General features: G+C 41.1%; 1 protein-coding gene across 1 annotated transcript; it reads right to left on the bottom strand.

The window, feature by feature from the left end:
• Positions 1-64086: 64086 nt before the first annotated feature.
• On the bottom strand, positions 64087-206044 carry LOC110127197 (ATP-binding cassette sub-family C member 4-like). Its single transcript, XM_020877307.2, has 31 exons — positions 205579-206044; positions 199386-199496; positions 198736-198856; positions 187588-187812; positions 174328-174417; positions 173096-173259; positions 171868-171993; positions 170423-170672; positions 160231-160332; positions 154309-154398; positions 152565-152756; positions 150392-150486; positions 150082-150168; positions 140939-141035; positions 137439-137660; positions 135942-136082; positions 135145-135182; positions 134665-134759; positions 132003-132149; positions 119683-119762; positions 104253-104403; positions 98494-98613; positions 97085-97195; positions 94581-94681; positions 93316-93507; positions 83379-83534; positions 80113-80202; positions 73453-73625; positions 73062-73167; positions 69212-69346; positions 64087-64177 (listed from the first exon to the last, which is right to left on the bottom strand). The coding sequence occupies exons 1-31, from the start codon at positions 205650-205652 to the stop codon at positions 64166-64168; spliced, it is 3894 nt and encodes a 1297-aa protein (XP_020732966.2). The 5' UTR covers positions 205653-206044; the 3' UTR covers positions 64087-64165.
• Positions 206045-242559: the final 36515 nt, after the last annotated feature.

The raw sequence follows: 242559 nt of genomic DNA, 5'->3' as shown, positions 1-242559 counted from the left end.
GCATCTCAAGAAAACTTGTACTAGGCATAAAACTCTTTTCGGGGGGTCCACTTTCCATAAAACCTCCCTATCCCATTCTGTACCCATTCTTTTGTTCTCCCATCCTGAAACTGCCACTGTAAGTCAGAACTACTTCGTTTTCCTTCATCAAATGCGATTTCATTCCTCATACCTTCTTTAACAACAAGTTGTACATTTTCCTTAAGCAACCAAGAACTGACTTTTATATTGGCATTCTGTAGATTGGTGAACATACGTATCAGTGATAATATCTAAAAAAAAAAAAATTGCTTTCTTACACTGAACATCTCGGGTGAAGCAAACTCCTGGCTTGCCCAATTTACATAGGGCAGGCTCGGGGGAGGGGGGCGTGGGGAGGAGAAAAAAAAAGTATAAGGAGAGGAGCCAAAATTGAGCCCCTTGCTTCTCTGATCTTCTCTTTGTGTCTTTTGGGTCAGCCTGCCCTCACCCTTTGAGGATGTATTTTCCTTTGATTGCCAAATAAAACTGAGCTGTAACACCCTTTGCTTCAAGGTTTTGTTTTGGTGAGACAGAACTGAGGAAATTACAAACTCCCCCAACATATATGGTGATATTTCTTGGATTTAACCTGGCTGAAACAACCTTGGCTCGGCCCAGAGGCCAAGCACAGCAGAAGCCCAATTTCGGGAAAGCTCCCGTGGTGGAAGATGAATGTGAAGAAAACCCAGCACAGTGGCAGTGACAAGAAGCCAAGCATGCTGGAAACCGGGACAGCAAAAACAAATTCGTCAGAAAGCTCACATGGCTCAGTATCAGATTCCAGGAGACCTCCAGTTGGGGTAGGACATCCTTGCCCCTATGGCAAGAAGGACATATGGCTAATAAAATCTCAATTTCTTTACAATCTCTCATTTCTTGTTTCCTCAAACCCCCTGTGAACAGGCAAGTGGCAGTGGGTGCAATCAAGGGACTCTGGAGAGGCTACTCCCCAGTGTGTCCCAAAGGTTCCACTATCCTCTGCACTCTAGTAGCTGTTGTCCAAGCGGGTGGGGGTTCTTCTGTCCTTAATCTTATTTGTGCCAAGGATCAGGCCAATGAAAACTGTGAGCACAGGTCAGGTATTTAGCAAATTTTCTGGCAGGTTATGAAAGGGATTCCTCAGCACATTTTTCCCACTGCTTTTTCCACCCTCCCTTCAGGGAGGGATGTCTCTCTATCTGTGCCACTGCTTACAAAGTATCAGGCAGGTCATCTTCTTTCCATTTCTGAAAGTTGTGCTTGAAACTGTTTATCTAAGATTGGTACTCAAACCCACGTGGCAGAGACTCTGCTATGCTTATTCACTCAGTTGTATCTGACTGCAACTTGAGCCCAATCAAAATCCATGGTGCCTGGTTTTAGGCTAATGAAGCTCAGGCTCTTGATGTCTCATTGCAAAAAAAAAAAATCAGTGAGAGATACAGCAATGGATAAGAGGTGGATTTGTTGGGATTTAGAGAGAAGCACACTGCAAGAGTGTGGGCCATCATAGAGCAGAGTGCAGTGGCCATGGAATGTGGTGTGGTTAGTTTTCCCAAGCTGGGTGATTGCATAGGCTAAGGAGTGGGAGGATCATTCCAACAATCGGGGAACCACCCACTCCTCAGTCTTTTGACAGTGTCTTGGAACTGTCCTGGCATCTGTGGATGTCATTTAGCTTGCAGATTAAGGATCAAGGTTTAGCTGAATTTACTTGTAATCTTGGACCCATTTGATTTTGATTGGCTTATGTTATGTCCTTGGGCTATGTCATTCTTTCAAAGTCCACTCTTGGGCTATGCCCCCTTCCCTCCTGTTTCATGCTCTTTTCCTGAGCCCTGTCTGGGCCCACAATGTTGCTTCTACAATCTTCTGGAGGGACAATCAGGAAATAGCTGGCCCTTGGGAGGGAAATACTATATAATAGCCAATCCCTCTAGATATTCAGGCCTTCATCTTCCATGTTTCCTACAACATGTGCAATATCAGCATTTCTCAGTGAACCTGCTAGAGTGGGTAATAGGCACACAATGGCTGCCAGAAGTCCATCTGTTGGCATCCCTTCAAGGGCAATTGGGCTTCTAGGGATAGTGTTTGCCACTTTGGGAGTTAGCCCTGCAGGCCCTTTGGGCCTAAACCCTGACCACCCTTCTCCTAAAGTTACAAACATACCCCCATACCAAATCTCCACTCCACTTTTATGGAATATCTGGTCCATTGCCTCTTATCAATTTGTTCTTAAGCCACTTACTAACTCCTACAACCAGGATCCTGACCCCTGGTAGGCAACATTGCTCCACCTCGCTTATTATTAAAATATTCTTAATACCCCTAATAGGACCAGATAACCCACTCCCTTGTCATTACTGCTACTATTACCTAGAGTGTATCTGTGACAATGAAATGTTTATCATTGGAAGCACTCTAAGCTGCTCTTATTGAGAACTAGGGGAGGAAATCAGTGACTTACATTCCTTCAGAGCAATAAGAGGATAAGACTTATGGCTGTTTCACCAGGTTCCCAGTCTCAGGGCACAGGCTTGGATTACTTTACATCATGGTATCTTTTCCCATCTATGGTGGACAAACCAGCAATGAGTTAAGATTACAACCCCTTAATCCTACCCAGCACCGGTCATGCTGGAGACCTTGTGGACACCCAATTTCAGTCCGGGGGTCCCAGAAGGTCGACCTGCCTTGACTTGCCTAGGGATCTGACCCCTGGGAAGTTGTCACACCTCAACCTGCTTGGGGATCTGCTAATCCAGGGGTTCCAGGAGGTCAACATGCCTTGACATGCCCAGGGACCCAATTCTCAAGAGGCTGACCTGCCTCAACCTGACCATGGATTCAATCTCCAGAAGGCTATCATGCCTCAGCTTGCCTGGGGATCTGCACCCTGACCTGGGGATGCCTGGCTCTCATGTCAACAGTACTGGGTAGGATAAGCTTCAGAAAGACTCACCCCAAGGTAAGTGCACCCATAAAATAGAAGGCGGCCTATTAGTTAGTTAGTTTGTTTGCTTTTTCTTTTCCTCCCTGTCATCACTGTATTTTAGATGGGAAATAACCAACCCACTTCCCAACAGACACCCTTGAGATGCATCCTTGATAACTGGAAGCTGTTGGATCCTCTAACTCTAAGGAGAAGTCACTTAAAATTCTTTTGTGCCACTGTGTGGCCATGGTATCCTCTGGAGGACAAAGAAAACTGGCCTGAGGATGGGAGTTTAAATTAAAATACCATCCTGGAGCTAGACTTATTCTGCAAAAGACAAGGGAAGTGGACAGAGATCCCCTATGTCCAAATTTTCTTCTGACTAAGAGATATGAAGGAACTCTGTCTTAAGTATGGGGTTCTTGTATGCCCTAAAAGTGAGCCTACTAGGCAAATGGTGTTAGGCACAGACAACCAAGAGAAGGAAGCCCCCTGTGAAGGCTCACCTCCCATGGCTCCCAAGTTGCCTGGTGCTCCTTCCTTGTGCCCCCAAATGTGCCCTCATATCCAGGAGCACCCCCTCCACAAAAACCAACTCAGGTATCCTTAGTTGAAACTGGAGGAGAATTCGGATCAACCTGGGTCCATAAGCCCTTCTTCCTCTTAGAACTAAGACAGATCAAACAAGACCTGGGAAGCTATACAGATGACCCAGGCAAATATATAGCTACATTAACAAGACATTACCTTGGCCTTTGACTTGACATGGAAGAACATTATGGTCATATTTAGTCAAACTTTATCTGATCCTGAGTATGCTAGGGTCTTAAAGGAAGCCCAAAGTTATGGTACAGGGCTTCACATGTCAAGTGATAAATACCCAGTGGGGGGAATTTCAGTCCCCTCCTCAGATCCTAACTGGGATTATAATGATCCTGAACATATCTGGGAAAGGGATCCTTTTCTGATCTGTGTAAAGGCAGGACTAAAAGCAGCCCAGCAAAAAGTAATCAGCTATGCCTGGGTCTCAGCAATAACTCAGGAGCCCAATGAAAACCCCATTGCCTTTCTGGAAAGGCTAAAAGAGGCCCTCCAAAAGTTTACCAATATGGACTTAGACTCTTACGAGGTACAAGTGATTTCAAAGGACAAATTCCTGTCCCAGTGTACATCAGACATCAGGATAAACTTACAACAGCTATAGCAACAGGACCCTGCTACCTCTTTAGATGAGATGGTCCAGACAGACACCAACACCTTTTATAACAGATAATAGGAAAGGGAGGCCAAGGTCCAGGAATGGGAGAAAAGGAAAAATACAAGGCATCCCCAGATGCTGACCACCCTCCAGGGAAGCCCTATGGCAAACCCCAAGTCCTTAAAGGACAAGGCATGAGGCAAATGCCTAATCTGTAGACAGGCAGGACACTGGGCCAAAGAGTGTCCAAACCCTGGCAAGTCTCCTAAAATGGCTTGCTACAAATGACATCAATTGGGACATTGGGCAGCACTCTGCCCTGGGGACCCAAGAGCCTCAAGGTCAAGCACCAAGCCTTCCCTCAGGATGGTTCAACAGGCCTAAAGTGGCCCATTCCAGCCAGCCCACCTGTCACAGATAACCATCATGAGGCTGGAGCCAGGGGTGCTACTGGATGTGGCAGATAGGTCCGAGAATTTCTTGGTTGACACGGGGGCTACTTACTCTGTCTTGACCTCCCACTCCGGAGGCTTCTCCTCCCAAACCTGTACCATTTTGGGTGCTACAGGAAAAACAATTACAAAAAGATTCACCCAAACACTTCTTTGTTTCTGGGATGGACAAATATTTTCCCACAAGTTTCAGGTGGACCTTGAGTGTCCTACTCTCTTATTGGGAAGAGATCTCTCCCTGCCTTCAAAATCTTGCAGCTATTGAAGTCCTGATAGAAGATGCTTTAAAACTCTCTCTTGGGGGCAAATTAACTATTTTTACCAGCCACCAAGCAAGACAACTTCTGAATGGGAGAGGCCATTTATGGATGTCTGTTCAAAGGATTCTCAGATATCAAGTAGTGCTAATGGAAAATCCAGGCCTGACTACATCACCTTTTGAGGTTCTTAACCCAGCTACCTTCTTGCCTACCCCGGAGGGCTCTCTCCCCTTTCACTCTTGCCTAGACACCTTAGACCACTGGACAAAACCCCAAGAGGGGTTGTCAAAAGATACCCTGACTAATCATGAGGAAATCTGGTACACTGATGGAAGCAACTTTGTCTTGGATGGAAAAAGAAGAGTTGGACATACAGTAGTCTCCAATTTCGAGACCATAGAGGCTAAATCTTTGACACCAGGTACTTCAGCCCAATTAGCTGAGATCATAGCCCTGACTTGAGCTTTAGAGCTGGGAAAAGGGAAAAGAGTAGCCGTTTACACTGACTCCAAGTATGCCTTTCTGGTGCTACATGCACATGCTGCTACTTGGAAAGAAAGAGGCCACTTGACCACCTAAGGGTCCCCAATCAGATATGGTGATCAAATCCTTAGGCTCTTGGAAGCAGTTCATCTTCCTGCTGAGGCTTCAGTCTCCATTGTAAAGGACATCAAAAAGGGAGCACAGAAGTGGCAAGAGGGAATCAAGCAGCTGATCAGGCAGCTAAGAGAGCAGAATTACAGAACAATGACCTAATAGAGGTTGCCACCCTAGTTCTGCAGATCAATTTGCCAGAAACTCCTTCATATACTGAAGGTGAGACTCTTAAGGCTAAGAGTCAGGACTTTCAAGAAGATCATATAGTTCCAAATGGAGGGACTCCTTTTACTGCCTGGGAGCCTCCAATGGAAGTTGGTTAACTCCTTACCTGCCACTGCTCATTTAGGGGAATAGACCCTCCAAAACTTACTAGAAAGTTCCATCAGAGGAACAGGCCTTCAAATGACTATAAGGCAAGTGGTCTCCTCTTGTCCCACTTGCCAGTTAAACAACCCCCAAGGAGCTTGGAGACCCCAGCTATCCCAACCCATCCGATGACGTAGGATCTACCCAGGAGAAGACTGGCAGATGGACTTCACCCAGATGCTAGTTTCTCAAGGGTATAAATACCTATTAGTCATATATATTCACAGGATGGATTGAAGGCTTTCCCACCTGGACTGAGAAGGCTGAGGAGGTAGTAAAAACAAAAAAAAAAACAAAAAAAAACTGCTCCACAAAATCATTCTGAGATTTGGTCTGCCCAGGTCATTACAAAGTGACAATGGGACATCATTTACTTCTAAGGTCATCCAAGGGGTCTCTGAAACATTGGGCATTACTTATTATCTCCATTGTGCCTGGAGGCCTCAGTCTTCGGGAAAAGTAGAAAGAGCCAACCAATTCTAAACATCAGCAATAGAAAAGATAATCCAGGAGACCTCCCTGGGATGGAAGGAGGCTTTACGAATAGCTCTCCTCTGGACTCGTATTGCCCCTAAGGAACAGGTTTGTCTTAGTCCTTATGAGATGTTATATGGGAGGCTTTTTGTTTATGTCAATGACCTCTTCCAAGATCCAGAGGCTCAGACCCTCCAGTCTTATACCATGGCCATTGGGCAATTCCAACAAGATATACACTTGTGGGTGTGTCAACCAGGACCCAAAAGATTCTAAAGAGCCATCAGTATATGCTCCAGGGACTCAAATCCTAACTAAAGTCTGAAAAGATGGGTCCCCAAAGGCTCAACTCCAGCCCACATGGAAGGGCCCCTACTCTGTACCCCTACTTTCTACCCCCCACAGCAGTCAAGTTACCAGGAGATGACTCCTGGATTCACTGCTCATGAGTCATGCCGTGGAAGAAAAAAGAAGTGGACAATCAATACACCTGTGAGCCCCTGGGAGACCTCAGATACCTATTCAGAACTAAAAATGAGTGTGACTCTAATGAACATCCTCAAAATTAAGTCTCTGTGGATAGGATTTCTCAGGACAGCTCTAAAGGGCCAGCACAGCTTGGCAGGGATTGTACTCAAAAACAGGAGTTATATTCTTGATCCTTGAACAAGGAGGGACTTGAGCCATCTTGAATGAGACTTGTTGTTTTTTTTGGGTAAATACCTCCAGCTAAGTTAAAGAAAGTCTTACAGTCCTCAAGAAAAACATTCAGCTCCTACAGGATCTCAAAGAACAAGCTGGAGAGTCCTCAGGGTGGCTACAATCTCTCTCTGGGGGATCCTTCTCCTGGCGAGGGGAATTTGGAGTTGGCTAATGCCCTACTAATCCCTGTTATCATCATATTGATGCTGCTTATGATTGCTCCATGTATTATCAATTGTCTAACCTGTTTTGCCTCTGCCCAGGTCAACAAGCTACAACATGCAGTGACAGTTCAACAGGGATATATATAAAACTACACCTGACCATGGAAAATATTACTCACCCTTAGATCAGTTTAGTTAGTCATTTCAGTCGCTCAGTCGTGTCTGACTCTTTCCAACACCACTATAAGGACTCTGAGGCTTGAGACCAGCAAGATGGGGAGGCTCAATGTGCCTTACCATCCCAGTTCAGCAGGAAGTAGCCAGAGAGTCCTCAACACCCCAATTCCCAAATAATTGGGCCTCCCATCTCTTGAGGGGAGAATGTTAGGTTGAAAAGGAAAAAGGAGTACAAAATAGCGGTGGCTAAAAGACAAAGAAAGGAAAAAGTCCATGAAATAGAACAAAGGAAGGTCCAAGGACCAGGATGAGAACCTCAGGTGGAAGCAAACAGCCCTCCTGGCTCACCCAATTTACATAGGGCAGGCTCAAGGGGAGGAGGAAAAAACATATAAAAAGAAGAGTCAAAATAGAGCCCCTCACTTCTCTGCTCTACTTTCTCTTCTCTTCATGTCTTTTGGGTTGGCCTGCCCTCAGGCTTTGAGGATGTACTTTCCTTTGCTTGCCAAATAAAACTGAGCTGTAACACTAGTCCACTAATTGCTTCAAATTTTTACTTCAGGGAGACAGAACTGAGGAAATTACAAACTCCCCTGACACCATAATGACAGAAATGTCATTGTACATTTTTCCAAAATTGTAGAACTAACACAAAGTACCAAGAGTGAACCCTAATGTAAACTATGGACTTTGGGTGACATGATGGGTCAATGGAGATTCATCTGTTGCAGTCAGTGTATCTCTGGTGGGGACATTGGTGGTGGGGAGGTTATGGATTGTGAAGGCAAGGAGCATATAAGAAATGTCTGTAATTGACCCATTCAAAAAAAGAAAAGAAAAACAAACAAACAAACAATGAAATACTGGTAAGATATTGATGAAAATTACATATCCAAATGGTGAAATAACACAATAGAGAAAATGGAGAGTTCTTTTAGGTTATAGACCAAGATTCATAGTCCATTAATCCCTTAGAGAATTTCACAGGCTTTCACACCACCTGATACAGATACAGCTTTCTCCAATTCAGTTGGGAAAATTAGAAGGCCAGACTTAGCCTTTCTATAAGTAATTTATAGAACACTACTAAAGTTATCATCATAACCTCCTTTGCATCCCTTGCAAATCACCATTAGCAGGTCCATTTTTAATTGATTAAAATATTTTTTTGTGTTTATTAAAAGTGACTTTCATTTAACTGAAAGAAATAGAATTTAAGGTAATAAATACATTTAAAAATTAACTTGCATTGCATATTATTAATATTTAATCTCTATTTTAGATACTTCTAGACCTATTATACATTCAGGGGTTAAAAAAGCTGAAGCACTCTTCCTGAGCATAAAGAATTTTAAAATCCGTTTTTGATTTTTCATAAGAGACTTACCTTCATTCCTTTTAAATAGTCTATTTTCAACTGCACTCTCAGAGAAGCAGCAGGAATAAAAGTAGAAAATTGCATGTAAATGAAATGTATGTTTCCTACCCTTACAGAACTTACAATTTTTACTACGTGTGCAATTACTAATGACAAATGTTTGGCATCATTATTGGCAGGTAGTATTGTGCCATGTAGTACAATATACTTAGGACCTAGTGAAACATAGATGTAGGGGTTTATGGATTTACTTACACACTTTGAATAGCTATGATTAACTTTTAAAATTTCCATGACAATTTTTAATATATTTTTCATCTCTTCACTTTTCTAAAAATATTTTATTTAAACTGCCTTGTAAAGTAAGCTTTAATAGGCTTCAAAGTAAAGATCTGAGGATCTCTGATAGGAATAATAATGATGACTTTGGGCATATAATTTTATCAACTTAGATGCCTCTGGGTCTCAGTTGTCTTCTGTGAGACTGAAACTGTCCAAAGAATGATAGCTGAAGAAGTGGATATTATCAGAGGACACACTGGTTGGCTAATGGCTTAATGAAGTGAAGTGTTAGTTGCTCAGTTGTGTCCGACTCTTTTCAACCCTATGGACCCACCAGGCTCCTCTGTCCATGGGATTATCCAGGAAAGGATACTGGAGTGGGTTGCCATTTCCTTTTCCAAGGGATCTTCCTGACCCAGGGATTGAACCCAGGTCTCCTTCATTGCAGGCGAATGCTTTACCTCTGAGCTACTGGAATATGAAAAGTGAAAGTTGCTCAGTCGGGTCTGACTAAAGAGTCAACCCCATGGACTATATGCATTTCTTTTAGTCCATCAGTCCATGGAATTCTCTAGGTAAGAATACTGGAATGGTGAGCCTTTCCCTTCTCCAAGGGTTCTTCCTAACCCAGGTTTCCTGCATTGCAGGCAGGTTCTTTACCATCTGAGCCACCAGGGAAGACCATGAGCCACCAGGGTGTTCCTAAACATTTAGTAAATTGCCCTCTTCTTTTAACATGAAATATATCAAGGATGCTAAAAATACCCCAATTTTTAATTTTATTATATATATATAAATCCCAGATATATAAGATAGTTTTTCTACTTATTTAAGAATTTTTGTTAAATAAGCTTTAAGAAAAGAAAAAAGTGAGAGAGAGCAAAAACCAGAAAGAGATAGAAGCCAAAGACTGAGCCCTCAGGCCAACATTCGCAGGTAGAGACTCATCCAAGGAGTCTGAGGTGAGAGAGAGCATACTGTCACAGAGGTGAAGAGTGTGTTTCTAGAAGGCAAAGCTGGAGTCCATGCTTCTGAGTAAGATGAAGACAGAAGAGTAACAATGGGATTTGGCAAAGCAGAAGTTTTGGTGAGTTAATAAAAGCAGTATTTTAAAGAGAGACAGATTGTCATTTGTAGTCTCACTGCTCCTGAAACTAGAAGACATTTTAGGGGTTTCCCGAGGGATGGGGGGTTGTGCACCATCTGGATCCCTAACTATGATCTAATAGGCTGGACCTTTAGAGGAAAAGTCAATAAAACGATGATCTTTTTGAGTAGACTTCAAAACACAAAGGGCCTTTCAAGAATTGGAAAAGCAATTATTTCAGGCCACTGCCCTGTGCCTTTCAGATTTAAGTAAACCTTGACCTTTGAAAAGGAAAGGAAAGGAAAGTGAAGTCACTCAGTTGTGTCCGACTCTTTGCAACTCCGAGGACTGTAGACTATCAGGCTCCTCTGTCCATGCAAGAGTACTGGAGTGGGTTGCCAATTCCCTCTCCAGAGGATCTTCCTGACCCAGAGATTGAACCCGAGTCTCCCGCATTGCAGGCAGACACTTTACTGTCTGAGCCACCAGGGAAGTATGAATGTCAAGCTTGACCTTTACATTCATGAAATAAGGGGAATCGCCCCTGGGGTATTAGCTCAAAGACTGGGTCTCCTCCTTGAAGAGACTGTTTATTTTTCAAAACAATTAGATCAAATAGATTTCAAAACTGGAATCAAGATTGCCGGGAGAAATATCAATAACCTCAGATATGCAGATGACACCACCCTTATGGCAGAAAGTGAAGAAGAACTAGAGACTCTTGATGAAAGTGAAAGAGGAGAGTGAAAAGGTTGGCTTAAAGCTCAACATTCAGAAAACTAAGATCATGGCATCCAGTCCCATCACTTCATGGCAAATAGACGGGGAAACAGTAGAAACAGTGGCAGACTTTATTTTTGGGGGCTCCAAAATCACTGCAGATGGTGACTGCAGCCATGAAATTAAAAGATGCTTACTCCTTGGAAGGAAAGTTATGACCAACCTAGACAGCATATTAAAAAGCAGAGACATTACTTTGCCAACAAAGGTCCATCTAGTCAAGGCTATGGTTTTTCCAGTAGTCATGTATGGATGTGAGAGTTGGACTATAAAGAAAGCTGACCACAGAAGAATTGATGCCTTTGAACTGTGATGTTGGAGAAGATTCTTGAGAGTCCCTTGGACTGCAAGGAGATCCATCCAGTCCATCCTAAAGGAGACCAGTCTTGGGTGTTCATTGGAAGGTCTGAAGTTGAAGCTGAAACTCCAATGCTTTGGCCACCTGATGTGAAGAGTTGACTCATTTGGAAAGACCCTGTTGCTGGGTAAGATTGAGGGCAGGAGGAGAAGGGGACGACAGAGGATGAGATGGTTGGATGGCATCGCATCACCAACTCAATGGACATGAGTTTGGGTGGACTTTGGGAGTTGGTGTTGGACAGGGAGGCCTGGTGTGCTGAGGCTCATGGGGTCGCAAAGAGTCGGACATGACTGAGTGACTAAACTGCACTGAAGGAATGTTCTCCTGGCCTTTGGGCAGTAGCAGCTACTACATCTTTCTAAAGGAGGAGGCAGAAATGTTAATGTTTGGTCAGACAATCTCTATGTGGACCTCACACCTGGTTTAGACTTTAATAAGTTCTAAGGGAACAGAACACCTATCCCCTAAAGGTCAATTCAACTTCAAGTTATTCAGTTCAGTTCAGTTGCTCAGTCATGTCCGACTCTATGCGACCCCATGGACTGCAGCACGCCAGGCCTCCCTGTCCATCACCAACTCCTGGAGCTTACCCAAACTCATGTCCATTGAGTCAGTGATGCCATTCAACCATCTCATCATCTGTTGTCCCCTTCTCCTCCTGACTTCAATCTTTCCCAGCATTAGGGTCTTTTAAAATGAGTCAGTTTGTCACATCAGGTAGCCAAAGTATTGGAGTTTCAGCTTCAGCATCAGTTCAAGCTATACTTTTAGATAACTCAGTGGTTATCATAAACCAAATCCTGCTACACAGCTACCCACAGAAACAGGGCCCCTGGAGCACACCTGTGTATCTAAACCACAGATATGAACTGTTTCAGCAGCGCCAATGCCAAAAGCTCAGCCTATATGTAGCAATACCTAATTGAATATTGGAAACAGAATTTTGGGTGAAGCAAAAAAAAAAAAAAAAAAAGCTTTATAGCTTTGCCAGGTAAAAGGGGGACAGAGTGGACTCCTGCTCCAAAATACTATGAGTCCCAACCCCAGGAGATTTGGGAGGAGTTTTATAGCAACAGTTCAAGGGTGGGATTGCTGATAAGATTACAATGTGTGCAAAGCCTTCATCCTTCTATTCTGTTGTGGTTCACTCAGTCCTATCCTACTCTTTGTGAACCCATGGACTACAGCATGCCTTCCCTGTTCTTCACAAACTCCTGGACCTTGCTCAAACTCAAGTTCATTTAGTCAATGATGCCATCCAACCATCTCATCCTCTGTCATCCCTTTCTCCTACCTTCAATCTTTCCCAGTATCAGGGTCTTTTCTAAAGAGTCACTCTTCACATCAGGTGGCCAAAATATTGGAGCTTCAGCATCAGTCTTTCCAATGAATATTCAGGACTGATTTCCTTTATGATTGACTGATTTAATCTTGCAGTTCAACACCACAGTTCAAAAGCATGAATTCTTCAGTGCTCAGCCTTCTTTATGGTCCATCTCTCACATCCATATATGACTACTGGAAAAACCATAGCTTTGACTAGACGGACCTTTGTTCGTCTCAGGTAATCTTCCTGATGAGCTTCACTGGTTCTTTAATGTAGCATCATGTGGTCAGGAAGTCTGAAGTGCTGAAGTCCACGGGGTCACAAAGAGTTGGACATGACTGAGCAACTGAACAAGGATAACACATGGTCTTTCTCTGGTATGAATAATGCTGACATCTTAAAGAGATCAAAGATATTATTATGCGTATTCCTTGAGACAAGACTAGGATGCTGCTCCAAGGCTGCAGTATTGTTTTCTGACTCTCTGTCCCTTATCTTTGCATCCCTTCCCTTCCCAGATTAGCAACTGTTTGAATCTGCCCTTCATTACTCAGGGAAGGTCATGGAGGCTAGAGGTCTGTTCCCTGCAAGAAACAGGGGACAGAAAGGCTTCTGTGTCCAGGAGCCCCACAAGGTCCTGCTTGGTTTCACCTTGACCTGGAAAGTTAGCCTCTTCTAAACACTGAAGAGAAGTGGTTCACAGACTCAAACAGTTTTATAAGACAATGAAACAGGATGACAGAATACTTAGTAATCAGGCCCAAGTCACAGAGGCACAGAGCCTAACTCCAGGGACTTTCATGTCTAGGATTGAATAGATGGCTGTCACTGGAGCCTTAGAGCTTGCAACAGGGAAGATCTTAAATGTTCACACAGATTTCCAGTATGCATATACATCCTACTCATAGACAGGGTTATTGGAAATAAAGGGATATACTTACTGCAGAGAATAAGCAGGTAAAATATGGATTAAATATATTAAGTCTCCTGGAAGTACGGCAGCTTCCAGAAAAAGTGGCAATGATTCACTGTTGGGGTCAGCTTTATCTGTATCAGGTGATGTATAAGCCTATGAAATTCTCTAAAGGATCAGTGAGACATAGACTCTAAATCTATAACTTCAAAACACTCTCCATTTCCTCTGTTATAACATTTCACCATTTGGATATGTAATCTTCACCAATAACTTACAAGTATTTCACAGTTCTTTTTTTCCTTTTCTTTTTTTTTAGGGGCAAGTACAGAGACTTCCCATATCCCCTTGTCCTCATACTCCATAGCTTCCCCACTCTCAACATCCCTACTAGAGAGACACATTTGCTACACCTGATGAATCTACATTGACACATCATAGTCACCCAAAGTCCATCACTTGTATTAAGGTTCATTCTTGGCGTTGTGCATTCTATGGGTTTGGACTGTGAAATGGAAAATCTCTGGCCATATGAATAAACAAGGATGTGACATGCATCAACCTCCAAATGTGAATGAGGGCTCTCAAAAGGGAACACAATGCCTGAGGTCCAGCAGATGCTTCCATCCCTCCACAGTGACTGCTTAAGAGATGGATTAAGGGGAGAAGAGGTATGTGAGAAATTAAAAAAAAAAAAAACAAAAAACACATGGTTTGGCTCCAGATAGCTGAGGTGCATATGAAAGGAGTGAATTCAGTGAGCCCAGAGGCTTGCATCTTCCCATACATAGAAGAACACTAAATTCCTTAGCTTGATATCTGGTTTTCCTTACTTAACAATAATCTTTGATGTTCAGACTGCCTGCCCGCTTTGTTGCAAATTTGTATGTAGCCTGACTTCCCCTCCTGCCTCCTTAGAGCAGTTTTCTCAGAGTTACTAAGATGCTGTCTCCTGGGCTTGGAGTCCTTAACATTCCCACCAAATAAATTAGCTCTACTTTCAGGTTCTGACTAATTTTTTAGTTGACAGGACAAATGTATAAGGACATTTCAGTCATCATGGTATCATACAGAGTATCTTCATTGTGCTAAAAATTATCTCTGCTCTTCCTATTCATCCCTCACTCCCATCTCCACCCAACCCCACCCTCTGGCAACCACAGATCTTTTCACTGTCTCTATAATTTTGCCTTTTTTGAGAATGTCATATAGTTAGCATGATATAGTATGTAGCTCTTTTTAGGCTGACTTTCACTTAGTCGTAATGAACTAAGTTTCCTTCATGTGGTTTCATGGCTTGGTAGCACATTTCTTTTAGTGCTAAATAATATTCCATTGTCTGGACAGGACAGTTTAAGGGGGACCCTTCCAGGGCCTAAGAGTGGGCTCTTGTCTAACACTCTTGTCCAAGGAGACAGACATGCTGACAAAGCAAGTGAGTTTATTGGGAAGAGGTACCCAAGGGGAGAGTAAGAGAACCCAGGAGAACTTTTCTGCCCCATGGCTCCCAGTCTTGGGGTATATGGTGATGAAATTAGTTTCACAGTTGTCTCTGACCAATTGTTCTGGCTCAGAGTCCTTCCTGATGACACAGCCAAGGTGGATTCCAGCAAGGAGGATTCTGGGAGGTTGGCAGGACATATGAAATAGAGTCTTTGCCTTTCTTTTCACCTTTCTGAGTTCTTCCAGTTGGTGGTGGCTTGTTAGTTCCACACTTCTTACCAAGACCTCCCTCTTAAATAACTAATGCAAGTCGTTACTATGGTTTCTGGCCAGGGCAGACAGTTTGGGTCTGTGTTTTCCCTAAGACATTCACCTACTGGAGGACACCTCGGTTGCTTCTACATTTTAGCATTTATGAATAAACTGCTATAGATATTTTTATAGACTAAAAAATTGTTTCTCTTCCTTCAAAATTAAAAATATAATCAAGAGTTTACTTCCAATTTGCATCCAAACCAGGCTGAAGTCACCTACTTTCTTCTACTTTGTGCTTTCCCCATAATTGTATTAGTTCCATTATTGTTAATATTAGCATATTAATTTTTCCATCCTCTATCTCTTTATTTTAAAGGATGCAAGAAAATGTAAGAAAACACCCAAATGGATCTACAAAGAAGTGTCATTACAGTACAGAGATGGCTGTTCTATGGAAACTGAACAAGCTGACTGGTAGAGATGGATGGCAATGCTTGATAGTTGCTGGGTGAAATTGTAAATTGTAAATAAGGAAAGTGGTTTGAGGGTAGTGAACTGATGATTGTAGTCCTACAGGACACACAGATGAGTGCTAGAAACAGCTTTCCTGGCTGCTTTGATTAAAAAATAAAGACTTCTTTTGGTGGGGCCGCACCATGGGGCATGTGAAATCTTAGTTCCTCAAACAGGGAATGAAGTGCTGAGTCTTAACCATTGGATGACCAGGGAAGTCCCAAGATTTATGAGTAAAGAGTTAATTGAAAAATGATAAACTACACAACATACACATTAGTTGGTAGTAGGGTTGGGAGTTCTTGGTCCAGAATTTGGTCTCAGTTTAGAGAGAGCGAGATATCGGACAAGTTACAAGCAAGTTATAAAACATAGTTTGATTATGAACTTTGCATAGATACATGACCTGGAATTAAGTGTGTCCTTACAGACCAGCTCATTTGAAGAGGTGGCACCTCAGGCTGTCTGACCAAAACTATCAGCTTTGGGCCACAGGCCAGCTGTCCTTTCCCACATGCTTCTTATCTAAAGCTACCACCTTATCTCGGGTTCACAGAAAAACAAAGTGAACTACATGACTAATATTAATAATTTTGTAGTAGCCATATTAAAAAGTAAAAAGGAACAAGTAAAATTAATATTCAGATTTTGAAAATCAATTTGTCCAAAATAGTATCATTTCAACATGTAATCAATGTAAAAGATCATTAATGAGACATAAAGGTTTTATTAGGTTTTTGAAATTCATTGTGTATTTTGTATGTACAGCACATCTCAGTGTGAACCAGAGGCATTTCAAGTCCTCAGCGTTCTCTTGTGGATAGTGCTACGATGTTGGAAAACCCAGGGTCTATAGTACTAGTTAGAGTTTATATGGGTGCAATGGAGTGCATATATTTTTCAGTAATTAGTTTCTGGTAGGTGTCATAGTTTGGGTTCCCCAGTAGCTGACTGTGAGACAAAGATTTGAGTGGAAGTAGGTTATTTTGGAAGTGTTCCCAGGAAAACACTTGGAGGGAGTGGAGAAGTGAGACAAGGGAAGGAAGCCAATAAAAGTGTGTTAACAAGCAAGTTACCTCTCAGGCAACTGGACTCCTTCCTGCTGGGTCACCCTGGGAGACAGAATTGTGCCAACTGAAAGGCAAGGGCACTGGGGCATTTATCTACCAAGTCCCCATCCATTTCTGAAGTGAAGTGAAGTGAAAGTCACTCAGTTGTGTCCAACTCTTTGTGATACCATGGACTCTACAGTCCATGAAATTCTCTAGGCCTGAGTACTGGAGTGGGTAGCCATTCCCTTATCCAGGGGATCTTCCTAACCCAGGGATCAAATCCAGCTCTGCCACATTGTGGGCAGATTCTTTACCAGCTGAGTCACAAGGGGAGCCCAAGATTACTGGTGTGGGTAGCCTATCCTTTCTCCAATGGATCTTCCCAACCTAGGAATCAAACCAGGGTCTCCTGCACTGCAGGAGATGGATGGGGACTTGGAGTCCAGTTGCCTGAGCAGTAACTTGCAGGAGGATTCTTTACCAACTGAACTGTCAGGGAAGCCCTCCGTCCATCTCTGGCTGAGGTTGAATCCTGGGGTTTGACCTTCCTTGCATATGACCCCAATGTGCTCCCGCAGCCAGAAAATGGTCTTTCAGCAGAGAGTTGCAGATTAACAGTGAGCTGCCTTAATTCTGGAGGAGTGTCAGAAGACACTCCTAGAAAATGACAGCTTCTGCTCCAGCAGAAGTGTTACTGAGGTATAACTGACAATCACAAATTGTATATATTTAAGATGTATAACCTGATGACTTGATATACATTATCAAATATTCACCACAATCAAGCCAGTCAACATAGTCATCACTTTACATCTTATTCATTTTTTTTTTCTTTTTTATGTCGAAAATATCCAAGACCCACTCTCTTAGAAAGTTCTAAGTACACAGTATAATATTGTCATCTGTAGCCACATGGCTATATACCAGTTCTACAGAAATTATTCATCTTACATAACTGAAGCTAAAAGCCATTATTAATAACACTATTCTTAGCCAAAGTACATGGGAAATTATCAAATAATAACAAGATGATCTTATAAGAAGCACCACAGATTTTGATCTTTCTTCACTGAGGATGGAAGGAAAGAGAAGCTGCTGGGCTGGTAAGATGGTTACACAAATAACTAAAGATTTATAAGTGGGAGTCCAAGATTTTATTCATTCAGTCCTACAGTCATCCAAACAGTGTGTTGTAAGCATTTTCCATGCACATTGTCAACCTGCCAGTGAGACAACCATACTGGACTTGAGTGCCAATCAAGATTCATCCTTTACTGATTTGAAGACCTTGGACATGTGCTATCCTTAAGCCTCATTTTTCTCATCCAAAAAGAGGAATAATAATACCTTCTTGAGTAGGGTATTGTTAGAGTTAAAAGTGAGGTAAGATTCCTGGAAATGCACATAACCTTGTTTTCTGTAACATATACCACTGTTATTCTGCTAGACCCCGAGTTCAAGATGAAAGAAATCATATCAGTCTCTCTCTCCCCATATTCCCCTTTCCCAGTCTAAGAGGGAAGCAAAACACTCTCAGAGGTCCCTACACAGTCCAACATGTAAGATGAAAAAGGCCTGTCCCCAATGACAGCATTGAGTCATCTTCCAAAATCATTTGAACTTTTCTAACCTTCTGTTACTTTTCTTTAGGTCTTTGTAGCTCTACAAACAGAATCTGTGCTAAACTCTGTTGCTGCCTGAGGTCAAATGCTTGGCCATAGGTTGTGTTGTTGAACCCAAGTTCCTGTGCCCAAGACACAGTGGTGCCAAAGACACTGAAACGTTGGAGTTCCAAGCAGAGAAAGGTTTATCGCAAGGGCCAAGCCAGGAGAAAAGGGGCCCATGCTCAAAAACCCAACCCCCCCAGTAAATTTCAGGGGAGAGTTTTCAAAGGCAAGGTGAGGGAGAGTCCAGGGTACTAAGTTGAGAACTCTGATTTACTTGGCAGACTCGCTGAGGATTTAAGCCCAGAAGACAGCCTCTCAATAGCTCTGAGGGGCTGCTCTGAAGAGGGAAGAGCCAGGACAAAAAGGATTTTTTGCAAAAACTGGTAGTCAGAATATCAAAAGAAAATCAGACAGGACTTCCCTGGTGGCACAGTAGATAGGAATCCACCTGCCAATGCAGGAGACTCGGGTTCAATCTCTGGTTCAGGAAGATTCCACATGCTGCACCACAACTAAACCTGTGAACCACAACTAATGAGCCCCTGTTCCACAGCTAGTGAAGCCTGCGAGCCCTAGAGCTGATGCTCTGTAACAAGAGAAGCTGCCACAATGAGAAGCCCTCCGGCTGCAGCAAAGAGTAGTCCCATCTCCACCCTCACCCACCCACCACTGCTCATTACAATTAGACAAAGCCCATGCAAAGCAAAGAAGATCCAGTGCAGACAAAAACAGGACAAAACTTAATCATAAAGAAGATATTCAAAAATAATAAAGAAAACCAGACATCTCAAGTTAGTGAATTCAGTGCTTTTCTAAACATGGGAAGATGCAAGATTCTGGGCTTAATGAAACCATTCCTTTGATGTACATCTTAACTATTAGGGATAGTATCAATATCCTGTTTTCCTCCATCCTGAAGCCCCTCAAGGTGCACATTTGGGGGTGGCTGCAGTGGCTGATGCTTGGATGGCCTCGACATCTTTTGCTTACTGATATGGCCAGGTGCCATTCTTCACCCACACTACAGCGATCAGCTCATACAGTATTCCCTGGTTGATGGTGAGATAATAGGATAGCGTCATGGGGCTTGACATCATCAATCCTTTGTCTGCTAATGGTTATCATGCAGTTAACCTCCTCCATCTGAGAGTAGTTTTAGTATCTGCTTCCCAGGTGGTGCTAGTGGTAAAGAATTTGCCTGCCAAAGTAGGAGATACAGTAGACCCAGGTTTGATCCCTGAATTGGGAAGATCCCCTGGAGTAGGAAATGGCAACCCACTCCAGTATTCTTGACTGGATAATCCCATGATCAGAGGAGCCTGGGGGGCTACAGTCCATGGGGTAGGAAGAGCCAGACAGGACTAAATACACAAACAACAACACGAGAATATGCGCAGACACTGTTATTTGTGCCCTTCTGGGAGGAACTAACGATTCTATGACTGCTATATGGCTGAACTATTCTTTAAATTTTGTCACTATACTTCACATTCTTTCAATCACCAGCCTTCTGTGACTCAGGGGAGGCCTGGGAGATTAAAGTTTTTCTATGAACAAGAGGCTTGGGGAGCAGGGTGGTCTGTCCCGAGAAGTTCCTGTAAGATTGCTGTGCTGTGCTTAGTCGCTCAGTCGCCCAGTCATGTCGGACTGTTTGCCACCTCATGGACTATAGCCCGCCAGGCTCCTCTGTCCATGGGGATTCTCCAGGCAAGAATACTGGAGTGCATTGCCATGTCCTCCTCCAGGGGATCTTCCCAACCCAGGGATCAAACCCAGGTCTCCCACATTGCAGGCGGATTCTTCACCGTCTGAGTCACCAGAGAAGCCCTGAAAAGTTCCTATAGGTTTAGGTTTCTTTAAAATTGGTTAATCTGCCACAACACCCTGTTTGGTCCAGATAAGGGCAGAATGCCCAGAAGGCGGGCTAGTATTGCTCTCTGCCAGCTTTCTCCAGGTCTCCCCTGCAGTCCAGTGTGCATTAATGAGCAACAAAGGCTAACACAGCCCCCCAAGCCCCAACCTCCCCCCACTCCCCCCCCCACCCCGACTCCCTCCCTCTCCCCCCACTCTCGTCCTTCTAGGTGAGTGCCAGGGCTCAGCGCATGCACTTAGTACAGTTCGCAGCGGAGTACCCAGGGGCCGCGGGGTACAGCGTTTGCCCTTGTCTTTCCACCCGCCTCTTTCAGCGTTTGCCCTTGTCTTTCCACCCGCCTCTTTAAACTGCCCCAGGACTTTGTAACTAACTTCCTACCTGCTTGTGGCTCCCAGCAGAGTCCGACTGGTCGCCCGGAGTCCCGCCGTCGCCGCACCCATCGCAGAGCTCCTGGCTCCAGGTAGCTACGGCAGCCGCGCGTAGAGGGCGCCCCCAGGTGACTCGGGAGGCGGCTCCGGGGCGGGCTTCCTGCGCTTTCCTCTCCAAAGCCGGGGGTTCTCTACTCCCGCGGAGCAGACCAACGCCTTGGCAGGGACTCCAGCATTCTCCCCGGCGCCGCCTGGAGCAGCGCGAACCCTCCCTGCACTGTCAATGCTGCGCGTGTCCCGGGAGGTGAAAGCGAAGCCGCTGCCGGCGCTGAAGAGCGCCTGGCCCGCGCCTGCTGCCCCCAGCGCCTTTCACACAGGAAGGGCCGAGGGTGGGGTGAGGGAGCGTCCTCCATTGGCGCTGGACTTTTTGCATGGCTTAGTGCTGCCCCGGGCAGCCTGCCCCAGGCAGGCTGTGTGGTCCCAGCCGGCGCCCTGGAACACGGGGAAAGGGGGAACCGGGCCGAGAATGGAGAACAGGGGCCCTGGTGGCCGGGGGTACAGGGTCTTCTTGCCTCGTCGGTTGCCGCCCCTCCAGCACGCAAGTGCAGCAGGAGGAGGCAGAGAGACAGCCCAAGGGAACTCACCGCCCAGCGGGATAACAGACTGGCCCTCCCACGCTCCACTTTTAGCTGACTTCCCCGTTGTAGGTGGCAAGTTCCTTCAGTCGTGTCCAACTGCATACCACCCTATGGACTGTAGCCCGCCAGGCTCCTCTGTTCATGAAATTCTCCAGGCAAGAATATTGGAGTGGGTTGCTATGCCCTGCTCTAGGGGATGTTCCCAACTCAGGGACTGAGCCGGCGTCCATTATGTCTCCTGCACTGGCAGCAGTGTCTTTTTTTTTTTTTTTTTTTTTTTAGTTGGAGGCTGATTACTTTACAATGTTGTAGTGGTTTTTTACTAACATTGACATGAATCAGCCACGGATTTACATGTGTTCCCCATCCTGAATCCCCCTCTCTCTTCCCTCTCCATCCCATCCCTCTGGGTCTTCCCAGTGCTCCAGCCCTGAGCCCTTGTCTCATGCATCCAACCTGGGCTGGTGGTCTGTTTCACCCTTGATAGTATACTTGTTTCAATGCTATTCTCTCAGAACATCCCACCCTCGCCTTCTCCCACAGAGTCTCAAAATCTGTTCTGTACATCTGTGTCTCTTTTTCTGTTTTGCATATAGGGTTATCGTTAACATCTTTTTAAATTCCATATATATGCGTTAGTATACTATATTGGTTCTTATCTTTCTGGCTTACTTCACTCTGTATAATGGGCTCCAGTTTCATCCATCTCATTACAACTGATTCAAATGTATTCTTTTTAGTGGCTGAGTAATATTCAATTGTGTATATGTACCACAGCTTCCTTATCCATTCGTCTGCTGATGGACATCTAGGTTGCTTCCATGTCCTGGCTATTATAAACAGTGCTGCAATGAACATTGGTGTGCACGTGTCTTTTTCAGGTCTAGTTTCCTTGGTGTGTATGCCCAGGAGTGGGATTGCTGGGCGATATGGCAGTTCTATTTCCAATTTTTTTAAGGAATCTTCACACTATTCTCCATAGTGGCTGTACTAGTTTGCATTCCCACCAACAGTGTAAAAGGGTTCCCTTTTCTGCACACCCTCTCCAGCATTTATTGCTTGTAGACTTTTGGATAGCAGCCATCCTGACTGGCATGTAATGGTACCTCATTGTGGTTTTGATTTGCATTTCTCTGATATTGAGTGATGTTGAGCATCTTTTCATGTGTTTGTTAGCCATCTGTATGTCTCCTTTGGAGAAATGTCTGTTTAGATTTTTGGCCCATTTTTTGATTGGGTCATTTATTTTTCTGCAATTGAGCTGCAGGAGTTGCTTGTATATTTTTGAGATTAATCCTTTGTCTGTTTCTTCATTTGCTATTATTTTCTCCCATTCTGAAGGCTGTCTTTTCACCTTGCTTATAGTTTCCTTTGTTGTGCAAAAGCTGTTAAGTTTAATTAGGTCCCGTTTGTTTATTTTTGCTTTTATTTCCAATATTCTGGGAGGTGGGTCATAGAGGATCCTGCTATGATTTATGTCAGAGAGTGTTTTGCCTATGTTTTCCTCTTGGAGTTTTATAGTTTTATAGTTCCTGTCTTACATTTAGATCTTTAATCCATTTTGAGTTTATTTTTGTGTATGGTACTAGAAAGTGTTCTAGTTTCATTCTTTTACAAGTGGTTGACCAGTTTACCCAGCAGGGTCTTTACTACTAGCGCCACCACAATCCCTTTTACCGGTCAGGAATTCTAACTTCTGAACTTCTATCTAATTATTGCCCTGGACTATGGCCATCTTCTAAGAATGTCACCTTTTCCAATATTCCTTAAGGAACAGCTGGGTTCCAATTCCTCCAGGCTCCTTCTCTCTCTGTCTCTATGACCATCTCTCCCTTCCTCTCTCCCTGTGCGTTTTTCATCTTAGGGAACCTAGTTGTGGCAAATTTCATGTGGGTAAAAAAATTATTGTTTTTTATTTAGTGAATGGGGACACTATTCTTCAGCACATTTTGCATCTCCTTGGGACACAGACAGGACTGCAGTATGGATTTGACTAGCCTTTTTCCCTGTTGCAATTATTTCTACTTCCACCTTTTGAGGACCATTCCAGGTATGCGGTTCCAGAAGCCATGGGTTCTTTTTTAGTTGGAGAATTTATTGCTTTGGTTTCTACCCTACAATGCAAATCCATATAGCCTCTCTCCTGAGCCTCTCTCCCATCCCACCCTTCTAAGTCATTACCGAGCACCTGGCTGGCCTCCCTGTGTTATACAGAAGGTTCCCACTAGTTATCTATTTTACATATGGTAAATGTGTACCACTCAGACAGTAAAGAATGTCTCCAATGCAGGAGACCCAGGTTCAATCCCTAGGTAGGGAAGATCCCATGGAGAAGGAAATGGCAACCCACTCTAGAATCTTCCCTGGAGAATTCCATGGATAGAGGAGCCTGGCAGGCTACATAGTCCATGGGGTTGCAAAGAGTTGGACATGACTAAGCAACTAACACACACACACACATGCATACACACACAGTGTGTATATATCAATGCTCTTTTCTCAACTTGTCCTACCCTCTCCTTCCCCACTGTGTCCACAAGTCCACTCTCTACATCTGTATTTCCATTCCTGCCCTGCAAATAGGTTCATCAGTACTATTTTTCCAGATTCCATATTGCCTTAATATTGATATTTGCTTTTCTCTGACTTTCTTCACTCTGTATAACAGGCTCTACATCCACCTCACTACAATGGACTCAAATTCATTCCTTTTTATGACTGAGTAGTATTCCATTCCATGTATGTACCATGTCTTCTTTATCCATTCATCTGTCAATGGACATCTAGGTTGCTTCCATGTCCTGGCTACTGTAAATAGTGCTGCAATGAACATTGAGGCACATGTGTCTTTTTTAATTGTGGCTTTCTCAGGGTACATGCCCAGTAGTGGGGTTGCTGGATCAGATGGTAGTTTTAGTCTTGGTTTGTTAAGGAATCACCATTCTGTTCTCCACAGTGGTTGTATCAATTTACATTCCTACCAAAAGTGCAGTTGTTGTTGTTCAGTCACTCAGTCATGTCCAACACTTTGCAACTCCATGGACTGCAGCATGCCAGGCTTCCCTGTCCTTCACTATCTCCTGGAGTTTGCACAAACTCATGTTCACTGAGTCAGTGAAACCATCCAACTATCTCATTCTCTTTCACTCCATTCTGCTCCTGCCCTCAATCTTTCCCACCATCAGGGTCTTTTCCAATGAGTCAGCTCTTTGCCTCATGTGGCCAAAGTATTGGAGCTTCAGCTTCAGCATCAGTCCTTCCAATAAATATTCAGGGTTGATTTCCTTTAGAGTTGACTGGTTTGATCTCCTTGCAGTCCAAGGAATTCTCAAGAGTCTTCTCCAGCACCACAGTTCAAAAGCATCAATTCTTCAGTGCTCAGCCTTCTTTATGGTCCAAGTCTCACATCTATACATGACTACTGGAAAAACCATAGCTTTGACTAGACAGACCTTTGTTGGCAAAGTGATGTCTCTGCTTTTTAATATGCTGACTAGGTTTGCCATCTTTTCTTCCAAGAATCAAGTATCTTTTAATTTCATGGCTGCAGTCACCATCTGCATTGATTTTGGAGCCCAAGAAAATAAAATCTGCCACCGTTTCTACTTTTTCCCCATCTATTTGCCATGAAGTGATGGAACCAGATGTCATGAACTAATTTTTTTGAATGCTGAGCTTTAAGCCAGAATTTTCACTCTCCTCTTTCATCCTCATCAAGAGGCTCTTTAATTCCTGTTTGATTTCTGCAATTAGGGTGAAGTCATCTGCATAACTGAGGTTACTGATATTTCTCCTGGCAATGTTGATTCCAGAGATCATACTAATGAGTATTCCCTGGGACGTCCACCATCAGTGTCCTTGCCCTCACAGTGAGTGGTTTTTCCCCTCTGCTTTATCCTGTTTCTTCCTCTTGATTTCACAAGTCTTGATCCCAAGGCCATCCCTAATAACCATCCCAACACTAAACTCCATCTGGGTCTATATTCCAGAGAACCAACCTGCAACATGTATCAAAACACATTCCACTGTTTGGGGAAGATTTTTATTTGAAAATTAATGTTATAATTAAAACATTTCCAAATCCCCAAACAGAATACAAAATTGTAGAAACAATTAGTTAACAAAATTAAAACAGTTATAATTTATGGGGCCCAGTTCAAAATGGAAAGAGCAAGGTCCCTCTTTTAAAAATTATTTCAAGGTGGTGACAATAGGATATTAAACCACATACAGTTTAGTGTAATAAATGAGAGGCCGTTAGGATATTACATAAATATGTGTTCCCAAGGATAATAATTGATCTTAAGGTGGCTTTCCAAAGAGGTGAAAACTGGATTGACACTATAGAATAAGGATATCTCCCCTACATAGACCTTCTGTTTTTTAGACTGCAGGGTATTGAGGATAATCACTTAGTCATTTTTTTTTCCACTTAGTCATTTTGACTTAAACATTTAGTCACTGGGAGTTTCCTGTCATAGTACATCCTAATCATTTACCTTTGGAGCAGTGACACATACTGTGTCAGACATGGAGATGTGCTGTCCAGAACTCCCTTCAAGGACTTGTTGCCCCAGCTTCTGAAAGTGATACTAGTAGACAGCTGTAAGCCACCAGTCCTTCTAGGGGCAACCTAAATGCAATGACCTATCAATGTGGAGGTGTAAATGTTGGCCATTGGATGTGTCAGGAGAACCCTGAAGGGCCATCTTCATCTAGAGCCCCTGTGGGGTCAGTAAGATCACATCTGGCCAGTGATCAAGCTTGAATTTTTCCCTCTGCTTTTTCTTGTCCCTTACTCTTGATTCCACAAGTCTTGATCCCAAGTCCATCCCTAATAATCATCCCAACACTAAACTCCATCTGAGTCTATATTTAAGAGAACCAACCTGCAACATGTATCAAAACACATTCCAGTGTTTGGGGAGGATTTTTATTTGAAAATTACTGTTATACACATAATTGCAACAATTCTAAATCCTCAGATAGAATACAAAATTGTAGAAACAGGCTTTTGAGTGTGAATGTGAATACCTTTAGTTTAAATTCAACAATCTAATGTTCTCTGACCAAAATGAAATATGAAAATTCTTATGTTGAAACATATGAAACTGTAATTTTTATAGGTTAAAAAATAAAAGGTTGACTGTTAGTTTCATATGGTTCAATCTAATAGAAAAAGCCATTAACATTTGGAATCTAGAGAATATTACACTTATGAATAACTCATGGTAAAAGACATAATTAATAAATCAAATTAGAAATTAGAAAATAAATAATACTATGGTAATTGATCAGTGTTAGGTATCAAAAGTTGTAGGCTGCAGCTAAAGTGTACCATTAGGAGAAAAAGTAGGTTTCATATACTTAATCTTTAACTTATATGAGGAAAAAAATAAGTGTGTAATTTAAGGATTTAGAAGGGCTTTCCTGGTGGTCCAGTGGTGAAAACCCTATGTTTCCAGTGCAGGGTGTGCAATTTTGATTCCTGGTCTGGGAACTAAGATTCCACATGTAATGTGGTACAGTCCAAAAAAAAAAAGAATTTAGAGAAAATATTTCTCAAAATACAAGAAAAGTTGAAGGAAAGAAATATGATGAACTAGAAAACAAAAATATAGAAGGATAAATCAAGCAAAAAGAAATGATCCTTTGAAAATTAATAGGAAAAAGTCACGAAAGATTACTCAAGTAAAAAAGGGAGATAGCACTAAGAAAATTAAAAGGGGAAAAAAAACCCCGAAAATTATAGATGCTGCAGGGATTAAATATTGAAGATACTGTGAATGACTTTATGTCCATCATGCTTAAAACTCATAGGAAAACATCAATTCCTAGAGAAATAAAATTTACCAAAAATGATTATTCAAATAACTGAATACTACTAAAATAATTACCAAAGATGAACTCAACGGTGATAGTTACACAACATTCTGAATGTGATTAATGCACAGAAAGGTATTTTTAAAAGTGGTTATAATGTTAAATTTTATGTTATATATATTTTATAATTAAAAAATGTGAGAAACAACTTCAGTCTAGAAGATAATTGCAGATCACATGTCTGTCCTTCATTATCAAATACCCTAGAAGGGCTCCTATTTTGAGAAAGCATATTTTTTCTCCTTTACATAGTTAAATATTCTTCTGTATTTTAACCATATATTGCTTTGGGGGAGGGGCCTCTCTGTCCTATGATATCACTTAAAGTATATTTTTTAGTTTTCCAATTACTTTTCTCTGTAGTATTTTAACAGAGGTCTTTGGGTGGAATAATGGATCATAATTATGTTAAAGGAAATGATGAGACAGAATGGCAACTTCACAGCCTTCAAGTAAATAGAATCCCTGATATAACTGGAAAGTATGGAATTTGGGGGGTAGTAAAAAATCTGTGATGACATTATCTTTAACCTTAGAAAATGAGCTTTGGCTCTGGAGTCTCTTGAGGCAAAAAACTTGGTAGATAGCTTTTATTGGTGGCCTGTACCTCTGATTTGGATAAGAAAAAAAATAGTATAATATATAAATACAAATACAAATAATTTGTAAGAGCTTGAAATCATTGGGTAAAGATGGAGAAAAAATTGAAATAAACTTTCAGTTCAGCTACCTAGTCATGTCCTACTCTTTGCGTCCCCATGGACTGCAGCACGCCATGGACTGCAAACTATCATATATGTGTAAATATTTTTCCAGGATGTAGAAAAATATAACATAGTTTATGCAGTGCAAAAACTATTGAACAAACACCTTTGGAACAGATGACATCATGGCAGAATCCTGGTGCTGAATCACCAGCTGAATCAGCTGTCCATTAGTAGTGTTCATAACAACATGTTCGTTATTAGTAATTCCCTTTTGATGTATACCTGAAAGGGGCAAAATAAAGCAATGTATTTGAAAGTTTGAAGGCCCCCCTCCCTAAGGCAGTGAATTTCTATGTTCACATATTCATGTGAAGCAATCACTTCACTAGTGGAGGCACAATTGGAAAATCCAGGGATGTATTTATTCTATAGAGGAAGTAGCCCCATTAGAACCCTTAGTAGGGCTGGGCTTAATGCCAAACAACTCACAGATACTCTTTAGTTCTCACCATTCTGACTCACATAATTTATCTTTACATTAACCTAAGTGAAATAACTTTACTCAAATTATTCAGACTCAAAATCTGGAGATAGTTAAAAACAGGGTGACAAAGCAGCTGGAAAATCCTGCATCTGAAAAAGGATTTAGCAAAATGAGCACAATAGATTTGGATGTTAATGTCCGGTTCTAATTCCTATGTTTTATACACTCTGACTGACAAGCATCAAAACACTTGTGTATATGTATGAAATGTCCTGGTGTTTAATTCGTGCAGCAAAGCAGTTATAGGGCCAATAGAAATGTGATCTGTGGATAGTGGGTCCCAAGAGAATCAAAAAAGAATCAAAAGCTTTAACAATGACTCAACCAAGTGACTTCTCTAAAATGTAAGATGATACCCAATAATAGGACAGCTGTTTGCCAGGCCTTTGAGTTCTTGAATTCTACCAATTTCTAGCTGAAACTGGAATTTTTAGCTGAACTAGAAGAGACACAGGTTTTATGAGAAATATATAACCATAACATAAAGGAAATGAAATTCTGTCAAGTTTCTCTTTCCACAATCACTAGTTTTTAGGCATTGTATCATATCTCGGTTCCTCGACAGATGCACAGAACAAAATGAAGAGACTTGTGAGCTCTTATCTCAAAATGTGTTATGTTGAAAAAGGACTTATTCCCTCAAGAAAAATGTGAAAAGATTTGTTTGAGTCTTTAAAATAGAAAATAGAAGGAGGAGCTAAGATGGCAGAGGAATAGGATGGGGTGACCACTTTCTCCCTCACAAATTCATCGAAATAACATTTGAATGCTGAGCAAACTCCACAAAACAACTTCTGATCTTAGCAGAGGACATCAGGCATCCAGAAAAGCGGCCCATTGTCTTTGAAAGGAGGTAGGACAAAATACAAAAGATAAAAAGAGAGACAAAAGAGTTAGGGATGGAGATCTGTCCCGGGAAGGGAGTCATAATAGAGGAAGTTTCCAATTACCAGGAAACCCTCTCACCAGCGGGTCTGGGGGAAGTTTTCAAATCTCAGAAGGCAACCTAACTGGGAGGAAAAATAAATAAAACCCACAGATTACATGCCTAAAAGCAACTCCCAGCAGAAAAGTACCCCAGACGCTCGCATCCACCACCAGCAAGTGGGGGCTGAATGGAGAGGAGCGGGCAGCATTGCTTAGGGTAAGGACTGGACCTGAATGCCCTGAGGGCAGTCTGATGGAGCTTAAACTGTGGGATAGCAAGAGAGAAAGAGAGAATTAACTTGCAAAAAGCCTGAACCTAAGGCATAGCTGGCCCATTCGCAGAACAAAGGACTGAGCAATACCAGAGAAGAGCTAGCCAGCTGCTGTGGACCAGCTCATCCCCCGCTGGAGGCAAGAGGCACTGGGGAGGCAGGCACCAGCCAGAGCTGGAAAGGGACAAACTCGGCCCCAGAGATGGCATGCCCTACCAGACTGCAAACAGACTTCCAGTTTCTAACCAAAGGCTTCCTGAGATTCTGGATGGCTGACATCCGCTGGGAGGGTTGCAGCCAGAGATCAGCTCCCCAGAAGAGACACAAGGCACACCAGACGAGGCGCTCTGGAAACTGAGGCTGGGACAGGGAGGGGAGAAGTCACGCTGCACCTGAAGAGAGTGCGCTCCTCAAGCTCCTGGTTGCCTGAGCTGCTCGGACCTGGGAAGGCACAAAACGCAGGCCCAACCTGAGTCTGCACCTTTGTGGAGTACCCGAAACCTTGAACCTGAGCGGCTTAGGCCTGGGAAGTGCATGCAACTCAGGGCTTGCTCCCTGTAGAGCAACCTGGAGCCTGAGTGGTGTAGATGAGGAAAGCACACACGCCATGAGTGGGGGCAAGCCCAGTGTGGCCGGAACACTGTGAGTGCTCCCCACACATGCCAGTGATATTTGTCTGCAGTGTTCCTCCCTCCCCACAGCACAACTGAACAAGTGAACCTAAACAAGAGACCACCTCCGCCCCCTCGTGTCAGGGTGGAAATTAGACACTGTAGACACCTGCAAACAGAAGCCAAATAAACAAACGGAACTGCTTTAGAAGTGACAGGTGCAACAGATTAAAGTCCCTGTAGTTAACAACGACTACACTGGAAGGGGCCTATAGATATTGAAAAGTATAAGCTAGAAAAAGGAACTATCTGAAACTGAACTAAACCCACACTGCCCACAACAGCTCCAGAGAAATTCCTAGATGTATTTTTACTATTATTATTTTTTTAATTAAAAAAAGTTTTTTTCTTTTTTTATAAAGTTCTCTATTACTCCTTAATTTTTATTTTTATAACCCACTATAACCTTGCAAAAAAAAGACCCTATTTTTAAAGTGAACTTCATATATATTTCTTAAATTTTTTGTGTATTTGTTTTTTTTTATTATTATATTTCTAAGAGTCTAACCTCTACTCTAGATTTTTAATCTTTGTTTTTCAGTATTTGACATCAATTTTGGACATTTAAGAATCCAGTCTTCAGTACTCATTTTTACTCAAGAGTGTGATTACTGGTTTGATTATTCTCTCCCTCTTTTGACTCTCCTTTTTCTCCCCCAGATAACCTCCATTTCCTCCCTCCCCCTTCTCTTCTCAATCCAACTCTGTGAATCTCTGTGGGTGTTCTGGGCTACAGAGAACACTTAGGGAACAGAGTACTGCCTAGATCTTTCTCTCTCCTCTTAAGTCCCCCTTTTTCTCCTCTTGCTCACCTCTATCTCTTTCCTCCCTCTCCTCTTCTTCATGTAACTCTGTGAACCTCTCTGGGTGTCCCTCACTGTGGAGAATCTTTTCACCATTAACCTAGAAGTTATATTATCAGTGCTGTATGGAGGGAGAAATCTTGAGGCTACTGGAAGATTAAGACTGAAATCCAGAGGCAGGGGGCTTAAGCCCAAAACCTGAGAATACCAGAGAACTCCTGACTACAGGGAACATTAATCAATAAGAGATCATCCAAAAGCCTCCATACTTACACTGAAACCAACCACCACCCAAGAGCCAATAAGTTCCAGAGCAAGACATACCATGCAAATGCTCCAGCAATGCAGGAACATAGCCCTGAGTGTCAATATACAGGCTGCCCAAAGTCACACCAAACTCATAGACCCATCTCAAAAGTCACTACTGGACACTCCATTGCACTCCAGAGAGAAGAAATCCAGCTCCACTGACCAGAATATCGACGCAAGCTTCCCTAGCCAGGAAACCTTGACAAGCCAATTGTCCAACCCCACCCACTGGGAGAAACTTCCAAAATAAAAAAGAACCACAGACTACCAGAATACAGAAAGGCCACCCCAAACACAGCAATCTAAATAAGATGAAAAGGCAGAGAAATACCCAAAAGGTAAAGGAACATGAAAAATGCCCACCAAGCCAAACAATAGGGAATCTACCTGAAAGAGAATTTAGAATAATGATAATAAAAATGATCCAAAATCTTGAAAACAAAATGAAGTTAAAGATAAATAGCCTGGAGACAAGGATTGAGAAGATGCAAGAAATGTTTAAAAAGGACATAGAAGAAATAAAAGAGTGTCAATTGAAAATGAATAATGCAATAAATGAAATAAAAAACACTCTGGAGGGAACCAACAGTAGAGTAATGGAGGCAGAAGATAGGATAAATGAGGTAGAAGATAAAATGGTGGAAATAAATGAAGCAGAGAGGAAAAAAGAATCAAAAGAAACAAGGACCTCAGGGACCTCTGGGACAATGTGAAACACTCCAACATTTGAATCATGGGAGTCCCAGAAGAAGAAGACAAAAATAAAGGCCATGAGAAAATACTCAAGGAGATAATAGCTGAAAACTTTCCCCAAATGGGGAAAGTAACAGTCACACAAGTCCAAGAAACCCAGAGAGTCCCAAACAGGATAAACCCAAGGCAAAACACCCCAAGACACATATTAATCAAGTTAACAAAAATCAAACACAAAGAACAAATATTAAAAGCAGCAAGGAAGAAACAACAAATAACACACAAGGGAATTCCCATAAGGATAACAGCTGACCTTTCAATAGAAACTATTCAGGCCAGAAGGGAATGGCAGGACATACTTAAAGTAATGAAAGAGAATAACCTACAACCCAGATTACTGTACCCAGCAAGGATCTCATTCAGATATGAAGGAGAATTCTAAAGCTTTACAGACAAACAAAAGCTGAGAGAATTCAGCACCACCAAACCAGCTCTTCAACAAATGCTAAAGGATCTTCTCTAGACAGGAAACACAGGAAAGTTATATAAACGTGAACCCAAAACAACAAAGTAAATGGCAAAGGGACCGTACTTATCAATAATTATCTTAAATGTAATGGGTTGAATGCCCCAGCCAAAAGACAAAGACTGGCTGAATAGATACAAAAGCAAGCCTCCTATATATGCTGTCTACAAGAGACCCACCTCAAAACAGGGGACACATACAAACTGAAAGTGAAGGGCTGGAAAAAAATGTTTCACTCAAACGGAGACCAAAAGAAAGCAGGAGTCGCAATACTCATATCAGATAAAAATAGACTTTAAAATAAAGGCTGTGAAAGAGACAAAGAGGGACACTACATAGTGATCAAAGGATCAATCCAAGAAGATATAACAATTATAAATATATATGCACCCAACATAGGAGCACTGCAATATGTAAGGCAAATGCTAACAAGTATGAAAGGGGAAGTTAACAATGACACAATAGTAGCGGGAGACTTTAATACCCCACTCAGACCTATGGGTAGGTCAACTAAACAGAAAATTAACAAGGAAACACAAACTTTAAATGACACAATGGATCAGCTAGACCTAATTGATATCTACAGGACATTTTACCCCAAAACAATCAATTTCACCTTTTTCTCAAGTGCACATGGAACCTTCTCCAGAATAGATCACATCCTGGGCCATAAATCTAGCCTTGGGAAATTCAAAAAAGATGAAATCATTTCAGTCATCTTTTCTGACCACAATGCAGTAAGATTAGATCTCAACTACAGGAAAAAAAAAAACTATTAAAAATCCAAACATATGGAGGCTAAATAACATGCTTCTGAATAACCAACATATCATAGAAGAAATAAAAAAAGAAATCAAAATATGCATAGAAATGAATGAAAATGAAAACACAACAACCCAAAACCTATGGGGCACTGTAAGAGCAGTGCTAAGGGGAAGGTTCATAGCAATACAGGCTTACCTCAAGAAATAAGAAAAAAGTCAAATAAATAACCTAACTCTAAGTCTAAAGCAACTAGAGAAGGAAGAAATGAAGAACCCCAGGGTCAGTAGAAGGAAAGAAATCTTAAAAAATTAGGGCAGAAATAAATGCAACAAAAATAAAAGAGACCATAGCAAAAATCAACAAAACTAAAAGCTGGTTTTTTGAAAAGGTAAATAAAATTGACAAAACGTTAGTCAGACTCATCAAGAAACAAAGGGAGAAGAACCAAATTAACAAAATTAGAAATGAAAATGGAGAGATCACAACATGCAACACTGAAATACAAAGGATCATAAGAGACTACTACCAGCAGCTCTATGCCAATAAAATGGACAACTTGGAAGAAATGGACAAATTATTAGAAAAGTATAACTTTCCAAAACTGAACCAGGAAGAAATAGAAGATCTTAACAAACCCATCACAAGCACGGAAATCGAAACTGTAATCAGAAATCTTCCAGCAAACAAAAGCCCAGGGTCAGATGGCTTCACGGCTGAATTCTACCAAAAATTTAGAGAAGAGCTAACACCTATCTTACTCAAACTCTTCCAGAAAATTGCAGAAGAAGGCAAACTTCCAAACTCATTCTATGAGGCCACCATCACCCTAATACCAAAACCAGACAAAGATGCCACAAAAAAAGAAAACTACAGGCCAATATCACTGATGAACATAGATGCAAAAATCCTTAACAAAATTCTAGCAAACAGAATCCAACAACATATTAAAAAAATCATACATCATGACCAAGTGGGCTTTATCCCAGGAATGTAAGGATTCTTTAATATCGGCAAATCAGTCAATGTAAAACACCACATTAACAAATTGAAAGATAAAAACCATATGATTATCTCAATAGATTAAGAGAAAGCCTTTGACAAAATTCAACATCCATTTATGATAAAAAAAAAACTCTCCAGAAAGCAGGAATAGAAGGAACATACCTCAACATAATAAAAGCTATATATGACAAACCCACAGCAAGCATTACCCTCAATGGTGAAAAATTGAAAGCATTTCCCCTAAATTCAGGAACAAGACAAGGGTTCCCACTCTCACCACTACTATTCAACATAATTTTGGAAGTTTTGGCCACAGCAATAAGAGCAGAAAAAGAAATAAAAGGAATCCAGATTGGAAAAGAAGAAGTAAAACTCTCACTGTTTGCAGATGATATGATCCTCTACATAGAAAACCCTAAAGAATCTACCAGAAAACTACTAGAGCTGATCAATGAATATAGTAAAGTTGCAGGATATAAAATTAACACACAAAAATCCCTTGCATTCCTACACACTAACAATGAGAAAACAGAAAGAGAAATTAAGGAAACAATACCATTCACCATTGCAATAAAAAGAATAAAATACTTAGGAGTATATCTACCTAAAGAAACAAAAGACCTATATATAGAAATCTATAAAACACTGATGAAAGAAATCAAAGAGGACACAAACAGATGGAGAAATATACTGTGTTCATGGATTGGAAGAATCAATATTGTGAAAAAGAGTATACTATCCAAAGCAATCTATAGATTCAATGCAATCCCTCTCAGGCTACCAACAGTATTTTTCACAGAACTAGAACAAATAATTTCACAATTTGTATGGAAATACAAAAAAATCTTGAATAGCCAAAGCAATCTTGAGAAAGAAGAATGGAACTGGAGGAATCAACCTGCCTGACTTCAGGCTCTACTACAAAGCCACAGTCATCAAGACAGTATGGTACTGGCACAAAGACAGAAATATAGATCAATGGAACAAAATAGAAAGCTCAGAGATAAATCCACATACCTATGGACACCTTATCTTCGACAAAGGAGGCAAGAATATACAGTGGAAAAAAGACAACCTCTTTAGCAAGTGGTGCTGGGAAAACTGGAAAACCACTTGTAAAAGAATGAAACTAGAACACTTTCCAACACCATACACAAAAATGAACTAAAAATGGATTAAAGTTCTAAATGTAAGACCAGGAACTATAAAACTTCTAGAGGAAAATCTTAGGCAAAACACTCTCTGACATAAATCATAGCAAGGTCCTCTATGACCCACCTCCCATAGTATTGGAAATAAAAGCAAAAATAAACAAATGGGACCTAATGAAACTTAGAAACTTTTGCACAACAAAGGAAACTATAAGCAAGGTGAAAAGACAGCCTTCAGAATGGGAGAAAATAACAGCAAACAAAGCAACTGACAAAGGATTAATCTCAAAAATATTCAAGCAACTCCTGCAGCTCAATTCCAGAAAAATAAATGACCCAATCAAAAAAATGCGCCAAAGATCTAAACAGACATTTCTCCAAAGGAGACATACAGATGGCTAACAAACACATGAAAAGATGCTCAACATCACTCATTATCAGAGAAATGCAAATCAAAACCACAATGAGGTACCATTACACGCCAGTCAGGATGGCTGCTATCCAAAAGTCTACAAGCAATAAATGCTGGAGAGGGTGTGCAGAAAAGGGAACCCTCTTCCACTGTTGGTGGGAATGCAAACTAGTGCAGGCACTATGGAGAACTGTGTGGAGATTCCTTAAAAAACTGGAAATAGAACTACCATATGACCCAGCAATCCCACTGCTGGGCATACACACCAAGGAAACCAGAACTAAAAGAGACACGTGCACCCCAATGTTCATCACAGCACTGTTTATAATGGCCAGGACATGGAAGCAACCTAGATGCCCATCAGCAGATGAATGGATAAGAAAGCTATGGTACATATACACCATGGAATATTACTCAGCCATTAAAAAGAATTCATTTGAATCAGTTCTAATGAGATGGATGAAACTGGAGCCCATTATATAGAGTGAAGTAAGCCAGAAAGATAAAGACCATTACAGTATACTAACACATATATATGGAATTTAGAAAGATGGTAACGATAACCCTATATGCAAGAGAGAGAGACACAGATGTATAGAACAGACTTTTGGGAGAAGGCGAGGGTGGGATGTCCTGAGAGAATAGCATTGAACCATGTATATTAGCAAGTGTGAAACAGATCGCCAGCCCAGGTTGGATGCAAGAGACAAGTGCTTAGGGCTGGTGCACTGGGAGGACCCAGAGGGATGGGATGGGGAGGGAGGTGGGAGGGGGGTTCAGGATGGGGTACACATGTAAATCCATGGCTGATTCATGTCAATGTATGGCAAAACCCACTACAATATTGTAAAGTAATTAGCTTCGAACTAATAAAAATAAAGGAAAAAAAATAGAAAATATACCATCTATTTGAGGCTGACTTGTGTCACAAACTGTGTCACTTATACAATTCCAGATCTACTCTATAAAATGGCTTCATGGCCTGAAATACTTGAAACTGAATACTGAAAATTAGGTTTCTGTGTATAACACCTTTGATTTGACCTTTCTCTTCCTCATCTGTTGCAATATTGTAGATCACACTCTGGCTGACAGCAGAAGTAAGAAAAGGCATCTTTTCACAGGGCAGATTATGAAGGGAGTTGAGAGGTGTGAACCCTTGTCAGCAGAGTCCTTGTGGAAGTGCTATGCATGGGATGGAGAAGCCCTGTCTCACTTCTCTCTGCTGGGACCACTGCTGACCTTGAAAAAATCACCTTAGGCTCTCTCTGCCCTGGCTGCCTAATTTGTGAAGTGAAACAATGGTCTACCTCATTAGAACTAAGTGATGGCTACAAACTGCCGGTTGAAAACAAGCTGAGCTAAGTTTGGGTATGATTATGATGCTGTTCAGAGACGTGGCCCCTTAGTCCTTGGAAAGTAGCAGCATTAGCTGGCTTAAGGAAGGAAAACAAAACAACTGGGAGCCCCTCTTGTGAATCTTTTGATTTTATCTTTATAGCAGTTCAGAGTCAAAGATAGTTAAAAGATTACTAACACCTTTTAACTTGTGACTTTGAAAAGTTACTTAGCTTCTTCTGCCTCAGTTTCTCCATCTGAGGGATAATATTGCCAGTTTTGTCTTAAAACTCAACATTCAAAAAACTAAGATCATGGCATCCAATCCCATCACTTCATGGCAAATAGATGGAGAAACAATGAAAACAGTGACAAACTATTTTCTTGGGCTCCAAAAGCACTGCTGATGGTGCTTTTGTATGATGCAGCCATGAAGTCAAAAGACACTTGCTCCTTGGGAAAAAATCTGTAGCAAACCTAAACAGCATATAAAAAGCTGAGACATTACTTTCCCAACAAAGATCCATATAGTCAAAGCTATGGTTTTTCCAGTAGTCATGTATGGATGTGAGATTTGGACCATAAAGAAAGCTGAGTGCCAAAGAATTGATGCTTTTGAACTGTGGTTTTGGAGAAGTCTCTTGAGAGTCCCTTGGACTGCAAGGAGATTAAACCAGTCCATCCTAAAGGAAATCAGTTCTGAACATTCACTGGAAGGACTGATGTTGAAGCTGAAACTCCAATACTTTGGCCAACTGATGTGAAGAACCGACTCATTGGAAAAGACCCTGATGCTGGGGAAAATTGAAGGCAAGAGGAGAAGGGGACAACAGAGGATGAGATGGTTGGATGGCATCACTGACTTGATGGACGTGAGTTTGAGCAAGCTCCTGGAGCTGGTAATAGATAGGGAAGCCTGGCATGGTCTAGTCCATGGGGTCTAAAAGAGTCAGACACAACTGAGCGACTGAACTGAACTGCCAGCTCAGAGTGGTTGTGAAGATTAAAAAACACAATGCCAAAAGAGTTCAAAATCAGGACAAGGAGTATATAAGACTGAGTATTGGTTTTCTTATCCCTCTTCCTCTCCTTCTCTTGGGCTTGTTTCATTATAGTTCCTCCAATGTAGGTTGAAATTAAATTTAGTATTTAAACTCCAGCTTGTAAATAAAGTCATCATCATGGAATTAGATATAACTGAAAGCAACAGAGCAATAAAAGGTCATCTGCTTGGATAAAGTTCAGTAATCAATGATTCAATATATGCAGAATTCTGGCTAAACTCTGTCCATTCTCACTAAACTGCATGGCTCTAGTTCAATCCCAGCCATCGTCAAACTCTTCATCTTCAAAATAGGTATAACTTTGATACTGTTGTCTGCCAGTATGTATACAAAGTTAAAGAGTTCTAGAAAGTTAGAGAGGATTTTGCTTTCAGCTTTATGGAATAATGGATTTTTCTCTCCCGTTATCCTCTCAAAAAGCATCCCTAAAGACCAGCGTACTGAGAGATTAAAAATTAGCATGATCTTTGTTGAAATAAGTCATCTGAAACCCCAAATGACAAAATATCAGGACAGACTGCTGTCAGCAACTGGATACAATGGGTGTGGCAAGACAGAGAGATGTTTCTATGGGACCAGATCCCAGCAGTCATGGGAGAGCACAGTTTTCCAACTAACTGTCAAATTCTAAGGTGTGTCAGTGAGGAATCATCACCTATGCCTGAAGCATGTATATCAGTGGGGTCCTAGGAGAAGCAAGATTCTGACATTCAATCAGCATTGATTGCCCGTCTCTGTAGGTTAGGGCGGAGTACAGGCTAAGTGAACATGTGTTCTCATTTCTCTTTCATTTGTATACCAACACATATACACATAATATCTGTCTCTCCCTCTGTCTAGGTCATGAGGAACATCTGTATTAAGCAGAGAGAATTTCCATTAGCCTGAAATAATGCCTTAGCCAGGACTATCTGGCAAATATGTATGCATGTGTGTGCATGAGTCGCTCAGTCATGTCAAACTCTTTGTGACTCCATGGACTGTAGCCTACCAGGCTCCTCTGTCCATGGAGTTCTCCAGGCAAGAATACTGGAGTGGGTAATCCACAAATAAATGGTCCAGAAAAACAGTCAATTCAAAAGTGAGTGGTAGGAATCACAATGATTTAAAAAGTAGCAAAGGATCTATAAAATACACAAACGGACATGAGGAAAAGGAACAAGATAAGCATATGATGGATTAAAAAATATTCCCTGATCAAATGAAAATTATGAAAAAATATAACATTACATTCAAAGAAAATTTAGTAGAACAAACAACCTGTGGACAACAGACATCTGGGAGCACAGGAAAATGTGGCATAGCAACAGAAGATGATGAAACATGAGTTGAAAGAGCACAAAAATGAACTGGAAGAGGAAAATGAAAGCAACAAAGAAATGATCTTTCTGAAGGCAGCACAAAGGAGATTAGCCATTGCTGAAAAAAAATAGTATGAGACATGGGGGACAGGATTAAGAAAGCAAGGCAAATAATTTTAGTTTTGAACCAGCTTGTACTTAAAGCTGGGAACATTAAACAAGTGAAAGTCATTTAAAAATAATAGAAAATAGAATTCATAGTGAAAACCCAAGTCATGTATCTATGGACTGAAAAATCAGATCATCAAAATTATCAAAACAAAATGAACTACAAAGTGAAACTTGGCACAATATAATACCAGCTCACCTCTCTAAATCCAAACCACATCAAATGGACCAAAATAAACAATGATAGAGAAAACCTAAAAAATGACATTAATAAACTGTTTTAAACTAAAAATTAAACTCTGAAGTAAGTTCATTTGTTTCATTTCTTTTTAGATTCAACATATAAGGGATGGATCCCCTGGAGAAGGGATAAGCTACCCACTCCCACATTCTTGGGCTTCCCTTGTGGCTCAGCTGGTAAAGAATCCACCTGCAATGTCGGAGACCCGGGTTCTATTCCTAGATTGGGAAGATCTGCTTGAGATGGGAAGGGCTACCCACTTCAGTATTCTGGCCTGGAAAATTCCATGAACTGTATAGTCTATGGGGTCACAAAGAGTTGGACACAACTGAGCGACTTTCACTTTCACTTTTCATACTATATTTCTCCAAATGAACTTATAAAACAAAAACAGACTCACAGAATTAGAGAACAAACTTATGGCTGCCAGGTGAAGGATGGAGGAAGGGATAGTTAGGGGGTTTGGGATGAATATGTACACACCACTATATTTAAAATGGATAACTAAAAAGGACCTACTGTATAGCACATGGAACTCTGCTCAATGCTTTTTGGCAGCTTGGAGAGGAGGGGAGTTTGAGGGAGAATGGATACATGTATACATATGGATGAGTCCCTTTACTGTTCACCTTAAACTATCACACATTTTTACTTGGCTATACCCCAAAGCAAAATTTAAAGTTTTTAAAAATTAAACTCTGCCTTAGATAGTAGTCCATCTTTTAAAATGCCCAAACAGCTTTCACAAAAATTACCTATTATTAGCACACAAAAAAGTATTAATAAATAGTATTTCAGAGTGGAAATATCATAGACAACACTTTTTGATCACAAGTCAACACTGATGAGTAAAATAGAAAAATTTTAAATGCAGTCCTCTATCCCCAGGAAGTTCTTTTTTTTTTTTTCTTTTCCATTTATTTTTATTAGTTGGAGACTAATTACTTTACAGCATTGCAGTGGTTTTTGTCATACATTGAAATGAATTAGCCATGGATTTACATGTATTCCCCATCCCAGTTCCCCCTCACACCTCCCTCACCACCCCATCCCTCTGGGTCTTCCCAGTGCACCAGGCCTGAGCACTTGTCTCATGCATCCAACCTGGGCTGGTGATCTGTTTCACCCTAGATATACATGTTTTGATGCTGTTCTCTGAAACATCCCACCCTTGCCTTCTCCTACAGAGTCCACAAGTCTGTTCTATACATCTGAGTCTCTTCTTCTTTTTTTTTGCATATAGGGTTATCATTACCATCTTTCTAAATTCCATATATATGTGTTAGTATACTGTAATGATCTTTCTCTTTCTGGCTTACTTCGCTCTGTATAATGGGCTCCAGTTTCACCCATCTCATTAGAACTGATTCAAATGAATTCTTTTTAATGGCTGAGTAATATTCCATGGTGTATATGTACCACAGCTTCCTCATCCATTCATCTGCTGATGGGCATCTAGGTTGCTTCCATGTCCTGGCAATTATAAACAGTGCTGCGATGAACATTGGGGTGCATGTGTCTCTTTCGGATCTGGTTTCCTCAGTGTGTATGCCTAGAAGTGGTATTGCTGGGTCATATGGCAGATCTATTTCCAGTTTTTTAAGAAATCTCCACACTGTTTTCCATAGTGGCTGTACTAGTTTGCATTCCCACAAACAGTGTAAGAGGGTTCCCTTTTCTCCACACCCTCTCCAGCATTCATTGCTTGTAGACTTTTGGATAGCAGCCATCCTGACTGGTGTGTAATGGTACCTCATTGTGGTTTTGATTTGCATTTCTCTGATAATGAGTGATGTTGAGCATCTTTTCATGTGTTTTTTTGCCATCCGTATGTCTTCCTTGGAGAAATGTCTGTTTAGTTCTTTGGCCCATTTTTTGATTGGGTCATTTATTTTTCTGGAATTGAGCTGCAGGAGTTGCTTGTATATTTTTGAGATTAATCCTTTGTCTGTTGCTTCATTTGCTATTATTTTCTCCCAATCTGAGGGCTGTCTTTTCACCTTGCTTATAGTTTCCTTTGTTGTGCAAAAGCTTAAATCTCTTGCATTCCTATACACTAACAATGAGAAAACAGAAAGAGAAATTAAGGAAACAATACCATTCACCATTGCAACAAAAAGAATAAAATACTTAGGAGTATATCTACCTAAAGAAACAAAAGACCTATACATAGAAAACTATAAAACACTGATGAAAGAAATCAAAGAGGACACAAACAGATGGAGAAATATACTGTGTTCATGGATTGGAAGAATCAATATTGTCAAAATGGCTATACTACCCAAAGCAATCTATAGATTCAATGCAATCCCTATCAAACTACCAACGGTATTTTTCACAGAACTAGAACAAATAATTTCACAATTTGTATGGAAATACAAAAAACCTCGAATAGCCAAAGTAACCTTGAGAAAGAAGAATGGAACTGGAGGAATCCACCTGCCTGACTTCAGACTATACTACAAAGCCACAGTCATCAAGACAGTATGGTACTGGCACAAAGACAGAAATATAGATCAATGGAACAGAATAGAAAGCCCAGAGATAAATCCACGAACCTATGGTCACCTTATCTTCGACAAAGGAGGCAAGGATATACAATGGAAAAAAGACAACCTCTTTAACAAGTGGTGCTGGGAAAACTGGTCAACCACCTGTAAAAGAATGAAACTAGAACACTTTCTAACACCATACACAAAAATAAACTCAAAATGGATTAAAGATCTAAATGTAAGACCAGAAACTATTAAACTCCTAGAGGAGAACATAGGCAAAACACTCTCCGACATAAATCACAGCAGGATCCTCTATGACCCACATCCCAGAATTTTAGAAACAAAAGCAAAAATAAACAAATGGGACCTAATGAAACCCAGGAAGTTTTAAAGAACTCTTTCTCAAGTAAATGTTAGGCCAAAGAGGATATGAAAACCAAAATTGCAGAATCTATGTAAAAATATTGCAGAATCTATATAAAAAACTTAAGTATGATCAAAGTATACATACCAGAAACTATAAAATATAGCTATATCAGTATTCAGAGCCTTAGAATATTTATATTAATAAACAAGTAAGGATGAAGATAATTCATTCAAGAAGAAGCAACAACAAAATAAACCAATGGAAGGAAGGAATTAATACAGACAAAAGCAGAAAAATGATACAGTCCGTGGAATTCTCCAGGTCAGAATACTGGAGTGGGTAGCCTTTCCCTTCTCCAGGGGATCTTCCCAACCCAGGAATCGAACACAGGTCTCCCATATTGCAGGCAGATTCTTTACCAGCTGAGCCCCATGGGAAGCCCTTAGGAGGGAAAAAAAAAATCAAACTATAATAGTTAATTTGAAGGGAAAATGAGGAGTAGGGAATGGAGAAAGCATAAATACTATGTAGCCATGACAAAGAATCTAAGAAAATGAAATGCATTGATATAAATGCAAACAGCAAGGAACAGCTATCATTTGTGCTTAAAAACAGGGAGACCACATACGCCCAAGTTTCTTCACTGATGCACAGAACATGTCAAGAGGGCAGTCAGATATGGTGCTGGGACTCCACCTGGCGGAGGTGTTGTATGATGACAATAGGGGGAGAGCAACTTGCAATTTATTCATAAATTAAAAAAAAAAAAACTTTTAAGAAAAAATTTTGGAGTTTTGTAGCATTAGGTATGGGCTTCCCTGATAGCTCAAAAGGTAAAGAATCTGCCTGCAATGCGGGAGACCTGGGTTCAATCTCTGGATTGGGATGATCCCCTGGAGGACGGCATGGCAACCCACTCCAGTATTCTTGCCTGGAGAATCCCATGGACAGAGGAGCCTGGTGGGTTACAGTGCATGGGGTCGCAGAGTCGGACACAAATGAGTGACTAAGTACAGCACAGCATTAGGTATATCATTTGTTTAAAAACTGACAATTAAAAATATATTTTAATTATTTAGGATTTCTAAAGCTTAGAAAAACTATGGGTACATTTATTTTTATTATTGGGAGGTAAGGGTTCAATCTAAGCATTTATAAAGTGACCCTGCCTTTATATCATACATTTGCACACAATATAAGTACTTATGAAAGTTCAGAACACAGACTTCATTGCCCCTAAACCTAGGTTTGAACTCTGACTCTGCCAACTCTTCATCCAGCTCTGTGACCCTGGGCAGTTTCCTACCCTGTTAACAGTGGTAGGTGCTGCTCTTCATTTCTAAGGAAGAAGAATGAGATGAAAGAGTGACAGAGGGAATTTAGGATACATTGTTAGCTAAATCTTTCATATAGAAGTACTTGGATACTGGGATATCTTTTCTTTAAGAGATATTTTAAATACCACGTAAGGAGTATTTATTCTACTCACGAGTGAAAATCTGGGAAATGCAGAAAAGTATGAGCAAAGAAAAGGCACCCACAATTTAATGCCCAGAGATAAAGTTTTGACAGGAAACCTCACCACATACAAGCAGAAGTCTCATCCCACCCCAAGCCACGCATCTCAAGGGGCATGAACACCAGACTTTCCTTTCCTCCATCCCCCATCAGTCCCATTTCCACATTGTTCCAGAAAAAATTACTGGAAGGAAGCTGCACAGCAATGACCAAGGTCCTTAAGCCAGACCTCAGTTACCGCATCTATACAATAGGATACTACCATCTGACTACTGTTAGAAGCCATGTGACCTGTTAGAAGCCATGAATGCTACTCATCTAGCACTGTTCTTGTGGTGACCCAAGGGCGAAAGAGCAGATAAAACCAAGGAGGGTCCTGGAATGCAGGAACGGAAAAACCAGACCCTTATCATCCTTCCCTCCCCCACGTTGTGACTATTAACAAATTTCAGGTCCTCCTGAGCAGTATAACCTGTCTCCCCTCCTGCCCCATATAGGGAGAAGGTATTTGCCTTACTCTTCCCCCCACCCAATATCCAATTTTCCGCCGCCCACCCCCCCCCCCCCCCCCCCCGCCCCGCTCTGCCTCATCCAATCAGCAAATGACCCACAAGACCCCTATCCCATTCCTTGTACCCTGGGTAGAAAAATGGACCAAGGACACCTATTCAGCGTCGGCTCTCTCTGACTATAAGGAAGCTGGCCCGCTCTGGTGGCAGCGATTCTCCCCTCCCCCACTCTAATAAACTTTATTCTCCTTTCAGTCTGTCTCATGTCTGGAAATTCTTTTCCAACCCATGCACAGACCACAAGAATCCTCACACATGTACAGGGCTTAGTGGTTTCACACATTTCATCTCATCTCTGTGAAAATGCTTTGTACACCATCAAGCTCCGTTCAGAACATGGTGTTAAGGTCTTGTGAATTTCTGATTTGTCCTGATGACAACTGCATTTTCCAGAAAGTAGAAGCAGCATGCGGAGGCAAATCACCTCATTCTAAACAATAAAAAATTAGGGAGAAGGTGACAGTATCACGAAGTAGTTTTCTTTACATACTAGAAAACAGAAGTGACCTACACTTTCCCTTCAAGATCTTCCCTAGACCCAAAATATTCCATAATTTTTCCCCACAAACTCTCAAAACTCCTGTATATTCCTTGACAGCACTTGTATCACAAATGTACTGAGCACCAATCAGAATGAAGTATAAAGGGTGTACAAAATGTGAGTGTTCCGTGTTTCATGGGAATCTGAACCCACAGTCCAAACGTGCGCTGAATCCAATCTGAAATCTCTCAGGCACATGAGTATTCACACATCCTACACCCCACCTCTAGCACTGCTGCAGATTCTCAGCAGACCTGCCTTTAACCTGAAACATGCTGTTAAAACCCAGTCATGAAGCTTTGTCTCTGGAGGCTTCTGACTGAAAAGGGCACAGAGTGCTTGTTACCAGACCCCTGGTGGAGATTGTAAAGAGTGAAACCTGGAGACAAACTTTCATTACAACTTCCTGCAGCTCACCTGTCTTGCTCTTTCAGTGAGGGCAGTGGCCTCACTCTTGTCTAAACTCTTGCACCATCTTGTAAAATAGGCTGTCTATTTTGCACCAATACATATGGCTCATCATTTTCTTCTAGGCTCTCTGAATCCAAAACCTGTTAATTAGCAGAAAGAAACCCATTGACACACGATGTTTCTCAGTAACAAAACTCAGGCAATATTTCTAAAAGGGGTAGGACAGGGAGAATAAAATCTATTGGGTCGTAGACCTAGTGACTTTTAAATGGTTTGATTACCCTGTTTGACCAGGCAGATAAAGGCCTAACTTGGCCTTTTATTATTATAATGTTATAGGAAAGGAAGACGATGAAAGTTTTAGGTTCTTATTATGGGCACTGAGCTGTCTGTAGCATTTAGGTTTTTGCCAAGGGCATTTGGGGTTGTTACCATTAATTAGTGCTTTTAGCTCTCAGACTTTGAGCTTTGAGGCCTATGTATACAGACATTCCAGTACTCTTGCCTGGAAAATCCCATGGGCAGAGGAGCCTGGTAGGCTGCAGTCCTTGGGGTCGTGAAGAGTCAGACAGGACTGAGCAACTTCACTTTCACTTTTCACTTTCATGCATTGGAGAAGGAAATGGCAACCCACTCTGGGGTTCGTGCCTGGAGAATCCCAGGGATGGGGGAGCCTGGCAGGCTGCTATCTATGGGGTCGCACAGAGTTGGACACGACTGAAGTGACTTCGCAGCAGCAACAGCAGCATACATACATTCAACATTGGGAAATCACTTCATTCAAGAAAATGAAATTCAATACACCTAAAAATTAGGGCCTCTCTGGTAGTTCAAGTGGTAAAGAATCTGTCTACAATACTGGAGACCCTGGTTTGATTCCTGGGTCAGGAAGATCTGGAAAAGGGATAGGCTACCCACTCCAGTATTCTTAGGCTTCCCTGGTGGCTCAGCTGGTAAAGAATCCACCTGCAATGTGGGAGACCTGGGTTCTATCCCTGGACCAGGATGATTCTCTGGGGAAGGGAACGGCTACCCACTCCAGTATCTGGCCTGGAAAATTCAGTGGCCTGGACTATACAGTCCATGGCGTGACAAAAGAGTTGGACACAACTGAGCGACTTTCACTTTCAAAAATTAGATTCATGTCATATAGTGACCTGTATGACAGTGACCTGATAGCAAATGAATTGTCAAGTTGTTTTGACAGAATATATGCATATTTGGAAAAAAAAATAAGTGCTTCTGAATTTGTTTAGCATCCTGGAATATGTCAGTTGTTAAGAGGCTTCCCCAGTGACTCAATCATTAAAGAATCCACCTGCAGTGCAGGAGATGAGGGTTTGATCCCTGGGTTGGGAAGATCCTCTGGAGTAGGGTATGGCAACCCACTCCAATATTCTTGCCTGGAGAATGCCAGAGACTGAGGAGCTTGGAGGGCTACAGTCTATGGGGTCACAAAGAGTAGGACATGACCGAAGTGGCTTAGCACGAATGCAAGAGGGGACCAAATATCTTGTTGGAGAGGTTAAGGTACTTCTTGAAATTGATGTGGTTGTTGTTCTTTTTTGTTGTTGTTTTGTTCTGAGAGTGAAAAGTTGGCAAAGGAGCTGCTATGTAAGTAGCTTGAACAGAATTGTTTGGCACAGAAGGCATCTGCAGAAATTCAATTTTTCTCTTTGAATAAGACTAAAGAAGCAAGTAAGAAATTGAGCTCCAAATTCTATGGATCATGGTGTGCACAGCACAGCAGAGTAGCTGAATCTGAATGCCTGAAATCTGAATCTGTTTTCAAAAATCACCTTTCTTTGCTTCTTTGTCTTTCTTCAGCTGCTTGCCTTCCAGTGCTTTTATGCACATTAAGATATTGTGTATCTTAAGGCAATACACTAAAAGTCTAAACAGGACACAGGTCGTTTTTCCACATCTAAGTATTGCAGTTAATTCTATCCATGTTATTTAATTGGAAATTTTTATTAAATCTCATAGAGCCATCATCATGTTCCTCTTTTGTTCACTGCTCTGAATTACTTCTAACAGGTAACTTTCTCAAAAGAGTTTAACAATAATTGAATCTATCACATCCACATGATAATTAAAACATCCTATGATTTGGCATACCTATCTAGATGCACCAAGGGCTTCCCAGGTGCTCTAGAGGTAAAGAACCTGCCTGCCAGTGCAGGTAGACGTAAGAGCTGTGGGCTCGATCCCTGGATCTGGAAGATCCCTGGAGGAGGGCTTGGCAACCCACTCTAGTATTCTTGCCTGGAGGATCCCATGGACAGAGGAACCTGGCAAGTTGCAGTGCATAGGGTCGCACAGAGTCGGACAAGACTGAGGCGACTTAGCATGCATGCATACATTGGAGAAGGAAATGGAAACCCACTCCAGTATTCTTGCCTGGAGAATTCCAGGGACAGAGGAGCCTGGTGGGCTGCTGTCTACGGGTTCGCATGGAGTCGGACATGACTGAAGCAACTTAGCAGCAGCAGCAGCAGCAGTTGTTCCATGTCTGGCTCTAACTGTTGCTTCTTGACCCACGTACAGGTTTCTCAGGAGACAGGTAAGGTGGTCTGCGATTCCCACCTTTTTTTTTTTTTTTCATTTATTTTTATTAGTTGGAGGCTAATTACTTTACATCATTGCAGTGGTTTTTGTCATACATTGACATGAATCAGCCATGGAGTTACATGTATTCCCCATCCCGATCCCCCCATCCACCTCCCTCTCCACCCGATCCCTCTGGGTCTTCCCAGTGCACCAGGCCCGAGCACTTGTCTCATGCATCCAACCTGGGCTGGTGATCTGTTTCACCCTAGATAATATCCATGTTTCAATGCTGTTCTCTTGAAACATCCCACCCTCACCTTCTCCCACAGAGTCCACAAGTCTGTTCTATACATCTGAGTCTCTTTTTCTGTTTTGCATATAGGGTTATCGTTACCATCTTTTTAAATTCCATATATATGTGTTAGTATACTGTATTGATCTTTATCTTTCTGGCTTACTTCACTCTGTATAATGGGCTCCAGTTTCATCCATCTCATTAGAATTGATTCAAATGAATTCTTTTTAATGGCTGAGTAATATTCCATGGTGTATATGTACCACAGCTTCCTCATCCATTCGTCTGCTGATGGGCATCTAGGTTGCTTCCATGTCCTGGCTATTATAAACAGTGCTGCGATGAACATTGGGGTGCACGTGTCTTTTTCAGATCTGGTTTCCTTAAAGTGTATGCCCAGGAGTGGGATTGCTGGGTCATATGGCAGTTCTATTTCCAGTTTTTTAAGGAATCTCAAATTCCTTAAATTTCTCAAATTTCTCATGGATTATTTTTTAATCAACTCATCAGTTCTGGAATCAAATAAGTTGAATTTACTTTAGCAAATACAGAAAAGAAACCGTATGAACTAAAAATATCATGTGGTATCTTTATAATTTTTAAAAACTCAATACTTTAAGACATAATCTTGTTCTTGAAAAACTAAATATGAAAAGACTACTTAGAAATTTACTATTTTTTGCATTAAACAATGAGAAATAGCATTCTCTTGAAATTGCTTATAACTATCAGAGCTGGAATTAGGAGTCTGGCTCTCTTAGGATGCCTCATAACAATATTAACACCCTATAACATGTTTTTGTTTCTTCCTTTGTTTCCTGAAATTAATGTCTCTGGGGCAAAAGAGCACTTAGAAACACTTCTCAGCATCATTAAATGTTCTCTGGTTATCACGTTTAAAACGCTAATTCCAGGTTTCATGGACCTCAGCTCCATACCTTGGATCCACATTTGATGTGGTTTTGTCAGTAATCAATATCTTGTTTTTCCTGAGAAAAGCCCTGGCAAGGCACACCAGTTGTCTCTGTCAAACACTCAAGTTTGAACCTGATTCTGCTAAGTCAGTATCAATTTTACGAGGAAGATCTTCAATGGCTTCTTTCAGTTGTACCTGTGGATACAGAAAGAAGAATGACATTTTCCAGAAGAATTACTACTGAAATAGATGACTTTTAGATGCTAGAACTTTGATGTTCTCAGGACTTCTTCTGTATCTTACATGTATAGCCACGTGATGGGGAGATCTCTTTCCAATGAGTGTTCCCTGAGAAAGATGGTGCAGTCAATCAGGACAGAAAGATCTCAGTGTCCTCCATCCCTGAAACAGAACATCCACCATAAACACAGAGGGATTAGTTAAAGAAATCTCTCACAGGTGAAGCTATTTGTCTCAATGTGGTTTAAACAGAAAAGTTAAATGATCTTCAAGGTTGAGTTGTTTCCCATAGTACATTCTGTATAGGAGTTGGTACAATAAAAAGAAAAAAATATTTTTAGTTACTGCAGGAGGTATAGTTCTCTGAAGATATAAACATCACTTGGTGTGGTCCTTTAATGGACTGGACCCTGGTAGTCCGGAGTTGATGATAAGAAAGTGAAAGAAGGAAAGAGGCTAATATTCCCTGGGTTATGAAGAAAACCAAAGCCCTAGGACAGAGCTTGTACTGCTCACATAGGCACAGGGCACCCTCTCAAGAAGTCTTGAAAGCCTGGGCAGGAAAATGAGCTCAGCAGACTTCCACGCTCCAGAGAATCAGCCAGAAAGAGAGACAGAGAGTGAGAGAGAGAGAAGGAAGGACATGGAGACCCAAGTCTCTAGTGGAACAAGAGTGCTTTACTGAATTCTGTGAGAATATATATACCGTATTACAAGGTAGCTTCTTCAGATAAAGATCAAAAGACCAGACTTTACAAGTTACCAAGGGAACAAGGAGTAACAGAGGCCATAAAGCCAAAAGGCAATCCATATCAAAAGAGGGTCATAAATAATCCATTTCAACATATGGAAAAGCTAATGAAGGAAATCCTATGCATGCATTCCATCTCTTTGATCTCAGTCCTGGGAGCAGCATGCTGCTCTGCTCATTCCTGACAGGAACTGATAAGGAACAGAGGGCTCATGAGAGACAAAAAACAGCACACAGGAATCCTACTGTTAAACATTCCCTGACAATCACTACTTTATGATTTTGGAAGATGTGAAGGTTTAATCTGCCTACGGCATGAGATCTGGGTTTGATTCCTGGGTTGGGAAGATCCCTTGGAGAAGGGAATGGCAATCTATGCCAGTATTCTTGCCTGGAGAATCCAATGGAGAGAGGAGCCTGGCAGGCTACAGTCCATGGGGTCACAAAGAGTAAGACACAACTAAGCAACTAACACTTTCACTTCACTTTCAAAGGTTTAAAAAAAAAATACAAATTCAAACAGTGACAAACTATACTTTATACATTAGTAAACCTACAGTGTATTTTGGCTTTGGTTCTTTCCCAAGATTAATCCCTTAAGTACTGGCCCAGTCAAGTGTATTTTCTTCAATGTTATAAATGTTTTGCAGTGAATGAAAACTGATGAAAAACAGTACATGATATAACATCTTATTTCCCACATACCATGGAAATAAGTGATGTTTGGATTAATCTATCTCCATAAAATCATGACCACAAAATCTTAAAAAAAAACAAAATTTTAACCACCAATTTTAATCTGAAACTACATTGGGTGGCAGGAACCAGTGAATATTTGCTCTGGGGAAATATTATAGAACAAGAACCAAACTCAAGCTATACTTGAAGTTAAAGAACAAAGAGTAAATATATTTGGTGACCCCATGGACTATACAGTCCATGGAATTCTCCAGGCCAGAATACTGGAATGGGTAGCCTTTCCCTTCTCCAGAGGATCTTCCTAACCCAGGTATCAAACCCAGGTCTCCCAATTGCAGATGCATTCTTTACCAGCTGAACCACAAGGTAAAACCACTAAACTAAAGGACAAATGAAAAGTTGAAAAAGTATTATATGCAGTATTGAAAGTTATTTTCAAAATAATTGCCTTATAGGAAAAACATATATTAATAAACAATTCAAAGGAAGACAAATGGTCAATAGACATAAAAAAGGTCCATCTTCACAAATCAAATAAATTCAAATTAAAACTGCTTGAATTATTTTTAAATTTAGACCTAGAAAAAATGTAATTCAGGTACTCAAAGATGGCAATGAAATAAGCATACAAGAGTTTTAAGAGGGCAAACTGATCGGAACCTGATCGAAGCCAGTTTGGCTTTTCACCAGTTTATCCTGCTTCTGGAAATATAGAAAAAGGAAAGATGGACCTAAATATTAGGGTTAGGTAAATATATATCCCTATGGATATGGCCATCATATCATAATTAGCAATAAACTGTTAAAAGTGAAAGACTGCATAAATTGCATTAAATACCATATTTTGAACATTATCTAATTCCATAAATAAACATTAATCATAGAAAATTAAGAAGGACTCTAGATTCAAATTTATTTCATTTTATAGAAAAGCATGCATGCTCAGGTGTGCAGAAAGATTTCTAGGGAAAAGAAAATACAACCAAAATATCAGCAAGTATATTTGACTAACAAATAAATTCTTATTCTTTTCTTCTTCTATAGCTTTAAATTTTTTACATAAATAGAAAAATAAATATTCTTTCTTAAAATTCACAACAATTACCAATAACCATAATGTACAACTTCTCTTAAACCCTATGTCCAACCTGTGCTGTGAAAACACTAAAACCTCAGTGAGGTCATTTGTATAAAGTCATTTATATAAAGTCAGTAAGTTGAGAAAGCAGATGAAATGTGAGAAGGAAAGCAAATGCCCAATGAGAAGATGAAACCTCAGTTTTTCTCTATAAGGTGGGCCTTGTATCTGGGCAGCACTTCCTGGATGGACTCATTTCACATTTCCCGGGGAAGCAAGGGTGGGGGGCTAAAGGAAATCATGAAGGTACCTCAGACTTTACATACAAGATGGCAATCATGGTCAACAACCAACTTCACAAAGTCTGGACCCCTTTTTAAAAGTTAACACTGAATTACCAATATCAATGGGAGGAATGACTTAAAGCAGACAATTAGAATTGAAATCTGTAATTTTTCAGTAACATACTTTCTGATGTTAGCTCTTTATCAGATAATGTAATCTGCTGCTGCTGCTGCTGCTGCTAAGTTGCTTCAGTCATGTCTGACTCTGCATGACCCTATAGACGGCAGCCCACCAGGCTCCCCCTGTCCCTGGGATTCTCCAGGCAAGAGTACTGGAGTGGGTTGCCATTATCTTCTCCATAATGTTATCTACAACCTACATAATCAGTCCTCACCCAATTAACAGTTCTTTTTTAAATTCCGTACATTTTCTAGTCCTGTATGTACTCAGCTGCTAGTTCTACTTCAAAGATGAAGAAATTGGTTGCTGAAGTTGGAAGTCTAGTGACTTTCCTTGTCAGATTGCCCCAGACTATTCTTTCCAGTCCTCATAACTATCTCACGGCCATAATTAGTGTCTCCAAACTGCCAAACACACTCAGTCCCTTCAGCCTCTGTCTTTTTTGCTTTTAACCAAGATCTTTTGAAACTTCCTACATTCTTTTCTGAACATTAACTAATAGGACATTTAGAAGAAATATTGAGATCCATTGTTGAATTGTACAGAGAAATCTGGATGTGGAGCCAGAGGACCAGAGCTCTAGATGCTTCACATATTACCTAATGTTTCTCAGGTCTACAATGGGAAACCCCTACTCTTCTGGTGGTAAAGAACCTGCCTGCCATGCAGGAGACAAGAGACTTGGGTTTGATCCCTGGGTTGGAAAGATCCCCTGGAGTAGGCAATGGCACCCCACTGTAGTATTCTTGCCTGGAGAATCACATGGACAGAGGAGTCTGATGGGCTATAGTCCATGGTGCTGCAGCCAGTCGGACATGAATGAAGCAACAGCACACAGGCCTGCATTCACCAACCTTCCCTCCATCCCTTCCAGCCAGAGGACCAGGTTCATCTGAAAATCTGGAAAACCTACAGCCCAAAATATCAGGTACTCCTAAGAGGGATGGACCCCCTTGGTAATGCCAATTACCATCTTCCCAGAAGCTTCAGGGGCTCACTCCATGGGACCATCACACTTGAGTGAAGGGGCCCCTGAGCCCCAACCTCCAGAGAAACAACTGGGGCAATGGACCTCCTTGACTACTCCTGTGAACCTCTCTCTGACCGGAAGCTTCTCTTCCAAAAACCAACAAAATTGTGTCCCCAAAGAGTAAATGATTAACAGCAGGAATTGTTGCACTCAGAGGGGAGCTATTGACCTTGGCCTAGTGACATACAACACTGTCACCATAAATAGAAAAAAAGGTGACAGCCATCCAGGTGACAGTGGCCAAGAAGACCAGCCTGGATTTCTAGCTGTGACACAGGTCTGCTGCCTCCCTGGCTGTGATGGTCCTGGGGGACCGAGTTGCCCTGGATTACCTGTTTGCTGCCTGGGGAGGGTTCTGGGTACCAGGCAGCATGTGGAGCTATTTTCATGAGGATGCCTATAGCCTCATTGAAGGAGGCACAGATGGACCACTGGGAGAGCCACTCACCTGCAGACACCAAACCACCTGATCTGGGGAACAATCTGGTGCCAGGGTGTGGGGGCCACCCAAGTGTCCCTGGATTTTTGCCTTTTCCGGGCCTCTTCATGACCCTCAGAATCTAGAAAGCTGCAGATGGCGGTTGCTCAGGGAAAGAGCAGTTAGGGCCGAGATCCAGGGACACCAGACGCGTCCACAGGTGGCAGGAGAAGTCCTGCTCCTCTCCAGGGCCTGATGACCCCACATCAGCAGGAAGCAGCTGCAAGAGCTGGACCTGCACCCTCAGGGCCCTCATGATGAGGAGCAGGACGAGGACAGAGGAAGGATGTGTCACCACAAAACCCATCAATAGTTCCCAGAGAGAAAGCACAGAATCTGGGTCATAAAGTCAAAGTCCAACCTTTTTTTCTTTTTCTTTTTTCTGAGATGAGTTTCACTTGCTCACAGGACATCTTGTGCAGAGGTCTCGAACCCAGGCCTTCAGACCAGAGTCCCTGGTGTGAAATGGCTGTGCTGACACCTCAGCTCAGAGGGCCATGTCCAGAGACGCTGCACCTGGCACTGATCTGCAATTGCAGCTGTATAGCTGAGTTGACTCTCCAAGAACTATGCCTACTCCCAGCTGACAGGAACCACATACAGCAGCCTGGCTGGTTGTAGGGAGAACATATCCTCTAGAGCTTGACTTCTCACCCCTCCATGCTTTGATTAAAGACTTTACTTCTGAAGCCAAATATTTACCCATCTATCAGTACATGAGTGACACTTGACTGAAGTCACCTATTAGGATCTGACTCAGGATTGTAGGTAACAGAACAGAAAGAAATCAACCCCTCTTCTGCCCAATAATGGTGTGCAATTCTCCTAAAGACCTAGAGAAGGGAGAAGCACTGGACTAGCAAAGAGAATTATTTCTTAATATGAGTGTGGTCTGCATTGTTCTCTTGAAAAGTGATATTTACTCTTGGAAACTTGAGCATCCCTTCCTGATAGAAGCCAGGTGAGGTTTATAGACCTTCCTGTTCTGTCAGGTCAAACAATTAAAGAACCTGACATTCGGTAATCTCTCAGAAGTGGGATTCTTGGAGGAAATCCATTGTTCTGGAGACCCAGACTCACACTAGACCCAGGAGCCAACAGCATCAGAGTGTTTTCTCCTTCAGATGCCATACCCTACTGAACTGAGCCCCAGGAAACACCCCTGTCACTCCACTGAGTGATTTAGACTCAAGATTTGGTGACTGGACATGGGAGTTGAGCTTGATTCAGGAGATGAGAACTCCATGGCAATGAGATTTTCCTAAGGGTGGATCTCCTAAAAGAGTTTGGTAGCAATTCATGTGAAAAGAGTGGAAGGAGTGACCTCAATTAAAAACCAGGCACCAGAGGAATGGTGTTGGTCTCTGGGGACCTTTTGGCAAAAGGTTCAATTATTTAAGAGATTTCCCTTCTAGATTGTGGGAAAGGACAAGCTGTCAAATCCTTGAACTATTTCTCTTCTGCACTGAAATATGCTTTTGGTTTACTGTAGCTTTTGAGTTAACTAAGTGAGACCATCTCTGCCCAGTGCAGGGCTGCAGTTCCAGGGAGGCTGACAAGACAGGATGGTGATTTGGGGAAGGGGAACAGTCTCCCCACTTCTACTCACTGACCTACTGGGGAGAGAGCGTCATCCTGCCAAGTGGACCGTGACTCAGAAACTCAGGTCCTGAGAGCAGTCCTGGGAAGGGGACAGAGCAGGAGGTGAGGGGAGAATTCCCCACAGTATCAAGACAGAGCAGGAGGTGAGGGGAGAATTCCCCACAGTAGCAGCGAGCTCTCCTTCCTGCACAGTCAGGAACACCAGGGAGAATGAAATCTGCTGTCTGTCACTACATCAACCACTTGAGACATAAGTGGCCTAAAACAGTCATCACTTATTAGTATATTTGTGAGGGGGGCTTTCCAGATGGTGTTAGTGGTAAAGAACATGCCTGTCAGTGCAGGAGATGAAGTAGACCTGAGCTTGATCTTTGGTTCAGAAGATCCCCTGGAGGAGGGCATGGCAACCCTCTGGAGTGGGTTGCCTGGAGAACTCCATGGATAGAGCAGACTGGCCAGCAGGCTACAATCCAAGAGTTGGACAGAAATGAAGCAATTGAGCACAACATGACACAAGGCATTCTACTGCAAAAAAGACCAAAAAAACCCAGCTTTCCCTTCCTCTTATCTATTTTATATCTTATCAGAATCAGTATAAACTCCAGGATTTAAAAAAAACTTTATTGTTTCAAAATGTAGAGTTTAAAAACCCTCAATCCTCTTGTTGTTACATACAACACTTCTAACGTGATATAAAATCAAACTGATCATATGGACCACAGTCTTGTCTAAATCAACGAACCTTGATAAAGCAAGAGAGTTCCAGAAAAACATCTACTTCTGCTTTACTGACTATGCCAAAGCCTTTGACTGTGTGGATCTACAACAAACTGTGGAAAATTAAGAGATGGGAATACCAGACCACCTGACCCGCCTCCTGAGAAATCTGTATGCAGGTCAAGAAGCAATGGTTAGAATCAGACATGAAAGAACAGACTGGTTTCAAATTGGGAAAGGAGTACATCAAGGCTGTATATTGGCACCCTGCTTATTTAACTTATAAGCAGAGTACATCATGTGAAATTCTGGAATGGATGAAGCACAAGCTGAAATCAAGATTGCCGGGAGAAATATCAATAACCTCAGAAATGCAGACGATACCACCCTTATGGTAGAAAGCAAAGAGGAACTAAAGAGCCTCTTGATGAAAGTGAAAGAGGAGAGTGAAAAAGTTGGCTTAAAGATTAACATTCACAAAACAAAGATCATGTCATCTGGTCCCATCACTTTATGGCAAATAGATGGGGAAACATGGAAAGAGTGAGAGACTTTATTTTTGAAGCTCCAAAATCACTGCAGATGGTGACGGCAGTCATGAAATTAAAAGACACTTGCTCCTTGGAAGAAAAGCTATGACCAACCTAGACAGCATATTAAAAAGCAGAAACATTACTTTGCCAACAAAGGTCTATCTAGTCAAAGCTATGGTTTTTCCAGTAGGCATGTATGGATATGAGAGTTGGACTTTTATAAAGGAAGCTGAGAGCTGAAGAATTGATGCTTTTGAACTGTGGTGTTGGAGAAAACTCTTGAGAGTCCCTTGGACTGCAAGAAGATCCAACCAATCCATCCTAAAGGAAATCGGTCCTGAATACTCACTGGAAAGACTCATGCTGAAGTTGAAACTTCAATACTTTGGCCACCTGATGCGAAGAACTGACTCATTGGGAAAAACCCCTATGATGGGAAAGATTGAAGATGGGAGGAGCAGGGGACAACAGAGGATGAGATGGTTGGATGGCATCACTGAATTGATGGACGGGAGTTTGAGTAAATTCAGGGAGTTTGTGATGGACAGGGAGGCCTGGTGTGCTGCCATCCATGGGGTCACAAAGAGTTAGACACGACTGAGCAACTGAATTGAATGTGATAAAACTCCATCTCAGAGGCTCATTTTCTGTCTAGGAAGTCTGCAATATTTAATTTAAAAAATATCTTTAATGTAATTTCCTCCAAATTTAAACATGAATAGTTTTTGGAAAAAATCACTTTTTTGTAATACCCAAAGCTTCCACCTTTTGGGATGGATAAATATGAGCATGGTTGCTGAGTGAAAGAGTGAATTTAGTCAGAACCATCCAATGTCAGGGCTTCTCTTGTGGCTCAGCTGGTAAAGAATCTGCCTGCAATGCAGGAGACGTGGGGTCAATCCCTGGGTTTGGAGGATCCCCTGGAGAAGGGAAAAGCTATACACACAATCCCAATTTTACTCTAAAGGCAAGTAATCTGGGCTGGGTGTGTAGACAGAAGTCTCATAGGGCTGGGGCATGTTATTCCTTCCAGTAATGTTATTTTTTAGTTCTAAATTCAAAAAAATATATGTTTCACCCACTTTTCAACACACATTGCCATTTTAGTTTTGGGAAAAAAAGTTTTCTTAGACCATTAGATTTAGAAAAGCTCAGTTAATCCACATTCTCTGTTTTTAAAGGAAAATTAATAGCTTTTATTTATTTTTTTTTCCATTTATTTTTATTAGTTGGAGGCTAATTACTTTACATCATTACAGTAGTTTTTGTCATACATTGAAATGAATTAGCCATGGATTTACATGTATTCCCCATCCCGGTCCCCCCTCCCACCTCCCTCTCCACCCCGATCCCTCTGGGTCTTCCCAGTGCACCAGGCCCTGAGCACTTGTCTCATGCACCCAACCTGGGCTGGTGATCTGTTTCACCCTAGATAATATACATGTTTCAATTCTGTTCTCTTGAAACATCCCACCCTCGCCTTCTCCCAGAGTCCACAAGTCTGTTCTATACATCTGAGTCTCTTTTTCTGTTTTGCATATAGGGTTATCGTTACCATCTTTCTAAAGTCCATATATATGTGTTAGTATACTGTAATGGTCTTTATCTTTCTGGCTTACTTCGCTCTGTATAATGGGCTCCAGTTTCACCCATCTCATTAGAACTGATTCAAATGAATTCTTTTTAATGGCTGAGTAATATTCCATGGTATATATGTACCACAGCTTCCTCATCCATTCGTCTGCTGATAGGCATCTGGGTTGCTTCCATGTCCTGGCTATTATAAACAGTGCTGCGATGAACATTGGGGTGCACGTGTCTCTTTCAGATCTGGTTTCCTTGGTGTGTATGCCCAGAAGTGAGATTGCTGGGTCATATGGCAGTTCTATTTCCAGCTTTTTAAGAAATCTCCACACTGTTTTCCATAGTGGCTGTACTAATTTGCATTCCCACCAACAGTGTAAGAGGGTTCCCTTTTCTCCACACCCTCTCCAGCATTTATTGCTTGTAGACTTTTGGATAGCAGCCATCCTGACTGGCGTATAATGGTACCTCATTGTAGTTTTGATTTGCATTTCTCTGATAATGAGTGATGTTGAGCATCTTTTCATGTGTTTGTTAGCCATCTGTATGTCTTCCTTGGAGAAATGTCTGTTTAGTTCTTTGGCCCATTTTTTGATTGGATCATTACTGGCACAAAGACAGAAATATAGATCAATGGAACAGAATAGAAAGCCCAGAGATAAATCCACGAACCTATGGTCACCTTATCTTCGACAAAGGAGGCAAGGATATACAATGGAAAAAAGATAACCTCTTTAACAAGTGGTGCTGGGAAAACTGGTCAACCACCTGTAAAAGAATGAAACTAGAACACTTTCTAACACTATACACAAAAATAAACTCAAAATGGATTAAAGATCTAAATGTAAGACCAGAAACTATAAAACTCCTAGAGGAGAACATAGGCAAAACACTCTCCGACATAAACCACAGCAGGATCCTCTATGACCCACATCCCAGAATTTTAGAAATAAAAGCAAAAATAAACAAATGGGACCTAATGAAACTTAAAAGCTTTTGCACAACAAAGGAAACTATAAGCAAGGTGAAAAGACAGCCCTCAGATTGGGAGAAAATAATAGCAAACGAAGCAACAGACAAAGGATTAATCTCAAAAATATACAAGCAACTCCTACAGGTCAACTAAAGGAAAATTAATAGCTTTTAATAATAGCTTTTGCACATAACAGTGAAAGTCACTCAGTCATGGTGACTCTTTGCAACCCCTGGAATGTTCTAGGCCAGAATACTGGAGTGGGTAGTCTTTCCCTTCCCAAACCAGGGATCGAATCCAGGTCTCCCACATTGCAGGCAGATTCCTTACCAGCTGAGCCACCAGGGCTCACCTAAGCCCTTTACACATAAAACCTAGTGCCCCATCTGTACTAACCTCTCAAGCACTACCCTCTTTGTTAATGGTTCAGTTCAGTTCTATTCAGTTGCTCAGCCATGTCCTATCTGTGACCCCATGGACTGCAGCACACTAGGCCTCCCTGTCCATGACCAACTCCCAGAGTTTACTCAAACTCATGTCCATTGAATCGGTGATGCCATCCAACCATCTCATCCTCTGTTGTCCCCTGCTCCTCCCATCTTCAATCTTTCCTAGCATCAAAGTCTTTTCAAATGAGTCTGTTCTTTGCATCAGTTGGCCAAAGTATTGAAGTTTCAGCTTCAGCATAAGTCCTTCCAATGAATATTCAGGACTGATCTCCTTTAGGATGGACTGGTTGGATCTCCTTGCAGTCCAAGGGACTCTCAAGAGTCTTCTCCAACACCACAGTTCAAAAGCATCAATTCTTCGGTGCTCAGCTTTCTTTATGGTCCAACTCTCACATCTATACACGACTACTGGGAAAACCATAGCTTTGACTAGATGGACCTTTGTTGGCAAAGTAATGTCTCTGCTTTTTAACACACTAAGTTGGTCAAAATTTTCTTCGAAGGAGTGTCTTTAAATTTAATGGCTGCAGTCACCATCTGCAGTGAGTTTGGAGCCCAAAAAAATAAAGTCAGCCACTGTTTCCCCGTCTGTTTGCCATGAAGTGATGGGACCGGATGCCAAGATCTTAGTTTTCTGAATGTTAATCTTTAAGCCAACTTTTTCACTCTCCTGTTTCACTTTCATCAAGAGGCTCTTTAGCTCTTCTTCACTCTCTGCCATAAGGGTGGTATCATCTGCATATCTGAGGTTATTGATATTTCTCCCGGCAATCTTGATTCCAGCTTGTGCTTCACCCAATCCAGCATTTCTCATGATATACTCTGTATATAGGTTAAATAAGCAGGGTGACAATATACAGCCTTGACATCCTCCTTTTCCTATTTGGAACCAGTCTGTTGTTCCATGTCCAGTTCTAACTGTTGCTTCCTGACCTGCATACAGGTTTCTCAAGAGGCAGGTCAGGTGGTCTGGTATTCCTATCTCTTTCAGAATTTTCCACAGTTTATAGTGATCCACACGGTCAAAGGGTTTGGCATAGGCAATAAAGCAGAAGTTGATGTTTTTCTGGAACTCTCTTGCTTTTTTGATGATCCAGAGGATGTTGGCAATTTGATCTCTGGTTCCTCTGCCTTTTCTAAATCCAACTTGAACATCTAGAAGTTCACAGTTCACGTACTGTTGAAGCCTAGCTTGGAGAATTTGAGTATTACACTGTCAGCATGTGAGTTAATGGTCACCATGATATTTATGTTTAAAATGAGACCATACAAGCTTTCAGAAGGCCCTATTATACATTATCAATATTTTTAATAGTGTAAAACAAGTTTTAACACAAAGTTTGTGGTTACAAAACTCTGAAGAGTTTTAAAGTGGCCTGTTGTGTTTTCAGGTATATTCTTCAACATTTGGACAATGGTACTGATTCAAAAATAGAATCATATAAATCAATGCACAGTATTGGCTTTGGACTTGAAAAACACAAGCTCCTCTAACTATTCCTCACTTTTTTATGACTGAAGTGGGAGGTGCACAGGGTTGAGCTGCACACTAAAAAATCAAGAGTTTTCCCCACAGTACATCCTCATCACCTACCTCTGGAGCTGTGACCCTTGCTGTGGGGTCATGGTGATGTGCTGTCCAGACCTCCCTTTGAGGACTTGTCGTCCAGTTGCTGGATGTGCTGTCAGTGGGCAGTCTTCAGCCACCAGGTCCTCTGGGGGTAGCTTCTATGCAATGACCCATCCAGGTGGAAGCATAAAAACCTGGCCAGTGGACTTGTCAGGACAACCCTGAGGGACTATCTTCACTCCACACCCCCATGGGGTCAGCTAACGTCATCTGAACAGTGTTCCAGCTTGATTTCCCCTCTGCCCTACCCTGTTTCTTCTCTCCTGATTCTATAAGTGTTGATCCCAAGGGAACCCCTGATAAACATTCCAGAACTAAACTCCATCTGAATCTGTATCCCAGAGAACCATTCTGCAACACGTATTAAAAAAAAAAAATCAGTACTCGGGGAGGATTTTTATTTGAACTTTACTGCTTATACACATACTTTTAACACTTTTAAATTTTCCCAAATAAAATACAAGTGGTGCAAACAGGAACTTTGTATGTAAACATGGTTACCTTTAGTTTAAAATCCTCAATTGAATGTTGTCTGACTCATTCAAATGTTGAAATTGTTATATGTTAATAACAAAAGAAAACTATTATTTTGAACCATATTAAACTGTTATTATATAGGTGAAAAAAGATTGAAAGTTAGTGGTTACCCATGGTTCAGTCTAATAGAAAAAAATCCATTAGCACTTGAAATTTAGAGAATATTACCCTTATGAATAACTCATGGGTAAAAGATATAAATAATGAATTCAATTAGATATTAGAAAATACTTAATGGTATGGTTATTGATCAGTGCTAGTATCCAAACTTGTAGGTTATAGTTAAGTGGGTCTTAGGGTAAAAAAAGAAAAAGTAGTTAATGTACTTACACTAAAAAAATGATTAAGTTAAAAGTTAATCTAAATTTCTAATTTAAGAATTTTAGGAAATCAATCTCAAAATAAATGAAAAGTTGAAGGAAAGACAGAATAATATGAAGTAGAAAAGAAAACAGGAAATATCAATTCAGCAAAAATTGTGATTCTTTAAAATAGGAAAAAGTCATGTAAGATTACTCATTTTAAAAAAGGCTCAAAAGAAAATTAAAAAGAAAAAAAATAACACAACTATAGATTCTGCAGAGTTTAAACATAAAAGATATAAATACAGGGAGTAACTTTATGCCAGTTAAGTTCAAAACTCATAGGAAATAGATCCACCTCTAGAGAAATAAAACTTACCAAAAATGACTATACAAATAACAAAATGAACAGTACTAACATAATTACCAAAAATAAAGTAAACATTGATGGTTGCACAACACTGTGAATGGGATTAACATCACTGAACTGTATGCTTAAAAGTGACTTTATGGAAAAAATAAAAAGTGACTTTATGGCAAATTTTATGTTACACATTTTACCACAATAAAAAAATTAAAAAAATAAAACTCTCTATCTAGAAGACAACAGATCACACATCTGTCCTTCATTCTCAAATCCCCTAGAAGGGCTTCTATTTTGAGAAAGCATATTTTCTCTTTCTTCTCTTTTAGAAAACATAATATTGTCCTTCTATATTTTAACCATGTATCATTTTAATTTTTTTGGAGCGGGAGACACCTTCCTCTCCCATAATTAACTTAAACTACAATATATTTTTGTTTTTCTTATTAGTTTTCTCTGTAGTGTTTTAAGTAGAGATCTTTGGGTAGAATAATGAATTCTAGTTATATTAAAGGAAGTGGTGACACAAAACAGCTACTTCACACTAGTCTTCAAGTAAGTTGAAGCCCTGACATGACTGGAAAGTAGTAGGTAATTTGGGGAACAATATAAAAAAAAACCATCTGTGACAACTTTGTCTTACACATTAGAAAATGAGCTTTGGCTCTGGAATCTCTCAAGGCAGAAAACCTGGTAGACAGCTTTTACTGGTGACCTGAACCTCTGATTTTGATAAGAAAATAGTATAACATAGAAATAAAAATAATAAATCATTTTGTAAGAGCTTGGAATCAGTTGCTGTAGTTGGAGGGAAAAAGATAGATAAACTAACATCTTGTGTGTATAAATACTTGTTGGTATAAAAAAAAGTACAACATAGTTTATACAGTGTAAAACCTATTGGAAAGATGACTTTGGGATAGACTTGACCTCATGGTAGAATCACAGTGTTGACTCAAAAATTGTTAAGGCTGAAGGCTGTCCACTGTAGTGTTCATAATCACATGGTCACCATGAGTGATATCTTTAGAGGTGCACCTGAGGGAGAAAAAAAGACAAAAACAGCATGTTTAAAAGTTGTAAAGTCCTCCCTGAGGCAATACATTTCTACGTCCACTTTTTCATGTTGGCACAAATTATATCACTAGTGGAGTCACCATTTTAAAAAGCAGAGATGATGACCCAATCAAAAAATGGGCCAAAGAACTAAAGAGACATTTCTCCAAGGAAGACATACAGATGGCAAAAAAACACATGAAAAGATGCTCAACATCACTCATTATCAGAGAAATGCAAATCAAAACCACAATGAGGTACCAATACATGCCAGTCAGGATGGCTGCTATCCAAAAGTCTACAAGCAATAAATGCTGGAGAGGGTGTGGAGAAAAGGGAACCCTCTTACACTGTTGGTGGGAATGCAAGTTAGTACAGCCACTATGGAAAACAGTGTGGAGATTCCTTAAAAAGCTGGAAATAGATCTGCCATATGACCCAGCAATACCACTTCTAGGCATACACACCGAGGAAAGCAGATCTGAAAGAGACATGTGCACCCCAATGTTCATCGCAGCACTGTTTATAATAGCCAGGACATGGAAGCAACCTAGATGCCCATCAGCAGACAATGGATGAGGAAGCTGTGGTACATATACACCATGGAATATTACTCAGCCATTAAAAAGAATTCATTTGAATCAGTTCTAATGAGATGGGTGAAACTGGAGCCCATTATACAGAGCGAAGTAAGCCAGAAAGATAAAGACCATTACAGTATACTAACATATATATATGGAATTTAGAAAGATGGTAACAATAACCCTATATGCAAAAAAAGAAAAAGAGACTCAGATGTATAGAACAGACTTGTGGACTCTGTGGGAGAAGGCGAGGGTGGGATGTTTCAAGAGAACAGCATCGAAACATGTATATCTAGGGTGAAACAGATCACCAGCCCAGGTTGGATGCATGAGACAAGTGCTTGGGCCTGGTGCACCTGGAAGACCCAGAGGGATGGGGTGGAGAGGGAGGTGGGAGGGGGGACCGGGATGGGGAATACATGTAAATCCATGACTAATTCATTTCAATGTATGACAAAAACCACTGCAATGTTGTAAAGTAATTGGCCTCCGACTAATAAAAATAAATGGAAAAAAAAAAAAAAAGCAGAGATCTATTTATTTTAGGGAGGAAGTAACCCCATTAAAACCCTTGGTGGGACTGGGCTTAATGTCAAACAACCTGTAGATCTACTAGAGTTCTGATCATTCTGATTCACAGATATATTTTATCACTACATTTAATTGATAAACAAAATCATTTTACTGACTCAAAGCCTGGAGATAAATTAAAAACAGCGTGACAAAGAGGCTGGGAAATCTAGTGACTGTATGAGGATTTGTCATTTTCACACATAAAATGAACACAATAGATTTGTATGCTAATATTCCCTTGTGGCTCAGCTGGTAAAGAATCTGTCTGCAATGCGGCAGACCTGGGTTCAATCCCTGGGTTGGGGGATCACCTGGAGAAGGGAAAGGCTACCCACTCCAGTATTCTGGCCTGGAGAATTCCATGGACTGTATAGTCCATGGGGTCGTAAAGAGTTGAACACAACTAAGCGACTTTCACTTTGACTTCATTTTCACCAGGTTGAAATCCCTATATTTTATAAACTCTTATTGACAAGCACTGAAATGCTAGCATATATGTATGAAATATCCTGGCATTTAGTTTGTAAGGCAAAGCAGTCATAAGGCGTGTAGAAAAGATCCAACAAGGACTCAACCAACCAACCTCTCTTAAATGTAAGATGATGCCACAATATAGGACAGTTCTTTGCCAGGTGCCTAAGTTCTTCAATTCTACCAATTTCCAGCTGAACTAGAAGAGATATAGGTTTTCTGATAAATGTATGATAAGAATAAAAAGGAAATGAAATGCTGGCAAGTTCCAGAATCATCAGTTTTCAGTAACTGTATCATATGTCAGTTTCTTAACAGATTTGTTGTTGTTGAGTTGTTAAGTCATGTCCGACTCTTTTGCAATCCCATGGATCCTCAAGGCTACTCTGTCCATGGAATTTTCCAGGCAAGGATACTGGAGTGGGTTGCCATTTCCTTCTTCAGGGGATCTTCCTGACCCAGGGACTGAACCCATGTTACCTGTATCGGCAGGCAGATTCTTTACCACTGAGTCCCCAGGCTCAGATACACATAACAAAATGAAATAAAGTCAAGACTTGTGAACTCTTATTTCAAAATGTGTTTGGATGAAAATGGATTTTGACTGTCATTTTTTTTTCTCCTGAAGAATATGAAAAGTTTTGTTTGAATCTTTAAAATAGAAAATCTATTTGAGGCTGACTCATGTTATGAGCTGGGTCACTTGAATGTACGATTACAGATGTTATATAAACCCTGGCTCTGAATATATCTGTGGGTATTGTCAATAAAGTCATCATGGAAAAAAAAATAAAATTAAAAAAAAAAGGTCATCATGGGAGAGAGAGAATCGACTCCATAAATGAAACAGGAAACCACTGAGACATCCACCTTCCTATCAACTGTACTTTCTTGTTGCTTGCTACCCCCAAAACAGAACTGGGTATGAAACATTATATATTGCTGTGAAAGTGCTGCACTCAATATGTCAGCAAATTTGGAAAACTCAGTAGTGGCCACAGGACTGGAAAAGGTCAGTTTTCATTCCAATCCCAAAGAAAGGCAATGCCAAACAATGCTTAAACTACCACACAATTGTACTCATCTCACACACTAGTAAAGTAATGCTCAAAATTCTCCAAGCCAGGATTTAGCAATATGTGAACCGTGAACTTCCAGATGTTCAAGCTGGTTTTAGAAAAAGCAGAGGAACCAGAGATCAAATTGCCAACATCCGCTAGATCATTGAAAAAGCAAGAGAGTCTCGGAAAAACATCTATTTCTGCTTTATTGCCTGTGCCAAAGCCTCTGACTGTGGATCACTATAAACTGTGGAAAATTCTGAAAGAGATGGGAATACCAGACCACCTGACCTGCCTCTTGAGAAACCTGTATGCAGGTCAGGAAGCAACAGTTAGAACTGGACATGGAACAACAGACTGGTTCCAAATAGGAAAAGGAGGATGTCAAGGCTGTATATTGTCACCCTGCTTATTTAACTTTTATGCAGAGTACATCATGAGAAACTCTGGGCTGGAGGAAGCACAAGCTGGAATAAAGATTGCCGGGAGAAATATCAATAACCTCAGATATGCAGATGACACCATCCTTATGGCAGAAAGTGAAGAACTAAAGAGCTTCTTGATGAAAATGAAAGAGAAGAGTGAAAAAGTTGGCTTAAATATAAAAAATATTAAAAAAAAGTAAAAGATTAACATTCAGAAAACTAAGATCATGGCATCCAGTCCCATCACTTCATGACAAATAGATGAGGAAACAGTGGAAACAATGGCTGACTTTATTTTTTTGGGCTCCAAAATCACTGCAGATGGTGATTGCAGCCATTAAATTAAATGACTCTTATTCCTTGGAAGGAAAGGTATGACAACTTTAGATAGCATATTAAAAAGCAGAGACGTTACTTTGTCAACAAAGGTCCATCTAGTTAAGGCTACGGTTTTTCCATTGGTCATGTATGGATGTGATAGTTGGATACAAAGAAAGCTGAGCACCGAAGAATTGATGGTTTTGAACTGTGGTGTTGGAGAAGACTCTTGAGAGTGCCTTGCACTGCAAGGAGATCAAACTCATCAATCCTAAAAGAAACCAGTCCTGAATATTAATTGGAAGGACTGTTGAAGCTGATACTCCAATACTTTGCTCACCTGATGCGAAAAACTGACTCATTGGAAAAGACCTGATGCTGGGAAAGATTGAAGGTGGGAGAAGAAGGGGATGACAAAGGATGAGATGGTTGGATGGCATCACTGACTCAATGGACAAGAGTTTGAGCAAGCTTCAGGACTTGATGATGGACAGGGAAGCCTGGCATGCTGTAATCCATGGGGTTGCAAACAGTTGGACACAATTAAGTGACTAAACTGAATTGATTCACAGGTGGGCAGGGACAAGTTCTCTCTTCATGGACCAAACAAAGGTGTTTTATTTTAAAGTTAAGTGGAGGGACAGGGTCCTCCAGACAAGCCATTAAATTTGATTATAACAACAAGAGCAATGGAAAGCAAGTCAAAGAAACAGTTTCCAATATGGACTTAGAATTGCCTTCCTCTCTGCAACATTATGAGTTCTTGATTTATCATGATGACAATTTCATCTTCTACAAGGTAGAGGAAGCAATACTGGAGTGGGTAGCTGTTCCCTTCTCCAGGGGATCTTCCCAACCCAGGGATCGAACCTAGGTCTTCTGCAATGCAGGCAGATTCTTTACCAGCTTAGCCACCAGGAAAGCCCAAGAATACTGGTGGGTAGCCTATCCTTTCTCCAGTGGATCTTCCTAACCCAGGAATCAAACTGAAGTCTCCTGCATTCTTTACCAGCTGGGCTGCCAGGGAAGCCCATAAGGGAGGCAACTGGACCTTATTCTAAATGACAAAGAATTAGGAAGAAAGTGACACTATCAGGTGCTAGTTTTCTTTACAGATTAGAAACAGAAGTGATCTACATCTTTCCATTATACTTCTTCCTAGACCTAGAATATTACAAATGTTATTTCCCTCAAAATCTCAAGTTCCCTAGATGTTCCTTGAAACATTTGCATCACCAATGTTCTGAGCATCAATTAGGACAAAAGTAAAGGGTCTGAAAAATGAGAGTATACTGTGTTCCATGAGAATCATGGAACCCAGATTCCAATCATGTGGAAACTCTAATCTGAAATCTCTCATGCATGTGTGCATGCACATCCTATACCCCACCACCAACACAGCTGCCAATTCTCAGCAGATCTGCCTTCTGTATGTGCTGTTAAGACTCAATCATGAGGTTTTGTCTCCAGAGGCTTATAATTGAAAAGGACACAGAGTGCTTGTTACCACATCCGTGGTGCCACAGCATGAGGAGTGTGCTGTGGAGACGAACTTTTAGTTACAGCTTCCCACAGCAAGCTCACCTGTTTTGCCCTTTCAGTGAGAGCAGTGGCCTCAGCTTCACCCAGTTGTTGCACCATCTTGTAAAACAGGCTGTCTCTTTCTTGCAACATGCAATATGGCTCATCATAATCATCCAGTCTCCCTGAATCCCAAACCTGTCAATCAGCAGGAAGAAACCCATTAGCACACCATGTTTTACAATAACATATTATAAATCAGACAATAGTTTGTAAAGGGACAGAAAGGGGAGAATAGAGAAAATCTATTTGGGTGGTAGGCCTGGCTGATATTTTAATGGTTTGATTACTTTGTTTTATTAGGCAAATAAAGGCCCAACCCAACCTTTTATTATTTTAATGGTATAGATGGGAAATGAAATATTTCCTGCCATATTAGTAAACAAAGGATGTCACCATCATCAGTGACTATAGCCACCATCATGAGCTGGTGAGCCCTGAGGGAACGCAGAAAGGAAAGAATACTTGCCATCTATCAGTCGCCAGACTGCAGCCACTCCCTGCAGTGAGCTCTGAGGAAACTCAGGATGAGAAAATACAGGATACTGGCCCAGATAGCTGAGGTGCATGTCAGTGGAATGATTTCAGTGAGCCCAAACTCTTATAGCTCCCCCTAAACATAGAAGTGCTAAATTCATTTACTTGAGATATCTGATTTTCTTTAATTAACAGTAATCTTTTGTTGTTCTGACTACCTAGTCTTTTGTTGCAAAAATTCCTATACATCCTGACCCCCTACCCTTGCCTCTTTATAACTGTTTCTCAGCATTGTCTTAGATGCTCCATCCCCAACTTGAAGTCCTTAGGAAGTCCACTGAATAAAACATAACTCTCAACTTCCAGACTGTGCATTTTTCTCAACCCACAGGGCCCTGATTATGTAAGTTGCTAAGAAAGTGCAGAATCCATTGTCTGACAAGTTAAGATGCTTCTTGAAGTTGATTTTGGTTGTAGTTTATTATTCTGAGAGTGAAAGTCTGGCAAAAGGAGCTGATACATTAAGAGCTACTTTAGCTGAACTGCTGTGAACAGAAGACATCTCTAGAAAACCAATTTTTTCTTTGAATAAGATTAAAGAAGAAAGTAAGAAATTGAGGTTCATATTTCAGTGATTAAAAAAATGTGGTACATATACACAATGGAAGATTATTCAACCGCAAAAAAGTTAAATTATGCCATTTGCAGCAATATGGATGGTCCTAGAGATTGTCATACTGAATGAAGTAAGTCAGAGTAACATATTATATCACTTATATATGAAACCTAAAAAAGGGTATAAAAGTATTTTTTAAAAAATTTAAAGGGTACAAAGAATTTATCTACAAAACAGAAACAGAGTCACAGATATAGAAAAGAAACTTACAGTTACCAAGTGGTAGGTAGGAGAGGGACAAATTGGGAGATTGGGATTGACATATAGATACTACTATATATAAAATAGAAACTATTAAGGACCTACTGTAGCCCAGGGAGCAGTCAATACTCTGTAATGGCCTATATGGAACAAGACTCTAATGAAGAGTTGATATATGTATATGTAAAACTGATTCACTTTGCTATACACCTGATAGTAACACAACACTGTAATTCAATTATACTCTAATAAAATTTTTTAAAAAATCAAATATTTGAGAAAGAACTTTATTTATGGTGTTTTCGCTGAATTGAAAGCCAACCAGTAATCAGAAGCACTAGAAGGAAACACAAATTTTACACCTGGGGTGCATGGAATGCACAGAGAAATCCCACAACTTTGAAGTTGGGAGATGCATATCTCTTGGGTCTCCTGAGGTTTAATCCTACCATTCCTACCAGAGGAGTTAGCAACTGCAACCAGCTCAGACCAAGATGTAAACAAGTGACTAAATTCACATCTCCTGGCAGAATCTCCCTAGAACATCGTCTACCATGGAAAACAAGATCAATCATTATGAAGGTGACAGGCTCCAAAGTGAACCCTTGCATTTCCCTTCTCCCTCTATCTTCCCAATTCACCCAGATGCTCAGAACCCAATCCAGACACCAGCATTGATTCCCCTCTCTGCCCTTAGATCCCACGTTCAACCCATCACACAGTCTGCTTGGCTTCACTTCGTTATTTATCATAAATCCCTCTATCCCAACCACTTCACCATTTCTACTTCCATCACCTTAGTCTCAGCCACAACAGTTCAGAGAGGGCACAACTATAAGAGAGTAAACACTGTACCTGGAGAACTGAAAGATCATCAATGTGATTTTAGCTATAAAGGAAAGAGGGAGAACAGAGTGGGACAAAGCTAGAAATGTGGGGAGGTGAGTTGTAAACGGTTTTGTAAAACCTTATTAAAGATTTGTTCTAAGACACTGACCAAGAGAAAAAAAATTGAGGTTATTGAAATATACCAGGAGATATGGGTAAGTAAAGAATTAACAAATGAATATATTTTGATAATAACAGCAAAGCCAATGCTAAATAACATTTCTAGAATTGAAGAGTCACTGTCCTGCAATCTTGGAATGTCACCCTGTCCCTCATGAAAATCTGTAGGTGGGGCCTGCTTCCTACTGTGATGTTCTAGTCTGGGTGACTGGACACACTGACTAAAGCCTAGAGCATCCCTTGGTTTCAGATGCCCTGCTGCTGTTGTCTGCCCCCCCGGAACTCACTCCTGTGCATGTCCAGTTCAAGGAGTGAGACTATAGGCACTGCCTCAAAGGTAACAGTCTGCTATCTACTCAATGTCCCCACTGATATCCCATCTGACAATGGTAGTGTGGGCGGTGGTATCCCAGAAACTTCCCAAGAAGTCAAAAGTCCTATTGTCACTGGGCATAAGGAAGTTTGGGGATTACTGATCACTTATTTCTGGATTATTACCTATTTTGTATGGACCAACAAAATCACTGGCTAACTCCGTCTGTTGCTTCTTACACATATGCAGGCCTTCTTATTTCATTACCAAGCAGAATCAGTGGATACTATGGTTATCATCCACATGAGTGAAATCAGATCACTGTCACAGGCTAGGGTGTTAATCTTAAAATCCCCTGCATTCCTTTGAGATTATATGCAGCCAAAGATTGTTCTTCCTTTGACAGATAGTCTCCTTATTATTTTAGAAGCCACACCCTAACATTTATTGGAACTCAGCAGGGAAAGAACAAAGAAAGAGATGAAAATGAGAATAAGGAAAAGGAACAGAGGGAGAAAGGAAGGAAATAAAGCTAAGGAAGGAAGTATCAAATTATTAAGGAAGAAAAAGCCAATCAAACCTGGAAGGAAGATACTAGACAGATGTGTTTGTGTGTGCTCAGTTGTGTCTGACTCTTTGCAACCCCATGGACTATGGTCCGCCAGGCTCCTCTGTCCATGAGATTCTCCCTGGTAAGAATACTGAAATGGGTTGCCATTTCCTTCCCCAGGGGGTCTTCCCAACCTAGGGATCGAGCCTGCCTTTCCTGTTACTCCTGCATTGGCAGGCAGATTATTTTACCAATACCAGAGACCAAAACTTGGAGCCTGCCATGTGTGCAGTGTCCAGATCTACTGTGTCAGGGACCTGCTAGTTGTTTATCTACAGTATTTCAGCCCCTAATCTACCTTTCTTTCTACACTCTTTAAAAATAATAATTCAAGTAAAGTTTTAACATGAGAATATGGCATTACTGGATATATGAATTATACTGGATATATTATTTAATAGCACATTCTGAAAGTATACTTACGTACTTGAGTTATTGTCAAGAATGAGAGGAGGAACTAAGAGAAAATTAAATTATTGAAGGCTCCTATCAAGTTTTACAAGGAAAGATGAGTTGAAAAACTGAACATGACTAGAAGCAGCTCAAATTCCAGAGGTGAGGGTCTTACCATCATCCATTCGCTGTCAATAATGGTGCTCAACCTGTGGGTGATGGTCAGCACAGTGCACTGGGAAAATTTCTCACGAATGTTTTTTTGTATTAACTCATCAGTTCTGGAATCAAGGAAGTTGATTTAGTTCAGTTTAGACTGGAAAAGTGGTCTTGAGGTTTGAAAATACCCTATGATATTTTTATGATGCTTTTTAAAATCAATACTTTAAGACAAAGACTTATTCCAAAAATTAAGTTTAAAAAGTCAACAGAAGTTGATGAGTTTTCTTAAAACAATGGAAAATAATCTTCCCTCAAAATTGCTTGAAACTATATCACCACTAAATGTTTTCCATTTACCATATTTAAAATTCAGATACCAGGTTTCAAGGACCTCAGTTCCATACCTTGGATCCACATGTGATGTGGCATTGTCAATAATCAGTATCTGATTTTTTCTGAGAATACCCCTGGCAAGGCACAGCAGTTGTCTTTGTCCAACACTCAAGTTTGATCCTGATTCTACTAATTCAGTATCCATCTTACCAGGAAGACTTTCAATGATTTCTTTGAGTCGTACCTGTGGATATAGAAAGAACAGCATTTTTCTAAATAAATTGCTACTTAAGCAGACAAGTCTCTTAGACATTAGAGCTTTGACATCCTCAGGACTTCTTACATATCTTACACATACAGTCATGTGATGAGGAGAGCTCCTTTCAATGAGCATTCACTGAGAAAGACTGTAGCATCAGTTCAAGACAAAAAGATCTCTGTGTCTCCCATCCCTGCCACCTACCACCTACCAGAAACCCCACCTAGGTACTAGTTAAGGAAGTATCTCAAAAAAGGAAGCTATTTCTCCCAATGTGGTTTAAACAGAAAAGTTAAAAGGATCTTTATGGTTGAGTCAAGTTTCCCAAAGTACAATTTTGCATAGGAGTTGGTACACTAATGGGAAATTTTAAAATATATATATGATAGAAAGTGTGGTTCTCTAAAGATATAATCTTATCAGCACTTTACCATTTTATAAGGTCTAAAAGTTGGAAACAAATGTGAATTCAAACACTGGTAAACTGTACCTCATACATTAGTAATCCTAAAACCTATTCTTGTGATGGTTCTTTCCCAAGTTTAATCACATCAATACTGAGCCAGTGAAGTGTATTTTCTTCAATGTCAAAAATGTCTTTCAGTGAATGAAAACTCATGAAAACCAGGACACAACATAACATCTATTTCCCCCAAGACTATGGGTATAGGTAGTATTTAAATCATGTCCCTAAAATTGTGAAAAAAAGAAATTTAAATTTTTAACTACCAAAGATAAGCTGAAGTTACATTGATGACAGGGATCAGTTCAATGAATATTTTTGCAGAAATATTATAGAACAAGGACCAAACTCAGATTATACTTAAACAACAAAGAATAAATGCACTTCAAATTAAGAGACCAACAGATTGATGAGTGAAGGCCAATAAGCAGAGACACAGAATTACACCATCAAATAACAAAACATTGCCCAAGGGTGATTGGGCAATGTTTCCATGGTATCCTAAATGCTAGAGCACTTCTATGCATGTGATCCTGAACTGTGCTCCTGATGGAGTTCAATCACAAAAACGAGAATCCAGCATTAAGATTAAATATGGTATTGATATATAGTATTAGTATGAAAGGTACATAGAATCTAAAGGATAAGATCTGGATTGTGGTGCAAGTTGTTGGTTTTAAGACTGACTTCCTAATTTTGAAGAAATAATCTCATACTTGCCCCTGACTTGGATGAACTCTCATTGCTAATCTGTTTTTGTTCTTTTTTTAAACTTTCCTTCAAGTCCATATTTGCTTCATGAGGAATAAAGGTTGTGAAGGGAAATATATTTTCAGAAAATACTGTTCTCTGACTCTGTCTTCTTTTATGAATCAGGGATGGTTATGAGAATAATACAAATATGAAGTCCCTCTGTAGTGTAATCATATAATCAAGTTATAATTAAGTACTAGGATGGGAAAAAAGGATAGTAGAGGCAATAGGAAATAAAAACCAGGAGTTACAACTCTCTATATAGTCAGCAAAAACAAAGACTGGGAGGTGAGTGGGGCTCAGACCATGAACTTCTTATTGCAAAATTAAGACTTAAATTGAAGAAAGTAGGGAAACCCACTAGACCATTCAGGTATGACCTAAATAAAATCTCTTATGATTACACAGTTGAAGTGACAAATACATTCAAGGGATTAGATCTGATAGACAGAGTGCCTGAAGAGCAATAGACAGAGGTTCGTGACATTGTACAGGAGGCAGTGATCAAGACCATCCTCAAGAAAAGGAAATGCAAAAAGGCAAAATTGTTGTCTGAGGAGGCCTTACAAACAGCTGAGAAAAGAAGAGAAGGCAAAGGAGAAAATGAAAGATATGCCCATTTGAATGCAGAGTTCCAAAGAATAGCAAGGAAAGATAAGAAAGCCTTCCTCTGTGATCAGTGCAAAGAAATAGAGGATAGCAATAGAATGGGAAAGACTAGAGATCTCTTAAAGAAAATCAGAGATACCAAGGGTACATTTCATGCAAAGATGGGCTCAGTAAAGGACAGAAATGATATGGACCTAAGAGAAGCAGAAGATATTAAGAAGAGGTGGCAAGAATACACAGAAGAACTATACAAAAAAGATCTTCACGACCCAGATAATCACGATGGTGTGATCAGTCACCTCAGAGCCAGACATCCTAGAATGTGAAGCCAAGTGGGCCTTAGGAAGCATCACTACAAACAAAGCTAGTGGAGTGATGGGATTCCAGCTGAGCTATTTCAAATCCTAAAAGATGATGCTGTGAAAGTGCTAGACTCAATATGCCAGCAAATTTGGAAAACTCAGCAGTGGCCACAGGACTGGAAAAGGTCAGTTTTCATTCCAATCCCAAAGAAAGGCAATGCCAAAGAATGTTCAAACTACTGTACAATAGCACTTATCTCACATGCCAGCAAAGAAATGCTCAAAATTTTCCAAGAGAGGCTTCAACAATACATGAACCGTGAACTCCCAGATGTTCAAGATGGATTTACAAAAGACAGAGGAACCAGAGATCAAATTGCCAACATCCACTGGATCATTGAAAAAGCAAGAGAGTTCCAGAAAAACATCTACTTCTGCTTTATTGACTGTGCCAAAGCCTATGACTGTGTGGATCACAACAAACCATGAAAAATTTTTAAAGAGATGGGAATGCTAGACCACCTGACCTGCCTTCTGAGAAATCTGCGTGCAGGTCAAGAAGCAACAGAATCAGACATGGAACCACAGACTCATTCCAAATTGGGATGGGAGTAAGTAAAGGCTGCATATTGTCACCCTGTTTATTTAACTTATATGCAGAATATATCATGCAAAATGCCAGGCTGGATGAAGCACAGGCTGGAATCAAGATTGCCAGGAGAAATATCAATAACCTCAGATATGCAGATGACACCACCCTATGACAGAAAATGAAGAATTAAAGAGGGTTTGGATGAAACTGAAAGAGGAGAGTGGAAAAGCTAGCTTAAAATTCAACATTCAAAAAACAAAGATCATGGCATCTGGTCCCATTACTTAATGGTCAATAGATGGGGAAACAATGGAAACAGTGAGAGACTTTATTTTCTGGGGCTCCAAAATCACTGCAGATCGTGACTGCAGTCATGAAATTAAAAGACGCTTGCTCCCTGGAAGAAAAGCTATCACAAACTTAGACATCATACTAAAAAGCAGAGATATTACTTTGCCAACAAAGGTCCATCTAGTCAAAGCTATGGTTTTTCCAGTAGTCATGTATGGATGTGAGAGTTGGACCATAAAGAAAGCTGAGCACTGAAGAATTGATACTTTTGAACTGCGGTGTTGGAGAAGACTCTTGAGAGTCCCTTGGACTGCAAGGAAATCCAACCAGTCCATCCTAAAGGAAATCAGTCCTAAATATTCATTGGAAGGACTGATGCTGAAGCTGAAACCCCAATACTTTGGCCACCTGATGCAAGGAACCAACTCATTTCAAAAGACCCTGATGCTGGGAAAAAATGAAGGTGGGAGAAGTGGAAGACAGAGGATGGGATGACTGGATGGCATCACTGAGGCAATGGACTTCAGTTTGAGTAGGCTCCAGGATTTGGTGATGGATGGGGAAGCCTGACATACTGAGTTCATGGGGTTGCAAAGACTGAGCGACCTGAACTGAATTGAACTGAACAGAGGAATTACATTTGGGCCAAGTTCTAAGATAGCATTTGATAGGATTTGTTTCCCAATTAACAGTTACTCTCTTTCCACGGAACAATGTGTCCTAAAATTCTATAGTAACTTTAGTACTTGAGAATCTGTGAAGAGAGATCTCAAGCTGGAAAACAAACAGAAAAATAGTTTAACAGTATTTTCATTTTTTTTTTAAGATATCACAATTTCACCGTTAAATATGTCCTGTGGTTTCAAGACCAGTGGGTCATCCTATTTTTCTCTATATTTGATTATTAGCCACACTCCTCATTTCTATTCTAGAATTTAACTGTAGAAAGACTCACAAACTTAAATGAAATCAGAGGTCCACTGCTTATCAAGTAGGAGAAAGTGAAGCAATTGTCCCAATTTAGGAAAATAAAATCCTTACAGTTTCTGAAAAGCAAAGTCGGTATATAAAGACTCAATGTTGATGTCCTTCAGAGACCAGAAATATTGGCAGGAAATTGTCAGCTTCCAAATCTACTTGCTCACAGTCAAAGCTCATCTATGTATTATAGATTTCAGAGTTATCTCTGGAAGAGCGACGTTAAATAACAAACATGAATTCAAACAACAACATGGACATGGACAGTCACTTGGCTTTGTATTTAAAATATGTTTTTAAAGAAATAAGCCACACTTTTCTGAAATGAAGAGATAAATCAGACATTTAATACACATTTATTAAGTGTTGCAACAAACTATGGAAAATTCTTAAAGAGATGGTAGTACAGGACCACCTTACCTGTCTCCTGAGAAACCTGTATGCAAGACAAGAAGCAACAGAACCTCACATAGAACAACTGACTAGTTCAGTATTAGGAAAGGAGTACAACAAGGCTGTATATTGTCACTCTTTTTATTTACCTTACACACAGAGTACATTGTGCAAAATGCTGGGCTGGTTGAATCATAAGCTAGAATCAAGATTTTTGGCAAAAATATCAATAACCTTAATACCCAGATGATACCACTATCATGGCAGAAACTTAAGAGAAACTAATGAGCCTCTTGATGAGGGTGAAAGAGGAGAGTGAAAAAGATGGTTTAAATCTCAACATTCAGAAAACTAAGATCATGGCATCTGGTCCTATCACTTCATGGCAAGTACAAGAGTAAAAAAGCCGAAGCAGACACTATGGATGGTGACTGAAGTGATGAAATTCAAAGACACTTTCTCCTTGGAAGGAAAGCTATGACAAATCTAGATAGCACATTAAAAAAGGAGAGGCATCACTTTACCAACAAAGCTATGGTTTTTCCAGTAGTCATATATGGATGTGAGAGTTGGACCATAAAGGTGGCTGAGCACCAAAGAATTGATGCTTTCTAATTGTGGTGCTGGAGAAGAGTCTTGAAAGTCCCTTGGACAACAAGGAGATCAAACCAGTCAATACTAGAGGAAATCAACCCTGAAAATTCACTGGAAGTATTGTTGCTAAAGATGAAGCTTCACTACACTACTCTGGCCACTTGATGTGAAAAGACAACTCATTGGAAAAGCCCTGATTCTGGGAAAGATTGAAGGTAAAAGAAGAAGGGGATGACAGAGGATAAGAAGTAATGGCATCACCAACTCAATGGACATGAATCTGAGCAAACTCTGGGAGACATGGAGGACAGTGGAGCCTAGCGTGCTACAGTCTGTGTGGTCACAAAGAGTTGGACAAAAGTTAGCCACTGAGTAACAACTTTTTAAAATCTAAAGACTGAGCTAGGTCCTGTGAGAAATTAGAAGTCTGTCTATGGTTTACAAGCCTAGATATAATTTCTACCATCAGTAGAATCAATTTGCAAAAGTAGGATAAAATAATATAAAAATAATTTGTATCAAAATATACAAATCAACAGCAACTTAACAGTAAACATTGCTTGTGTACAAGGGTGAGGAAATTCAAAGAAGTGGGCCAAATGGAAATGAGAAAAAAATAACAGAAAATCCTTTAGAAATGAACCTATCCATATAAAAACTGAGCAAAAGCTCCAGAGTCTCTTACCTGCATTCATGCTGTAGCATTAAAAGGACATAATTTCTATAAAACAACTATATAACTTATCTTTATAAACACCTTCTGATGAAACTTCATAGCATTTTATTGGTATGATGTCATTTGGTTTATAATGCAAAACTACTATTGTCTCCATTTAGTAGGTAAGATCCAAGGAATAAAATGAATGTTGCAGGGTAATTAAGGTAACTAATTCACTAGCTCATGTAGTAGAACTTGAAACCATAATTATAACTTCTAGTTTAGTGCTCTATTAAGGACAATATAATGTACCTAGCTACTTTGTATTCTATTGTGCATATGCTCTCTCAGTCATGTCCAACTCTTTGAGATCCTATGGAGTATGGCCCAACAGACTCCCCTTTCATGGGATTCTCCAGGTAAGAATACTGGAGTGATTTGCCATTTCCTACTCCATGGGATCTTCCTGACCCAAGGACTGAATCTGCGTCTCCTGCACTGGCAGGTAGATTCTTTACCACTGGGCCACCTGGGAAGCCCCCTGTGTTCTAGAGAAAATGCTAAAAAGAAAGTGTAAGGCATTATCTTATTGGTTTTCATCACCATTAACATACACATTTTTTTCTCTTTTTTAAAAAAATTTTTATTAGTTGGAGGCTAATTACACAATATTGTAGTGGTTTTTGCACATTTTAATTTACACATGCACCCATGTCATTAATGTTTTCCTAGGAAGTAAACAAAGTCAGTTAAATAAGTTTCCCTTAATTATGTGCAATGCTGTAAATGTACACATATATATACTGATGCTAACAAGTTAATTAAATTTAATAAATTACCTCTTCTAAGGCATTCCACAATTCCTCATTTGTATGCTCATCAAAGGGATCCAGATTTTTCCTCATGGTTCCAGTGAATAAAACAGCTTCCTAAATGCCCCAAAACAGTGAATGTTATCACATTAACATCTTTTCATTTTGCGTGAAGGCTTACAGAATTTATATACAAAAAAGAAAAATTCACTATAATCATTATTAAGGTTTCAAATGCTTTTTTACAAAACAGTATCTTTAATCTCCCACTGTCCAAAGTGTGCTCCAAAATATCTTCTAGATGTTTGACCAAAAATGAAAGAAAGTGTCAAGTTGTCTTAAGAAGAAATTGAAGAAAAAAGAGAAAGATTTGACTTTTTAAAAATGCCTTCCTGGTAATATCTGCTCAAACAAAAAATGAGGATATAATTATTTGAGGAATTTTACATCAAGAGAACTGGATAGATTAATTGTCAATCCTAAAGTAATACTGGAAAATATCAACAGAATGATTAATTAAGGTTTATATCCCAAAGCAAGATTAAATTTTTTCACATTGGCAGTGAAGAATGAACTGGGATATTTTCTGCATTGGTAAAACAGCCTGAGATGGGGACTCTCTCCACAGGTGTGAATGGAAATCCCCACACATGCAAAGAGAATGTCAGCTCCTGGGGCCTGCGGCTCCTCTGTCCATGGAGAGATCTCCTCGGATCCTGCACCAGCTGGTCCCCACGTTCTCTCACCTGTGCGTCAGGATGACCTGCCTCACAGAACACCATTATTAACTTCGAGGTCAAGATAACCTGAAACCCATTGTGGTCTTTGTCACAATTAAAATTATTTTAATTTAAACAGACCCCCCTCCCCCACCATTCATCTGCTTTGGGAGAAGCCACATAATAAATTACTCTGGAAATATATATCTTTCTCAGTTTCAGGAGAGACTCTTATACATAATCTCATGTCAGCCATTTAAATGTCTTCTGGAAGGCAGGTCACAAGGGATCGAATCTGGGTCTCCTGCATTGCAGGCAGACTCTTTACCGTCTGATGTTGAAAATCATTAGTAATACTTGTGTAACTAAGTATTAGTACCCCTTGTTAGGGACCATAATAATCACTAAAGCAAAAGAAATGGGAGATACACTGTCTGTCCTCAAGGAGAGGAAGAAAATAGTGGAGGATGTGGAGAGGGCTGAGGAAAATGCCAGAGGTTTTTGTTGGGGACCTGGAAAATAAGAGTTGGGGTATAGGACAGTGGTCAGGAAAAACCTGGTGGGAGGTGAGCCAGAAATGAAAGGATAAACATTCTTCTTCTAGTTCTTGGTAGAAAACATTAGATATCCGTATTGTTTTTCCCCCAAACTCCTACTGTGTTTTTATTTTTGCTTCACTCTTTAAATTTATGTAAATAATTTTTATATTATAAGCAATTAGCATAAAAAATCACCAAGAACCACAGAAACAGAAATTAAAGAACACAATTGGTCCAGAACGTGTTACCCTTTTTACTTAAGTATAAATAAAACCTAAAAGGTTAGTGTCTAGATCCTTAAGAATAATAATAATAATTCTTATTGACTGAAGGTTCCCAGAAGCAGCCATGAGCATATACATTTTTTCACCCAGTTACACCTTTACAACAAATCTGAGTCAGTAACTCCTAGACCTGGTAGAAGGTTGAGGATACTGAAGCATGAAGATGACTGACCTCATAGAGGCCCAACAGTCATATGAAGCAGAGCAGGAATAAAAATGTGAGTCATGTTAACACTAGGTCTACACTCTTAAACCTTCTAGCCCTAGCTGCCTCTTGAATGATTTCCTGGAACTCTTTACATCCTGCCCAGTTTCTCCAGATTATCTCTCTTTATCAACCCACATTGTGACTTGGAGACAAATGCATAAAAAGTAGAATAATTAAGGTTCTGTGTGATGTCAATGGATATTTAGTCTTTACTTAGATGTGCTTCCAAACATTACCAGCAGAGCCAAGAATCATCTAATGTTATTTCTTTGTTTATAGAGTTGTTGTTGTTTTTTTTTAATGTACACAAGCACTCTTTTATTATTGGTGGTGGTGGTTTAGTCGCTAAGCCATGTCCAACTCTTGTGACCCCATGGACTGTAGCCTTCGTTCAGTTGTGTCTGACTCTTTGCGACCCCATTGACTGTAACCCACCAGGCTTCTTCGTCCATGGGATTTTCCAGGCAAGAATACTGGAGTGGGTTGCCATTTCCTTCTCCAGGGGATCTTCCCAACCCAGGGATTGAACCCAGGTCTCCCACATTACAGGCAGATGCTTTAACCCCGTGAGCCACCAAGGAAGCCCTTTAAGTACTAAGAAACATTAAAAATAACACAACACAGATTTCTAGATCCTTTTATCCAAGGATATGAAAGAACTTTACAGACACATCCATTTGTTTCTGCTAACTAGTCTCATTGGGTTATTCCTGAGATGGGTATAATTAAAACTTAAAAACTGAGGTGCACAGTGATGGGATTCATAGCTTGTGCTTTTTCTTACTATTCTGTACTGCCTCCCTGGTTAAAATCATTTAAGGGTTAAATTCTAAAAGTTTCCCCCAAAAGTCTATACACCTTGTAATTCTCAAAGTCTCACAGTTTCACAGAAAGCACTCCAGGGTGGAGAGGGAGGTGGGAGGGGGGACCGGGATGGGGAATACATGTAAATCCATGGCTAACTCATTTCAATGTATGACAAAAACTACTGTAATGATGTAAAGTAATTAGCCTCCTACTAATAAAAATAAATGAAAAAAAAAAAGAAAAAAGAAAATAACCTCTAGATACAAAGGAAATTTCTAAACAAAAGAAGGCTATTAAGAAAAAAACTCAAGAATTACAAAAAAAAAAAAAAAAAAGAAAGCACTCCAGGGAGATAATCATCTTTATTTCCCACAGCAAAATTTCATCTTTAAGACACTTAAAATTCATGTTTCCATATAGGAACCTCTTCAATGCTAAACCAACCATTTATCATTTTGGTCTCCATATTACATGGTTATCAGCAGATAAAACTGTAACACCTAAGAAGTCTGAGTCCAGAAGTCTATCTTGGTAAGTTATTAAATCACATGCACACAAAACAAAAGAACAAACAAACCCTGGAATCTATTGAAAACATCTGCTGCTAAAAATATGCTCTCTTGGAGGGGAAAGGATCAAATCTTTCTTGTACTTTGAAAAAAATTAATCAAATTAAAAGCAAGTTAATGAAGGTGCCTTATAAAAAGAACACGTGACAATGCTCTGACATGCATACCTGAGGTACAACTGACATTTTCTTCCTTAAATGGTGAAGTCCAATACTGGTTATTGAGATATTATCAATCCAAATGCCACCTCTGGGTTCTGACAATCTAAAAAGCGCAGCGACGAGGGAACTTTTTCCAGCTCCAGTTCTTCCCACAATGCCTGTCTGTAAAGAGATCCAGGAGGTTTAAGAATTAACAATATAAAACAAAACTGGGGGAAACCTTGGTTGTTGAAGATGAACTTTGAAAGTTCTACATAAAGAGTAGTCTATTAGTATTTCAACCATGGCACTGTAGATGTTGTGGGCCAGATTATTCATTGTTGAGAGGTTGGGAGCCTGTCCTATATATCATAGGAGTTTTAGCAATAACCATGGATTCTACCCACTAGATACCAGAAGCACCCGCAACACTGTGAGAACCAAAAATATCAGATATTGACAAAGTTCCTTAGTTGAAACCCCCAGAAAGTCCCCAGAAAGTGTTAAAAAAACAGAATCTATTAATATCTACTAGCAATGAAAAGACAGCAGTCTCCTAAGAGATCCATAAGAAGTCTGAGAATGATGTGGCAATTTTACAGAGATGTCAACAAGTCAAGTCAGAAGAGTTATATATGAACAAGCAATCATTTTTTCAGGGATTTATTATTTAAGGGGAATTATTCTTTTTAGAGAAATTAAATCACTTCCTGATGTTAAATATCTTAATTATGCTCTATCTAGATAGGAAACATCTTAAAATTGTAAACTGCAGGTCTCAGTGTTTCAAAAGGCAGTAGCCAATAGGCAAAATACATGTGATGAGTCAACAACAACACAAACAACATTTGCTATTTATACGGGACCTTTCATCTGAGCTATTCAAAAGATATTTTACTAACCAGTTAACAGTTATAATTGTACCTTGGGAAAGATACATGTCAAGTGTCAGTCTAGTTATTAAAACCAAAGCAGAGAAAATTTAAGTACTTTAACAGTAAGATCAAAGAATCAGTATAATGCAAGTAAAATGCTGGTCAGGAATGAAACGGTACTGTAAAAACTAACTTTTAGCTAACTTTTAGCTGTGTGCATTTAAACACGTATGTAGAAAATAGCATTTTTCCCCTAACCAATGAGCTTATCCAACTGCAAATTCTCTGATGGGAGCTACCCCAATGATGATTTCATCTCTATTAAGGACTATGGAGTTGATGAGGGGTATGAGACATAATTTCAATCATTTATAAATTAATTCAGTCAATAAATTTTTTAAAAGTCACAGCTTTAAGCAGAGAAGAACTAAACCTTTCTGAGCACTGATTATATGCTATGAACTTTACATACTTTCTCATTTGAATATTTCCAAGTTTCCAAAGCTTAATCTGTAAAATCAATAATTGTAGTTCAAAAAAGAGTTTATATATTATCAGAGAAATGCAAATCAAAACCACAATGAGGTACCATTACACGCCAGTCAGGATGGCTGCTATCCAAAAGTCTACAAGCAATAAATGCTGGAGAGGGTGTGGAGAAAAGGGAACCCTCTTACACTGTTGGCGGGAATGCAAACCAGTACAGCCGCTATGGAAAACAGTGTGGAGATTTTTTAAAAAACTGGGAATAGAACTGCCATATGACCCAGCAATCCCACTTCTGGGTATACACACCAAGGAAACCAGATCTGAAAGAGACACGTGCGCCCCAATGTTCATCTCAGCACTGTTTATAATAGCCAGGACATGGAAGCATGCCCATCAGCAGACGAATGGATAAGGAATCTGTGGTATATATACACCATGGAATATTACTCAGCCATTAAAAAGAATTCATTTGAATCAGTTCTAATGAGATGGATGAAACTGGAGCCCATTATACAGAGCGAAGTAAGCCAGAAAGATAAAAACCATTACAGTATACTAACACATATATATGGAATTTAGAAAGATGGTATCGATAACCCTATATGCAAAACAAAAAAAGAGACACAGATGTATAGAACAGACTTTTGGACTCTGTGGGAGAAGGCGAGGGTGGGATGTTTTAAGAGAACAGCATTGAAACATGTATATTATCTAGGGTGAAACAGATCACCAGCCCAGGTTGGATGCATGAGACAAGTGCTCGGACCTGGTGCACTGGGAAGACCTGGAGGGATCGGGTGGAGATGGGAGGCGGGATAGGGATGGGGAATACATGTAAATCCATGGCTGATTCGTGTCAATGTATGACAAAAACCACTACAATATTGTAAAGTAATTGGCCTCCAACTAATAAAAATAAATGAAAAAAAAAAGAAAAGTTTGAAAAAAAAAGTTTATAGAGATTACATGTAAGAAAAGTAGCTTTAGTTGATTTATCTTTGAAGCCACCTTCTACTTTATAATAAGTTCTAACTTATATAATACAGATGGGCCATTTTCTGCATGTAGGCAGGCTCTAGTACATGTATACACAGCTCATGTGTTTGGGTACAGGCTGACCTGGGCAATATTGCAGGTTCAATTCTAGATGACTGCAATTAACTAAGTATCACAATAAAGCAACTCACATGACATTTTTGGTTTCCCCATGCATATAAAAATCATGCTTATGCAACATTATAATCTGTTATATGTGCAATTGCATTATGTCTTAAAAGAACAGTGTACATATCTTAATTAAAAAATACTTTATTTCTAAAAATGCTAACCAGTATCTGAGCTTTCAAAAAAACCTGTAGTAGTAACATCAAAGATCACTGATCACAAGTCATAAAAAATATAATAATTATGAAAAAGTTTGAAATATTGAGAATTACAAAAATGCAACAAAGAGATATAAAATGAGCAAATGCTATAGGAAAAATAGTGTTGATGGATGTGCTTGACTCAGAGTTGCCACAAATGTTCAATTTGCCAAAAAAAAAAAATTGCACTATCTGTGAAGCACAGTAAAACCAGGTATGCCTGTATTTCTGGGTGTTCTCATGTGTAGATCAAAAGACATCAGAACATAGACAAGGCCTATGTCTGTGAGAATGTCTGTGAGCTCCAAACTCCAGTGAGGAGAATAAGAAAGAAGTAACTCAAAGAATATCCTGCTTTAGCTATTTCTACCATTCAGTCAGCTAAACTATAGTCTGGAAGTCTTTCCCAGGTCACCAAAGGCTTTTACCAATTGCTCATGGAGAGTATTACCAATATCAGTAGTTTTACATTCCTAATACCAAAGACACTTGAAGATAGTCTTATTTTAGCTGCTTTGCAGCTGCCCTTTTGGTTTTTCCAAATAGGCCAAAGCTGGTCTGACAAATGCACCAACTTGACAAGACATTTGTAGCTGTGTCTTTTTTTGTACATCAAACTCAATACCCAATGCCCCACACAAAAAGCCCCTTCCTCTGACTCCCCCACTTTACTCTCATTACTTCTTTTCCAGGCTCAAGTGCCCACCTTACTTTCCTGAGTCCAGCATAGTGCCAAGTCCTGAAGACGCTACTTCTGCAATGTTTCATGGCTCAGTTTCTCATTTTAAGGCCCAAAGTCATCACCTTAGTGACAGGCTATATCAAGTTTTAAAAAACAAAGCAAACCTTTTTCTTAATCATAATCAGTGCAAATGAATCTGAAAAGCAAATACATGCTTTTCATCTGTCATCACCACAGACTCTATTAAAATCATCCCTAAGATGTTGATGTATCTTTTTTTCTGGCTCTGTATGTGTGTGTGTTAAAGATACAAGCTTGTTTAAACAAAATGGTATTAATATGAACATACTACTACAATGTTTTCAATAAGTATTTCATAAAAATACTTATTTTAATGGCCATATAATATTATAGTACTTATGATCATTTATTTATCAAACTCCTCTTGGTGGACATTTAGGCAGTCTCTAATATTTTGCTATTATATATAACTATGTGTTAAATATCCTTGAAGTGAAATCTTTACAAGCAATCTTCCTTATTCCCTTAAGATAAATTCTTAGATGTGAATTGCTGAGAAACAGGTATGGACATTTTTAAAGGATATTCTTCATTACTGCCAAATTACCCTCCAGAAGTACCATACCAATTTCTGTTCCCACTCGTTTCCCAGCACATCACAAACCTGGGTCTTATAGCTTCGTTTCAATCAGCATCGGTTTGCTTCAAAAAAGGGAAATCACTTTCCCAGGACATCTTGTTGGAGGCACAACAGCTCCTGTCTCCCTGCCTCCCACATCTGCCAACTTGGGTCCATGTGCACTCACTTCTCAGATTAAACTCCCAAAGGCCAGCTCTGTGCCTGTCACTCTACCCTGGGACATCTCTTCTACAAAACCATCCCCACTAAGCTCTCCATCCTTCATCTTCACAAGTCAGCTTCCTTGGGGTCATCCAGTAGTTCTGAGGGCTGAACATGAAAATATCTTATACACTTGGGAGTTCATTTCTCCGAATGCACTGAAGGTGCCTAGTTCTTCATTCACTGAATCAGAGCAGCATGCTTTTGTTTAAGCTGATTCCATCTCCCAGAAGGACTTCCACATGCATTTTCACCTGCTGAAACCCTAAACACACATCACTAAGTCTGTCTCACATGGCTAATTCTTTGAAAATGCTCTACTTGTCTCCTCATGTAGACTTCTCCCAAACCTATATCTTTTTCCAAACTTCTATAAAAATCATGACCACCTTAAAAAAAAAAAATCATGACCACCTTCATCTTACAAAGCTAATAGAGTCATTTTCTTGTCTATCAAAATCAAACTGTGTGCATTGTCAACAGGATCTGTATTGGATTTTCTTTTATTATTTGTATCATCTGTGGTGTCCTTTGTAAAAGAGGTTTTCACAGGGGGCTGAAATTTTTAACTGAGGGTGGAGAAATGTATGAAAGATCTATTATTATATTCTCTAGGTATATGAAAACCTGAACAGAGAGACAGATACAGTAGATAGATCCTACAGCTATAAATATAATTGCAATGGCCAACCCTTCATTTTCACAGAACATACAAAATTTTACACAGTGTAAGTGGTTAAGGTCATTTTACATCCTATGAAAATGAGAACTATCTTTGTCTAAGCATTTACTGTGTGCTGGTCTCCATGCTGGCTGTTACACAGGTTTTTATCTTCTTTAAGGTGTGCAACTACCCTAGAGGTAAGGTCCTATCACCTCCATTTTCCAAAAGAAAAGATTGAGGCTTATAAGGTAAATTAGTCTGCCTGAAATAACAGAGCCCATTAGTTACAGCGTGGGACTCAAATCCATGTCTGCCAGACCCTTTTCCATCTGCTATGGTCTCCTTATCAACTGGATGGCCTGAAGCCTTATCATGTCCTTCTGTCTAACTGGATGAGAGAAAGTGGGTAGAGGTGTATTTGCAGGCCTAATACAGGGATCCTACAGTCAGAGAGTTAAAGTATAATGTCAATACGGGTGCCTATAATGTGGTGGGTGGGACAAGATCTGACATCACTGAATAAAGATGGTACCTGAGGTCAGGTGGGCCAGCTGTCAGCAGGAACAAACAGCACCCATAGTTGGGCTTGGAGAGAAACCTGAAGTTAAGTGGGGTACACAGTGCCTGGGGAACAGGCCAAACAGACCTTGGGCCCTGCTTGGGGCAGCAAGACTCATTTCTGATACCATCAGGTGGTGAAAGAGGCACACATATGCTGCTGTGTGAGGCTGTCTCTGACTTCAGGTCCAGACAGGGCTGAGCCTGTGGGAAATCCCTCCAGTCCCTGTAGGGGCTGGTGTGGGAAAGGACAGACAGCAGGATGGAAACTGCCCGTGATGAAGACAGACTCAATGAAAAGATGCAAATAAATGCAGTGGAATCACATGGTATTAAATTACAATGTAAAGGTGTAATCTGCAGAACAGAAAAGGAAATCTGTAGGTAAGTGCCACAGAGCTTTCTAGAGCTTCATGCTCAGCCACAGCAGGGGTTTAGATGATTCATTAGCTCCACTTCAAATTGTCAAAGGACATTTCTTGGAAATCACAGGTGATCACTCATCAAAAACTGCCCATGGAAAAGAAAGGACTTTACTGGGAGGTCTTATTCAAATGCAATGCTGAGTCAAGAGGTCTGGGTGAGCCTGAGACTCTGCATTTCTAAGAAGCTCCCAGGAGATGCAGGTGCTGGCTTGTACCGCAGTCCAAGTCACAAGGAATTAGGAAACCACCTATGTAAGGTGGCAGTCTAGGAGTGAGGAGAAGGGTTGCTGAGAAAATAATATGTAAACAAAGATAAAAGATAGGAAAATAATATTTGGCACATTAGAGCGAAGTCTAATAAGTGCCTGTAAAAATAAATTATCTAGGAAATAGCTCTCAGCAAAGAAACAAACAAAACACAACCGAACTCAATCTACCTCCAGAGCTGGAAAATGCTTTAAAATGGCCCAGGACTCTCCAAAATGATCAAATCAACCACAAAATCTTCTAAATGAAAAATACACCTCATGTTCAGAATCTAACCAGGAAACCTAGGGTACTATTTACCTTATGAAATTGAAAGAAAGTGTTTGTCTCTCAGCCGTGTCCAACTCTTTGTGACATCATGGGCTGTAGCCCATCAGACTCCTCTGTCTATGGAATTCTCCAGGCAAGAATACTGGACTGGATTACTATTCCCTTCTCCAGGGTATCTGCCCAACCCAGGGATTGAACCTGGCTCTCCTGCAATGCAGGAAGATTCTTACAACTGAGCCATCAGGGAAGCCTCATTTACCTTATACTGGTTCTTTATTTTTGCTCACTATTTCTTTCATGATTTAGAAACCTGCATAGTACCTACTACACTTTCATATTGACTCTAACTTCCAGGAATCAGAACAACAGAGGACATAATGGAAAGAGAATAAAGCCCCACTTCTGCTGGGCTGGCTCACTCCCACATCCCTCTTTCCCCCAACCCCCCACAGCTACCTCTCCCAATCAAATTCCACACCAAAGCAGTGTCCTGGAGTGATGGGGCCTGGGACAAGTAAGCAGGAGTGTAAACGGGGTTTGGAGAAGGCAATGGCAACCCACTCCGGTACTCTTGCCTGGAAAATCCCATGGACGGAGTAGCCTGGTAGGCTACAGTTCATGGGGTCGCTAAGAGTCAGACAGGACTGAGCGACCTTTCACTTTTCACTTTCATGCACTGGAGAAGGATGGCAACCCACTCCAGTGTTCTTGCCTGGAGAATCCCAGGGATGGGGGAGCCTGGTAGGCTGCCGTCTATGGGGTCGCACAGAGTCGGACATGACTGAAGCAATTTAGCAGCAGCAGCAGCAAACTGGGGGTTAACAACTGTGAAGTGAAATGGCTTCATGAACACACTACCCAGGTGTAATCTCCCAACAGAGAAATGAAACTAATGGTAAAAAAAAAAAAAAACAAGAAGAAACGAATAGTGACGCTGAGTGGACCAAGACACAGATCAAAAGTCACATTATCATAGTTATTAAAACTGTGCAAGTTTAATTTTCTCTCAAACATTTTAGAATCTTAGGTAATCCTATGATTTGGGAAATTTAAGATGGAAGAATACAAGTCTGCTATGTTCCTAAGTTGTACTACAGAGTTTCATATAATGACAATTCATATTTTTGGCTTCTGAGGAAATTTAGGATTAGTACAAATTAACAGAATTTTGTACAATGGGAAATCTGACAGACACATTGTCTACTGACAAACACTGACAAGCCTACGGTGCTATCAGGGACAGGATTTTATCAAGAGCTGAGATTAATGTCTTTCCATTAACCTCACTTAGACTGCAGGCCTCACTTCTTTTCTGACCTACAAGGGAACTGGAAATAATTGGGAGCTGGCTTTTGCCATGAAGCTGCTCCCTGGGGATCATTTGGATATTGAGTTGATTATTTATTCTTTCATGTCTCAAGAGTATCAGTCATTAAATAATGGTTATAGTCCACTAGATAGGTCTGTGGTGGAGAGTTATAGAGTGGTTATTTAAATATTTAACATTCTAGGTAATCAGTTGTTTACAAGTTGTCTTGTGTGTGTGTTTTGGTTACTGGTTGCTCACACCTGTGTTAAGTTCCCCAGCACCCTCTGTGTGCCCTGCAGAATGCCACTTTCTGAGGAACAAAGATGACAACCAGATGCTCCCTGATCTTAAGAAGCCTCAGAGTTCTTCGAGATACAGACCCAAAATTATAAAGCATGCCATAGATGCTACCTTTATTTAAATGTAGTAAATTTTACATAATATAAAATTTACCAGCTTAACCATTTTAAGTGGATGATTTAGTGTTAAGTACATTCACATTGTTTTGTAGCCAACTTCCAGAATATTTTTTTGCCTTTAAAAACTGAAATTTTATACCCATTAAACCACAACTCCCTATTGCTCCTCCCCCATCCCTGGAGACCACCATCCTACTTCCTGTCTTCATGAATTTGACCACTGTAGGAACCTCATATAAGTAGAATCATACAGTATTCACATATGGCTTGTTTCATATATCATGATGTTCTCAGGGTTCATCCATGGGTCAGAGTCTTCTTCTTTTAAGGCTGAATAATATTTCATTTTAAGGATATCATACATTTTGTTTATCCACTCACTTTCAACATGAACATTTCAGTTGCTTCCAATTTTGGCAGCTATGAACAGCTATGAACACAAATGTACCATATATGCTATCTTAAAAGATTACATAAGATTCTGTGGAAGCATAGAGGGGCTTAAAGAGGCAGATGCATTAATGTTGACTGAGAAACTGAGGAGATATCCACTATCCAGATGATAGAAGGGAAGGGTCTCTGAGGTATAGGGTAAGCATGCACCCTGGAAGTGGGAGGATTCAGTGCTTTGGGGGGATCTATATGTGACCTGAGTATAGGGGGTATGTGTATGTTAGGACTCAAGGCAGGAGAGGTAGGTGGAACTTCCTATCACCTTGTCTGTTCTAGTTCATTGTCTTTTTTAAAACTCTGCCCTGGTCCCAGGCAAGGGCCTCGACTGAGTGTAGAAGGAACATCACCAAAAGACATGGACATTGGCAGGATCTCTCTGCTGTCTCCCACAAGGATCTTCCCCTGCTCCATTCAATTTGCTTTCAGCAACTTTGAGCGTGTCTCTGGGCCCTACCTCCAGCTGGGGACTCTGGTTCCTCACCTCTGAGTCATGATTCTAGACTCTTCTCTGATGGCCCCAAGCTAGCCATACCATCCCTATTTGGAGTGGACCTAGGATTGCACTGGGGTTCCAGAAGCAGTTTGCCCAGGCCAGTAAGGACCAGACCTGCGCTAAAGAAAGAAGCAGCTTGTGGGTGGGAGGTCAGGGGGATGACAGCTCAGTGTGGGTGAGTGGAGGACAAGTCTACAGAAAAGACCAAAGGACAGAGGAGGAGGCTGTAACTGAAGGGTATAACAGAGGATGAGAAGATTTCAGAAATACAAAGAATAAAGATGGGTAGGAAGGAGATATTTGAGGGTTAGGGACAGGGATCTAGGACTGACTTCCAAGAGTCGGCAAGAGTAATCAGGTGTCATATACACAGTGGTCCCCAGTCTTTTTGGCACCAGAGACCTGTTTTGTGGAAGATGATTTTTCTACAGACTGGAGGTAGGAGGGTGGGAGGGGATGATTTTGGGATGATTCAAGCACATTACATCTATTGTGCAATTTATTTCTATTATTATTATCTCAAATCCACTTCAGATCATCAGGTATTAGATCCCAGAGGTTGCAGACCCCCGACATATAGTATCCCAGGTCAGGTTAAGTTCAGCTCAGGAGCCCAGAATCTACTAACCACCTTGAACAGCTCATGACACGGGGAAGGAAATGCTGAGATCCCCAGTCCATGGTTAGTTTCTAGGAAAGACTCCCAACAATGTCACTGATCTAATCCACATCCACAGAGAAACAGAGTCTCCCTGATACACTGACAAGGAAGCCAACAGCAGATGTTGCTAAATCTTTAGCTGGATTTTAAAGAGGCAAATGGTGTAAACAAACCTTTTCTTTTGAGTCGGTGCATTCTGTCAGATCCTTCAATACCAGAGGCCCATCTAAGGTATGCCTGAAGTTCACGTCCTCAAAGGCAAGCTCTCCTTCATGGGGCCAGTCCAGTGGCGGACGATACTCGTATTCCCAGGGTGCTTCTTTCTCAAGCTCCATATATTCAACCACCCTTTCTGCTGACACCATCTGAAAGACATATGATATCACGTGGGTTAGGAATGGAAAGTCTGGTTTATGCATGTTCAGAGACTGTAAATGAGATGTTTTGCTTTTTTATCTTGATATCTGTTTTTACATGGTTAAGAATATCCCAGGTCTTATCATCCTCCAAGGACAGAAGTGGGAATCTAAGGAGGACTTTGATAATACGCTATTTTCTTGTAACACTTGCTTATGGCTACTTCCTTCAACATGGTATTAACACTAAAAGAAATAGAAAGATGAATGGTAAGATTTTATTGATTCACTTTTCATACCTGAATAAAAAAACAAGAGAATTTTGTCAAAGAAAAGAATATTTATGGACATCGGTACATAATCCGTGGCTTCAGAAGGGCCGTGTGCTAAGGATGAGTAGATCTGAAAGATCATCAAACCTCATTTTAATAATAAGTCAAACTTTCTACTCTATCAGGAGCTAGAAGTGGAATGATTTTATTTTTACTGTTTTCCTCCCTTTAGATGAAGGTGCAAATATTCAAGACAGGACATAATTTACACACTAAGGCCTCCTTAACAACCATAACTTGATACTTCTGATAGCACATTCTGAGAGGGAGTTTATCCTACCCAAAAGAAGCGACACCATCAAATTCAGGTGTTCAGTACATACAAAAATGAATGCTAACATGGAGGCGGGTGTGGAAATACCAATTAATTAAACAACTAACTTTAAAATTTTAAATTCTACTTTTACCAAAAATGAGGAATTACCCATTAAGGAACAAAAATAGACTAGTCCTTAAGAAATTAACTTATATCCTTCCCAGGATTTCAGGGCCTCTCTGGTACAGAGACATTTATTATTTTTGAAGACATCTTGTGATGAATATAAAGCCTGTTGACATGGTACACATAAGACTGAGAAAAAATGTATACATTTTATTTTATATTCATTTTTAACAGATGGAGGAAGGATCTAAAAAACTATTACCCACAATGTAAAAATAACAAGTCTAACATTTTACATAAGAACTACTTTTATGCCATTTAATAACAAGGAGACTAAAAAAGGCTAAGAACATCAAGATAAACATCACCATTTTCTCAACTTCAGCACTTTGTCTGACGCACCACTGGAATATCCATGTGAATGTGAGGGCAAGAGAAAGCACTATGCCAAACTGCCCTGGATTCAAAGCTAAATGAGGAAGAGAAAGGGGAATAAAGTCAGTCCCAATCTTTTTTAAAAAACTTATTTTATTGAAGTATAGTTAAGTTACAATGTTGCATTCATTTTTGCTGTATAGCAAAATGATTCAGTTATATGTACATTCATTTTCATATATTTTTCCATTATGGTTTATCAGAAGATATTGAATATAGTTCCCTGTGCTATATAGTAGGGCCTTGTTGCTTATCCATTCTACATATATAGTAGACTGCATCTACTAATCCCAAGTTCCAAAGTCCATCTCTCCCCCATCTCACCTCACTCTTGGCAACCAGAAGTCTGTTTTCTATGTATGTGAGTCTGTTCTGTTTCATAGATAAGTTCAATTATGTCATATTTTAGATTCCACAAGTAAATAGTATCATATGTCTTTCTCTATCTGACTTGCTTCACATAGTATGATAATCTCTAGGTCCATCCATGCTGCTGAAAACACATTATTTCATTCTTGTTAATAGCTAAGCAATATTTCATTGTATATAAATACCACATCTTACTCTATCTGTTCATCTACTCATGAATATTTAGATAGTTTCCATGGCATGGCTATTGTGAATAGTGCTGCTGTAAACATAGGGATGGATATATCTTTTTGAATTATAGTTTTCTTCTGATATATGCCCAGGAGTGGAACTGCTGGGTCATATGACAACTCTCTTTTCAGTGTTTTGAGAAACCTCCATACTGTTTTCCATAGTGACTGTACCAGCTTACATTCCCAGCAACAGAGTGGGAGGGTTCCCTTCCCTCCACGTTCTCTTCAGTTTTTACTATTTGTAATCTTTTCAATGATGGCCATTCTGACTGGTGTGGAGTGGTACCTCTTTGTAATTTTGCTTTGCATCTTTCTAATAGTTAGCAATGATAAGCATCTTTTCACATGCCTCTTGGTTATCTGTGTCTTCTTTGGAGAAAGGTCTATTTAAGTCTTCTGTCCATTTTTTAATTAGCTTGATAGTTACTGAGTTATATGAGCTGTTTGCACATTTTGGAAATTAAGCACTGGAGGTCATGTCATTTGCAAATATTTTCTCCTAGTCTGCAGGTTGCCTTTTTGTTTTGTTTATGGTTTCCTTTGTTGTACAAAAGCTTGTAAGTTTGATTAGATCCTATTTGCTTTTCTTGCTTTTATTTATATCATCTTGGGAGACAGATCTAAGAAAACATTGGTACAATTTATGTCAGAGACTGTTTGTTTTGCATATGTTCTCTTCCAGGAGTATTATGCTGTCATGTGTTATGTTTAAGTTTTTAAGCCATTTTGAGTTTATTTTTGTGAAGGGTGTGAAGGTGTGTTCAAACTTCATTGATTGACATATAGCTGTCCAACTTTCACAATATAACTTGCTGAAGAGACAACTCAGTCCCATTCTTAACTCCAAACCAGGCTCCTTCTGTCCTTTCATCAGAAAGACTCCTTTATAATATTTGAATCCTTTGCATATAATGGTAGTATATTACTTATACTTTTACTATGTGTTGATTGAGACCATGATACAATGGGAAAAAAGCAAACAAACAAAAACCTCATTATAAATTCATGTTGTTGTTCAGTCTCTAAGTCATGTCCATTTCTTTGTGACCCCATGGACTGCAGCATACCAGGCTTCCCTGTCCTTCACTATTTGTGAATTCATAAAGACTATTAGTTCATTAATCCCAAGAGGATTGAGGCACACTTGACAGCATCATACAGGTGAGAAATAATGGCATCATTCAAACTTTGGTCATATGGTTTTGAGAACTATTATCCAACACTTTCAAAGGAAAGCACAGCTATAGGAATAAATCACAAAAAACAAGGGTTCTAAGAGCCTCTGCTTTCAAATCTAAATACTACTTTCATTTTTCCATTATTAAAAACTGTGATTCAGTTTTGTTACTATGGAGCAATTACAGATGGTGAATTCATGCCACTCACACCAACATCTGCTCATCTGGTACCCACATAGTCATGAGGATAGTGTTCTATCCTACAGAATATCTTCCCACTCCAGTGTACCAGGCACCTACAACCAAGAGATCTGAGTAGACCTAGAGCTAAAACCTAAAGCCCTAAACTGGAGAAAAAACTTAATTGTAAACTTGGTTCTCTCTTCCCCAACTACAGGACACTACCCAGAATGTTCAGAAGTCTGCCTGCTACAGATGCATAAACCTCAACTCATTCAAAGAAAGATAAAGGGATAAAAGGTCTCATCAAGACCCAAATAACTCACTGTGGAATGAAATGCTGCAAACATTTTAATACAACTCATTAGAAACAAAGGGTATATGATGTCAGACAAAGTGGCAAGAGTTCAATTTAACAACTTAATGCAGGTATAAATTATAACCATACCACAAACAGTTATTCACATCTGTACTTACTTTTTGCCAGCATCAGGGACCCAAAACAAATGATAATGAAAAAGACGGCACAGATGACATCCAGACGCACGGCGAACCATTGAAATGTGGTCAAAAGCAAGAACCAAGCCTCTGGATTTGTGAACCACAATAAACAAGTAGAAATATCATGTTAGCTGCTTCGAGCGAGGGAGGACACTTCTCTCAGTTAAGCTACAGAAGGTTTTTACACAAGGTAGGACAGCAAAGTTACAGAACCAAGGAGCCTGAAGATCCAGAAAGCTAGGTTCTGATACCAGACAATGTATAGGACACATAGGAATCACTCCAGGGGCTTCGTGGAAAGCACGCACTGAAAATTTCAACCCACAGGTTATAAACAGAAATATTATAGTCATAAAGAAGATGGAAAAATGGTCTCATTGGTGTGTTTCCTGCAGTGCTGGGGCTCAATATGAATCATCCTATCATATGGTCTACTGTTCCCAGCTCTCTGACAGTAGACAGCACAGTTCACTCTGTTTACAGCATCTTTAGCACTTGCTATAGGGCCCTACACATAATCTTACGTGTGCTTAGTCGCTCAGTCATGACCGACTCTTTGTGACCCCATGGACTGTAGCCTGCCAGGCTCCTCTGTCCATGGGATTCTCCAGGCAAGGATACTGGAGTGGGTTGCCATTTCCTTCTCCAGGGAGCCAGTATCTAAAATGACCATCAGCTAAAAGGATCTGCCCATGGCTTTCAAAATGATACCTTATCTTGAAAAATGCAATAAAGAGTTTAAAGATGAGGCAGGATCTTACAGACCTAGAGCATATTCTGAAATCACCACCTAGGGAAAATATTTCACTGACACACAAAAAAATAATTTCTTTCTATCAAGTGAGCAACAAATCAGGAAATGATTTGCCTCAATCACGCCTGCCACTCTGCATGCTCTGAAAAGAAAGTTGGCAAACTAGAGTCTGGGGGCCAGGAATAATCCACCATGTGGTTCTGAAAATAAAGTTTTGTTGGAACACAGCTAGGGCCATTTGCTGATATAGTCCCTTTGTCTGTCTTCATGCTACAACATGAAAGGTGAGTAGTTGCAACAGAGACCACACAGCACACAAAGCTACCATGTTTACTGTCTGGCTCTCTGCAAAAAAATGTTCATTGACTCCTGTCCTAAAGAGACAAAACCATAAGACGTGGTGACAATTGGACAATACAAGGCCGTAAGGGGGAGGAAAGTAGGGGTGTGACAGGGGAATAGAGGAGCACACAGAGGATGCTGAGAGGAAGGGGTGGGGGAGGCAGGTGTGCAGAGGGGGATGAGGGGCAGCACAGAGAGAGGTGTGGGCCAGCAAGGCCACCCGAGACGGAGTCAGCCTCAGAAGGCAGCACATTCCATCCTTAGAAATCATCTCCAGAAACATACAGACCTGAGTGCAAATCCTGGTGTGCATCAAACACTTCCTGAAACCTCTGTTCAGCTTTGTACGCCCGGATGCTCCAGAGTCCTTGGAGAGAAGATGCTAAGTGGGAAAACACCGGGCTCCGAGCTGCGGAAGACACATAACAGAGAAAGTCAGGGAGGCTGGATGCAAGAAAACCCACTGCCTCCCAGGCTCTGTGGTCACACATCCTGCCAAACGGCACACCTGGGGCTTCCTGGCGGGCTGCCTGGGGGAGGAAAAATGACATCATTTCTCAAGAGGTTTCTCTACGAGAACCCTCAAACTCTTGCTTAAAGCAAGCTTCACTTTAACAACCTGGAAATCAAAGATATGTTTTGAAACCATATTGGACCACATTCAAACTGGAGTTAGAGTTAGACAATGAAATTCTTTGCTAACTCATTCAGTTGGTTCTCCTCAAATAAGGCCTCCCTCCTTATTCTTCCCTGACATCCCTCTGGGTGGAAATTACTGTTCACAAATATTTGAGTCAGTGGAATTTTAAAATTTAATTCTCTGTGAGAGCACTCACCACCCTGAATTTTGATGAGCTACCTGTGTTTTGTCTCCACCTTAGATGATTAGCCTAAGGGCTGGGATAGAGTCAGTACATCCCCATCCTGGACCCGAGCCAGACACAGGACAGGGTGAGATGAGAAAGGAGAGAGAACAGTCTGCTGTCTGCCCCATCCTGGGGCTCTCCCTGCATCTGCACCAGGATGCGGGTCATGGAGCATCTGGTTCTGCACCACCCTTGTGCCCACAGGACCTGGCAGACAAGGGGTCTTTGAAAAGTCTTGACTTCTGCTCTGGGAACCTGATGGATGTTTTTATATCTGCCTGCTGGATACCTGTCCTGGTGTTTGGAGGTCACTGCAGCTGTGACACTCATATCACCCTTTTAGAATCGGACAGTGGCCTTAGAGGCTATTGTCTTGAATGATCTCATGTGGGTTTGGGGTCTAGTGTCATATCACTGGTCATCCATTTCCCTCCATCTTCTCTAAGAGCACAACTGACTGTGAGTACCAGGGTCAGGCTCCTGCACATCAGGGAACAGGTAGGCTGCAGGCTGCTGGCCAGTGATGACCCCTTATGGTCTCATTCCCACCATGGACAAGGCTGTAACCTGCTGTTGTCAGGGGCAGATAGTGAGCCTGTGACTTCTGTCTGGGATGAGTGATAGAGAACTTGTGTTTTATCAGCAGGAAATACTGACATCACTTTGTTACCTGTGCATCTCCTAGAGAAGACCTGTTAGTAAAACCTGGATATTTAGGGGAAGTGAACATCACTTATCTTATAGGAGGCTACAGAGACTTTATAAAATGATGGGGAAAAAGAATCAAGGGCAAATCTCCAAATTATTTTCAAGTCCTCACTCCTTAATCCAGCACCTGAATGCCTGTGTGGGTGACGGTTCAGCCACTACTGACAGGCACACAGGCACTGCAGGTGTGTGTCAGGGGTGGGCTGAGGTACAGACGGGCAAAGACACAGAACCTCTTCTTCCGCCTAGTGTCACTGGTTCTACTAGCAAGGAAGGAACAGGCTTCCTCCTGTGAGACACTGGGGCTCAGAGGGGGTGGGAAGCCCTGGGCTGGGGAAGGACAGCCTGGGCTGGGGGCCAGCTGACCATCCACTCAGCCCTGGGGCTACTTCCTGACTGGGACATGTGACCAGGAACCCTAACTGTTAGACGCCCTCAGGTGTAATATTCCTTCAAGGAAAAAACCTTCTTTGAACCAGGACTTGATCTAACATTTCTCCTTGAATCTAACTCAGGCAAAGAGCCTAAAGTGATTTGCTGGTGCTTCTGACTGTCCAAGGGCATGTCTGTGGTCTTACTTCAGCATCCACACTGTTCTCTCTCTTCATTCTATTGAGTGACCCTAAACTTTTATTTATTTTAGCTTCCTTTAACTTTATACTTTAAAGACAGCAACATGAACACAGACTAAGCTCCTGGTCCAGATAAGAAGGGCTGGAGCTCTGTTCAGGCCTTTTCTGGACCCCCAGCAGGTGTTCCAATCAGACCCCAGAAAATCAGCCCATCTGGACACATGGTACACACAGGGATGATGCAGATGAATTCCAGGGCTCAGTGTACTGATGCAGAGAACCCAGTTTCAGAGAGTGTTGAACACTCACCAGAACCACACTTTCATTCCCAGAGCAAATGTTGTGACATCAACACTATTCATCACAGACAAAGCTTCTGAGGAGGAAGTAGACATGCCTGTTCTCCCAGGGAGAGTCCTGGAATGAACTCATCAGTGTGGCCTCCCTCACCTGCTTCCCTCATCAGGAGATCAAAGTGCAGCTGATTCTCTCCAGCAGGGATGGAGAGTAGGGTTGACTTTAGAAACCAGGTGTCATCTCAGCACCAGGGAAGCCAAATACCCCATCACCTACCTCACCTCATACCCAAAAGTTACAGTGGGCCAGAGGGAATGCTGACCTGTGAAAAATCATCCTGCTTGTTTAAAATCCCACTAGGGCTAAGCAGGAAGCCAGGATGAGTGAAACAGAGGATCTGCAAAGAAAATTAACTAGTACAGGGAAAAGAGAATGTGAAGGCTCTGGTCTTGTCTTGCCCAATGTTACATCCTCTTTTCCCAGAAGAACTGAGCTCACTGTCCTGAAGAAGACTAGGTCACAGCCATGGTGTCAGTCCACAGTCACAGACGGGTGTCATCTTACTATTTACATGACTGACAGCTGTGTTTTCCACAACCTTGGGGATACTTGGGGACACACCCCACAAGGACTGCTGATCTTCCCTGGCAGGAGGAACTGCATGCAAAGACCCAGGGCTGACTTTCTTGTTGCAGGTCATCATTCACGCTTCCTGAGACCTGCTTACTGTGTTCTTAATTCCCTCATGTTCAAGCCTCTATGCCTTTGGAAATGGCCAACAAGTACTTTATAAGCACTCACTCAAGAAATCCTCATAAGGACCCTGAGACTGAGGGACTAAGAACACTCACTGTTCAGTGGTGAGCTGGGTGTCAGACACAACTCTGTCTTATTCCCAAAGCCGTGTTTTTAGTCACAGCTGCACTGTCTCAGAAGGAGAAGGGTTAAGGACACTCATGTGTGACTATATGCATTTTTCTCCAGACTCTGCCATTTATGTTCAAAAAACCTCAAAATCTTACTCAACTAATATCCAATAGTCTTAGCCATGACTGCACATCTTACTAAATACCTTCAGGTGAACAAAGTCCCTGGGAATCTGGCATGAGAACCCCTTAAAACAGCAGACTTGAGGAGTCATGGTCTGCATATATGTGACACACCTGCTAACCCTTCTCTAGTGACGACCATGGCAGACACTGCTAGTTGACCACAGAACATTTTCAGATAGAATTCGGATATGGCTTCATCATTCAGGCACTGCCAAATGGAAAGAGTTGGCTAGAAAAATTCAGCTAAGCATCATTTAGTTTTATGTACTTCTCCATGACTGATCATTGTTGTGCTTACCTTTGTAAAAATGTGCAAAAAAATAAAAATTATAATCAGCTGTAGATGTGTCATTAAGATGACAAAAATTAAGCTAAGTTTCCAGAGGCAGCTAGGCACTTGGATCTGAAAATAAACCTCAAGATGCCAGTAGTCCTTCAGAGTACAAGGATGAAGCAAGCTTATGCAATTGAAGAAAGCAACTGGGTGTCTTTCTTTTTGCTGGTTCCTCAGCAGTGACTTTTTTTTTTTTTACTATCAGTTACTATTTAAAGAAAACAGTGGCAGTATTTATGGCACAGACTCATCACCTAGAGAGAAAATTTAAATAGCTCTAATCAACTGGCCACCATATTTGGTTATCTGGGGTATGGAGGAAAGAGTACTTGGGTTGGGTTGAATTTATTGTCTAATATTGTGGCAGCCTGTTAGAGTGCAATAAACGCCAATATTCACAGGGATAGGGCCAAAATTCTCAGACTCTCCAGATCAAACACTGAGAAAATCCTGTACTGCTCCTTGAAAAAGCCTCAGGAGGTACCTTTTTCCATTTCCATACAAAAGGAAGTGGCACATTCTCCAAGCATAAATCTCAGTCACATGTTCCTTCTGGGACAATCCCTCTTTGAATGTACCAGACACCTGCTTTGCAACAAGACTGCTGAATGACTCAGTTTCATGGGTGGCCTCAGATCATAAAACATCTGACACCTTGTCCACGCAGAAGACTGGATGGAGTTCATCACTTCCTCTTCTGCCTCCCCAGGTCCTACCATCCTACCAAGGTCACATGAGCAGGACATCACACACACCTGGACTCTACTGCTCCCCATCCATCCGAACACCTCACAAGACCAGACCTCATGGGAGGTCAGCTGATTCTCTTGAACAGTTAAATTTTTTATAGCTTTTACAAAAATGACACTATCCTTTATGCAAATACTTAGGATAAATGTCACTCAATAGTTTATTATTAAAAAATATGCAAATGTTACAACCCAAAACTCCTTTATCTTGATAAATTTATATTTTTTCCCCATTTAGTAAATACAAAAAGTCATGGGATCAATATGCTTGTCTTTTTGGCTTGTTTTCCACAAAGTCAAATTGGTGTGAATTTGCAATAATTATCTATCTTTCCTTGCTTTTTGGCTACTGTCCTTTTATACCTTTTTGAAAAGACATGTAACAATCCTACTTTCCTTATGATTTTTTGTTTTAATGTTGATGAAATATGTTTATGCATTAATAGTGAGATAATCTCTGAATTATTTCATCCTCTATGATTACCTGCATAATGGAATAATTAATCATAAAATGTGTTCCCCATTATTCTAAAACTAGGGACTTGAATGGAAAAATAGACTAAATGCATACTAAATGGATCTCTTTCCTGTGTCCTCCTAAGGGGATTATTTTCAGCATCTATTTAAATGAATAACTTTGGAAAAGGGAGACCACAGTGTGGCATCACTCAAATACTGGCGATGATAAAGAGCAAATCTGAAAAATAACAGGGCTTATCTTTGCAAAGCATTTAACAACTGAAATTTATTTGCCATCTTTGGAGTATATGAGAGAATGTATTTTTCAGATATATCACCTCTAACATGGAAGTATATTTCCTGATGCCTCTTTTCCTTTCATGAGCTTTTTCTTTCCTTGTCATTTCTAGTAACTTCAGGGAGAGAAGAATCTCCTAGTTTCCTTCTACATTAGTTCCAGTATGATGAAACATTTTATTTTTTTGAAAAGTGTTTATGGAGTTTCTGCTCTGTATTAGGAAGCATGTCATGAACAAAATAAAAACAGTTCCTATCCTCGTGGTACTCACATTCGTAATCACTGTACTAAAATGAAAAGCTGCAACTGACCTGCCACCAGATCCATTTACCTTAAGGGCCACGCTGACTCTTGGGAGTCATAGTATTTAATTACCCAATGTTCAGTTCAGTTCAGTTCAGTCACTCAGTCGTGTCCAACTCTTTACGACTCCATGAACTGTGGCATGCCAGGCCTGGCTGTCCATCACCAACTCCCGGAGTTTACTCAAACTCATGTCCATCAAGTCGGTGATGCCATCCAGCCGTCTCATCCTCTGTTGCCCCCTTCTCCTCCTGCCCCCAATCCCTCCCAGCATCAGAGTCTTTTCCAATGAGTCAACTTAGTGAAAAATTCTGGAAGACAGTCTGCAGAATTTCAGGGGTCTGGTTAATTATGGCATAAACAGAATTCAGCCTACATAGCCATCCCAACCTCAGAACGCTAGCACTCACTTGTACATTCCAGGCGTTTGATATCTCCATACGTCCATAAGAAATATATCCGAAGGAGGAAGAAAATGATGCCAAGGGGAATCACAGGTATTGCAATCCAAGGAATCACACCCACCATCACACCCGCCACACCAGTCATAAATAGAAACATCTGAAATAGAGAAGATAGGTACAGAGACCTCCTTAACAAGGATTCTATTCAAAGATAAACTTGACTGTTTTGCTGGGATTCAACTCCTTTACTCAAAAGATTTGTTGGAAAGGCAGGAAATGCTTTACCATCCAAAGAAATACAATTATTTGTGGTCATTATGATATTTATTGCATGTGTCAAACACTCTGATAAGAACTTTCTGGGCATTAGCTCTTATGATACACTCAGTAAACTGATGAGGCAGATGAGAATATTTGAGTAGGACTTGAATCCAAAACTATCCAAAGTCAGTAGGTGTTAGTAGAGAGATGAGTGAGCAGGCATCACAGGTGAGGAATCCAGAAGCCTCAGCTATACATGTGGAGAGAAAGATGTGGTTAATTACACATTCAGTGTCCAGAAAAGTAGGACAAAATTAAATGTTGAACTTTGGAAACAGAAATTCTTCTTTCTTTCTCAGTTTTCTAACCATAGTTAACATTTACTAAATGCTGACTGTGTACAAGCTGTACATTCAAAATTTCACATGTATTAACTTCTCACAACCAGCCCTATCTAGTAATAGTACTATTTCATTTTACAGATGGAAACACTGAAGCACAGGGAGAGGAAAACAACTTGATGGAGACAACAAAGCATAACTCACAGAGGTGGGGAGTCTGACTTTATGACACACTTAAGCCTGCTCTCAACATATAATATCCAGCCCTCAGTGAGGGTGGCTATAGCATGACCAACAAGTAGAAAGAAAACTCTTAGAGAAAGTCTAAGAAGTTTTTTGTTTTTTTTTTTTGGCTTAAAACCTCTGGCTCCTTTTCGCTCAAAATTTGCTTTTGAGCAAATTTAAGCTTGCTTTAAGCTTTTGACACATTTAAGCTGGCTCTCAATGTAGGACCAACTTCTTTTCATTATGCTAAGTATTTAAAATGCTTATTTCAAAGGCTAATGATTATAACAGACAACATTTACCAGGTGCTTACTATATGCAAGGCACTGTGCTAAGAGGTCTATGAATATTCACTCAATTATCACCTCATCCCCTGAGGTAATTTTATTTTGGGAAATGATCTTGGCCTAAAAAGACAGCAGGTAGAATAGAACTGGGCTTTCCCAGTGGCTCAGTTGGTAAAGAACATGCCTGCAATGCAGGAGACACAGGAGATATGGGTTCAATCCCTGTGTTGGGTAGATCCCTGGAGAAAGGCATGTCAACCCACTCCAGTATTCTTGCCTAGAGAATTCCAGAGGAGCCTGGTGGGCTATAGTCCACAGGGTCACAAACAGCCAGACATGACTGAAGTGACTTAGCTCACATGTACACAGAATAGAAAATCAAAGCATTGTATGATGCTAACTTAAGTTTCCATCTTTATCAGGAAAAGTATATTATGGTATAAAGCTTCAGGTGACAGAAATGTAATAAAAATTAGTGTCTGTCTGCTATAGGGAAGTGAGGTGGGGTGGTGGGGATGTGCAGATTCACACGGCCTGGGCCAAGGCCTCTGAAGTTTATGAGCTCAGATGAATACAAATCCGTGATGATCTGTACAAGCCATGGAGTGTTGGAGAAACAGGCAGGATACATGAACACTTTTTGGAGGATTCTAAGAGACTGATGACTGAATTTCACAGGCTGGTTTAACAAAGAAAATGAGTGGCATGAATAATTTGCAGGTAATAATCACAGTTGATAAAAAATTTTGAGCAAAAAGGAGCCAGAGTTTTTGAGCAAAAAAAAAAAAAAGGCTTTCTCTAAGAGTTTTATTTCTACCTATCAGTCATACTATAGCCACCCTCACTGTGGATTGGATATTATATTATAAAAACACATATATACATACAATGTATGGGTTTACATTTGTATGTATCTATGTATATAAATTTCTGAATCTTTTGTTGTCAGTTGTCTCAAACTCTTTATATAAGTTGGTAGAAGACAAACATAGTATACAGGAAAAAGCCAACATCTGAAGAAGGAAACAAAAGATTCTGGTATGCAATAAACATCCCTTCCCCGAAGCCAATCTCATTTCTTTCTTCCATATTCCCAGGAATTCCAAGGAGCCTAATCCAAGCTACACACACAATTCCCACCCTATGATTGGATTTCACGCCAATCTGATGACTCACCTCACCATGGCCAGTGTTTCTGTACTTCTGTCACACTATGACAGAGACCATGACGTGTGCACACCAAGAAGAATGTTGACCTAGAAGCAAGTGACTCAAGTCCTGATGCCCCAAGATGCAGGGGAATCATGTTGATATGCTTATAACCTATTAGGAGCACACCAGTTGGGAAATTTCACCCAAAGACAATGAAGCCACATGAACAAATACAAAAAATTCTTGGACGAAATCTTTCACTTGAGAGTACATGGTGATTATTCACAATTCAGGATAATTCTTTAGTTTGCAGAGAATGACAACAGTCTGATTAGAATGTTGGATCATTAAGGCAGAGGGCCCATCACCACCACCTATGGAAGGAAGTCTAATGAGCACCTCTCTTCCTCAAGAAAGATGCTGTGGTGTGAGCAGCTATTTCTGACAAACCACACTGGCCTCTAAATGAATTGTTAATGAAGTATATACAAAAGCAGTAAACAAAAGGAAAAGAAAATATTGCTTGTTTAAAAACCTGACCAATCAAAAAATTTGAAAAATAAGACATTAATTTATTGTTAGAGGCCACAACAGCAAGTTTTCACATAAGACTGGAGGAATTCCACACTTCTCTCGATCTCACAGAGAAATGATGGTTACCCCCGCTCTCCCAAATACCATAATGGACAACATTTTAAGAGGCTTGCCATGTACGCTACCTCACAAATATTTCACAGGCATTGTTTAATCTAATTCTCACATCAATATGAATAGGAGAGATTATCCTCTCCATTTACAAAGCAGGAAACAGATGTTCAGAGAAGTTTATTGACTTGTCCAAAGAAGGTAATTTTGACCTCAAACCTCTTCTTTTAATTCTTGCCTGATACTGTATCACATAGAGAGGCAAAATTTATATTTAAAAAGTTAATATCTAGAGAATTTCTTGGTGTCCAGTCGTTAGGACTCAGCACTTTTTCTGCCATAGACCCGGATTCGATCCCTGTTCAGAGAACTAGGATCCCATAAACCATGACATATGGCCCCCCAAAATTAATGTGTAAATATACTCTTGTTATATATTTTCCCTTCTGTCTGTATATTCTAATTTTATTGGGTTTCCTGGGGTCAGATCTGGTCTCTCCCAAGTGGGGATCCAGTCCTCGATTCCCAGTTAATCAGGGAATAACAGCCTACTCAGCTCACTGAGCACTGATAGCTCTTAAAGTGAAAGTTGCTCAGTTGAGTCCGACTCTTTGCAACCCCAAGGACTATAGAGTCCATGGAATTCTCGAGGACGGAATACTGGAATGGGTAGTCATTCCCTTCCCCAGGGGATCTTCCCAATCCAGGGATCGAACCCAGATCTCTTGCACTGCAGGTGGATTCTTTACCAGCTGAGCCACCAGGAAAGCCTGAAAGCTCTTAAAAGTGCTCACTAATAGAACATACTAACATATGTTAGTTTAAGAATTATTCTTTAAATAAGAAAAAAGAAAATTTCATAAGAAAGATGAGTTCTAAGCCCCAAAAGCAAGATGACTTGGAAAAAAATATAATTTTAATAAATACATAAACCCTAAGGACAGAAAATGAGCCTGAATAGCTTAACTGTTTAACATCTGTATGGTGTTTAGCATCAAGATAGAGGTAAAAACATTAAAATTTCACCAGGAAGTCTTGATCTGCAGAATTAACACTGTATTGTAGTACTGCAGATTTTAACATATTCCTTTCACAAGCACAGTTTGAAATACAAGAACCTGTTTACCTCCTGTGCATTTAACTTACAAATTGCTTACAGTCCTGTAGAAATTCATAGGTATCTATTACATGTTACTTTAAACTTTATCCTAAGGGATTCTGTTCTTGATAGTCTCTGTGAAGCTTGTGCCAAAGAACATGTTCTCATTAAACAAGAGTAAACATTTGCTTTTCTTATTTTATGCAAATAAATATTCCCTCCATACTTTTGGCTCACTTCGTCCAACCAGTCCATCCTAAAGGAGAGAAGTCCTGGGTGTTCATTGGAGGGACTGATACTGAAGCTGAAACTCCAATACTTTGGCCACCTGATGTGGAGAGCTGACTCATTTGAAAAGACCCTGATGCTGGGAAAGATTGAGGGCAGGAGGAGAAGGGGATGACAGAGGATGAGATGGTTGGATGGCATCACCAACACAATAGACATGGGTTTGGGTGGACTCCGGGAGTTGGTGATGGACAGGGAGGCCTGGCGTGCTGCAGTTTATGGGGTCACAGAGTTGGACATGACTGAGCGACTGAATTGAACTGAATTCTTATGCGAATTCTCTCTTGCTTGCTCTTGTATTAGGCAAAATGTGAGTGCTCAGTCACTCAGTCCAGTCATGTCTGGCTTTTTGCAACCTCATGGACTGTAGCCCGCCAGGCTCCTCTGTCCATGGGGATTCTCCAGGCAATAATACTGGAGTGGATCGCCATGCCCCACTCCAGGGGATCTTCCCAACCCAGGGATCGAACGCAGATCTCCCATATCGCAAGCGGATTTTTTTATCATCTAAGCCACCAGCCCAGGCAAAATGTGAAATATGTACTTAATCATAAAGCCATTAGTCAGTAAATAGTAGTTTTATTATTTTTTCACAGTATTAAAAAATAAAAACAGGGTAATTAAGATTGCTAGCATCTCAAAAGAATTTCTGAACCTTTAATTCTGTATCAGACTCTTAAGAATTCTGTTTCAAGCTATGGTAAATACAAATCATCCAAATAGCCTTAAACTATTACTGATTTTATGAAAGATATAACTTAAGTGCAATAAACAAAGTAAGATTCACTTCTTGGCAAGAAAACAAGGCAAGATTTCCTTGTTATTTAGAGAGGAAAAAAATGATGACTAGTTTTTGATCTGTAAGCTGTTTACTGATGTGGGTGTAGGGCAAATTCTTCTACCTGTTTATTCTGGAAACATGAGATTAAAAATAACCTCTCAATGAAATGGCAATCACTGTGCTACTGGCTAACACAAGATTCTTGTGGAGGCAGTAAATCCTGAATAGACTACATGAAGCTCTGAAAGGATTAAAAAAGAAAACGTACATGTTAAAGAATACTCACTACCCTTCCATTACAGGAGAAATAGAAACAAAGGAAAAACATGGAAGGCTTTTAAATGTAAGCTCCTAAGCTTAATACCTTTGTTGGTAAAGTAATGTCTCTTGTTTTTAATAGGCTGTCTAGGTTGGGCATAGCTTTTCTTCCAAGGAGAAAGCGTCTTTTAATTTCACGACTGCAGTCACCATCTGCAGTGATTTTGGAGGCCAAGAAAATAGTCTGTGACTGTTTCCATTGTTTCCCCATCTATTTGCCATGAAGTGATGGGACCAGATGCCATGATCTTAGTTTTCTGAATGTTGAGTTTTAAGCCAACTTTTTCACTCTCCTCTTTCACTTTCATCCAGAGACTCTTTAGTTCTTCTTCACTTTCTGCCATAAGGGTTGTGTCATCTGCATATCTGAAGTTATTGATATTTCTCCTGGCAATCTTCATTCCAGCTTGTACTTCATCCAGCCTGGCATTTTGCATGATGTACTCTGCATAAAAGTTAAATAAGCAGGGTGACAATATACAACCTTGATGCATTCCTTTCCTGGTTTGGAACCAGTCTGTTGTTCCATGTTCAATTCTAACCATTGCTTCTTGACCTGCATACAGATTTCTCAGGAGGCTGGTCAGGTGGTCTGGCATTCCCATCTCTTGAAGAATTTTCCAGTTTGTTGTGATTCACACAGTCATAGGCTTTGGCATAGTCAATAAAGCAAAAGTAGATGTTTTTCTGGAACTCTCTTGCTTTTTCAATGATCCAGCAAGTGTTGGCAATTTGATCTCTGATTCCTCTGTCTTTTCTAAAACCAGCTTGAACATCTGGGAGTTCATGGTTCACGTATTGTTGAAGCCTCGCTTGGAGAAATTTGAGCATTACTTTGCTAGCATGTGAGATGAGTGCAATTGTGCAGTAGTTTGAGCATTGTTTGGCATTGCCTTTTTTCGGGATTGGAATGAAAACTGACCTTTCCAGTCCTGTGGCCACTGTTGAGTTTTCCAAATTTGCTGGCATTTTCAGTCCAGCACTTTCACAGCATCATCTTTTAGGATTTGAAATAGCTTGACTGGAATTTCATCATCTCCACTAGTTTGCTCATAGTGATGTTTCCTAATGACCACTTGACTTCACATTTCAGGATGCCTGGCTCTAGGTGACTGATCACACCACTGTGATTATCTGGGTCATGGAGATCTTTTCTGTATGGTTCTTCTGTGTGTTCTTGTCACCTCTTCTTAATAACTTCTGCTTCTGCTAGGTCTGTAACATTTCTGTCCTTTATTGTGCCCATCTTTACAAGAAATGTTCCCTTGGTATCTCTGATTTTCTTGAAGAGATCTCTAGTCTTTCCCATTCTATTGTTTTCCTCTATTTCTTTGCATTGTTCGCTAAGGAAGGCTTTCTTATCTCTCCTTGCTATTCTTTGGAACTCTGTATTCAAATTGGTATATCTTTCCTTTTCTCCTTTGCCTTTATCTTCTCTTTTTTTCTCAGCTACTTGTAAGGCCTCCTCAGACAACCATTTTGCTGTTTTACATTTCATTTTCTTGGGGATGGTCTTGATTACCACCTCTTGTAAAATGTCACAAACCTCCATTCACAGTTTTTCAGGGACTCTATCTATCAGATCTAGTCCCTTGAATCTATTTGTCATGTCCACTGTATAATCATAAGGGATTTGATTTAGGTTATAGCTGAATGGTCTAGTGGTTTTCCCTACTTTCTCTGTCTAGTCAAAGCTATGGTTTTTCCAGTAGTCATGTATTGGATGTGAGAGTTAGATAATAAGAAAGCTGAGCACTGAAGAATTGATGCTTTTGAACTGTGGTGTTGGAGAAGACTCTTGAAAGTCCCTTGGTCTGCAAGGAGATCAAACCAATCAGTCCTAAATGAAATCAATCCTGAATATTCATTGGAAGGATGGATGCTGAAGCTGAAACTCCAGTACTTTTGCCACCTGATGCAAAGAACCAACTCATTGGAAAAGACCCTGATGCTGGGTAAGATGGAAGGCGGGAGGAGAAGGGGACAACAGAGGATGAGATGGTTGGATGGCATCACTGACGCAATGGATATGCGTTAGAGTAGGCTCAAGGAGTTGGTGATTGACACGGAAGCCTGGCGTGCTGCAGTCCATGGGATCGCAAAGGGTTGGTCATGACTGAGTGACTGAACTGAACTGAAACTTAATGCCAGCCTCGGGTTATTACTGATTCTGCATGTAAGCAGATATGGTACCGTGCATATCTCAGGAGGTTCAGAGTTCAGCTCTGGATCCTAGATCCTATCTTTATCACCTCTGTTTGCTCTGACCTCACCCAACTCAGTTAACTATGTTTAGTTGGAACACTACAGAACACTGGGGTGTCATATCTCTATGATGGGATTTACACAAACATAGGAACCCTAAGACTAAGCTTCTGTAAACCCACCCTTTCCTTGGGATACACTAATCACACTCTTCATCCCTCATTTGGCTGTCTTGTATCTTTTCACAACCATACCAGCTCTGGGTCCTTGGTATCCTTTAATTTGCTCCCATGGAGAATCACAGCTAACTCCACTGAAAAGTGAATGGTGGTGCCTGGTTTATAATTTGTTAACCAACTCAACAGAAAGCATTAGGGAAACATGGTGCACTTCTTCCTTCATGTTCAGTGTATCTCATTGATCAATAGTTTTCTTTCTAGCTTTTGTCAGGGTTCAAACTTATTACAAAATTCAAAACTGGAGTCTATCTATTTGCTACTTTTAACAGATCACCAGCCCAGGTTGGGTGCATGAGACAAGTGCTCGGGCCTGGTGCACTGGGAAGACCCAGAGGGATCGGGTCGAGAGGGAGGTGGGAGGGGGGACCGGGATGGGGAATACATGTAAATCCACGGCTAATTCATTTCAAAGTATGACAAAAACCACTGCAATGATGTAAAGTAATTAGCCTCCAACTAATAAAAATAAATGGAAAAAAAAATAAATAAAAGACACACCTTAAAAATAATAGCATTTAAATGTGGAGATAAAACATTGAAAAAGGTTCCCCATAAAAATACTAAGCAAAAGAAAGCTGTAGTACCTATCTACACCACTGTGAACATGAAGTAAGGTAGGATTCTTAGAAATAAAGGGAAATATTTAATGAGAATAGAGGGTCAATTTATCCAGAAGATCATTTTTTAAATCTACATTTATATAATATTTTAATAACATAGTGCCAAAATATAAAAATGAAAATCTGACAGAACTCAGGAGAAATAGGCTATTCAATATTCACAGTATGATATTTAAACTGATAAAACAAGCAGATAAAATAAAGAAGGATATAGAACATATTGAAAACATGATTAGTAGAAGTGACTGAATTAAATACACAATACTGCAGTCAATAAATACATAAAATATTATCTTCAATTACATATGTGCTATACTAGGGCAAGAATCAATAAACTTCAAGGGACATAAATTGTACACAACATATTCTAACTTACAGGCATTTAACTAGAAATCAGTAACAAAAAGGTAACTAGAAAATCAATAAATGTTTGAAGCTAAATAACACTCTTGAAAATACTGACTTCTTCAAATTACAATAAAATTAGAAAGCATTTGACATAAAAGAAAATGAAAATCCACTAACATTCAAATCGGAAGCTTCAAACTAAAATTATGCTTGGAAGTAAACTTACAGTTTAAGCATTTTTTAATAGGCAACAGAGAATATATGGGAAATCTCTGTATTTTCCTCTTAATATTTTTGTGAACTGCAAAAATGCTCTAATAAAAAACAAAGTCTTACCGAAAAAAAAGAAGAGCAAAAGTCAAGAATTTTAAGATACATTTTCTAATTAAAAAAAAAAAACAACAGAAAATAACACCCAGCATCTTAAACTAAAGTATGCATAAGAATGGAAATAGGAGAAAAGCAAACATGAATGAAACAGAAGACTAACTTTTAAGCAGAAAAATCAACGAAACAAGTTCAAAATCCACAGGGCCAGTTATCACAAAGGACAGGTGGAACTCCTGACTAGGAGTTGATGCTGTTCTCCAAAGGCAGAATATCTTTTTCTCAAAGGAAGCTTTTTAGCCTTTAAGGCCTTTCAGCTGACTGAATTGTGTCTACCAGACTATCAAGGATAATTCTCCTTACTTAAAGTCAACCAATTATAGACTTTAATCACATCTACAAAATACCTACAGAACAACACCTAGATTACCTTTTGATTGAATAACTGGGGAATGTAATCTGGCCAAGTTGACACAAAAAATTGACCTTTACAAAATATAAACCTTTCCTATTTCTTTTTAAGAGGCCTGCATAATTCTGATACCAAAAGCTGATAAAACATTTCAACAAAAGCCAATTACATATCAATATCCTTCAAGAACAACAGATACAAAATTTCTTGACAGAATATTAATGAATTACACACAATGATACATAAAAAAATAAAAAGATGCTATATTATGACCAAGTAGAGCTTGCTCCAGGAATGTAAGATTAATCTTCAAATAGCAATCACTTAATTCACATTAAAAGAGTAAAGGTGAACAATCATATGATTATCTGAAGAGATGTAGAAAAAAATATTTGTCCAAATTTAACACCTATTCTTGATTTTTTTTTAAAAAAGTAAAATTCTTGGCAATTAAGGAATTAACAGAAACATCTTCAATCTGATGACAGATATCTACCTTAAAAAAATGACAGTTAAAAAAAATGACAGTTAACATCATTCATAATGAAAAAATGTTGAAAAAGTTTTGTCCTAAGAGTTCAAGAATGTCTTATCACTTCTATTCCACAGTATACGGAAGCTCTAGCCACAAAAAATAAATATTGGAAATGAAGAAGTAAAACTGTCATTATTTACAGTTGACACGATTATTTATGAAAAAATCCTACAGAATTTTAAAAAACACCAGCACCAACTCCAGAAATGCAAAGTGAATTCACAAATAAATCAACAGTATTTCCATAAACTAGCAACAAGCAGTTGAAATGGTATTAAATATAATCCAATACTATAATGAAAACACATCAAATATTCAGGAATAAGTTTAACCAAAGAAGTATAAGGTGTCTATACTAAAAATTTTAAAAAAAATTTGTAAAATTAAAGATCTAAATAAGCAGAGAGAAAGACCATATCCATAATTGCAGATTCAACATTGTTAAGACTCAGAATCCTCAAATTGATCTACAGCTAAAAGAAAATATTAATAAAAATTCCAGCAGACTTTGATTAAAAATCCATTGAAAGGCTTTTAAAATTTACACAGAAAAGTAAAGAATCTAGAATGATCAAAATAATCTTGACAAAGAAGTACAAAGTTAGAGGACTTCAACTACTGGGTTTTGTGTCATACCAAAATGTACAATAGCCAAGACTGCAATATTGCTACAAGGATAAACAGATCAGTGGAACAAAGTACAGCATACAGACACATACCTCCTTACATTGATTGAAAGGACTTTTAACCAAGTGTCAATTTTAACGAATGTGGCTAGAATAGCTGGAAAAAAATAAACATCAACCACTAACTATTCTTCCATTCACAAAAAATTAATGCAAGATGCATCAATTTCTAAACAGGGAGAACAATAGGAAAGTATCTTCACCCTCCTAAGGATACCCAAACATTTCTTAGGATACAAAAACATGAACTACAAAAGGAAAAAATAAATGATACACATTATACTACATCAAAATTAAAACTTGATCTCCATTAAAAACATAAAAAGGCAAGACAGACTGGAAGAAAATATCCACAAGGCACTAGAATTAAATATATATAAAAGCTAAACATCCCCAATGGGAATTTGAGGGAGAGGGTAAAGGATGGGATCAACACATCACAGAGATCTCATAATGACAAAGTCATTGCTCAGGGACAGAGGCTGGAATGCTTTCTACACACTTTCCCTGACATCTCTATACAATGAAATGTAAGGGTCACTGGTACTGATACAAGTAAAGGCAGTCCCACTCTGTGCTTCTATAAAAGGAAGTGATTCAACCTATTAGGCTAAATCTTAGGCTTGCTTTGTTCTCAATATCCAGATGCAGCAGCTTATTCTTTTGCACCCTCTTTTATGGAAAGAAGTGACTGAGGTCAACTCCTTCACATTTTCTTTATCTTGGGCACTTTCACTTCATAAAACTGCAGCCAGTGCATTCTGTGTGTGCTGAGGAGGGAATGACAAGGTCCCTGGTGTTCTCACCACAACCAGCATTGGTGGCTCAAGCAGCCCCAGGTTAGCCCTTTGTGTCCATGAAAGGATGTGAAGAGTCAATTATGTGAGCTCAGCCAAGCTCCTGCTGTTGTGTGGGTGTGGATGAGGAGTGTAGGGGAGAGAAATGTTTTGTAATTCCACTTTCCTCAATAAATGACAGCAGTTTGGTGAGGGCAGCCGTGTGCAAGTTCACATGCTCAGGGCAGTCCCCAACATTTATTTTAAGAAATTAAAATGTCTAAATCTGACTTCTATACCTTATCTTCATTTTCACATGTTTGGCTAACAGAAAGATTTCTTGGAAGCAATGATTTTAATGAAAAGAATTGTAGACAAGATAATTGAGACACCTTACTCAATATTATCTGGAACTTTGGCAAATTGAATGAAAATTAAATTAATTTGAAATAGTTAATGTTCAATGGTCTATCTTGAAAACAATCTATTTTTATTGTGAGCCTACATTAGAAAGTATACATTAAAATTTTCAAGGATGACAAATCTAGAATCTCTGTGATACAAACTCATAAGTTGGTATTTATGGGCCTGGAAACTAGGAAAATATCAGGGTTTCCCTGGTAGCTCAGCTGGTAAAGAATCCACCTGCAATGTGGGAGAACTGGGTCTGATCCCTGGGTTGGGAAAATCCCCTGGAGAAGGGCAGGACTACCCACTCCAGTATTCTGGCCTGGAGAATTCCATCGACAGAGGAACCTGGCAGGCCATGGAGTGGCAAAGAGTCAGACACAACTGAGCAACATTAAGAAACAAGAGAAAGAAACCCATTATTCAGTGCTCAACATGCACATAGATATGACATGAAGAATTTTAATAAAACAATTTTACTTTGTTTTCTCAACAAACCTTAAGAAGTTCATATTATTTTCTCTGTTTCACAGAGAAGGAGAGTGTGGTTTTGTGGGGCAGAGGCAGGATGACAGAGAACTTCAAGCTTGGGAAGGGAGGCTGAGGGGCTCAGCACTGCACTTTAAACCTGTTGATATCATAAATGATTATCAGGTGGAATTACACTTCATAATTTTTTTATGCCACTTCCCTTCTTCTTTTGGAATTGCAAACAGCTCTACTTTGGCCAGTGACTATAATGTTATTGGACATGCAACATTTCTGGTAGCTGCAAGAGTCAGTGCACAGGATGGTGTACAAACTCACGATCACCCCTCTGTTGGGATATGGTCTCTGAGTGACATCACCAGTTGGGTGGACCGTCCTGCAGTGTGGACCACTACTCAGTATCTGGGGTTTTCATTAGCCACACTTGGCATCACTATTACAAAATATTAAATTACCTGAGATTTATTTAAGGGAACAAGAAGGAACTAGATGAGGAAAAGTATATGGAATAAACACTTTAAAATTAATAAAAATGAAAATGATAAAGTATCAAATACACCAAGGATAAGCAGAGTTATCAAAAAGTGAATTTGAACACACTTGGCACTATGTCCTTTAAAACAAAACTGAACAACCCCCTTCAAGACCCTTCCCTTCCCCACTCTCAGGTGATGACAGAGAGAAAAGACTGGAACCTATGTAGGAACTCAGCTTTAGGGAACCCCTCCTGCCTCACCATCTACAGTGGCCTTTTCTTCTCATCTGGGACCAAAGGTCACCTCCTAGAAGCTCCGCCCACCTCCTGAGGCAGGCTCCCTCATTGCCTCCAGCCTCCACATCCAGTCTGCCTTCAAGGCCTTCCACTTGCACAATTAGGATTCCAAAGGCAGCAAGGGGTGAATCTCTGAATGTCTTCCTCCCCTGGGAGAGGTGGAGACCCCTGAGGTGAGGGTTTCATGCCTGGCTCACTGCTGTACCTGAGGGCCTCAACTCTAACCCCTGTCTGATGAAGGGAAGGAGGGATAGAATACCATTCACCATCTCATACACACCCCCAACTCACAAACTACAAACCTCAAAAACCAGCAACACCTCCTTGACTCTACGTTCCAGATGGACCTCTCTCTTTTGGTCAGACTCCTTCCAGGAGTAGCCTGCCTTCACCTCAACTCCCTCCATGCCTCCTGGATTTGCAGCCCTTTGCACGCTGGCTTCCTCACATCTGAAATCTGCTCCTTGGCTCACCAGACACCTCCTGATTCCGAATCAGCTGACAACTTACCTTGTACTCACCTTCTTTGCACTGAACAGACCTGTCCATCCTCAGTTCCCTAACTTATCTCCTCCTCTTTTCCTTGCTGTTCATTGTCTGTCTCCTTTGCTTCCCTTCCCTCTCTGCTTCCTCTCTGAATATTGAGGCTTCCATAAGCTTCTGATCTTGGCCCCTAAAAAAGCTTCATTCTCTCTAGGCAACCTTATCCATCTTCATCAATCCAGCTACAACCCTCTCAGTAAACAATACTCAGGTGCCACACTCATCCTAGGTCTCTCCCTCAAATACCAGACTCTCACTTTCAATGACCTACAGGATGCATCCACCTGGAGGTCCCAAACTTCAAGATAAACTACAAGTGGAAGAGCTGGGACTGGAAATCAGTGAGATTCGATTTTCTCTTCTCACACAACTGAGAATGTTTTACACTGAAATCAGGTAGCATCTCTCTCTGTCCCTCTTTACATCATGCAAAGATACATGACAGATTCTGACTGTGAAGCTAACCATGTGCTAAGCACACAGTGGACCAAACAGCTTTGGAAACTCAACCTTGGCCCAGCTAGCAGTAGCAAAGAAACACAAAGATTTCACAAAATCTTAACGTAATTAGCAATCATAGTCAAAACGTGGCACTGCTATATTGAAAGATTGTTTCTGGGGATAAATCATATAGCTAAACCCAAAAGGACTTATTTATAAAATAAGTCTGCAAAAGAGAAAAAAATCAGACATCTTCACAGCAAAAGTGCACTGCCTCTGAGTCTCAGCTTACTTCACACTGGTCAACCATAGAAGCCTTTACCAATAGGCTGTGCTGTCTTAAGTCATATTCATTGCTGCATTTCTCTGTGCATGTTTTGATAAATGCATTTCATTTGCAAAATTAACACTTGGAAATGAAGAAAATCTGCACAGACTGAATCATTGAAAAGTAGACAAAATGAAATAATAGAAAAAACATCCCACATGAGCAATGATACTGAATGTGAGGATGAGAGATGACATGATCCAACATCATTTCTTTAGCACCTCAAGTTGACAGACAAAACAAAGGCTGGATATAAGATATTCCTGTATTTGTCTTTTTTTCCTTAAAGACACCTTAAGAAAATCAATTAACATGTGAAAAGAAAAGCTGCCTACAAAAACATTTTCTTAGATGACTTTCATTCTCTAATTGAATTACTGGCTTTAAGACTTTGTATCTTCAATAACTGCTCTCTATTGTCTTTGTTCAAGTATAATTTTCACCTTATTTTTACTAATCTTTTCTTTGTAACCACACTTAGCTTATTAAAAAAAAACAACAAAGCAGTATAGTAAATAATTGTTCTTTGTGGTAATACAATGCATAATTTAGTTCCTCTAGGTCATCTTTCCATGAGAGGTGATTGTTTCTGTGAGCATAAGAAATGTGCTCACAGTAAAGGGAATCCAGTGAGATACCTGGAAGGCAGAGGGATAACCACTTACCCAGCATGTCACTGCTTTAGACCAACCTTGAAGTGACTGTGTAGCCACTCCTGGCCCAGGTGTCACTCATGTTAACTCAGCCTCCCAATCACAGCCTCCCCTTTCTCTTACAAACATGACCTTTGCTCAAGGTAACAGGATACACTGCCAGGCTGAAAGGCCCACCCTCAGCCCCTGTGAAAAGGTCTTGAGAAACAGGTACTCTACCATTCTCTGGGGGAACTTTGACAGGACTGGTACATTACCTGGATGAAATCAAGAAATGTCAGGGGCAACGAGTCATCCATATGCCCAGTGTCTTTGGAGAAACGATTTAAAATTCTTCCTGTATGAAAAGGATATGAGAAATTACTCATTTCCCCAGACAGACCCTGTAAGACGAACAATCCATGATCAAATCAAAACAATATTTTAAAATTATATATATTTAATATATTATAAATTCATATGAAACACACCAATGTCAGCGGTGAAGAAAGAGAAAACAGGATGATACCTAAAGAGAAGCAAAGATACCAAATGACCGTGGTTGGGAAACTGAAATTGAGGTGTTATTAAAAGAATTGGTGGGGGAAATCTCATGGCTGTATCGGGAAGGGCTGGTGGATTTGAGAAAGTTTCCTTCTTTTACATCCATCCCACTTGAGACACTCACCAAGTGCCAAGTTGGTAAACTACCAGTTTCAAAATACTTCAGTTAAATCCTGTTACTCTGATTTTGCTTTAGTTAAAAGCAAAATTATCAAATTAATTTTAAGTGATATTCTTTAAATAAACATAACTATAACTGTTCTATAATTTTTTTTCCTCAAGATGGTTCACAGAACTTCACATTTTGGGAAATCTGGGGAAATTGTGGATTCCTGCCATATCCAGGTTGTGAGTTTACTACCAGTGTAACAAGTCTTTATTTCCAGAGGTGTACTGGGTATGATAAACATAATCATGCTTAAGCAATCAAGAAAAACAGAGGAATGGAGGCAGAAAAACTAAAATATCGATTAATGACTAAAAATTGCTTATCATCACTAACTTTATTTACCTACTCAGAATCCATGAAAACAGTATATCCTAGAGGCTGTGGGTTTGGAAGATAAGAATTTCTAATAAATATCTAGTGTGAAGTAAAAATGCCACCTGTCATATCAGTAAACAAAGGATGCTGCAGTCATAAGGACCCTGCAGCCATCTTCCGATGGTACACCCTGAGAAAACTCAGGGTGAGAAAACATAGGATACTGACCCCAAATAGCTGAGATGCATCTCAAAGGAATGATTTCAATGAGCCCAAACTCTTGTATCCTCCCATATACAGAAAAGTGCTAAATTCCCTAACTGGAAGAATCTGATTTTCTTTTATTCACAGGAATCATTTGATGCTCTGACTACCTGGTCTTTGTTGCAAAAATGCCTATATATCCTTCCTCCCCTTGCCTCTTGTCTCTTTGGAACAGTATCTGAGAGTTATCTCAGAGCGTGTGTCCTGGGCATAAATCCTTAGTTTTGTCCACCGAATAAAGCATAATTCTCAATTTTTAGGTTGTACTATTTCTTTTTCAGTTAACAGTAGTCTTTTTATGATTAAATGTGAAGAAACTGAAGCTACACACACACATTCACAGAGACTACTTTGGTGTAGCAACTCTTGAGAAATATATTATCTAGGCTTCTGAACTTCTTTCATAATTGAGGCTTTGGGAAGACAGCCTACAGGTGAGATATGGCATCTCTAGGTGCTCTTCCTGACCTCTGTCACAGGTGACTTCCTTCCAAGGCCCTTCAGACAAAGCCAGTGGCTGGGGGCTGAGTTTCCACTGCCACGATGAGTGACTCTGCTGTTTTCTACAGGGCACCTGGCTCACCGGAAGCACAGGGTGAATTGAGGCCACTGGAGACTATCACTCTTGGCCAGGCCAGCATTAGAGGCTGAGCCTCAACTTTCCTGTCTCAGACGTAGGAAATACACACTTCAGAAACTGTCTTTTAGTGATACCTTTATAGGTCCAAGTAGCAACTTTTCTGAGCCTCTATGAATGCCTGCTTTAGAGGGTGAATCTCAGGATTAAATTGGCTCATGCAGGTAAACAAACCAAGTCATAATGCCAGGAGAATTAACAGGTATCCAAATCACCAAGGTGAAAGAATAACTATTCCCCCAGGTTCTGCAGCATTGTGTCACCTGGGAAAGTCTACCAGGTACTGTGGGAAGGTCCACTTGTTATTAATAAAATGCAGATTCTGATTCAGGAATGTTAGTGGGGAACTAGAGAGTCTGCATTTCTTATTAAGTGGCCAGTTGATGGTGGCTTCCCAGATCATGCTTTGAGGGGCAAGTAGTTGTTCGGTTGCTCTGCCCTGTCTGACTCTTTGTGACCACATGGACTGTAGCATGCCAGTTTCCCTGCCCTTCAGCACCTCCCAGAGCTTGTTCAAACTCATTTCCATTGAGTTGATCATGCCATCCAAACATCTCATCCTCTATCATTCCCTTCCCCACCTGCCCTCAATCTTTCCCAGCATCCGGGTCTATTCCAGTAAGTTGGCTCTTTACATCAGGTGGCCAAAGTACTGGAGCTTCAGCTTCAGCATCAGTCCTTCCAATGAATACTCAGAATTGATTTCCTTTAGAATTGACTGGTTTGAGGCTTGATCTCCTTGTTTTCCAAGGGACTCTCAAGAGTCTTCTCCAGCACCACAATTTGAAAGCATCAGTTCTTTGGCACTTAGACTTCTTTATGGTCCAGGGGTAAGAGATTGGACTATTATTTAATCAATTCAGTTTTAGAAACATTAAAATCAGATGGAGAATTTCCCCACATATTCTTATCAATTTTGTTGCTTCCCTAGTAATTTTTTTTTTTACTTCACAAAATAACAATATGGAAATAAGGAAAACACATGTCAAGAAATGTTAAAGGTATAGTTCAAATGGTTGTGATTTTCTTGCTGGAAAAGATGCAAAGTTAAACGTAGCAGGATTCAGAAACACTACAAACATGATTGGTCTTAGAAAGTGCTGGAAACAGTGCTAGATTATTTTTTAATATGAAAAGGCTACTGAAGGATGAAAATTACATGAAAACCACCCCTTTACCTTTCACCAGATGTACGAGTCTTATGGTCTGAGAGACCCAGGGTTAACAAATATGTAAAATACAAGGAAAACAAAAGCAATGAGAAAAACCATCTCTCCACAGAGTCACTACAAAAACTGTCAATGTTTTTGATCAACTTTTTGATCAAAATAAAAAAATCAAAGTTTTGACCAACTGTGAAAGATGGTCAAAAGACTAAAGTCTTATTCATCAATGCATGGAGTATAGAAAATGTGAGATTAGAAAGTTTAATAGCTACTACCTTGCACTAACAGACATTAAGAGAATAAATGGTGTTTACAGAATATTTCATTGGGCTTTGGGATACACTATTGTAACCAGAGCTGTGATTTCAAGTTCATGACCTTGTCGTATTGAAGTTTTTTTAAAGGTCTTCAAATAAAAATCCTTATGATAAATTTCCTTCATAGGCACACCTTGACTCTTCATCCACATGGCCCCTGCTGGAATATCTCCAGGGATGTAGAGGGAAGGAGGACTCACATGAACAGGGGTACCCAATCTATTTTCAGACTGTTATGTTAGACGGGACTTTCTCACATTAAACTGAATCTTGCTTTTCTGAAACACCAACCTGTGTCACTTTTTCTGCCCTTATAAGCACACAAAGTGAATCTACTTTCTCTTGATATGACAGCCTTTCAACTCCTTGAAAGAAGTGAATCAAACCCTTTGAAGCAACTACTCCTTGGTGCCTCATAATCCCTCATCAGGTATGGTTCCCCATCTTGGCCATGGACTCTTGACTGGACTTTGATGGCCAGGCTCAGTTAATGATTTGTGCCCAAGACTACATCAATACCCCAGGTATTGGGATAAATTTGTATCCCCACCTCCCCTATCCTGCACAGGATAAAGTCAATTACAAAGCCAACAATGATGGCAAATTTTGGAGGCCAGATCACATTTGGGAGGTGTGTATAATGAAAATCCACATGACTCCCACCTGCACTGCACTGGTAGATTTGGGGGAAAACCGAGCAGTATTTGTAAGCGGCTCTAAGAACACATCCTTTCTGACCCAGAAATTCCACTTGTGTCCCCAGTAGTTAATAAATGAATCAAAGGTTTGAATGTTGCATATTTGTCAGATCAGAAGTAGAAAACAACATGAACAACAAGTCTGAAACAAGACTATAACGTTTTATGTACAATTTGAATTTTTTCAAGATAGTCTCATCTTTCTTCAACAACTGTGTACTGTGCAAAAAGGTTAAGTAGGGCCCCTGCCCCACCCCGGGCCGCCCTGTCCCATTCCGCGCCCCTTTGGGCAGGCACGCGGTGACTGCCTGGCCTGTTTCTGCGAGGTTGTGCATGAGCAGTCGTCCTGAGCCCACAGTGACCAGATTTAGCAGAGATATCTCAGAAAGCACTGGCTGCAGAAGTCCTTTTGTCTGGGGCAGAAGCGCCCCGGCTGCTCCCAGGCCTCTTCTGAGGACGGGCGTGGGGAGCGGGCAGGGTGGGCACCACAATGGAGGTCCTTGGTGCCCAAGAAGCACAGCAGCAGCCTCTGCCTCCTGGACGCCTGGACGCTGCGGGGGAGCACCCTCTCCCCCTTGGAGGGACCAGAGGCAGACCTGGGGAAGCATGCATGGCTTCCTGCGCCGGGGGATCAGTTCCACCTGTTTGTGAGCTATAGCAGCGTGGACGCCGTGTGGACCCATGGGCTCACTGGCCGCCTGGAGGCCGAGCTCCTGGGGCTGAGGGTGTGCCTGCACAAGCGGGACTTCACGCCCGGCAGAAACATGCTGGAGAACATGGCAGGCTGCATCCAGCAGAGTCAGAAGGTGCTGCTGGTGCCGAGCGAGGACTTTGTGCAAAGCCCCTGGTGCCTCCTGGAGGCCGACCTGTCCCTCGTGGGCTCCTGCCTGGAGAGGAAGCTGGTCCTTCCCGTCCTGCTGTGGCCCTGCTGGGTCCCGCTGCACCTCAGCCACCTGACCTACCTGGAGGCCACGGACGGCCGCTTCTACCAGAAGCTGGTGCAACTCCTGTGCATCCCCAACCAGCGCCTGGCGCGCCCCCCCGGCCCTGCGCTCAGCCCCCGCCCTCTACAGCGGGAAGGCCCTGCTGACCTTGGACTGCATCAACAGGGACAGCCTGCCCTCGTGGAAGGTGGGCAGCTTCAGCACGCTGGCCGTGCCGGACCCCTGAAGGAGGTGCTGGAGGACCCCGAGCTGTACAAGCGAGCCGTGGGCATCCTGAAAGACGTGCGCTTGCCCCGCTGCTTCCTGCGTTATCTGGGCTGCAGGGTCATCCTTGCCATAGTCCTGATTCTCCTCTCCGCAGCCTCGCTGTTCTTACCCTTCATCTTTGGGGCCTAGCAAAACCACCAGCTCAGCGGCTCCTCGTGATCAGCGCCAATGTATTTTTCGCCCCCTTTTTCATGATCTTAAGCGTCAATACCCTGTGCTGGTTCCGAAGGTCTTCCAAGAGGACCATGAGGGAGCTGGAGTGCCGTGTCGGGGAGGCCAACCTGCTGCGGGCGCCGCACTCGGTGCTCATGGGCTTCGAGACCAAGAACAAGCTCTGCTTCGTGTATGTGCTGCTGGGCGACTGCAAGTGGGCCTTCCTGGACGCCCCCAAAGGCGAGGCCGCGTTCCAGGAGGCCATCCTGCGGTTCGCCTCCAGCTACGCCTGCTGCTTCGCCCACAGGCACTTCCCCCAGTGGGAGGAGGCTGCGGGGGCCCCTGGCCACCTGGAGGTGGGCCTGTGCTTCTGCCAGTTCGTGTCTCTGCAGCTGAGGAGACTCGGGGGTCGGGGGGGGAGGGGGTTGAACCCCGTGTGACGGTCTGAGGGCAGAGGCAGGGCCACTTGCTGGACAGGGCCTACGGACCTGGCCGCCCTGAGGATTCAAGGTAGATTGAAGGCAGGAGGACAAGGGGACGACAGAGGATGAGATGGTTGAATGGCATCACTGACTCAACGGACATGAGTTGGAGTAAACTCCGGGAGTTGGTGATGGACAGAGAGCCCTGGCAAGCTGCCATCCATGGAGACGCAAAGAGTTGGACAGGACTGAGTGACTGAACTGACTAATGAGGGCCTGAAAGGAGCCAGTGGCATTCCTCCTCTCGATCAAAGCGGGCTGGCAATGTGAACTGTGTGTGTTTGAGGATGCTGTGTTTGGAAACAACACAGGAGAGAGGGTAACAACTGAGCATCTAATTAAAAAAAAAAAAAGGTAAAGTAGGGAGAGGAGAACAAGAGAAAGACTGGGGAAAATTGGGAGGGGGAAGGAGGGGGTGAAGGAGAGGAAAGCAGAAAAAGAGTGGAGGAAAGAGTGGAGGGGGAGGGAGGTACCCCCACTGAATGGCCATGGTATCCAAGAAAAAATCAGGTTCTTCCTAACTGCTCTTGTTCACAATTTTCTACATTTTCCACAAGACAAAATATCATGAAAGACAACACTAAACTTGTATTCTGAATGTCAAAGTACAAATTCACAATAATCACATTTTAAGAACTGAGTCCAGAATCTAAGGTGGAATCAGTAACTTCTTACATTTGACTCATACCCTGCTTACTTATCACCAACTGTAACTTAAAACTTGGAAGTCCCTATTTCTAGTCTGGGCTGCCTTATTATTTTTTAAACAACAACAAAAAGGTATATTTATATATCATAAAATACCAAAGTATATTTTTATTAAGGTATATTTTACATCTCATAAAATTTGCCCATTTCAAATGTACAATTCAATGGAGTTTTGTAACTTTATTGAGTGATGCAACCACCACCAAAATAAGTTTTAAGACATTTTTATGCCCCCAGTTAGATCCCCTCATGCCATAGTAATACCCTGTTCCCACTTGTAGATCAGGCAAACACTAATCTACTTTCTCTATAAATTTGCCTTTTCAGGACATAACATACTAACAGAATTGTACAATTTGTTGTCTCTGAGTCTGACTTTTTTCACCCAGAGTAATATTTTTGAGGTTCACCCATGACATAGTGTATGTCTTTTTGAGCCCCATTCTTTACCACAAAAGTGGTACTAGGCTCCAGTCAAAAAGATGACATATCAGGCTACACCTGACCTTGAGGGTAAGTAAGAGAATATATGTTATTTGAACACTCCAGTGTTGTGACCTTCTTTATATGCACCCACAATTAGCTTCACCTATGGTTCTAGAACCTAGTTCCTTTGATAAGAATAATCTGTTGGTTTGACAGCCCTGCAGAGTCAGAAGCCAGCAGTGCTGGGTTGAAGCCAGGCTCTGAGTCCAGTGGAGTATGGAGGGGTGGGAAGAACAATAAAAGACCCTCTGTCCTGGTAAGAAATGGGATCTACATCTAAGTAGCCTATTGAAAAAAAAAGATCAGAGTCCCTCCAAAGGGGCAGAGAAAACACATCTGTACTTCCAGGTACAATGTAAGGGGAAGGGGCAAAACTGGCCCAATGGATAAGTGTTCAGTGGAGCCTGGAGGTGGCAGGTAATTCAGGGGACTTCCTGCATCGTTCTACATAAACTAATTTACCGACTGGACTAAGAAAAGGAGTAGGAGCTGTAGAAGGCTGGGAGCTCCACAGTCTCTTTATCTTTGCTGTCAGGAAAAAAAAAAAAAAAAGAAATTGAAAGAGCAAGAGAATTAGGAAACCATCAGTGGAAGAACCACCAAGTTCTGGTCCTCCTTTGACCCTCAGCAGCAAGAGGCCTTAGACAACTCAGTCAACCTCCACTGAGAGGCAAACCCCTTTTCTGTAAAAGGGAAATGATAACATTCACAGAATAAAAAATATGATTATGCAGATATCTTCTAAATTATGAAGTACCCTACTTGCGACAGGTTTTGTTCATATTGTCCTTATGAGATTTTAGAGTTTTAAGGGACATGAAAGGTCACCAGGGTTAGTCATTTCCAAACTTTGTCCTGTGAGGCATCTGAGATTCAACAGAGGTTCCCCGGAGAATGAGGCAGAAAAGGACGTGAAGGACAAGACACCCCATCCATCTCTCTCACCGACCAGCCCATCCTAAACAGAACCCCTTTCAAACATCTGGACTTTCACATAGTCGGCCTTTGAAGAAAGGGTTCTGCAGCTAACAGAAATGTTCAAATTCTTTCATAAATCAGACTTTCAGTGATGGAGGAGACAAGATCCAACCTTGCTCAGGGTGATGCAATAATATTTTATCATGGGCTGGGTGCTACTGTCGAGCCATCCTGAGATCTTCACCCACAAGAGAGAGGAGGCATGGAAACCCCACTTTTCAGGGCAACTTCCTGCAAAATCCCTTGCTGCCTTTTATTTTTTCCTAAGGATGGTGCCTTGATAGTTTTTTCCTATTAGAGAATTTAGAAAGAGAATACTCTTTCTAAACTTTCTTGGCTGCCCTACAGAACATCTTATATCTAGCATATCCCAACTACCCATACCCAACTTCACAAGCCCTGCCTTAGACCTCTGCCCAAATTGCCTGCATGGAAACTTTTTATGCACTTTTGACTTCTCTTGATTTCACATAATTATCAACAGGCCTTAACTTGCCATAAAGTAATTTCATTTACAACCTCCTTTCTTTATGAAATAATATTATACCATGTTTTTTGGAATAGTAAGGAGAGAAGAGACAGAAGAGAGGAACCCACTTTACCTCCCTTCCACCACTCCTGATCCCATATCCTTATTCTGATGGGGGGCCCTCCTCTCTTTTCTATTCACCCACTAAGCAGGTCCTCAGTCCCCACCACATCTGTTCAGATCCCAGCCTTAGCCCTTTTCTCCTCCCTGAGACTCTTGTTGACAAATGTAGCTCCTGGTAATCTACCACTCCCTAGAATGCCTTTATCCTTAGTGGACAGACTTGGAAAAATGGTCTTGGCCTCTCAGGAACCCTCCACATCACTGGCAATGGCTAAATGATCAAAAGTGCCCAGGGAGTCCTAATCCAAGATTAGCCACCAAGTCTTTCAGATCTCCTGTCTCAGGAACTATGAAGAAGAAGTTCTCCTGCCAGGAGAGAAGCAGGAAAGTGGATCAGACCCACCATACCCAGAAAAGGTGAGAGGCAAGGGGACTTGAGAACATGCACAAGCCCTGTGACAATGGCCCTGGCTCCCAGGAGGACCACAGCTCCCATCCCCAGGTATAGGACAGTCAGCATCCCTCCAGCTCCATGAGACACCCATTTTCTTTTGATTGAGCCCTCCTCCTCTGAACTAACCTGGGTAGATTCTGCCACTAGAAACCCAAAAGCCTGGACTAGAACAGTCATCACAGGTGTGACAAGAGACCTGCTTACCAAAACTAGTCAGGGAAAACACAGATTTCTTTAAAGGTAAAACTTCAAACTGCTAAGTACCTTTTAAATAACAAAACTTATTTTAGTCATTTTACAGAACCTTTTTTTATGAAGATAAGAGACTTCTGTTATGTTTTTATTTGTTCTTTTACCTTATAGTTTATTATAGAATATTGAATACAGTTTCCTGTGATATAAACAAGATTATTTTAAACAAAACACACACAGCATAAACATAATTTTTCTTGACAATCCAGATCTAATATTTTGAACACCAATGGTTTAACTGGTTCTAAACATTGCAATGTCCTTTGGGGTTACTTAATGCTCACACTACTGCACAATTACACTCATCTCACATGCTAGTAAAGTAATGCTCAAAATTCTTCAAGCCAGGCTTCAGCAATACATGAACCATGAACTTCCAGATGTTCAAGCTGGTTTTAGAAAAGGCAGAGGAACCAGAGATCAAATTGCCAACATCCGCTGGATCATCGAAAAAGCAAGAGAGTTCTAGAAAAACATCTATTTCTGCTTTATTGACTATGCCAGAGCCTTTGACTGTGTGGATCACAATAAACTGTGGAAAATTCTGAAAGACATGGGAATATCAGACCATCTGACCTGCCTCTTGAGAAACCTATATGCAGGTCAGAAAGCAACAGTTAGAACTGGACATGGAACAATAGACTGGTTTCAAATAGGAAAAGGAGTATGTCAAGTCTGTATATTGTCACCCTGCTTACTTAACTTATATGCAGAGTACATCATGAGAAAGACTGGGCTGGATGAAGCACAAGCTGGAATCAAGATTATCAGGAGAAATATCACTAACCTCAGATATGCAGATGACACCACCCTTATGGCAGAAAGTGAAGAAGAACTAAAGAGCCTCTTGATGAAAGTGAAAGAGGAGAGTGAAAAAGTTGGCTTAAAGATCAACATTCAGAAAACTAAGATCATGGCATCTGTCCCATCTCTTCATGGCAAATAGATGGGGAAACAGTGGAAACAGTGTCAGACTTTATTTGTTTGGGGCTCCAAAATCACTGCAGATGGTGATTGCAGCCACGAAATTAAGATGCTTACTCATGACCAACCTAGATAGCATATTAAAAAGCAGAGACATTACTTTGCCAACAAAGGTCCATCTAGTCAAGGCTATGGTTTTTCCAGTGGTCGTGTATGGATGTGAGAGTTGGACTGTGAAGAAAGCTGAGTGCCGAAAAATCGATGCTTTTGAACTGTTGTGGTGGAGAAGTCTCTTGTGAGTCCCTTGGACTGCAAGGAGATCCATCCTAAAGGAGATCAGTCCTGGGTGTTCATTGGAAGGACTGATACTGAAGCTGAAACTCCAGTACTTTGGCCACCTCATGCGAAGAGTTGACTTGTTGGAAAAGACCCTGATGCTGGGAGAGATTAGGGGCAGGAGGAGAAGGGGACGACAGAGGATGAGATGGCTGGATGGCATCACCGACTCAATGGACATGAGTTTGAGTAACTCCGGGAGTTGGTGATGGACAGGGAGACCTGGCATGCTGTGATTCATAGGGTCACAAAGAGTAATACATGACTGAGTAACTGAACTGAACTGAACTGAAGATTATTTAAAACACACTCCAGCCCACCCAACTATGATATTTTTTTTTAAAAAAAAATTATAATACTCTGCCTTCAGCTGACACATTTTGCTGTTGCCCAGCACCTGCCTCCAACCTCTGTTCCTCCATTTTTACTTTTAGTGCTGAGGACTGAGGAGACCCTGCAACCCAGTGGGACCTAAAATAAGACCACATGCTCTTAGCAAAGACATAAGCAATTCTCATATTTAAAGACATCCTGAGACTTTTTTAAAATGAAGAACATACTTCCAGATTCTGCCTGGAGTCTGGGTATTTCTCAGAACACATCATAGTATAATCTATTTGGTGGTCTAACTACTTTTCAGGTTTATTAGTCTTGAGTTCACAGCTAGATTATACACCCATTGTAAACATGGGCCACATTTCACATAAAATCTATAACAAAATGCAAAGTGCCGGGTTGGGTGGAGAGTGCTCAAATAGGATTTACTCATAAAACACCATAAACCCAGTGGCTTTCCAACTTTGTTTTTAAGATGGGAAGCCTTCTGTACCAATGGACTCTTATACAAAAACATAAAACAAATATAAAAAATTATTATTTAAAATTGTTTCTTCATGAGGAGAGATTATAAGACCTAGAATCTACTCAGTGACCATCTTGCTATACATCAATCAGGGGACACAATTATTGGAAAGATTAATTCTGATCATTACAGAGTTCATCAACATCTATTTATCTTCAATTTATAAATACATGGGGAAACTACCAGTTTGCAGAAGGTTCCTGTGGATCCAAGTGAAGTTAGCCTCTTACGGAGTTATTACTCAGTCACATCTGACTCTTTGCAATCTCATGGACCATAGTCCACCAAGCTCCTCTGTCCATGGGATTCTCCAGGCAAGAATACTGGAGTGGGTTGCCATTCCCTTATCCAGGAGATTGTACTGACTTAGGGATCGAACTTGAGTCTCTCACATCACAAGCAGATTCTTTACTGTCTGAGCCACCAGGGAAGCCCACTTAGAGTTATTGAAGTTAGCCTTGTATAAGTCACCAAATGTCCACTGTAAAACTATAGAGTTAATTTCATTGAAGAGGATGTTTACATTCACCAATCTTGCATTTTCATTAAGTTTTCATTACCATTTTAGGTAAACCTCGAAGTATAGGCACATATCAGAATTCTGTGATCCCAGAAATGGATGGGAAATGAAAGATAGTAACACACAGCCTATCTCAGGTAGAGATTCATTGTAAGAAGTTCCTTCCTAATGAACAACCTACCTTAATGCTAGGTAACACAGCCAATGTTTTAGCAACCAGTCAACACTGATTTATGTTTGCATCAACTGTAGTGTGTTTCATATGCCTCTGCAAAGTGAACATTTATTTATCTTTCCACATATACATGAACTGGAATAAAAGTTTATATGCTTCTATATTCAGATTTTCCCTGGTAGAAGAAGACATCAGGAAAGCTTTTTGTAGAAGATGGATCAACATGCACAGTGATTTTCTTCCAAGAATCTCCTCCAATTTCAAACACCAAATGTAATCAGGTACTAAATGCATTAACAAGACATGTTTGCTAATAAGTTTGATGTCTGACTTACCTATTGGATTTCTATCAAAGAACAATACCGGAGCTTTCAAAATAGACTCCAACATTTCATTGTGCAAAGTTTGTGAAGAATTAACAAGGACGTAGATTAACAACAGAGATCTCGTGATGCTGAAAAGGCCGGTAGCTACCATTAAACCTGAAACAAGAAACATCACTCAGAGCATAAGGTCTCTGCCTTTGCTTCCATGATGCTAAAGCAAGTCAGGCACTTTATAAAGATATTATATGTTGTATTCCATAATATAATTTATATGCAAATTCATATATAGAATAGATGTGTATATATACAATGGATCCTGTAAGAGTTTAATTTATAAGGAAGAATATAAAAATTACTATGTTTTCTCATTAAATAGAAACCACATGGGGAAAAGATCAGGTATAAGCTACAATTTCATTCTAGGCTTTCCTAATACAATTACAAGTTTTAATAAAAACTCAGAAGAAAGAAAATTATATCAATAAAAGTACTTGATCTTCCTTTGCTTCTATTTCAAATCTTACAAATTACATGTCCCACAATCTAAAATTGGGGAATGCTTTAGTACCAACTTGAATTAACAGGGAACAGGAGAAATATTTACCATTTCCTCAGAAATGTGTAAAGTAGCTATCTCCATGCCTAAACAGCTGTTAAGACTGTGAAAATATTGCATTAAGTTGCAAGCAGAAAATCTCACAAATAATTGCAAGAAAATACAAATTATATTTTAACATGACATAATTAACCTAAACAAGCAACTAATCTCTAAGTGTTTAATAGAAACATGAAGCATTTGGAAATGAACATAATCTTTTAAACATATTTTATTTAGTGACATAAATGAGTGCCCCTATGCATATAATTTTTTTTTAATTTGTGGTTTTATATATTTAACTAATTTTAATTGGAGGATTTATTACAACATTGTGATGGCTTTTGCCATACATCAACATGAGTCAGCCACAGGTATACACGCATCCCCCTCAGCATATAAAAATTAAAATAGCCCTTCTAGTACTTCCCTGGTAGTGCAGTGGATAAAAATTTGCCTGCTAATGCAAGGGATATGGGTTTACTCCCTGGACTGGGAAGATTACACATGCCACAGAGTAACTACCCTTGTGCTACAACTACTGAGCCTGCATGCTCTTGGGCCTGCAAGTCACAACTACTGGGCCTGTGTGCTGCAACTACTGAAGCCTATGAGCCTAGAGCCTGTGCTCTGCAACAAGAGAAGCCACTGCAATCAGAAGCCCCAAACTGAAACTAAGAGTAGCCCCTGCTCGTGCTACTAGAGAAAGTCTGCACAAAGCAATGAGGATTCAGTGCAGCCAAAATTGAAAGTATATAAGTTTTTTTTTGTTTTTTTTTTTTTAATAGCCCTTCTTAAATCTCTTGAATTCACAATGCTAGAGTGGACATGACTTCTGTAAGAAGTATTCCATCAAGTACTTTTTTTTCTCCTTCAGCTGACATATGACTTCAGCTCTGAAAGTTACTCAAATTCCTGGATTCCATCTATGGGTATTTGTCTTATCCCACCATCCTATATGAATGCATAATAGAATCCCTCCTTACTTCTCTAAGTCCCCACAGTCTACCAATTCAGAAGATAAACAACAAATGGATTTGTTTCTCAGCAAAAGATCAATGTAATAAACACCAAATTTCAATGAGTGGGTTCTTATAAAGATATCACACTCTGTAGAAAGCTTGTATAAAGGTTTCCCACAGGAATATTAATATTTTAGATGAGACTTCCTTTAAAAACTGTGTAGTACTATATATATATACTATGCATTCTTTTGAAAGTAGAAAGCTGTGTTAATATAAGTCTGGCAAGCCTCTAAGTTAATCACAGTTGCAGACACAATAAAATTGTGATCTCAAAGTAAGAAAGAGAAGGAATCTTAATTCCCAGACACTGGATTCCCCCTACTTAGTTTCTCTCTTAAGCAATTTGTGAAGCTCAAGAGATGAGCAGTATGGTGAAGGGGATCTTTGCATACCTGTGAAGAAATAATGCTTTTATCTGGGGGCCCATGCTGCCAGAGGATTTCACCCAAGTTCAGGAAAAGCCAAGGTTTATTTAGACAGAATTGAAACAATCTAAATCACAAAGTGAGGATCTGTTTCTAATTCCCTTGCCCATCCGTATAGTAATATGTGTGTGCCTAGTTGCTCAGTTGTGCCCAACTCTTGCAACCCCACAGACTGTAGCCTGCCAGGTTCGTCTGTCAATGGGATTTTCCAGGCAAGGATACTAGAGTGGGTTGCCATTTCCTGCTACAGGGGATCTTCTCAACCCAGGAATCAAACCCAGGTCTCCTGCATTGCAGGCAGTCTCTTTACCAACTGAGCTATGAGGGGATAAGATTTAGCTAAAGCACCTACTAGAATACACAATAGCTACATATTTCCAGTGGCTGATTTTCTCAATATGCAATCCTGGTGTAACTTCCAAAATCTAGTACTGAACAAATTAAGAGACTTCATTCAACCTCTTTCTTCTAGTAATTTAAAAAATAATTATTCTAATTAATTCAAGGAGAAACTGCAACTCAGACTCTTAACCCACTAAGATCTTACTGAATAACTCCTGGAAGCCTTAGCTGCTCACACAGGCTCATTGTAAGCACTTCAGATAGAGTGGATTATTCAACTTTACCTGAATAAGTTCTTAAGTACCAGTCAGGATCAGGCATCACAATCATGTTTCCTTGTCCAAAGACCATGGCATATATGGTACTCCTTTCATTTGCCCTATGGAATGGGAAAGAAAAAAAAGATAGTATGTTATAGATAGAATTTAGACAAACACAAAAAATTGTCAATATGGGATATGTGTTTCTTGCTGAAATATTCCCAGCTCATAATGCCCTGTGTCCATCTACTTTATAAAGATTCAATTTCAATCATGACTTCTGTTTCTCAAAATTGTCTGTGAGGAAGCTCCTGGGGGTCAGATATGGGGAGAGACCATGGGAGGGTCACATGCCACCAGCAGGAACTTTAGTTTTTCTTCAGGGAAACAACATGAGGGTCAGAGGAAGAGACTGAACAAACCCCACCTCCCCATCCCAACTGTGGAGAAGTGAGGCTTCGTGTAGATTTCACAGCCCTTTGGGTCAGACCAGGAATCACTCACCAGTCTGCAAGCCACCAGTCCTGCAGGATGTAGGTGACCTGGAGCAGGAAACACAGTCACTCAGACCCTGATGTCACTAAACCCTCACACCCCGCTCACTAGGATGGGGGATGGAAAGACTCCAGAACACAGAGACGGTCCTTCTGGCTCAGGTTTGTGCCAAGCCCCACACCCCAGATGACCACAGCTCAGGGGAGGTCATGCTACATTTTAAAACCTTTAAAAGATATCCCCTTTTCCCTAGAAGACTTTGCTCTCCACATATAATGTATTTCAATGCAAATCCAAGTGGACTGCAAAATGCAACAGTACAAATGTTGGGATTCTTCCAAGGAAAAAAGCTTGACAGGTGCAGTAATGATCAGTTAACAGTGTCAGTTTCGTGAAGTCAGTCTCCAGTGATTCAACCAAACACCCATCTAGATGTTGCTGTGAAGTATATTGTGGATGTGGTTCATATCCATCATCAGAACTTCAGTAGAGGAGATCACCCTAAACACTGCGGTGGCCTCATCCAGTTAGATGAAGGCCTTAAGAGCAAAAATCAATGCTTCCTGTTCTCAGAGGAGGAAGAAATTCTGCCTCAAGACAGCAGAGTCAACTCCTACCTAAGGTTCCAGGCTGCAGGCCTGCCTTTCTGATTTCAGATTCACCTAGCAAGATTCCACAACATCATGAGCCAAGTCTTGGAAACATATCTCTTAATATACATATTAAAAATAATAAAATAAACATGTTATGAATAGCACATAAAGATCAAGCTGAAAGCACAAACCAAAATAAATGTTGTTATTTACCTGAGCTGCAACATTTATTAGAATAAGGAAAATGATGATGAACCAGTGAGCACCAGCTCTGAAGCAATTTTTGTAGATCTTAAAACCAACCATTCCTATTGAACAGCTCTCCAGTGATGGTATAGCCTGTATATTCTCAGTCTGGGAGGGGAAAATGGCAATGAGAGACAAAATTTTAAATAATGAACCTCCAAGGTTCAAAAGTTCAACAATGCCATCCATTGCAAAGCTATAGGGAAACAGATTCATCTCATACAGTTGCAGGAGTTCAAGATGGCACACCTCCTACAGGGAAGGGTGTGGGAATATCTAGTGAAACCATGTGTGCATTGACTCTCGGATCCAGACATCCTATTCCTAAGAATTTATTAGAAACAAAGAAACATCATTCACATAAAGTTATTCATTGTTGAAGGGCTTTGCTTGAAGTTGATCATGACTCTCAGCACATGCGCAATATACCTTATTCAAGTATAAGTGCAGAAGCTTGTTCCAAAATAATACACAAAATTATATGGAGCTAATGTATACTTCTAGATTATTTGTGTCACTCAAGAATGGAAACATAAAACATACCTGGGCCTCAAAATATTAACCTAATACAGTAAACTGAGTTCACATAGAGAATTGTAGTAATGTGAGTTTGGATCTTAGGGTACAAGCATATGATCAGAATTTATTTGGTTCCTAAATTTCAGAGAGTGATTCCTGAGTGTAGGGATGTGAGGAAGACTAATCTGAACACTTATCAGAATCATCCAGGCTCCTAGGTCTGGATAGTGAGGATTTGGATATAGAGGAATACCTGTGTATATTTTTAAGGAAGATCTAGTGTGTTTCTGTCTGGAGGACTTAAGATGCATTATAGAGTCATAGGAGCCTAGGATGTCCTCAGCTCTGTCCTGATCACTGAAGACTGAAGGTGGATAAGATGTGGTTCTCGGTCTTAAAGGATGAGAAAGGAAGATGGGAACTAACTCCAAAGTGTCTGCTGAGTGATGGGTCCTTTGCACAGGCTACCTCTGGCCTATCACAAACCATCTGATGATGGAGCAAAATACTACTATTACTCACCTGCAGGGCGAGAACATTCCTACATATAGGAAAAGTAGCTGACTCAGTGTGGTCACAGAAGGACTCACTCTAAGGGGGTCTTCACATTAAACCTCTGGATGTATAAGGGAAGTTGGAGGCCACCAGAGTGAGTAGGATATAACTACTGTAAACTGAAGAGTTTTCATATCATTATGAGCCACATACGCTCAGGAAGTCATAGCAGTGCACCCGCTACTGATCTCCATAAGATCCTCAATCCTACACCCAAGGAAGAACCCCAAGCAGGGAACAATTTAATTCTACCAAGTCCATGGAATAAGACCTTGGAAACTTAGGATCTACTTTGGGACAAACAAAGATGTCACGAGAGAAGCAGACTGAAGGCCCACGAGGCCACCAAGAGCAGACAGACCAGGGCATGTTGCAGGATGAGAAACTCACGTCTTTGTCTTCTGGAGCTGCATCTTTCAATGAGGGGCTAGAAGACTGTAATGACTGAACTGTAATGACTGAAGACTCAGAGGAGGACCACTTCCTCAGAGTGGGAGTTCCTGGACCTGGAGGTAGTTCAGCCTTCTCATTCTCTGTTTTCAAAAGGATTTCTTCGAAATCTATCCCAGGTTTTGGAAATTCAGCATAAATTCCCTTTTGCACCATTCTGCCCTAAAATAAAGAATTTGAGAGGAATGCATTTGCATTTGAAAATATTAATGTACTCTAAATACTAATCAAGAAAATTTAACTGGGCTTAAATTACAATTTGCCTAAGAAAATGATCCTTAGGAATGGAATTCTGGCTGACAATTCTAGTTCAGTTCAATTCAACACAGAACTGAGCATTCTGTCTCTGACAAAACTTGTGTTAGGTTTTGGGGAATATGAAAGAAATGTGTGCATTTGTGTTAAAATTAATGTAGGCCATTAATATAGTTACCCTGGGCACATACGGAAATAAGCAGCATGGAGGTTGGTGTGAGAATCAGCAAAGTCTCTATAGACAACATGGGAATTGAGAGAAGCTTGTGTGAGAAGCAGAATTTTTAAAAAAACAGTCAACTGGGAAGGATATTCCAGGAAAGAAACTTAAAACTAACCCAGAGGTGGACCCAAGCATATCTCCATAGGTAAGGGTCATTCATCAAACATTCACTGACCACTGTCACTGTCATAATATCACGTGTCCAGCTGGAATAGGATGTATAGGAACCAGCTCTGGACAGAGAACCCATGAGCTGTGTCTTCATGATCTTTACAACTATCCCACACACTCAGGAAGTTCCAAACTGAAAATTCAATATTCTACCTTATAAAATAGTTCATAAGCAAGGAGGCCATGAGACTGGTGGCTCTAATGTCTTGAAAGCCCATGCCAGTAAACCAAAACCTAAACCACTATCAATGCACTCAGATCCAAGAAAAATTAAGAACAACCAATCATAAGAGGCCAACCCAGCTTCCCTAAATTAGGCAACTACCAAACCTACAGCCAATCTAATGTTCTTTGAACATGTGTGACACATAATTGCAGTTTCCCTCTCTTACAAAGTTATAGAAAATAATGTGCAATGTTTTCACTGTTTTCTGACTCCATGAATCAAAACTCGGCTGATTCACTTAGAGGCAAACAAAATATTAGGCAAAATCTCAGGATGAAAAACTAACCAAAGGAGGACATGTCTGGCTGAGGCAGGTCAGGTGGAAAGAAGGTGGCCCAGCATCCTTGTTGGTAACCCTATCATTCCACACCCTGAGGTGGACCCCTGGGAGAAACCCAATGAAGCCTTTGGGCAACATTTGATACTGCAGACTTAGTTATTCATGATGCACTGTGTCTTGTTCTACTTGGGAGGCAAAAGTCACACATCTTTTTAAAATGAGATTAATACTTTCCATTTTGTATCTGTAAGAGGCAAAAGGAAATGCCGTGTTATAAAGATAGCAATTTCACTCAGCAGCCAAGGAATAACAATTCCAAAGGGGTTAGGGCATAGTGATCTGCTCTCTGCTGTTAGAAAGGGACTAGACAAACAGGAAGGATAGACCCCGACTCATCCAGGGGTGCCCACCAGTGGACAAATCATTCTGATAGTACTAAATGTGGGGATGGTGTCATCAAAAGAAGCAATCAGAGAATACCAAAACATCTAGGGATGGGCTAAATAATACTATCAATGTTGGGATTTTACACACTACTATCACTCCCTCTGTACATGGAATTAACTGCTTTCAAGCTTGAGAAATCTGAAACCCCTATTGCTGGAGGAGTGGAAAAGAGTCAACACATGGAACTGCTTCTAGAGAAGTAGAGGTGCTGTATTTTAATAATCTAATTTGGAGCAGAAATTCATCTCATAAGTGAGAAATCTGACTAAAGCCTATTGGAACAGACATGGGTTAACAAAGGAGGTGCTGAGGTACAGAGGCAAACAAGCCAAGGACTGAAGCATCAAACAACCACTAGGTCTGAAAACTGCTAATCTTCAGCCCACCCTCAATTATGTCAGGTGCAGTGGATTGCATGGTGTCCCCCTAAAAAGGTATGATAAAGCCCTAAACATGACACCTGTGAACACGACATTATTTAATGGAAACAGGGTCTCTGTAGATGTAATGAAGTTAAGATGAGGTAACACTAGAGCGGGGCAACCCTAAATCCAATGTGCCTGACATTCTTATGAGAAGAGAGGAGACCCAGACTGACATGGGGACAATGGCCATGTGACAAGAGAGAGAGAGACCACAATGCTGCTGCTGGAAGCCAAGGAACACCAAGGAGGGCTGGCAAACACCAGAGACTGGAAGGAAGGATTGTCCCCTGGAGCCTTCAGGGGGAACATGGTCCTGCCACACCTGGATTTGGGGCCCACAGCCTCTAGAACAGGGAGACCATAAACTTCTGTTGTATTAAGTCACTCAGCTTGTGGTGCTTTGTTACAGTAGCTCTAGAAACTGACATCCTAGCCTGAGCCTGTATTTCTGCCTTCCCAATGTTACTAAGATTTCAAATTGCTTCTGCTGTTGTTCCTCCAGCAAACATGGAAGGAATCTTTTAAATCCCACATCAGACCACCTCCCTCCTCTGCTCTGGACCATCCAACGGCTTCCATTCCACTTCCAGGCCTGCTGCCCACTACTTGGAGACTAGCTCCTTCCATGACCCCCTCCTCATTCTCCTCAGACACGTTGGTCTTCCTTCTGTTCCTCCAACCTGCCAGGTCAGCTCCTTCCTTAGGACCCCCTGCCTCAGACCCCCTCCCCCAGGTGACTGTGTGGCCCCCACCTTCATGTCACTCAGACCCCATGAGGCACCAGCTCCTCAGGGAGGCAGCCAGGATGTCACATCCTCCCCATAAGAACAGGAGCCCCATGAAAGCAGGACCTTGTCCTCCTGCTACACAGGCTCCCACACGTATTGGGCACATAGAGACCTGGGCAGGGAGACCAGCAACTGGCAACATCAGCAGAGTGGGCATCTCCCAGGTGCTCGGCTACCCAACCTTGCTTCTGGTGCTAATGGAAGATGCCCTTCAGGCAAATTGCACATGATATCACATGGGTACAAAACAGGTCTTAGTATCTCTAATTTCCAAATACTAATATACTTTGACTTAATTTGTGGAAGGGGAAATAAATGTTCTAAATAAAATAGCATCATTATCTTTAAAAAAGTTTCACTAGAAGTGATAATTCAGTGATTTCACAGTAGCACTTTAATATACTTTAGGCTTTATGTGGCTTAGAGTGTAGTAGTGACACTTCCACAGGTCTTTTGATTCATCCTCAAAGATATGAATATCACCAGCTCTCAGAAGAAGGGGATATAAAAGTGAGGGAGAAGAGGGCGTTTACCACATATCCAAGGAGAGTGATCTGCTTGGAGGATCTGGCCTTCAATATATCTGAGTGTGAGCAAGCTCCACAGACTTCTAGAAATTACTTACATCTTTCAGTATCAGAATCTGAGTTGCATCTTCTAGGTACTGCAACTGATGTGTCACTAGAATTGTGATCTTCTTGCTCAAGGTTTGGCAAATACACCTACAAATGTAAAAGGTACAGTATGAAAAAACACATTAATCGGGGTGCTCGCAACTGAAAATTCGTAATTTGAAAACACGAGACAAAGACAAGACAGCCCTCAAAGATCTGTAAATACCAAATAAAACAAATTAAACACAAATATTTAAGTTGATGCAAAACTAACTTCAGTTTTTGCATTACTGAAATTTGTCATTTGATATCAGAATACATTCTAAATAAATATAGTTAAGTTAAACATCATTTTAATACATATTTCTCACTTTATGTTTCTTTGCTAATGACATTACTTGCTGTTTATCTTATACTTTTTTAAACTACGAAAGTGATGTTAGACAACAAGCAAATCCAAGCGAGTTTCTTATTTGAGTTCAAAATGGGTTGCAAAACAGTGGAGACAACTCACAATATCAACAACCCATTTGATCTAGGAACAGCTAAAGAACATACAGCACAGTAGTGGTTCAAGAAGTCTTGCAAAGGAGATGAGAGCCTTGAAGATTAGGAGCATAGAGGCTGGCCACAGAAGTTGACAACCACCAACTGAAAGCAGTCATCAAAGCTAACCCTCTTACAACTACACAAGAAGTTAGGGAAGAACTCAACATCGACCATTCCACAGTTGTTTGGCATTTGAAGCAAACTGGGAAAGATGAAAAAGCTCAAGAAGTGGGTACCTCATGAGCTGATCAAAAATCAAGAATATTGTTCTGAAGTGTCATCTTCTCTTATTCTATGCAATAGCAATGAACCATTTCTCAGTCAAATGGGGGTGTGAGACAAAATGTGGATTGTATACAGCTGGTGATGACCAGCTCAGTGGTTAAACTAAGAGCTCCAAAGCACTTCCTAAAGCCAAACTTGCATCAAAAAAAATCATGATCACTGTTTGGTGGCCTGCTGCCTGTCTGATATACTACAGTTTTCTGAATCCTAGTGAAACCATTACATCTGAGAAATATGCACAGTAAATCGATGAGATGCACTGAAAACTGCAATGTCTGCAGTACTGATCAACAGAAAGGGCCCAGTTATTCTCCATGACAATGCTCAACTGCGAATCACATTACCAACACTTCAGAATTGAACAAATTGGTCTATGAAGTTTTGCTTCATCTGTCATATGCAGACGACCCCTCACCAACTGACTACCACTTCTTCAAGCATCTTGACAACTTTTTGAAGGGAAAGTGCTTCCACAACTGGTAGGAGGCAGACAATGCTTTCCAAGAGTTCATCAAATCCTAAAGCACAGATTTTCATGCTACAAGAATAAACAAACATATTTCTCTTTGGCAAAAATGTGTTGAGTGTTTTTGTTGTTGTTGCTGTTCAGGTGTTCAGTTGTGACTGACTCTTTGTGGCCCTGTGGACTGAAGCACGCCAGGCTGCCCTGACCTTCACCATCTCCCAGAGCTTGCTCAAATGCATGTCCACTGAGTTGGTGATGCCATCCAACCATCTTGTCCTCTGTCATCCACTTCTCCTCTTCCCTTCAATCTTTTCCAGCATCAGGATCTTTTCTAATGAGTCATCTCTTCATATCAGGTGGTCAAAGAATTGGAGCATCAGCTTGAGCATCAGTCCTTCCAATGAATATTCAGGACTGATTTCCTTTAGGATGGACTGGTTGGATCTCCTTGCAGTCCAAGGGACTCTCAAGAGTCTTCTCCAACACCACAGTTCAAAAGCATCAATTATTTTGCACTCAACTTTCCTTATGGTTTAACCTTCACATTCATACATGACTACTGGCAAAACCATAGCTTTGACTATACAAACCTTTATTGGCAAAGTGATATCACTGGTTTTTAATATGCTGTCTAGGTTCATCATAGATTTTCTTCCAGGTAGAAAATATCTTACTTGCATGGCTGCAGTCATCATCCACAGTGATTTTGGAGCCCAAGAAAATAAAGTCTGTCACTGTTTCCACTGTTTCCCCATCTATTTGTCATGAAGTGATGGGGCCATAGGTCATGATCTTAGGTTTTCAATGTTGATTTTTAAGCCAATTTTTTTCTCTCCCCTCTTTCACCTTCATCAAGAGGCTCTTTAGTTCCTCTTCACTTTCTGCCATTAGGATGGTGTCATCTGCATATCTGAGGTTGTTGATATTTCTCCTGGAAATCTTGATTCTAGCTTTTGCTTCATCCAGCCTGGCATTTCACATGATGTACACTGCATATAAGTTAAATAATCAGGGGGACAATATACAGCCTTGATGTACTCTTTTCCAAATTTTGAACCTGTCTACTGTTCCATGTCCTATTTTAACTGTTGCTTCTTGACCTGCATGCAGGTTTCTCAGGAGGCAGATCAGGTGGTCTGGTATTCCCATCTCCTTCAGAATTTTCCACAGTTAGTTGTGATTCACACAGTCAAAGGCTTTGGTGTAGTCAATGAAGCAGAAGTAGATGCTTTTCTGGATTTCTCGTGCTATTTTTGTGATTCAACAGATGTTGGCAATTTGATCTCTTTTTCCTCTGCCTTTTATAAATCCAGTTTGAACATCTGGAAGTTCTTGGTTCATGTACTCTTGAAGTCTAGCTTGGAGAATTTTGAGCATTACTTTGGTACTGGGTGAAATGAATACAATTGTGTGATAGTTTGAACATTCCTTGGCATTGTCCTTCTTTGATATTGGAATGAAAACTGACCTTTTCCAGTCCTATAGCCACTGCTGAGTTTTCCAAATTTGCTGGCATATTGAGTGCAGTACATTAACAGCATCATCTTTTAGGATTTGAAATAACTCAACTGTAATTCAATCACCTCCACTACCTTTGTTTGTAGTGATGCTTCCTAAGGTGCATTTGACTTTGCAATCCAGGATGTCTGGCTCTAGGTGAGTGATGAAACCACCATGGCTATCTGGGTCGTTAAGATCTTTTTTGTACAGTTCTTCAGTGTATTCTTGCCACCTCTTCTTAATATATTCTGCTTCTGTTAGGTCCACACCATTTCTGTCCTTTATTGTGCCCATTTTTGCATTAAATGTTCCTTTGGAATCTCTAATTTTCTTGAGGAGATCTCTAGTCTTTCCCATTCTATTGTTTTCCTCTATTTCTTTGCACTGATAGCTGAGGAAGGCTTTCTTATCTCTCTGTGCTATTTATTCTCTGGAACTCTGCATTCAGATTGGTGTATCTTTCCTTTTCTCCTTTGCCTTTCACTTCTCTTCTTTTCTCAGCTATTTGTAAGCCCTTCTCAGACAACAATTTTGCCTTTTTGCATTTTGTTTTCTTTGGGATGGTTTTGATCACCACCTCCTATACAATGTTACAATCCTTCGTCCATAGTTCTTCAGGCACTCTATCATATCTAATTCATTGAATCTATTTGCCAGTTCTACTGTATAATCATAAGGGATTTGATTTAGGTCACATCTGAATGGTCTAGTGGTTTTCCCTACTTTCTTCAATTTAAGTCTGAATTTTGCAATAAGGAGTTCATGATCTGAGCCACAGTAAGTTCCCAGCCTTGTTTTTGCTGACTGTATAGAGCTTCTCCATCTTTGGCTGCAAAGATGTTGATTGTAACAGCCCCTAATTTTGATTAATTAAGATGTGTTTGAGCCTTGTCATAATGATTTCAAATTCATGGTCTGAAACCAAAATTACATTTGCACCAACCTAATACAAGTCAATGATTCTCACAAGGCCCTGAAATTCATCAGTGGCAAATTTGAATCTTGCTCTGCCAAAAAATTCTAAAACATATTCCAGTGAAAGAGGCATCAATAGCTAAATTATTTTTTTCTTTCAAAAACTCAGCTTAACAATTACTTACATGTTTCATAACGGGAAACAATTAAGCAACACTGATATTCCAAATCTTGACTGAACTAAAACATTATCTTACTACTATGTGGGAATGAGAGAAAGATTCATGTCATATAAAATGTGTACATTTTTCTTAGATAGTTTTCAAGGTGATTATTTATGATAGATGGCATATATTAACAACAAAAAAACTGACAGATTTTTGGTAACTTTTGCCAGAGTACATTTTCTAGACACTTCTTCCCAAATAGTATCAGATAAAAAAAGAAATCTAACATTGCCTCCATCAGTCTCTGTAATATCCCAGTCCCACACAGGAAGCAAGTATTTTTTTTTTCATTAGGAATGGACACCTTCCAAATATAAAAATGAAAGAATAGAATCCAAATCACAGAGGGAATCATCCAACAGCTCAGAAGACACACCAATTCTCTATAGCCAAGACATGTGTATGAACAGGTTACCCAAGATGGCTGCTCTCTTGCTTTCTGTACATCTCCTGCTTGACCTGGTGCCTGCTTCACCTACACCTACTCACATGACTGACCTTTCTACATACTTGCCCCAGAGCCTAGCTAATGACTATTCTAGCTTTATATCAGAACTCTCTACTATTCTTATTAAAGGGGCTGGAAGAGCATGACCCTCTGTTGGTTTCCATCGTAAGAGAAGAGCCAATCTGATGTCAATTCCCCTGTAACTAGTAATCTTCCCTCCCCCACTATGTCCCCACCATGAGCACAGACTGCTGCTATGTCCTGCCCTGCTGCCCACCGCACACAGTGGGGTGCTGGTTAGGTTCTTGCTTCAGACATGGAAGCTCCCCCTAGTCATTAAACCATTTTTGTCTCTGCTGTTGACTCCGCACTCCTTCTTCAGTCTAGCTGGGCAAGCACAGGCCTAGAAGGCCAGCAGGGTGCAGCCCAACAATCCCCCTCCCTTTCCTCACTTTCACTTGAAAGCGAGTGTTAGTCACTCAGTCGTGACTGACTCTCTGTGACCTCATGGACTATACCTTGCCAACTTCCTCTATCCATGGAAGTTTCCAGGTAAGAATACTGGAGTGGGTTGCCATTTCCTACTTCAGGGGATTTAACCCAGGTCTCCTGCACTGTGGGCAGATTCTCTACCATCTAAGCCACCAGTGAAGCCCAACCTTGTTAATCCCTCAATCTGCTCCTCCATTTTAAATGCAGACCTCCTAGGGACTCAGCCCCAGTCTCATCTCACAGGGTTTACAACTCCTCCAGGGAAGCGAGTGGCTAAGTCTGGGGCTCCAGTGACCACAGACAGGGTTCCACGCAGATACTTTGGGAGCCTAAGCTCCTCACAGAGCAAATCTCAGGAACATGGACCAGAGTTCAGCCTGCTGACTGAGTCACGTGGAGAGTCTGGAGGCAGCGGACTGCAGCTCAGTCCCTCTCACAAGCCAGACGATGACAAGTGAATAAACCTCAGTTTCTTCATCTCAGAACAAGGTCAGTGACGACTCATCCACACATTCTGAGAAATCAAACCACCAATTCACTCAGTAAATGTCAGCTCCCTTCTCCAGTCCTCCCTAACCACAAGTGGTCATGTGCTTTGGATTCAGGAAGAAAAGTCTCAAAAGGATACTTTGGGCTTTTTTTCTTTGTATTTTTTTAAAAATTTGTATTTTATATTATAGTTGACTTACAATGTGTTAGCTTCAGGTGTACAGCAAAGTGATTCAGTTATACCTACACATGTATCTATTCTTTTTCAAATACTTTCCCCATTTATGTTATTGTAGAGTACTGAGCAGTGTTCCCTGCTATAGAGAACATAGTAGGTCCTTGTTGAGTATGTATTTTAAATATAATAGTGTGTACATGTCAATCCAAAATTCACAAGGGGACACTCTGGACATTGGATCTATGATCAGAAGCAAAAGACCGGGATGTTAACACATATACCTCATTACGTCCAAAAGAATTCATTTTTTCCTTTTGACATGTCTGAGTTCAATATTTGTACCTAAGACCTCTGACTGAGTAAATCTCTCTTCAGACTTAGTACTAAAGCTTTTAAAAGTGAAATTGCTTCTCCTTAATATAAAAGTATCTGCCAACAATCCCTGAAAGTGGATTTTAATCAAACCTAGTGGGCTGCTCTGTCCAAGATAATCTGCGTGCTTAGTCACTTCAGTCACATCAGACTTTGCAACTGCATGGGCTGTAGCCCACTAGACTCCTCTATCCATGGGATTCTCCAGGCAAGAATATTGGATGGATTGACACGCCCTCCTCCAGGCAATCTTCCCGACCCTGACCAAGGGGTAGAACCTGAGTCTGATGAGTTTCTTGCATTGTAGGCAGATTATTTAATGCTGAACTACCAGGAAGCCCATGTCCAAGAAAGACCAACTCAAAAGTTGTAAAATGGTTTCTTCCTAACATTCCACTATGGTTGAAGTGATACAAATCATTACAATGAAGTTATCAGTTGATGGCCCTGAATTTTTCCCAAATAGTGCTTTTTTATCCAAATCTCTAGGAAAATCCTCATGATGCCAGGAGGACAGGGGTGGGGAATCCCTGTCACAGCATTAACATCGGTCACTGAACTCATGACAAGCCACAAGGCATTTTTCCATGGGAAAATTCACCAAGTCATGATCAGGAGAGGGTGGGAAAGGGAGGTCAAGATCAGAGAACTGGAGGCCCTGCCACATGTCAGCTGCCTTGCTCTCTTGTGTTCTGAAAGAATCAATGCCACTTTGCACTTTTTTTTATTGTGGTAAAATATAACATGGATTTTACCATTTTTAGGTATATGGTTCAACAGTCTTAAGTACATCCACGTGGTTGTGTGGCTGTTACCATCATCCGTCTGCAGAGCTCTTTCATCACCCCAACACTAAGCACAAGTTACAGACAGATTTTGGTGGAAGCCGAACCCACACAGTGGATGTGGAATCCCAGCTCTTTGTGTCCAGAGCTCAGAGTTCCTCATACATTTCCCTCTCACAACTGCTGACTCTGTTGAAGTCTCTTCACTTTGCCATTCTGGACCTGCTGTACATCAATCATGCTGCCCCCAAATTAAACATGTTAACATAACATGTTAGTCATCAGTAAGGTAGTCATTAATACTTTAGAATTTGGTGACAGACTTTAAAGAAGTAATTAAGTTACCCTTAATTAGGTTGGGCCAGATGCACTCTGACCAGTGTCCTTAGAAAGAGGAAACTAAGACATAAGCACAGAGACTCGAGGATACAGGTGAACAGAGGAAAGACCATATGAGGATACAGCAAGGATTCTGTCAGGAGCCAAGGACAGAGGTCTCAGAAGAAACTGAGCCTGCCCACAACACCTTGAGCCTGAGCATCCAGCCTCAAGAACTGTGAGAAAATTAATTGCCATTGTTTAAACCCTCCCACACCCCATCCATGACAGCATGCTACAGATTAGGCATTGTGTCCTTAATATTCATTTGCTGAAACCTAATCCCCACCGTGAAGGTCCTGGAAATGGGACAGTTGGGAGGTGACCAGGTCATGAGGGTGGAGCCTGCATGAATGGGATTAGTGTCCTTATAAAAGGGACTACACGGCTCCCTCACCCCTTCCCCACATGAGGACACAGGAATCATGCCCTTACCAGATGCTGAATCTGTCAGCACCCTGAATTTGGGCTTTCCCAGCCTCTACAACGGAGAGAAATAAACTGTTACTTCTAAGGCGCTTAGGTTCTGGTCTTCTGTGAGAGCAGCCTAGATGGACACAACCCCAGCAAACTAACACAGGACCTGAGAGAGAGAATTTCCAAACAGCTTCTCTGGGGCAAACAACTCACCTCCTCCGGGCAAGGACGTGTCTGCTGTCCTCCTCACAGCCCTGCTTCCTTCTCCCTCCACACCTGTGCTTCTACTCTTCCTTCAGCGAAAGAACCGGGTCCTCTTCTCAGCCTCCACACACCTGCCCAGCCTGCAGGCCCCTGGGGCACCGCCCGCCCAGCTCTGGGCACAGAGAGCTTTCCAACTTCAGTGAAAGCCTCCAGCTGACACTTCTGCTTTCATTTCGCATTTCTTATCCTGCATAAAAATCCTCTAAATCCTGACTCTGCTGACCTTTTCCCAGGCATCTCTTTTAACAAGCTCCATGTAGAGACATGTTCCTCAGAGGCAGGAATGAGAGCTGGGCATCCCTTATTCTGCCTACTGGGGGTCCTTCCCCTCTCCTGGCTGACCGTTCTCTTTGTAAACTAAGAGGTTTTGTGCAGGGACATCTGTAAGGGCATCAATCTCAGTGCACACAGCAGGGCATTAATAAGTGCAGCTGGAAGGCTTGTTGGCTTTAACAAGGTGAACAACAGCAAGGGAACTAACCATGCGGAAGATGTTGAGATGTTTTAGGAAAAAAACAAGCTCACAAAGCTTTCAAAAAGGCCAGTCTAGACTCCACAGGAGGCCTTAGTCAGTGTGGGTTAAGGACACATTTTACATAGAAAAGCATCCGAGTTGTTTTACATTATTCACTGTGTGGCCAACCAAGAGCCACTGACAACAAGTTCTAAATTCCAGAAACATGAATGAGAGTTAAGACTTAAGCCAGATTATAGATACCTTTTTTAAATTCAAGTTGACCCTACATTGTGGATCTAAATATTAATTCTAGTAAGCATCCATGAAGCAATGTGAAATGATCGAAATCATATTAAGATGTGGAATAAATCATTCTCAAATTCTATTAAGATTTTATTAAGTCTAGACTTACTAAAGATTTTATTTCCAAACTGATAGAATAATAAGCATAAACCAACAAGGTCTTTCCACGGAAGCCCTATGTTAGTACCAAAAACTTTGCTTCTAATGTGCCTTTAACAAATAATGGAGGAAAAGAACCAGCAGTCAAGTACCAGGTTACCAAGTCCTACTCTCTGATTTAAAAAGTGTACATCATCTTTCTTCTTCCTGGGGTCTGGGTCCATCCACAGTGTCTGTTATCAACTGCCAGTCACAGGGGTAAATCTCCCATCTATCCCTCACTCCCTAAAGCACAGACCCCACTGTCCTCCATACACTAGAAGCACCTTCTGTATGTTCCTGTCCTGACTTCATCATGATGCAAGGTTTCTCTATGATGGATCTTCTGTGGAAGGAAGGGAAGGGAGAGAGGAACACCAGGTCAAAGTAAGCTGAGTCTCCTGAAGCACAGAGTATTTCTTGAGCTCTCTTCCCTGATCTCTATGGGGTTCTTGGAAAGAAGAAATGACAGAAAACAGGAGCAAACTCACTGTTCAAACAAGTGTCTGCTGACTTCTGCATCCACTGCACTGAGCGGATCGTCTAGGAGGTAGATGTCTGCGTCCTGATACACGGCTCTAGAAAATGTAGAGAGACATCAGGAGAGCACATTTCACACCCCCTGGGTCTCATCTCTGAATCATGGCGGCGTCCAACAGCTCCAGGTTCATTCCAGGAGCCCAGGGAAAGGACTAAGACCCTGCTTCACACAGGCCCACCTGGTGAGCGGGATGTGTGTGCTCATGTTCACAAGGAGCCGCAGAGGAGGAGGGGCAGGAAGGCAACTTAAACCCCATTTACCTTGCAAGGTTGATCCGGGCTTTCTGCCCTCCACTCAGTGTGGTTCCTCTGTCTCCTATCTCAGTTAGATCTCTATCCTCAAAAGACTGTAAATCCTATACGGAGATAGAAAAGGGGGAAAAATAAAAGATTTAAAATGTGAATTCTACTACCATCTTAAACTTTTAGCATTAGTTCTTCATACAAGTATTTAATCAACATGCAGGCATGCGCAGTTGCTCAGTCATAAATGACTCTTTCCTGACCCATGGACTGTAGCCAGTCAGGCTCCTCTGTCCATGGGATTTTCTGGGCAAAAATACTGGAGAGGGTTGCCATTTCCTTCTCCAGGAGATCATCCCAACCCAGGGGCTGAATCTATATCTCTTGTATCTCCAGCACTGGCAGGAGAATTCTTTATCACCGAATCACCTGGGAAGTCACAGCAGTGGGTATATATCATAGTGACTAAATTGTAACCATGAACATTAAACAAACCTCTGTTTTTATTTGTTTTCATTCTGTCGTTTTTCACAGCAGCTATGCATTGGAACATTTTAATAAATATTTATTGAGGACTTACTGTATGACAGGCATTGCTGTGGGCACAGTGAATTCAGTTTTGAGGAAACAAAGCTCATAGAGTTTCTTTCCATGATGGAAGATGGACAGTATGGAAAATTACCTAAGCACAAGTACTGAGGACAAGAAGGAAAAGGAAACCAGCTCAGGGGGATGAAGACTAAAGGAGGGAAGTGAATCCACACTGGGGTCGGAGGGCTCTGCTCAGAGAGGGTGTGAGCAGACCTGTGGGGAGGAGCTCAGGCAGACCTGGAGAGGCTGCTCCACACAGACCTTTGAAAGTCTGTCCCTGCCTTTTCCTCACAGTGCAAAAGAATAGTGGGATGTCCAGACTGCACTGAACAGACCCCAGGGGTGGGGGTAGGGGGAGCCCTTTAATACTATTATTCACTGGTTTTTATAACCCAAGAGAGTTACATAGTATTTAATGTTATTTTCCTTTTTTTCCCTTTCTTTTTGCAAAACTGTATTCTGTATTCTCCTATCAGTTTAGTTCTCATAATTTATTCACTAATTTCATTTAAATCCCAATGTACAGTTAAGCCTTTCAACTTGCCATTTTCTGTGAAACTCAGTGCCATTTCTGAAAATAATCTCTCCCTTGGTGAAATGACAAGGGAGAGATTAAAAAGAAATTTCAAAGCATTATGATTTCCTTAAATAATAAATTACAAGTCAAAAATGAAGTGGTGAGAGAAACCCACAGACTGCAAGGGACCAAAGAGTCATCAGCCAAGTGCAGGGGGCAGACCTTATGTGGGTTCAAACAGTGGTGAAGGAGATTTCTCAGTGAGATGATCAACAACCTGTAAACACAGTCTGGGCTTCCAAGGTAGCACTAATGGTAAAGAATCCACCTGACAATGCAGGAGACATAGAAATGTGAGTTCAATATCTGGCTCAGGAAAATCCCCTGGAAGAGGGCATGGCAAGCAACTCTAGTATCTTTGCCTGAAGAATCTCATGGACAGTGGAGCCTGGTGGGCTGCAGTCCATGGAGTCACAAAGAGTCAGACATGACTAAAGCGACGTAGCACACACACGTCACTCCTAGAGCACAATGTACGTGATGCCCTTGGAGTTAGGCAGAGAAGGTGCCCAAGTGTGCAAGTGTGGGATGAAATGTTTCCAGATAAACTAATCTGAGCTCTAGAATCTGCTCCAGAATAATCTGGGGTGGGGGTGGGGCTGGCAGGGCGCAGGGGTAGAGATGCAGCAAGACTGGCCACCAGCTGATTCTGGCTGAAGCTGGGAGTGGGTACTTGAGGGTTCATTACACTGTGTTTTCTAACTTTGCAAATTTTTGTAACTGTCCATTTAAAAAGTTAAAAGGGGGAAAAAAAAAAGTTAAAAGGGAATGAAATTTAACAGAATGAAACAACCTTCCCCTCCAGAAAAGGTATTCTGTATCATTATCCCATAAGGATTAAAGCAGCAGCATATAGATATATGCCTGCTTATTTACCCATAAGATCAGCTTATAATATTAAGCAACATTCAAAAATCTTTCCTTTTTTTAAAAAAAAAAGAACTTTAAACAAACCTTGAAATTTAAACCAACACTATCATTACTTGAAATTCCAGTATATGCGGCTCAAAAGTCATTACTCACCTCTTCCAAAGCACAAGCCCTAATTACTTCTTCATATCGCTCTTTTTCATATTTCTTCCCAAATAAAATGTTACTCCTCACAGTTCCTGAGAACAGCCAGGGCTGCTGAGAAACATACGCGATCCTCCCGTGTACGCTGACCTTCCCTTGGCTTGGGGGCAGCTCCCCTAGCACAGCGCTCAGCAGTGATGACTGAAATAGACGGCAACACACACATGTGAACAGGCAGCACTCAGGACGGAACACGCCCTGCAGCACAGTCCCCACCCTGGTGCTTGATCAAGGATACTGGAACAGGATAAATGACAGCTTTGGCAGTTGGGACAAGAGAAACTGAAAATAACACTAATGGTCAAAGAAAACAATGACTGGTAGGGAATATTAATAGTATATTATTAGTATAGTATATACAATCTACTCTGCCCAAGTATCCCCCAAATGAAGTTCTACTCAGCAAAGAATAATTAAGAATGCTAATATCCTTCTCTAGCAGAGCAGCCAAGCAAGATGTATATTTTCTATATCTGATGCTTAATGCAGTTGCTTCTGTATCTGGCTATCCTTTACTTGACAAACACTTGCTCTTAAAAAGCTATGTGTGAAAAATGTATTCAAAGATGACTAATTGAAAGAACTCTGAAGTGAGTTGTACCTGAAGAGCAAAAGTCCATCATAGAGGAAATCAGCACACTTTCATGTGCACATCCCACACTGACTTTTTAAAATAATTTTATTTAATTTTAGTTCTTTTATTTTTATGATGTTGTATTGTTTTCTGCCATACAATTTTAATTTTATTTATTTTTGGTTGTGCTGGGTCTTCTTTCCAATACTCAGGCTTCTAATTGGGGTGGCTTCCCTTATTGCAGAGCACAGGCTCTAGTGGGCAGGCTTCAGCAGTTGCAGCCCACGGGCTCAGTAGATGCAGCTCCCAGCCTCTAGAGCACAGGCCCAACAGTTATGGTGCATGGGATTAGCTGCTTCACAGCATGTGGGATCTTCCCAGACCAGGGATCAAATCTGTGTCTCCTGCATTGGCAGGTGGATTCTTTTACCACCAGGGAAGCCCACATCCCACATTTAGATTTCTGTATTTTGTTGTTTTAGACCAAGTGCATGTGCACATTTCCTTTAAATCTTGCAACATCACAAAACATGGCATGTCTGTATCCCACACCATCAGAGTGCTCACCATACTGGGCTGAAATAATCTGCCTACATATCTGTCTCACTCTGGAACCTAGTTGCCTTTGAAAGGCAGAGATGTTGGGGTCTTGCTCACATCTGTGAGCTCCAGCACATGGCTGCACCTTCACTACACGTGCACTGATTAGATCAAGTCAAGTCACATGAGGAAATGCTCAAAGCTCCCAGGAAAAGTTTTCAAAACCTCCAGACTTCCTGGAGGGGCTCCTGTGACAAAAAGAAGACTGCATTGTCTCCGTCCATCCCAAACAGCTGCCATATAGATAGTTTTCTTCACTGAGGCATCCAAATTTCTGACAATTGATTCCCAACTGAGCAATGTGAAACACAAAGAAGGAAAACACAGTGTGCATTTATCCTGAAGTATTCAGCCATGAAACCTTCTTGCAAAACTAATGTTCCATGGAACACACCTAGAGAAACACTGTTTTAGGTACACCCAGCTCAAACTGAGGCACACTCAGCTCTGAGCTCCACTGTGAGAATTTAACAGGGCCTGCAGCATTGCATCAAGTTGCCAAAAGGCATCATAATTTACCTTTCCTGTTCCCACAGGTCCAATCACAGCTAACAATTCACCAGGTCTGACAGTAAATGAAAGGCCTTGTAGGGTTGGGGTTCCTGATTCCTGAAAATTAAAGTTAATAAAAATGTACCCATTTCAATAAAATAATACAAATTGTTTTATAAAGTGGAAAAGATAGCAATAGTCAACAAAATTGATATGCAAACATAACCCACATTTTTCTCTTTCCTATTTTAAAATACTATGTCCTAGAGGCCTCTTTGTCCAATCTTATCTCTTTAGGGGTTTGAGGCAGTTTTAGGTGACTTTAAGAAGATTCTTTCTTTTACTAGAATTCCATACAGCTAGAAGAATATTCAAACTACTGTACAATTGTGCTCAGTTTACATCCTAGCAAGGTAATGTTCAAAATCCTTCAAGCTAGGCTTCAATGGTATGTGAACTGAGAACTTCCAAATGTACAAACTAGATTTAGAAAAGGCAGAGGAACCAAAGACCAAATTGCCAACATCTGCTGGATCATAGAAAAAGGAAGGGAATTTCATAACAACATCTACTTCTGCTTCACTGACTATGCTAAAGGCTTTGACTGTGTGGATCACAACAAACTGTGAAATATTCTTAAGGAGATGGGAATACCACACCACTTTACCTGTCTCCTGAGAAACTTGTAGGAAGTCAAGAAGCAACAGTTAGAAGCAGACATGGAACAATGGACTGATTCAAAATTGGGAAAGGAGTAAAACAACCTCAGATATGCACATGACACCACCGTTACGGCAGAAAGTGAAAAGAAACTAAAGAGCCTCTGGCAGAGGGTGAAAGAGAAGAGTGAAAAAAGCCGGCTTAAAACTCAACATTCAAAAAACAAAGATCAAGACATATGGCCCCATCACTTCATGGCAAATAGAAGGGAAAAAAGTGGAAACAGTGACAGATTTTATTCTCTTGGGCTCTAAAATCACTGCAGATGGCGACTGCAGCCATGAAATTCAAAGATGCTTGCTCCTTGGAAGAAAAGCTATGACAAACCTAGACAGCATATTAAAAAGCAGAGACATCACTTTGCCAACAATTGTACATATAGTCCAAGTTATGGTTTTTCCAGTAGTCATGTATGGATGTGAGAGTTGGACCATAAAAAAGGCTGAGCACTGAAAAATTGATGCTTTGGAACTGTAGTGCTGGAGAAGACTCTTGAGAGTCCCTCGGACTGCAAGGAGATCAAACCCTGAGTATTGAGTGGAAGGACTGATGCTGAAGCTGAAACTCCAATACTTTGGCCACCTGGTGCAAAGAACTGACTCATTTGAAAAGACCCTGATGCTGGGAAAGATTGAAGGCAGGAGGAGAAGTAAGCAACAGAGGATGAAATGGTTGGATGGCATCCCCGAGTCAATGAACATGAATTTGAGACAATTCCAGAAGACAGTGAAGGAGGGGGAAGCCTGGCATGCTGCAGTCCATGGGGTCACAAAGAGTCGTAAATGACTTAGTGACTGAACAACAGAAGCAGCAGCATGGGGAATGAAGAAATTAAGTATGACATCATGGGTCAGAGTGATAAAGCCTCAATTTCATACATGTTACATGCATTTCTTGTCCTGACAAAACAGGGAAGACAACAACAACAAACCATGGAGCTGTGCTGTTTGTCGCATGTACAATCCAACTCGAGGGAGAAGGACAGAAATCACATCATTTCAGTCACCAGTCAGATTACTGCACAATCTGTTCAGTTCTAAGGTAGAGAGGCTTAAGGGTGCATGTGTCTTTATGTATACTGTTGAGATCAATAAGCTAGTATTTTTTTAAAAAGTGCTTATGTGTGATTAGTAAAATGCCTAAAAGAACTAAAAACACAAGGACTGGATAAAAAGGTCTGGAAAACCTACATGAAAAGTTTCTCTGGAAATAACTAAACCAATTATGGAACAGTCACCTCTAAAGCAACAACAGTTACTTTGAATCGTCATAAAACTTAGCCCCATATTTTATAGGAATTACAAGAACTAGCAAGAAGCTAGATTTTAATATGTGAGAAACATTTTTTAGCATATCTACTCCTTTATTCTTATCTGACACGTAGGGTTCCTATTTTACTACTTTGTACTCGGTTATGAAAACAAAACAATGATCCACACACAGATAATGACCCACGCCAGCTCCTGTCACAGGCCCTACAGTCTGTCCGGGCCAGAGGGGTCCACACCCTGTTCAGGCTCAGGGTTGGGCACTGCTCTGCTATGACCAGAAGGGGGCAGCACTTGACAGCCCAGGGGTTCTCAGGATCTGCCTCTCCCTTATTAGGGTTCAGGAATAATGATTTAACAGGGCTCAGAGCATAATGATTCATCAAGGATCATCAGCTGAGTACCCACTCTGGGCCAAACACAGTTCAAAACCCTTGCCTCATGAATCTGGAAGCTGCCATAAGGCTACTTATTTTAAAACTCAAAGCTGGTGCTCTGGGACAACCCAGAGGGATGGGGTAGGGAAGGGGGTTTAGGATGTGGGGATACATGTACACCCATGGCTGAATCATGTCAATGTTTGACAAAAACCACCACAATATTGTAAACTAATTACCTCCAATTAAAATAAATTAATTTAAATAAATTTTTACAAGTAACAATATTCCATAATATTTAATATTATACTGTAATTTGTTTCTTTACCTTGTAAAGAGAGTGTTAAAAGTAAGAATTTAAGAATCAGAATTAAATAAATTTAGATGGGTTTACATTCCAGCTCTACAAACAAACAGAAAAAGACTGAGACAAAGTCCCACCATTTCATGAATGAGACCTGAGTCCCTGAGACCTTCCCCCACCAGCCCACCTGGCTCTTTAGGGAAGCAGGTTACAGAGCTCATGTCTATCTCCTGCCTCCCAACCCAGAAGAGGCTTCATTCAGACTCAGCTTCTCTCCAAAACTCCCAATATATTTTCCCCTCCCCCTCCCAAAGTCTCTCTCTCTCTCTCTCTCTCTTTCTTTCTGCCCCCCTCTCCCTCACCCATAACCTAACTTGACAGCCCCTAATTACTAATGACCCCAGGAAGGGACATGTTCCTTTCATAGGCAAGACCAGGATGACAGAATAGGCTGTTCAGTACTCATGCAAATTGCACAGAAGTATCAGAACATGCTATTAACTGCTTTGAAAAAAGAACAAAACCGTTCATTTTAAAATGCTGCACAGTTTCATACAAGAGAAATTTGGTAACATTAGCATTCACATCAGTTCAGTTCAGTCGTTCAGTCATGTCCGACTCTGCAAACCCATGAATCGCAGCACGCCAGGCCTCCCTGTCCATCACCAACTCCCAGAGTTTACTTAAACTCATCTCCATCAAGTCAGTGATGCCATCCAGCCATCTCATCCTCTGTCACCCCCTTCTCCTGCACCCATTCAAGGAAATTAGAGATACCAAGGGAACATTTCATGCAAAGATGGGCTCGATAAAGGACAAAAATGGTATGGTCCTAACAGAAGCAGAAGATATCAAGAAGACATGGCAAGAATACACAGAAGAACTGTACAAAAAAGATCTTCATGACCCAGATAATTACGATGGTGTGATCACTCACCTAGAGCCAGACATCCTGGAATGTGAAGTCAAGTGGGCATTATAAAGCATCACTATGAACAAAGCTAGTGGAGGTGAAGGAATTCCAGTTGAGCTATTTCAAATCCTGAAAAATGATGCTGTGAAAGTGCTGCACTCAATATGCCAGCAAATTGGGAAAACTCAGCAGTGACCACAGGACTGGAAAAGGTGTCTTCATTCCAATCTCAAAGAAAGGCAATGCGAAACAATGCTCGAACTACCACACAATTGTACTCATCTCACACGCTAGTAAAGTAATGCTCAAAATTCTCCAAGCCAGGCTTCAGCAATATGTGAACCCTGAACTTCTAGATGTTCAAGCTGGTTTTAGAAAAGGCAGAGGAACCAGAGATCAAATTGCCAACATCCTCTGGATCATCGAAAAAGCAAGAGAGTTCCAGAAAAACATCTATTTCTGCTTTATTGACTATGCCAAAGCCTTTGACTGCATGGATCACTATAAACTGTGGAAGATTCTGAAAGAGATGGGATTACCAGACCACATGATCTGCCTCTTGAGAAACCTGTATGCAGGTCAGGAAGCAACAGTTAGAACTGGACATGGAACAACAGACTGGTTCCAAATAGGAAAAGGAGTACATCAAGGCTGCATGTTGTCACCCTGCTTATTTAACTTATATGCAGAGTACATCATGAGAAACGCTGGGCTGGAAGAAGCACAAGCTGGAATCAAGATTGCCAGGAGAAATATCAATAACCTCACATATGCAGATGACACCACCCTTATGGGAGAAAGTGAAGAGGAACTAAAAAGCCTTTTGATGAAAGTTAAAGAGGAGAAGGAAAATGTTGGCTTAAAGCTCAACATTCAGAAAACTAAGATCATGGCATCTGGTCCCATCACTTCATGGGAAATAGATGGGGAAACAGTGGAAACAGTGTCTGACTTTATTTTTGGGGGGCTCCAAAATCACTGCAGATGGTGATTGCAGCCATGAAATTAAAAGACACTTACTCCTTGGAAGGAAAGTTATGACCAATCTAGACAGCATATTAAAAAGCAGAGACATTACTTTGCCAACAAAGGTCCATCTAGTCAAGGCTATGGTTTTCCAGTGGTCATGTATGGATGTGAGAGTTGGACTGTGAAGAAAGCTGAGTGCCAAAGAATTAATACTTTTGAACTGTGGTGTTGGAGGAGACTCTTGAGAGTCCCTTGGACTGCAAGAAGATCCAACCAGTCCATCCTAAAGGAGATCAGTCCTGGGTGTTCACTGGAAGGACTGATGTTGAAGGTGAAACTCCAATACTTTGGATACCTTGTGTGAAGCATTCACATAGTGACCCTTATAATGAAATTTTAATGGTGCTTTCCATATATGCTTCAAGTGTATTATGATGAAAAATACCATGCAGGTGTATGGTATATTAAGGTAGGAAAAGCTGTCAGGGTAGGTAAGGAACCCTGTGTGACTTTCCATATACAAAAGATACCGGGATGTGATCTTATATATTTGGGAACATACTACTGTTTTGATGATGGGTATTGGAAAATCATCAGTTCTCCCTGTCAGCTTGCCACATAGTACAGTCCTTCAACTGAGAATCACTGGTGCTGACGATGCCCACATGCTGTCTCCTCCTGTCTCTGGCAGCCACCAAAGTAGCCAGAACCATCCAGAAGCTCAGAATGGGGAAGGCCCACCCTACCCCACAGCAAAGATCCGAATCATGGCCTCACTCAGTGTATAATAAGAACATCAGGGCAAAAAATTTGAGGAATACGGTGATTCCTTAAAGCCTCTAATCTATAATGACTGGTTATATATTTGTTAGTTAACCCACTCAATACTGCAGTATTTTGTCTGTCTAATCCTTCAAATTCTAATTTATATACTTTATAACCATAAATAATCCCAAAGTATAAAATGAGTTAAACCATTGATGCCCAAAATATTAGATTTGGGTTTTCAAGAAAAGATGTATTTATTCTCTGTATCTTTTGTTTAAGGAGATCCTATTGTATAGCACAGGGAATTACATTTAATATTCTGTAGTAAAACATAATGAAAAATAAACTAAAATTTTAAAAAAAGAATTTATGTACTTTCAGTTCAACATGTGCTAATACTTTGAAAGCTGTTTTGAAAATGAGATAAAGAGCTACATGTCAAATACCTCAGGCTGATTTTATACTTAATCACCAGTGCAAACCTTATTCCTGATTCTGAGAATCTTCATAACATATTTTCAGTGAATGGGCAAGTGACATATTACAATATATGTAAAATCTCAAAATTCTCCAAAAAATCTATGTCACCATTGTCTTTTAGCGGTCACAGTTTTGGAATGGGTTTCTTACCTTTTCCCAAAAAGCTGTAAAGTCTTGCACATCCACTATCATTTCGCCATCTGATGGCAGCTGAGGGTAGCACTGTGATATCTCATCAAGTAACAGAAAGTTCTACAGAAAAAGGAAAAACATAGATTGTTTATACTGCAAGAACAAAGGGTAAGCAAAACAACTGTTTCCTTGGAATTTGCAATAAAAAGTTTTATTTTGCCTATCACTTATTTTACCTATCATTTTTATCTACCTATCATTTTACAACTTTATTTTATTAAGTCTTATTTCACCTGAGAAATATTAAATAATATATAGTATGCAATATACTATTATTATAATATATGGTACATATAAGTATATAAAATAGTATAGTGATGTATAATATAGTATATTGTTCAGTCACCCAGTCATGTTCAACTCTGTGCGACCCCATAGACTGCAGCTCGCCAGGCTTCCCTGTCCCTCACCATCTTCTGAAGTCTGCCCAAGTTCATGGCCATCGCATCGGTGATGCCATCTACCCATCTCATCCTCTGAGACACTCTTATCCTTCTGCCTTCAATCTTTCCCAGCCTCAGGGACTTTTCCAATGAGTTGGCTGTCTGCCTCAGGTCACCAAAATACTGGAGCTTCAGCATCAGTCCTTCCAATAAGTATTCAGGGTTGATTTCCTTTAAGATTGACTGGTTTGACCTCCTTGCTGTCCAAGACTCCTCTAGTACCACAGTATACATACATAAAGCCTGTATACTCTGCTTTCTCCCTCATGTGTGTTAAATCCATATCACTGCTTGTCAATAGCTATCATTTAAGTCATCACCCAAAAGTTCCTATGCCTTAAAAAATATTTCACAAGCATCTTTTCACAATCACTGTCTCTTCTCCTTAGTGGATGCCCTCTCTCCTCCACAGCGGGAATGGTCACACCTCTCACTTGTTATTTTCCACACCACTTAACAGCTAATTGATACAATTTAGCTGAATAAAACAAAGCCCAGTGAACCACTATAAAGCTGACAGACACATAAAAGAAAACTCCTTCTTGCTTTGCAAATGCTAGACATAATTCAATGAGAAAAACTAGAGTGGTAGAGAAATTGAACAAACAACTTATACCACTCCTACTCCCCAGGTTCCCCAAAAATTGTAAGGGGACAGACTTAAGAGAGACTGTAAGTTTCTGTGAGGCAGAGATTGCTGGCTGTCCTCAAAATCTGCTCTCTTTCTTCTGAAGTAACAAACCCCGGATTTTAGCCAACATGTGGCAGCCTGGAAGCAGGCCCTCTGTTTCTAGACTCCTGAGCAGATAGGAGCAGCCCCGTGACTAAATCCAGGGCAGTGGGGAGTGACAGCAACCAGGACCTTCCTCCACCCCACGGTCTGGGGCTTGGAGGCTGCCAGTGGGGTCAAGTCACATGCAGTGGAGTAACATAACAAGAGAGGAAGAGTCTGTCTGGGTCCCAACACCACGGAGGTTCACACTAACCATGAGACTTATATACTGAAGCCCTAACCCCTGTTACCTCTCAGCATGACTTTATTTGGAAAGAGGGTTGCTGTGGATGTAATCAATTAAGGTGAGACCACAGTAGAGTAGGGTGGGCCCTGAATCCAATATGACTGGTGCTCTTATGAGAGATGCAGAGACAGATACACAGACACAAAAAAAACAGCTACCCGATGATGGAGACAGAGGCTGGGGCGATGGCAGTTACAAACCAAGGAACACCAAGGTTTGCCTGTAACCTTCAAAAGGTGACAGAGGCAAGAAAGGATGCTCCCTTATCAGATTCAGAGGGATCCTGACCCTGCTAACACCTTGATTTCAGACTTATAGCCTCTAGGACTGTGAAACAATACATTCCTGTGGTTTTAAGCCACCTGGTTTGTGATACTTTTGAACCGCAACCCCAGGAAACTCATACAGAGCCTTACAAGGATTCTTGCATGAGAGAAAAACAAATGACCTGTGTAAGAATCTTTAAAATGGGTAGCTCTGGGACCCTGAGGCAAACCAAATCCTAACCAACATGGGGCAATTGAAACAAGTATGTGAAGATGTTAGAGAAAGAAAACAACATACAAATAGTAATCTACCATATTAAACATGGTAAACACCATTCAAGTCCTTGACACACCCCTCTAAAGTGCCCCAAAGTCATTAATGTGATTGCAAACTTCTATTTCAAAAGAAGAACTGGTAAAAACTAAACAGGAAAACTGTTGTGCAGGAAAAGAAAGACAGGATCCTTGCATTTCTCTCTAAGACCAGCTGGTGGGAGATGTGATTCATTCATTCTCTCCTCCTCTCATCCAAGTTCACTGAGAACCTAACACCGAGCATAGCAACTCCTATCCACTCCGAGCCCATGTCCAGCAGGAGGCAGGATGGACAGATGATTGTCTGAGGACTCCTCTGTGGACTCTCAACCACAACAGCCTGAGTTTTCTCTCCACACCACCTCTCCCATCATCAGTCAGGTACCAGCTCTAGCCTGTTCTGACACAGCTTATCTCTCTGCCAATTCTCTTTTCCTCTGGAAACAACACAATTTCAGAATATCACTTGCTATTAGTTGTTTCAAATACTGATACATCTTTTTGGCTTCTTTTTTAACAGTTCCTTCATCAGTCTTCCCCAATACCACCAAACCAACCCCAAAAGCACTGCCTCCTGACCGCTTTACAGCACCTCTGAGAGTGTTCACCACACTTAACAGCCTCCAGGAGCCATCAGCACCTAAGTGCACACTCTCCAGGTGGCTTCTGCCTGGACACCCAGAGTGCTAATCCTACCCACCCTTCCAGGCCATCTCAAATGCTAATCCTCCAGGGAACCAGCTCAGGACATTCCAGACCAGCACCACCCTCCCTACCTTTGAATCCCCAGAGAAATAGTACATCACAAAGAGGGGAGACACTCCATCATTCGAGCACTTTCACATGCCAACTCCAACTAAGACTTGCAAAGAGTCTGCCCATCGTGGGTATCAGGTAAGAAAAGCAACAGACTATAGGGCTAGTTCAAATCAGTCCAACCATTAACCTCAGATATGCCGATGACACCACACTTATGGCAGAAAGTGAAGAACTAAAGAGCCTCTTGATGAAAGTGAAAGAGGAGAGTGAAAAGTTGGATTTAAACTCAACATTCAGAAAACTAAGATCATGGCATCTGGTCCCATCACTTCATGGAAAATAGATGGGGAAACAGTGGAAACAGTGACAGACTTTATTTTGGGGGGGCTCCAAAATCACTGCAGATGGTGACTGCAGTGATGAAATTAAAAGATACTTGCTCCTTTGAAGAAAAGCTATGACCAGCCTAGACAGCATATTAAAAATCAGAGACATTACTTTGCCAACAAAGGTTCATCTAGTCAAAGTTATGGTTTTTCCAGTAATCATGTATGGATGTGAGAGTTGGACTATAAAGAAAGCTGAGCACCAAAGATTTGATGATTTTGAACTGTGGTGTTAGAGAAGACTCTTGAGAGACCCTTAGACTGCAAGGAGATCCAATGAGTCCATCCTAAAAGAAATCAGTCCTGATATTCATTGGAAGGACTGATGCTGAAGCTGAAACTCCAATACTTTGACCACCTGATGCGAAGAACTGACACATTTGAAAAGACCCTGATGCTGGGAAAGATTGAAGGTGGGAGGAGAAGGGGAAAACAGAGGATGAGATGGATGGATGGCATCACCGACTCAATGGACATGAGTTTGAGTAACCTGGGAGTTGGTGATGGACAGGGAGGCCTGGCGTGCTACACAGTCCACGGGGTCATAAAGAGTCGGACACCACTGAGCAACTGAACCGAACTAATTGATGGCAAGGCTACAACCTTACACAATCTGAGCTAATACAGTAGGCACAACATTGTGAGACAGGCTGGGACCTGGGATCCTTTAGTGGCGTACTTGCACCTGCACAAACGTCTCCTCCAGCAACAGAATACAAAGGAACTCTAAGCAACTAAAACTAACTGCACAGATGCATAAGCCAACTGCCATTTCTGAGATGCTGAGAGCAAAGGCAAGGCACTGCATATGATCTTTATACACAGTGCCTACTAGGAGGTGGGCAGACCATCTAAGCCACCTCTGTGATCCGCCCCCACTCTCACTCCATTCAAGGAATCAGTCTACTGTTCTCAGAGTAAACAAAGGCACCTGTTACTTGTTTTTCACCCTTGTGCTGCAGCACGAGCCTCAGTAAAGCCTTGCTTGAATTTCTCATCTGGCCTCTTATCAATTTATATTGATTAAAAAGTTCAAGGTCCCCCATCAGTAACGTATATTATACATGTAAGTTAAATGTACAGTTATGCAAATAGGTTACAAATCTTGTCTAGACAGAATCCAATTCCAATTTTAGCTTAAATGTATTACCAAGACATAAAAAATTCAATATTAAGTTTGTGCATGTTAGAATAGAAATCCCGACTTTCAAAAAATATAAAAGAAAGAAAAGAAAAATCATGCCATAAATGAGGAAGTAAATTCATTGAGCATTTGTCCACAAATCACAGGTCTGAGGGGGAAGACATCACAGTCTTCCAGGGGTTAAATGAAACTCCACTCAACATATGACCAGCATGTAATGGTACCAGAAGTGCTGACTACATTTTTCTCTGAGTCAGGCTGATGAAAAAGCTGAAATTAAATGGCCATCAAAGCCATGAAGTGCAGACGCAGAACAAGTCACAGAGGAAGGTATCAACATCAGAACTGCAGTCAAAAAGATTGATGTCTGAGTGGCTGGTAATGGAAAACCTAAGTAGCTTTGTGAACAATATAACCTCAGAGACACATTTTACTGGATGCAAAAGTCACTGAAAACTTCTAGTGCTTTGAAGTTAACATGAGATTTTTTTTTTTCATTTATTTTTATTAGTTGGAGGCTAATTACTTTACATCACTGCAGTGGTTTTTGTCATACATTGAAATGAATTAGCCATGGATTTACATGTATTCCCCATCCCGGTCCCCCCTCCCACCTCCCTCTCCACCCGATCCCTCTGGGTCTTCCCAGTGCACCAGGCCCGAGATCTTTTCTAATTCTGTTAGTTGTTCAATTATAAGATCATTGTTCTCTTTCCTTGCTAAGAGAAAAATAGAGGGAATTCTTCGACATATAAGATCATAATAAAGCCTTATTTTCTATACATGGAAGAAAGGAAATTGAAAAGCATGGGTTAACAACAAGACACAACACTATGAAGCCACATGTAGATCTGCCCAAAGGGTATAAACAATCGTACCTCCAAGGTAGGCAGAGGTGGAAAGTTTTCTTCCAAGGAATCCCAGATATGACCTGAGTGAAAATCCTGGGAGATGATCATCCTGGGAGATGACCATCATAACAGAACATGAGTCTACTGAGTCCCAGATTTCAGGAGGCAGTAGGGCAGCAGAGCTCAACACCATACTGTGTTCTAAACTCTATGTGCCCACCACACCTCCAAACCACCTATGGTTAAACCTCCTCCAGTTCTGACCACATGGTCAGTAAACTCAGCTGACCTTTCCTTCTACTCGTGTTGCCCTCTCCACCTTCTAACTGGGCATGAACACATCTAAGTGAGAGGCAAAGTTAGGGGAAAAAGTGAATATCCAATCTGTTAATTATATTCGATATCTACTACCTGTTTTAGTAAGAAAGGAGATTTAATCAGGCCAATGGGTGGTCAGTGAGGTGGGTCTTATAACAAATATCAGGTATTTGAAAAGCCTCTCAGAATTCAAAATCAAGTTCAGACTCTTATCCTCCCCAAATCTGGTCTTCTCTTAGCATTCTATATTTCAATGAATCCAGAGATTTTGCAGCCCCCAAAACCCAAAGCAGCCTGAGATCCACCTCTCCCCTTCCACCTCCATACCCAACTCAAGACTTGCCTTGAGTAGCTCTCAAATCTGACCAAGTCTCTATTTCACCCTAAACCAAACCACATCTTCCTGTCCCTGGACCATGTACTGCATTAGGCTCCTGATGCATTTCCCCTGCCTCTGCTCTGGATCCCCCTACCACACTGCCCCATTCCCCAGGATGCAGCCAGGCTGAGCTCTGAGATGATAAAAACCTTCATGTTTCCTGTAGGGTCTTATACGGTCCCCTTCTCAGGTCTTCAGCACTTTCTACTTTGCAGCCTTAGAGATTTTTGGTTCCCCCAAAGCATGGATCCCGCTCTTGTGCACTAAAAGCCTGTGTCACATTTTCATCCCCAGGAAAACACAAAGCATCAGCCTCCCATCTCCCTCACCCCCACACACGGAATTCTCCAGGTAACTTCCTCAGCCTTCCCAGGAAGTACGAGCTCCAAGACTACACCAGTAACTCTGCCAAAGCACCCCATGGCACCTTGGAGTTATCCCTCCAAGGACTAATGACACACATACATGTCCACAGTGAGTTTCACTATTTGATTCTTTATTAAACCACCCCCACTTGATGAACATACATTCCAAACAGGAAAAACCTTTCTGCATCTAGCCTGCCTCTAGTCTGCACCAGGCTTCAGGTAGGTACTTAGTTATTTTGTGGAATAAGTGATTGAATGAATGAATAAATTCCAAATTTTCTCCCCCTGCCCAGAAAGTCTAGCATAAACCAAGATAGGTTTTCCTCTCAACTAATCTTAGTTTACATATGATCCTGATATCCTTTATATTTGCTGAAGCACATTTTGGCTTTATGTGCTTTTTTCTGCAACTTGGGCAATGTTTCCAAAATGGTGCTTATTTTCAGGTACACAAGAGTGTACCTTTACTAAAGGCATGTTTACTAAAGTTATAGATACCCTGGGCAGCAGCTATCTGATTCCAGTGAATCAGAATCTCCAAGGTGTGATCATATAGTTTTAAAAAGCACTCCAGGTGATTCTGATGAACTAGAGAACTAGATTTTTAAAGGATTATAGAAACTATATAGAGAGTGGAAATCATATAGAAACTATACAGAGATCAAAAAGAAAAAAAAAAATTTTACCAGTTACTTCAACCTACCAGGAAGCCATCTGCCACACTAATACCAACCCTTCTCACCATTCTTATTCTCAGCCATTAGTCCCTCCTTTACTGAAAATAATTATTGCTGACAAATCTCTAAATCCCCAGACGAACTTCCTACAAGACATTCTGTGTATTTGAGGAAAAACTTAGGTTTGTTGCCCAAATCAAAGATGATTCCTTAATCATGACACAAAGCAGCTTGACAAAGTCAGCCCTAGAAAATTCAAAGTTCTTGGCAGTTCATTGTATTGCTGCCCACATCTACAAAGAAAGGAATTTTAAGCCTCAGACACAAATCAGTAGTAGTTTGGTGTAAAAGAAATAAAAAATCCTACCTGAAAATTAGTACAATTCCCTGAAAACCTTCTGCAGGGTCCCTTTCATGCTACACTCTTTGGTGCATCACATAATCCATGAAGGAATCAGAGTTAGTGCTTTTCCCACTAAAATCATGCTTTATGGTTATGAGGGGTGTGATGGTTAATTTTATGTCATCCTGGCTAAACTACAGGTTCCAGACACTTACTTACACTCATCTAGTTATTACAGTGAAAGGGTTTTTAATGAGGTCAACATTTAAATCAGTAGACTCTGAGTAAAGCAGATTATCCTCCATAATGTGGGTGGGTCTCATCCAATTAGTCAATGCCCTTCAGAGGAAAAAGACTGACCAACACCAAAGAGGAGGGAATTCTGTCTCAAGATCTTCTTCAGTCTAGAGATGCACTTTAGCATAAAGATTCATGATATTGATCTTCTTTCATTTCGTGATAGTCAGCAAGACAGTCAAAATAACTTGGTTAACCAAGTAAAACAGACTATTTCTAATTATCTATAAGCCCCAAGAGCCCAGCCCAGGAGCCAGGCCAGCAGAGTCTACATGAACACCAGGCTGTACAGGGCACAGCTCCTCTCTTTAGACATCAGGTCCACCAAGTCCAATCAGGCTGGTCTGAGATACACAGATGGACAGACAAAGCAAGCAGAAGACTTTCCTGAGTTGAGACAGCCCAAACATACACCAAAGCCCAATGTTGCAGGAATGTCTAACCCCAGTCTGCTCCCTCATCTGCATTTCTAAAGCTTCTAGTACAGGATGGGCCACCCTGGGCCTCTGTGGGGTCCCAGCCATTTCCTGTAACTGTTGTCTCAGTCAATCCAGTATTTATTTGATGCCTGTGATGTGTCCAGCATGGACCAGGCACTACCAGACAGAGTCTGCTATCACAGAGCTCAGAACACTCCCAGGGAGTCAGCATCACCCCACCTGACAGGATGCTGGGAGGTGCGAGACCGGCCATGCACATATATGGAAGCCCTAGATCAGCATGAACAGAAGTGCTGGGAGAGGCTCATGGGGCTGCTGCAGGCTCAGCAGCATTTGGTTAAATCAAGGACAGAAGAGAAGGCAACACAGGGGGGCTCAACAGGGTGAGCCAAGACCCCAAAGTGGGGGTGAATGTGACAGGTCACAGAGACAACCCCACCCTTCCACCAGAGCAAGGGTCATATGCTGGGAAACAAGAGCTTAAAATTTTGATTCTGTAAGAAACAGTGAATTTAAACTTAAGGAGAAATTCCACATACCTGAAAGTACTAAGAAGACATGTAATAATGTAATAATGTAACAAAGAAACTTTCGACAGAATCCTAGTTCTGTCATTTGATAATATTAACACAAACTGTGTGAGGATGGGTGAGCTATTTCACCTGATACAGGAACCTGCTTCCTTATCTGTAAAGTGGGGACACTAAAGCTTATCCCATTCAATTGTGGTCAGGATGAAATGAGTGAGTGAGTGAAAGTCACTCAGTCGTGTCTGACTCTTTGCAACCCCATGAACTGTAGCCCACCAGGCTCCTCTGTCTATGGGATTCTCCAGGCAAGAATACTAGAGTGGGTTGCCATTCCCTTCTCCAGAGGATCCTCCCCACCCAGGGATCGAACCTGGGCCTCCTGCTTTGTAGGAAGATTCTTTACAGTCTGAGCCACCAGGGAACCCAAGGATGAAATGAGATGATGTGTAAAGGCTTCAGGAGATCTCGGACCACACAGTGAGCCCTGGCAGCAGCAATCGAAGACAGAGGCTGTGTCAGCAGCAATAACAAAACCATAGTAGAATAGCACATGTGTGAAGCTTCCATCTGAACAGGCTATCATGTCACTGAGGACATCACTGTGGTTCAAGGATATTCCTAACTGTCTTATTTCAAGATGTGAAAGCTTCATAAAAGAAATTCTATTGAATTCATTCATTCTCTTACCAGTATTGCTAGAAGCTCCCATCAGAAAGAATGATACACTCAGGGAACAAGAACTGACCCTGTATGACTGATCTATTTTATGGGTAATAGTTTATGTGTGTGTGTGTGTGTGTGTGTGTGTGTGTGTGTAGTATAAAAAGTGCATCATTAAAAAAAATCAGCTTTATGACAAGATCCCAAAATAAAATACAATCATACCCAGAGATATCTAACTTTACTAGAGATATATTACTGTCCCATCCATCATTGTGGAAAAGTAGGAAAGTAAAGTCCAGACATTCAAGCTTGTGCCCAGGCTGCCTCACAGAACCAATTTATCTTCATTTTAGACAGAAACATTTCAGTGCCTATTGTGTGCCAGGCCCTTATCTTGGTGATGTAAATTATTTGTCCCTGACTAAAATTTAGGGAGTTAGTTAAAAAAAGGATCTGTGGGTATGGTGGAAATCACAAGCTTGAGAGGAAGAGGGGAATAGAAAAAGACTTAGACAATAGGTAAAAAAAGGGCAGGAACAAAAAGGCAGAGATCAGTAAACAACAAGAAAGCATCTGTGGAGGGAAGAACCCATTTTTAAACATAGAGAACTAAGTGAAGCTGAGGCTATTCTCCTGACCAAGGAGCGGGGAGGTTTCAGCAAGTGCCTCCTCTCCCGGCCCAGAGAGGAATCTAGTCACCCCAGGACTGAGCACAGTCACTGCCTAATCGTCATTCCAGATATCACAGGAGATGTATTCTGTTTGCTTCTCTTGCTACTAGGCAAGACTCTACCTAAGAAGAAAGGGGAGTACATAAGATATTTTGGAAAGACTGCCAGCTTTGGCACTGAGAGAGTTAAATCACATCAAACCAAAACACGGTGACACCACATAAAAGGAAGCAATTTACAAAAATTCACCTACAACTAAAGAAAGTTATTTGTCACCAAACCTTGATTCTTTGGATGCTGACAACAGCCTCTGACACCTTCTCAACGGCCATGGGGAAGTAGAGGATGCTTGTAAACCGCAGAGCCTCGAACAGCATCACCACCACAAACACTTGGCTGGCTGTGATCAGGTTGTCAAGGATATTATTGGCCGTGAAGGTGACAAAAATCATGATTTTGCTTACAGTGAAAAATAATGCCAAATTCACACCCCTAAAGAAGGAACTCCTCAGAATCTTGAAAATTTCCTTCCTGGAAAACAAAATAGGACATAGGATTTAAAGCAAGCATCATCAAAGACATGGATTCAAGTGCCCCATGTGAGTGGCCCCTTTTTAGGGAGTGGACACAGGTTAAGATAAACTATCCCTCATATCATGGAAACACTACACAGTGCCCACCCAGGGGTCTGCCCTGATCCAAGGACCACACACTTCATCACCACTTCACTCTCCCACCTAAAAAGAGGCTTAGTGTCACACTTTTAGACATTGTGAGTCAAGCAGACTGAGTTTGAACATTCATTCAACAAGTGTTTGTAACTACAATCCTGTGCCAGGCTCTTCACTGATGACAGGAAGACACAGCCTGCTCCCTCCAGGAGCTTATGAACTATTGGGGGAAGAGAAAAAGACACCCCAAAATTATGAGACACCAAGACATTAGACAGAGGAAGTCAGCACAGCCCCCACAAGGTACAGAGCAAAGGTATGTAACCCAGAGCAGAGGAGTCAGAGCAAGTCACATGGACGTGGATCAACCCTGAGAAGATAAGCTGGAGTCAGTCAGAGCTGGAGGAGGCCAAAGACAAAGGAAGATGAGAGTGTATCCCCAGCAGAGAGAGGGGCCCCCACAATGGTGCAAAGTAAGAGATGACAGGGAGCTGCCAGAGAATTCCCAGCACCATGTGCTGGAATATAAACACTCATCAGACAGTTAAATGAAAGATGGGGAAAACATCTACAAACACAAACCAAAGCAACCCCCACAAAAAAAAAAAAAAAAAAAGTATTTTTATGGCTCCGTTTGGAATGAAGAATACTGATTCTTAAAGTTTGGCCAGATACATGTATATCCAATCTCTACAATCTCCCTGTTTGTGCTCCATCAACAAAAATTCTACTTTTAGTTTAAATATCACCTTCTCAGATACTAACATCGTACAGTCATTGCTTATTTGGGATTTGTGGTATAAATAAAGTTTTGGAATTGCATTTCTATATAAGAGTGTGTGTATATATATATATATATATATGTTTGTTTGTTTTTTTCCTTTAAGAAGAACAGATTAAAAGGTTGTCTCCACTATTCCACTTGACCCTCTTGCCATATGCAAGGGGCAGATAGTATTTGTTCATTTTCATAAAAAACTTGGTAAGATTTCTAAATTCATTCTGTAAAAATAGGAAATAAACAAAAATATGGTGTGATATATACAAAAACTTACCTTCTCAAACTGGTAATAAGATCTATAAATGACTTTTCCCAAGCATACATTTTTATTGTTCTGATGCCAGTTATAATTTCACTTATGGTCTGGATCCTGTTGTCTGTGAGAGCTGCAGTCTTACTCCTGAGGAGACAGATGTGAGAGATGAAACTTAGTGATCACAACCCAACATCCCATAGCAGCAGCAGGGGGCACAGGGAAGGACCAGGGATCAATGATTCCCTACAGCTCTTTTGTGATAACAACACAGGCAGGTCCTACTCAAAGTGCAAATGGAGACAAAGAAACTAGGAAGTCAACCTTTCAGACTAATTCAGGGAGTAACTTGGAGAACTTGCAGCATCTGATAGGAAGACTTGAAATGAGTCAGATACAAACCCTCTGCCCAAGGACGTCCTCATGGTTGGGCAGGGAAGGCAGAAAGGAATCTATCAGGAAGATAATGTCTGTGCTGTAATAAAATAGGAGTAAAGTGCTGGGGAGCAGATAAGATGGGGCTATTAAATCCACTGGGAAAAGAGAGCAAGAAAAGCTTCAGAGACCTCATAGCACTGGAACAGGGCCCCAAAGGATAAGGAACATCACTCCATAGCAAAGAGAGGAAAGGAAATTCCAAATAGAGAAAAGTACCACACATAAAGGCACATGCAGACATATATATAAAATAACTCAACTAGCTTCATAGAATACATCAACTCCCTCATCAACATCACCTGACAAGTTGGACAATAACCCACTCCAACCCTCTGGGACCAGCTTCAAGTCTAACTCATCACCATTAATCCCTTCATCACCAGTCATTTTTCTATCACATGTGCTGCTGGGACTGTGGGGCTTTATAAAGATAATATTTAATTTAGATCAGCCCTGCCCTTGGGGTGCTTATAACTTAATGGAAACACTGAATTAAAAACAAGACAAGAACACACATGTTTAAAAATGCTGTAACACAAGCATAACAAAAATATATGTAGCTAGGAAAAGGCCTATAAAACTACTACTGAATAATGTTTAAAAAACTTGGACATAGGTAAATTCTACTTAAGGACACTCTACATATCCAGGTATAGCACCTTAGAAGTTAGCTGTGAAGAAAGAGCAAATGCCATCACCTTTTCTGCTTTGACATCAGTGATCAGTTTAAGGCTGGAGCATCCACTGGCTAAGCCAGAAGGGTCTAAACCACACACATATCACCTATTTTTTAAACCAGCGTTTTTCTTACCAGAGTGACGAAGACAACTTCCAAATGCAGCTTTGCAAAAGTAGAATAACAACAAGAATTGCCATCCCAGCAAGACATGACATTCCCATTTCCATCCAGAGCAGGGCGGTCACGATAATAGCCTGCAGTGGTCCCACCCACAGATAGTGCAGGAACACTGTTACCTTAAAAGAGAAAGACAAGTCTTCTTAGGATGATATAAAAGCAAAACTGGTAAGTACACAGTGTAGAAAAAATCTGCTCTGAAGGAACATACATGGACCTACACAAAAATGATCTCAGTGGGTTTTAAACCTGCTAAAGCAGAAACCCAAGCATACACCTCAGATGATGCTGTGCCGGGGCATCAAAGGGCCAACCTAAGGGACGTCCAGGGAGAACCCGACCAGCTGCACTGAAGGAAGATGTTCATTTTTGTCTACACCGCAGATGAGCTCAGGGGATCCCCAAAATCTCTATGTCCCAACATTCAGCCCCCATATCTCCCCAGCATCCCAGGAAAGCTTATTTTATGGCATGCACCATGCTCTCCAGTAACTACCTGTGTATTTACCTCCCTGACAGGCTGTGGCTTCTCCAGGGAAGAAACTAAATCTTTTTTCAGCCCTAAAAGTAATGTAGTAAGTACTTCATGTTTCATGAATGAATAACTGAAAGAGAAGTAGTCTAGTACAAAAAAGATCTGACCAATAGCAATAGTGCCCTGAGTAATGTGATCTATTCATAAGTGTAAAAAAGACTGTGGTGGGGGTGCAGCAGGGAGTAGGTGGTGTCTGTCTGGGGACCACCCACTTGGCATAGTCCTTGAAGGCTCCTTATGCAGCAGGCACTGAAGAGGGCACATGGGAAAGAACAACCCCGGCCCACAAGGCCTTCATCGTCCGGAAGAAGAGGAAGACTGTACAGCAACAGCCACACCACGTATCAAGAAGTGCCACTCCAGGAGAATCCCCAGGGACACTAACCAAGCTGGACAAGAACACTGCTGCTTACTTATTATTGTCATTATGCTGTAGGCAACCTCAGAAAAAAAAAATTCTCATCCACAGGACAATACACATTATTACATCTAAGTTGTACACAGAGAAAATGAGAGTTGGATTAAGAGAACTCTTGTCTTATGCCCCCAACAGAATGCTGGCTGACACCAAACCTGGACACCTGGCATCCCAATAAGCTGAATCCAGTGAGAAGGATGGGACATGGAAGAGGATCTCTCAGGGGCAGCTCACCTGGTCAAACCTGCTCACATCGTTGGACAGCAGGTTGACTATCTGGCCTGTGGTGGTCTTCCCCATGGCTGAACTACTTAGGCGAAGGGCCTGAAATAAGAAAAAGAAATAGCAAACTGGATTCCTACAATGATACCAAGTCACTCTTAGAACATAACAAAATGAAGCATGTTTCCCTGGGGTCTTATGTGGTGTCAGGATGAGTAGGATGGCCCCTGAGAGCAGGGCTCTAGGGAGACTTGTCCATTCTTCCTCTCCTCAGTGTGGTGGCAGCCCCGTCCACAAGGACAGCAAACAGGAATAGGAGGTAGAAGCAACATACCCCATCCTGGTTCTCAATGAATGTTGACCTACTCGAAGTGTAAAGTGTATAGCTTTAAACTTAGGAGTCAACTAAAGTAAGTTCAGCTCAGTTCAATCGCTCAGTCATGTCCAATTCTTTGTGACCCCATGAACTGCAGCATGCTAGGCTTTCCTGCCCATCACGAACCCCCGAAGTTTGCTCAAACTCATATCCATTGAGTTGGTGATGCCATCCAATCATCTCATACTCTTTTATCCCCTTCTCCTCCTGCCTTAAATCTTTCCCAAGATAAGGGTCTTTTCCAACGAGTCAGTTCTTTGCATCAGATGGCTAAAGTACTGGAGTTTCGGCTTCAGCATCAGTTCTTCCAATGAATATTCAGGACTGATCTCCTTTAGGATGGACTGGTTGGATCTCCTTGCAGTCCAAGGGACTCTCAAGAGTCTCCTCCAACACCACAGTTCAAAAGAATCTATTCTTCAGTGCTCAATTTTCTTTATAGTCCAACTCTCACATCCATACATGACTACTGGAAAAAACCATAGCTTTGACTTTACTCAACTAAAGTAAAGTTGAGCCCAGTTAGAAGTGAGTGTTGAGGGCACCTGAAGGAAAGACATTAGGGGACTTGAACTATAAATATGGAATCAGTCTTTAATTTCACATATGACATCTTTCCACATACTTTGGTCTTAGTTCCCTCATTCTGAAGTAAGTGAGTACAATGTTCAAAACACTACTCCTGTGAGAAACCTGTATTCTTAATGTCGGTCTGCTGAATTTACAAGTATACAGCCTAGGTTGTACAATCCCTTTATTTGGTTTAAAAAAATTATGAAAAATGCCCTAAAGATCTGAGAAACTTGAACAGACCACCTTGGGCTGTTTCAATAGACTATCAAATGGAGCCATGGATCCAAACAAAATGTCACATTTCATAAAAACTTTTCATTTACTCCTCACATTAAACAGAAAAGTCATTGATGAAGTGGAAATGTAAAATGAGGCAGCAATGATGGAAGAGAGTATGGCAGTTCCTCAAGATATCAAGCATAAAATTAGTATATAGCACAGCAATTCTACTTCTGGAAATGCACTCAAAAAACTGGATGCATGGACTTAAATAGATATTTGTACACTCGTGTTCATAGCAACATTACTCATAATAGTCAAAAGGTGGAAACAACCCAAATATCCATTACAGATGATTGGATACAGAGAATGCTGTATAGATCTATAATGGAATAGTATTCAGCCTTAAACAGGAATTAAATTCTGAAACCTGCTCCAACATGGATGAAACTTGAAGATATTCTATGTGACATAAGCCAGACAAAAATGACAAACATTGCATGATTCCACTTACATGAGGCAACTAAAATAGTCAAATTCATAGAGAGAAGAAGTAGAATGATGATGGCTGAGGGGAGGGTGGGGAGTTAGTGTTTAATGAGTGCAGAGGCTCAGTTTGGGAAGAAGAAAAAGTTCACATATCAGTGATGGCTACACAACAATGTGAATATAATTAATGTCATTAAATGGTGCACTTAAAGAGTTAAAATGGTGAATTTTATATTGCATGTATTTTACCAACATTTTTAAAAAATCAGTGATCAAGAGCCAAAAGTAATTTTTCCAAAGTTGTGGAAAGGTAAATAAGTGACAAGTCATTTTTATATGCAATATATTCCATGAAATCATTCAAAATTACAAACCATGAGCTTAGTAGCCATCCCATTTCTAACACCCAACCTGATTTCTTCCCAGGACCAAAGATCAAGAAGTGGGGCCTGAACTTGAACCACAAGCATTCGGTGGGGCCTGAACTTGAACCACAAGCATTCAGAGGGGCCTTTCAGAGCTGCTTGGCATCATCAACTTTTGCCCCAAGGAATCAGCCCACCTGTCACCTGTAAAGGAGTGTCTTATTTCTTCATCTCAGCAGGATTCTAGATGCAAGATTGTGCACAAAGAAATTGTTCTTTCCCATGTTTCTGAAATTTCAGGTTATGTCTATGGTTTAATCCCAACAATACCTGACTTAGTAAAAGGACAATTCTGTTAGCCTAATCAAACCAGCAAATTAATGGCTTTGGGAGATGTTTATATTCATCTAGGTAAACATTACAGGTCAGATCAAGTTTCCCAAAAGCAATATTCCAAAGTGTTAGTGTAAAAGAAAGGAAAGCAGGTGAATAATGGCTCATCTCTGCAGCAGAGACAGAGCTTTAACTGAACCATCACCTCAAACCTAACTTAAGATTTTCACACTGCAGTTCCAGATAAATTTCCTATGTGTTTATGAGAGCTAAGCATTATCTGAAAGACAAAAATCTAGCTAATTTGTCTGAAAATCTGAGTATTCATCTCCTAAATGGTAAAAGGTACAATAAAATAACAAAGAAGCTGATGAATGACAAAGAAGACCCCGGACTAGAGTGTAAGAGTACCTCTGCCATTTCCATGTGACCCAAGAGGAAACCGACTTAGATACTATAGCCAAACACAGATAGTGAGAAGCCAGGCCCCCAGGTCACACTGCACAAGACTACAAGTCTCTGCTCAAGGAAAATGAAGAGACATCTCTCATTTTGCCAAGAAAAGTACTCCCAAGAAACAGATCTAGATAAGTAGGCAAAAGAAACAATGCTTTCCATTTTGATTGTTTGGTTTTATCATGCTTTTTGGTATCATATTTGTGTGTGTATTATTTCCTACCTTTATTGTATGTTTGCCTTTACTGGTGAGCTTCTCCATTTGTAATTTTCTTGTTTCAAGATATAGCCTTTTCTTTCCCACCTAGAGAAGTTTGTTTAGCATTTGTTGGAAAGCTGGCCTGGTGGTACTGAATCCTCTTAGCTTTTGCTTATCTATAAGGCTATTGATTTCTCTGTCAAATCTGAATGAGAGCATCGTTGGGTAGGATATTTTTGGTTGTAGATTCTTTCATCACTTTAAATATGTCATGCCACACCCATCTGGCCTACAATTTCTGCTGAGAAATCAGCTGATAATCTTATAGGAGTTTCCTTTTATATTGTTGCTTTTCTCTGGCTGCAGTTTTTCTGGTTCTTTGTTGCTATTTTTCTTTTTCTTTAATTTTTGTCAATTTTATTATTATGTGTTTTAGTATATTCTTCCTTGAGTTTATCCAGCCCAAGACTCTGTACTTCTTGGACTTAGGTGACTGCTTCCTTGCCGATGTTAGGGAAATTTTCAGCTATTATCTCTTCAAATATTTTCTCAGGTTCTTTCTCTCTCTCCTCTTCTGCTGGGACCCCAAGAATGCAAATGTTGGTATATTTAATGTTGTTCCTAGGTCTCAGACTATCTTCATTTCTTTTCATTCTTTTTCCTTCCTTCTATTCCATGGCAGTAATTTCCACACTCTGTCTCCAACTCACTTTTCTTCTGCCTAACATTCTGCTATTTATTCCTTCTAGTGAATTTTTCAGATTTTGTATTGTTCATCTCTGTTTATTTGTTCTTTAATTATTCTAGCTCTTTGTTAAACATTTCTTATATTTTCTTGATCTGTGCCTCCATCCTTTTCCCAAGGTCATGGATCACCTTTACTATCATTACTCCAAATTCTTTTGCAAGTAAATTGCCTATTTCCACTTTTTTTAGCTGTTCTTCTGGGGTTTTACTTCTTCCTTCATCTGGGACATATTACTCTGCCATCTCATTTAGTCTGATTTTCTGTGATTGTTGTTTTCATTCCACAGGCTGCAGAATTGCACTTCTTGTTTCTGCTGTCTTCCCCTGGTGAATGAAGCTGTATAAGAGCTTCATTAGACTGGGACTGGTTCTTGTTCACTAGTGTGTGGAGCTGGGTCTTGTTCCTCTTGTGGGCTGGCCATGCCTGTGGGTGTGGTTAGTGGGCAACTTTGTGCTCAGGAGGACTTTAAGCTACCTGATGGGTAGGGCTGTGTTCCTACCCTGTTGACACTGTTGATTATTTAGTCTGAGGTGCTCCAGCACTGGACCCCACAGGCTGTTGGGTGGGGCTAGGTCTTGGTAAGAAAATGGCAGCCTCATGAGTTCTCACATCAGTGAGTACTCCCCGGAACTATCACTGCCAGTGTCTTTGTCCCAACCAATCCACACCCTACCTCCACAGGAGACCCTCTAAAACCAGCAAGTAGATCTGACCCAGGATCTTATGAAGTCACTCCTTTTTCCCAAGGGTCCTAGTGTTTACAAGGCCTTATGTGCAGTCTTGTGGAATTCCTGCAATCAAACCCCACTGGGCTTCAAAGCCAGATTCTCTGGAAGCTCCTCCTCCCATTGCCGACTCCCCAGACTGGAAACCTATCCAGGACTCAGGATTTTCACTCCTATGGGAGAACTCTGTGGTATAATTATTTTCCCACCCAACTGGTATGGGATTTGCTTTTATTGTGACTGTGCCACTCATACTGTTTTGCTGTGGCTTCTTCTTTGTCTTTAGATGTAAATATCTTTTTTGGTAGTCTCTAGCATTTTTTGGTCAATGATTGTTCAGCAGTTAGCTGTGATTTTGGTGTTTCTGTAAGAAGAGGTGATAGTTATCCTATTTTGTCTGTGTGGTGGGAACACTTAAGATCTACTCTCTTACGAAATTTCAAGTATAATATACAGCTAAATAAGGATTTTTTTTTAAAGCAAACAGTATAAAGTAAAGATATCGAGAATCAAGTGTATAAAGACCCCTTTAGCTCTTGACACTGATGTATCTGTAGCAACTCTTTGTAAATACATCTGAAATCCTTGCTCCTATTACACTAGTTGAGACCAGAATAAAGTGTTTAGAATAATTTCATGGCATTTCTCAATGTAATATAACTGAGCACATCAAATCAGGTCTTACTACCACATGCTAGGTCACAAGGAGAGCCTTGGTAAATTTAAGAAAACTGAAATAACATCAAGCATCTTTTCTGATCCCAATGCTATGAGATTAGAAATAAACTACAAGAAAAACTAAAAAAATACAAACATGTGGCAGCTAAACATTATGCCACTAAACAACCAATGAATAACTGAAGGAAATCAAAGGGGAAATTAAAAAAATAAAACAAGAGATAAATGAAAATGAAAGCACAATGGTCCAAAATGTATGGGATGCAACAAAAGCAGTTCTAAGAGGGAAGTTTATAGCAATACAGTCTTACCTCAAGAAACAAGAAAAATCTTAAGTAAGCAATCTAATCCTACACCTGAAACAACTAGAGAAAAAGAGAATAAACAAAACCTAAAGTTAGTAGAAGGAAAGAAATCATAAAGATCAAAGCAGAAATAAATGAAATAGAGACAAAGAAAATAATCACAAACATCAATGAGACCAAAACTGGTTCTTTGAAAAAACAGACAAAACTGATAAACTTTTAGTTAGACTCATCAAGAGAAAAGGAGGACTCAAATAAATAAAATTAGGTATGAAAAAGGAGAAGTTACAACTGACACCACGGAAATACAAAGAATCATAAGACTACTAAAAGCAACTGTATGCTGATAAAATGGACAACCTAGAAGAAAGGGACACTTTTCTTTGAAAGGTACAATCTCCCAAGACTGAACCAGGAATAGAAAAAGTAAATATTAAGAGACCACTCACAACACTAAATTTGTGATTTAACCCCCTCCACCCAAAATACAAAAGTCTGGGACCTGATGGGTTCACAGGTAAATTCTAGCAATTCAGAGAAAAGTTAACACCTATTCTTTGGAACTTGTTCCAAAATTGCAGAGGAAGGAAAACCTTCAAACTCATTCTATAATGTATCACCCTGATACCAAAATGAAACAAAGATACCACAAGAAAAGAAAAATTACAGGCCAATATCATTGATGAACATAGATGTAAAAATCCTCAACAGTACAATACAAATCCAACAACACTTCAAAAATACATTATAAAAATCATACACCATGATCTTAAACCATGAGATCATACACCATGAGAAATCTGTATGCAGGTCAAGAAGCAACAGTTAGAACTGGACACGAACAACAGACCTGTTCCAAATCAGGAAAGGAGGACGTCCAGGTTGTATATTGTTACCCTACTTATTCAACTTATATGCAGAGTACATCATGCAAAATGCCAGACTGGACGAAACACAAGCTGGAATCAAGATTGCTGGGGAAAATATCAATAATCTCAGATATGCAGATAATACCACCCTTATGACAGAAAGCAAAGAAGAACTAAAGAGCCTCTTGATGAAAGTGAAAGAGGAGAGTGAAAATGTTGGCTTAAAACTGAACATTCAGAAAACTAAGATCATAGCATCCAGTCCCATCACTTCATGGAAAATAGATGGGGAAATAATGGAACAGTGAGAAACTTTATTTATTTGGGCTCCAAAATAACTGCAGATGGTGACTGCAGCCATGAAATTAAAAGATGCATGCTCCTTGGAAGAAAAGCTATGACCAACCTAGAAAACATATTAAAAGCAGAGACATTACTTTGCTAACAAAGGTCCATCTAGTCAATGGTGTTTCCAGTTGCCACGTATGGATGTGAGAGTTTGGCTATAAAGAAAGCTGTATGCTGAAGAATTGATGCTTTTGAACTGCAGTGTTGTAGAAGACTCTTGAGAGTCCCTTGGACTGCAAGGAGATCCAACCAGTCCATCCTAAAGGAAATCAGTCCTGAATATTCATTGGAAGGACTGATGTTGAAGCTGAAACTCCAATACTTTGGCCACCTGATGTGAAGAATTGACTCACTGGAAAAGACCCTTATGCTGGGAGGGATTGGGGGCAGGAGGAGAAGGGGACAACAAAGGATGAAATGGTTGGATGGCATCACTGACTCAATGGACATGAGTTTGAGTAAGCTTTGGGAGTTGGTAAAGGACAGAGAAGCCTGACATACTTCAGTCTATGGGGTTGAAAGAGTTGGATACTACTAAGTGACTGAACTGTCTGAACACCAAGATCAACTAATATTCAAACCACAGATGCACAGATTTTTCAATATCCACAAATCAACATCAACAAATTGAAGACTGAAACACTATATGATCATCTTTATAGGTGTAGAAAAAGCTTTTGACAAATTTCAGCATCCATTTATGATTAAAGAATAGAACTCTCCAGAAAGTGGGCATAGAGGGGAGGTACCTCAACATAATAAAGGCCATATACAACAAACTTACAGCCAACATCATACTCAACCATGAAAAGTTGAAAGCATTTCCTCTAAAATCAGGAACAAGACAAGGATTTCCACTCTTATCACTTTCATTCAACATAGTAATCGGAAGTCATAGTAATCGAAGAAGAAAAAGTAAAAGGAATCCAAATATGAAAAGAAGTTAAATGGTCACTATTTGCAGATGACATGATACTATACATAGAAGATCCTAAGCATGCTATCAAAAACTACTAGAACTACCAATGAATTTGGTTAAGTTGAAGGTTACAAAATTAATACATAGAAATCTGTTGCATTTTTATACACTAACAATGAAAGATATGAAACAAATTCAAGAAACAATTCCATTTATCATCACATCAAAAAGAATAAAATACCTAGGAGTAAACCTACAGAAGGAGATAAAAAGACCTGTACTCTGCAAACTATAAGTTGCTGATGAAAGAAATCAAATAAGATACAAACAGATAGAAAGACATGTCATGTTTGTGCATTGGAAGAATCAAGGTTGTCAAAATGACTATACTACCCAAGGCTATCTACAGATGCAACACAATCCCTTTGAAACTACTAATGACATTTTTCATAGAACTAGAACAAAAAATATCAAAATTTGTATGGAGATACAAAAGACCTTGAATAGCCAAAGTAACCTTGAGAAAGAAAAATGGAACTGGAGCAAACAGGCTCCCTGACTTCAAACTATACTAAAACATTACAGTCTTCAAAATAGTATGGTACTGGCACAAAAAAAGAAATATTGATTGATGAAAAAGGATATAAAACTCAGAAATAAGCCCATGCACCAATGATTAATTAATCTATGACAAAGGAGGCAAGACTACACAAGTTTGGAAAGACAGTTTCTTCAAAAAATGGTCTTGGGAAAACTGGACAGCTATATTAAAAGAAAAAACAAGTTAAATCATTCTTTAACACCATACATAAAAATAACCTCAAAATAGATTAAAGACCTAAATATGAGATCAGACACTTCCTTCTTAGAGGAAAACAGAGGCCAAATAGTCTCTGACATAAATTGCAGCAGTATCTTTTTCAATCTGTCTCCCAGAATAATGGAAATAAAAACACAAATAAACAATGGGACCAACTTAAACTCAACAGATTTTGTACATCAAAGGAAACAAACAAAGCAAAAAGACAATCCACAGATTAGGAGAAAATATTTGCAAATGATGTGACCAACAAGAGATAAATCTTCAAAATCTACAAACAGCTCATGATGCTTAACAGCATCAAAACAAACAACCCAATCAAAAGATGGGCAGAAGACCTAAGCAGACATTTCTCCAAAGAAGACATACAGATAGACAAGAGGCACATGAAAAGATGTTCAATGCTGCCAATTATTGGAGAAATGCAAATCAAAACTACAATGAGATATCACCTTATACCAGGCAGAATAGCTATCATCAAAAAATCCACAAACAGTACATGCTGGAGAGGGTGTGGAGAGAAGGGAACTCTTCTACACCATTGGTGGGAATGTTAATTGGTACAGCCACTATGGAGAAAAGTATGAAGTTTCCATAAAAAACTAAAAATATAGCTACCATATGACCCTTCAATATCATTACTGAGCATATATCTAGAGAAAAACATGATCTGAAAGGGTACATGAATCCCAATGTTCATTGCAGCACTGTTTACAATAACCAAGACATGCAAGCAACCTAAATGCCCATTGAAAGAGGAATGGATAAAGATGTGGAACATATATATAATGGAATATTACTCAGTAATTAAAAAGAATGAAATAATGCTATTTGCAGCAATATGGTTGGACCTAGAGGGCATCATACTGAGTGAAGTAAGTCAAATAGAGATGGAGAAATATGATATGACATCCCTTATATGTGGAATCTTAAAAAAAATGATACAAAGGAACTTATTTACAAAACAGAAAGAGACTCATAGACTTAGAGAATGAACTTATGGTTGCCAGGGGGAAGGATGGAGGAAAGGGATAGCTACAGAGTTTGGGATGGACATGTACACACTGCTATATTCAAAATGGATAGCCAGAAAGGACCTACTGTATAGCACATGGAACTCTGCTCAATGTTATGTGGCAGCCTGGATGGGAGAGGAATTTGGGGGAGAATGGATACATGTATATGCATGGCTGAGTCCCTTCCCTGTTCACCTCAAACTACCATAACATTGTTAATCAGCTATGCCCCAATACAAAATAAAAAGTTTTTTAAAAAGAGGTAAACTTCCAGTTACAAAATAAACAAGTCTGGAGGATGAAGTGTGTAGCATGGGGAAAAGAGTCAATAATATTTTAATAACTTTGTATGGTAACTAGACTGATAATGGGGATCATTTTGTAATGTATAGAAATACAAATCACTATTTTTGCATCTGGAACTAACAGTGTCTCGGGTCAGTTAAACTTCAATAAAACTTTTTAGCATATGAATAAAAAATCAGGTTGTTATTAAAAGTGTTACACTGCATATTAAAGATAAAAGGAAATATTGTTTTAAAAATAGCTTTGTCATGGTATCTCCTTTGCCAGGCATATACCTGCGGCTGATACATGTTGATGTTTGGCAGAAACCAACACAATTCTGTAAAGCAATTATCCACCCATTAAAACTTAAAGAATTTTTAAAAATAGCTTGAATGAAGAGCAACAAATTCTCTCCAGAATTAATAAAACAATGTATAGTTTCAAGTTTTATATCAAACACCCTAAGATATTCTTTAATACCATTAAAAACATTCATATCTATAGAATATAGTGAATGAGTTTGCATTTGCATGGATTTTATTTACATATTTCTTTAGTTAACACAATTATATTGAATAAAATTAGATGGATCTGTTAAAATTATTATCATTCCCTTTCTCAAATATACTTTTTGCTTCTTGATCTAATTTTATAAATCCAATCACTGAAGTTCACCTGTAAATAAAACTTTGATATAAGTGAGGGTTTTAATGAATAACATTAAGAATTTTTTATAAATATCACTATGAGATTTAGGCATGAAAAATTGAAAGTCATTGTGATACTTAGTTTTTAATTAGACTTCCTCATTACAATTTAGTGAATGTTATGCAATCAGTTCAGTTCAGTCACTCAGTCGTGTCTGACTCTTTGCGACCCCATGAACCATCTCATCCTCCGTTGTCCCCTTCTCCTCCTGCCCTCGATTATTCCCAGCATCAGGGTCTTTTCAATTGAGTCAGCTCTTCACATCAGGTGGTCAAGGTATGAACACCCAGGACTGATCTCCTTTAGGATGGACTGGTTGGACCTTCTTGCAGTCCAAGGGACTCTCAAGAGTCTTCTCCAACACCACAGTTCAAAAGCATCAATTCTTCAGTGCTCAGCTTTCTTTATAGTCCAATTCTCACATCCATACATGACCACTGGAAAACCATAGCCTTGACAAGATGGACCTTTGTTGACAAAGTAATAGCTCTGCTTTTTAATATGCTGTCTAGATTGGTCATAACTTTCCTTCCAAGGAGTAAGCATCTTTTAATTTCATGGCTGCAATCACCATCTGCAGTGATTTTGGAGCCCCAAAAAATAAAGTCAGACACTGTTTCCCCATCTATTTGCCATGAAGTGATGGGACCAGACGCCATGATCTTAGTTTTCTGAATGTTGAGCTTTAAGCCAACTTTTTCACTCTCCTCTTTCACTTTCATCAAGAGGTTCTTTAGTTATTCTTCACTTTCTGCCATAAGGGTGGTGTCATCTGTGTATCTGAGGTTATTGATATTTCTCCTGGCAATCTTGATTCCAGCTTGTGCTTCTTCCAGCCCAGCGTTTCTCATGAGGTACTCTGCATATAAGTTAAATAAGCAGGGTGACAACATACAGCCTTGACGTGCTCTTTTTCCAATTTGGAACCAGTCTGTTGTTCCATGTCCAGTTCTAACTGTTGCTTCTTGACCTGCATACAGGTTTCTCAAGAGGCAGATCAGGTGGTCTGGTATTCCCATCTCTTTCAGAATTTTCCACAGTTTATTGTGATCCACACAGTCAAAGGCTTTGGCATAGCCACTAAAGCAGAAAGAGATGTTTTTCTGGAACTCTCTTGCTTTTTCAATGATCCAGTAGATGTTGGCAATTTGATCTCTGGTTCCTCTGCCTTTTCTAAAACCAGCTTGAACATCTGGAAGTTCAGGGTTCACATATTGCTGAAGCCTGGCTTGGAGAATTTTGAGCATTGCTTTACTAGCGTGTGAGATGAGTGCAATTGTGTGGTAGTTTGAGCATTGTTTGGCATTGTCTTTCTTTGGGATTGGAATGAAAACTGACTTTTTCCAGTCCTGTGGTCACTGCTGAGTTTCCCAAATTTGCTGGCGTATTGAGTGCAGCACTTTCACAGCATCATTTTTCAGGATTTGAAATAGCTCAACTGGAATTCCACCACCTCCACTAGCTTTGTTCATAGTGATGCTTCCTAAGGCCCACATGACTTCACATTCCAGAATGTCTGGCTGTAGGTAAGTGCTCACACCATTGTGATTATCTGGGTCATGAAGATCTTTTTTGTACAGTTCTTCTGTGTATTCTTGCCACCTCTTCTTAATATCTTCTGCTTCTGTTAGATCCCTACCATTTCTGTGATGTTGAGCATCTTTTCATGTGTTTGTTAGCCATCTGTATATCTTCTTTGGAGAAATTTCTGTTTAGATCTTTGGCCCATTTTTTGATTGGGTCATTTATTTTTCTGGAATTGAACTGCAGGAGTTGCTTGTATATATTTGAGATTAATCCTTTGTCTGTTGCTTCATTTGCTATTATTTTCTCCCATTCTGAAGGCTGTCTTTTCACCTTGCTTATAGTTTCCTTTGTTGTGCAGGGAACCCTCTTACACTGTTGGTGGGAATGCAAACTAGTACAGCCTCTATGGAGAACAGTGTGGAGATTCCTTAAAAAACTGGAAATAGAACTGCCATATGACCCAGAAATCCCACTCCTGGGCATACACACCAAGGAAACCAGAACTGAAAGAGACACGTGTACCCCAATGTTCATTGCAGCACTGTTTATAATAGCCAGGACATGGAGGCAACCTAGATACTCATTAGCAGACGAATGGATAAGAAAGCTATGGTACATATACACAATGGAATATCACTCAGCCATTAAAAAGAATACATTTGAATCAGTTCTAATGAGATGGATGAAACTGGAGCCCATTATACAGAGTGAAGTAAGCCAGAAAGATAAACACCCATACAGTATACTAACACATATATATGGAATTTAGAAAGATGGTAATGATAACTCTATATGCAAGATAGATCCCTACCTTTTCTTTCCTTTATTGAGCCCATCTTTGCATGAAATGTTCCCTTGGTATCTCTAATTTTCTTTGAAGAGATCTCTAGTCTTTCTATTCTATTGTTTTCCTCTGTTTCTTTGCATTGATCTCTGAGGAAGGCTTTTCTTATCTCTCCTTGCTATTCTTTGGAACTCTGGATGCAAATGGGTATATCTTTCCTTTTCTCCTTTGCTTTTCACTTCTCTTCTTTTCACAGCTATTTGTAAGGCTTCCTCAGACAGCCACTATTATGCAATAGTGGGTAAGTTATTAAAGACTGCCCCCACATGACCTCAGGAGAAAACTTTTCATTATATTTCAGTAAACTTTGCTTAAACAGCAATAAAATTGGCTTGATGTAATTAGCAAGCATATCTAGTAATGTGTAAATGATGACAGTTACAAAATCTTTAATTTACAGACAGCTTTCCCAAAATATTTCTGATACTTCAGGGGAGGTACATACTTTGGTACCGAGTGACACTTACCTTGCGGTAGATCATATGGCACACGGCTACTCTCAGCCTCATCCCCACACGCTGAATGTGATAGAAGTACAAGTGGTGCAGAACGGCCCACACGAGCACGCAGGTGCTCAGCACTGTGGCGTAGGCGTAGGCTTCTTGCAAAGTGACAGAATTGGTGGAATCAGAGTTTTCAACATAACTAATCATTTTCCCCAAAAATATGGGCTGAACTACTCTGGTGCCTTCCTAAAAGGAAAAAAAAAAAAAAAGAAAAGAAAAGCCTTAATTAGAAATGCAAGCTCTACAAATTTTCTTAACACAAACTTTTACTATTAGCATGTTAAAAAGACATTTTGGCAAAATGCTACATTCAGGGCTACATTTAAATATATATATATATATATATATATGCAGATGCACTATTTTCTGTAAGACATGAGACAATAGTTTTAACCTTAAGAAAAATTTTACATTCAAAGGCAATAAAGCCCGGGTACATTGTGCTTAGCACATTGTGGATGCTCAATAAGTATTATAAGCAGTGCTTTAGAACCCATTTGTCAAAATAGCAAGAGTCTTGGTCTAAGATGGATAAGTGAAAAGTGGCAGAAGAAGGTAAGAAATTTGCTTCCATGTGAACAAGCCCCTGTCTCCTGTATTCGCAACATTTTAGCCCAATAGAAAGTCAAGATGGCTCATGTACTAGAGGCATGCTCTTTCCATCACCTTCTGCTTTAAGAGCCTTTATGAACTGAGACATTGGCACAAGCTCAGACCCAATATTTACCACCCCAGACTCCACATGTTGCTAAATCAAGACAAGCAGAGACCAGCTGCTGCTGGAGTATCACAAAGAAACCACCTTTGGGAGGTTCCCAGATTTTCTGCCCAAGGGGACACTGCATCAATGTATCTCTACCCCTAGAAGCTCGGATGATACTTGGAATCAAATATTAAACATGGCAGAAATTAAGCTTGAAAACAGTGTTATCCATGGTTTGCCATCAGTCATAAACCTCAGGTGCTAATTTGGAAGAAATGTTATCAATTATCTATTCCTCAAGGAAAATATTAAAATCCTAAACCAAGACTTAGCAGGTAACCACGCTTACTTCCTGAGTAAGACTCAGGGAAAGCTATTTTATTTTCTAAAACTAAAGGCAAATAAACAGCAACAGTTGCCTACCCTGCCAAATGGCCACTCTACCCCACAACCTACTTCCTCCCTCTAGTCACCCCTTGAAGGACCACTTCTCCACCCTCAAAGAAAACCAAACAGTTAACACAAATTGAAGTCACCAAAAATTAACACCTCCACCCTAAACACCATTTCCTCCACATACTTCTCAGAAGAAAAACACCAAGAATTTAGAAATCTTTCAGGAACTCAACTTTGAATCAAGGTTTTCCTTTTAGGGAATCCCTCTTGACTAACACAGATCTGGAAAATGACCAATGGGTTTGCTTTCATAGCTCTCTTCTGTCTCCTTAAAGACGAGGAACCCGCATACAAGAGGAAGGAAAGGATAATTCAAAACAACAAACAAAACACAACACCACAAGCATTTTCTGCTCAAACAAGTAGTGCTCAATCCAGTTATTTATAGAAAGTTGTCCCCATTCCTCAAATGCATGTCACATTGAACCTCAACACCCCTGCCTTCCTCTGCACACATGCATACACATGCTCGCAGACTGCACTAACTGCCTCGCCTTCTCTGAATTCATGGAAGTTTTCATCTATTGTAGAGAAGTAAGGGAATGCCGTTTAGTTGAATTATGATTAAGATGATCAGATCAGAGTAATTTAATCGGTTCTCAAGAATACAAAGACTCACTGTAACATTTCTAGCAAGCCCTATCATTTATCCCAAGAAGCATTAAGAGCTCATGGAAAAGTCCCTAATACAGTAAATTGTAAAATACACTATAGTTTACTGAGATGGAAATCTGGAGGCTTACACAGAGAAGTAAGCACATCACACTGTACACACGGGCAGTCCCAGTCCAGCTGTGGTCAAGGGCAGTCCAGTCTACAGCCTATAAAACTAGGGCTCTCCACCAGAAGCCCAGCACTAACACCTGCTGCATCAAACTTTCCAGAAAACTATGAGTGTCTCTGGGAATCACTGTTACCTGTTACTCAGCTCTCCATTTAAGCCTAAACATTTTATAATTATAGGAAAAAGAAGTAAGAGTAATGTCATCCACCAAAGAGAATACTGATAGATGCAACAAATTTAGGGGGAAAAAAGTGCAAAATAAAGGCAGGTCGCTACCATCTTAAGCACCTGGAGTTTTCTGCTCAGAGACAGTATTTAACAAGTCAGCAGAGCAAATAGCCTCATTAAGGTATAATGCCAGTTCATGGCCCAGATCTTCCACTCATCTGTCCATTTTTTTCCATAATAATTATCATTCTTTATTTGAGATTTAAGTTTTCAAAAAGATAACAAAGGTTTTTGAACAAGAACCATTACAGTGATTTGAAATAATTTGGGGGTAGAGTTATTTGTTATCCTTAAGCACTGCCTTGCCTCCAGTGAGAAGTAGTTATGACAATTTAGAAAAGTGGTGAAGAGCATAAAGTACAAAGAATTGCCACTCAAGCATAAGTTCCAACTATTGAAATTGGAAAATAGATTTTATACTCCATATAAAATACAAGTAAATAACAATTTTACAGTAATTTCTCTCAACAAAACAGAAAACTAAATAGTCAATAACACAAGGAAACAAAACCCCAAAGTGTATCAGGAGAGAATACGAATACAAGTACTAAATACGATTCTTTAAAGCTTCTAGAACACACAGAAGGAAGTGATTGGGCTATCAGATTTGGACTGAGAAAATCTATCCCCTCCACACACAAGGAAAGGTTAGAGATAAAGAATAATTTAACAGGATAGCTGGCAACAACATTTTTAACCTGTGAATGTCTCCACTTCTGGAATTTGGTAGCAACTGGCTGAGGCAAACCAGGCGAAAGGTTTTCCGCTGCCAGAAGATTAACTCCTCCATAGGCTCAATGCTCTGTTCCAAGTATTAACTCCAAATGGAAGAGTGGTGTGAATGTCAAGGGAAGGCACAATTTCTGACGACTCTGCTTGTCTTGGAGAGTCTCCCAGAATCCCAGGGGGTGGCTCACACTTGGGATTCAAACACTGGGAGCTGCCATTCCAGGGAGCTACCCTTACCATGTGTTCACTGGTGTGGGCAGACGCCACCAAGGAATTCTCTCATATATCTATTCCTGATCCTTAACTTCAAACTGGTAAGCAATAAAACAACTGAGAAAATACTCATTATCAAACATGAAACTAACCAAATTAGAACTTTCTGAATAAGTAATGTGTGTGTGTGTGTGTGTGAGTGTGTGTTAGTTGCTTAGTCATGTCTGATTCCTTGTGACCCCATGGACTGTAGCCCACCAGGCTCCTCTATCCAGGGAATTTTCCAGGCAAGAATACTGGAGTGGGTAGCCATTCCCCTCAGAACAAGGTCAAATATTGCCTCCATAAACCCTTCATCTTTTATATCAATCTGTGACCCTTTCTACAAACCAACTGAGAATATAGTTCTTATTCTTTCACAAAAATTCTTCACAACTGTTAAACCATATGAGATTTTTAAAAGAGTCCAAAATAATATCACATCATCCATCATTCAAGATTCTACAAGAGTCTCAGAGTCTCTGAGGCAGACATTTCTTGATAGTCCTTGGTATTCAGCCTCCTGAAAGCACTGATATTAATCACTACCTCCTGGTCCTTAGGGAAACTTCTTACACAGTTAGATGCTAGAACTGCTGGAGTGGGTACAGTTCCTCCTCCAGGCTTCCACATATACTTGACACATTTCTTACCCAACTTCCTCATCTCTCATTCATGAGAAAAAAAAAAAAAAAGCAAACAGGAAATGGAAACATGCTATCAGACAGAGGGAAAAAAAAAAAAAGAAAAGCTTGAGGGAAACAAGGAAAAAAGGGTGAGCTTCTGGGAAAATGAAAAGCCAATTAAGTTTTAGAACTGGGTGAAAGGTGACAAAAGTAGAGTTGAGCAGGATCCAGGGCTAAGGAGGAAAAGCAGTGAATCTGGGGAGATAATAAACATAAAGATCCTAGATACACATTCAGTCCTCTTTTACACAGTGGTCTTCATCCTGACTGCATGCTAGCATCATCTGGGAAAGGAAGAATTTCCCTACCCTTCCTATAAATACTATGGCTCGGGGTAACCAAAGAGTTTATAATGACAAAGCTTCTCTTTATGGAAATGCTGCAGCTGATAAATGAAGAGGGGAAGATTTAGAACTAGAACATCACCATTTTGGAACCCTTACTGAATTAATGGATCTTGAGTAATAATCATGAATCGCTCTTAACGTCACACATACAAAATGATGTTATGTACCTCATAAAGGAGGTATACAAACCTATAACCCTATCTCCTACAAAAGGGAAACCTGAATGACTCAGATAAAGTTCTAGATCTAACCCCCAAACCTAAGGTACCAGAGGAGCCAGTTACACAACTTGGGGGAGAGGCAATCCACCAAACTCAAACTGTGGGAGTCTCTATAGGACAAACAACCTAGTTTCTTCCTTTAGAAATATATATAAATAAATAAACTAAATAAATGGTTGAGAGGAAAGAGAGAGAGGGGGGATGGATAGAGGGAGATAGAAAAGCAACCTATACAACCTCTATGAACCAAATGTAGCTTTTATGATGCTGTTTCAAACAAGGGGGGAAAAGACAACATGAGCACTGGTTAAATACTGATGATATTAAAGTTAATGTTTATGCATCATAATGGAATTGGAATTATTTAGGGGGGAGAGTCCACATCTTTTAAAGATACATACTAAAACATTTATAGATAAAAATGATATGATGTTTAGGAACTGCTTCCAAATAATCTTCGGAAGTGAGAGCAAGTAGGAGTTGAGATGAGGTAAGAAAGCTCATGAGTTGACAGTTATTGAAGCTGGCTTAGGGTGACATAGGTGCTTATTTCCCTGCACACTTAGCTGATACTCCCTGTAATAAACGACAGAAGAAAAAAAAAAAGAAAATCAAACAGAAATTTACTAACACATGTATTTCTGATACACATCAGAAATGCCAGAAAAACTGAGTAACTACCTGAGATGGCCCAAAGTGTTAGTCACTCAATCATGTCCAACTTGTTGTGACCCCATGGACTGTAGCCCACCTGACTCCTTTGTCCATGAAATTCTCCAGGCAAGAATATTGGAGTGGGTTGCCATTTCCTACTACAGGGCATCTTCCCAGCCCAGGGACTGAACACAGGTCTTGATCAAACCCGGGTATCCAGCATTTCTAGCAGATTCTTTGACATCTTAGCCATGAGGGAAGCCCCTGAGCCACCAGGGAAGCCTGAGATGACCCAAACCACCACCTTAAATACCATTTCCAGATAAAGACAAAAGAAGGGAGGGGACACTTATGAAAAGTTAATAGGAAATGCAGCTTAAATTAGAGTCAGGTTGGGTTTGTTATGCAGATTTAAATTCTTCATGAAGACTTCTCTATCAACAAGATTCTTCTGTGATTTAGAGACATTCTTTTCTTCCTAGTACAGAGATGGAGTGTGCATTCTAAGTCATTTCATTTGTGTCTGGCTCTTTGTGACCCCCATGGATTGTAGCCCTCCAGGCTCCTCTGTCCATGGGATTCTCTGGGGAAGAATACTGGAGTGGGTTGTCATCTCTCCTCAGGGGATCTTCCCGACCCAGGGATCAAACCTGCATCTCTTACTTCTCCTGCATTGGCAGGAGGGTTCTTTACCAATAACGCCACCTAGAAATCCACAGAGATGGAGACATCCTTATAAATGGAGATTTTCTTTATCAATGTAAATGTTCCTCACAGAAGGCAAACTGCTACTCTGTCTTCAGAACTTTTCCTGTGTCTATTTCTCAAAGAATAAGCTCAAAATAACCTTTCTGCCAGAGATGCATATTGTGGGGTAACATGTTCTGCTTCCCTTCTATTCTTTTTCGTGTTTTTGAAATGTTGCTAAATATCTACAGGAAAAAAAGAAAAAAAAAAAACTACAGAAAGCAATTGACAGAGGAGCACAGAGTTGTTATCAGAACAAACACCTCCTCCTGGCTCTGAGCATCAGTGGAGGCTGTGGGAGGAAAGGAAGTCTCAGGACAGAACGCAGAGAACACTGGCCTGGGTGTTAGAACACTGGGCTTCAGAAACCAGGTTGAACACCTGCGAGTCACATGACCCTAAGCCCATCATGTGCCCTCCTATAGCTCCAGGTGCTCATCTGTGGAAATACCTGCCTTGTCTACCTTGAAGGATTTCTGGGACAGCTGTGTGAGCTACCACAGCTTAAAGTGCTCTGAAACCACCATTAAAACAAGTGTTTTTGATCACTTTTATTATCAGATGGTGGTATGGCTTTTATTATCACTTTTATTATCAGATGGTGACTGCAGCCATGAAATTAGAAGATGCTTGCTCCTTGGAAGAAAAGCTATGACCAACCTAGATAGCATATTAAAAAGTAGAGACATTACTTTGCCAACAAAGGTTCGTCTGTTCAAAGCTATGGTTTTTCCAGGAGTCATGTATGGATGTGAGAATTGGACCATAAAGAAAGCTGAGCACCAAAGAAATGATGCTTTTGAACTGTGGTGCTGGAGAAGACTCTTGAGAGTCCCTTGGACTGCAAGGAGATCAAACCAGTCCATCCTAAAGGAAATCAGTTCTGAATATTCATTGGAAGGACTGATGCTGAAGCTGAAACTCCAATACTTGACCACTTGATGTGAAGAAATGACTCATTGGAAAAGACCTTGATGCTGCGAAAGATTGAAGGCAAGAGGAGAAGGGAATGACAGTGGATGAGATGGTTGGATGCCATCACTGACTCGATGGACATGAGTTTGAGCAAGCTCTGGGAGTTGGTGATGGACGGGGAGGCCTGATATGAGGCAGTCCATGGGGTCACAAAGAGTTGGATATGACTGAGCAACTAAACTGATTATCAGAAGTTTTGGGAAGAGACTTATTCTATCCTTAATGGCAGAGGTTGGTTTCACAAAGGGTTTGGAAAACTCAGTGCTGCTTATAGGCCATCATGGCAGGACAAGAACTTATCAGAAAAGTCATTTGTAAAAGCTAAGTTTTCTAGATAGTAATTAATGTTTCATTTATAAGTAGACTGCTAAAAATTTTAACCATTATTAATGTAACCTTTTAAATATGAGTCACCTATTTCCCTAACATCTTAAAGAAAACAGATTGAGGAGGTGGGGGGAATGAGTGAAATAGGCAAGGGAGATTAAGAGGTACAAACTTCTAGTTATAAAATAAATATGTTGCAGGGATACAATGTACAACATGGGAAATATAGTCAATATCACTGAAAACTTTGTATGGTGACAGATGATAACTAGGCTTAATCACGGTAATCATTTTGTAATGTATAAAAATATTGAATTGGGACTTCTCTGGTAGTCCAGTGGGTAAGACTCCACACTCCAAATCCAGGGGCTTGGGATAATCTCTGGTCAGGAAATTAGATTCTGTTCAGCCTAAATAAATAAATAAAAGTGGGAACTTGTATTTAAATAAATAAATAAAAATACTGAATAAAAAAAATATTGAATCACTATGTTGTACACCTGAAACTAATATTAACACTGTTAGTCAATCACACTTCAATTTTTAAAAATTCTTTGAATGTTACAATAAAAACTTACATATGCTTTAAAAAGAGAAAATAAAACAGGTTAAAAAGTGTCACAATCATTCATGACTCAGGGGCACCACTGTGGATATTACTAACACCTAATGGCTAATGCTATGCTCTCAGGAACCAGCGAGGCGCACACAGCAGGTCTGCTCTGCAGGTCCCTGTCTGCTTGGCTCAACGCCCCCTCCTCCTCTCCCTTGCTGTGTGGTCCTCAGTGGTTGCTCTCAGCCCACAGTATCTCTGCCACCAGCAGCCACTCCTCAGCCTCCTGGGTTGAGCAAAGTGAGGGACACATGGAAGAAAGGGTTGGGAAATAAATGCAAAGCCCACTCAGCTCCTGGGGAACCAGCCCTGAGTCCAGGCACAGAGCTCACTGTGGGTCGCAGAGGATTCTGTTTCCTTCCTGCCCATCAGCTGAGCTCCAAAGTGAAGGTTTACACACACATGGGCTTCCCACGGCCTCCACCTGGACCAGAGACCACCAGCAAAAGCGGCCTCAGACAAAGGCCAAGTGACCGGACAAGGCTGGGCCACTTCTAAGGGTCCTGGGAAAAGGACATAACTCCCCGCAACACCTCCCCTCTCAGGGGAAGGGACTGGGTGAACCAACTCTGGCTCTCTGAGGTCACCCCACTTACACACCAGCAATGGAGACCTCACCCCTCAGAGAGAAGCACTGATGGCGGGGGAGGTGGTCGCTGTGACTCAGGCCCAGGCAGAGGCTTCAGGATCTTCCTCTCTACTCTGAGGGCACTGGATAGCCGGAGACCCATCTTCCCTACCCATGGTCCCCATGGAGGTGCACACAGGGGCCAGGAATGCTCAGAATTTCCTGGCTGTTCTGTTTGAATTAGAGGTGACCTGCAAAAGCTCCGCATTCAACTTCAGCCTGTACTTGTTTCTCTGAGCATTATAGTCACTCATAGGACACCTGTGTATTTCAAATTTCTGTCTCATAGGACAGAAGTTTTCATACTTGAAATCCTAACCCCAAAAGCCTGACCTGGACGGGCATCTTCCTGTTGGTGCTGCCAGTGTTTCTGGGGGAAGCCCTGACTGTTCTGTGGGTGGTAACAGTATATGGCGTGAGAATCATAGATGATCCATGAGGCATTCTGTGCATCAGAGGAATTAAAAGAAGGCTGGCAGTCACAAAGGAAATGTGTTTGAATTTTAGAAAATTCTGGGCCAAGTATAGATCTTCCAATATCTAAAATACAGAGACCAGCAAGTAGTACAGATAGATCACAACACGGAAAGTTGCTCAAACAATCAATTATTTAACCAACTAGCACTGTTGCTAGTAGAGAGAATGAGCCTCCTTATTTTCCAAGTCCACTACTCCCCACTTGTCTGCCATGACCACCTAACAACCAATCTCCTGAAAGAGGGCCCAGGGCTGTAGCAGGTGCACCTTATGCAGTCCCAGGCCTGGCCTTCCTGGATCCCCAGCAGGAAGTATTACTGGGGCTGGAAAACTGTGAAATCAACACTCCCAGCACCACAGTGGAGAGGATTCCCTCTCAGGAAGAACCTCAGATCCTGCAGCCTCTCTCTCTCATGATATCATGAGGCCTCTCCCTCTATGTGTGCTTCTCCCATGAGCTGCCACAGCCAAGACTCAGGACTCAAATTAGGATGGGATCCATCTGAGGCTTAGTGACCCCACCCAAGGGGCTAACAGCCCAGGACAACAAGAAAAACTAGCAGCTCAGTTCAAACCTAGCCTTGTGGGCCATCTATTGAGATGCACTTGACTTCAGCTTCTTCAGCATCTGGTACCAAAGGGAAATTAGAGAATCAGGGCCAGCAGAGAAAGACCTGCTCCAGGATATGATCCAACATTTAACCCTGGGGCCACTCATCCAATCAGGAACCTGGCATGAGCCACAGGCAGACACTGAGGCCCCAGGATTTCCTGATAAGAATTTATGAGAGCTCTGCTGTGTGAGGTCAGGAAATCCTGCACAAACAGGCCACACCAGTTTGTCACCTGTGTATTTCAAATGACAATGTACTGTGAATATATGGAAACACCATCAGTGGGACAACTGCACATGGGTCAAAGAAGGGCTGGGACAGTCTAAGGAGTACCCGCCCCCTCTCCCATCCTGTGCCCTTCACAAGGCACTGCAGTATCTCTGTGGTCAGAGCCCTCTATAAGGTGGCACTCTGCCCCACCCTCTGGCACAATGGCCAACCCACATTTGTCATCAATGAGAACTCCATCTCCCAGGACCTGTGAGCTTACAAATTCTATGGTTTCCCCACTTGTGTGGGATGGACTTCACCTTCCCAGCTGCCCATGCCCGCCGTGCCCTTCAGTAAACACAGCCTTTAAACCAGAGCCACGCTGCCCACCTGTAAACCACCTGGCCCACCCAACTCACCCCAACACAACGTACTGATGACAACTCGCCACTTTCTCCACCTAAAACACCCTTTCACAGCAACTGCACCTTCCATCCCTCCTGCTCTCACACACTCACAGGCCAACCGTGTCCCTAAGGCACCACTGAGGGACCACGGAGAGCACCAGCCACCCAGGGGGGTCTGCAGCAGACCTCCAGCAGGCTCAGCCAGAACGGGGGGCTGCCCGCACTGTGTCCCCAGGGGGACTGTCCTCTGGGGGGTCTTGACCCAGGATCTTCAAGGTCATGGAGGTCACTGAGCTCAGTTTTCTGCCTCTGGTTTGCCCTGCACACCCCCTTCTCCACCCTCTGCCAATCTCAGCTACCAAGACTCGCCCTTAAACCAGCAAACCACCCCCACAGCCATGGAAAGAAAGCAGCATGGAGGGTGCAGAGAATTCACAGTGAAGCTGGAGCTCCTCCCCTCGGGGGCTTTGGCTCACAGTGCCAGCCCATGGGGAAGGGGGCAGCCTGGGGAAAGGTCTGCTCTTAGGAGTTCTGGGCGGCTACAGTCCAGATGCAGGGCCCTGGGTTCTGTTCCCCTGTCAGAGGAGAGGTGACGATATCTTCTTAGGAAAGCATTTATCAGTGACCTGGGCAAGTTAACAATTATTTGCCAAGTGTCTGTAAAATGTATCTTGTTCTGGGCTCAGGTCCAAGTTACCTTCCTCTAAATCACAGGGCACATATTGCCTGAAGCTGTAGAAATCTTTTGGTCAAAGATCAATCAGTGTTTATAATGAGCACCATGAACTTGCTAGCATAATATAAAATGTCTTTTATTTCAAGACCATGCTTCCACAACACTGTTTTTAATCAGTTAAAAGAAAAATAGCAACCCCTGGAGGTCCAATCCTTGTCCATTCTAAATATAAATACAACCTCAGAGCTCTATCATGTTTCTGTGAGGGTTCATCCTCAGACCTTAGACTACTGGCCTCTCTCCCCACCCGTCCCATCCACCTCAGTACTGAGATACATACACCAAAAAGCAATGTGCAGTATGAAAGTCTTTTACCTCAAGAAATGCAAACATTCCCCAAATTAAATAGGATTTCCAGTAACACTTTATGATTGCTTTCATTAAGGAAGGCTCCTGTGCGTCTTTCTGGGCTCTCTTAACTTCCTGATCCCAGTATCTGTGACGAGAAACACAGCACAGTGAAGAACAGCGTGTCCACCACAGGGAAACGGGGAGGAGCGGAGTGGGAGATGGGCCTTCACTACCGGGTGCTCTGTGGGGCCCCAAAGATGCTGGCGAACTGCTCACAGGGCTCCTGAAAGATGAGTGGTGCTGACATTGAAGCACCAGAGAAACAGGACTTGAGGGAAAAGTTCCAGATTCTGGAAACAAGTTTCTGCTGAGATTTGCTGGACTCACAGGTCATGAGCAGCTCAGGAGGGCAGACACCCTCCTCCAGGGGCCCCACCTCCGGGGACAGAGCTCGGCCTCCAGGGACATGGCTGCGGGCTCCCTCTACTTCCACAGATGCACAGGGAACACGGACCTCCAAAGTGGGCTAAGCATGGGGTCAGCCTGAGGGGACTGAGCGTGCAGTGTCAGGGAGGAGGATCAGAAGAACCCAGAGGAAGGCAAGCCCGCCCCAAACCTTTAGCCTCATGTGGAAATTCTCACTTCCAGCCCTTTTCCCAGCTGCCTGTGCTCACCCTTGCAGCTCTTCTCCGAGGTGCTGGGAGCGATCTTCCGGAAGCACCGAGTACATGTCATCTGGTTCTAGTTTCCGCTTGTAACCCATTTTAAATAAGGGGTTTAGCCACCTGGTAAAAAAAAGCAAAGTGACATATTACCCTCCAAATTACCCTCAATTAGAATCCTAGATTTAAAGACTTTGTTAAAAAAAAAGTCAACATTTTCAATATAAAGATATGGGGCAAATTAGATACACGCTTTCAAACACACGCACATATCTCTGAAGTGAAGTGAGTCATGTCTGACTCTTTGCAACTCCATGGACTGTAACCTACCAGGCTCCTCCAGCCATGGGATTTTCCAGACATGAATACTGGAGTGGGTTTCCATTTCCTTCTCCAGGGGATCTTCCTGACCCAGGGATCGAACTTGGGTCTCCTAATTGCAGGCAGACACTTTACTGTTTGAGTCACCAGGGAAGTATATATCTCTAGGTATAGGAAAGTCACACTGGCTTCTACATGATATACCTTAACTAGAGCAACCTGTTTGTGGCCTAATGAACATACATTGTACATCTGCTTTAATTATTATGGAAAAATACATTTAGAAATCAAAATAAAGTAACTGTGGTTCAAGCATGCAGAATACAGCTGAATGGCCATTGTGGCTAAGGCTGCAGATATAGTCCTATATTACTGAGGACTTAAATCTTCCGAACTGTAGCAGATTCAAGGATACCTCCAGTCTTGTTCAAAGCAGTTGCAACCTTGAGGTCTCAATATCTCCTTAGATTAACTGTCAACACAAAGGAATTTTTACAGGAAATCAGATCGAACCCAGGTCTCCTGCATTGCAGGCAAATTCTTTACTGTCTGAGCCACCAGGGAAGCCCAAGAATACTGGAATGGGAAGCCTATCCCTTCTCCAGGGAATCATCCTTATTCAGGAATCAAATGGAGTCTCCTGCATTGCAGGTGGATTCTTTACCAGCTGAGCTACCAGGGAAGACCCCGGATACAACACCCTGAATCTAACAGGCTCTCGACCCTAACTTCTTTACAGCCCTGTCAGACTCTCCTCAGCCAGACCACCACGTGAGCCTTTTTCTGACCTCCTGAAGACATCCTAAAGATAAGCAACATCTTCCGACATCCTAAAGATAAGCAACATCTTCCGACATAAAATGCACAGTTGATTCTTCTTATCCCTGGCAGATGCTTTTATCTTTAAAAGTAACATTTAAACATCCAAAAGTGCTGGAGTTTTACTGACTGTTGGATCTGTCACCATCAGCTTCAGTTGGGGAATAAATACAACCCACCAGACTTTCAGGGAACTGCACTAACAGTTGACAACATCACCAAACTAGGTTTAATTCCTCCACACCCAGGCTTCTGCCCAGGGACATCCAGGTTGCCCACTGCCACCACACCCCTGCAAAGGCGTATTTGTTAGTCAAATCCCTGTTTCCTGGGGGTCCAACCAACTGTTCACTATGAGCCCTCCACCTACAGGCATAGCTGACTGTAGACAGTTACCATGCTTATGGGCTCTGGGGACAGGATCATACCAAATATGGAGGGGTGTGGCCATGCAGCCAGAGACCTGGATGGAAGGGCACCAACCATGAGCCTAAACATGACTCAAGAAAACCCAAAGACAGTGTGTGCCCCTGAGGGATGTTTGTTCCTTAGGGCTCTTATGGCAAGGGCCACCCATGTTGGGCCATTAACTGTTTCCAAGAAAACTACCAGGCAACACTGGGCTATAGGTGGTTCAACCCAGATCCAGGTTACATTCAGATTTTAATTACACTCACACCACCTCTGAACCAAAGAGGGCCATTCATCTAGTCAGGAAAGGAACTAGACTGGTAATAGCAGGACTTGTCACTCTTGTAGGATCCCTGGTGAGCCTAACAAGAGGAACAACTTATAATACCATAAGTATAAAAGAAGTTGCTGGGACAGTGGCCTGGGTAACTAGAAAATCCAGTTCCAAACTTAGAACGGTAAAATCTTCACCGGACTCTCTGGCCCAGAAGACATTTGACCACTGCAAAGCTCTTTTTTACCTGCTGGCTAATCAAGGGGGAATTTGTGCCCCACTCACCATTTCCTGTTGTTTCTATGTTAACACGAGCAGTCAGATAGAAGAGAGTGCATCCCAGATGCTAGAGAAAGCCGCTTGCAGACAGAGAAAGACAAATATCATACGGTATCACTTACACATGGAATCTTAAAAAAATGGTACAAATGAACTTATCTACCAAACAGAAGAAGAGTTACAGATGTAGAAAATGAACTTATGGTTACCAGGGGGTAAGGGAGGAAGGGACAAATTGGGAGACTGGGATTGACATATATAAACTATTGTATATAAAATAAATAACTAGTAAGAACTTACTGTATACAGCAGAGGGAACTCTACTCAATACTCTGTAACTCTGGAATGGCCTATATTGGAAAAAGAATCTTTTAAAAAGTGGATATAAGTATATGTAAAACTACTTCACTTTTCTGTGCATCTGAAACTAACACAACATTTTAAATCAACTATACTCCAAAAAACAATATTAAAAAAAAAAAAAAAAAAAAAAACAGAGAGAGGGCCACTTGGTTAAATACTCAGAACAAGAAGGGCCTGACTGAACTAATTTGAAAGGATCAGAAGAGCTGTTCCCAGGTTCCATGGGCTTCTAAGGCCATTCTAAGAACCCCCTACAGTTACTCTCCTTCTCTTGCTCTTTGGTCCATGATTCCTCAATTGTCTCATTAGTTTTATATCTTGGAGAACTGAGTCAAGCTTCTGATGGTCTTTACTTAGGGCTATGAGAAATTGGGACTATAGCCTGTTGACAATCAGATTCATTTTGGTTGAATCAGGAAAAATTCTGCTCTTCTAACCCAACATATGACAATGCCCTTGCTCAGCAAGAAGTGGTATCAGAAGACCAACCTTTGCCCCTCAGACTCCCTCAGGAATGAGGAGCAGTAAAAAGGAAAGGCTGTTACCCTGAATTATATCCCTTCCCCTTTCTCAAATGGAAACCAACTGCTCTTATCTGAGCTTCACACTCAATCATAAAAGGAAAGAGAAAAATAAGAACTGATTAGAATTAGCCAGGACCCAAATGGCAGAAGACCTAACCTCCAGTAGACACAGACCCTCATTACACATTCACTGTAATATATTAGCATGATAAATGACACACCCACCAGGACCACTACAGTTGACAGTGGCTATGACAACAACCTGAAGAGCTCATACAAGGACTAAAAAGGAGTGTTGCCTCATTTCACGTCCAAACTACACCCTGTTTTTGGGTAAGCCATGAATATTCCTCCCTCTCTTAATTCCCTTCCTCCTACCTTAGCCCTCTGATACTCAGTGTCTAAGCCAAATTGGGTTGAGAGGTTGATTTGCAAACTAAATCCCTGCTTCTCAGTTCTTTGGTCATTGAGCAACTTGTCTTCTACCAGTCTCACCATCAGTTTACTTATAGGTTGTGGGAATCTGAGTGAAAAAAGAACCTCCCCAGTCATGAAGGGGGGTCTCAGCCTGGGCTAGGACCCTGGAACAAGTCCAGGCAACCAATTCCATGACAAGCACAGCAGTTACATAGACAAGAAATATAGACTCCAGACACAAACTACCGCTTACTAGCTGTGTGATGGTAGGCAACTTACTCAACCTCTCTGCTTCAGTGTCTTCAGGGTGAAGTAAGAGATAATAGCTCCTTTCTCTCCAGCAGGAAAACTGCAAATGGGTGTCAATCAATATTGAAGAGAAGTCCTCACCTTTCATTTCCATGCACATATAAACGTTTTCAAAGTCCACAAACAGAACGAGCTTGGAGAGTTCCTTGCCCTGCCTAAAGTTAAGAAGATGTTTGCCTGGTTTGTTATTACTTACAGTAACCACACCTGTATTCCTTCTTCAAGGTCCCTCTTTCCTTGTGCTGTGCTGTGCTTAGTTGCTCAGTCATGTACGACTCTTTGTGATCCCATGCACTGTATGTAGCCCGCCAGGCTTCTCTGTCCATGGGGACTCCAGGCAACGATACTGGAATGGATTGCCATTTCCTCCTCCAGGGGATCTTCTGAACCCAGGGATTGAACTCAAGTCTCCTGCATTGCAGGTGAATTATTTACCATCTGAGCTACCAGGGAAGCCCCCCTCTTTCCTTAGTGACGTGAAAGTAGCTCACAGTCATGTCTGACTTTTGTGGCCCCATGGACTACAGTCCATGGAATTCTCTAGGCCAGAATACTGGAGTGGGTAGCCTTTCCCTTCTCCAGAGGATCTTCCCAACTCAGGGATAGAACCCAGGCCTCCTCCATTGCTGGCAGGTTCTTTTTCAGCTGAGCCATAAGGGAAGCCCAAGAATACTGGAGTGGGTAGCCTATCCGTTCTCCAGCGGATCTTCCCGATCCAGGAATCAAACCAGGGTCTCCTGCATTGCAGGTGGATACTTTACCAACTGAGCTATGAGGGAAGCCCTTAAGGGTCATCAAATGGCCAAGAGATGTAGCTACGCACACTGAATAAACTACCATCAAAACAAGCATAGGAGCTCCCATGCCCCAGGGACCCCGTAGACTGTCCCATAAAAGAAGGAAATATCAGAATTTATGGAAAAGATGGATCCAGAAACAAAAGACCTAATAATCACCCAAGTGTAATTTAAGTCCAAAGGTTCAGGCCTGCCTAGTTAGTAGTCCCAGTTATCAGATGAAAACTTTAGTTAAGAACTTCAGCTCTCTGCAGCGTTTTTTCATTGGTGCTTCCTCCCAGCTCAGAAACCAGTCAATGGTTTCAGGACCACAAGACTCCAGGGCAGGACCACCTGCATCAAGACCATGCACTGCTTCTCTGAAGGCTAAAATCTAGATAAGACCCCACTCCCCCAGGGTTTGGTCTTCAAAGGTGGAAGTGGAGATATTTGCAATAAGGAAAGGGGCTGTGGCCAAATATATACTCTGCTCCTGGCCATGTGTTCCAGATGAAAGCAAAACATGTTCCAGAAATAGTGTCCCCATTCATTTCATAAAAATTAATGTCAGTGTGCACAGAGGGTCTTTTTTTCCTTTTTTGATTAGTGCTGTTAGTGTTCAAAGAATAAAAATGGTTGTTTTACAGTTTAGATTCCAAGATAGCAAAATCTGATTTTTCAACCATGACCTGCATGAGAGAAGCATCCTAGGAAGTCTTAGCTCATACTTCTGAGTTCTTAACTTTAATTTATATAGTGTTTTTTTTTATGTTTTAATATTTTTGTGAACTGGTGTAAATTGTTAATGCATATAAGCTTGTGTATTTTTGTAAATAGTTTGTGATTTATTTCTTGACCCATATGTAAATATTTAGAGTCTCATTTCTTCAAAGCTTATTTGAAGCTGAGTTGTGGGTTTGGGGTTTTGTTCGTTTGTTCCTTTGTTTGTTTTGGTTGGGGTGGGGGGCGGGGAGAGAAGGGATTTTGTATTCTGATAATCCAGACGGAGATATCTTGTGGTTTAAAGCAAATGTCCCACTGAAAGCAATTCAAATATCAAGAAAATTATTTCAGGTTAAAACACACACACACACACACACACACAAAAACTAAAAGTGTTTTGTACACACTTGAAATTGACCACAACTAGGTACCAGGACATGCAGTCAGTCACACAGGGAGAAAGGGAGGGAGAGAAAGAAAGACAGGGTCACAGACAGGGGGAGAGCGGGAGTCCAGGGCAGCTGGATCTCAGTTGTTCACCTAAGGAACATGGGAAAAGGTGGGGACATTATTGGAAGATGGCAAAGGTGCAGGACAATAATTAGATAAAGTTGTTCATAAGCTGCTTGCTTAGTGGGGAGAGGTGCAGCTTTAGTTCAGAACTGACTGAGTTCCTGAGGAGTTCTGAGGAAGACAGATAAGGTGGACAGTAGGAGGCCCAGTTTCTTCTCCCGCTGGGCTGTGACTCCCCCTAGGCAGCCTCCCTACCTCCTGCAGCATCAGCTCTCAGGCTCCTGAGACTGGCTGGGTGGAGGGCAGCAAGGCAGGGAAAGCCAGTACCCCTGCCACCAGGTCCCCAGGTACCTCTCCCAGTCCTGTTGCCCCCTTCCCTGGGCACCCAAGCGTATTCCCTTGCCTTGTCCCTTGGTTCCTAAAGGAGCCTGCAGTGTCAGGCATGCCGAATGTCACAGCTCAGATGGGGCGCTTACCAGACAAACAGGCGCGAGCAGAAGTTAGCGTTCTGCAGCGGGTTGGGCTTCACCTCCGGGGACACAGGCAACATCTTGCCGGTCAAGGTGGACACGGACTCAGTTCGCACTGCTCAGGAGGCGATGGGGTTCCCGGTGCTCCTGGAGGCGCTGATGGGGATGCTGGAGACTGGCCGCCTCGCAGGTCCACTGGGTGGGAACCTGAGAACACCTGCTTCTGAGAGTGGAGCTCAGGTGGCTCCAGGTCCTGCCTCACAGGACTGAGCAGCCTCCAGGGACCACCTCTGAGGCACCCACTCTGTACAGCTGCTCCCACAGGCATAGGATGGAGGCAGCGCGCCACGTGTGGGGCTGCAGGACCAAGAGACACCCGGGTAGATGCTTCCAGAAGCCCCACACAGGTGGGAGGCAAAGCTACCAGCTGTTTGATAAAAGCAGGCAGGCTGACTGCCGGGCACAGCCAGCCCAGCTCCCCGGAGCGCACCTGGCTGCAAACTCTGCGGAAGTTCTTGGTCTGAGCCGAGGCACTCACCCAGAAGGTGGAGAAGGGAGGCTCAGCCCCGCCCATCTCTGCTGCTCAGAGGCTCCCCATGCACTGCAGAGGAAACCAGGAGAAAGCTGGCAGAAGGAGATAGCAGCCCACCCTCTGGGCACGCTGCCCTCCTCAGGACCAAATCAGGGCACTGTGGGAAGGTCTCCAACTGGAATGGAGCAGGACCCTGTGGGGCCTTCCTGAGATAAACCCCAACCCCACCGCATGCCCTCTGCCTGTCTCTTGTTGTAGAAAAGCTTCAGTCTCCCAGGCCTCCTCTGAGTCACAAAAGGCTGGCTCAAGAATCACTGATTGGAAAAATGTGAACATGTACTAACAAAAATTTAATCAATAGATTAGCCATACAGCAGTCACAGAATCTTTAGTTCCTCCCTGAAGGCTACAGATAACAGGGTCTAGTGCACATTCCTGAGTTGTTTTGCAGATGCTAGAAAGCCCACCATGTGAGAAAAGTTAACTGCATGATAACCATGATAAACTGGAACCTAAGGATTTATGATGATAACCCCTGCTACATTACTTTACTCCTCAACATCAACCAATCAGAAAATGCACATGAGCTAATCAAGTACCTTGGACTCTCTCCCTTAGCTTGCATTCAAAAATGCTCCCCCGAAATCCACTGGGGAATTCCAGCCTTCCGAGCATGAGTATCCTATACTTCTTGCTTGACCCTTGCAATAAACTTTTCTCTGCTCAGAGAGCCAACATTTGAGTTTGTTTCTTCTCACTGCACCTTGGGCACATGACCTTGGATTGGTAAATACAATCAGCAGCCAAACATTTGACCTTGGCCAATAACAGGGTTCATCACGGATTATGTTTGTAGAGCTGCAAGACTTAAAGAAAGGTAAGAAAAGATTAGAAGATTTCAAATGATCTTGGTAGATGAATTCATGTTGTCACAGGAGATCTCTGCAATATGTGAGATGTCTTTTGGCATCTCAGGTTACATTGTGGGGGGACCTCAGTGAACTTTTCCCTGCCCTCCTACAAGGGGCATTTGGGACAGAGAGATTGCCTTATGATTTCTTTCATGAGTTCAGGGCCTGCCTAGTAGAATAACAGTGGCATATGTTACAGAATATAGGTTATGTGCATTTCTAGGGAACTAACTTAATTTTTAACTCCCACAATGCCCTATTCAGTTCAATCACTCAGTCATGTCCTACTCTTTGTGACTCCATGGACTACAGCATACCAGGCTTCCCTGTTCATCACCAACTCCTGGAGCTTACTCAAACTCATGTCCTTCGAGTCAGTGATGCCATCCAACCATCTCATCCTCTGTCATCCCCTTCTCCTCCTGCCTTCAATCTTTCCCAGCACCAGGGTCTTTTCGAATGAGTCAGCTCTTCACACCAGGTGACCCAAGTATTGGAGCTTCAACATCAGTCCTTCCAATGAATATTCAGGACTGATCCTTTAGAATGGACTGGCTGGATCTCCTTGCAGTCCAAGGGACTCTCAAGAGGCTTTTCGAACACCACAGTTCAAAAGCATTAATTCTTCAGCACTTGGCTTTCTTTATAGTCCAACACTTTCATCCATACTAGACTACTGGAAAAACCATAGTTTGACTAGATGAACCTTTGTCGGCAAAGTAATGTCTCTCCTTTTTAATATGCTATCTAGGTTGGCCATAGCTTTCTTTTCCCAAGGAGCAAGCACCTTTAATTTCATGGCTGCAGTCACCATCTGCAGTGATTTTGGAGCCCAAGAAAATAAAGTCTCACTGGTTTCCATTGATTACGCATTGACTTGCCATGAAGTGATACAGCCCGAGGCCATGATGTTAGTTTTTTTGAACATTGAGTTTTAAGCCAACTAAGAAGGTATTATGTCTGTATTCCAGATGAGAAAAATGATACTCAAAGATAGCACTTCTCCAAAGTCTTTGAATCAGTAAATAACGAATCTTGATTTGGATTCAAGTCCAAGTCCAGCATGATCATCTCACTGGTAGATGGCCAGTGCATGAAAAGTGTCTAGAATATGCTCTCTGAATGAATCAATGACTGTAGGACTGAATGAACAAACTCTTGGGCTCCCACTCATGGCGTTATTTGTGTAGCTGTCTTACCAGCTCAGCAGCTTCTCTTCCTCTTCACATATGAAGAAAAATCAAAGTTTGTGGTGCCTGTAACAAGATCATTTCATTATTCTTTGATAATTTCCCATGTACCTTGGCTAAAATGGTATTATTAATAATGAATTTTAGCTTCAGTTATGCAAGATATATTCTGCAGAACTAGTGTACAACAATGTGGCTACAGTTGACAATACTGTACCATATACTTTTCATTTGTTGTGAGAGTAGATCTTGGGTGTTTTAAAAAATAAAAAAAAATTTAAAAAAGCAAAATGTTTAAGATGTGAAGTGACATATATTGATTGGCTTGGTGTGATGAGTATTTCACAATATATCTGCCAAGTCATCAAGTTGTACATTTAAATATATACAATTTTTGATTGTCAATTATACCTCAATAAAGCTGGAGGAGAAATCAATTTTAAAGAAATCCTTAATGTATTCTTAATGTATTCAGTTTTTTATAAAGCAGGTACTCAAGGAAAGTCATACAGTAACTATTTATTAAATACATACTATTCTAGGAGCTAGGGATACTTAAGTGAACAGGATGAGTGGTATAAAGCAGGGTCTTTGTAACATAAAGTCCCTAGGGCTCCTGAGTCTAACAGGATCCCTCCATGGACAGTGTGACCTGCTGGAGCAGAAGCTGTCACTTTCCAGCTCGTGTCCTCTGACTTGTCTCCAGGACTAAGGAGTTCACTGCTTATCGACCAATCTCCTACCAATGAAGCACACAAGGGCCATATGCAAAGCAAGCCAAAAACCTTGGATTCAATTCTTAACCAGTGATGGATGGGGAATGGGTAGATAAATGCCCCAGTGCCCTTGCCTGTCAGCTGGAAAAATTCTGTCTCCCAGGGTGACTCTATTGCAAAAGCAGTAACTTTCTTGCTAACACATTTTTTATTGGTTTCCTTCCGGCTTTTGTCTCACTTCTCCACTCCCTACATGTGTTTTCCTAGCATCACCTCTAAAATAAACCAATTTCATGCAAATCTTTGCCTTAAGGTCTGCTACTGGGGAACCCAAACTATGACACCTATGAGGAACATATTTCTAATTATTGAAAAACACATTCACTCCCTTGAACCCATGAAAATCCTTATTAATATTATAAACCCTGGGTTGTCAAACACAGTAGCACTATTCACATGATGATTCTGAGGACTTTAAATGCATCTGGTAAAAACTGAGGTGTGATTTAACTGTACAATACACCACAGATTTCAAAGACAGCATAAAACTTTTTTGTCTCAATGATTTTTTACATTTATTACATATTGATATAGTATTTTTGACACATTTGTTTAAAAATGTCTTACTAATGTTACTTTCATTTGTCCCTTTTAACTTCTTCACATGGCTACTGAAAATTTAAAAGTACAGATGTGGCTCACTATATATTTCTATAGATAGTACTACTTTTCATCAATGGACAGGCTTTAGCACTACAAATGTCTCTCCCACTCAAGAAAGCAAATCAGTAAGGGTGTTGTTATACAAATCTTGAATATGATTGAATTCATGAAAAGAAGTCATACTCACATTTCAGAACTTTGTTATTAGTAATGAGTTACCTGTGTTACTCTCCACTGGCCCTCAGTCATATTTGCATTATTACACTATCATATAGATCCCTGATGTAAAAAATTAGGCAAAACTGCTCAATGTGGGCCAATATAGTCTATTTGGTCTTCATTTAAGATGTTATAATAATACTGGAAACTTCAGTTATTTTGTTTTGAGCCTTTCGGAAAACTAGTCCATTATTGAGATAAGTTGTCCAGCAACTGCTAAGAGTTAATAAAGGTGTCCTCAGAAAATAATATACCTAAAAAGATGAAATCCCTGCTTTCATTAGGCTCACAATGTAGAAAAGGAATAAGTAAAAAGAAAATTACAGCAAAATAATAATGTAATAATATAAGCATACAAATATATTCATTCTCATCTATTAAATTAACAAAGCTCTTTGAAAACAAGAATACCCCATGCTAACTAAGGTAATGTGTATGAGCACTGTGATATACTATTGGTAAACTATAAATTAGAATAGCTTTTTCAGCACATAATTTGACAATATTTATTAAGAGCCTTAAAAATGTTCATCTTCTTTGACTCAGTAGGAGCTTTACTTATAAGATGATGAAGACAAAAAGTCATTTATAGAAAACTATTTATATACAAATATTTCTCAGAGCTGTGGTTATTATTAAATTATAATGGAACTTAGAAACATCTAACTTCTAAGTTCAGGGATAGCAATATGATAAAATAATTATGAACTATTTTTAAACACATGTTTTTGAACATCTACCATGCATCTACCCTTCAAGGCACTAGGAATCAACTGTCTACAAGACATGCAATGTTTATCTTCTCACAGTGTTTACAATGAAGTGTGGAGAAGGAAATGGCAACCCACTCCAGTGTTCTTGCCTGGAGAATCTCAGGGATGGGGGAACCTGGTGGGCTACCTTCTATGGGGTCGCCCCGAGTCGGACATGACTGAAGTGACTTAGCAGCAGCAGTGAGAGATAGACAGTAAACAAGTAAATAAATGAACAAGATAATATCAGGTTTGATGAAGACTACGAACAGGAAGTGAAAGTGGCTGGAGATGGCTGACAAGTCCTGATTTAAATGGGTAGTTAATGAGCCTGCTCAAAGGAGAAACTTAAGTCAAAACATGAAAACCAGGGAGTCAGTCTTGTGCAAACCTGGGAGCAAAAACCCAAAAAGGTAAAACATAGATAAATCCATGGTATTAGAAAGGATGACTGAGGTGAGTGTAGTTTTAAAAAAAATGAAAAAAGGAAAGGGAGACCTCCTCTTGCATCTGTCAAAGGAGACAAACTGCCACCCCTGAGACTGGGGAGGCCCACAGGTGAACAGAGGAAGTTGAGGCTTCCTCAGGGTGAAACCACCATGGGAACCTGCGCTTGGGGAGGAAAACCAGAGCCGTAAGTGACCAACTGCTGGATACTCAGTGTGAACAATCTGAGAGTAAAAATTCTGAGGGGATCCAGTTCTATGGGGACTCACAATATTGTGAGATTTACCTCCAGGAGCTTCACCAGGATCCTACAGGAAATACCAGGGAAAATCCCCTCAGCCTTCCTGCTGGGAGTGGGGAAATGGGGAGTAGCCAATTTGGAATAGACCAGAACACTCAGTCCTCTTAAGAAGGCCTTCCCTAGAGGAAAACTAGTACCAGAGTCTAACCCTCCGGGGTATTAACTGAGCCCAACTGACCTAGGGGAAGGGAAATACCCAGCTCCAGCTGTCTCAAGCCATTGTGTCCCACAAAAGCCAGGGGGTGGGGGAGAGAAAAATGAGAAACACTTGTGAGGTTCACAGTCCAGAGGCTGAGGCTCATTGAGGGGCTGAGACCTAATCATGGGATCTGCCTCCCCTCACACCTCACCTCCTCATTACTAAAGCCCCGTCAAAGCAGTGCCTTTAATCCAGTACATCATGTCTACATTTCAAGAGAAACTTACAAGGCATACCTAAAGGCAAAAGGAAAAAGAAAAATATTTTTGAAGAGACAAAGCATCGTCAGAATCAGGCATGGCAGCAATGTTGGAAATAGCAGATAAGGAATTCAAAGCAACTATGGCTTCCCTGGTGGCTCAGTGGTAAAGAATCTGCCTGCCAATGAAGGAGACCTGGGTTTGATCCCTGGGTCAGAAAGATCCCCTGGAGAAGAAAATGGCAACCCACTCCAGTATTCTTGCTGGGGAAATCCTATGGACAGAGGAGCCTGGCGGGCTACAGTCCATGGGGTTACAAAAGAGTCAAACACGATGGAAAGACTAAACAACAATGACAATAACATGATTAATATGCCAAGGGCTCTAATGGATAAAGTATACAGCATATAAAAACAGATGGGCTATAGAAGCAGAAAGATGGAGATTCTAAGAAAGAACCAAGAGTAAATGCTATAGATGTAAAGCAGTGTAACAGAAATGAAGAAAAATAACCCCTACAACTAGACTTATTATTTTCAAATTAAAGAAAAACATTTTGGCTATAGAGTAATAAAAATTAGAATTATATCCAATTCTCCTCAGAAACCACGCAAACAAGGAGAGAGTATAGTGAAAAAGTTTTAAGTGTTGAGAGAAAAAACCACCAACTTAGAATTCTGTAATTTGTGAAATGATTGTTCAAAAGTGAAGGAAAATTGAATACTTTCTCAGACAAACAAAAATTGGGAAAGGAGTACAACAAGGCTGTATATTGTCATCCTGCTTATTTAACTTATATGCAGACTACATCATGCAAAATGCCAGATGGATAAAGCACAAACTGGAATCAAGATTGCCAGGAGAAATATCAATAACCTCAGATATGCAGCTGAAGCCTGGTGTGCTGCATTCCACAGGGTTGCAAAGAGTTGGACACAACTGAGCGACTGAACTGAACTGAACTGATGCAGATGATACCACTCTAGTGGCACAAAGCAAAGAGGAACTAAAGAGTCTCTTGATGAGGGTGAAAGACAAGAGTGAAAAAACTGGCTTGAAACTCAACATTCAAAGAGATCGTGGTATTTTGTCCCATCACTTCATGGCAAATAGATGGGGAAAAAGTGGAAGTAGTGACAGATTTTATTTTCTTGGGCTCCAAAATCACTGCGGATGGTGACTGCAGCCATAATATTAAAAGACACTTGCTCTTTGGAAGGAAAGCTATGACAAACCTAATAAAATCTAAAGGGAAGATGTAGAAATTCTGGAGATGGATTCACAACAATGTGAATATAATTAATGCCACAGAGCAGTGCATTTAAGAAATGGTTAAAAAGGTTCATTTTACATTATGTATTCTGTGTAGGGAAGAGGAAAATTCCTCTTTCTTTTACACTTCTAGGCTCTCTGGATGGAGCCTTGGAAATTCAAATGATGTAAGACAGATGAACAAGAGAAATATAGTTTATTAACCTGTGCAGCATGCACACTTATGGAAAGATCTTCTATCATTTACAGATTGCTATTGATGTACTCAGACAGTTTTGCAAAAGTGTTTCATGTTCAAGAAGATTCATAGAAAAGACTTTTGATAAAGATAGGTTTCTGATAAATTTCAGACCATGCTGGTCAACTTTGTAAGAAATTTTATAAATCTAGCAGAAAGCCTGATGGCTTCATAAACTGTTAACAAAAAGGATTAGTTGCTGAGTGAACTAATGAATATGGTTATGATTTTTATGTTTTTTGTCTAAAATATTACCAGTTTAAGGTTGCATTTTCCAGATATAATGAAACTCTTCCCTTCAAGATAATTATGACTTACAACAATTTGGAAAATTAGACCTTTGTAAGTAGAACTAAAACATGTCTTTTCCTTCTACCTGTTCCCTCCAAAAATTGGAAACCCTTAAGTTCTGAGCAGATGTATCAGATAAATAATGAAGGCCACCTCCTAACAGGGACAGCTCTTCTACCTCCAGTTGATAATTGTATTCTCTGAATAAAGTTTCTCATTTGTAAAGTGGGTACTGAAAATCAGTATCAATTTCATGGAGTTATTGTTGATGTGAAAGTGCTTATTGCAATTCCTAGCACAGAAAAGATGTTCAATAAGTGGAAACAATTATGAGAAGATATTTTACCAGAATATTAAATTGACTGTCCCTTGCTATGGTGTGAATGTTTGTGTAAAAGGAATGAAAATGGAATTCTTGAGGTTATAGCTTAAAGGGTACTGGTGCTGGTATAAAGAGCACAATTGGCAAGAAAACAGCCAACCAAGATTTCCTCCACAGAAGAGAGATCAAAACCCAAGTCAGAGAAGAGCAGAGATCTGAAGATGAGGGGCAGAGTGCTGAAGAGCCCTGTCCCCAGTGATCACCATGCCCAAAGTAGGGGGGATACAGGATATGATAGAAACCCCTTCAAGTTTGGCTCATACCTTACCTCCTGCTAGAAGCCAGCAGAGTTATCAGCTTTGTAGAGGAGACCCCCATACCATAAACCTGTGCTACAAGTTAAGTAGAAAACCCTGATTTCCCACTTGGGGTCTGGAAAATTCAGAAAGCGGGAGGCAGCAGGCTTATGGAGTCTGGAGCCAGGATGAGAGAATGCCATGGAGGGAGATGAAGTGTATGCTGTCCAGCTGGGGAGCAGATGAGAACCAATTACATCCTTCCTTTATTTTTTTTCTTTTTCTTTTTTTTCCCATTTATTTTTATTAGTTGGAGGCTAATTACAATACTGTAGTGGTTTTTGCCATACATTGACATGAATCAGCCATGGATTTACATGTGTTCCCCATCCCGATCCCCCCTCCCACCTCCCTCTCCACCTGATCCCTCTGGGTCTTCCCAGTGCACCAGCCCCGAGCATTTGTCTTATGCATCCAACCTGGGCTGGTGATCTGGTGATCCTTCCTTTAAAATCCCATGAAGCGAACAGAAGTGAAAGTCACTCAGTCGTGTCCAACTGTTTGTGACTCCATGGACCATACAGTCCATGGAATTCTCCAGACCAGAATACTGGAGTGGGTAGTCTTTCGATTTTCTAGGGGATCTTCCCAACACAGAGATCGAACCAAGGTCTCCCACACTGCAGGCAGATTCTTTACCAGCTGAGCCACAAGGGAAGCCCAAGAATACTGGAGTCGGTAATCTATCCCTTCTCCAGCGGATCTTCCCAACCTAGGAATCGAACCGGAGTCACCTGCATTGCAGGTGGATTCTTTACCAACTGAACTATCAGGGAAGCCCTAAAATCCCATAGCAAAGTAGATTTTAAAAACAAAACAAATTAAAAAAGCAAAATCTGCTGGGAAAGCAGAAACCAGACTTTGCTAGAGTTTAAGAGACACTAGGACAATAAATAAGAATTCTTCTTAAATACAGGTCAACTACTTTACAGTCAGTTTAGATCTATAATCTCTATCCTTCATTCTCCAGGTTACCAGTTGTGCAGGAAAAGGAAATATATCCTGGGAGCCCTGAGACTAGCTGTCCAGTGAGGGTCCTTGGCTTCTGCAGGAAAGAATACAAGAACAAGCTGAAGTAGAGTGAAAATGGACTGATTTAGGGAGATACACACTCCACAGACAGAATGTGGACTTTCTCAGAAGGCCAGAGTGCCCCCAAAATATGGGGTTGTGAATTTTTATGGGTTGGGGAATTTCACAGGATAGCAAGTGGGAGGAATATTCTTGCTATTCTGAGGAAGGGATGAGGAGTGTAAGGAAATGGATCACTGCACATCTTTTGGCCTTTTATGGTCAGCCTTGGAACTATCACAGCACCTATCATGATGCGAGGGGAATGATTTTTAGTGTTCTAATGAAGATGTAATGAGTTAGAGGTCAGTGACCAGATCATACTCAACACCATCTTGATTGTAGCTGGTTCGAGCCAGTTTTTGTGGGATCCTGTTTTTCTTAATATCTGTGCTCCTGTCCTCATTCTGTTAACAATTGTGCCCCCTCCTTCCTTTCTCACAAGCATAGACACAGTTTACATAGTGATGAGGCCATCTTAGACCCATACCCAGGAGCCCAGACCTGGTTCTCTTGCACCCTGATGCCTAGGCCCTTCCCTTTCCTATTTAAACAATATCTAGTTGTCTTCCTCAAATGAAGGACACCAAGGACTTTCACTAATTTCAGGAGCAACATCAAACCCCTGCCAAGAGGGAGTTACTTTGTGGGTAAAAAAAAAACAACAAAACAAACAAAATTGATTATTTCTTCTGGCTTAGGGAAGAAATTGGTCTCTTTCTCTTCATTGGATTATCACCACAGGTAAAAAAGGAAACAATCATTAAAGGTAATGTGGTGCCCTTAATGTTCCAGGAGGCCAGGTGCTGATGAAGCAGTCACTAGCAAAGCCCACCAACAATTCCCTGGAGTAAAAGTAGAATCTGGGCCTTCCCAGGTGACTCATTGCTAAAGCACCCGCCACTAATGCCGGAGACACAGGAGATGCGGGTTTGATGCCTGGTTGGGAAGATGCCCTGGAGAAAGAAATGGCAACCCACTCCTAGTATTCTTGCCCAGGAAATCCCATGGACGGAGGAGCACGGTGGGCTTCAGTCTACGGGGCCATAAAAGAGTTGGACACGACTGAGCAACTAAACAACAGAAAGTAGGATCTGAGTCATAAAATAAAAATCTAACCTTTTTCTTTCCTTTTGTGCCGAGTTGATTTTCACTTGCTCACAGGTCACCTCCTGCAGAAGCCTCGCATTCCTGGCCCTTCAGAGGAGACTCCCTGGGGAGAAATGGCTCCAATGACACCTCACCACAGAGGGCCGTGAGCGGAGACGCTGCTCCCGGGGCCGTGATTCAAGATGGCGGCCAGGGGGCCGTGGGCGGAGACGATGCACCTGGCACTGTGATCTGGGCGCGTAGCTACACAGCTGAGCCCGGACTCGCGAGAAACCCGCCCCTCTCCACTCACATGAACCACAAGCACCAGCCCCATGGAGGGCTTTTAGGGGAGAGCACGTGCTCCAGAGCAAGTTCTATTAGAACAAGCCACACCTGGCAAAGGAGGCTTGTTGGGGTCTGACGTGGGAGGGGGCCAACAGAATAGGAAGAAATCAAACCCTTTTCTGCCCAATAAGAGTGTGATTTTCCTAGAGAGCTACATAAGGGAGAAGCAGCAAACTAGTTAAGAAAATTATTACTTAAAATAATTGTAGTTTGTATCATTCCCTTTAAAAGTTATGTTTACTCTTGGAAACCTGTGCCTCCCCTCCTGATAGAAGCTGCTGCTGCTAAGTCACTTCAGTCGTGTCCAACTCTGTGCAACCCCATAGACGGCAGCTATGGGTCCCCCCCACCAGGCTCCCCCACCCCTGGGATTCTCCAGGCAAGAACACTGGCGTGAGTTGCCATTTCCTTCTCCAACATGTGAAAGTGAAAAGTGAAAGTGAAGTCGCTCAGTCCTATCCGACTCTTAGCGACCCCATGGACCGCAGCCTACCAGGCTCCCCCATCCATGGGATTTTCCAGGCAAGAGTACTGAAGTAGGGTGCCATTGCCTTCTCCGCCTGATAGAACCTAGGTGAGGCTTATATACCTTCCTGTTCTGTCAGGTCAAAGACTTAAAGAACCAGACTCTCTGGAGAAGTAAATGGCAAACAACTCCAGTTACTCTTGCCTGGAAAATCCCATGGATGGAGGAGCCTGGTAGCTACAGTCCACGGGGTTGCAAAGAGTCGGACAGGACGGAGCGACTTTCACTTCACTCTTTTCTTTAAATAGGCCGGGATTGGGATTCTGGACCAGCAGCGTGTAGACGTTATATATCCTCGGGCATTATGGGGATGTTGTTTGCATGGGAAGCCTGGTTCCTAAGGCCTTTGTGTGAAAAAAAAAAAAAAAAGGAACCAGACTCTCAGGAGCCTCGAGGGAAGTCCATTGTCTGCGAGACCCAGGCTCACACTAGACCCAGAAACCAACAGCATCTTCTCCTTCAAACGCCCCTACCCTTCCTGACCTGAGCCCAAAGAAATGCCCCGTCATGCTAAACTGAGGATTTAAACTCGAGATTTGGTGACTGGCCAGGGAATGGAGCTTGATTCAAGTGATGAGACCTTCATGGGGATGGGGTTTTCCCATGACGATGGGTCTCCTGCAGGAGGCAGGTAGAGATTCATGTGAACAGAGTGGAAGGGGACCCTCAGTAAAAACCCAGGTTCAAGAGGGACAGTGTTGCCCTAGGGAGTTCCCCCAAAAGAAAGAAAGTGTAGTCACTCAGTTGTTTCGCTCAGTTGTTTCCGACTCTCTGCAACCCGATAAACTGTAGCCTGCCAGGTTCCTCTGTCTGTGGACATCTTTAGGCAGGAGTACTATAGTGGATTGCCATTTCCTTTTCCAGGAACTCTTCCCAACTCAGGGATTGAACCTGGGTCTTCCACATTGCAGGCAGATTCTTTACTATCTGAGCCACAACGGAAGCCTAAAGTCTCAATTCTTTAAGTGATTTCCCCTTTATAGTATGGGAAATGACAAATTGTGAAAAACTTTAGCTATTTCCCAGCTAACTGAAATAGATACTGACCCTTTTAAACATATTCTGGTTCTTGAGTTACTAAGTGAGACCATCCCTGCCCAGTGCAGGACTGCAATTCCAGGAAGGCTGATGGGACAGGATGGTGAGATGGAAAGGGTAACAGTCTCCCCACCTCCAGTCACTGACCTACTGGTGAGAGAGCATCATCCTGTCAAGTGGACAGTGACTCAGAAACTCAGATCCTGAAAACAGTCCTGTGAAGGGGACAGAGCAGGAGGTAAGGGGAGAATTCCCCACAGTAGCAGGGAGTTCTCCTTACTGCACAGTCAGGAACACCAGAGAGAATGAATCTGCTGTCTGTTACTACATCAACCACCTGAGACATCAGTGGCCTAAAGCAGTGGTCACTTATTCATTACTCAGTACAGTTGTGAGGCTGATGAGGCAGGGTTGTTGCTGGCCTCCTGGGATCACTCACAGGCTTGCCCACAGCTGGGGTCCCCGCTGGCACTGGATGTCCAGACAGACCTCACTTCCACTGTGGGCTGAGCTGGGATGGCTGGAAGACTTGGGGTGGCCTGGTTTCTCCCCCTATGTGGCCTCTCCTCTCAGCCTACTGACATCTCAGTGGTCAGGGAGGGAGTCTGTGATGGAGTCACCACCGAGCTGAGGTCTCCTAAAGGATTAGAAGGCATTAGTGAGCAGGGGAAAGGGGGAGAGGCTGGTGAGAGGGTAGAAATTGACTTATAAGAGAGATAACATGTGCCTGTGAGGTAGGAGGAAGTATGACACTTTCTAGAAAAACAGGAATAAAATTAGTTTTGTTACTGCAAGTAATATAAGAAAAGAGGGGAGGTGAGTGTCAGGTCATGCAAGTTCTAGGAGCTAAGGAGTTTTTTTACTTTGTTTTTAATCTTCGTACCAAGAGTGGGAAACTGTTGAAAAGTTTTAAGCAATGGTGTGACACAATCTGATCTTCTCTTAAAGAAAGAGCATGATTATGCACTTCAGGTTTTACAGGGGGACTGGAGCAGGATTTCTCAACCTTAGCAGTGTTGACATTTATACCAGACAAGTCTTTTTTTTTTTTTTGGTGAGGGGACCTGTATATTGCAGGGTGTGTTTCAGCGTCCACAAACGCTATCCACTGGATGTAGTAGTCACCTCCTCTCTCAGTCGGGGCAACCAAAAATGTGTCCAGACACTGTTGGCAAGATATCCTTGGGGAATCCAGTTCCTGGTTGAGAACCACTGAGCTGGAATAAATTCAGGGTTTCCCCTGTTTTCCAGGAGAGAAATACTCCTCACTGGGCTTGAGTGGTGGAGGTGGAGCTGAGATGAACAGATGGGACTGCAGAGACCAGGAGATAACTCAGCAGTACTTGGGTGGACAGACCCATCATGATGATCCAGTCCTCAGTATTCTCTCTGCTTCCCTCCTTTAACATTCCACCTGCTGTGAAGAAAGAATCTGGTCTTGTGTTGGTGATACTCATAGTTGGGTCGCAAAATGATAGTATGTGGAATGTAAAGTTCTCTTTCACTCTGTTGTAGTTTGTTGATGCAAACTACATCAAAGTGTCAAAGTCTGATCAAGGAATTGATTGCTCATGTAGGGTCAAAGTGTGATCAAGGAACTGATTGAAAATCAGCAAGGCAGGGCAAAAAACCCCCAAAGTTAAAAAACAACAAAGGGACTTCCCTGGTGATCCAGTGGTTAATAAGACTATATGTTCCCAATGCAGGAGGTACAGGTTTAATCTTACTTTCCCTGGCCGGGGAACTAAGATCTCATCTGCCACACAGTGTGACATGAAAAACAAGAAAAAGAGAGAAAGAAAGAAGGTTGATTATTCCCAGAATTGTTTGTTTACTTATTTTTGTCTATGCTGGTCTTTTGGTCTTTGTTGCTTTTATGCAGCTTTCTTTGGTTGAGGAGAACAGGGACTACTCTTCATTGTTGTTTGTGAGCTTCTCATTGTGGTGACTTCCCCTGCTGTGAAGCACAGGCTCTAGGTATGCGGGCTTCAGTAGTTGCAGCACACAGGCTTAGATGTTCGACAGCATGTGGAGTCTTCCCGGACCAGAGGTTGAACCTGTGTCCCCTGCATTGACAGGTGGATTCTTATTCACTGTGCCACCAGGGAACTTGTCCCAGGCTTATTTTTGAATGAGGGAAGTGTAAAGGTCTGGAGAGCAAACTGTGACATGAGGGCAATGGAGAGAGGGCTCTGGAATGAACTTGCATGAGGCACTGGTAGCAAACCTTAGAATATCTGTCTGCAGATGGAACCATCTTCTTTTTAAATATAATTGTGTCCTCATTCCACTTGGTTTTTCTTGTTCTTATTCATTCATTTAGTCATGTCCAACTCTTTGCAACCTCATGAACTATAGCACACCAGACTCCTCTGTCCTCCACTGTCTCCTGGAACTTGCTCAAATTCATGTCCATTTAGTCAGTGAAGCTATTTAACCATCTCATCCTCTACCACCTGCTTTCTCCTTTTGCCTTCAGTCTTTCCCAGCATCAGGGTCTTTTCCAATGAGACAGCTCTTCACATTAGGTGGCCAAAGTATTGGCCAGGAACAATCCTTCTAATGAATATTCAGGGTTGATTTCCTTTAGGATTGACTGGCTTGATATCCTTGCTATCCAAGTGATTCTCAAGATTCTTCTTCAAACCATAATTCAAAAGCATAAGTTCTTTGGCCCTCAGCCTTCCTTATGCTCCAACTCTCACATTGATACATGACTATGGAAAAACCCAGAGCTTTGACTATATGGATCTTTGTCAGCAATGTAATGTCTGGGTTTTAATACACTGTCTAGCTTTGTGAGACCTTTTCTACCAAGGAGCAAGTGTCTTTTAGTTTCATAACTGCCATCACTGTCTGCATTGATTTTGGAACTCAAGAAAATAAAATCTGTTACTGCTTTCACTTTTTCCTTTTCTATTTGCCATGAAGTGATGGGATCATATACCATAATCTTAGTTTTATTTCATGTTGAGTTGCAAGCCAGCTTTTTCACTCTTCTCTTTCACCCTCATCAAGAGGCTCTTTATTACCTCTTCACTTTCTGCCATTAGAGTGGTATCATCCACATACCTGAGGTTGTTGATACTTCTGCTGGAAATCTTGATTCTGACTTGTAATCCATCCAGCCAGGCATTTCACATGATGTACTCTGCATAGAAGATAAATAAGCAGGGTGACAATATACAGCCTTGTTGTACTCCTTTCCCAACTTTGAACCAATTAGTTTCACATCTGGCTCTAACTTTTGTTTTTTGATCCACCTACAGAATAATAATTCTCTATACTGTGCCCAGCTGTTAAGGAAGTATCATGAGTAATGGTGAGTTCCCAATCCTAAAACATTGGGAATTCACCTGATCAAAGACCCTGTCCTTAGTTCTTATTTGTTCATATCCTATCATGGGAAGTAGGTGTTTTAACTTTTATTATGGAAATTTTCAAACATATCCAAAAGTAGAATAGCACAATGAACTTCCATGAAACAAGCTTCAACAATTATTCACAAGTTGTCCATCTTGTTTCATCAAACAAGCATGACTCCCAGATACATATAATTTCATCAATTGATACTCCAGTACACATTTCTAAGAGCTAAACACTTGAGAAAGATAAACACCAGTATCCCTTTACTAATCACCTTAACATCAATATATACATGTGTATATGGATATATATATTCACAGCCAGTATTGTATCTCAAGAACATCTTAAGAAACTGACAGATGCCTGCTAATTACTTTACAATATTGTGTTGGTTTGATTCATTGACATGAATCTGCCATGGGTGTACATGTGTTCCACATCCTGAATGCCCCCCCACCTCCCTCCCTATCCCATCCCTCTGGATCATCCCAGTGCAACAGCCCCAAGCACCCTGTATCATGCATCGAACCTGGACTGGCAATCCATTATACATAAGATAATATACATGTTTCAATTCCATTCTCCCAAATCATCCCACCCTTGCCCTCTCCCACAAGAGTTCAAAAGACTGTTCTATACATCTGTGTCTCTATATATCTCTGTCTTGCATATATATATAGGTCTTTTGTTTCTTCAGGTAATTCCTAAGTGTTTTATTCTTTTCGTTGCAATGGTGAATGGAATTTTTTCCTTAATTTCTCTTTCTGTTTTTTCATTGTTAGTGTACAGGAATGCAAGTGATTTTTGTGTGTTAATTTTATACTCTGCAACTTTACTATATTCATTGATTAGTTCTAGTAATTTTCTGGTGGAGTCTTTAGGGTTTTATATGTAGAGTATCATGTCATCTGCAAACAGAGAGAGTTTTACTTCTTCTTTTCCAATCTGGATTCCTTTTCTTTCCTTTTCTGCTCTGATTGCTCTGGCCAAAACTTCAAAAACTGTGTTGAAGAGTAGTGGTGAGAGTGGGCACCCTTTTCTTGTTCCTTACGTTAGGGAAAATGCTTTCAATTTTTCACCATTGAGGATAAATGTTTGCCATATTTAGCTTGTCATATATAGCTTTTATTATGAGCTTGTCATATATAGCTTTTATTATGTTGAGGTATGTTCCTTCTATTCCTGCTTTCTGGAGGGTTTTTTTTTTATCATAAATGGATGTTGAATTTTGTCAAAGGCTTTCTCTGCATCTATTGAAATAATCTTATGGTTTTTATTTTTCAATTTGTTAATGTGGTGTATTACATTGATTGGTTTGTGGATATTGAAGAACCCTTGCATCCCTGGGATAAAGCCCACTTGGTCATGATGTATGATCTTTTTAGTATGTTGTTGGATTCTGTTTGCTAGAATTTTGTTAAGAATTTTTTCATCTATGTTCATCAGTGATATTGGCCTGTAGTTTTCTTTTTTTTGTAGCATCTTCATCAGGTTTTGGTATTAGGATGATGGTGGCCTCATAGAATGAGTTTGGAAGTTTACCTACCTCTCCAATTTTCTGGAAGAGTTTGAGAGGGATAGGTTTTAGTTCTCTAAATTTTTGGTAGAATTCAGCTGTGAAGCCGTCTGGTCTTGGGTTTTTGTTGCTGGAAGATTTCTGATTATAATTTTAATTTCCATGCTTGTGATGGATCTGTTAAGATTTTCTATTTCTTCCTGGTCCAGTTTTGGAAAGTTGTACTTTTTAAGAATTTGTCCATCTTATTGGCATATACTTGCTGATAATAATCTCGAATGATCCTTTGTATTTCTGTGTTGTCTGTTGTGATCTCTCCATTTCCACTTCTAATTTTGTTGATTTGACTTTTCTCCCTTTGTTTCTTGATGAGTCTGGCTAATGGCTTGTCAATTTTATTTATCTTCTCAAAGAGCAGTTTTTGGCTTTGTTGATTTTTGCCATGGTCTCTTTTGTTTCTTTTGCATTTATTTCTGCCATAATTTTTAAGATTTCGTTCCTTCTACTGACCCTGGGGTTCTTCATTTCTTCCTTTTCTATTTGCTTTAGGTGTAGAGTTAAGTTATTTGACTATTTTCTTGTTTCTTGAGGTAAGCCTGTATTGCTATGAACCTTCCCCTTAGCACGGCTTTTACAGTGTCCCTTAGCTTTTAGGTTGTTGTGTTTTCATTTTCATTTGTTTCTATGCATATTTTGATTTCTTTTTTGATTTTTTCTGTGATTTGTTGGTTGTTCAGCCCCCTATGTTGGAATTTTTAATAGTTTTTCTCCTGTAATTGACATCTAATCTTACTGCATTGTGGTCAGAAAAGATGCTTGGAATGATTTAATTTTTTTAAATTTACCAAGGCTAGATTTATGGCCCAGGATGTGATCTATCCTGGAGAAGGTTCCGTGTGCATTTGAAAAAAAGGTGAAATTCATTGTTTTGGGGTGAAATGTCCTATAGATATCAATTAGGTCTAACTGGTCTATTGTATCATTTAAAGTTTGTGTTTCCTTGTTAATTTTCTGTTTAGCTGATCTATCCATAGGTGTGGGAGGGGTATTAAAGTCTCCCACTATTGTTTTGTTATTGTTAATTTCCCCTTTCATACTTGTTAGCATTTGTCTTACATATTGCAGTGTGCCTATGTTGGGTGCATATATATTTATAATTGTTATATCTTCTTGTTGGATCGATCCTTTGATCATTATGTAGTGTCCATCTTTGTCTCTTTCCACAGCCTTTGTTTTAAAGTCTATTTTATCTGATATGAATATTGCCAATCCTGCTTTCTTTTGGTCTCTATTTGCATGGAATATCTTTTTCCAGACCTTCACTTTCAGTCTGTATGTGTTCCTTGTTTCAAGGTGGGTCTCCTATAGACAACATATATAGGGGTCTTGTTTTTGTATCCATTCAGCTAGTCTTTGTCTTTTGGTTGGGGCATTCAACCCACTTACATTTAAGGTAATTAATGATAAGTATGATCCTGTTGCCATTTACTTTATTGTTTTGTGTTCAAGTTCATACACGCTTTCTGTGTTTCCTGTCTAGAGAAGACCATTTAGCATTTGTTGGAGAGCTGGTTTGGTGGTGCTGAATTCTCTCAGCTTTTGCTTGTTTGTAAAGCTTTTGATTTCTCCTTCATATTTGAATAAGATCCTTGCTGGGTACAGTAATCTGGGCTGTAGGTTATTTTCTTTCATCACTTTAAGTATGTCCTGCCATTCCCTTCTGGCCTGAAGAGTTTCTATTGAAAGATCAGCTGTTATCCTTATGGGAATCCCCTTGTGTGTTATTTGTTGTTTTTCCCTTGCTGCTTTTAATATTTGTTCTTTGTTTTTGATCTTTGTTAATTTGATTAATATGTGCCACAGTTTGTGTTATTACCTCAAGATAGTTCCCTCAGATTGCCCTCGGGCATTCAGGCCCGGTCCTTACCCTAAGCAATGCAGCCGACGCCTCTCTGCCCAGCCTCCACTTGCTAGTGGGGGATGCGAATGTCTGGGCTGCTGCTCTGGTGGGAGTTGCTGTTAGGAATGTAATCTGTGGGTTTTATTTATTTGTTTATTTTTCCTCCCGGGTATGTTGCCCTCTGAGATTCCAAGGCTCGCCACAGACCCACCGGAGAGAGTGTTTCCTGGTGTTTGGAAACTTCTGTCTTTTTTAAGACTCCCTTCCCAGGATGGATCTCCATCCCTATGTCTTTTGTCTCTCTTTTTATATTTTATATTTTGTCCTACCTCCTTTCAAAGACAATGGGCTGCCTTTCTAGGTGCCTGATGTCCTCTGCCAGCATTCAGAAGTTGTTTTGTGGAATTTGCTCAGTGTTCAAATATTTTTTTGATGAATTCATTGGGGAGAAAGTGGTCTCCCTGTCCTATTTCTCTGCCATCTTAAGATCGCCCCTGCCTGCTAAAATCTTAATGCTAGGATTTCAGTAGTTTTCTTCAGATCCATCAGCCTTTATAAGCATATGCATTTAATTCAGCATTACAATCCTTTATTTATTGAACCCAAGAGGTTGTTCCAATGATCACTGCCTCCTTTTCTAAATCATCACAAGCCATTGGTTTAGTACTGCACTTGGACTTCCCTGGTGGCTCAGTTGGTTAAGAATCCATCTGCAAATTGGGAGACCTGGGTTTGATCCCTGGGTTAGGAAGATCCCCTGGAGAAGGGAAAGTCTACCCACTCCAATACTCTGGCCTAGGGAACTTAATGGACTATATCCATGGAGTCACAAAGAGCTGGACATGACTGAGCAACCTTCACTTTCTTTCACTCTTTCTTTGGAATTTTACATGAGGGCAGTTTCTGGAATGATTTATTTCTTCCCTTTGAAACACTGGATAAAGAGCTTCAGTCTTATCTTGATACCACTCCTTTTCTTTTATCATTACTATGCAATATGCTAATGAGATAATTTTCCACCCGACAAATGGAGTCAGATAGTAAATATGAGTTTGAGGCTTTCCCTGTAGCTCAGATGGTTAAGAATCGGCCTGCAATTTGGGAGAACTGGGTTTGATCCCTGGGATTGGGAATATCCCTGGGAAAAGGTAATGGTTACCCACTCCAGTATTCTTTCCTAGAGAATCCATGAACAGAGAAGCCTGGCAGGCTACAGTCCATGGGGCCACAAAAAATAGGACATGACTGAGTGACTAATTGGTTATATTGATTGATTATATTCCTTGCAGCCAAAGATAGAGAAGCTCTATACAGTCAGCAAAAACAAGACTAGGAGCTGACAGTGGCTCAGATCATGATCTCCTTATTGACAAATTCAGACTGAAATTGAAGAAAGTCAGGAAAACCACTTGGAGAAGGCAGTGGCTTCCCCACTCCAGTACTCTTGCCTGGAAAATCCCATGGACAGAGGAGCCTGGTAGGCTGCATGCAGTCCATGGGGTCGCTAAGAGTCGGATACGACTGAGAAACTTCCCTCTCACTTTTCACTTTCATGCATCGGAGAAGGAAATGGCAACCCACTCCAGTGTTCTTGCCTGGAGAATCCCAGGGACGGAGGAGCCTGATGGGCTGCCATCTATGGGGTCGCACAGAGTTGGACACAACTGAAGCGACTTAGCAGCAGCAGAAGCAGCAGGGAAAACCACTAGACCACTCAGGTATGACCTAAATCAAATCCCTTATGATTATACTCTGGAAGTGAGAAATAGATTTAAGGGGCTAGATCTGATAGACAGAGTGCCTGATGAACTATGGACGGAGGTTCATGACATTGTACAGGACACAGAGATCAAGACCATCCCCATGGAAAAGAAATGCAAAAAAAGCAAAATGGTTGTCTGAGGAGGCCTTACAAATAGCTGTGAAAAGAAGAGAAGTGAAAAGCAAAGGAGAAAAGGGAAGATATTTCCATTTGAATGCAGAGTTCCAAAGAATAGCAAGGAGAGATAAGAAAGCCTTCCTCAGTGATCAATGCAAAGAAATAGAGGAAAACAACAGAATGGGAAAGACTAGAGAGCTCTTCAAGAAAATTAGAGTTACCAAGGGAACATTTCATGCAAAGATGGGCTCAATAAATGACAGAAATGGTATGGACCTAACAGAAACAGAAGATATTAAGAAGAGGTGGCAAGAATACACAGAAGAACTGTACAAAGATTTTCACGACCCAGATAATCACGATGGTGTGATCACTCACCTAGAGCCAGGCATCCTGGGATGTGAAGTCAAGTGGGCCTTAGGAAGCATCACTATTAACAAAGCTAGTGGAGGCGATAGAATTCCAGTTGAGCTATTTCAAATCCTGAAAGATGATGCTGTGAAAGTGCTTCACTCAATATGCCAGCAAATTTGGAATACTCAGCAGTGGCCACAGGACTGGAAAAGGTCAGCTTTCATTCCAATCCCAAAGAAAGGCAATGCCAAAGAATGCTCAAACTACCACACAATTGCACTCATCTCACATGCTAGTAAAGTGAAGTGAAGTTGCACAGTCCTGTCCAACTCTCGTGTGCGACCCCATGGACTGTAGCCTACAAGGTTCTACTGTCCATGGGATTTTCCAGGCAAGAACACCAGAGTGGGTTGCCATTTCCCTCTCCAGGAGATCTTCCTGACCCAGGGACTGAACCCGGGTCTCCTGGGTAATGCTCAAAATTCTCCAAGTCAGGCTTCAGCAATACATGAACCGTGAACTTCCAGATGTTCAAGCTGGTTTTAGGAAAGGCAGAGGAACTGGAGATCCAAATTGCCAACATCTGCTGGATCATCAAAAAAGCAAGACAGTTCCAGAAAACATCTATTTCTGTATAATTGACAATGCCAAAGCATTTGACTGTGTGGATCACAATAAACTCTGGAAAATTCTGAAAGAGGTAGGCATACCAGACCACCTGACCTGCCTCTTGAGAAACCTATATGCAGGTCGGGAAGCAACAGTTAAAACTGGACATGGAACAACAGAGTGGTTCCAAATAAGAAAAGGAGTACGTCACGGTTGTATGGTGTCACCCTGCTTTTTTAACTTATATGCAGAATACATCATGAGAAACGTTTGGCTGGAAGAAACACAAGCTGGAATCAAGATTGCTGGGAGAAATATCAATAATTTCAGATATTCAGAAGACATCACCCTTATGGCAGAAAGTGAAAAGGAAATAAAAAAAAAGAGGAGAGTGAAAAAGTTGGCTTAAAGATTAACATTCAGAAAACTAAGATCATGGCATCTGGTCCCATCACTTCATGGAAACAGATGGGGCAACAGTGGAAAGAGTGTCAGACTTTATTTTTATGGGCTCCAAAATCACTGCAGATGGTGACTTCAGCCATGAAATTAAAAGATGCTTACTCCTTGGAAGGAAAGTTATGACCAACCTAGATAGCATATTAAAAAGCAGAGGCATTACTTTGCCAACAAAGGTCCATCTAGTCAAGGCTATGGTTTTTCCAGTGGTCATGTATGGATGTGAGAGTTGAACTGTGAAGAAAGCTGAGCGCCAAAGAATTGATGCTTTTGAACCGTGGTGTTGGAGAAGATTCTTGAGAGTCCCTTGGACTGCAAGGAGATCCAACCAGTCTATCCTAAAGGAGATCAGTCCTGGGTGTTCATTGGAAGGACTGATGCTGAGGCTGAAGCTCCAATACTTTTGCCACCTCATGTGAAGAGTTGACTCATTGGAAAAGACCCTAATGCTGGGAGGGATTGGAGGCAGGAGGAGAAGGGGACGACAGAGGATGAGATGGCTGGATAGCATCACCAACTCGATGGACATGAGTTTGAGTAAACTCCGGGAGTTGGTGATGGACAGGGTGGCCTGTTTTGCTGCAACTCATGGGGTCGCAAAGAGTGGGACATGACTGAGCAACTGAACTGAGCTGAACTGAGGGACTAATACTTTTACTTTCAAGTTGAGGAGAGATAAGAACATACCAAATACCTGGAGTGTTGGGAGGGGCTGCCTGTGACATGGAGGTCAGGGGCCAACAAAGGTAACTTTTCCTCCCTGTCACAGTTGTAGGGGATCTGGTTATGGTGAAAATGCTGTGCTGTTTGCCTTTGCTGTGTGTTAAGTGCCCCACACCCTGGTTTAAAAGTGAGATAAGAAACTAATCAACACCTCAGACCCTCCTGCCTTTTCCCTACTCCTGGTTCTCCCCTTGTCCTCCTGAGTGAAGTCACTCAATTATCAAGGGATAAGCTTTTAAACAAAGAAGATGGCTTAAGAAAGATTTCAGCTCTGAGATAGAACTCTGGGAAGCCTTGCATGAATATGAGAGGAAATCCAAGGGCAAGTCCAAGGGCAGAGGGAATGGAAGGGAGCAGGTGCTGGGGGCAGGGCAGGGGCAGGACTGGCTGTGGGACCAGAGGACACTCACTCATCTCACCTCCTCCCCACCTCTCAGTCACGGGCTCACTCAGCAGTCAGGGAGCTGGGGATGGAGACACAACAAGCCTTCTCTTTCCCTCAGCCCTGCTCTTCTGGGGAAAGGGAGTGAAGAGTTCTCAGAGGTTGAAGGATAGGACTCATGAGTAACCAGTCCTTCATACCCTGGGAGTGGATGAGAGATTTGGACACTGTAAAATGTGTGATGTCCCTATTTAAGCGGCTTGTTTGGGGATGCAGAGTAGCAACCATTTATACAAAGAGACACAACACGTGTTTCCCTCAAGTTGAGTTTCCATTCACAGCCTTGACCTCAGAGCCTCAGCATATCAGAGAACCAGCCAGAGTGAGCCCTCAGGGAACGTCTCCATGGCACGTTCATCCTGGGAGCCTCTTTCACACACACAGGACAGGCTTTGTGCAAATCACAGCAACTGGCTGTTGGCCATGCTCTTCCTGAACTTCCCAGTTCTTTTCTCCCTTCTCTCTCCAACTGTCTTCTATTTAAATCATGCAGGTGTCCTTACCCTCCCCCCAAACACCTGAAGTTTATTAGCCACTAAGTCCTAAGTCCAAGGGGAAAAGAGAAGCAAGTGGACACATTTAAGACTTGGAAAGTTTTTCGCCTACCACCTGAGTGCTTTCAAAGTCAGCCACCAAATACTGAGTCCTCTTGTGCTCAGGTTCCCAGACAGGTGCAGGGGTCCCTGGAGGAGACACAACGGCCACTCTTCCAGGCTGAAGGAGAGGAAAAAGGGGCCAACACAGGAGAGCCAGGAGAGGGGGGCGCGGGAGGAGGGGCGCTCATCTCAGGGAGAAAGAGTCCTGCTGGGAAGAGCCATGTCTCACTTGTGACCTGAGAGGAGTAAGAGTCAGTCAATAAAAGATGCAGGGGGCGGGGGGTGGGGGCTGGGTTGTTCCTTGGCAGAAAAAGATGGGTCCAAAGGTCCAGAGCAAAGGAGAGGTTAGTGGAATTGAGAAACTAAAACAGTTAAAACACATTGGAGTTCAGGCTAGAGTGAGAGAAAGTCTAGAGATGAAGCAGGAGAGGAGGCAGGGCTCAGGTGGTGGAGGCCTGTCCCTCTGGATAGACTAGAGTCACTCCCACTTCATCTTGTGGACACAGCCTTCTGTCCTAAAGGAGTCCTTCCCCAACTTCTTACAGCTCCCATTAGGTTTTTTACTGAGTAGTTAAAATCCAACCTTCCTCAGCACCTACCAGGGCAGGCCTGGGACTATACCTGGAGGAAAACAATAACAACACTCAGTCTTCCTAATAAGGGGGCCATGTAATTATGTTCTTTTTGAAACACCAAATATTAACCACAACGAATATACCTAAGACATAGAAAAAGTTAAAGACTACAAAAAATAAATTAAAAACCCCACATAATCAACTCCTTTCAGTTCAGTCACTCAGTCGTGTCTGACTCTTTGCACCACATGGACTACAGCCAGGCCTCCAAGTACATCACCAACTTCCAGAGCTTACTCAAACTCATGTCCATAGAGTTGGTGATGCCATCCAACCATCTCATCCTCTGTCGACCCCTCCTCCTCCTGTCTTCAATCCTTCCCAGCATCAGGGTCTTTTGAAATAAGTTGGTTCTTCACATCAGTTGGCCAAAGTTTTGGAGTTTCAGCTACAGCATCAGTCATTCCAGTGAATATTCAGGACTGATCTCCTTTAGGATGGACTGGTTGGATCTCCTTGCAATCCAAGGGACTCTCAAGAGTCTTCTCTAACACTACGGTTCAAAAGCATCAATTATTCGGCACTCAGCTTTCTTTACAGTCCAACTCTCACATCCACACATGACTACTGGAAATACTATAGCTTTGATTAGACAGACCTTTTATGGCAAAGTAATGTCTCTGCCTTTTAATATACTGTCTAGGGAGGGCATAACTTTTATTCCAAGGAACAAGTGTCTTTTAATTTCATGGCTGAAGTCACTATCTGCAGTGGTTTTGGAGCCCCCCAAAATAAAGTCTGTCACTGTTTCCATTGTTTCCCCATCTATTTGCCATGAAGTGATGGGACCAGAAGCCATGATCTTCTTTTTGAATGCTGATTTTCAAGCCAGTTTTTTCACTCTTCTCTTTCACTTCCATCAAAAGTCTCTTCAGTTCCTCTTCACTTTCTGCCATAAGCGTGGTACCATCTGCATATCTGAGGTTACTAATATTTCTCCCAGCAATCTTGATTTCAGTCTGTGCTTCTTCCAGCCTGGGATTTAGCATGATGTACTCCACATGTAAAATAAATAAGCAGGGTGACAATATACAACCTTGATGTACTCCTTTCCCAATTTGGTACAAGTCCGTGGTTCCACATCTGGTTCTAACTGTTGCTTCTGACTTGCATACAGGTTTCTCAAGAGGCAGGTTAGGTGGTCTGGTATTCCCATCTCTGTCAGAATTCTCCATAGTTTGTCGTGATTCACACAATCAAATGCTTTGGCATAGTCAATAAACCCGAAGTAGATGTTTTTCTGGAACTCTCCTCCTTTTTCTATGATCCAATGGCTGTTGGCAACTTGATATCTCATTCCTCTGCCTTTTCTTAAAGTCAGTTTGAACATCTGGAAGTTCTCAGTTTATGTACTGATGAAATCTTTCTTGGAGAATTTTTTTTTTTTTTTTTTGGTCTTATGTGTGAGATGAGTGCAAATTGTGTGGTAGTTTGAACATTCTTTGACATTGTCTTCCTTTGGGATTGGAATGAAAACTGACCTTTTCCAGTCCTGTGGCCACTGCTGAGCTTTCTAAATATGCTGGCATGTTGAGTGCAGCACTTTCACAGCATCATCTTTAGGATTTGAAATAGCTCAACTGGAATTCCATCACCTTCACTAGTTTTGTTCATAGTGATGCTTCCTAAGGTCCACTTGACATCACATTCCAGGTTGAGGTTGTCTGACTCTAACTGAGTGATCACACCATTGTGGTTATCTGGGTCATTAAGATCTTTTTTGCATAGTTCTATGTATTCTTGCCCCCTTTTCTTAATATCTTTGCTTCTGTTAAGTCTATAACTCTTCTGTCCTTTATCGAACCCATCTTTGCCTGAAATGTTCCCTTGGTATCTCTAATTTTCTTGAAGAGATCTCTAGTCTTCCCCATTCTATTGTTTTCCTCTATTTCTTTACACTGATCACTGAGGAAGGCTTTCTTTTTGCTCCTTGCTCTTGTTTGGAACTCTGCATTCAGATAGGTATATCTTTCCTTTTCTCCTTTGCCTTTAACATCTCTTCTTTTCTCAATTATTTGTAAGGCCTCCTCAGACAACCATTTTGTCTGTTTGCATTTCTTTTCTTGGGGATGACTTTGATTATGCCCTTCTGTACAATGTTACAAACTTCCATCCATAGTTCTTCAGGCACTTTGTCTATCAGATCTAATCACTTGAATCTATTTATTACTTTTACTGTATAATCATAAGGGATTTGATTTAGGTCATACCTGAATGGTATAGTGGTTTTCCCTACTTTTATAAATTTAAGTCTGAATTTTGCAATAAGGAGTTCATGATCTGAACCACAGTCAGCTCCCAGTCTTGTTTTTACTCACTGTATAGAGCTTCTCATCTTTGGCTGAAAAGAATATAATCAATCTGATTTCAGTATTGACCAGCCGGTGATGTCCATGTGTAGAGTTGTCTCCTCTATTGCTTTGAATATGGTGTTTGCTATAACCAGTGTGTTCTCTGGGCAAAACTCTGTTATCCTTTGCCCTGCTTCTTTTTGTACTCCAAGGCCAAATTTTCCTGTTACTTCAGCTGTTTCTTGACTTCCTACTTTTGCATTCCAATCCCCTATGATGAAAAGGCCTTTTTTTTTTTTTTTGGTGTTAGATCTAGAAGATCTTCTAGGTCTTCACAGAACCATTTAACTTTAGCTTTAGTGGTTGGGGCATAGGCTTGGATTACTGTGATATTGAATGGTTTTCCTTGGAAACAAATGAGATCATCCTGTCGTTTTTGAGATTGTGCCCATGTACCTGCATTTGGAACTCTTTTGCTGACTATGATAGCTGCTCCATTTCTTCTAAGGGATTCTTGCCCAAAGTAGTAGATGTCATGGTCATTTGAATTAAATTCAGTCATTCCAGTCTATTTTAGTTCACTGATTCCTAAAATGTTGATATTCACTCTTGCCATCTCCTGTTTGATCACTTCCAATTTACCTTGATTCATGGACCTAACTTTCCAGGTTCCTATGCAATATTGTTCTTTATAGCATCAGACTTTACTTCCATCACCAGTCACATCCACAACTGGGCCTTGTTTTCTCTTTGCCTCTGTCTCTTCATTCTTTCTGGAGTTATTTCTCCACTCTTCTCCAGTAGCATATTGAGCAACTACCGATCTGGGGAGTTCAACTTTCAGTGTCATATCTTTTTGCCTTTTCATACTGTTCACGGGGTTCTCAAGGCAAGAATACTTAAGTGGTTTGCCATTCCCTTCTCCAGTGTATTATGTTTTGTCAGAAATGTGAATGAAAGCAGCTGCCATTTGGGAAGAAACGAGATCTTTTACCTCCAACAGTGGTTCTCAGTTGGCAACAGGGTGGAATCACCTGTGGGGTTTTATTAATGTAAGTGCTGACTCCTGCCTCCCCTCCCCAAGATTCTGATTTAACTGACATGAGTACTCAGCATTGGGATTTTCTAGAGCTCCCCTGGTGATTTGAATTTGCAGCCAAGTTTACAAACCACCAGCCTTTGTCATATTGAGGATATAAAGGACTGTACCTGGAGGAGATAACTGAATATACAGAATCAGGTGATTCTGCAGGAGCAGGAGTGTGCGTTTCTGTGTGTGGAGGGTGTGGTGAATGACGGTGAGGCAATAGAGGCTCCACCCCTCTTGCCTGCTGTGAGGCCTTCCTGGCCCTTCATTCCCTGGCCTTTCCACCCTCTCACCTGGATTCCTGGATTCTGCTGCCCTCTGGTGGTAATTTTCAGTATGGTACAGTTGCCCCTGGAGGTTTCATACAAGCCCAGCCTTAGTTCATCACAAACACTATGAACAAGATTCCCAAGATGTGGTTTGCCAGGAGGGAAATCCTGGGAGCCGAACACAAGGAGCAGCCAGGCAGTCACTTCAGGAGTCGCTCCTGCACAGGGAAGCTCAGGGAGCTCTAGGTCACTGGCCAAGCACAGGTCTGGCACGTGCTTGTGACTGGAGCCTTCCTGTGCCTGCGGTTTGAGGAAACTGGTCTTAACAGCCAGTGACAAGTGCCTATGAGATCAAGCATCAGGAAGCGCAGAGGTGTAAGGTGATAAGCTTCACAGTAAACGGCAACCACCCTGATGTATATTCCAACCTCCTGTATAGCAAAGATGTGTTTTTACTTAATTACCATGTTTACTTGTAACACAAGCCTAGAGGGTGTTAGGATCCCCATCTCACAGACAAGGAAACAGGCCTACAGAGCTTAAGGAAATTGCTCAAGATCATATGACTCCTAACTGACAGAAGCAGCTTCTGAGCCCAGGCAGGTGGGACCACACAGTCTGTCCCCGCTCCTCCCATGTCCTGGCAGGACCTGGAGTTCTCTCCTGTCCAAACACCTGCTCAGTGGCTTCAGCCCAACTCTCCAGGTGGGTCCGTGTGGTCCCTCCAGGTGCCCTGAGCACCTTTGCTCCTATTGCCCCTGACTCGGGTCCTTCCTTCTGCAGGGCAGCCCCGAGAGCCCCATGGTCGGCAAGACACCCTTGCCCCATTCTGGCAGCTTCTCCTTGCAGCCAGCTCCTGGGGGTGAGGTCAGGCCAGGTTGTGAGGAGAATCAGAAGAGAAACAGGAACGGAGTGAGCTCGTGGTCAGCACCTTCCTCTGACCTGGGACCTCCCTCTCTCTCCCTGACACTTCCCGCCACTCGTGGCAGCTCCCCTCTACATCCCTCCTGCCATTACAAGTGCTCCTGTAGCTCTGCTGTGGATCAGAGTCACCAGGGGAGGGGGCAGAATGCAGGTTACTGGGCTCCAACCCCAAAGATCTGATGCAGGGTGTTACACAAGTGGGGACTGAGTATTTGAATTTTTAACCAACAACCCAGTAAGTTTTGATGCAGGGGATCCTCTGAACACACTTTGAGAAACATTTAACAGACCTGCCACTCACATCTGTAAGCCCTGGGTCAAGAATACAAATGAACTCCATACTATATGTTTTAAATATTTGAAAGTTATAAATCAAACAAAACTATCAAGTACACCTACATAACTATTAAATCTGGCAGACTGGGGTTTTGGACACTGAGCTCCAAGCCAGAAGGCAGGACAGCAGAGGGAGGGGCCCATCCAAACTTCAGCCCTCCCCCTGCTCTCCCCACCTCTGGCTCTGACCCTTTGTGCCCTGAGGAATCTGCTGCTCAAGCAAAAGCACCCCCAGCCTTCAAGTGCAAGCTCAGGCCACCTTCTTCCCACCCATAAACAGCTGCGTCTTGACCACCTGTCGGGCTGGGAGATGGGCCCCAGGAGGAGACCTGCATTGGTGCTGAGAGCAGATTCTGGGGTCCAGGTGCTCAGAGCACGGCCTGGAGGGGGCGGGGCTCCAGGTGGCCACACCCCCTGGTCCTCTCTGGCTGCCTGCACCCGGGGGAGGTGCAACCTCAGGATGACCGGAGCAGGGCCTCTAAACCAGGGCTTCTCCAACTGCAGCATGAGCAGAACTCTCCTGGGATCTGGAGATTCTGAGTCAGTGGGTCTGGGGTGGAGACAAGATTCTGTGTCCTAACTGCCTCCCAGGCCAGCCGATGCTGCTGGTCCACAGGCCACACTTAGAATAGCAGAGCTCTGGGGCAGGGTGGGCAGAGTTTCCTGTAAAGGACCAGAAGTACATTTCCAGGCTTTGCAGGCCTTATGGTTTCTGCTCAGGAAAACATCTACTTCTGCTTCATTGACTACACTAAAGCCTTTGACTCTGCAGATCACAAGAAACTGGAAAACTTAAAAAGGTGGGAATCCCTGTAAAAGAATGAAACTAGAACACTTTCTAACACCATACACAAAAATAAACTCAAAATGGATTAAAGATCTAAATGTAAGACCAGAAACTATAAAACTCCTAGAGGAGAACATAGGCAAAACACTCTCCGACATAAATCACAGCAGGATCCTCTATGACCCACATCCCAGAATTTTAGAAATAAAAGCAAAAATAAACAAATGGGACCTAATGAAACTTAAAAGCTTTTGCACAACAAAGGAAACTATAAGCAAGGTGAAAAGACAGCCCTCAGATTGGGAGAAAATAATAGCAAACGAAGCAACAGACAAAGGATTAATCTCAAAAATATACAAGCAACTCCTCCAGCTCAACTCCAGAAAAATAAATGACCCAATCCAAAAATGGGCCAAAGAACTCAACAGACATTTCTCCAAGGAAGACATACAGATGGCTAACAAACACATGAAAAGATGCTCAACATCACTCATTATCAGAGAAATGCAAATCAAAACCACAGTGAGGTACCATTACACGCCAGTCAGGATGGCTGCTATCCAAAAGTCTACAAGCAATAAATGCTGGAGAGGGTGTGGAGAAAAGGGAACCCTCTTACACTGTTGGTGGGAATGCAATTTAGTACAGCCACTATGGAAAACAGTGTGAAGATTTCTTAAAAAGCTGGAAATAGAACTGCCATATGACCCAGCAATCCCACTTCTGGGAATACACACCGAGGAAACCAGATCTGAAAGAGACACATGCACCCCAATGTTCATCGAGCACTGTTTATAATAGCCAGGACATGGAAGCAACCTAGATGCCCATCAGCAGACGAATGGATGAGGAAGCTGTGGTACATATACACCATGGAATATTACTCAGCCATTAAAAAGAATTCATTTGAATCAGTTCTAATGAGATGGATGAAACTGGAGCCCATTATACAGAGTGAAGTAAGCCAGAAAGATAAAGACCATTACAGTATACTAACACATATATATGGACTTTAGAAAGATGGTAATGATAACCCTATATGCAAAACAGAAAAAGAGACTCAGATGTATAGAACAGACTTGTGGACTCTGGGAGAAGGCGAGGGTGGGATGTTTCAAGAGAACAGCATTGAAACATGTATATTATCTAGGGTGAAACAGATCACCAGCCCATGTTGGGTGCATGAGACAAGTGCTCGGGCCTGGTGCACTGGGAAGACCCAGAGGGATCGGGTGGAGAGGGAGGTGGGAGGGGGGACTGGGATGGGGAACACATGTAAATCCATGGCTAATTCATATCAATGTATAACAAAAACTACTGTAATGATGTAAAGTAATTAGCCTCCAACTAATAAAAATAAATGGAAAAAAATTAAAAAAAAAAAAAGGTGGGAATCGCAGACCACCTTACCTGTCTCCTGAGAAACCTGTACGTGGGTCAAGAAGCAACAGTTAGAACCAGACATGGAACAACTGCTGCTGCTGCTGCTGCTAAGTTGCTTCAGTCGTGTCCGACTCCATGCGAACCCGTAGACAGCAGCCCACCAGGCTCCTCTGTCCCTGGAATTCTCCAGGCAAGAATACTGGAGTGGGTTTCCATTTCCTTCTCCAATGTATGCATGCATGCTAAGTCGCCTCAGTCTTGTCCGACTCTGTGCGACCCTATGGACAGCAGCCCACCAGGCTCCTCCATCCCCAGGATTCTCCAGGCAAGAATACTGGAGTGGGCTGCCATTTTCTTCACCAATGGAACAACTGCTTTGGTCAAAATTGGGAAAGGAGTATGGCCAGTATATTGTCACCCTGCTTATTTAACTGATATGAAAAAGAATGTATGTATATGTATAACTGAATCACTGCTGTACAGCAGAAATTAACACAACATTGTAAGTCAATGATACTTAAATTTTTAAAGAAACAAGAAAAAAAAAGCCAAGGGTGTCAGTAGGTTTGCTATTAATAATATTTAGTCTGGTTACTTGCTTAGCCAGATGTTTGTCATATTTTTCCACTTTGAAAATACAATTCTTCCCTAAAGAATTAATCTGAGAAGATACTTTGAGTCCATGAAAATGCTGTGTCTCCCCCAACCCATGAACATTCACTGTACATTCAGACAATGATGAATTTTGTCTGAATTATTTATGACAACAATGGTTGCTACTTTTGTCAATCTGTCTACATTTGTGAATTGACCTGGTACTGCAAAAAAGGGCTTTCTCTTCCTACTATCTATTTTATGTCTTATAGGAATCAGTATAAACTCATGGATTTTTAAAAATTTTTAGTGTTGTAAAATGTAGGGTTGAAAAGCCCTCAATCCTCTGTTTATCATTTACTTATGACATTTCTAATGTGATATAAACTCCATCTCAGAGACTCATTTTTTGTCTAGGTAATCTGAAAAATTTAATTTTAAAAATGTTTTTCCTGTAATGTCCTCCAGAATTAAATATGATAAGCTTTTGGATCAATGATCCACTGTGCACAGCTAGTGTGCAGCTCAACCACATCCCCTTCCACACCTACCCGAAAGACCAACACTCACACTGGTCCCCAGGGTGTTCAGGATCCCACCCATCCTGAGTGTGGATGTCACAGCAATACAGATGGTCATGAGTTTCTAGCTCTTGAATTTCCTGTACTTACTTCTAATCGGCTTACAAACAGGTCATGGACTGACACTAGTGCAGTCCTCACTGTGAGTATCACTCTCACAGTTTATCTTTGCAGCAGCCCTCTGAGAATCACACTATCCCCACCTCAACTTTCAGACAAAGACACTGAAGCACAGTGGGCTTCCCAACCTTAAGAGCCCACACTTACCAGGTAGCAGAACTTGTATCCAAACCCAGTCAGTGCCCAGAGGAGCCAGGATTTGTCCCTGACTCCAGAGCTTGTGAGTCTCCCCATGTGCTTGTGTCATTTTAACTACATGTGGAGGAGGAACAGTTTGGTTTAGGCCATCAGATGAGGACCTCCTCAAGTACACCTTCTACAGTCTACAAACCTCCTTCATCCACACCCATCCTGTTCTCCTCTCTTAGTGATAAGAATCACCAAGGTCAGTGACTCCACACTGTGTCTTTGGATGCTCTTAGTCCATCCATCATCCCAACCAAAGCAATGGTTCAAGAGCAGGAACTATATTCATTTTCCAGACAAAGAAGCTGAGATTCAGAGGTTGAGATGCTTACCCAAGCATGTAACTAAGACTACATGGCTGTAGGATGTCCAGAGCCTATTTTGTCAAGGATGGTGCCATTCTAATGTCCTGGCACCTTGGCTGGTTACTGCTTTCCCACACCCACACTGCTAGTGAGTAGTAGAGAAAGGACAGGTCAATGTGACTGACTGTAAAACCAGGGCTTTCTGTTACCTCAGGCTACCTCTTAAAATCTCAAAATTATAAAGTTGAGAAGGAAGGCTTGCTCTCAGTCATCATTTATTCATTCAACAAAAATTTACTGAGCACCCTCTGTGCACAGATACTCTGCTGGAAGACATAATTAAAACGTGAATAGGGTACAGTTTCAAGTCTTTTTCTCACTCAGTTTAGTGAGAAAACAGACCATGTGTGACGACTCAGTCAGGGCAGACTACATCATTTACAGGGCCCCACGTACAATGCAAAGAACAGGCCCCTTGTTTACAAATGAAGTATCTCATGATGGTGACAACAGGACATTAACCAAGTACGGTTCAGTTTAACATGAGAGGTGCTCAGGGTCCTACAGAAATCCGAGTTACCTAGGATGACGACTGATCTTAAGTTTACTTCCTAGAAGAGGTGACAACTGGGCTGACCCTGGAGAATGGGGATATCTCCCCTACATGGACCTTCTCTATTTTTTAGAACAGAGGCTATTGAGAGAGAATCACTGAGTCATCATTTTGACTTAAACAATCAGTCATCAAGAGTCTCCCCCACAGTACACCCTCATCACTTACCTCTGGAGCTGTGATACATGCCCAGGGGGTACATGGAGACGTGCTGTCCTGACTTTCCTTCAAGGACTCATTGTCTGGCTGCTGTAAGTGCTGCCAGCAGGCAACCTTAAACCACCAGCCCCTCTGGGGGCAGCCTGTGTACAATCATCCATCCAGGTAGAGGTAAAAAGGCCTGGTCATTGGATGCGTCAGGACAACCCTGAAGGGCCATTGTCACTCCAGACCCCCATGAGGTCAGGTAAGTTTGTCTGGCCAGTGATCCTGCTTGATCTTTCCCTCTGCCCTACCCTGTTTAGTCCCTCCTGATTCCACAGTGTTGACCCCAAGGGCAACCCTGATACACGTCCCAGCACTAACTCCATCCGAGTCTGCATCCCAGAGAACCAGCCTGCAACACGTATCAGAAAACATTCCAGTATTTGGGGAGGATTTTTATTGAAAATTACTGGTTACACATGTACTTATAACATTTTAAAACCCCCCAATAAAATACAAAATGGTAGAAACAAGGACCTTTTGTGTGAATGTGGTTACCTTTGGTTTAAAATCCACAATCTAATGTTGTCTGACCAAATGAAATTAAGTTATATATTAATAACAAAAGAAAACTATATGTTGAAACATATGAAAGTGCCATTTTATAGCTTATAAAAAGACTGAATGTTAGCAGTTCCACATGGTTCAATCTAAAAGAAAAAATCCATTAGCATTTGAAATTTAGAGAACATTATACTTATGAATAACTCATGAGGTAAAAGATATAGTTAATGAAATAAATTAGGAATTAGAAAATACATAATACTATGGCTATTGATTGGTGTTGAGTACCAAAACTTGCAGGCTGCAGTTAAAGTATATCTTAGGGAAAAAGTCAGCTGTATATACTTTTATTAGAAAAATAATGACATTACTAATCTCTTTTCAATTTAGGAATTTAGAGGAAAAACCTCAAAGTTAAGGAAAAGCTGAAGGAAAGAAAGAATGATATGATGAACTAGGAAAAAAAGAGAGCATCAATCAAGCAAAAAGTTGATTCTTTGAAAACAGGAAAAAGTTATGCAAGATTATTCATAAAAAAGAAGGCTAAAAGAAAATTAAAAAGCCAAAAGAACACAGAGATGCTGCAGAGATTAAACATATAAGATATTGTGAATAAATTTATGCCAATCAAGCTCAAAACTCACAGGAAACAGATCCACTCCTAGAAAAATGAAACTTATCAAAATGACTCTGCAGAAATAACACACTGAAGAGGAAGCACATAATTACCAAAAGTTACCCAGACAATGTGGCTGCACAACACTGTGAATGTGATTAATGCCACTGGATTGTGTGACTAAAAATGGTTATATGGCAAATTTTATGTTATATATACTTTACCACAATTTTTAATGTAAAAAAATAAAATCCTCTATCTAGAAGACAGTCTAGCACACATCTGTCCTTCATTAGCAAATCCCCTAGAAGGGCTCCTATTTTGAGAAAGCATATTTTCTCTTCCTTCTCTTTTAGAACATATAATAATGTCATTCTGTATTTTAACCATATATCTATTTTTTCTTTTTTTTTTGGAGGGGAGACCTCTCTCTCCTATGATGTCATTTAAACTATAGTATATTGTATGTTTTTTCTATCAGGTTTCTCTGTAGTATTTTAACCAAAGGTCTTTTGGTGAAAAAATGGATCCTATTCATGTTAAAGGAAGTAGTGACACAAAACAGCAACTTCACACAGTCTTCAAGTAAACAGAATCCCTGATATAACTGGAAAGTGAGAGGATAAAAGGCAGGAAGGCCAGGGGTCTCCAAAGGGAGAAAATAGGCTGCAAGTGCCAGACATTTTTATTTCTCTTAAGCAGCAGGAGGAAACAAGCTAGCAATATTCTTTTTTCCTTCTCTATACAAATTTAAAAGGAGGTTTCTCTGAAAATCCTGTGTTGCCATGACACCTGGTTTCACCTGAAGCTAACTATTCTCAAACATTGAGTTAACCAATACATTTTTTCTTATGGAAATGTTTGTCTTAAGCTATGTTAATGTACCCCAGACTCTGTCTTCAAGTTCTGCCAAATGGTTCAGAACCTACTTGACAAACCAGTATGTTATACTCAGATATTGTTCCCCTAATCTATGTAAATGAAACTGTTTGTATGGTAATCTGCCCTTCTACAAGATTCAAGTCAA

Source organism: Odocoileus virginianus, chromosome 8 (genome assembly GCF_023699985.2).
Source record: "Odocoileus virginianus isolate 20LAN1187 ecotype Illinois chromosome 8, Ovbor_1.2, whole genome shotgun sequence".
Taxonomy (NCBI): Eukaryota; Metazoa; Chordata; class Mammalia; order Artiodactyla; family Cervidae; genus Odocoileus; species Odocoileus virginianus.
Note: the sequence above shows the minus strand (reverse complement) of the source record. Positions and strands in the feature narration are given on the sequence as shown.

Coding starts and splice junctions, on each gene's coding strand:
- LOC110127197 (XM_020877307.2), bottom strand. CDS start 205,652: ATGTTGCCTGTGTCCCCGGAGGTGAAGCCCAACCCGCTGCAGAACGCT. Junction 132,150..134,664: donor GTACTTAAGAACTTATTCAG/GTAAAGTTGAAT, acceptor TTCTTGTTTCAG/GTTTAATGGTAGCTACCGGC. Junction 98,614..104,252: donor CAAACGCCTGGAATGTACAA/GTGAGTGCTAGC, acceptor TGTCTTCCGCAG/CTCGGAGCCCGGTGTTTTCC.